Genomic DNA, 288,358 nt, shown 5'->3' with positions numbered 1-288,358 from the left:
TTTTACTTTTTTTAACAAGTACTTGTAGTCTAAATCCCCAAACCCAAAAAATCCTTTAAAAAAACAAAAACAAAAAACACCCACACATTATGGCTGGCTGACTATCCCGAATATAACCAGGAGTCATTAGAGCTATAGCCGACAGTATTCAGGGCTTCCCTAGACGGCCAATTACAACCGTTTTCCCTTGCTGGACCCTTGTTTTATTTAATTTTTTACTTCTTTTGAACAGTTCACATCAGTTCGCAAAATATAGTAATTCCTTAATATTAAAGACTTCAGTAAGTTCAGTTTTTAACTTAGTACCAATGCATGGATATAAAGCTGGCTTACTACTTTATATCTTCCATGCTAACCTTAATTATAACAAGAGAGGCCCTAAAGCCGAACACATTTAAAATCATGAAGTTTGTGCTCATTCACAAACACTTACCTCTGAAGGGTTAAGATTATCTGTAAGACCCCTTCTAGCTAATGGGATTTTTATATATAAACCCTCTCTGGCTGCTGTGCTGTCTCATTGGTCTGCAGAAAATCTGTGGTGTCTGTGTTTATCAGCCAAAGGATTAGTATCTTGTCACTTATATTTAACATTTTTCTAACATTTTTCTTATGTTGTTTCATTCTCTTTATGAAGTTATCCCTCTGCTCTCATTCCCTTCTCCCCCACCACTACTTACATTTAATTTATCTCCCCCGCCCCTTTTCTCTTTTTACCCCACAGCCCTTTTTTTCCTTTTTTTATTTTATTCTGCCTCCCGCCCTGTCATTTTCCTGTCAGATTATGCTCTGACCTAAGCGAGCAGTTTCCCACCCTTTCAGACTCCAAAATCACTGCCCTCCCCTCATGAGCAGAGCAATCTTATAAGTGTGCCCCTTGCTGTAACATAGCCCAGCTCCAGAGTTACTGCTCACATTAGCAGCCGTTTACTGGATTTGTATTGCCAGGGATGAGGCTGTTACCACTGGGGGATGAATCAGTATAACTCCCGCAGGCAGCACTACACCTAATCAGCACCAGTATGGGCTGTCCAGCGGGGGGAGTTGTATTAGGTAACTCCAGTGATTGTGGTGCCTGTAGTGTATTAATCCCTTCCTTGCCAGCACAATATGATGTCAGCGTTTTTTGCTAGTTTCCCAGGAAACTCAGTTCTGGATATCCCTGGAAACAGGGGTAGCCAATTATTAACCCAAGCTCCCCTGTACCCCTGTCCTGAAGCCAGAGGGGCTCCAGCTGGTTATGAAGGAGACCAGCTCCACACCCCACATACTTCCCAATGGGTTGATTTGTCGTCGTCCCCGCCTGAACACAGCACCTCCCACCAACAATTTTCCCCCTGCCCACCCATGTCACATGTCACCACCGGTTTACCCAGCTGCCTGATCATTAATCCCACAACAGGCCACCAGCCCCCCTCTACCTGCACCACTTATGCCCCCACTGTTCTAGCCACCTTGCCTCCCCTCTGCCCACTACCACATCCCACCCCCTCCCTTCCGGTGGACTCCAGGTTTCCTAGCCTCTTCTATCGGGCTCCCACAAATTTCAAAAGCATACATTGCCGAGTATTGACATGTTTTCTGCTTTAGTACCACAGATTCTACTGGGTGTGGGATAGCTTCAGACGAGCTTCACAGCAGATCGAATGGAGCTTTGGCCGATGAATGACACAATATGGGAGCAAGGGGATCCTATGGACAGAGGACCAACAGCGTTTCTTCAGTGACTATAACCCCCACACCGCAATTTCTCTACACAACACTCGACAGGTCATGTTTAGTACAGTTCCGGTACAGTTCAACACTGGCCAGGTTCCACAAACCTTATGAGGCCATTACAACGGCCTATAGTTGTTGAATAACAGCAAACCTGGCTCTACAGATTGGCGGTTGCTTACTCTGGATCAATTTCAAATATAAGTGAGGGATCGCAGGAGATCCAAAATATTTTTAACTTGATGGACCGTTGTCTTTTTTCAACCTCATCAACTATGTTACTATGTTACATGCAGCTGCATAGTTTGAGAGACAGGGTGGTACCAGGGTTAAGTAGGTTATCAGGGTAGGGGCATATAAGTCCTCCCCAAGTTAGCTGGCAAGCCTTTTATATTTTTCAGCAGCTTAAATAGAGACCGAACCCACAGCAGACTAGAACAAGGTTCATTATCTCCATATGAGAAGGAACATTTTATCTATGAGAAGGTACTAGTATGGCGTCCATATGACGACCACTCTGGAGTTAAGCTCAATAACCAACCCAGCTTATTGACGGGTTTTTACAGATGTAGAAATTGGGTTAACATTGATGAGACTGAGCGGAGTCACCGCTTACCGGCATTAGGACTATGTTTTCCGCACAAGGGAGGCTTGGCACGCATTACCATGGGCTAAATGGAGTTTTGCCTTTAATACATGTAAAAATAATCTTATATTTTCCTTCCATCATCACCAAAGAGTTTCACTTTCTAGTTTAATATTTTGATGTGCAGACGTTTGCTAATTGATATGTACTTCCCTTTATTCATATTGCATAGCTAACACGTACATATATGGCTACATCAAGACAGTTTTATATGTACATTTAAACGTCATTCTATTAAGGAATGGAAATTCTAGGAAAGCTTTGAAGCCGGAGGCAGATACATCTATAGCAGGGTTGTGATTGTCAAATTACCTGATGATTGGCTGATACAAGTTTATTTGTCCCACTCTGTCAGCAATCGGTTTGCCTTGACAAAGCATATAGCATAACACGTGAGTCGCTGCATCTGCTGGGAATCTAGGTTCCTCCTTGTATGTGTCCATGTGATTTGTGCACTAATTCATGTGTCACATTTAACTAAAATTATACATTATAAATTTGGGTTTATAACACGGATACAGCTTGTGAGGGATGGTAAGGATCTACCCTTGTAACACTTGGAGATCCACTCTACATATCCTCAGACTCATCCATTGTACTTTTGCTGTATATCTTGTGAAAGTCAGATAATTGGATGAAGTCAAATAGATTAATTAATATTGTTTTACTGTGCGATTGCGATTAGTACGCCACGTGTAACAATGCAATTGCACGGATTAATAACACACCTAATTATATTTGCACTTACACTTGTAAATAGTACACATTTACAAAGGCTCCAATCCACATTTATTTATTAGTAAAATGTATTAGAGACTATTTATACAAAAATGATAATATATTAAAGGTATCTAAGGCTCAGGATATAGGAAATGTATCACGTTTAGTGTCATTTTGATCTACACATTACCATGAGGAATCCGGTATTATCGGTGAAGCAATGGCTTCCTGTGACGCTAGTTATGGAAGATAAAGGATTAATGTTCAAAATGATATTTTGTTTGGAATGCAAATGGATTGCTAAAAACTGGATTAGGTCAATTCCCTTAGGAACAACATGTTGTCAGCTGTTGGAGTGAGCTGGCCACACCTTATCCGAGGAATCCTTTGAACTGACCTATGATTTGCATTATACTGGACTGATCTGAACCCTGGACCAATGAAGACCTCTCTGACTGTTATCTGTGTACATAGTGACATCATCAGTGTTTTTTTGTGTGTTTTGTTAACTGAAACTGCATATAAGCAAGCTTCTCTGGGCCATTGTTCTCTCTTCCTGGCACCAAACAACATGACTGTATCTTAACCTGGGCCCAGGTAAAGCGCTAGCGAATATGTAGTGTATTTGGTTTTTATACTTTCCTGCTTTATTATAATATCTTTTATGCATTATGATGGCTTGCTGTAAATCCTGCTATATTTTGCAATTAAATATCTTTCTGCATTAGAACCACAATAATTGCATTGTCAATGTTTATTGGTAAGTGATAAAAGACATAACAATCTATCATTGTAGGTGAATACCCTGATGGTGTTACGCAATTTTAATGTTGTGTTGGTATACGGCACAATATGCAAGGGATGGCTGGTTTATCATAAGTATCTGCCGCTCAAGGTCTTGTAAATTACAGGCATACTGTCGAAGACGTATAATTGGATGAACGAAAGTATATTGGCTAATATTGTTTTATTGGTCAGTATGCCGCACTACACGTGGCATACGGCGATCGCACAGTAAAATACGCACGTACACACTCGCATTACAACATTTAGTTATTTATATAATTCATATTCATATTGGTTCCGTTATACAGTAATTTATGAGCAGATAGTATTTAGTTTATTATTAGTTTATATATTATAATTATATATACACTTCAGTGTTATTTAAGGTTCAGGCTATAGGAAATGTGTCATGTCTGATATCATTTTATTCCCCTATTCATCAGCAGCTGTCCGGTTCCATTGCCGAAGAGATCGCATATTGCATACTCTAGACTGTAAAATGCTAATAGACTAGTTGTAACTGGTTTCTGGCCGGGAGATTCATCTGGAATGTTGACCTCAGCCTTTGAGGGGGTTGTTTGAACTAGCCTATGACCTGTTTACCCTGGACCCACCCGAAGTCTGGACCTATAGAAGCAAGCCACGTCATCTGCATTGTTCTCTCTGTAACACTGAATGTATATATAATCATAGCTGCGCTCCCAGTCGTCAGTCTACTCTGACCACAGTGTTCAAGGGTGAACTACTGTCCACTGGTGCCCGTGGTAGCGCAGTGGTATGTATGTATCTTTTGGTATTGGCTGTACTGTACTGTATCATAATATAATAATGTATTGAACTGTTAACTATTTACATCCGCTAAAATAAATCACTTTGTGCATTGGAAACACAATACAATCGCCTATGCAATGCTTATTTGAAAACAATAGAATTGCTTTAATAATTTGGGGGCTCGTGAGTTTGGAGGTTACATTATCGGCAGGTATGCAACGCTTACGGTTTTTGGTTCCTCAACAAAGGGTGGATTGACGGACGCATCTCATACGGGAAAGAACACAATGTGTTCAAGACCTGTGGTTCACTCTGTGTTGCGAAAACGAATGTCCGTTGTTGCATAATCTGAAGGAACGCTAATTTGAATCTAGGGACAAGAAAGAAAAATGTTTCTTTTTATTGTCGTTTTGCATTTTAAAGGGTATTGCATTGCATAGGGTATGTGTACTTCCTACATTGAGTATGTGTACTTCCGGTATTGTTGCCATGTGTGTAAACAGTCATGATCATGGTCTGTTATATATGCATAGTGTAATCACTTGGTAAAATCTCTGAAAATATAGTGCCATTGTTTGGGAAATTTATTTTCTGTACAGAAAACAAAAGGTTGTGTGTGTGTATGATGTCTTAAGTAATGTTTTAGAAGAAGAAGATGTACCCACAGTCATTGCAGCCATTGCCCATGCCAGTAACATATACGGACAAGGAAAGGGAATGGTTCCACCAGCAGGGGCAGCGGCTGAATTTGGTGAGAATAATGTAAAGGTTGTCAAAGGGGGAGACATTCATAGTACTGCAACAGCGATTCCAGCAACTAGTTCAGAACATAGTGATTTGGTAGGCTTACATCCTGTCCGCACAACAGCAGTTCCCAATGGGAAAGAGGACAGAGATGGTGTAGTTCCCATGAAACATGTAGCAATGCATTTTCCATGGACTAAGATGGAACTATTTACAATTATGTCTGATTTCCCTGATCCTAGAAAAGATTTGGCCAAGTGTCAGAAATGTATTAGACATTTAGGTAATGCACATGAGTCTACTAATAAAGATTGGCGAGTGGTGTTTAGAGCTTGACTTCCTCTCGATACTGATATACAAAAGTTCATTAAGGATTGTAGGTTGGAGAAGGATAAATCCTTAACTGAGGATGTCAATCAGGATAATATTGGACGTATAATCACACAGTTGGCCATATATTTCCCAGTGACAGTGGAATGGGGAAAAATATTCACAATTAAACAAAAAGGTAATGAGATTACACCTGATTATTTTTCTAGGGCTCTAGCGGCCATGATTAAGTACACAGGGATATCAGATATAAGGGAAAATCCACATCATAGGGAGGTAGCTGTTGCAGTACTAATGGACGGCCTCCGGGAGGATCTAAGGACCTGGATACAAACCTCTTTTCCTAATTGGAGAGGTCTCACGGTAAATGAAATTCGAGAGAATGCTGTGGAACATGATAAAAATATATGTAAAAAGGAAAAAGCGCAGAGTGATAGGTTAATGATGTTGGGTATCCAGGCGTTAGGAAAATTACATTCACAACCTCAGAATTATAAAAACCACTATAAGGGACGAAAGAAACAGAAATCTTTGAAGTGTTTTAACTGTTTTAAGAAGGGACATTTGAGGAAAGATTGCAAAGAAAATATTAGAGCAAAAGCTAGGAAATTAGGACCAGGCAAGGCAAATAATAATCTGTGGTAAGTATTAATGTGCAAGTTTAGGAAAAACTGATTTAAAAAGTAATCTTTGTTGATTTTGCTTGTTTGTTTATGTTGTCACATGCTTACTTTCCTAATCGCTGGCCGATGGTAAAGAATGAAAATGTTTCATTTGTTGTTTAAAGATAACTATCTTGTTTTTTCTTCTCACAGATAAGAGTACAGAAAAGAAATATAGACTTAGTGTTTAAAGGGGTGGGATAGAGAAATAGAAGAATCATAGATCATTGGAGCATTCTTTGTTTTAGGCTGCAGTGACTCATGATGATTTGTTTGGCTGAGAATCATTATCCAAAAATGAAGTATGTACATACTTTGCTCCAAAATATCCTTTTATGTATCTCAGATGAGTCATCAAGAGCTAATTTTTACATTTCTCTGTCATAAGTCAGGAAGTCCGTTGAAAAGGTATGTAGTTAATGTGATACTGAGTTCTTAATGAACAAATAACGGACGACACTGGATTGCACGGTTGATGTAAGACCCCCTAGTCAAGTATGGGGAGGGGTCATAGTTTAGCAAATAGCTAAGGGGATTAGTGAAATAAATACAGCCATTTTCCCATAGAGTCCAATCCAGCTGTCATTTTTGCTGTAAAATCTCCCTTTCTGCATGTATGTTTGTTTTCAAACCCTTGTATTCAAAGCTTTGTATTCCTATTATTCATTGCTTTCTTATTTCTCATTCTTTACATCTATGCTAGTATCTCTCTATCTTTCTCTCTGCTCTTGTATAGATACGAAAATACATTTTTTTTTACATAAGACAAACTCAGGGATGTACACACTAGATTGACATGAGTTACAGAAACAGTCAGGGGTTTGGTGTTATGTGTATAGAAGCTGCTAATATTAAGCAAAAAGTTTTGTTGTGGAAATACGATTCACGTTTTATAGACTGCATACCTGTTTTTGTTTTCTTTTTTTTGTTTCATGCCTCCTGTAGAAAGATGTGCCTTTATATGTATGCACAAAGGGTGGTTAGGAGATTGCTGGAGGGTAGACATACAGATATGCATCTCTGTGTAGAACATTTGAGTAGGATTTTTGCCACAAGATATGACATTATGTGAAACCCTAGAAAATGTAGAATTTTCGTGTTTTATATTTTTCACTGTTAAACTGACATGTACTGGATACTGTTATATTTGAAGAAAGTGTTATAGAAATAGATCCCTTTGCCTTTCCCACTTAGTCAAGTAGCTGAATGTGAGGTACTGAGAATGGCATGTGAGTTGGCAGAGGGAATATCGATTGACATACATTGGCCTTCAGCATTTTTCTAGTCTAGGGGGCGACTGAGAAATCCTTTATAGCAATACCAGCACATGAGTAGGACACTACATAGAGGACTTTACACAGAAACCAGTTACCAATTGAAGCAGCTGCTAGTAAAGTCCACACTTACACACACGACCATACATGGCTGTCACACCAGGGCGAACATAGCTGTCAAATAGACAGCAGGGTTTTATGTGACAGCTGACAAATCTAATTCTTGTTTTGTTTTTCGTTATATTGTTTTAGTTTTAAATTGTGAACACACACACACATGCACGCATACACATATTGGTTAATATATGAAGATTTGTGTTACCTGAAGAATTAACTGTATGGAAGGTGAAGAGATGTGGTGAGGAGTCTGGTGGACTCTGGAGAGATGGAGAAGGTAGACCAGTAGCTCCCAGAGTGTATCTTCCAGACCTAGCGGAGGCAGCACATGGTCTGGCTCAGATGGGTACAGAAGGTATGCACAAGCTGGTAAGAGCATATTGGGGTGCACTAGACATTTCTTCTCAAGCTAGTAGGACGGCAACGTCCTATCTTGATTAAGAGACTGTCAGGAAAATGATACCAATAGAGCCATCCGATATCCTTCCTGCAGATGGGTTTTTCTCCAGATAAAACAAATCCACATCATCCAATTACCACCATGCAGGATCCTCAAGTATACACTGGTGTACCAATGAAATATGTCTGGGTAAAGGTGTATTGAAATGTGTCTAATGTATTTCTGTGTCATACTCAAAGCTTTCGTTATTCAATGTGATAGCCCTAAAATTATAATAGGTGATAGGGGTATTCATGTTATTGATAATAAATGTATAATGTATGAGTAGTGGTAACAAATTACATACTTTTTGATTAGCCGCAAACCAGTGTGAACAAAAAGTAACGGTACTAGGTAGATCGAATTGAATAGAATGAGAGTTGGAACTTGATTAAAGTGGCTGATAGCTTTAGCCACTAGTCCTCCACACTATCAATACCACTGCTGAGCTGCCTCTTAACCTGTTGACTTTTGAAATGTTCTTGACCCCTCTTGGGATGAATTTGTAAATGAGAGACTAGTTTAGACTTTGAGAGAGAAGGTAAATAGTGAGACAGAAACCGAGAACGTTCAAAACACTGTCTCCTGAAAAGAAACACTAACTGTCAGGATGTTGGACCGGGAGAGTAAGTTGTGTAACAGCAAGTTCTTAGGCTCAGGTTATTTAACAGACAAGTGCCAAGTGTAAGCTACCAGCACCAAGAGTAGCAGAGACACTGGTACCCATTCCACCCACTGCAGAGGAGCCAACACTCAGAGAAGGGTCCAAGGGCACTCATGAATCTGTTCTGGAAGGCCTCGAATGCTGGTTATACCTTCTGATGTTGTGAAAGGTGTCAGCTGTGTCAATTTGGATGTGAAGCCACAAACGCTTTTGAACTATTGAATTTGACAGCAAATTATTTATGCAGGTACTCACAGTTGGAAGTAACCTGGTAGTACAGCAGGTAATACAGTTTATGCAGATACACTTGTATGTGTGTGTGGCAGCTTTCTGCATACACTTATACATATAACTGCAGGTGCAGGCTCTCTAATACACTGCACATCCGTGCAGATTTATATTGTGGTGGGTACAGACTCTCCTCATATGTATAGAGAGTCACTTTGTGGGCACTTTGAAGGCTTTCTTGTATACTGTGGCATGCAACTACTAATGCTCCGATTGGTGCCGTACACTGTCTGACTGGACAAGCCAAACTTTCGGTTTGTGGTATTGGGTATGCGCAGGATATTGGAGTCTCCTGCTCAACTTTCGCCTCAACTAGACCACCAAGGATTAAGAGGTTGCTAGGAAACGGATCATAGCGCTCCTATATACTAACACCATTTAGGTAACATGCTTTGGTCTCTATCGATTCACATGCAGACCCGACCATATGCCAGGTTGATTTGGCACGGAGTCTGTAACCTTTAGACCGCAGGGGTTTTACACATTCATTTTTCTCCCCTGATTAAACTCAAAGGAATACAGCACTCATTTGATTAGGATTGGGGAAGAAACTGCTGCGACTTTGGAGGGGTCTTTTACATTGAAGCTCTAATGCAGTTAGGAGGAGGGAAATCCAATAGCTAGGATGCTCGCTAGGCACATGTTACTCGGAGGTACATATATTGTGTATAACATTTGGATGTTCCTAACACAACATTCGGGTAACGGATGTTGGGACTCCATCCTTTCTCTGGCTGAACTGACCATATGTGTGGCAGCCTTCTGTACTGTGTTTAGCTGGCAGTCTTCAGGGGCCTGTCACATGTATGTCCCAAGAGGATGTTCCACCCTGCCTAAATTTTGATTTGGCGCTAATTGTGTAGTCCATTGCCATTATCGGCTTACATCCACTCATTTAGGTTTGGGGTGGCTACAGCCGTGGCTTTTGATAGGGTCTTCCATTGGAGTGTTAAAGCAATTAGGGTAATGGAAGCCCGATGTTTGTTTGACATATTTCAGGCCTTCTGGAAAATGTATATCCGACCCCTACCCTCAATAACCCAAGGCTTTGCTGCTTGTCACTTTAACTTCATATGGGTTACGGCGCCCCCTCTACACTCTTTCTACTCTGCAACTCCTTGCTGCTGTATGTTGCTTATTTGACTGCCCAGACAACATATGTCTTGAAGGTATTTTGTTTGCAGGTGTGGCCATAGACGACACGGATGAGGGTGGTAGGTCATTCATTTGTGTTCTGGGCATCCTGGCATTATAGGACCCATATGTGGTCATTCTTTTCTCACACTGTTGAAATTCCTTGGTTGGTTAAAAAGGGTGTGTGCTGGCCGGATCTTAAGGCCATGTTGGTCTCAAAGGGTGAGATTTGAATCCCTCCTGACATACTTGTCATCTTCTTAGAGGGAATGATTTAATTACAGTAAATCCATCGAGTTGCTGATTATAATCAGGCTGGATTTTACAGGCATCCAACTTAGATGACAGTGGTAAGTTGTTCTGATCAGATATATCCCTAGGATCTGCTGTCGGGAATGATTAGTGATTCCAAGAAGAGGCGATTTATGTAAAACTGAAAGGGTACACTGACATTTTATTTAAGGAGCTCCGGGGAAGTGGTAATGGAACACTCCTTAACTATAGTGGACCATATCATGCCTTCAGTACAATTGGTCTCACCTTCCGCGTGAGAGTTAAAATTCATACCCCCTTATGAGGGATCTCCATGATAATAAACTAAATAAATTTAATTACGGCTGATGGCCAGGATTGTTAGGACTATCGGGGGCATTGGTAATTAAATTAGATGATGTTCACCTTAATGAAGAAGGTGTGTGGCTGTTCATAGAACAGATTTTTTGGAGGTTGTTTTAGGTTGTTTGGTGGCGGGCTGTTTGTCCGTTAAAGGACCACAGTCGTGGGGGGGGGGAGTACTACGATCAGCAACTAGCTGCAGGTCACTGCCCCCTTCAAGGGTAAGGTGGCTCTTGGTCTTTTTGGGTGGGGAACCCCTTGACCTGCTTTGTGTGGGCATGTCATTGTGAGTCTAGAGGGGATGTAGTCACTCTGATGCCAGCTTTAGCATTGGCCACTCATTAAGGTCCATTCACTCGTTTGGTTCAGTATTCAGTTGTTTATTATAATTAAACTGTGACCTAATTTTGCCAAATTTACAACTGTGTCCGAATCTTTATTTTCAATTTATAGTATAACGTTTTAACAAGTTAGAAAGGTTTATTGTGCAGGGGAATGGGAGCATCAACAATATGCAGTTTAATAGAACTAAGAAATTGTGGAGTGAGTGTAGGTAGAATGCCACCTGTAAGGCTACTGTCATTCCTGTAGAGGGCAAATCTCTATAAACAGCATTAAGCTACTCAAGAAAATGTTTATATATCTTGTGTATCAAGGCACAGTTACCTCTTCAATGTTATTTTTGTCATCACATCCATGACACCAAGCATTCTAACTGATGTGCCACACAAAGCCTTTTGGTGCCTAATGCAGTCTGGACCTTTTTTAAGAGTTCTGCAACTTGATTTCTTGCCAACCAACCATCTATAGCAATGCGTTGCACATAAATAAAATCCTCCATATATATCCTAATTTTCTGTCTCCATGCATAGGTAGTACTCTTCAATTGTCTTTAGATGCTGATTCACAGAGTGTGCAAACACAATGGTGATTTTTATCCACAAAAAAACAGATTCCATGATAATAAAACAGATTCCATGTTTTTAGTCACGCTTTCATTCCAAAAATTCTTGGATCTATTAATTTTATAAGAGTGCTAAAAGAGATAGAAGCATGAAGAGGAAGAAAAGAAGGTCGTACAAAAGTAAGTAAAGAAAGGAGGGGGCAACAGTGTAATGAAGAAGGTAACAGTGTGATGGAGGAGGGGGTCACAGTGTGATGATAGAGGTGGGCACAGTGTGATGATAGAGGGGGCACAGTGTGATGAACAGGGGGGGGCAGTGTGATTAAGGAGGTGGCACAGTGTAATGAAGGAGGGGACAGTGTGATAATGGAGGAGTGGGCACAGTGTGATGATGGTAGAAGGTGCAGTGTGATGAAGGAGGCACAATTGTGAATTCACTAGTGAGAGGGACTAATATTAGCAGGGACAGGGATAGATAGAGAGGATCAAGGAAAAAGGGAGGAGCGAGAGAAGCAGGATGTGAGGTACGGGGAGAGCAGAAAATGAGGGAGAATATAAGTACACAAAGGAAACATGAGGGAGAGCTAGGTGTTGGTTATACCTTCTGATGTTACTAAAGGTGTTCAGCGGTGTTAATGTGGATGTTAAGCCACAACGCTTTTGTAACTTAAACAGGTTGCTGTTTATTTAAAGATGATAACAACAGATGAACAGCGCCATAACTAGACATTTTAGTGCCCTGGGCGAGACAGGGCACCGGCGTCCCCTGATTGGGAGTGACAATCGTCGAGTGGGTGTGGTCCACCTACTGTGGGGGTGTGGATAGCGCATCTAGACCGCATTGAAACAGCATCTAGACCGCATTGAAACACCATCCCTCCCCATTCTTCACGTACTGGCATTGTAAGGATTTTTATGTAATGAGCCTTCATAGAATCACAGTACTTTCAATGCAGCTATCACATGCTAGCTGTAAAAAAAATTAATTGGTTATTGAAAGAAAACTCACTGAAACAAACTGAAACAGAATTGTAATGGTACCATTTTAATCACACTGCCCCTTCATCACACTGTGCCCTCCATCACAGTTCCCCCTTGATCACCCTGTGCCATGGAGCCATCTTTATCACACTGTGCCCCCTTATCACCATAACATTAAATATATATATATATATACATATGTGGTGGTCGAGAAGGATGGGATTTCCTTCCCTTACCTTGTCCTCCCGCCACGAGTCAGGTTCTTTTCTGTTCGGATATCCGGTGGTCAGGAGATAAATACCTCAATGAAAGGGACAAGGATTGGTCAAACAACTTGGGTTTATTAAGAATGTGGTAAGGATAATTTTGGTAAGCCACCGCGCCACTGACCCCTTCAGCTTAATGGTAATGACAAAATAATCATTTGATCAGCATAGAGCACAATAGCATTTAACATATAATATACACCTGGTGAGTATAAGGCACAATAGCGATAACATCTTCAATATCAATAAATCCATTTTTAGGTAAATCACTTAACATTAACATTCATCTAAAAACATTTGGTGCACCAATATTATGCCTGGTAACGTTACCATATTTTACACTCAGTCCTGGGTTGAACTGTGCACAGGAATTTTGTAGTGTTTAAATATCCTGCAGAGGTTTCCAGAAGGGTTAATAATCCCGATTATATCTCTGTACTTTCTCTCTGAAAGGTAGATGTTAAACTGTAGGCAGTGTTAAAGATTATAACAAAACACAGGACTGTTGCTCAATTCAGTCACAAGATGGCGCTGTTCTCTAATCACTCTTCCCTCTGACGCTGGGGTGTGTGCAGTACACTGCAGGCTAGGATTTTACCTTGAAAAGGTTCTGCAGTTCGTGGAAACTGTGTTGGACGCCCCACTGTGTGTCCCCAGCCGTTCTCCAGCCGTGTGTGCTGGCAATATCACCAGTTCAAGCAGCAGATAAGTCTCTCATGTCAGCTTCCCCTTTCTTGTTGCTATATCCCACACTCCTCCTTCCTGCACATCCTCCTGGGTACATCTTTTTAGTTCAACAGTCAACTGTCAACTGTCGTTCCCACTGTGTCTTCCTCAGCCTCTAGTAACCCCTTGTAGCCCTACATTTTAAAAGTGTTTATGCACTTCTTCTGTGCTGTTTAATAGGGCTTTGGGGCACCACATATATATATATATATATATATATATATATATATATATATATATATATATATACATACAATATAAAGAGCATTCTAGTGTCCGGCGTACCATACAGAGTGCATTCTTGTGACCACCATACCATACAAAGAGCATTCCTATGACCGCCATACAATACAGAGAGCATTCCTATGACCGCCATACTATACAGAGAGCATTGATATGACCGTCATACAATACAAAGAGCATTCCTATGACCGCCATACTATGCAGAGACCATTCCTATGACAACCATACTATACAGAGAGCATTCCTATGACTGCGAAACCATACAGAGAGCTTTCCTGTCACCGCAATACTATGCAGAGACCATTCCTATGACCGCTATATAGGGGCGGATTGGCCACAGGAGGCCACCGAATGTTTTTTTGTATGGGGTTAAAAAATGTTTTTTTTAAAAAAAAGTAATTATACTTACCCCGAATAAAGACCTGCTGCCAGTAGGGGGCAGTGTGGTGGCCGCAGATCCATCTTTCCAGTGTGGCTGCCAGATGACACATGGGACGTGCACCACGTGACAGGTGCACGCGGTGCGATGCACAGGTGAGGAGTCTCCAGCGTTACAAGGTAAGTGTGAGGGAAAGGGGAGGGGGGGGGCGCGCTGCCTGTTGTCATTGAGGGAGGTGGGGCTGCCTGCTGTCATTAAGGGAGAAGAGGGACGGGGGCTGCCTGCTGTCATTGAGGGAGAAGAGGGAAGGGGGCTGCCTGCTGTCATTGAGGGAAAAGATAGGGGTGTCGCCTGCTATCTTTGAGGTAGAAAAAAGGGAGCTTTCTGCTCTCATTTGAGAGGGGAACAGGGTGGGCTGCCTGCTGTCATTTGTTAGGGAAAAGAGGGGGGCTGCTATAGTGTGTGACATGAGGAAAGGGATGGGGGCTGCCTTAATAGTACAAGGGTGGGAGGTGGGCTATTAATTTAATTGTGGAATTTAGGTGGGGCCAATTATTTAATAGATGCTATTTTATTTGTGGGGTGATGGTGGGGAAATTAAATTTATTGATGAGCTATTTAATTTAATAGTGGGGCCTATTAAATGAAGATGGGGTGACATGACCTATAATTTAATGCTGGTGTGGTTTGGGGCTAATTGAATGTGGGGTCGAGTTTGGGGAGGAGTGCTTTTATTAAATCTGAATATGAATTATTTCATGCCGGGGTTGGTTGTGGGAAATGGTTATATTAAACGTAAATTCTATTAATTTTTTGCTGTGGATGGTTGGAGGGATATAGATCTGTTTATTAAATATGTATACTATTATTTAAAGTCAGGACTGGTTGGAGGGAAATCTGTTTATTAAATGTGTATACTATTAATTTAAAGTCAGGACTGGTTGAAGGGAACTAGATCTATTGATCATATATGAGTACTATTATTTTAATCTTGGGGCTGGAAGGAGGCCTAATTATTAAATGTGGACGCTACTGATTTAATGCCTAGCTGGTTGGCGTTTTCTAAATCTCATATACCCATTATTTTTTCCAAATAGGGCCTCCAGTATTCCAGAATTCAAACAAGCAGCAACTGATCTAAAGACACCAGCTGCCCCATGAAAGTAACAAGAACAGGTAGAAGAGAGCAGGACAGTCTGCCAACTGTCCTGAATCTGGTGGGGAAGTCCCGAAGTTTGGTGACTGTCTTACTTAGTCAGGGTTTGGTCCAACCATAAGAACAGATGGGAGGTATGTCCCGCTTCACATCATCCTACTTGTGAAGGCAGAGCTGCTTGCACCTATTATTATTATGATTATTATCATTTATTTGTTAGGTACCACAAGATTTCCGCAGCGCCGTACACAGTACAAACAGTAGACTATACAGGGTGAAACAGTACAGAACGATAAACCAAAATACCAATACTTCAGAAACTCCAGGCAGGCTGCTGCAATAAGCACGGAGCAGAAGAACAGGTGAGGAGACAGGAGGGAAGAGGGCTCTGCTCATGTGAGCTTACATCCTAAAGGAGGGTAGACAGAATCAGGCACAAGGGGAGCCAGAAGAGAGAAGGGAGAGCGAGTAGCGGAGGTGAGGGGTTAAGTAGATGGTTGGTAGGCTATGCGGAAGAGGTGAGTTTTTAGTGCACGTTTGAAGCAGCACAAAGTAGGAGAGAGACGGATGGAACGAGGGAGGTCATTCCAGTGAAGGGGGGCTGCACAGGAAAAGTCTTGGATTCTGGAGTGGGAAGAAGTGATAAGAGAGGAGGAGAGGCGGCGGTAAATGGCTGAGCGCAGGGAGCGGGCCGGAGTGTGTATGGAGATGATGTTAGAGATGTAGGATTCTGTAGGGGAAGGGTAGCCAGTGTAGGGCGAGGCAGAGAGGGGAGGCAGAGGAGGAGCGGCGTGAGAGGAAGATGAGTCTTGCAGCCGCATTGAGTATAGAGCGGAGGGGAGAGAGGTGGGAGTGGGGGAGGCCAGTGAGGAGAAGGTTGCAATAATCCAGACGGGAGATGATGAGTGCGTGGATGATAGTTTTGGTGGCATCCTGAGAGAGGAAAGGACGGATGCAGGCGATGTTGCGTAGTTGGAAGCGACAGGACTGGGCAAGGGAATGAATGTGGGGGGCAAAAGAGAGAGAGGAGTCAAGAGTGACACCTAGGCAGCGGAGTTGGGTGACAGAGGAGATGGTGGTGTTGTTGACGACAATAGAGAGGTCAGGGTGGGATGGGAGTCTGGGCGGAGGAAAGACAATGAGTTCCGTCTTGGAGATATTGATTTTAAGAAAACGCTCGGACATCCAGGAGGAGATGGCGGAGAGGCAGTCAGATACCCGAGAGAGGAGGGTGGAGGAAAGGTCAGGAGAAGAGATGTAGAGTTGAATGTCGTCAGGATAGAGGTGATACTGAAGACCAAAGGAGGAGATGAGAGTGCCAAGTGAGGAAGTATAGAGCAAGAAGAGTAAAGGACCGAGAACAGAGCCCTGTGGGACTCCAACAGGGAGAGGGTGGGGGGAGGGGAGGAGCCAGACGTTAACCAGGCAAGGACAGATCCAGAGAGGCCAAGAGAGAGAAGGGTTTGCAGCAGGAGGGGGTGGTCCACTGTGACAAAGGCTGCGGAGAGGTCGAGAAGAATAAGTATAGAGAAGTGACCCTTGGACTTGGCCGTTAGGAGATCATTAGTAACCTTGGCCAGGGCAGTTTCGGTGGAGTGGAGGGGACGGTTGCCGGATTGGAGAGGGTCAAGGAGGGAATAGTCAGAGAGATGTTTGGCGAGGCGGCTGCAGACAATCCGCTCGAGAAGTTTGGAGGCGAAGGGGAGTAGTGAGATAGGGCGATAGTTAGCAAGAGAGGTGGGTTCGAGATTGGGTTTTTTGAGGATAGGGGAGATAAGAGCGTGTTTAAAAGAGGAGGGGACTATACCAGAGGAGAGTGATAAGTTGAAGAGGTGAGCGAGGTAAGAACAGGCAGTGGGAGAGAGAGAGCGAAGGAGGTGAGAGGGGATGGGGTCGAGAGGACAGGTAGAGGGTGGGGAGGAGAGAATAAGGGAGCGGACTTCTTCACCTGTAGTGGGGCAAAAGGAGCACCAGAGTTGGTTGTTGGGGGAGGTGAAGCAATGAGGGTGGCGGGGGAAGGGGAGGAGGAGGTGTTCAGTCTGATGGCCACAATTTTGGACGAGAAAAAGGTGGCAAAGTCAGAAGCGGAGAGGGAAGGCGGGACAGAGGGGGGGGAGAGAGTAGGAAGTTAAAGGTGGCAAAGAGGCGGTGGGGATGGGAGGACTGAGAAGAAAGGAGGGACTTAAAGAAGGTTTGTTTAGCGAGGGAGAGGGCAGAGCAGAAAGAGGAGAGGATGAATTTGAAGTGAAGGAAGTCAGCCAGGGAACGAGATTTTCTCCAGAGGCGTTCGGCAGTGCGAGAGCACTTTTGGAGGAAGCGGGTGAGTTTGGAGTGCCATGGTTGGGGGATAAGGCGGCATCGGCGGATAGAGGAGGCCAGGGCGACCGCGTCAAGGGCAGTAGTGAGGGAGAGGTTATAGAGAGAGGACGCCTGGTCAGGACAGGTCAGAGAGGGAAGGGGTGATAGGAGAGTTTCAATAGAGGAGGAGAAAGAGGTAGGGTCGATAGCGTCCAGGTTGCGCCTAGTGAGGGTGGCCTTAGGCGGGGCGGGAGAAGGGGAGGAGGAGAGAGTGAAGGAGAGGAGATGGTGGTCAGAGAGTGGGAAGGGAGAGTTGGAGAAGTCAGAGAGATCACAGAGGTGAGAGAAGACAAGGTCGAGGGAGTGACCAAGACAGTGGGTGGGGGAGGAGATCCACTGAGTAAGGCCAAGAGAGCAGGAAAGAGCGAGAAGTTTGATGGTGGCGGGGTCAGAACAGTTGTCGATGGGGATATTAAAGTCGCCAAGTATGATGGAGGGGAGGTCGGAGGAAAGGTAGTGGGGGAGCCAGGCGGCGAAGTTGTCGAGGAAAAGGGAGGTGGGGCCAGGGGGACGGTAGATGACGGAGACACGGAGGTGAATAGGGGAGAAGAGACGGATGGAGTGAACTTCAAAGGAGTAGAAGGAGAGGGAAGGTAAGGTGGGAAGGACCCGAAAAGTGCAGTTAGGAGACAGGAGGAGGCCCACTCCACCTCCTGGACGCTCATCTGGTCTGGTGGAGTGGGTGAAGGAGAGGCCCCCATAGGAGAGAGCTGCAGGTGAGGCAGTGTCAGAAGATGTAAGCCAGGTTTCGGTGATGGCAAGAAGATTAAGAGAGTTGGAGATGAAGAGGTCGTGGATGGAGGATAGTTTGTTTCGGATGGACCTGGAGTTCCAGAGGGCACATGAGAAAGGGAGAGAGAGAGCTGGGGAGATGTGGATGAGATTATCTTGGTTGATGGAGCGAGAGGGAGGGTGAGAGTTGGGCCAGAGAAGGGTGCTAGGGGAGAGGACAGGTATAAGAAAGAAGCGAGGCGGCATGGTACAGAGCAGGAACAAAGGCTGTGGCAAAACCAATATGAACAATATGAGATGCAGCCAAATTAGAAACGTAGTAATTAAATTAAATTAAAATACAGTGCGGATAAAAGGCTGTGGCAAGAACAATATGAGATGCAGCCAAATTAGAAACGCAGTAATTAAATTAAATTAAAATACAGTGCGGATAAAATGAATTAAATGACCTAACAGTATTGTGCGCACTACTGTGTCTGAGTATTTGTGTAAATGTGTTTAAAATGATAACCCCTCTGTTTTATATGCCCCGGGCCCCCCAGAGCCTTATTCCTGCTATAGAGATACTTTAGTGGCTCTTGCATTGATTCCATTGCTTGCCTTCTACCTTGCACTGCTCCCATTCTCAGTTCACTTTGTTGAACATAAGGCCAGCCCCCATTGCACTGACAATATCATTAATTCTGCCTCCTTTGCACTTAGTATTAGAGATGGGCCAGCTCGGTTTCCTTGAAACCGACCCCACCCGAACTTTGGGGTTCCGACTACTGAGCCGAGTTGGCTTGGTAGTCTCGCGCTTATTTGCATTCCAAAACGAGGCAAAACGTCATTGTGACGTCGTCAGATCTTGGATCTCGCGAGTTTTTGAATCAATAAATAGCCGCCTCCACTGCGATCTAGCGCCATTTGAGAGAGGGACAGAGAAGGGTTAGCTCACAGTGTAGAGCGGGCAAAGTGATAGAGTAGAAATAGGAGGGTGGGTATTTTTCTGAATTTGCACTACAAAGTGTTTTGGGGTCTCATATACCCCTTATAAAAAAGCTGTATTTTCTGAGTGCTGAAATCCTAATATAGCACTGTATTTTTCTGAAATTGCATTACAAAGTGTTTGGGATCTCATATACCCCCTTATAAAAAAAAGCTGTATTTTCTGAGTGCTGAAATCCTAATAGCACTGTATTTTTCTGAATTTGCACTACAAAGTGTTTGGGGTCTCATATACCCCCTTATAAAAAAGCTGTATTTTCTGAGTGCTGAAATCCTAATATAGCACTGTATTTTCTGAATTTGCACTACAAAGTGTTTGGGGTCTCATATACCCCCTTATAAAAAACCTGTATATTCTGAGTGCTGAAATCCTAATATAGCACTGTATTTTCTGAATTTGCACTACAAAGTGTTTGGGGTCTCATATACCCCATTATAAAAAAAACTGTATTTTCTGCAAAGGATGGTGGAGGATTATTTTCAAAAGTTAATTGAAATCGAAATGTCAGACAGTCCCTTTCCATACTGGGAGGAAAAACAAGCCATTTGGAAACCCATGTGCAAACTTGCTTTGCAATACCTAAGCTGCCCACCCTGCAGTGTGTACTCAGAAAGAGTTTTCGGTACAGCCGAGAACCTTGTCAGTGATTGACGTAGGAGGTTACTTCCTAAAAATGTGGAAAACATGATGTTCATCAAAATGAACTACATCTTCCATGAGGAAGGCCTTTACCGGCAAATACATCCAAGAACTGACACTTCTCTTTATGGCGGATTCCAGCGGAGATGAATTAATAGTCTGTGAGGATGATGTACACACTGATGAGGGTGAGGATGATGCTGAAGATGATGACGACAACATCTTGACATTTTAGAATTCATTTCACAGCACTCTTGGTCTAAAATGCCTTTAGGGCATTGATAGCTGGTTTAGTGGGGGCCCAAACAAACCAAGCACTTCAGCCACAAAAGTGGTAACCCTTGTCTCTGAAGTGCTTGGTTTGTTAAAGTTTGCATGTCCTTTGTAAGATCCAACATATGGGTGGGTGGGAGAGTCCAAGGACAATTCCATCTTGCACCATTAATGTTTCCTGGCACTGATGTGTGTTTCTGCCATTACTCTAACAAGCCCATTGTTAGCTTGTTTAGGGAGGGACTAGCAGTGATTAAACTGTATTTTTCTTAATTTGCACTAATAAGTGTAGGGTCTAATATATACACCCTTATAGAAGAGCTGCTTTAGTCATTTTTATTAATCTACATGTCCTGCCCCTGCTTCCTGTTCCCCTCCAAGACCATCAGGGAAAGAAGGGGTGCCAAGGAAACCTGATAGGAGATGGAGCGTTAGTGCTCCTACACATCAACAGTAGGGGACACAGGGTGGATAGCCTTGCATCATTTAATATGTTTTTATTATACTATATAGTGCAAAAATGCATCTAAAGTTAACTTCACTCTATAAAAACTCCTACACCTTCGGGGGGCCTAGGCGGCCCATTGGCCCCAGGACGTTCATTTCAAAGTGAAAGTTCCATGCCAGCACTTTTAAATTTCCACTTCGACCACTGGATTCTTTAAATCTGCATTTATCAGCTAGTAAGGGGACTATTATTACCTTCACCTTTAAGATAAATGTGGATACTAATAACTATTTACACTATGATAGTGCATATTATAAGAGTTGGAAACATAATATACCCAAAGGGCAATTGGTGAACTTAAAACAAAATTGCACTAATGAGTCCACCTTTTTTATGATTCCAGTGGATGAAATAATAGATCATTTTAGGAAGAGACGTTATCATCAGAAGATTCTAAGGCCCGTGAAGAGGTCTTTGAGATTAACAGATTGGAGCCTCCTGAAGGGGAAAGATAATTCAATTACTAGTGGTGATGTTTTGACATCCAATAGGGTGCTATATACTTTTGATCTTTGTTGTATCTAAATTTAATTAAAGGTCATTTTTTTATTTAAAAAAAAGTTACTAAGAAAAAATATTCCATCATCATACAGGACCATACATTAAGATCTTTGCTTCCAAAAATTCCAAAAATAATTTCAAAAAGGGAAATAATCTAAAAAATATGCTGACCTCAATTTTTCTGAGACAGAGTCCCATTAATCAACCTACAAAAACATCAGAGTGGATACCTATACAACAGGCTGGATGTTTTAAATGCGGAGGCTCAAGATGCATTACATGTAACCATAGTACTAATAACACAAAACATCTAATACATGTGGATAACACATATAAAATTCAGAATTTTATTAACTCTGTAATACAAGCTATATAAGTTATGTTTTGAAATGTTGCTGTAACTTAATATACGTAGAACGATCCACAAGAACTCTATAATGCAGATTTCTGGAACATAGACAAAACATCTTAAACAGAGTAGCTAATCATAGTGTACCTCGCCATTTCTCTACTTTACATGATGTTAGTACGTAGTTTGGTAATTATTGGTTTAGAACATATTGAGAATACACTAAGAGGGGGGCATAGATTTAAAAGGCTCTGCAAACAAGAGTTTTTTTTGGGATACAGCAATTAAATTCAATGAGCCCTCATGGCTTAAATGAACTTAATGTAATAATAACATAATAACACAATATTGTTCTCGCTGCAGTTATTTAAAGTTTAGGGATTTATTTAATAATGTATTGAGACTTATTTTTGTCATTAGGATTATGGGAATTGTGTGTTTTTATACTCTGTGGTTCTGCAGTTTGTTCATATATAAATGGTCATAAGTTGTAACAGTGTCCATTTTGAACAATTTGTAATGAGGCAATTTTATTTTCTTTTTGCTTGAGAGGCTTATGTGTTCATAAGGTGGCATTGAAAACACATCACTTTTGAGACTCTTGTTTGGAGTTTTGATTTCAACTTTGGGGTACTTGGAGGATACGCTAATGAAGCATAAGAGTCGGCAGTTATACGGAAGACTGGGTTTTTCTAGTACTTGCGGGTTAGTTATAACGGTGGAATACTGTTTTTAATTTTACAAGTAAATCAGTTAAATTCATTAATTGATAGCTAGATGTTTATTTGCACAAGATCTTAAATAGTTTAAAAGCATTAATTTAGCATTTCTTATATATAGGTTCCAGCATATGGTTAAGGTTTTTATTTATTTGTAGCGCAAATGAAGATCGCGACCATAATGGGTTGATCTGTGTTTGTAAATTCTGCTAACTTTTTTATAGTGGTTACTTAAAGATAATGGGCTTGAGTCATTAAGGCAAAAAAGGAGTAAATGTTCTCTGGGACAAACCATGTTACAATGCAAGGGGTGCAAATTAGTTTATTATTTTGCACATAAGTTAAATACTGGCTGTTTTTTCATCAAGCACACAAATACTTGATAGCTTTATTATTACACTGAAATTTAAAGTTGATCTAGGACATGCCCTACCCCAACTATAAATCTGTCCCCACATTTTAAATTCACCTCCCCCTCCAATGCAACATGGTTTTGCCCCGGTGCAAATGTTACTCCTGTTTAATGCTTTGCTCTCCTTAATGACTCAGGCCCAATGGACCTAATTCATTAAGGAACGTAACTGGCAATATGTTGTGTATAATGTGCACAATTACTCTGCGCATGCCCAGAATCCACCGTGTGCAATACAACACGGCAACGTTCAATTCATCTTGGAGCACAAAGGACACTCACTACTCTCTACGATTTCAGGGAAGTGGAATGAATGGATGCACCTAGTCAATGTACAGCAAGGTGCTAAGGTAGAGCGAATGCAGCAGTGTCCGATTCAAGCTTTGGGCATCTCTAAGGTATGTGATTTTCAGTCGTCTCACTTGCATTAGCTGCAGGTCAAGTGGAGATGGCTGAAGATGTATGCTAGGACATATGGCTACAATTGGGGGCAACTGCACAAATGCATTTTATGTACAGTAGACATTAATTACATTCTAATAAATGTATTTCATGGGAAACCAAAAAATAGCAAAAAACAACTTTTTTTTTATTTTTCAATGTTTTGTCATTAATGACTATATTATTAACAAATGACATTAATTGAATATTTTTTTTTCTGTGCGTTCTTTTGTAACTTTATATTCCACATATGTATTGAACTTATCCTGCAGTGTCCTATCTACTATAGCAGAGAGGACCTAGACCCGTATTCATCAACAGATATATCTTCACATCTGCTTCTTGCTGAACATTACGTTTGTTTTGCATTTGGTACTGAATGAGGCCCAGTTTGTAAGATTTAAGACCAAATATATTAGACATCATAAGGAAATGTATTGATTACCTGTATATTAAGGCAAGCTAAGTATGTAAGTGCTTGTGTTAATCAGTAATATATAAAATATTTTTTAAATAAATCTACCTTACAATCTATTTTATTATTATTAGTAGTAGTATTTATATATCTATATCTGTATATATATTTACGCTTTTTTAAACTGAGTCCGTGGAAATGTATAGATTGTCAAAATGTTTGTATTTGTAAGTTTTCTGTTCATTTAATTATACTCATGTGAGGGCTAATTAATGTAAGTGTGAGCTGGGTTTAAAAAGCAGTGAGACACAGACTTCACGCACCTCATGCAGGATCTTTCCGATTTGCATTATAATACAAATTTCCTCTAAAGATAGCGTTTGTATGCGATGAAATGCGTAAGGGTCATATTTTATGTTTGACATCTGAACATAACCCATATTGATATTGAGCTGTACATTTGGTTCAAATTGGTATCTCTAGTAGTAATTTTCTAGGGACTTGGATTGGCCAGAACAGCCAAGAAATTTACCAGCACCTGGTACACTAGATAGAGACCATTTATTAACATTTTTCGAAACGCGCACTGTGATTTAGTCCATGAGACATTCGGAGCAGGAGTACAGCTAAAGACACAGTAGTTAATTGCATTGGTTTTCTATCTGCTAATTGATGTCAATCTGTCAGGTGAACAGGTGAACCAGTGCTTGCATCATTGAAAGCGCGGAAGTGTGGGAATGCTGACATCATTTTCCCACGCTGTCAGTGACGCAAGTCCCAAGTTATAAATAGACCTGGCATCGTGTAAGCGCGTTTTTGGGGGTTTTTTTTACATTTCTTTCTTTCTTTTTAAGACTGTTTACTGCCGGCGATCCCAGCGGCTGTATAGGCGCTGGATCTGCTGGCATTGCCGATTTAATGTCGACATTGTGACTGTCTGCATTTTCACTGTCGGCAATCACAATGTCGGGATTTTATCAGTGTCAGTAACATTGAAATAGCATTTAGCCTTTCGGCATTTTCATGTCAGCTGGATAAGTGTCGACATTTCTTCAGTCGGAAATGTGACTACCACCGTTTAATCCTTTTTCCTTTGTAAGGATATCCTTATGTCTATTCCAAGCATGCTTAAGTTGCTTTATTGTATTAGCCTCTACCACCTCTTATGGTTGGCTATTCCACTTATCCATTATCCTTTACGTGAGATAGTTTTTCCTCAAATTTCCCCTGAACAGGGGCGGATTGGCCATTACCCTTACCGGAAAGCTTACCGGAAGGCCGCCTTCTTTTTTTTTTTTTTTTGTGTCACCCGGCGCAGTCGGAAGGAGGGTAAGAATCCAAAAATTGGTGGTCAGTGGTAAGCACCAGGCAGCCTTACGCATCTCGAGGCTGCCTGGTTCAACAGCACTGTGGGTGATACAGCACTGTGCACCGATCAGACATGAAGCAGGAAGTAATCACTTCCTGTCTGTCTCATCAGGTCTGCGGGGCAATGCTGCAGAGCGCTCCGGCCACCGATAATTAAGGTAAGTGAGAGGGGCTACATCCGGGATAAACTATGTGAGGGGGCTATATCTTGGAAAGCTATATGTGAGGGGGCTATATCTGGGAAAACTATATGTAAGGGGGCTATATCTGGGAAAACTATATATGAGGGGGCTATATCTGGGAAAACTATATATGAGGGGGCTATATCTGGGAAAACTATATATGAGGGGGCTATATCTGGGAAAACTATATATAAGGGGGCTATATCTGGGAAAACTATATGTGAGGAGCTATATCTGGGAAAACTATATGTAAGGGGGCTATATCTGGGAAAACTATATACAAGGGGGCTATATCTGGGAAAACTATATACAAGGGGGCTATATCTGGGAAAACTATATGTGATGGGGCTATATCTGGGAAAACTATATGTGAGGGGGCTATATCTGTGAAAACTATATACAAGGGAGCTACATCTGTGAAAACTATATGTAAGGGGGCTATATCTGGGAAAACTATATATAAGGGGGCTATATCTGGGAAAACTATATATAAGGGGGCTATATCTGGGAAAACTATATGTGAGGGGCTATATCTGGGAAAACTATATGTAAGGGGGCTATATCTGGGAAAACTATATACAAGGGGGCTATATCTGGGAAAACTATATACAAGGGGGCTATATCTGGGAAAACTATATGTGATGGGGCTATATCTGGGAAAACTATATGTGAGGGGGCTATATCTGTGAAAACTATATACAAGGGAGCTACATCTGTGAAAACTATATGTAAGGGGGCTGCATATGGAAAAACTGTGTGAGGGGCTACATCTAGAAAAACTATATGTGAGGGGGCTACAGCTTTTTCCCTGCATTGCTTTAGAAATGACCCACTGTGTATTAAGTCATCACATCTAGGTTTTCCTAACTGTTTCCCCAACCAAATTTCAAGTTCCAAACCCTACTTTTGTGTTGGCCCCACCTACATTTGAGTTGGCCCCGCCCACATGAGGCCACTTCAATAATTTTTTCCAGGGCCACTTTAAGTTCCCAATCCGCCCCTGCACCTGATCCTACTTCCCTCCAGTTTAACTGTTTGTCCTCGTGTTCTAATACTTCTCTTCTATTGAACAATGTTTCCCTCCTGTACCTTGTAAAAACTATTGATATATTTGAAAGTATCTATCATGTTCCTCGTTTTTCTTTTCTGCTCCAAGCTGTACATATTAAGATCTTTTAATCTTTACGGGTAAGTTTGTGCTGTAGGCCATACACCATTTCAGTTGCCCTTTTTGTACAGTCTTTAATGTATTTATATCCTTCTGAAGATATTACCTCTATAACTGAACACAGTATTCTAGATGAGGCCGTACCAATGACCTATACAGGGGCATTATTACTTCTTTCTTTCTGCTACTGATTCCTCTCCCTATACAACCAAGCATCTGACTTGCCTTCCTCATTGCTTTATTACATTACTTACCTTACTTTAAGTCACCTGAAATAGTGACTCCTAGATCCCTTTCCTCCTCAGTAGTTTCCCTTATAGTGCCATTAATACTATATTTAGCCTTTGGGTTTTTGAGACCCAAGTTAATGATTTTACATTTTTGGCATTAAGCTGTAGTTGTCACTCTCTTGGCCACTCCTCTAGTCTACCTAGATCATCAATAATTTGTTTTACCCCTCCTGCTGTGTCTACCCTGTTGCATATCTTTGTGTCATCTGCAAAAGGACATGCTTTCCATTCAATACCATTTGCAATGTCCCTAATAAAGATATTAAAAAGCACTGGTCCAAGCACAGATCCTTGGGGTACTTCACTGGTAACCTTTACCTCCTGTGAATGTACTCCAGATACTATAATTTGTTGCCTTCTATTCTGCAACCAAGATCTTATCCATTCAACCAGCTTAGAATTCAATCCCAAGCTTTCAAGCTTTTTACAATCTGCAATGTGGGACAATGTCAAAAGCCTTATTGAAATCTATATAAGCTACATCTAGACCTCACTCCTTGATATATTACTTTAGTCACCAAATGAAAAAAGTCAATAAGGTTTGTTTGACAAAATCTTCCCCCAATTAATCCATGCTGTTTGGGATCTTGTAAATTGCTCGATTTTAGATATTTCACAATTCTTTCTTTTCAGAGTGTTTCCATCAAAGTCCCTACTACTGATCGGTAGTTGTCTGCTTCTTCCTTGCCTCCAATTTTGAGCAGTGGGACTACATTCTTTTCCAATGCTCTGGAATTACTCCTGTAGATAGCGACTGGTCGAATAATTCTCTTAATGGTGTTATCAGCACCCTTCAAGCTCTTTTAGTATCCGTGGAAGTATACCAATACAAAGAGAAATAATAGTAAAATAAGTTCTATTTTATTCTTACAAAATATAATTAAACTCTTTTTATGTTTATTACACCTATGTATATTTAAATGTTGATACAGTATGTGAAATGCTTGATATTAATGTATTACTCAGCGTCTTTGGAGCTACATACCAATAATTAGAATTAGGGATGTGCACCGGCGACTTTTGAGGTCTCGTGTTTTGTGTTTTGGATCCGGATTTTCGTTATTTTTGAGGTTCGGATTTGTCTCGCAAAACACTTGACGAAAGGTCTCGGTTCGGATTTAAGGTTTTGGATTCGGATTTTTTTTGAAAAAAACATAAAAAGTTTAAAAATCAAGTTTTTGGGCTTATTTTCACTCCTAGGCTATTATTAACCTCAATAACATTCAATAACAAGCATTTCCACTAATTTACAGTGTATTCTGAACACCTCACAATATAGTTATTAGTCCAAAACGTTGCAACAAGGTATCTTTCTGGACTGCGTAGAGGAGTGGGTCACCACAATATATATTAAAAACCCTGAACTTTTATGATTCGCACCAATAAATGTACCTGGACTGCGTAGAGGAGTGGGTCACCACAATATATATTAAAAACCCTGAACTTTTATGATTCGCACCAATAAATGTACCTGGACTGCGTAGAGGAGTGGGTCACCACAATATCTTAAAAACCCCGAACTTTTATGAATCGCACCAATAAATGTACCTGGACTGCGTAGAGGAGTGGGTCACCACAATATATTAAAAACCCTGAACTTTTATGATTCGCACCAATAATTGTACCTGGACTGCGTAGAGGAGTGGGTCACCACAATATATATTAAAAACCCTGAACTTTTATGATTCGCACCAATAAATGTACCTGGACTGCGTAGAGGAGTGGGTCACCACAATATCTTAAAAACCCTGAACTTTTATGAATCGCACCAATAAATGTACCTGGACTGCGTAGAGGAGTGGGTCACCACAATATCTTAAAAACCCTGAACTTTTATGATTCGCACCAATAAATGTACCTGGACTGCGTAGAGGAGTGGGTCACCACAATATCTTAAAAACCCCGAACTTTTATGAATCGCACCAATAAATGTACCTGGACTGCGTAGAGGAGTGGGTCACCACAATATATTAAAAACCCTGAACTTTTATGATTCGCACCAATAAATGTACCTGGACTGCGTAGAGGAGTGGGTCACAACAATATTTTAAAAACCCAGAACTTTTATGAATCGCACCAATAAATGTACCTGGACTGCGTAGAGGAGTGGGTCACCACAATATATTAAAAACCCTGAACTTTTATGATTCGCACCAATAATTGTACCTGGACTGCGTAGAGGAGTGGGTCACCACAATATATATTAAAAACCCTGAACTTTTATGATTCGCACCAATAAATGTACCTGGACTGCGTAGAGGAGTGGGTCACCACAATATCTAAAAAACCCAGAACTTTTATGAATCGCACCAATAAATGTACCTGGACTGCGTAGAGGAGTGGGTCACCACAATATCTTAAAAACCCTGAACTTTTATGAATCGCACCAATAAATGTACCTGGACTGCGTAGAGGAGTGGGCACTGGGCACCACAATAAAATATATAAAAAACCTTCAACAGATCTGCATTACACTACACATACGGCTGCTCCTCCATCCTCTCCATCATATACATGTTGGAGTTTTAGCGTGTGACAACCTCTTGTTTTTGATAATGTCAGTGCATTTTGAATATTTTTCAATTTGCCCCACACCACTGAATGTACTTTATCTATGATACGCATCTATCTATCTTGACTGCGTAGTGTGGTGGCCCCGGTACACAATTTGGTACCGAGGCCACAATATAATTAAAAAATTGGGCATCAACTGTCACCGTTGTTTAATATCTGATACACCTAAATATGGACTGCACAGTGGAGTGGCCCCGGTAGTAAATTTGGTGGCGGGGCCACAATACCTCCTCCAACTTCCAAGTGTAGTGTTTATAAAGACAGACAGCGTCGAAGTGTTATTAGTTGACTTTCTTAACCCTAAAATTGTCCCTGTTGCAAATATTCGTGCAATGGACAGTTACTTTTTTATTGAAAGACTCAAGCTTTCAAGTGTAGTGTTTATAAAATATAAACAACAATACAGTAGTTTTAGAGCACGTCAATACCTCTTGTTTTAAATTATGACACGGCATTTTACTTTTGGTTTAATTTCTTGTATTTTTTTAAATTTGGTTTTACTTTTTGAACATGGCAAACGACTGTTGATTGGTCATATAATGCCAAAAAAAAAGGTCCAAGATGGAATTGTCCTTGGGCCCTCACACCCACCCTTATGTTGTTGAAATAGGACATGCACACTTTAACAAACCAATCATTTCAGCGACACGGCCTACCAAACAACTTTGGCTGAAATGATTGGTTTGTTTGGGCCCCCACACCAAAAAAGCTATTCATCTCTCCCTGTACAGACTAAACAGGCTCTACTGAGGCAAGATGTCGTCCTCATCCTCAACCTCTGATTCCTCTCCCCCTACAGTGTGTACTTCCTCCTCATCACACATTATCAATTCGTCCCCGCTGGACTCCACAACCACAGGTCCCTCTGTAGTATCTGGAGGGCAGTGCTGTACTTCATTGAGGAATTGATTATTCATTTTTATAAACATCATTTTTTCAACGTTGTGAGGAAGCAACCTCCTTCGCCGCTCACTGACCAGGTTCCCCGCTGCACTAAAAACTCTTTCCGAGTACACACTGGAGGGGGGACAACTCAGGTAAAATAGAGCCAGTTTGTACAGGGGCTTCCAAACTGCCTTTTTTTCCTGCCAGTAACAATATGGACTGTCTGACATGTCTACTTGGATGGTGTCAGCAAAGTAATCATCCACAATTTTTTCTATTGTGACAGCATCCAATGCAGCGAGAGTAGACATGTCTGCAATGGTTGGCAGGTCCTTCAGTCCGAACCAGATGTTATCAGCATCCCCGCCAGTGCCTCTTTTGGGAAAACTGAGCTTTTTCCTCGCAGCCATAGATGTGGAAGAAAATGAGGGTGGAGCTGTTGGCATGTCACGGTCCTCTTCAGAGGACAATCTCCTGACCAGCAGGTCTTTGCACCGCTGTAGACTTGTGTCCGCCGGAAACAGAGACACAACATACGCTTTAAACCGAGGATCGAGCACGGTGGCCAGAATGTATTCCTCTGACTTTAAAAGAGTGACCACCCTCGGATCCTGGCAAAGCGTACGAAGGGCTACATCCACAGGAGCTACATGCTTGGTGTAATCGCAATGGCTTACCAGCTCCTCCCTCACTTTCTCCAGCTGCTTCTGCAACAGCCTGATCAGGGGAATGACCTGACTCAAGCTGGCAGTGTCGGAACTGACTTCTCGTGTGGCAAGTTCAAATGGCTGCAGAACCTTGCACAACACGGAAATCAGTCTCCACTGCGCTTGACTGAGGCGCATCCCCACTCCTTTGCCTATGTCGTAGGTGGCTGTGTAGGCCTGAATGGCCTTTTGCTGCTCCTCCATCCTCTGCAGCATATAGAGGGTGGAGTTCCAGCGCGTCACAACCTCTTGTTTGAGGTGATGGCAGGGCAGGTTCATGCTTTTTTGATGTGCCTCTAGTCTGCGGTAGGCACTGGCTGAATGCCGAAAGTGTCCAGCAATTTTGCGCACCACCGCAAGCATCTCCTGCACACCCCTGTCACTCTTGAGGTAATGCTGCACCACCAAATTAATGGTGTGGGCAAAACATGGGACGTGCTGGAAATTGCCCATATTTAATGCCCGCACAATGTTACTGGCATTGTCTGACACCACAAATCCCCATGAGAGTCTAAGTGGGGTAAGCCACTGGGAGATAATTTCCCTCATTTTCTCTAATATGTTGTCAGCGTTGTGCCTCTTATTAAAGCCTGTAATGCACAATGTTGCCTGCCTTTGCATGAGCAGCCATTTTGTAGATGCTGCTACTGATGCAGCTGTTGCTGTTGCTGCGGAAGGGGATGCATCTACCCAGTGGGCTGTCACAGTCATATAGTCCTTCGTTTGCCCAGAACCACTTGTCCACATGTCCGTGGTTAAGTGGACAGTGGGTACAACCGCATTTTTAAGAGCACTGAGGACACTTGATCGTACTTCTCTGTACATTTTTGGTATCGCCTGCCTAGTGAAGTGGAATCTCGAGGGGATTTGGTATCGGGGACACAATACCTCCATCAACCCTCTAAATCCCACTCCACTGATGGCGGACACCGGGCGCACGTCTAACACCAACATTGCAGTTACAGCCGCAGTTATACGCTTTGCAATAGGGTGACTACTATCGTATTTTGTGGTCATGGCAAACGACTGTTGGACGGTCAATTGTTTTGTGAAAGACTTAGCGGTCTTACGACTTCCCCTCTGGGAAGATGACCGACTAACAGCAGCAACAGCAGCAGTGGCAGTAGTAGGCGTACCGCTGCAGGATTCCTCGGATGAATCCCGTATTGAGGAGGACTCAGTCTGGCTGCTGACTTGGGCTGCAGGACTGAATCTGATGGAGATTGTGGAGGAAGTTGACGAGGAGGGTGTTGCTGGTGTGTATCCAACTGGACCACGGGATTTAGGTGTCCCTGTACCGATGAGGGTCCTAGCCCCAGTTCCTGAACTAACCACTGAACTATGAAGGTTATTCAGGTGACGTATAAGGGAGGATGTTCCTAGGTGGGCAAGATCCTTACCCCTGCTTATTTGAGCTTTACATAAGCTACATATGGCCATACATTGGTTGTCTGGATTTGGATAAAAATAACTCCAGACCGAAGAGGTGCATTTTTTGGTCTTCTGACCAGGCATGACGATGGGCTTTTTCATCCCATGAACATCAGCTGTTTCCCCCCCTGGTGCCTCATTTACAATAACCACATCACCATCCTCATCATCAAGTTCCTCCACAGCGCCAGCTACATCATCAATAGCCTCCTCCCGAGCCACCTCTTCCCGTACAGTGATGGGAAGGTCAGGCTTGACAACCACCAACACCCTTGGACTCGCCTTGGGGATTTGTGATAATTTCTCTTTAGAAGGCAGAGTTGTTTGCTGTTTTGTTGCTGACAGCATAACTCTCTTCAATTTTTTGTAGGGGGGGGGGGGGAGGAGGAGGAGGGCTAAGATCCGTGGGTGAAGCTGAACCACTAGTCATGAACACGGGCCAGGGCCTAAGCCGTTCCTTGCCACTCCGTGTCGTAAATGGCATATTGGCAACTTTACGTTTCTCCTCAGATGATTTAAAGTTTCTCTTTTTGCTACTTTTTCTTAACTTGGGCTTTTTGGATTTTACATGCCCGGTACTACGAGATTGGGCATCGGGCTTGGAAGACGACGTTGATGGCATTTCATCGTCTATGTCATGACTAGTGGCAGCAGCTTCAGCATTAGGAGGAAGTGGGTCTTGATCTTTCCCTACTTTATCCTCCAAATTTTTGGTCTCCATTATATGTAGCACAAGATACTGCAGAATGTGTGAACTTGGTAATATTGCAGTACCAATGGACTTATACTGCTGGATTGGTTTTGCAAATTTGGTTATAATTATTATATATTTATTTTTTTTTTAATTTTTTATTTTTTTTTACTTTTTTTTTATTTTTAAAAAACTTGGGAATAGTGGGGAAATAACTATGCCCTTAGAAGCACAGAGCACAGGACACAGCACCACTGGACTGAACAGGACACGGCACAGGACCCAGCAGCACTACGGAACTCAGCAGGACAGAGCACAGGACACAGCACCACTGGACCGATACTGCAGAATGTGTGAACTTGGTAATATTGCAGTACCAATGGACTTATACTGCTGGATTGGTTTTGCAAATTTGGTTATAATTATTATATATATTTATTTTTTTTAAATTTTTTATTTTTTTTTACTTTTTTTTTATTTTTTAAAAACTTGGGAATAATGGGGAAATAACTATGCCCTTAGAAGCACAGAGCACAGGACACAGCACCACTGGACTGAACAGGACACGGCACAGGACCCAGCAGCACTACGGAACTCAGCAGAACAGAGCACAGGACACAGCACCACTGGACTGATACTGCAGAATGTGTAAACTTTTTAATATTGCAGTACCACTGGACTTTTACTGCTGAATGTGTGAACTTGGTAATATTGCAGTACCAATGGGCTTATACTGCAGGATTGGTTGTGCAAATTTTGTGGTAATTAAAAAAAATTAAAGTAGTTTTTGGTATTTTTTAAAAAAACTTTTTTTTATTTTTTTAAACACAGGGGAATATTGGGGAAATAACTATGCCCTTAGAAGCACAGAGCACAGGACACAGCACCACTGGACTGAACAGGACACAGCACAGGACCCAGCAGCACCACTGACCTCAGAAGGACAGAGCACAGCACACAGCACCACTGGACTGATACTGCAGAGCACAGCACAGCACAGCACAGCACAGCACAGCACAGAACTAAACAGCACAGAACTAAACAGCACAGAACTAAACAGCACAGAACTAAACAGCACAGAACTAAACAGCACAGAGGACCACCTAACACACCCTCCCTCTACCCTGATCAATGCCCGAGTGAAGATGGCGGCGACTAGCGGGGAATTTATAGGATCCGAGTATCGCGAGATCCGACAACGGGATTATGAGTCAGAGCCTCAGTTTCACTTTTGAATTTGGCGCCAATACCCGGATCTGTCTCGGATCCGACTCGGATCCGCAACGTTCGGGTGGGCTCGGATTTCATAAATCCGAGTGCGCTCATCCCTAATTAGAATGGTCTGCAGTGGCAACATTTAGGACCATAATACACAAATTCAAGACCATTACATTTGAAAAATAAATAACAAAATTTCCATTACTAGTCCTGATGCAGTTGACATATAATTAACAACTAGAGATGTTCACTGACCCCCGTGTTTTTGGTTTCGGTTTTGGATCTGGGTTTACTTTGTGTTTTGGTTTTGGTTTTGGCAAAACCACCCTTGCGTATTTTGGTTTTGGATCCCTATTTTTTTTTCTAAAATCCCTAATTTTTTTTGCTAAAATCCCAATTTTTTCTGATACAATCACATAGTTTGGCTCTTTTTTTTGTTACGACATTATTATTTACCTCAATAACATTAATTTCCAGTCAATATTTGTCAAGTGACAAGAACACTGCTACCCCCTCCTGTTTCTGTATGAGCAATGGCACTGGAGAGTGACAAGAGCACTGCTACCACTGCTTCTGTGTGAACAATGTCACTGGAGAATGGAGAGTGACAAGAACACTGCTACCCCTGCTTCTGTGTGAGCAATGGCGCTGGAGAATGGAGAGTGACAAGAACACTGCTACCCCTGTCTCTGTGTGAGTAATGTCACTGGAGAATGGAGAGTGACAAGAGCACTGCTACCACTGCTTCTGTGTGAGCAATGGCACTGCAGACTGGAGAGTGACAAGGACACTGCTACCCCTGTTTCTTTGTGAGCAAAGGCACTGAACAATGTCCCTGGAGACTGGAGAGTGACAAGAACACTGCTACCCCTGCTTCTGTGTGAGCAATGGCACTGAGCAATGTCACTGGAGAATGGAGAGTGACAAGAACACTGCTACCCCTGTTTCTGTGTGAGCAATGTCACTGGAGAATGGAGAGTGACAAGAGCACTGCTACCCCTGTTTCTGTGTGAGCAATGTCACTGGAGAATGGAGAGTGACAAGAGCACTAATACCCCTGTTTCTGTGTGACCAATGGCACTGGATCTCCTGGGGAGGGAGGTACTTATGGAATCCAAAACCCGCGAGATCCGACACCGCAACAATGACATTTTGCCTCGATTCAGATCCGAGAACGCGAAAGTACCGAACCAGCTCGCGAGCCTACTCGGATCCCCTAAGTTCGGGTGGGTTAGGTTTTCAGAAAACCGAGCCCAAGCATCTCTATTAACAACACAGTACTAGGTTAGTATTGTCACGATTACAGTCCTTCCACTTATAAGTGGTGTGGGTGTATTATAATTCAGAACAGTTCAGCTGGAAGTAATATGTTCACTGATGTGCAGAACATGTACTGTTAAATATATTTATGTACAAACATTGACATTAAGTACATTTCTGTATATTTATTTATTATACTTTATTATGCTTGAGACCATATTTGGTCAGAAAGATGGAAACTAGAGTTTATATAAATATTATGTACAAATCATTTCTTTCAGGTGCTTTGTACTTGCCTATATCACGTTATATGCACAACTAATAAATACACATTGTAAATATTATACATTAAATAAATCGGGACACTGTATTACAGTACAATTCTATTACCCATTTTGAGCTGTATATGTTTACGAATGCGCAATTAATTCAGGGAGGCTATAGATAATATGAGAGATTTACTAAGGCAAACGTTTGCTCTTGTCCAGTCCATGGGGGGAATTCAATTGGCCGCATTACTGCCGAAAGTTACGCGCCCTGCGCAATATTACCAATATTATGGTAATAGTGAGTATTATTACCGTTAATACGGTGATCTATAATGCTGGTCTTTGCTCACAGCTCAGGGAGCCATGAGCAGAAATCAGGGTTAAAATTACTATATTAACAGTTACTCGCGGCAGAATTGAATTGAATTTCCTCCCCATGTGTCTTTTAAATGCACTGCCTTAATAAGCGGGTTCTGCCTACTTAACATATAATAAATATTTTAAATGTCCTATGTAAAACAACAATAAAAAGGATTATCACACAAATTATTTAGATAAAGCCTAAAAACAACTTTAATATTTTTTGTCACTTTCTGATCTTTAAGTTAATTCTATTCCTAAAAATAATCCATGCCTCTCTGGCTCAAAAAGATGATCTAATTCAAGACTGGTGTATGTTTAAGCAATCATCCAATCAAATATCTTACCTTCACTATAGTATGTTCAGTCTGAGCTTTGTTACCACTTAGTGATTGCAGCCCAAGCGGCACAGCACATAGAGGAAATGCGTGGTTGAGCCTAAATTGATACATTTTAATGTTTTTTTAACTGCAATTGGTGAACTTTGAACACATTGAGCCTGATGCATTAAGGTATGCAATTGCCGATACATGCCGTATTTTGCGTAAAAATCGCACTGCGTATGCCCAGAAATGAACCATTTGCCAGAGAACGCAGCAATGTCCAATTCATCTTCGAGCGCAAAGGACACTTACTACAGCCTACGATTTGAGGGGCGGAACAGGGAGGGGACTGGTTGTATGCACACAGTCAATGTATAGTAAGGGCTGCCAGCTTCTGATTCAAGCTCTGGGCATCTCTAAGGTACATGTTTTCGGTCATTTCACTTGCACCAGATACATGTCTGGTGTAATTGCCGATAACGTGATGACAGTGGGTATACATGCTACAACATGGGTTTGCAGTCAGGAGCAACTGTAAAAATGCAGTAGACATTCATAACATTCTAATAAATGTATTTTATTGTGGGGAAAATGTAAAAAAACACAACTTTTTTTATTTTAGAATGTTTTGTAATTAATGCCTATTATTAACAGGTAATTAATTGAAATTTGGACGTATCCTGCAGTGTCTTGTCTGTTAAAGCAGAGCGACCTAGACCCGTATTTATCACCAGGCGCATATTCACATCCTTTCCTTGTTGAATATGGATGTGCGTTTGATCGATTTATGTGCATTTTTTTAATAAACTTTTTATTTGCATTTTCAAAAACAAAACATTAAACAATCCGTTGGCAGTTTTATTATTATTATTATTATTATTATTATTATGATCATTTATTTGTTAGGCGCCACAAGGTTTCTGCAGAGCCGCCGAGTACAAACAGTAGACTCTACAGGGTATAACAGTACAGAACAATAAACAAAAAGTACCAATACTTCAGAAACTCCAGACAGGCAACGACGGAGCAGAAGAATAGGTGAGGAGACAGGAGGGAAGAGGGCCCTGCTCATGCAAGCTTACATCCTAAGGGAGGGAAAACAGACCAGGCACAAGAGGAGCCAGTTGAGGCAAGAGGAGAGAAGGGAGGACGAGCTAAAGGGAGGAGATGGTGGTTAAGTGGATGGTTGGTAGGCTTTGAGGAAGAGGTGAGTTTTGAGTGCACTTTTGAAGGAACACAGAGTAGGAGAGAGATGGATGGAACGAGGGAGGTCGTTCCAGTAAAGGGGGGCCGCACGGGAGAAGTCTTGGATTCTGGAGTGGGAAGAGGTGATAAGACTGGAGGAGAGGCGGCGGTCGTTGGTCGAGCGCAGGGAGCGGACAGGAGTGTTAATGGAGAGGAGGTTAGAGATATAAAGGGCAGTAGAGTGGGAGAGAGCCTTGTAAGTGGTGGTATGCAGTTCCTAAATAGTGAGCACAGAGCAAAAGGAACAGTTGCTGTCAGAATTTATCCTTAATATTTCAAATCTGTACGTAGCTAGCAAAATAAAAGTATGAGGCAATAGTTCATATTTTGATCAAAATATTTAGGCCGCCCACAACGATTCACTTCACACCATCTGACTGTCTGACTCTTCATCCCAACCATACCACGCCACCGACAACTGCACAGAAATTCCAGTGGCCAATGAATACTTTATAGTTGCCTACTCTCCTGGAATGTCCGGGAGACTCACACATTTTTGGGAGTTCCAAGAGAGCAGGCAAAATTCCCGGATCCAGCTGTCGCCGGTGTTTAAGATGGTGGGGGGGGGCTAAATGCATAATCATGGCCCCGCCCCCCTACTGTGATTGGTCAAAATTGTCTAAGCTTGACAGGGGCGGAGCCTAACGGTGCACCACACACTGTCACGCCCCCTCGACGGGCCCCCTCCCGGACAGCTGTATTTACCCCGCTGCTCCTTACCCTGTCCTTTCACCTTACCCTTTCCCACCTCTGGCTCACAATAGCTGTCACTTTGACTTCACCAGCTCCTACCACTACCAACACATTCCTTCCACCACTCAAACCTATCCATCTCCTTCCTCCTATCTTTTATATTCTTCTGTTCCTAGTATCGCCAATGCAACAATGCAAAAGACTTTGATCTACAGGACAAAAAGGGATTGCATACAGCTCTCCACGGCTACAAACAAATAAGCCACAGTTCATATCACAAGTCACAATCACAAATAGCATTCACAGACATTTTCTCCTATATCATTCCTGGACGAATGAGTGTCAGAGGAGCTAAGCACCATTACAATTGCTAAAACATGTGATATCTGTTTATTTTTGCCGTTTCGTTTCCTTATATTCAAAGCATTGTAATTGGCCTGATTCTCCATGGAGGTTAAATTATTCAGCAAATTTCAGTTAAATCTGGTTCCTATTCTGACTTAATTTGCGAAAGTTGAAATTTTGACAAATTTGATAATCGAGTGGATTGATTCACTCATCCTTAGATCAAACCAATGACACCACTGTGATTTGAGTTATGAAACGGCTGCAGTTTCACAGTGAAATTGTGCAGCTTCTAATTGTCCGACATTAGCAGCAGTCTCAACAAGTAAAGGCTCTTGTGCTGTCTAATGTGACAAGGAAGCTAAGTAACTATATAAATGTTGAACTGCACATAGCACTGCTTTGCAGTATATAACCAAGCAGTATCATTTGCATTTACACAACCACTGCAGTTATAAAGCCAGTTGGACAGCTCTGTCTGGGGTAAGATGTAAAGAGTATCTTAGCTTAGTGTTGTCTTTTATGCTAAAGACAGCCAAGGCCTTTCTTCTAATTACTTTTCAGTTTTACCTTATTTGGTCCACTTGTGTTTGTTAGTGATTTGTGTTGGGGTTCCCTACTGGACAGTCATATTTCCTAAATGTGGTTATAGTTCGTCATACTGAGACATGAAGGAAATTGTAGTCATAAAACAGCACTGTCTAACTGCAGGCTGCACCAAGACCACCAACCCAGATTCTGCTGCCCACAAAATTGATCAGCACTGCTAACCATGGCCCAGAGAATTAGTTTATTATTTTGCACATAAGTTAAACACTGGCTGCTTTTTCATCTACCACACAAATGCTTGATAGCTTTATTTTTACACAGAAATGTAAATCTGATCTAGAACATGCCCTATCCTAACTATAAAATTGTCCCCACATTTTAAATTTACCCCCCCTCCTCCAATGCAACATGGTTTTACCCAGGTGCAAAGTTACTCCTTTTTTATACTTTGCTCCTCTTAATGACTCAGACCCCATATGTGCTACTTTTGTAGACAGGTAAAACTGTCTCACTCTTTCAGCTTTACCCCCACAGCAATGGCAGTTTCATTTAAACCTCCCTTGATCAGAATCTTTAAGCCACATGGTGTCATTGAGACACAGATACAGCTTTCATACTCAAGAAATCACTACTTTATTCAATGAAACAAAACCACTTATACAGGGTTTTCTGATGTCCCTAATATTCTGGCTACTCCACCTACACTAAAAACTTGCAGTTCCTCCTCTTAAACCAACAAGAATTCCCCACGCAGGGCCACAGGCCCCATGACATGCTCCGTAGCAATGTCATGATCCTCCGGATGATTCCTGTCAGGTCCTTGACTGCAGAGTGTGTTACAGATACCAGGCAAGGTGCAAATACAGTTGATCACCATCATGAAGGAGAGTGAAAGAAATGGGGCAGACTTTATTTATTGCAATTTGTTTTGTTTGATTTTTATTTTTTTGATGAGTGGAAAGAGCATTCACAAATCACAACTAAAATAAATGAGAAACAAGAAAACAAATGTAGCAAAATAGTTTTATTAAGGGGAAGATGACATTATTAAACATAGGAGCATTGTATATTTTAGAGAGGGACATATATACTGTCAGTGAAGAAACAAACAAATGAAGCGAGTTATTAAAAAGCAGTGTATTTTATAGGAGGTGGTAACCACATGTAAGATAAAAGAGAGAGATCAGTGGGGTTTTGATGCAAGCAGTGTACACTGACCATTTTGATGCGATAATCACTGCCTTATAAAAAGCATAGCAATATGCTTCCCTTCAGTTTCAACCATTCTAACTTATATTAACCTTATATAAACCAAATAAAAACAAAACACCAGAATAATGTTTTGGAAGAGCTGAAACATTTATTAAAATATAAAGAAACTAAGTGGTGGATGAGAGCAGAGTCAGCTAGAAATGCACGACCAATAAAGGTGGAAAGGTCAGACCCTATTACCACCAACCCAGGATGAACCTTATCTATTGGCTGATGCTACAATTTGTCCAAGCGGATTGACTACACCCCCTTTCAACTAGCTAATGGCCTAATCATAACATGTCCTCCTCACAGGTGGACCAACAATCTGCTGACATCGAAGGGTGGTAGTGACCTGTGACTAGATGAAACAAACACCATATGCTACCACTGACTGCCAAGCTCTCCTACCCCTGGAAATCCTGGACTGCAGTACAAGCAGTGAGACTAACATAAACCCTAAACTGAAGCTACAATGTTGGGAGGGCAGGAGGTAACTTTCTACTGGAACAAGCCGGAACAACTTCTCACGTCGGGGAGTTATAAAGATTCTACAAGGACACTCCCCTAATTTCTTATTGATTGATATAACCTTTCAGCACAACACGAATGTTACAACCTCTGTCGCCCACTTGATTGCTTTTATTCCTGTTCTTGCTAAATGCCTCACATTCAACTGTCAATAGAACAAAAGATAATAGCGCTAAATGACACTCTGGGGTAAACGGTGTGAATGATAAAAATGGTCTCAAAAACCAGGGCAGAATAAACCAATACTTCAAACATTTAATAATGCACATACATGTATTGAAATCCAGCAATATAATAAAATAAGGAGATAATACTCACTTTCAACTGTGCTTGAATGTATAAACATTTGTGCAACATATCATGTTCTGCATAATGGATGCAATGTATAATATCTAGCTATCCATGTACAATACCATTTCCTTTTGTTTTATGTCCTGAATGTAATTATCTGCTCATATTTCTGTGTATATGTTTATCGTGTTTTCTATTTTCCATGATGGATGTATTTGGTCTTACTTTTTATAAATGAACAACACAGTTCTGTAGGCTGAGTGTAGTTCTCCGTGTTCTCGTACTTTATGCATAGTCAGTTGTGCATTACCATTATTTCTCTGTTGTCCTGTGGGCTTGGGCTAATATTCAGTGTTTCTTCTTATTTTGATTGTGAGACCTGTGCAGAGTATCATTTATCTTGGTTTGTAAGCTGGGTGTTTTTCTTTCCTCAGTATCTACATTTATTAATATTTATTAAGCATATAAAATACAGCACTACCTCATGTGACTGTCCAGGATAAATATGTTTTGAATATTTATTTTCAGCAGCATGATATGTATGGTCAGCTACGCTGGTCTCATGCCAGATGAGGAATGGGGATAATACATATTTACCATTCTTAGATGTGTGAGGTATAAATATTTCTAGGCTTAGTTATAGTTATAGTATAATTGTGTGTGGTATCATTTAGCCAGGAACACAGAGGCTGAAACAATTTTGTATACAAAGCTTCCTGCATTAGGATGTGCACTGATTCTCCAATGTTCCTAGTATCGTCATCATGTTCATTTTTTGTCTTTAAAAATCACCAAAAAACACCACAGTGACAGACAGTTATAATGACAAGTCAAACAAAATACAAATGACACGTAAAAACAGAATAAGTATCTCATAAGCTGTGGGAGGGGTCCTTTGAGCTCAAAAATTAATTGGACGTTGCTGTGTTCACTGGCATATGCTCTGGTTCTGAGCACGTGCAGTGCGAGTTTACTTAAAATATGGTACATTTCTTGATGATTCAGGCTCAGATTGTGCAGCAAAAGGAAAGGTGGGACATTGGAGAGATGACACTGAGGTTGGAAGTGCTGGCGGTACACGGTGGGGTAGGGACAGGAGGAGGTAGGTGAGAAAAAATACCAGGGAGGAACATATGTGAGTGAGAGGCTAATATCAATTAGTGTAGGCTGGAGAGTTAGGAGGACGCAGACAGCACAGCAATCAAAGCTAAAAGCAGGGGTAATTACATAGCGGTAGCTGAAATAGCCAGTACAGGGTGTGTGGGGCAGGGGGGGTAGTAAATAGGGAGATCACTAACAAGAAATTACAAGAAACGAGTGACATAGATTGCCGTGAGCTCTTTAAAAAGCCTACCACGTATAAGCATGAAGTGAAAGGCAAGGGGGCGTTATGGGCATATCAGCCTGAACCCATAATCTGGCCCTGTGCCTCATTTTTGTAAGGCTGCCACTCTCAAAATGGAACAGTGCTGACCTTAGACTCCTCAGAGAAGTATATGAGGGCAGGGAGGAGAGGAGGGTGAAGCACAACACGACGCATGGTAATGACTAATCTCATTACCATGTGTGCGCACCCTGCCTCTGCTCCCCCCCTTCTACAGGACTGCCAGCTGCCATGCAAAAAAGCCATTCAGAGGCAAATATGGAGGAAAGAGTGTTATACACATGGAAATAATCAAATAAATGCATTTCAATGCAGAATTTCAGTTTATAAGCAAAAGTAATTTAATGACATTTGAAACTATACCTCCTCCTAATTCCAATCCCAGTAAATGAAAGTGAAAAAAATATGATAAAATGTGCCCTTTTATCTAGAAATGTTTAGTTTCAGTATAGACAGAGCGGACAATAGAATAGTGTATCACAGGAATCATGTTCTGTCATCTATTCTGAAAAATAACTTCCTCCATATTCCTTGCGTTCATAATAGGACAGCAAGTGGCTTCTTGTTTTAATTAAAATCTGCTCCACCTTTGACCCAAGTAGTCGCTTCTATTCAGTAACGCCTTATTTCTGGCATGTGACCTGCTCACCTTTTAAATAAACATGTTAGGCTGCTATGTTAAAGGGCATACCCCAAACATGCAATTTCATATATTTCTGTATTTCTACTGTTATATCCTTCTGGCTGTCTCATTTCAAGTCAATCATCCCTCTGATTATAACCACCTCTTACATAGTTATCCTGATTGGTCTTTGTTTTCTGTGTCTCAGATATAGGAATTGACGCGTAAGTATTTAAGTTATTAATTACACTGCCTGAGCAGTTACCAGGAAACCAGTCTGTACGTGTCTGAAATCAGAAGCCCCACTGAACAGTTGAAATTAAAAATGTGATAAGTATGACAACATTTGCTAGTTGTTTTGGAAACTAAGATGTTAGCAGGATTCTTGCTAGATTTTGGTCATATCTTATTAGAGCCTCACTGTTTCAATTTTGCTTTTAGCTAGGAACAGTGAAATAGAGATGAGATTTGTTTCTGTCAGATTCTATGACATTTTTATTCCTTTACTGAACCACTGGGGACCCCTCATTGAGTAACACAAACTATTTTAAAAATGTAAAATTCTATTAAACATGAGAATCTACAGAACAGTACCACGATATTGTAATGTTTTGTTATTTGTGAACCCCATTAACCTTTTCAAATTTGTATCTGGAATATCTATGCAAGTACAATGTTACAATGACAGCCTCATTTCATTTTAACAGCGAAATCACATTGGTCTAACTGATATGTGCTAGGCCACATTTTGCACACTTTAAGCTCAGATGCAGGTCCCCCCTTCCACCCACTTTCCATTCTCAAGTTCCCCCACCTCCTTGTCTCTTCTCCTCCTCAAGTTCAGTTTGTTCTTTTTCTCCCTTTGCCTGATATATCAAGATTGTTGCGTGTTTTGGAAGAGCACCTTGTTTGACACTCCTTCTATACTGTTCTTAATACACTTTTGTTGACATCACAATGTAAACTGTCATTTAAATTTTTCTTTCACGTAAAACATTTTATTGTTGGAATAATCAATAAAGAAAATTGAAACAAAATAATCACATTGGTCTGGAATCTTCAGACAGTAATTTTAAAATGGCACATCTTTATTTTCAAAACACTGTGTCTATCATCATCATCTATTTATATAGCGCCACTAATTCCGCAGTGCTGTACAGAGAGCTCATTCACATCAGTCCCTGCCCCAATGGAGCTTACAGTCTAAACTCCCTAACATATGCACAGACAGAGAGAGAGAGACTAGGGTCAACTGAAAATATGCCAATTAACCTACTAGTATGTTTTTGTCATGTGAGAAGAAACCAGAGCCCCCGGAGGAAATCCGAGCACCTCACCTCTGAATATAATGTTCCTGTGTTTAAAAAAACTAAAACATAAGTACTCACCTCTTCAGGTAAGTTTATCAAGTACCAGAATCACCTTATTAACCTCCCTATTATTTCTGATTAACACCCCCACCACACAGGCCACACTTCTCTGTTCCCCAAAACAATCTTGCCTTGTATCCGATCAGTTAGCCAGAGTAAGCCCTTTTCACGTTGTAATTTAGCTGGACCAATATACAATCTGTGGCAGCTAAACTCTGCTTTACAGAGATTGTAATTTGCATAAAGTATTTAGTAAATAGAAATGGCGCTATTGATACAAAGTAGAACAATCTATCAGAGGAGTTATCTTCATATAAAGACATCCACATACATAACCAAAGGTTAATTCTTATCTTCTCTAATACAAATCCCCCATTTGTAACATATGGGATCTCAATACAAGGATTATATTAAATGCCGTACTGAATAAAATACCATTAAATAAGCATAAAAGTCCACAAAGTATAGTCCGACGGACTTCCACTTCAAAAAATGATAAATAAATGATCTTCAAATGGTTCCTCTTGATAATAAGCCGTCAATTCATTCATGTAGATGTTTTATGTAAAGGAAGCAAAGACATCCAGAAAAAATCTCAGAATGTAGCTTATATTAGATCATATGTAAGCAATCCACACCCCTTATTAGCCAGTGGGATATTACATCTAACATGTAGCACCACATGATGAAAAATATATATAATATAATATATCCCTCTTGGGGTATACACTTACACCAATCAATGAATGAATCAATATGATGGTATGTAATAATTTGCTTGTATTCGTTTGGAATCTGTATTTTCTCCGTTGTAGATTTCAATATGGAAGAAAAAAATCTCTCATGTGTAAAACCTTCCAAACTTTTATTACAAAACAAGCAGCAATCTCCATCCAATATAAAACTTATACAAATCAGGATCGCTTAGTCAGGGTGGACTCTTACCCCCACTCAGAACATAACAGGCATGTAGTAGATGGTAAATGTCCTGATCCAGACCGCCGGCTACACCACAAGTCCCGCTCGCACTGAGTAGAAGGGAGTTCTTTCAACGTCACCTACTCCTTGCCGACACGTTTCAATTTCAATGAATCTTTATCAAGGCAATATCAGCCCTAACCCTAACCCTGACTAAGCGATCCTGATTTGTATAAGTTTTATATTGGATGGAGATTGTTGCTTGCTTTGTAATAAAAGTTTGGAAGGTTTTACACATGAGACATTTTTTCTTCCATATTGAAATCTACAACGGAGAAAATACAGATTCCAAACGAATACAAGCAAATTATTACATACCATCATATTGATTCATTCATTGATTGGTGTAAGTGTACACCCGAAGAGGGATATAGTATATTATATATAATTTTCATCACGTGGTGCTGCATGTTAGATGTAATATCCCACTGGCTAATAATGGGTGTGGATTGCTTATATATGATCTAATATAAACTACATTCTGAGATTTTTTGCTGGATGTCTTTGCTTCCTTTACATATAACATCTACATGAATGAATTGACGGCTTATTATCAAGAGGAACCATTTAAAGATCATTTATTTATCATTTTTTGAAGTGGAAGTCCGTCAGACTATACTTTGTGGACTTTTATGCTTATTTAACGGTATTTTATTCAGTACAGCATTTTAATATAATCCTTGTATTAAGATCCCATATGTTACAAATGGGGGATTTGTATTAGAGAAGATAAGAATTAACCTTTGGTTATGTATGTGGATGTCTTTATATGATTGTCACTCACCGGACTGTGAGTGCTACTTCTCGTGTGTTTAGGAACCGTGGCCGTCCACCATCCTGAGGGTCTGCGCATGTGCAGCCCTTTCAAACCTTCAGTACATGTTCCTTTTAGTTAATTGGCTGATCAGGCAACACTCCCTATTTAAAGCACCTGTGGTCAATACCTCGTTGCCTGATCTTGGAGTCTCATTCCCCATGAGCCTCTGAAGGTGTTCCTGTGTTTCCTCGTGTATTCAGCTCCTGCTGATTCCTGTTGTTCGTTTGTGGTTTCCAGACCACTTCAACTCTCCTGTGTTTCATCGTGACTGCACCAGCTGATTCCTATCCGCTGCCTCCGTGTATCTACAGTATCCTGCTTATCTCAACTCTCCCGTGTTTCATCGTGACTGCACCAGCTGATTCCTATCCGCTGCCTCCGTGTATCTACAGTATCCTGCTTATCTCAACTCTCCCGTGTTTCATCGTGACTGCACCAGCTGATTCCTATCGCTGCCTCCGTGCTTCTACAGTATCCTGCTCACCTCAACTCTCCCGTGTTTCATCGTGACTGCACCAGCTGATTCCTATCCGCTGCCTCCGTGTATCTGCAGTGTCCTGCTCATCGCAACCCTCCAGTACTCCTCGTGTCTGCAGCCAGCCGATCCGCTCTCCGTGCTTCTACAGTGTTCCTGCTTGTGTCAACTCGCCTGTCTGCATCGGATCAACGCTCCGCTGCTTTCATCTCGGCTAGACCATCTCTACTCTTCAGTGTTCTCCAGGTGCCCAGTTCTATATACTACTGCTTCCTGAGTATTGTTTATATCCTTGCTGGTCTACCTACTGTGCGCTGCACCTACTTGGTTACCGCTTCCACACTCCTGGGACTTCGTATCCTGCCGGCCTCCAGTCGTTCAGGTATCCCTGCACTTTGTTCGGACAGCCTGCTCTCCTGAACCACGGTATGCATACTTCTCATTGACTGTGCCGGTGTATTGCATATCTAGCTGGACTGAGTTGTTCTCCTCTGGAGTTTCCTATCCACTGAGACTATTGCCATCATTTGACTGTGTTACCGTTTAGCCTGGATAGTTCTTGTGACTTTGTATATTTGTGCAGTGCTGCTCAGTTATTACTATTTTGTGCATATCATCGTGGGATCAAGTTCAGTGTGCCCGTGTATACTCTGCATTGCATTTATCTCCCCGTGCTCCTCCTCACATATATATTTCAGTGGTACAACTTGCTGGAGGCAGACCACTGTTCCCTGTTTCCTGAGTCACCAGTTTCCAGTATCCTTTCACATAGCAGTGGTACAACTTGCTAACGCAGACCACTGACTTCCCGGATACCTTCACCTGGATTCCATTCCCTCACCTAGACAGCGGTACAACTTGCTATACGCAGACCGCTGACTCTCATCACCTCCTCGTTACTTCTGGACATTCCTCCTCACTATAGCAGTGGTACAACTTGCTATCCGCAGACCACTGACTACCCTCACGTTTCCTTGTCCATCCAGTTCCTCGTGTACAGTTATCTATATATTACCAGTGCTGCTAGTCATAGACTTTCCACGAGCATTCTCTTACCATCTGCTGTCTCCTGTTCCGTGATCACCCCGCTACCAGAGTACCATATTACCACCTATACTGCTCTGGTAAGTCCATCATCTGGTGATACCTGGGTAAAGACTCCTAGTGCCAGTGACAATGATAATAACTCCTCTGATTGATTGTTCTACTTTGTATCAATAGCGCCATTTCTATTTACTAAATACTTTATGCAAATTACTTTGTACATACATTCTATCTATGTTTGTAAGTAAATAGTGGCTGCTCTTTGATTGGTCAGCGCAGATATACCAGTATTTTATACAGTTTACAGAGATTGTAAGCCTGAGAGCCCAGGGCTGTTACATCTTTGTGAGTTTTTTAATATCCAGTCTTGTTTTATTATTTTGTTTGCTCCAAATTGGGAAGTATGCTGTTACTATATAAAGGAATGTAATAATAATATTAGAACGAAATATTTCTGCAACAAATGTTTATAAAACAACAAAGGAAATACTGCATCCCTATGTAGTGAGTAGCCTGAGAAACTGGTCCAGCAGTTGAACCATCACAATGTAACACTGACTATTGAAGACACTAGATGACAAGTCTGTTTATGTCCCAGTGGAGAGCTTTTGCTACGTGATTACTAGGATGTTAAAGATGGCTTCCTCAATGTCATGTGAAAAATATGCTTCCTGTTATTGTTTTATTTTAGTAAGAAAAATACTGTCTCATGTTAGTAAGACAGCTTGTAAACAAAATATTGGAATTTTCCATTCTCCAGTGTCATCCCAACATTTACACTTCTGTTCAATCCAATTTTATCCCATCAATCCTAAATCCTAAACCTATGTAAGTGTAAGCCCATGGGACTAGGGAGAATTAAGTATAACTCTTGCTGGCCTGAACCTTCTAGAGTTCGAATTTGAGCCCTGCATGACAAGGAAGACCGCCTTTACTTTCACAGATTATCTTGGGCCTAACAACACAGAGAAGAGATATAAGGCTCCTGTCAAACTGGTACAGAAAGATTATTGTGCCATTTGTAACTCTACTTAAAACTTCATATATTCAATTTGTTAAACACTGGAGGTAGAAAATGACACTTAAGAAGTGCAATAAACATGGAGTGAAAGATGAAATATTTTTGTACTTTAAAATGTGCTATTTTATTGCAAAATACAAAATCAATCACAATAGTTTAAAACATCCATCAATGACATTATGTCACTACCGTACATATTTCAGTGTTGACAGCCATTAGCAGTAACAGGAGGTGATCATGCAAATCACCAGATCAACAAACTTTGTGCACTCAGAAGAAAATTTACATCATTCCTTCTTTCCTTTTCTTTATTTTCTAAAATATTTGGTTCAACAACATAGAATCTATTTCTATGGCATGAGTGTTCTGAGATCTCCTACCCTGTAATTTGGAATTCTTCGCAATGTTATCAAAGCATCTTGGGCAACCACATCTCTGTGGTTCCATACTTTCATCACATCCTTTGGAGCCTTTGCGTAGTCATCAGCTCCTACACTGTTAACCTGTTCATTACCATGCATGGTAGCAGCACACAAGTCACGGAGTGCACTAAGGAATTAGATCTTTAGATGAGGGAAACAAGCTAAGACCAGTTTGAGAGATATTCTGAAATGTGTTTGTTTTAAAGGGATTCTCCAGTCAAGTTAGTAATCCGTCACGCACCTATTTTGGAACCCTTCCCCAAAATGATAATTATTTATTAATTTATTCTTAACCAACTGGTGATTCCAGTGCTGATGAAACGGGGTGGATACTGTACACTGCTCTGCTGCATGCACTGAAACCATTTTATAGGCCTGCGGACCCACCTTTCCATAGTGGTAGGTTCCACAATGATATGCTATCAAATCTATCACATTACGGTATCCCAGACAGGCAGGGACGCAGCATGGAAATGCGGGTCTACAGACTTATTAAATAACTCCTATGTAGGCAGCTAAGTGGTGTGTAGTTGTAGATAGGGGAGAGCAAATGCATTGACCAGTAGCTTCCTATTGGTCTGTGCGAGCACGCCTCCCTATGCTGCATGGACATCACCTGCTTTTACTGGCAACTCATGATTTTGCAGAGACTGCATGTGCAGACTAGAGAGTGGCCCACAAGACGAAGCCACACAGCGGCCCTGCAATTAGCACTATACCCAACATATTAACTCAAAATTGAAGAGACAATAGATCTCTGGACACATTAGCATATCCACAGATAGTGAGATTCTCCTAATACCACCTACACCCAATTACAACACACACTTTACATCCAGACACACCTCCAAGGTAGCACTTACACTGAAAATATGTAGACATGAAAACAAATAGCAGGGGCACCCTTCTCATGAGAGAGCTTCACTCTAGTGAGAGTAGTATAGAAGGGAGTAGGGTAAGGTCTAGAAAAGAGGTGGAATTTCAGAGAGCATTTAATGATTTGAAGGTTGGGGGAGAGTCTGATTAGGCAAGGTAGGGATTTCGATAGGTGGGCAACACTGGAGAAGTTTTGTAGGGAGTATTGAGAGGTGAGAGAGGAATCAGTGTGCAGGTCAGTATTTTAAGAGAGGAAGCATCAGTCCTGCTGCATTTTGGATGTTTTGAAGTGGGGGCAGATGTGAAAGGGAAATAAGAGGAGGTTGCAGTAGTCAAGGAGGAATATGAGGAAATTTGGTGAGGTGGTAGGACTGCGAGAGATATTGGATGTGGCTTAAAGCAGAGACGTCAAGGGTGACACCATGGCAACGAGGCTTAGGAGACTGAGTAAATTGAGTTTTTTTGAACAGTAAGGGAGATTTGAGGGGAGAGGGTGATTCTGGGAGCTGACCAGAGCGGTGGCCTCAGGGAGGACTAAGGCCTTGGAAAGGGGTTGGAAATGCAGCATTTATGGACCCCTTCCCTAACCTCCAAGCCCCATAGTGGTTGCACACCCCTGAAATGGCAGTAGTTTGTGTCATTGGTCACATTCATTACATGTATGAAAAAAAATGTACTGTGATATTATTCTTTAAAAAATGATTTACAACAATCATTTTAACTTGACATATGTCAGTGTTATTTGGACAACAACAACCCCTAATTTACAAGCTGCTTCAGTGTGTATAAAACTATTAGTAATATGTAAAATACATGTGTGTCAAAATTTTAGAATCAAAGCTATACATTATTGCTATGGGAAACAATATTTATTTCTTGGATGTAGGGTTCTGAACTGCGTAAAGAAAGTGCTGCCTGAATGAAAAGATTAACAGATCTATGGAAGGTAAGGACCTTCTGTGATTGGCTAGGTGGTATAGGAGGCAGTCGAAGGGCTTCTAAGGTTAGCTATGAGATAGGAATGCGTCCCCCCTCGCTGACTGTATGTGAGCTGCAACCTTCTCACTTTGTTTAATGGTTATTTGGTCTGTTTATTGTCATAGTTTGTATAAACCTGCCTTTTTGCACTTTATTACGCGTCGAGTTGTAAGTTAGCCATGGCTGACCTTAGTGGTTTTATATCTAGTGTACATGCTAAACAATGGCCGGTTGTTTAAAGTATAATTTATATTTACAGTTGATGTTTGCTATTAAAATGTTTTAATCTCAAATTTGGCAAGGCTATGTTTAGAAATGTGTAATTAATAAAGTTGCGGCCAGACTCCATCTATAATTATGTTTCTTGTAAGTCTTTGGCTATCTGCCTCCTGGAATTTCTCCAGACCTACAGTGTGTCTCAGTGCATGACTACTGACCAACCCAACAACACTGCTTCCACTATTTCTGTTTGTGAAAATAAATTCACTGTATGTATTCCTGGCTTGTACAGGGCATACGTTATTGGTAATAAAGTACCATAAATAGGGACTAATGTACGAATAGGGATATTAGAACCGTTCCTTAGGAGCATCCTGAGAAAGCTGGAAGGCGAATTCCGGATCAGCCTTATTCAGGATAACACTTGTATTATATGCAGCAACATCTGACATCTGGCGAGTGAGACTGCTGTCTATTCTTGAAGATATTTTCATTAATGCTTCCTTTTACCATACATTTGGTGAGTGCAACTCTCACCAGTGGCCATTCTGTAATATATTTCTGCACGGTGATTGATAGAAGACAGATATCTGATCATTACATTTTTCTTTAATTGTTATTTTTAATTGGCATTGTTGTATATATTAACAATCATGAACATTATTTATTAAGAACTGTGCACTTTGGATCATTTCCATATGTAACCCTATTTGAAAGTGTGGGTGGTGGTAGTGTATTGTTTAACTCCTACCGCGTGGTACCCTTGTGTTAGCCACAAGCTCTAGCTCTGTCTCTCTGCACATCCACCATTGATAACAGGAGAACAGATGTGCATAATTTTACCTGCTGCATCTACATGACAATTATCACTGATGACCACTGACCATTGTCCTTCACGCACAGCTGATGTTCTTAAAAGAGAAAAAGTCTCACTCAGAGATGAAACGCGTCAGCGGTGTGTCAAGGACTACCTCTCAGTGGCTGAGGACTATTAACTACCAGTATTCGTATGCATCGCAGAGGAGAGTCTACATCCTCATTGGGACTTTTCTAATCAGCATTAAATATGCACAGTGTATTTGGTGGGCACATGTTTTTTGAATATTTATTGTGTTCCATGCAGTTGACTGTAGCTGTGAATTAAATCCTAGAGTGTTGGATGCAAGCGCAGGGTTTTGCCAACTAAAGTTAGGCAGCAGCAGTCCATGTCTTTGTAGATTTAATACCACATTTGGCTGCTATAGGATCTTCAGATCCTCTTTTGGGGTATATTCAGCATTAGTGGTGGTTTATAAAAACAGTGCAGCAGTGATTTGAGGAGTGTACATCTACATTGAGGAGATATTGATCCGGGCCGAGAGAAAGGAACAGCTTTATCAAATACTGAGGTAAGCCCTGGAGTGGGCTATAATTAAGCTTTTGAATTTGAACAAATACAAATAAAAATTTGTCCTAGATTAAATAAATGATCTGGGTCATATCCTAACCAAAGATGGGTTAGAACCTGATTTGAGCAAAATTGAAGCAATCAAAAATACTACTGAATGTACACTGGATGTTGAAAGATTTAGAGGTCTGGATAGTATTTAGTAAAATGTATTCCAAAAGATACTGAACCATTAGTGAAATGACCAGTTTTCTATGGAAAGGAAGGAATACAATCAGCAAGCAGTAGATAAGCTTAAAATGACGCTTGTTGTAGCACCAGAGCTCAAATGCTGTCATGTAAATTCTCCAGTGGCTCTGTGGATGCTTCAATAAGTGGCTTAGGTGTTCCATATTCATCAAAAACTATGTCAGTCATCTAGTTACTCAATGCAGAAGTAAAGAGATGCTAGCTATAGTTTTTGAAGTTAAAATATTTAATCAGCTTCTGTATGGGAAAAAAGTTGAGTTAAATCAGACCATAAATCACTTGACGCCATTCTAAAACAAACATTAACCCAGAGATTGTCTATGTACTTACAAAAACACCATCTTAAGATAAAACATATACCTAGATAAAAAGTAATGTGTTTGTCTAGAACTTGTCTACTAGACACAGAAGAGAAGAAATTGAAGCACAAGTACACTTTAATGGCAAACTTACCAGTGTGAAGGGACAAGCTAACAATCCTTAAAAAGAAAATTCGGGAAGAGAAAACTAATAAAACTCATGACCACAATGAATGGCCAGAGGCAAGATGCTCAGCTCCGCAGTGAAACTGGACGGCAGGGCCATCTTTTCCATTCGGCACGATGGGCAGGTGCCCGGGGGCCCCCACGGGCAAGGGGGCCCCATAGGCAGGGCTCTTAATTAGAATAAATAATCCTGCAAAAAAAAAAAAACCTGCAAAAAAAACCTTCAAGGGTCACTGAGCAAGTACATCTATCTACCTCTATCTCTATATATCTATATCTCTATACATCTATCTATCTATCTATATATGTGGGGCCCCGGTGCACTGCTTTGCCCGGGGGCCCATAACGTTGTTAATATGGCCCTGCTGGCCGGCAGTGGTGGGAGGAGTCTTACCGCTCACCAGGCCAGTGGAGGGTACTTCTCACCCATGAATACTAGAACTGTTATCCCGGTCTTGGGCTTCCAGTTCCAGATTCGAGAAAAAAATCCTGAGATAGCGTTAGCAACCAGAGGACAGCGAGCTATAGACTGTACCGGTCTGGCGCATTACTGAATGTCTTTCTGCCATTTCAAACTCAATCAAACCTACCTGATATATTTATTTCTGTTGGCAACATGACAATCCTACCCCACAAGCTCGCTGCCTTGTTCCTCAGATCCAATCTCTTTGTAAATCCTGTTACATCATTTTCAAGACACAGCAAAATTGATAATTCAGGCACTAATCATCTTCCGCATTAACTATTTCAATACCATCCTCAGTGGTCTGCCACAATTCTGACTCTCATCCCTACAATCTATTTTGCAAGCAGCAGCTAAATTAATTTTCCTTACAAATCACTCTTCCACTGCTGTTCCTCTTTGTCAGTATTTACATTGGTTGGCTGTTTTTTTTTTTTTTTATACCAAATCCAATATAAAATACTTGCACTAACTTACATCTCTTCACTTGTGTCAAAATATCTCCCAAATCGATATCTCCATTCTTCACAAGATCTGCATCTCTCATCCACACTCATTACCTGCTCCCATTCCTGGTTACAGGGTTTTTTTCGGGCTGCACCCACTTTGTGGAATTCCCTCCCTCATACAATAAGACTTCCGCAAGTCTTCAAACCTTAAAGCGTTCTCAGAAAACCCACCTCTTCAGGCCAACTTATCAAATTTCTCAACCACCCTCTTAATCTCCCTAGGGTATCCTATTAACACCCTCTACACAGTTCATACAAGACTTGCAGGTGTTCTTTCTATAATCAATCAACCCTCTGACCCCTGAGCCCTGTGACCAACATTGCTGTGTGTCTGGACCACAGCCTATTAAAGCCTTTCTACCTTTGAAATCTGGCTGAACCAAAATGCAATATGTAGCACTTAGCCTCAGGTATAAATATCCTATTGTGCTATAGATTGTAAGCAGAGCCTTCGTAACCTCTCTGTCTGTAATATATAAATAAATGCTAATAATAATAATAATAATAATAATAATAATAATAATAATAATAATAATAATAATAAATCCTGCAAAAATTCCAGTTTTCTCAGGATTTTATCTCCTTTTGATAAATAAACCCCATACTCTTTTGGCCTGGTAAGTCTTGCAACATTATGAATATCAAAAATAATTTCCTGGTCTGCAACACACACAGAAAACTTCAAACCAAGGAGCCATTAGTACCATACAGTGTTCCAGAAAGAACCTGTCAGAATAAAGAATAGACTTACTCACCTTTGATCACCAGGAATATCTAGTGGTAGTAGGTTACTATTCAAAGTTCATTGAAGTTGAATGGCTAAGAAAGGACATTTGAAGTTTGACGATAATTACTCACCTAAAATCACAATTTGCTATATATGGAATTCCAGACTCTCTCATTACAAATTATGCTCCACAGTTTGGTTGAAAAGAATTTCAAGCTTTAAGGAATGGGAGTTTCCCATACCACACTCCTTATTATCCTCAATCTAATAGGATGGTAGAGAGAGGTGTAAAGACTGTTCAGTTAATACAAAAGAGAGCCCAGACAGACAGGAAAGTGTCTAAATAAAATGTTAGAGCATCTCCAACTCAATTACTTTTGGGCAGATGTGCGAGACCAAGACACCCAACAACTCCAAAACTTTTATATTCCAAGAAAACCTTCAGCCCAACTCAGCAGTGGCTGGAGGAAAGAGAAAGAGAAAAAGTACTTTGACCATGGAACTAAAACCTTTACAGCTGTTTATCGTTGAAGAAAATGTGAGACTTTGCTGTGATGGAATATGGAATCCAGCTAAGGTTACAGCACTTGCTGAACAGCGAATGCCCTACATGGTGCAGACAGCCAACGGGCAGCGGTAAAGACAGAATAGTAGGTTCATTGTAAAAACTAAGGAAAGAGAGCTTAATAAACAAAATGGGGAACTAAATAACAAATTGAATAAATAAATAGTTTTACCACTGATGTAGGAGAAACATCAGTGCCGTGCGGTCTCAAACATCATGACTTGTAGTGGAAGAATTGTATGAGAGCCACAGAAACTTATTGATGAGTGATTTTCAAAGATCGATTACTGCTAACATATTTGGGGCTAGATTTACTAAACTGCGGGTTTGAAAAAGTGGAGATGTTGCCTATAGCAACCAATCAGATTCTAGCTGTCATTCTGTAGAATGCACTAAATAAATAACTAGAATCTGATTGGTTGCTATAGGCAACAACTCCACTTTTCAAACCCGCCATTTAGTAAATATATCCCTTGGTTGTTGTTTGTGCTGTTTTTGGGGGGAGAGGAGATGAAAAGGAACATGTTATAATATCAATCCAGTATCTCAATGTTTATGTTTTAGAAGTAGTTCCAGCAGTAACAGTAAACAAATGGCCTCATAACTCTGATGTGCATCTTAAACACAGAATAAAAAGCCAACATACTGTTATACACAGTCTGCTGTTTTTCGACAGCAGTAAAATGACCACAGTGAAATAATAAGACATTTGGTGGTTAACAATGGAAGAATTGCAAAAGCTGCAATATCATATTACATCTACAGCATCAATCACCTTCATCCCAGGAACTGTTCTTGATTTTTTTATGTAACATATAATAAGGTAATAATATACATTTAATAGAGATATATGACAATTCTGAATGTCACTGGTACTAGTAGAGCTTTGATGTACTGACTCATAATACACAAAGAATACAGCACAGCCTAAGGGTTATGGTAATCCTGCTGGTGAAACTGCAATTAAAGGATAATTACACTTTGAAACAAGTGGCTTTTATTTAATCAATATTAGGCCCAAACATACATATTTTCTAATACAACATGATACCTATGAGCAGATTAAAAGATCCAGCAATACCTGGTTTCCTGTGGAGTAATACTGTTTAGTTAGGATGCTCTGGGTAACAGCCACTGCTGTGCAGCCTTAGGGCTGTCTGCTAACGGCTGACCCCCTCCCCATCCCACTTTAAACTCTACTTTATGTTACCTTCTCTGCAGGTGTTACCATTCAGAGTTCAAAGACTAGCTGATGCATCAAGCTGCAGGCAGTTTGGTGATGATGTCACGTTGAGAAACAAATGCTGTTTATTGCTGCTATAATGGGAGTTGTAAATTAAGGGTCTATTTATTAAAGAGAGAAAAAGCCTAAATCTGAAGAACACGAGAGCTTTCGCTAGATTTAGGGTTCTCCCTATTTATTAAAGTACCCCTGGCTGGTGTCCGCTGTTGCTGGTCACAGCCTTCGCTAATGACCTCCAGCGAATCTTCTACAGCTGGCACTTGTGGTTCCCCAAGAACCACAAGTGCCATATATATGTGGTTCATATAGAAGAACATTTTCTATACTCCTATCTCTACTGCCGTCTCTGGATGGCGAAACCAGATGCTGAGGACAACAAAAGAATGCTTTATTTTTTAAATAAAAAAAATAATATATATATTATTTTTAAATAAAGTTTAGGTAATTGTTTTCTCTATTTTTTTATTAATTAACTTTATTAATTTTTTTAATTGAATCTGGAACCTGAATCCCAAGTCTCTTCCTCCAGTTCCAGTGCGCATGAATGAGCCGGCATTCTTTACTTAAATAGCGTCTGCTCCCTCCAGGCAACCAATGTCTAGAAACAAATCTGTTCAGTAAAGAAGCCATGCGTGTGACTCATTGATCTGCTATAGCATGTCCACATACCTATCACATTCAATTGCACTTGAGAGTGGGGTGACACAAGACAGAGGTAAAACAGAGCCGAGTACCAGACCAGACTTTAGCAGTGGATCTGGACTAATACACTGCTGCTTTACAGATAACAATGAGTGAATCAGACCAGTGTGGTGTTGATAGGCAGATACATAACAATTTACAGTAGAGGTGTGCAACTTTTTTTTTGCTTGGGCCCCAAGTGTTATTCTGCCAATGCTCAGGAACTTGGAGTGTCAGTGTGACACTGTTCTGGGAACCCATGTAACACCAAAAACATTCTGTGACCCCACTTGTCCTGATAGGTTGTACACCTCTGATCTATGACATGTTCGGGAGCATTTTTTTCCCCACTGTCCCTAATGGTGCTTTAGGCCACATAACACTCTAACTTGATCCCATCTCCTTCAAAATTGCTGTGATGCCCTGAGGAATGAGAATGGAATGTTTGCTGTTTAAATAGCCACTTCATTTACCTTGCCCCAGACCTAAAGCTTCCAGTCCTCCTATGTGTACCAACACTTATACCCATCTCATCCCAACAGCTGCCAGTGGCCACTCTCGTGCTTCTCCCTCATGTGGATTGGGGACAATGTGTGGAGTCACTGTGTAGCCGGTGTGCACTCTCCTTAGGAGTTGTTTCTGTCCGAGTACTACTCACCAGATAAGTGGGCACTAATTATCAACGTCTAACTGCCAGACAGTTACTCTCAATCTTATTATTAGATAACATCTTACACTATGTGAATGAGCAGCACTTTGTGACTCAATCATCATTATTTAATAGTCAAAAACTATAAATTTAAATAATTAAAATAGGAGAGTGCAATGGCAATCGTCAACAGCACAGCAAATGCAGACACCCTATCCTGACACCTGTCACCTGTCTTCTTACTGCCCCCAGACACCCACTCAGGCAAAATTTGATTAGCTGTTTATTAGTAGCTCACATTGACTTGTAACACAGACACAATGTGCCAGAGTCATTAAGAACTGTATCTGCAGGGAGTAGTAAAACCCCATACAAGTAGGCTCTGCATAGACCTGTAATCAACAAGGAATGGATATCAAGATGCGTTCCTTGTTGACTACACTGTTGTATTTGGACTCTGCTCTGCTCTACACAGGACACTGCATGATATGTACCTGTCAGCTACTGCAGCAGCCGGAGGGTCCAGCAGCATTACATTAACCGGACCGGCCGGCACAATAACACTGTTTAAATAAGTGAATTTAAAATAACAGCTCCCCCCGTTCCCTCAAACAGCCTAATGCTGGGGAGTTGGGGCCGCAAAAAAAAGTGTGAGCCCTCCCTAAGTCTACCCAGCCCCGTGCTGAAAGCGATAGGGCTCTTCCCACACTCCTGGGCAGTGGGTGTGTGGTAATAAAATGGTTAATGTTAACTTTGAGTTGGCGCACTACAGGCCCCAGGAAGCCCAGAATGCTTGGGGAACCAGCAGTGCCAGCATGCACTGGCACCCAGGGACCACTGTGACCTGTAGAACCCCAATCCAAAATGTATATAAACCAGACACCTCTTTTCAAAGGGGCTTTTAGAGCCACTATGTCAGATGTCCGCTGCTATGAAGAGAGCTGAGCACCAAGTGATTGGCAGAGGTCCCGGCTATATGCAAGTGCCCGGACCCTGTTTAATACAGCAAATGCATCAAAGCCCTACTGTTGGGAAAATATGAGATTTAGCAAACTTCGTATATAAAGTGGAAAGTCCCTTTAAGTATTTGTAATTGAGATACAACTCTCTTTACTGTAAAATGCTAACTTTAGCTTCCCTTTCATGGTTTGTATCATTGGCCTTTGTCTAGATATCGGTAATACATGATGTGTTTTATTTTGGCTTCTGCTGCGAAGGTTTTAGGATTTGTGGTTGTTTGGGAACGATTGATGTGGGTTTATTGGAATTACTTGACTCCTACATAATGATTGACAAAAATAAAGAAAAAAGCCAAACTGTTCCTACTGAAGGAGATGGAACAGGCTGTGGTTGGACACAAAAAAATTGTATATTAACTCAAATTTTCCTATATACAAAATTAAACTGGTTGCAGTTAATATGTGTCTTCATAAAAATAGAATATAGGGCTATATGGCCAATGTCTTGTATAACGTTCTGACTGGCCATAATATAAAGGGGGATTATTAATGTGCTGAATTATCTATAAAATTAAAAATAGCATTTTATGGGACAGCTGCTCTTCAATATAATTGGAACAGCTGACCTTTCACTTCTCCCTAATGCGTACCTTGATATTCATTAGTATATAAATAATCATTTACCATAAAATGACCACATGATTTGTGAAAGTTCGATTAGTTGCTGGATATGTTTAAGTTTACAGCATTGAACGGCATATTACCTATGTAACTGATGATAGGCTATTATCTACATGGTAATCATTCACATTCTCTGGTGTGTATGGAAACGTGACAAGAATGTGTTCTGTCCAGACATGTGTTCTGTGCCACTCTTGGGGATAAATTTACAGTTTTGCAAAAATGCACATTTTGTGGTGTTTTTATGTGTGGTTTGGTAACCTTGAGACTTAATAAAGGCCAAACTGCACATAAAAATCGTATGTTTGAAATAGAGATGAGCGCACTCGGATTTCTGAAATCCGAGCCCACCCGAACGTTGCCGATCCGAGTCGGATCCGAGACAGATCCGGGTATTGGCGCCAAATTCAAATCTGAAACTGAGGCTCTGACTCAAAATCCCGTTGTCGGATCTCGCGATACTCGGATCCTATAAATTCCCCGCTAGTCGCCGCCATCTTCACTCGGGCATTGATCAGGGTAGAGGGAGGGTGTGTTAGGTGGTCCTCTGTCCTGGTAGATCTCGTGCTGTGCTGTTTAGTTCTGTGCTGTGCTGTTTAGTTCTGTGCTGTGCTGTGCTGTGCTGTGCTGTGTTCTGCAGTATCAGTCCAGTGGTGCTGTGTGCTGTGCTCTGTCCTTCTGAGGTCAGTGGTGCTGCTGGGTCCTTTGCTGTGTCCTGTTCAGTCCAGTGGTGCTGTGTCCTGTGCTCTGTGCTTCTAAGGGCATAGTTATTTCCCCAATATTCCCCTGTGTTTAAAAAAATAAAAAAAAGTTATTTAAAAAAATACCAAAAACTAATTTAATTTTTTTTAATTACCACAAAATTTGCACAACCAATCCTGCAGTATAAGCCCATTGGTACTGCAATATTACCAAGTTCACACATTCAGCAGTAAAAGTCCAGTGGTACTGCAATATTACAAAGTTCACACATTCTGCAGTATCAGTCCAGTGGTGCTGTGTCCTGTGCTCTGTCCTGCTGAGTTCCGTAGTGCTGCTGGGTCCTGTGCCGTGTCCTGTTCAGTCCAGTGGTGCTGTGTCCTGTGCTCTGTGCTTCTAAGGGCATAGTTATTTCCCCACTATTCCCAAGTTTTTTAAAAATAAAAAAAAAGTAAAAAAAAATAAAAAATTTAAAAAAAAAAAAATATATAATAATTATAACCAAATTTGCAAAACCAATCCAGCAGTATAAGTCCATTGGTACTGCAATATTACCAAGTTCACACATTCTGCAGTATCTTGTGCTACATATAATGGAGACCAAAAATTTGGAGGATAAAGTAGGGAAAGATCAAGACCCACTTCCTCCTAATGCTGAAGCTGCTGCCACTAGTCATGACATAGACGATGAAATGCCATCAACGTCGTCTTCCAAGCCCGATGCCCAATCTCGTAGTACCGGGCATGTAAAATCCAAAAAGCCCAAGTTAAGAAAAAGTAGCAAAAAGAGAGACTTAAAATCATCTGAGGAGAAACGTAAAGTTGCCAATATGCCATTTACGACACGGAGTGGCAAGGAACGGCTTAGGCCCTGGCCCGTGTTCATGACTAGTGGTTCAGCTTCACCCACGGATCTTAGCCCTCCTCCTCCTCCCCCCCCCTACAAAAAATTGAAGAGAGTTATGCTGTCAGCAACAAAACAGCAAACAACTCTGCCTTCTAAAGAGAAATTATCACAAATCCACAAGGCGAGTCCAAGGATGTTGGTGGTTGTCAAGCCTGACCTTCCCATCACTGTACGGGAAGAGGTGGCTCGGGAGGAGGCTATTGATGATGTAGCTGGCGCTGTGGAGGAACTTGATGATGAGGATGGTGATGTGGTTATTGTAAATGAGGCACCAGGGGGGGAAACAGCTGATGTCCATGGGATGAAAAAGCCCATCGTCATGCCTGGTCAGAAGACCAAAAAATGCACCTCTTCGGTCTGGAGTTATTTTTATCCAAATCCAGACAACCAATGTATGGCCATATGTAGCTTATGTAAAGCTCAAATAAGCAGGGGTAAGGATCTTGCCCACCTAGGAACATCCTCCCTTATACGTCACCTGAATAACCTTCATAGTTCAGTGGTTAGTTCAGGAACTGGGGCTAGGACCCTCATCGGTACAGGGACACCTAAATCCCATGGTCCAGTTGGATACACACCAGCAACACCCTCCTCGTCAACTTCCTCCACAATCTCCATCAGATTCAGTCCTGCAGCCCAAGTCAGCAGCCAGACTGAGTCCTCCTCAATACGGGATTCATCCGAGGAATCCTGCAGCGGTACGCCTACTACTGCCACTGCTGCTGTTGCTGCTGTTAGTCGGTCATCTTCCCAGAGGGGAAGTCGTAAGACCGCTAAGTCTTTCACAAAACAATTGACCGTACAACAGTCGTTTGCCATGACCACAAAATACGATAGTAGTCACCCTATTGCAAAGCGTATAACTGCGGCTGTAACTGCAATGTTGGTGTTAGACGTGCGCCCGGTGTCCGCCATCAGTGGAGTGGGATTTAGAGGGTTGATGGAGGTATTGTGTCCCCGGTACCAAATCCCGTCGAGATTCCACTTCACTAGGCAGGCGATACCAAAAATGTACAGAGAAGTACGATCAAGTGTCCTCAGTGCTCTAAAAAATGCGGTTGTACCCACTGTCCACTTAACCACGGACATGTGGACAAGTGGTTCTGGGCAAACGAAGGACTATATGACTGTGACAGCCCACTGGATAGATGCATCCCCTTCCGCAGCAACAGCAACAGCTGCATCAGTAGCAGCAACTACAAAATGGCTGCTCGTGCAAAGGCAGGCAACATTGTGTATTACAGGCTTTAATAAGAGGCACAACGCTGACAACATATTAGAGAAAATGAGGGAAATTATCTCCCAGTGGCTTACCCCACTTAGACTCTCATGGGGATTTGTGGTGTCAGACAATGCCAGTAACATTGTGCAGGCATTAAATATGGGCAATTTCCAGCACGTCCCATGTTTTGCCCACACCATTAATTTGGTGGTGCAGCATTACCTCAAGAGTGACAGGGGTGTGCAGGAGATGCTTGCGGTGGCGCGCAAAATTGCTGGACACTTTCGGCATTCAGCCAGTGCCTACCGCAGACTAGAGGCACATCAAAAAAGCATGAACCTGCCCTGCCATCACCTCAAACAAGAGGTTGTGACGCGCTGGAACTCCACCCTCTATATGCTGCAGAGGATGGAGGAGCAGCAAAAGGCCATTCAGGCCTACACAGCCATCTACGACATAGGCAAAGGAGTGGGGATGCGCCTCAGTCAAGCGCAGTGGAGACTGATTTCCATGTTGTGCAAGGTTCTGCAGCCATTTGAACTTGCCACACGAGAAGTCAGTTCCGACACTGCCAGCTTGAGTCAGGTGATTCCCCTGATCAGGCTGTTGCAGAAGCAGCTGGAGAAAGTGAGGGAGGAGCTGGTAAGCCATTGCGATTACACCAAGCATGTAGCTCTTGTGGATGTAGCCCTTTGTACGCTTTGCCAGGATCCGAGGGTGGTCACTCTTTTAAAGTCAGAGGAATACATTCTGGCCACCGTGCTCGATCCTCGGTTTAAAGCGTATGTTGTGTCTCTGTTTCCGGCGGACACAAGTCTACAGCGGTGCAAAGACCCGCTGGTCAGGAGATTGTCCTCTGAAGAGGACCGTGACATGCCAACAGCTCCACCCTCATTTTCTTCCACATCTATGGCTGCGAGGAAAAAGCTCAGTTTTCCCAAAAGAGGCACTGGCGGGGATGCTGATAACATCTGGTCCGGACTGAAGGACCTGCCAACCATTGCAGACATGTCTACTCTCGCTGCATTGGATGCTGTCACAATAGAAAAAATTGTGGATGATTACTTTGCTGACACCATCCAAGTAGACATGTCAGACAGTCCATATTGTTACTGGCAGGAAAATAAGGCAGTTTGGAAGCCCCTGTACAAACTGGCTCTATTTTACCTGAGTTGTCCCCCCTCCAGTGTGTACTCGGAAAGAGTTTTTAGTGCAGCGGGGAACCTGGTCAGTAAGCGGCGAAGGAGGTTGCTTCCTCATAACGTTGAAAAAATGATGTTTATAAAAATGAATAATCAATTCCTCAATGAAGTACAGCACTGCCCTCCAGATACTACAGAGGGACCTGTGGTTGTGGAGTCCAGCGGAGACGAATTGATAATGTGTGATGAGGAGGAAGTACACACTGTAGGGGGAGAGGAATCAGAGGTTGAGGATGAGGACGACATCTTGCCTCAGTAGAGCCTGTTTAGTCTGTACAGGGAGAGATGAATAGCTTTTTTGGTGTGGGGGCCCAAACAAACCAATCATTTCAGCCAAAGTTGTTTGGTAGGCCCTGTCGCTGAAATGATTGGTTTGTTAAAGTGTGCATGTCCTATTTCAACAACATAAGGGTGGGTGTGAGGGCCCAAGGACAATTCCATCTTGGAACTTTTTTTTTTGCATTATATGACCAATCAACAGTCGTTTGCCATGTTCAAAAAGTAAAACCAAATTTAAACAAATTCAAGAAATTAAACCAAAAGTAAAATGCCCTGTCATAATTTAAAACAAGAGGTATTGACGTGCTCTAAAACTACTGTATTGTTGTTTATATTTTATAAACACTACACTTGAAAGCTTGAGTCTTTCAATAAAAAAGTAACTGTCCATTGCACGAATATTTGCAACAGGGACAATTTTAGGGTTAAGAAAGTCAACTAATAACACTTCGACGCTGTCTGTCTTTATAAACACTACACTTGGAAGTTGGAGGAGGTATTGTGGCCCCGGCACCAAATTTACTACCGGGGCCACTCCACTGTGCAGTCCATATTTAGGTGTATCAGATATTAAACAACGGTGACAGTTGATGCCCAATTTTTTAATTATATTGTGGCCTCTGTACCAAATTGTGTACCGGGGCCACCACACTACGCAGTCCATACCCTTTTTTGGTGGAATTCTGACCCGTGGAGGGTTTTTTAATTATATTGTGGCCTCGGTACCAAATTGTGTACCGGGGCCACCACACTACGCAGTCAAGATAGATAGATGCGTATCATAGATAAAGTACATTCAGTGGTGTGGGGCAAATTGAAAAATATTCAAAATGCACTGACATTATCAAAAACAAGAGGTTGTCACACGCTAAAACTCCAACATGTATATGATGGAGAGGATGGAGGAGCAGCCGTATGTGCAGTGTAATGCAGACATGTTGAAGGTTTTTTATATATTTTATTGTGGTGCCCAGTGCCCACTCCTCTACGCAGTCCAGATACATTTATTGGTGCGAATCATAAAAGTTCAGGGTTTTTAATATATATTGTGGTGACCCACTCCTCTACGCAGTCCAGGTACATTTATTGGTGTGAATCATACAAGTTGATGGTTTTCTTATTATATATATTGTGGTGACCCACTCCTCTACGCAGTCCAGATACATTTATTGGTGCGAATCATAAAAGTTCAGGGTTTTTAATACATATTGTGGTGACCCACTCCTCTACACAGTCCAGGTACATTTATTGGTGCGAATCATACAAGTTCAGGGTTTTTAATATATATTGTGGTGACCCACTCCTCTACGCAGTCCAGGTACATTTATTGGTGCGAATCATAAAAGTTCAGGGTTTTTAATATATATTGTGGTGACCCACTCCTCTACGCAGTCCAGGTACATTTATTGGTGCGAATCATACAAGTTGATGGTTTTCTTATTATATATATTGTGGTGACCCACTCCTCTACGCAGTCCAGGTACATTTATTGGTGCGAATCATAAAAGTTCAGGGTTTTTAATATATATTGTGGTGACCCACTCCTCTACGCAGTCCAGGTACATTTATTGGTGCGAATCATACAAGTTGATGGTTTTCTTATTATATATATTGTGGTGACCCACTCCTCTACGCAGTCCAGATACATTTATTGGTGCGAATCATAAAAGTTCAGGGTTTTTAATATATATTGTGGTGACCCACTCCTCTACGCAGTCCAGGTACATTTATTGGTGCGAATCATACAAGTTGATGGTTTTCTTATTATATATATTGTGGTGACCCACTCCTCTACGCAGTCCAGATACATTTATTGGTGCGAATCATAAAAGTTCAGGGTTTTTAATATATATTGTGGTGACCCACTCCTCTACGCAGTCCAGGTACATTTATTGGTGCGAATCATACAAGTTGATGGTTTTCTTATTATATATATTGTGGTGACCCACTCCTCTACGCAGTCCAGATACATTTATTGGTGCGAATCATAAAAGTTCAGGGTTTTTAATATATATTGTGGTGACCCACTCCTCTACGCAGTCCAGGTACATTTATTGGTGCGAATCATAAAAGTTCAGGGTTTTTAATATATATTGTGGTGACCCACTCCTCTACGCAGTCCAGGTACATTTATTGGTGCGAATCATAAAAGTTCAGGGTTTTTAATATATATTGTGGTGACCCACTCCTCTACGCAGTCCAGGTACATTTATTGGTGCGAATCATACAAGTTGATGGTTTTCTTATTATATATATTGTGGTGACCCACTCCTCTACGCAGTCCAGAAAGATACCTCGTTGCAACGTTTTGGACTAATAACTATATTGTGAGGTGTTCAGAATACACTGTAAATTAGTGGAAATGCTTGTTATTGAATGTTATTGAGGTTACTAATAGCATAGGAGTGAAAATAAGCCCAAAAACTTGATTTTTAAACTTTTTATGTTTTTTCCAAAAAAAATCCGAATCCAAAACCTTAAATCCGAACCGAGACCTTTCGTCAAGTGTTTTGCGAGACAAATCCGAACCCCAAAAATAATGAAAATCCGGATCCAAAACACAAAACACGAGACCTCAAAAGTCGCCGGTGCACATCCCTAGTTTGAAACCATCATCCCAATTTTTTTCAAATGGTAAGTATGCAACCCGTCTGATTTATTGAGTTGCAGTGTTTTAGACATGGTTCTGATAAGCAGGATAGCTCAAACTGCATGCTGTTTCAGCTATCTTACCTGGCACAATAATAAAAAACAAATAATGATAAAGTCCTCCCTATGAGTTTCTTCAGCCCACCATACTCCGTGGCTCTCTGGGGGATGGGGTGGGGGGATTCTTATTACCACTGGGCCCCTCCTGGTAAGCAACACCCAGGTTGCACTAACTTTCCTTGACTGCTCTTGCATGCTGGCTCTTATGCTTACTTGTAAATGTAATGCCACAAGTGTTGCCCTACAAGTGTTGCACCCCCCTATCCTCAATAAAGATTAATGCCCTTAATTTTAAATATACAAATATTATTGGCCCTTATCCTGAATATCTTATGACGCTACAAGTACAAGTATGCACTACTGCCCATGTTCATGTTGGCACCTATAGTTCTACCAGCATGTAAGAACAGTCATGGGCGGTCAGTGCATGCTGGCATTAGGTTTAACCCTGGTACCCACTGGCCAGGAGTACTAGGAGGGTCCCAGTGCTACTAACCAATAGGGCAGTCATGTCTAAGTACGGAGACCTGATCATTTTTTGGGCCCCCGATAGAGGACTGAGACCAGTGCTGAGTAATACCGGACTTGTAGAAAATGGAACGCTTGGCCGTAACTGCATACATTTTAGGGATTTGCCAACCAGCAACATATAGGATGCAGTTTGAGTTGTCAGTCTCCTTGGAAAATGCCACAAAATCTGGTATTTGGGTATCTTTTCCCCTTGGGCTATTTCTTTTTTTGATTTTTTTCAACCTATTGCATTCCTTGCAATGAGTCAATGAAAAACAAAGATTGTCAGGCCTATAAGCTAAATATGATACATATACCATATTTGTTTATATCTATGGAGCCTGCGTCTTTCACTGCTGGCAGAAGAGAAAAAAACAAAACAAGAGATTAGTTCCAGAGAGGGATTTTTTCTGGGGATCATTCCTGCAGGTGAGTATTCCTATATAGCAGCGGTACAACTTTCTGTATCACTGCGATCAGCAGCAATACAAATGGTTAAGTATCGCCGCACACTGACTCCCAATGATAAATAATTCCCTTAATGTGCAAAATCAGTGCTATGAAATTGACAATTGCTAAATTTTGCTTTGTATATCAAAACTTAAAGTATCCTATTAGAAAATATTACACACTTTAAACTGACATCTATTTCATATCAATTCTTAGAAAATAACAGGGTTAATGTGATGTTAATAGACATCTTTGTGAATATAACTAGTTTATATGTACATTTGAAATTGAGGTTACCCCGTTTAATATTGGCAATTAAGTGAAACCAATGTTGATCAACTCAAAGTGAGAAAAATGCAAACTGGGACATTTATAAGCGTTACTAATATTATATGAATATACGTAAATTATCTTAAGAAAAGCACTTATATTTTACCAGACTGGAATAATGTGCTGTGGCAAACATGATTTAATTCAATTAGATATACACTCAGTGGTCGTAGTGGGCTGATATATGGTGGAATGACAAACCGTCACCTCTCCTACTGCCTTCATTGTAAAACTATCAACTACAATTCACTTACAATTTCCATACCGCCACTTCTAAATTTCCACTTCGCTCACTGTACACACTAGTATAATAATGACTTAAGACAGAATAATATAATGCTCATTAGAATCCATTGGGGAAATATAAAGAAACAATGCATGTATATTAAAAGTATACTAACATGATAGTTTGTCAATGTGTTGTTGATAAATCTTGAGAGCCAATAGCATAAGGTGCCAAACCGAATGATGAACTCACTTGATCTATCCTCCAATGGGACTGCACATTACCCTTAATTGCAAGAATAATAAAAAAAAACTAAGACAAATTCTGCATCCCCACATCACTCATCACAAAATGCACCTACATACTCATCTGCTTCAAAATTCTAACACAAGCCACTCAGACCTACCACTGGCTCAAATATAGCCCCACATGTTCTCAGATCTTCACTTGTCATAAAATTCCCACACATACCCCAGATTCCACATCTACTCCAAAATCTCCCATGTCACTGAGACCTCCCTACATGCCACTCAGATATTCTACCATTACCCATGATTGTCCCTCACTCCTCTCCACATGCCCTGTGCATGTCCCTCAGACATCCCCACATGCAGGGGCGGATTTAGAATTCTTTTTTACGGGGGGAGGGGGGGCGATTTAGTCCCCACCCCCTTTTTGACAGCTAGGCATGCCTGCGGCTGCACACTGTGTGCAGGTCCAGTCCCCAGAGACAGGCAGGGAGACTATGCTGCCCGACCACTCTGATTGTATTTAGGACACAATCAGCTGGGCAGGACCCTCTGTCTGCCTGTGTCTGTCGAACGGACTGTGTGCAGCCGCAGGCAGCAGGCTCTTGCTAGGGGGGCCGATCGCCCCCCCCCCCCCCTGGATCCGTCAGTGCCCACATGCCCCTCATACTTCCCTACATGCCCTCAGACCTCCCCACTTACCCCTCACATGTCCAGAAGAACTCCCCACATGCCCCTGACATGTCCCTCAGACCTCTCCACATGCCCCTCAGACATCCACACAGGTAGCTCCTATGCCACTCAAGATGCAGTCATGAGGTAAAGTATGGGTGTGGTGATTAGGTGTGGCTACTGGAATATGTATTTTTCTAGCATATAATGAAGACGAAAGATGTGAATGGTAATGCCCAGCATGATCTAACATGCCAGTGATGATGCCTATATCTCATAGGGTTCGGCACAATATTGAGAGAATGAAAATGTTGCCATTCAGAATGATGACACCATACTGTCAACAATTTCACCACAGTTAAAAGGTTGACAGTCAGAATGGCGACATGTTCATTAGGCCGCCACAGTCGAAATGTCGACAGAAAGCATTAAATTTAAAGCATCATTAAATAAATAAAAAACAGCGTGCCCCCCCCCCCCCTATCCCCAAACTGCTTAACCCTAGTGCTGCAGCCTCAGCTGGTACTAGCAAAATCAGGATGCCAAAAAGTGTGGGGTGCCCCTATTTTGCGAGTACCAGCAGTAGGCTTTGCCAGCTGGGGATGACAAACCAGCCCCAGGCTTGTCAGCACACTGGATTCCCTAGGTAGATGGGGTCTGCAAAAAAAAAATGGGGAACCCCCCAGGGATACTCAGCTCCGTGCTGAAAACACTAGGGTTCCTCCCACAACCATAGGTGGGTGTGGGTTAATAATATAAATAAATAAAATTAAAAGTAATAATAAACCATTTTTCCCTGGTGCACTACAGGTCCCATCAAGCCTAGGCTGTCATTAACTGTTTGGACATGCTGATGCTTGCATACCTATGGCTGCCAACACATACTGACACTTGAATAACCACAAAATGGAAATAAAAACAACCCTGTTTTGAAACTTTATTTGAAATAAATAAAAACACCCAATGTAGTACTGGTTTGTCATTATGGCAGGAGGACCCCACATTGCGGGTTCCCCTGCTACAGTGCCACCAGCCCAGACTTGCAAAGCTTAGGGCTGGTACTAATAAATTTGGGGGTACCCCATGCTTTCTGGCCCACCCGTTTTGCTAGTACCAGCCTTGGCTGGCAGCAATAGGGTTAAGCTGTTTTTTTATTTATTTACTGCCGTTTAATTTTTATTATTTTTTTAATGTAGTGCTGGCAGTAATGCCGGCATTGCCGTTAGTTTATTGCTTTATTTGTTATATAGTGCCAGTGGGGGGAGCTTGTACATATTGTGATAAAGTACGGCAAACACTGCACTGCTGAATCATACATGCTGTTTATTTGGGAAGTGTCAGGATAGCATAAACAGCAGTTTCTCCTCACTATTTCCCCCGCAGCCTTACGTCTGGCTAAACAGTGCTTTCCTCACTACTAGCCGGCCACTAACTGGCATCGCTGGCCCCGCCCACAAATCCAAACAGGTTTTTATCCTCCGCCCCAGCACTACAAACAAATCACAACACAACAGCAAATCAATTACACCCATGTTGAACACCTGCGTGTGCATGTGCTAAAAGAGGACCCCAGTGAAAATTTAACCTGACTGCAGCCTGCTCCTGCAGACTAGCTGGGTTTTTACTTACTTTCCTAGAGGTGAGGTGTGGCAAATAAGCATCTTTGCCACAATATAGTTTTTGTTATATAGTGCTAGATGATGGGGGTCACTTGTTTATTTTTTTTCTGTTGTGCCAAATAGGGGGTGCTTGTTTATTTTTTTCTTATGTAGTGCTGGCCTTAATTCTGGTGGGGGGGTTGCTTGTTTATTTATTTAATTTCTTATGTAGTGCTGGCGATAGTGTCGGGTGAGGGTGGGGGGGTGCGTTGGCGCTTGTTTTTGTTTTCTTATGTAGTGCAGTCATTGCTGCTTTAAATTTAATGCTTTTGACATTTAAACTGTGGCGACATAATGATCATTTCACCTTTCTGAATGTTGACCTTTTGACTGTGTCAACATTCTGATTGTCCACAGTATAGTGTCAACATTCTGAATATATCTATATCCCATCTCATCTCATCTCAATCTCTCTGCCTTGTTCTACATAGGCTTCCTTTCCCCTTCAGAATCCTCTTTCAACTCCTCACTGCCACCTACAAGGCCCTCTCCCTTTATACTGCCCCTTATATCTTTAACCTCCTCTCCATTCACACTCCCGCCCGTTCCCAGCGTTCGGCCAATGACCGTCGCCTTTCCTCTGCACTGATCACCTCATCCCATGCCAGAATTCAAGACTTCTCCCGTGCTGCCCCCCTTCACTGGAACAACCTCCCTCCCTCCATCCGCCTGTCCCCTAATCTTGGCTCCTTTAAACAGGCTCTCAAAACCCATCTTTCTTAAGGCCTACCAACCATCCACATAACCTTATCGTTCTCATCACCTCCCACTTTCCTGTCTACTCTTGTATTTGAACCCCTCTACTGACTCCCCTTGTGCCTGCTGTCTGTCTCCCCTCCCCTTAGTATGTAAGCTTTTATGAGCAGGGCCCTCCTACCTTCTGTCTCAATACTATTTCTTCTACTCCTACACCACTCTACTGTCGTACCCTTGTATACTGTCTGTACTGTATTTTTGTATTTTGTACGGTGCTGTGGACACCTTGTGGCGCCATATAAATAAAGAATAATAATAATAATGTTCAGTGATAATAACAAAAATAATTATGCCTGTCATAATGCAAAAATGTGAAATATTCCAGCAATGATGCCCAGCAAGGCCTAATTTGCTCATTATTATATAGAACAGTAAAAGTAATACCCACTAAAATGTTCAGTAGTAGTTATGCACATTAGCAGCAGCATTTGTTAGTATGGTGCCCCTTAGTAGCAGTAATGCCCAGTAAGATGCCCATTCATAGTACTTAGCAGTCATGACCAAGAAGATGCCCATAGGTTTAAAGTAATTCACAGTAAAATGCCTATTAGCAGCAGTAGTGCTCAATAAGATACACATCATTAAAAGTAATGTCCATTAAAAGAAGTACCATTCATGATGTTCCGCAGTAAAAATAATGCCCAGTAAGAGTGCCATTAGTAGCAGCAATGCTAGATAAAATGGCTATCAGCAATGACCAGTAAGATATGCATTTGTAGCATTTCCCAACAGGATACCCATCAGATTGTCTTCTCCTTATCTGCCCAGGTTGTATGGCAAGGATATTATGTATTTGGAGAGTCACATTATCATGCAGATCTCCTACTGTGCACGGAGGTACCATGACACCTGGAGGAGGGGGGAGTGCACTGTGCAGGGAGGTAAGGTGGCACACCTGGAGGAGGGACGAGTGCACTATGCAGGGAGGTAATGTGGCACACCTGAAGGAGGGACGAGTGCATTGTGCAGGGAGGTAAAGTGGCACACCTGGAGGAGTGGGGAGTGCACTGTGTAGGTAGGTAATGTGGCACACCTGGAGGAGGCGGCAGTGCACTGTGCAGGGAGGTACAGTGGCAAACCTGGAGGAGGAAGGAGTGTACTGTGCAGGGAGGTAACTTGGCACACCTGGAGGGGGAGTAGAGTGCACTGTGCAGGGAGGTAACGTGGCACACCTGGAGGAGGGGGAAGTGTACTGTGCAGGGAGGTAAGGTGCCAAACCTTTAGGAGGGGGGAGTGCACTGTGCAGGGAGGTAACGTGGCACACCTGGAGGAGGGGGGAGTGCACTGTGCAGGGAGGTAAGGTGGCACACCTGGAGGAGGGGGGGGGGGAGTACACTGTGCAGGGAGGTAATGTGGCACACCTGGAGGGGGAGTAGATTGCACTGTGCAGGGAGGTAACGTGGCACACCTGGAGGAGGGGGAAGTTTACTGTGCAGGGAGGTAACGTGGAAAACCTTTAGGAGGGGGAGTGCACTGTGCAGGGAGGTAACGTGGCACACCTGGTGGAGGGAGGAGTGCACTGTGCAGGGAGGTAACGTGGCACACCTAGAGGAGGGGTAGAGTGTACTGTGCAGGGAGGTAACATGGCACACCTGGAGGAGGGGGGAGTGCACTGTGCAGGGAGGTAACGTGGCACACCTGGAGGAAGGGAAGTGCACTGTTCAGAAAGGCAACATGGCACACCTGGAGGAGGGGGGAGTGCACTGTGCACCCCATCCTTCCTCTGTGCATCCCTATTGAAGGCTGCTACTACATGTTACCCATCACAAGTGTAAATCAGAAAGTAACTAGTACCACTGTGTGGTGATCATAAATGGGTGCAGGTGAGAGAGATAATAAGGATATATGGAGAACCTATTTAATGTCATGTGCAGTACTGTGAAAAAAGCTAGATCTTGTGCACTATACTAAAAAAGGACATAGTGCAATCAGTGCATGATACTGTATATATATAGATACTGTATATATATATATATATATATATATATATAATTTTTTTTTTTAACTCTATGACCAGTTGTATGTCCACCACAGTTTCACACTATATACTGTCCTGTGCATAATCTCCAGCCTCATACCCACCACAGTATTGTCCTTTGCCCACTATGACAACCATATGTCCACTACAGTTGTACACATTGCCCTGTAAATCCATGTACCCATCATAGCACCATGTCCACCTCCAATTTTCCTACATTAATGCACATTTCCTCTTTTCATCTTTTGGCATCACAAGTGGTTTCAGCCACCGTGTAGGTTTTATTTGCTAGATAGATCATTAACTTGATTAAAGCCAGCGTTTATTTATTATAATTTTATTAAGAGGGTATCAGCAGTTGTTGGTAACAAACATATCTACACATAGGCACTATAATCATCATAGAATAAGAAGGACTCTTCAGCATTACTTTTTAGCCCACAGCCGTTATTGAACTGCAACATTTAGTGCAGAGGTGCCCAAACTCAGTCCTCAAGAACTACCAACAGTTCATGTTGTCAGGATTTCTTTAATCATGCACAGGTGAATTAATCTATTTGACTGGGTGAGTAATTATCCCACCTGTTTCTACAGACAGAAATCCTGAAAACATGACCTGTTGGTAGCTGATGTACTGTATGATGTCTCTGCATTACCTTTTTAGTATTAATGCTCACTTATAACATCATTACTACACATGACCTGACAAACACATGCAAGTTTGGGAATCTAATGTAATGCAGCTTGCAAAAAAAAAACCTCTGTCTTTTCAGTCGCCAGCAGTTTCCTGAAATCCATTCACAGTCCCTGTTCATAATACATAAAAGCAAATAACCAATCAGTGTAGTTGTTGATCTCTGTTTATCTGTAAGGTCTCCATAAACAGACCCAGCACACCTAAATTACTTTATTCTATTCTAACTGTGGAGTGTCTGCATTTGAATTAGTGAACACTAAAAAGGTAGGGGATGCAGACCACCTGATATTATGCGCAGGGGAGTGCTAGCAAATTTTAGCCTGGGGGCAAAATAAAATGCAGACAACCCAGTGAACCAGCCCACGCTAGCCCCCTGCCCTACAACATTGAATCTGTAACCAGACACAAACACTCATTGAAGCGCTTAGAACATACATGATTAGAAAATAAATCATTTACAACTCAATTTACATAAAAAATTATATGACATACGCTGCGGAATTAGTGGCGCTATATATATAAATAAATTATGATGATGATATGATTTTGGGCCGGTGTGATGTCACTGCTTCCTAGTAGATTGATACTAGAGATGGGCGGGTCCGGTTCTCCGAGAACCGAACCCACCCGAACTTTGGGTATCCGAGTACCGAGCTGAGCAGCTCGGTACTCTCCCGCCCATTCCGAATCCAAATCGAGGCCGAACGTCATTGTGACGTCGTCGGATCTCGGGACTCGGTTCTCGCGATACTTCAACTTTATAAATACACGCCTCCACAGCAATCCATCGCCATTTGACAGAGGGAGAGAGCAGGGTGTAGTCATAGGCTAATTAGAGCAGGGACAGAGAATACCATATTGTTCTTGCAATTGCTCTAACCAAAATCGCTAGTGCAGAGAGGAGGATAGAGGTTTATTATTTTTTCTTCATATTTGGCACTCCCCAGCGCTTTTGGGGTGTCCCCCATAATTGTGCATTAATATTTCTGGCTGTCAAAAGTCATATCTGTCAGCAGTATCTACTAAATAATTTGTAGCACACCTCAGTGTTTTTGGGGTGTCCTCCCTAATTGTGCATTAATATTTCTGGCTGTCAAAAGTCATATCTGTCAGCAGTATCTACTCAATAATTTTTAGCACTCCTCAGTGTTTTTGGGGTGTCCTCCCTAATTGTGCATTAATATTTCTGGCTGTCAAAAGTCATATCTGTCAGCAGTATCTACTCAATAATTTGTAGCACTCCTCAGTGTTTTTGGGGTGTCCTCCCTAATTGTGCATTAATATTTCTGGCTGTCAAAAGTCATATCTGTCAGCAGTATCTACTCAATAATTTGTAGCACTCCTCAGTGTTTTTGGGGTGTCCTCCCTAATTGTGCATTAATATTTCTGGCTGTCAAAAGTCATATCTGTCAGCAGTATCTACTCAATAATTTTTAGCACTCCTCAGTGTTTTTGGGGTGTCCTCCCTAATTGTGCATTAATATTTCTGGCTGTCAAAAGTCATATCTGTCAGCAGTATCTACTCAATAATTTTTAGCACTCCTCAGTGGTTTGCGCTCAGAATGGATTCAAAGCAGTCCACATATGATCTAAATGAGCAACCAGGTTCTGTCACCAGTCCTGATGTTAGTGTTCCCAGTACGTCATCTGGCCAAGGCGATGTCAAACAACAGAGTGTTTTCAAATTAGTGCAAAAAACAAAAACCAAAAAAAAATTTACTGTATTGAAGCGAAAAAGAAGTGTAACTGAGCAAAAGTTAAGTGACGATAAAAAAAAAATTGCAAGCATGCCATTCTACACACGCAGTGGCAAAGAGAGAATGAGGCCTTCACCTTTGGCTATTAGTGGCAGATCCCAAAAAGTTACCCAGGCTACAATTGGTGCACAACTACTGTTACGCGTCAAAGCTGAGCTGCAAGATACCAGTGAGGCATTACAGGAGAATATTTGCTCTGATTCACAAATGACAACAATCCCTGTGGAGAGTCCATCCAACAGTGGGATGTCTAATCGTGAGCATTCTGCTGATGTGTGCCTTAATAGCCCGAGTGTAGCCGGTGATACCCAAATTGAGGATGCCACTTTGGAATTAGAAGAGGATGAGGGGGAGATTTGTGTAGGCGACGAGGGCGCTAATGAGGATGTTGATGAGGATGAGGTTGTTTGTGTAAGTCCTGCACCAGTGGCAGCAGTTCTGGCACGTGACAAGAAAAAGGCCATTGTCATGCCTGGGCATAAAACAAAAAAATCCACTTCTTATGTGTGGAATTATTTCTACCCAAATCCAGACAACAATTGTATAGCCATTTGTAGTGTATGTGAAGCCACAGTCAGTCGAGGGAGGGACCTTAACCATCTTGGAACCTCGTCTATGTTACGCCATTTAACGAGAGTTCATGGCAAAGTGTTGGGAAAAGCTGAAAGTTCTTCCCAAAAGAATACAAGCACTCCCTCATCAGCTAAGACCCTCCGCTCACCGACATACCGACGGCTACAAAATACACCCACCACACCATCCTCATCAATATCCTCAGTAGCGCTCGGAGTTAGCCCGGCATCCCACTTAAGGCTGGATGACTCCGGCACTATTATTGATTCCTCTGAAGAAAGCGTTAGTCCTGCTGCTGCTGTTGCTGGGGGTGAATCGTCATCCCAGAGGCAGGTGAATAAAATGAGCAGTCCTACATTTCAGCAATTAACTGTGAAACAATCATTTGCGAGGGGAAGCAAATATGACAGCAGTCACCCAGTCGCCAAGCGAATCACAGACGCCATGGCTGCAATGTTAGTGTTAGATCTGCGTCCAATCTCCACAATAAACGCAGCTGGTTTTTCACAGTTAATTGAGGTTTTGTGTCCGCGTTACAGAATTCCATCGCGACACCATTTCTCCCGTAAAGCTATTCCACAACTATACCAAAAAGTGTGTAAAAATGTAGAGATTGCGCTGAAAAATGCCATTCTGCCCACTGTTCACTTAACCACAGATATGTGGACAAGTGGAAGTGGCCAAACCAAAGACTATATGACTGTGACAGCCCACTGGGTTGGTCATTCACCTTCACCAGCAGGAACAGCAGCAGCATGTACACCACTACGTAACATTTGTCACAGGCAGGCCACTCTTTGTATCACCGGCTTCACTAACAGGCATACGGCTGACAATTTGTTACGCAAACTGAGAGATGTGATTGATGCATGGCTTATACCACTCGGACTCTCCCCAGGGTATGTCATTTCAGATAACGCCAACAATATAGTGCGAGCATTACAGCTGGGTGATTTCCAACATATTCCCTGTTTTGCTCACACCATCAACTTGGTGGTGCAGAGCTTCCTACGAAATAACCGTGAGGTGCAGGAGATGCTTTCGGTGGCCCGTAAAATTTCAGGCCATTTCAGGCATTCAGCCACAGCATGTAGGAGATTACAGCAGCTCCAAGAGCAGTTTAACTTGCCCTGCCACCAACTTAAGCAAGAGGTGGTAACTCGGTGGAATTCCACCCTGTACATGCTTCAGAGGATGGAGGAACAGCGCAAAGCCATCCAAGCATATTGCACAAGTCATGACATTGGGAAAGGAGGGGGGATGTATTTCACTCTTGCACAGTGGGGAATCCTTTCAGTGCTGTGCAAGGTGCTGAAACCATTTGAAGTTGTGACATGTGAGGTCAGTGCAGACTCTGCTAGTTTGAGCCAAGTCATTCCTTTAATTAGACTATTGGAAAAGCAGCTTGAGAAAATGAAGGAGGAGCTGAAAGCAAGCAATTCAGCAAAGTATGTTGGCCTTGTCGATCAAGTACTTAATTCGCTTCACAATGATCCTCGAGTTATTAAGATCTTGAACTCGGATCAGTACGTTTTGGCCACTGTGCTTGATCCAAGGTTTAAAACCTACATTGAGTCTTTACTTGTAAATGAGCGAGATGTGAACTTTTGCAAGGAGCTATTGCTCAGCAAGTTGGCCGCTGAACTGGGCCTCGGCTTGACGACGTGTCCTCCTTCACTTTCTCAAGCTGTTGCTCGTAAAAAATTAAATTTCCAAAAAAGAAGCAGGGAAGACACAGGGGGCAGACGAGAACAATTTAACATCTGGGCTGGTTTGAAGGATTTTTCAAAAAAAAGTGTCACTTTGCCCATAAGTCCATCCAATATGAGTATAAACATGCAAAGGATGGTGGAGGATTACTTTCAAGAGGTAGTTGATATGGAAATGTCAGACAGTCCCTTTCCTTACTGGGAAGAAAAGCAGGCCATTTGGAAACCCATGTACAAACTTGCTTTGCAATACCTAAGCTGCCCACCCTCCAGTGTGTACTCTGAACGAGTGTTCAGCACAGCAGGGAACTTAGTCAGTGATCGCCGTAGAAGGTTACTTCCCAAAAATGTGGAGAAAATGATGTTTATAAAAATGAACTACGTCTTCCACGAGGAAGGCCTTCACCATCCAAGACATCCAAGCACTGACTGTTCTCTAATGGCGGATTCAAGCGGCGATGAATTGATAGTCTGTGATGATGACGTACACACTGATGAGGGTGAGGATGAAGCTGAAGATGATGCCGATAACATCTTTTTAAAACTTTCTATGTAAGTGTAGGGTGCAATCTACCCCCAAAGAGGAAAGGGACTTGTGGCATTTCCATATCACATACCATCTTGAAAGGCTGCTGTTAGGGCAATTTATCCTTAAGGGTAGGGTGTCATAGACAGAGTGACCCTAAACTGGCTTTGTCCATTTTTCATAATATTGTACAGTCTATAATGGCTGAATTTTTTAGTATTTTATACAAGTGGAGGGGGGCCTAGAGAGACAGAAACCAAACTGGCTTTCTCCATGTCAATTAATATTGTACAGTCTATAATGGCTGAATTTTTTGGTATTTTATACAAGTGGAGGGGGGCCTAGAGAGACAGAGTGACCCCAAACTGTCTTTCTCCATGTCAATTAATATTGTACAGTCTATAATGGCTGAATTTTTTAGTATTTTATACAAGTGGAGGGGGGCCTAGAGAGACAGAAACCAAACTGGCTTTCTCCATGTCAATTAATATTGTACAGTCTATAATGGCTGAATTTTTTGGTATTTTATACAAGTGGAGGGGGGCCTAGAGAGACAGAGTGACCCCAAACTGTCTTTCTCCATGTCAATTAATATTGTACAGTCTATAATGGCTGAATTTTTTAGTATTTTATACAAGTGGAGGGGGGCCTAGAGAGACAGAAACCAAACTGGCTTTCTCCATGTCAATTAATATTGTACAGTCTATAATGGCTGAATTTTTTGCTATTTTATACAAGTGGAGGGGGGCCTTGAGAGACAGAAACCAAACTGGCTTTTTCCATTTCTTTACATATTTAACTATAAGTGTAGGGTGTAATATACATTCAAAGACGATGGCTGCATTGCCAATATGCATAGATGGAGAGGAAGACAATCTGTTTTGTGTGTAGAATAGGCCTACCAACGAAGAATTAAACTGTTTTTTTGGATGATTTATTACCTCAACAATTAGATTACTTGTCTCTAAAACAGTTGGAGCACTAAATTGGGTTAATTTAGGCCCAAAAACATGGATTTTCCCAAAAAATAGCAAAACAAAACCAAACAAAACCAAAACCAAAACCAAAACACGCAATGGCGGTTTTGCAAAACCAAAACCAAAACCAAAACACGACGGTAATCCAGATCCAAAACCGAATCCAAAACCAAAACACGGGGGTCAGTGACCATCTCTAATTGATACACTCTCATGAATATTGGTTTTGTCCAAAAAACTGTTTACTGTGGTCAAGTTTGGCTTTAAGTGCCCAGTGCAGAATTCACAATATCATTCTGGTTCCACCCATAATTCTAATGCCACCATAGCGCACAATGATCTGACCATCATTTTCTCAGTTATAGAATATACACTCTGTAAATTGCCAGTTTACAAATACACTACGGAATGGTGAAGAAGAATAGAAGACTGTATCGCCAGAGCATGCAAATGAAATTCTGACGCAATTTCACTCATTCGGTAGATAAATCTTGCCGTCATTTGGCCAAGGTTACTAATGAACTCCTATCAGCCAAATCCAAGGGTCACTTCTCCCTACTAATCCTCCTTGATCTCTCTGCAGCCTTTGACACCGTAGACCACCCCCACCTGCTGCAAAACCCTTCTTTCGGCCTCTCCGGATCTGTCCACGCATGGTTCACCTCATACCTTGCTAACCGCTCCTTCTCTGTATCCACGTCCGGCTCTTCCTCCTCCCCCTACCCTCTCCCTGTAGGAGTCCCGCAGGGCTCCATCCTCGGCCCTCTTCTCGCTCTACACTTCCTCCCTTGGTGCTCTCATCTCCTCCTTCGGTCTTCAATATCACCTTTATGCTGACGACATTCAACTCTACACCTCTTCTCCTGATCTTTCTTCTACCCTCCTCTCTCGTATATCTAACTGCCTCTCCGCCATCTCCTCCTGGATGTCCGAGCGTTTTCTTAAAATCAATATCTTTAAGACGGAACTCATTGTCTTTCCTCCGTCCAGACTCCCATCCAGCCACGACCTCTCTATTGTCGTCAACAACACCATCTCCTCTGTCACCCAACTCCGCTGCCTGGGTGTCACCCTCGACTCCTCTCTCTCTTTTGCCCCCCATATTCATGCCCTTGCCCAAGACTGTCGCTTCCAACTACGCAACATCGCCCGCATCCGTCCCATTCTCTCTCAGGATACCTCTAAGACTATCATCCACGCACTCATCATCTCCCGCCTGGATTACTGCAACCTGCTCCTCACCGGCCTCCCCCACTCCCATCTCTCCCCCCTCCGCTCTATACTCAATGCGGCCGCGAGACTCATCTTCCTCTCACGCCGCTCCTCCTCTGCCTCCCCTCTCTGCCTTGCCTTACACTGGCTCCCCTTCCCTTACAGAATCCTTTTCAAACTCCTCACCACCACTTACAAGGCTCTCTCCAACTCTACTGCCCCTTATATCTCTAGCCTCCTCTCCATTCACACTCCTGCCCACTCCCTGCGCTCGGCCAACGATCGACGTCTCTCCTCAACTCTTATCACCTCTTCCCACTCCAGAATCCAAGTCTTTTCCCGCGCTGCCCCCCTTCACTGGAATGAACTCCCTCGTTCCATCCGCCTCTCTCCTACTCTGTGCTCCTTCAAACGTGCGCTGAAAACCCACCTTTTCCTCAAAGCATACCAACCATCCACATAACCCCGCCTCTCGCTCTCAACACGCTCTCCCCTTTACCTTATCTGGCTCCCCCTGTGCCTGTTCTGTTCTCCCTCCCTTAGAATGTAAGCTCACTTGAGCAGGGCCATCTTCCCTCATGTCTCCCTACCTGTTCTTCTGCTCTGTTTTTTGCATCAGCCAGCCTGGAGTTTCTGAAGTATTGGTATTTTTGTTTATTGTTTTGTACTGTTTCACCCTGTATAGTCGACTGTTTTGTACTGTGTACGGCGCCGCGGAAACCTTTTGGCGCCTAACAAATAAAGGATAATAATAATAATAATAATTTGTACCAGTCCAAGGGTATGTGCAAACGATCCTCATTTAATTCAGTCTCTCCTCTGCTGCTTCATGACAAGTAAGCAGGAGAGATAGAAGCTCACACTCGTCAAAACATGGGACAGTGAAGATGTAAATTACATTATAACTTTTCACCCAAGCGGGAAACCCCTGTCTGCATCTGCACATTTATTGTGATGTGGCCGGGAAACTGCACAGTACAATCCTAGGATGACCTCATCAGCCAGACACGTCCTGCTGCTGAATTGTCCCCTGGCCAAACACACACATTAATTATGGTAGTGGCTCAATTTAAAAGTAAAATGCCATGGTTCAGTATACAATGAGTGGTCTGCAGAGATTCTGGTACCTGCAGAAGCAAAAGTAATCTGGATAAAGCTAAATGATTGCCTTGACTATCCTAAGCAAGATGGCTTTCCTAATGTTTTCAAGTGATTATAAATAAGATATTTTCACTTCTAAGGTAAACAGTGTTATTTTGTATATGTCCATTGGGAGTGGTACTGTACTTTTACAATGCATAGTTGAACATATGTAGAATGCATTGTGATACCGCATCATCGCATGTTGTCATTTACAGGAGACATGGATTACAAAGTTATGTAGCCGCTATTGAACCCACAGAGAGTTTCCAGCTTGCTTCAGTAGTTTTGTCTGTAATTTTGTCTCAGATACTGAATGTGGTCTGGATGTAAGTATATGAAAGCTGGTCAAAATCAAAGGCTGTGATTTGGGTGATAATCTCTGGGATAATAAGGGAACATGTTTACATAGTACTGGGCACAGGGAGCATGGGAACTGTTTCATTGCCGCAAAGCCAATTTGGTGCTCATTACACTAATTTCTTTTCCATCAGAGTTTGAGAATAAAATGAGTAAGTATTGCAAACCTTTTTGTGGGGGTTTTTATACTATGAGCTACAAACACTCAATATTCTATTCCGTCACTCCATCTAGAAGTATTAGGCCATTAGACACAACATTTAAATTTCTACCACTAGCAAAATTCCAAAAAATAAAAAAGATATAGGCAAATACATATTTGAAATAAGTCTGTAGTCTGTTCTGGTCTTTCTTACCTCCTCATACCTTATTAATAAGTCAAATTCAGTGGTTTTTTTGGACCTCTGAACAACCAGTTCTGTCGTTTGTTTAGCCTGATTGTACAGATGTCATCCAGCATCAGGCAGAAGGACTAGATTGTAAGTGACCTATGTACTGTGTTCAGGAAATCACTGACTACACAAACAAACCAGGCTGAAAAAATTCTACTTGACCAGTCAGACCCTGGACCAACAGATAATTTTCTGGGACCATATGCTATAACATTGAGTTAGGTTGTCCAAAAAAATCATATTAGTGAATTATGCTGGGTGTGAGCAGCTTAAATCGAAATCAAAAACCTTCCTTGCACTCAGCTGTACAACAATAATATCTAATATCAGAGTTTTTATGATTAAAACCTTTTTTTTTGTTATACAATAACAGCTTACTGAGTCTGTAAAAAATATACAGACCTCCAAAAGCCTGAGTTTATGAAGAATAAACATTTAGGGACTCTATTACAGTGTAAGGCATTTTATGTCCTGAACCTACAGATAAACATTATGGGCCTGATTCATTAAGGATCTTAACTTGGAAAACTTCTTATTTCAGTCCCCTGGACAAAACCATGTTTCAATGCAAGGGGTGCAAATTAGTATTCTGTTTTGCACATAAGTTAAATATTAACTGTTTTTTTATGTAGCACACAAAAATCAACTTTAAATTTCAGTGTACAAATAAGCTATCAAGTATTTGTGTGCTACATGAAAAAACAGTCAGTATTTAACTTATGTGCAAAACAGAATACTAATTTGCACCCCTTGCATTGTAACATGGTTTTGTCCAGGAGACTGAAATAAGAAGTTTTCCAAGTTAAGATCCTTAATGAATCAGGCCTATGTCACAAAAATTGCGGATTTATTTGTGTATGTTGAGTCGCACGTATCTCAATATATGTCACATAAGTATCTTTACATCAGTTATGCAGATGTGTATATTTATACCCAATGATACTGTAGAGAGACAGCTTGATGGTGTTATAAATGTGAAAGCTGCGTGACCATATTCATGTACAATATAATACAACAAGTGTCATATACACACAACAGAATTGTGTCTTGACAGTGTTATCAATAAATATAAAAGACACATTTCCCATATAAAATGTAATTAAATACAATCACCCCTACATCCATTGCTTGCTCCTTTATAAATCTAACAGAAGTCTTTATTCCCTGCAGTAGCCCAAATGACTAATAAGAAATGTGACTAGTCTGCCACAGCTCAATATAATATAGCCGCAATGTCGTACAATCAGCTGGAGGGGTCCATACGCCTCCTAAGAACTGTATCAGGGAATGCCTCCAAATGTCCTGAAGTTTCATCTCCAGAGTGTGTGCTGCAATTACGTGTACATGCCATTACTGTGCACATATAACGCTTGGCTGTCCGCATTCCGCCTCTCCAAGCGTAACAGTCTAGGAATGCCACTATTATATATATAGGGAAGAAATTTGGTGCACAGGCGCAGAACAGAAATGCTTATATTTATGGTCTCAAACTATAAGCCATCTAATTGTAAATGAGCTCCATAATGGGTTGGTATCCACACCAACATAGATTACTTCCAGCTCCTAAAAACATGGCCTGGTTAGATACAACCCACTGATTACATACAAACAATATTAAATAGCCCACACACACAACATTCTTTTCTTAAGATGTGATCATACTGGTGGTCAGAGCAAACTGTTATCGACACAGAGGCCCGCAGGTTGCCACCCCTAGGTTAGGCCCCTGACACTATAGGTAGCAGATGACAGGTAGCGACACTGAACATTGATGCTGTGCAAGGATGTATGAGCACCTGACGACTAGTATTGCTTTCATACTGCCACCCAGGCAATATCCCGGTTATATGAACCCGGGATATTGCCGGGGGACAGAGGGGGGCAGAGGCTCCCCCGGTGGAAAACTCCCGGGTAGACTGTGTTCATACTGAACACCGGGCTGCCTGGGGTCTCCATGGCAACATCACAAGAGGAGCTCTGATTGTCTCCTCTTGTGATTTTTTTTTTTTTTTTTCTTTTTACTTTAACATTGTGTCTGGTAAGACCCGGGTTGAAAAACCTGGATCGCACCATTCATTTATAGTGCAGGCTTCCCGGGGCAGACCCGGGAATTACCCCACCAAGAGAGCCGGGTCTAATTCCCGGGTCTGATGACCTGGGAATTAGATCTTTGACCATTTATACTTCACCTCGACCCGGGTCATTTGGGCTTGTCCCATGTTTTTGGTGCAGTATGAATGGGGTATGGGTGTATTTAGCACTGAACAAGCAGTCGCTCAGGTCAGGTGAGCCGGATCTGTTACACAGGAGTAGCGCAATACTCTGGGATAGCCAAAAGCCGTAGTCTGGAACAAAAAGATAAAGTGGTACACATGAACATCCAGAATCCGTGGTCAGAGAATAGCCGGGTCAGGTAAAGCACTGAAGCAAGGCACAAGTGGAGCCAGAAGCAGGGGTAGGTAACCTGTTGCTCTAACACAGGCAAAGTGTCAGAGCGTTTTTATATAGGGAAGGAGATTTAAACTCCCCGCTCACGATCACATGACCGCAAGGAGCCGTTTTACCCGCCAGATGTAAACAGAGCGGAATCAGGAGCGTGGAGCAGGTGAGTTTCTTACAATTGGATAGCATCTTACAATTATCACTGTGTTTGCAAGCAAAAATATTAAACAATATGAAAGCAATTATTTTTGCGATCATCCAAATTTGATCATTTTGATTGGCCAGTGACTCAAAACAATTGTATCAGTATGTACATGGGCATAATTATGTGTATACTCACTATATCACGTTTATAAAAAATGTAGATAGTTCCATGTTTCTATAAATCATTCAATTAAACATTGCTTCATGACAACATGTTTTGATGAAAATTCATTAAATTGTTGTGTGTTTAGGTACATTTATAGACAACTGAGTGTCCAGGTAAGTAAACACCAAGGGGCAAATGTATTAAAGTGTGGATTTTGCTAGTCGCCGCGATTTTGCAGGGGAAATTTAAAACGGCACTGGCTTTAAAGGCAAGTCTAACCTTTAAAGCTATTGGTGTTTAAAATTTCCCCTGCAAAGTAGCCGAATATTGGCGACTTGCAAAAATCAACACTTTAATACATTTTCCCCCAGAGCTTTAAAGGAAAATATGTGCAATCTCAAATTCCCTCTTCCACAGGCTGATTTTCAGCTTGCAGCAGATTTGTATACGATTCACAATTCTCCGACAAATAGATGTATTTTCTTCAGTGCAAGCACCAGCCTGTTGGATATTCAGATGTCTCTACAAGTTACTATCCACACTGTGCTGACAAATAATTTGGCACCTTTATCTTCTATGGCTGTGGACTGGACAGATGGGTATGGTTTCCCTATTGATAATGATATTGATCTTAGACAATTTTCACTTCTACTGTACATGCCTGTTTGACAGTTGTGATCTGCTAAGAGTTATCATATCTATCCAGTAAGATTTATTATATGTTTTTGAATAAGTGGTTTGCTAGGTGCTGACATGAACACCTTAATCATTGATGACACAGTGACAGAGTAATAGGAATTAATGCCCAAAAAGGGTGAACCCTGGAAATTGTCTTCTGTACAATATGGCATTGAGGCAGTGTCTCTTCCATCATTTTCTGAGAATATTTTCTTGCTGACTCCTCCTATGGTTCATTAGATGTTTGGAAAGTCACTGGAGGGACATTTAACTCCTTTTTCCTGCAAAAATAGAAATATCTACATATTATTTCATGATAACATTGTCTGTCCCTAACCTCTTTGTAACTTTTCTTACAAATATTCAGTAGAAAATATATAATCAAGTATTCAATGTTGATATTTATTTTTCTGCATAGTTGTATTAATTGATAAGATCATGAGCTGCAAAAGGGATATAATTAAATTGTTCATAGCTGCACCCGTGGCCCCATATATTCGCCATGGCCGGTTTATTATGGAATACTTACTCACTAAGGATTACTTACGTAGAATTAATTACGTAGGATTAACAAATCATGGTTTCTTTGATTGAAGAGTAACTAGCTGTATATATAGCTTTCCATAAAATATAGTTTTATAATAGGGAACTGCATATTTGAAACACATGAAGGAGTTGTCATTCTTTTACCTGGGTGGATTAATCAGGTAATAGCTCATTATTTGTATAGAATTCTATTTAAGTCTATATTTACAAGGTAAGACTGGCACTTGGTAGTTTATTGTGTCTTTTGAAATTCTCTTTGGTGTTTGCCACCCTATAATTAGCTGCAAGTGCTTCTAATTATTCTGTTACTATCCATTTGGTAGCTGGAGGTCACATTGTGTAAACCACAGGAGATGAAAATACAAGTGTTGAACACAGCAACAGAATACCAATTACCTCCTTTTAAATTTCTCTTTATGAGCCTCAGTCATGTTATACATGTTTTAGATTCCTTCCCTACATGCTGGGAGACCAACATGCAAATGTCCTTTAATTCATAGGTGTGAGATCTAGCAAAGCTTTATCAATGAACGGTGGCAATCACTGGGGACATTTGTTACAAAATTAAGTAATTCTACTCTCTGGATGTCTTAAAGTAGCACATAATTTAGGCAGAGGTTGGATGATCCTCGACCATCATATTTAGGCATTTAGCTTAGACTTGGCAAGGGAACCTTGTAAGGAAGACGATAAGATTATTGTGTAACAACGTCCATGTCATCCAGGGCTCAGGAAGGAGCACAATTATATTTTGATATTTTGCCAGAACACAGCATGTTATTAATCATCACGTTTTATTTGATGATGTTGGAATTCTACACACATAGTACACTGTGAAATATTACAGCAACCCTGATGTGCATATAAATATATATCTCTATATAAAAATGTTTACTAAGGGAAAAAGCAGAGATGAAGAAGTATATTGATGATGTAGACTCAGGGGCTATTACGTTTTGTGTGGCACACAAGAAAGCTTAAGGGTGACCTTCAGATGACTATTACTGAGCTCTTCACTTGTTTGCATAAACACACTCATTTATAGCTTTCATTTTGGTAACAAGCATTAGAGGTAGGGTCACACTAACCAGAAATATACTGTATTGTAGTGTCCTGATAACTTTGTGACCTATTTATAAAGCCTTAAATCATGTGGAAAAATTATTATTATTATTATTAATTTTTATTTATAGGGCGCCACTAGGTGTCCGTAGCGCCGAAAAGGGACAAACGAAATTACAATACGAGGTGAGACAGCACAGTACAGTAAACAATAAGCACAGTAACTCAGTGAGCTCAAAGCACAGCTAGGGGGGCGGGGGAGGGGAGAGGGGAAGATCCTCCTAAGACAGAGTCTAAGAGAGTGGGCCCGGGTGACAGGGAGACCCCCAGAGGGGGGAAAAATCATTTTCCACATTGTTTAAGCAAAATTAAATTACAGGGCTATTTAACATTTTCTTGCATTAGGCAAATTACCACACAATACTGTCATTATTCTCAATGGGGACTGCGAAGATGACCTATTTATCAAGATCCAAAAAGCTTAAGTTTTTGGAGCTTGTCATAGATTGCTAACGCCACCTGAGGATGGCTAAAGCACTGCCAGAGAAGGATCTTCTGATCCCTCCCTAGCAGTCTGGACGGGTCTCCCCTCCATCCTCTAACAAAGTGTCTCTCCTTATTCCTTGACCTATGACCATGTATGTGCTGTAAAGATGCTGGACGTTCATTCTCTCACAGATGTGACAAGCAAGCAGTGAATGAACGTGGTCCTGACATGAATTTTATAATAAACAGGTCTGAAAGTTCATACGATCTCGCTGTGGAGAGCAGTGATAAGAGATGCTAAATAATAGGGCAATATGCAATTAGTGACAAATAGGCCCCTTGTGCTGCATTTCATAATAATGATCAATATTTATTTGCACTGGAAGACTATGAGACATATTTTAAGCATACACAAAAATGATACATTACTCATTGAATACCAGGTATTTTGTGCACTATAAAATGTGAGTTTTGGACACTTAAGGCTTCAGTTAGAGTTAGGATTAAATTTGCCCCTTAGCAAAACCATATTGCACTATAGAGAGTTTAAATGTGAGGACAGATTTAAATTTTTGCGGGGGCAGTATTTTCCCTGGGTGCAAATATAAATGACATTTGCTTGCACCCCTTGAATTACAACATGGTTTGTGCAGGCCCCTGAATTTAATGAGGCTCCAAATGAAGCCTGAAGCAAGGATTTGGTCATAATCAGGTTCAGTCTGACCACTGAAGTGTACTGTGAGGCAGTTTTAAAATATCTAACATTAATAGTACACCAACAGTATAATGCTCTGTGTTATATATGCTTTCGGCATCAAGTAGCTGTTGTGGTGGACAGAGGTACCTCTGGTACCATGTGATCTTTTAGAGTCAATATGCTGAAAGCTGGTAGTTTGATGAAGTAACTGAAGCTCCCGAGTGGTACGCCCTTACTGTATGCAGCCAATGCTTGCCTGCACCCCTCCCCCTTTCCCGCCTCTCTAACGCTACAAGTCAATGATACACAAAACAAATACATACAGACACATGTGCACACATTGTTGGTGGGCATATGCGGTACGGAATTTTGTATATATGCAAAAAAAAATGTTTTGTATATGTCCAACTCTAAAGTATACAGCAGCCAGAATTCCCCACATTATTATAAAATACCAAATTTGCTCCTCACTGGCTGCCTCTAGATTCACAGAGAAATAGAAATAGAAATCTACTGTATGTGAAGTTGTTTAGGTTTAGTTTATACAACATTTACATTTGCAATAATATTTACAGCATTGCCTGGACAGGTTTTTTTTATTCAAAGTTAAGAGCTGGATCCAAAAGTTAGGAGCCAACAAATTAGAGGGAAATCTAACAATTGCACATTTTGGGGGGCAGCCTAGGCCCACAATCCTGGACAGTATCCACAGATTACAGACACACAGCTCACACAGCTTTGACTCAAGAAATTGAGAAGGTATGAACTAAAGGTGAAGTGCAACCGTGTAACAGTTTGGGGGATATCTAATCATGGGTATTTTTTTAGTGTGATTCACAAACCACCACACACTAAGGGGTAAATGTATCAAGCTGAGAGTTTTCCGGTGGGTTTGAAAAGTGGAGATGTTGCCTATAGCAACCAATCAGATTCTAGCTTTCATTTTGTAGAGTGTACTAAATAAATGATAGCTAGAATTTGATTAGTTTTTCAAACACGCCGGAAAACTCTCAGCTTGATACATTTACCCCTAGATGTGGCTTTCAGAGCCAGTTGGAGGCTGAAAACTCTGACCACATGCGATGTGTGGAGGATTGCAAACCCCTAAACCGCATGTGTTTTATAGACAAACCCTCATGGTAAAGCTGGGTGTAAAATATCTGGTTCTACCCCTTCCATTGTGTAAGAGGCCAGCCTATTCAGTATCAGGCCTTGTCCTCTATATGTGGTGGTGGTGAAAAATTGATCAGGCCCCAGCACCTAGATAATTCTGACCCAATGCCGACTAGTACGGGCTCCCTCCTGGTAACGCTGGCCGCTGGGTAATAATGTGAAAATATAGTGCAAGCACTTGCGGCACTACAAGCGCCTGCATCCATAGACATGACTATAATATGCATGCACATGGGCGTCAGTACATATTTACACTTGTAGTGCCACAAGTGTTGCCCCATATATTAATAAAGAGTGGTGCCCGGTACATAAATAATCAAAGAGTTATGACTCCATTTCTATTTTAAATAAATAATAGTGCCTCATTGAAAGATCAATACATAATAGCACCCCTTACAGTATTAAAATAATAGCGTCTTATATAAATTAATAAATTAATATTGCCACCTTAATGAACAATTAATAAGGCCTCCATAATTTCTAACTACTACTAAATGCCTAAAGGCTTTATTCTTTTATGGCTCCGATGTAATCCAAAGTGAAGATGGATAATCCAAATGGGAAATTTAAAAAACCTTTATGGATGGAATGGACCACTCCCAAGGAGCAGTCAGCGTGAAATGAGATCATCTCCTTTGAGAGCACCTCCTTACTGCTGATTGGCTGCCTGGCTTGTAAGAAGATGGGCTCACTGGAGATCATCTCATTTTTCATCAGTTCTTTTTTACCTTTTTCAACCAGTAGTCAGAGCACGTTTTTGACTCACCATAGACACCAAAATTCATTATAAACTAGCTTAGACTAAACCCTTGAAGACCTTTCCAAAAATATTTTACATGTTTTCATTGTTTGGGCATGAAAAATATTTTTCTTGCTGCAGAGTAATAGTCACGTACCTGCTATGCTTTTTTTCATGGAGGCCAATCAGTATTAGGAGAACTAAGAGCGTGAGGAACCCAAGCACACATCCTAGGACAATGCCCAGAATATTATCTGAAAGGAGAAACATGAGAGTTAGTTTAGTAACTGATCGCAATTGTCATTTCTGAAATAGTCCAATAATGCAAGAATGTAATGATTGCACATCTGGGTATTGCCCAATCAGAGGCGGAACTAGCGAGCTTTAGGCCCTGAAGCATTGAGGCGAAGAGGAGAGAACCAGTGTCCCCGAACCTCTGCATCTGCTAGCGGGCCCTATTATCTCCATGAGCCCCGATGCACAGCACCTGCTGCACCAATGGTAGTTCCGCCACTGTGCCCAATTAAAACTGTTTAGAGATCATTGTACTATTGGAAGGCTCTAGCTAACATTTTACACAATGAACTCCACTGTAGTAATTACATTAACAAGTCATGTTACACAGTGTATCCTATTTCTCTAAATATGTTATTAATATTATAAGTGAAATATGACACTTAGCTATGGAAACAAATACACCGCATAGTAGACCAAATAGCCTGCTTGCACAGCACTACTAAACAACTGAACAAAAGCCTTTGGGTGAATCCTCTCAGGCGTAACCTTTATTTACTTGGAGTCAACCAAAATATTTACACAGTCCTTTACCTATTGCAACATAATTGGAATGAAGCCAATTATAGAATAATTCTTTATGTTGGCGTATAAAATGGCACTGTATGAAGTGGTTGTAGTTATGTCCATACTAGCCATTGTTTATTGCAAGCCATTATCATGAAAGATAGTGACAACATCATCATCAACTTATATAGCGTCACCAATTCCACAGCGCTGTATAGATAATATTTGTCATTCTCATCAGTATTGTAGGAGTAAACCGAAGCACCCAGAGTACATACAAACTCCACACAGATAAGGCCATGGTCGGGAATCAAACTCATGAGCCCAATGCTGTGATGCAGAAGTGGTAACCACTGAGCCACCGTCATGCCCGTGTGTTACTTGAATTTCTTATTGTCACAGAATACATCCAGTGATTTAGTATATTTTTCTATGTATCATTGGTGTCCAAGATTTCTGTTCCCCATATTTACACTGCATCCATCTACTAAGATAATCCATTCTCTAACTGTAGCCGTTATTAATATGATGAATGTGAGCAATATAAATCCCATCATTTGAACACAGCCTCAGTTGCATGCATAGTCATATGGTTATTGTTACAGTCTAGTTTGAGCAGACAGTAACAGAAGTATAGAAGATCAATGACCAGATCACAAACATCCTGCACAGCGAGAAACAGATCACATATGTGCCTTAACCATGACTATTTTTAAAACAATCAATGACTAATTTTGTGCCTATGACATTTCTAAGAGGAAGCCTTTCATTTGGAAATGTGTCATGTTATTCAGATTGCTGAATATCGCAGCGTGTTCATTTGCTGTGGGCAGCAACCAACAAAACTCAACAAACTAAACTTGTTTGGCAGGCCTTTGGCAAATATACAGTGTTTGGCAAGCTTCACTTACACACAGACATTTCACATTCTGGTTCTGCGCCACTGAAATATAAGCAAGCACAATCAGTGGTTATTCCATCAAGATACTGGCTCATCTTATATCTGTTCCCCGTCCCTAATCCCCTTCATCTTCATTACTGTGTGTTTTCCAGGGAGGAGACATGAACAGAATGTTCCAATCCTCTTGAGCAAGCAAGAGACACAGTCTTACAATGTGTTCATTGATAACTTCATAAAAGCCAAAGTGAGTGATCATCAGCAGCCCGCCCACCTTTAAAGTTCTGATCATTATAGTTTATTGCAATGTATTGGGACTAATAGCTCAAAAACACAATTGTAAAATCTTCCTAAAAGACATTATTAAACGTTGCTTTACCAAACTTTTAATTAAAGAATACTATTTTACAGAAATAAATATCAATTATTTACAAAATGATTTCCTTCATTCGGTCACTTTTATAATTTTGTTACTATGCTGAAGAAAAAATAATCTAAAATTGCTTGCTTAGGCAATTTATACCCTAATTTATTTTCCCTGTGGTTTAATTGATGTTTGCACAAACCAAACTGGTCTTTCTAGCTCTCACTAGTGTTTTGCAATATTAACCTATTAAAAAGAAAATGTATTACACACCTGTAAAATATGTTCAGAATCCCTATTTGTTCCCTTTTTGCAATACTTAAACCATAGATGTTCAAACCAGAAAACCTTTTGGTATCTGGAATTGAGTTCAATTGGTGGGTCCCATAAAAACCTATAAAAATACTGCTTAGTGTTTATGCTTACTATAGTTCTAGCCACAAACACTTAGAGGGCAGTTTGATTGCTTTCAAACAAATTGGCCTGATATTGACCTGGCCAATAAAAAAAAATATTGGATGTGATTGTGTAGGATGACAATTTGGTTCACAGGAAGTAGGAATACAATGATCATCATCATCATCAGTTATTTATATAGCGCCACTAATTCACTAATTTTTGGATTGTGGGAGGAAACTGGAGCATCCGGAGGAAACCCACACAAACATGGGGAGAACATACAAACTCCACACAGATAAGACCATGGTCGGGAATTGAACTCATGACCCCAGCGCTGTGAGGCAGAAGTGCTAACCACTAGGCCACTGTGCTGTACAAGTAAGTGAAATACATTCTCAGTAATTGTTCCCTACCAATATTGAAACCTAGTAACAAATAAAAGGAGACATACTAACCCCTTCCCCAATACATTACCAAGTAGTAGATTAGAGTGAAGTGTCTTCTAGATATATCCATATGGAGAAGGTTCTTTGCCAGCTAAGGAATATACAGGCCCAAGCCCAAGAATCCTGAGTGGAACCAGTGGAGTCAGAAAGCACTCACCCACAGGAGAGAAGATGGAAGACTAAAGAATGGTGACCTAGTCGGCCCAGATCAGAGAACAAGGGGTCTGCTCTCTTTCTTAGTCCGGGAACTCAAGCACCCAACACCACCTTTGCCAGTCTGATAGGGGAGCTACTGGAGGCCCATTGGTAAGACCATCTATTGGCAGCACTGAAAGCGCAACAACCTTTACTGTAAACCAGCAAAACGTCACCTGGTCATGTGTTATGTCTATTATAGGATCACTTATTGAATAACTCCAAAGGCCAAAAATGATATTACAAATTGGGGAAAATGACAGAGGAAATGATGACTCCTAACTGTAACAGTCTGTGGGCAGCCAACATGATTTTAATCCTCAAGAGATAAAACCACCCAGTTTTGTGTGAACTACCACTGATTAAATGAGATCACTGTTATAGACGCTTGCTCCATTCTCTGGTTGTACAAGTTGTTCAATCATCAGGAGGATTGGGAGTTTTCTTTGTAAACACCTTAGATTTGAGTAAAAGGTATTAGAAGAAACATTTGACTAAAGAGGTGAGGAAGCATACTGCAAGAATCACCCTATTCAGGTTTTCACAGTTTTTAGGTCTTTTATAAAAGACTACCCAAACCTATCCAAAAGTACAGAGAACATTTGTTAAAACTACTTAATTATGCTGTGTGTATTATTCAAAGTAAAAAAAAAAAAAAGTCAAAAGTAATGCGGCCTATTACTGATATTACGGTAATAGTGTGCATTATTACCATTAATACGGTAATTCCAACGCCGGCTTTTTGCTCACGTATTAATAGTAATAGGTTTAACGCTGCGGTATTAAGGGGGGGAATTAAATTCCCCCAGTGTGTTAAATATTTCTCATGCTTGTCAGCTCTTTCGTTTGCTACTAAATTCAGGATCGTTCATCAAGAACTCTTAATTTTCTGTAAACTGTTCTGATGCTCAGGCCTTATTTCCTCATAGTAGTCCATGGGCTATATTTACTAAGCTGCGGGTTTGAAAAAGTGGGGATGTTGCCTATAGCAACCAATCAGATTCTAGCTGTCATTATGTGCAAAGTACTAAATAAATGAAAGCTAGAATCTGATTGGTTGCTATAGGCAACATCCCCACTATTTCAAACCCGGAGCTTAGTAAACCTAGCCCCATGTGAGCAAGGGCACCACTCAGAACTATCATTGGATCACAAGTCATCCTTCTCTCCTGGGTATCGTGACACCATTAGACACTTATTTTGTCAACATTCGGTCTCCATGGTCTGTAACACAATGATGGTATTTTTACTGGTGCTGTTACTGCATTTGAATATTGATCATACAGACTCATGCATAATTATCATATACACTACAGGTATTCCTCACTTAACGACCTAGTTCCGTTCCAACGACTAGGTCGTTAAGCGAATTGGTCGCTAAGTGAGTACAGTACTGTATACATATGCATGGCAATAAAAAATCAGCATGTGCATATGCAGTTTTATATTCCTCCCTTTAGTAAAAAGATATTATGTTTAGTTAATGTCCTTGCAGTATTACTTCAGAACCAAGTGCTTTCAAGTACTGTAGAGCTAACTTACCGCACGATGGAGACTGCAAGGGTATCAGGTGCGTCTTGTCTTGTCTTCTTCAGCTCAGAAAGAAACTATGTGGGTACTACGGGCGTGGTTACGTCCCGTCGCAAGGGCACAGGTCATTAATTTCCCCTATTGCTGAGCGGCGGAGCCGGACGTAACAACGGGTCGTAAGTCCGAATGGTCGCTAAATAGGTCGGTCGTTAAGTGAGGAATACCTGTATTTATGGCTGACTCAAACATTTCTACTTTGTATGTTTCTCCATGTTGAACTTGATATACATTTCGACTCATCTATGACCTGCATGAAATGGTTATGTAACATTTTCTGACTATACACTCCTGGAATCACTAGCTGGGCGAGCGTGCATTTGTGAGACTGTGTCTTTGTATCTGCTTCTTGGAATGTAAACTATTCCGCACTTGATTCTGCAAAGAGAATGCACTGTTTAAGCAGATCCAGCAACCCAGTTGTGTTATAATAAGAAGCATATTAAAAGTAATCATTAACAGAATAGCTCCATGGAAACTTTCATTAAATCAAACAACGCTGAAAAAGAGCACAGATACAGCCTTCCAGCACTTTGTGGTTTTGCATTTTTGAAAAGAAATCTGAATGGGAGGAACATGTTCTATTTTGTTTCTTGAATATGCAATTTTATGCCTCTTTCTTGGTGTGGTTAAATAATTTAGCCATATCTCCAGTACTTACACTTACACTGGAAGTGCACAGCAACATATAAAGTTACAGCCTCATTTAATGTTAGGGCTGAATCCAGTTGGGTACAATTTTGCACCTTGGCAAAACCATGTTGTACTGCAGGAGGGAGTCAAATTTAAAATATGCGGACAGATTTAGAATTGGATTGGGGATATTTGTCCTAGTTAAACCATACGTGCCAACTCTCCCTGAATGTCAGGGAGACTCCCTGAAATAGAGGTGATCTCCCTCACTCCCTGAAGAGACTGGCATTCTCCCTGATGCTGAGCCAGTACAAGACGTGGTTGGCTTCGCTATCTGTGGCATGATGACACAGTTCAGAAATTGTGTCCTATGTCCATGTATTGATGCCTATGGAGGTGGTCATTTTCATGAAGACCAAGATTTAATCAAAGACTGACAGGTAAGACAACATGACTTCAGTAATGGAAAAGACACTTCAGTCTCTAGAGATTCATTAGCTGCTTTTCTTCATAGTTGCCTGCCTACTTCGCATTTCCGGGCTCCCGGGACAGCAGGGTAACCTCCCAGTTCTCGCCCCTGCAATAGATAAGTTGGGGGAGCTTAATGACGCAAATATTGTGTAATCCTAGGGGACGGGGCCAAAATTATGCAATTCATCCGTCCCCACACACCAACCTCCCCGGGATCTCCCTGAAGCCAACGAGGAAAAGTTGGCAAGTATGAGTTAAACTCTAAATTGCAGTGTAAAATAATAATTATAATAAAACATGTAAAATACTGTATTTTCCCAACAAGCAAAGGAAAATTGCATTTGAAGCCCTTGCATTGCTGTCCAGGTGCCCATTTGCATCCTTCAGCTGTATTTGCCGCTAAGCCTAAATAAAGGCTGTTCATGTTTTGCCTGTGATTATTTTTCACTGATTAACTTTGCACTATTAAACAGTCTGTCCTGTATGAATGGAACAGGCTGACAGTGAGGTCTGCTTTGTGACAGCAGCAACATTTGCATGAAAGACAGAACTAAGCTTCAAATAGAGCTGTTTCCACAGCAGAGACGTTCAGGACAGTACATTAGGGAGGAATATGGTGTCCATAGCATTCAATTAGTTCTACAGGGTCTTACATAACTAAAGCCACAGATTAATCCTTTTTATTGGTTGAATACTGGTCACAATATATGTTATTTCACCCATGGAGTATTTAAAAGTACAGACTGTGTTTACTGGCACTTTGCTGTCAGAATATCTTTGGGTAAAGTATTAGTGGTCAGGTTGGACACAGGTAAACACCATGATGACATCATTCAGTCTACTGCTGAGATGACTCAACATTCTAATGATTGGGTTTCTACTTTTGTGTACTACTAAAATAAACAAAACTGTGATCCAATTACATGCTAGGACCCCTAATTTCCAGGCCACAACCCCACTACTAATCATATTTACCTGCTACTTTGCAACATCTTCATTGTGTGCACCTCTGTGTCTCCTTTGTCTCACCTGATTCCATTCATTTGCTGTTTTCCCCCTACTCCTAGTATCTAGTTTTCCCCAGTTTGGCTACACCATTTAAATAAATTATCCTTTCTTAATTTGTATGAGTAGCTAGTTTTGCTATATACATTTATACATGTAAAATGTAAAGTAGATGGCACCCATATGGTGGACTAGTAAGTATAAATGTGCTCACCACACAATAAGTGATTGGCCACGTACCAATTATAAAAATAAATGGGCTTATCTGAAAGTCATAAAAGTCTTTGGGCTAGATTTACTAAGCTGCGAGTTTGAAAAAGTGGGGATGTTGCCTATAGCAACCAATCAGATTCTAGCTGTCATTTTGTAGAAAGTACTATATAAATGAAAGCTAGAATCTGATTGGTTGCTATAGGCAACATCCCCACTATTTCAAACTCGCAGCTTAGTAAATCTAGCCCTTTGTCTCACTAGGCTAATAGTGGTGATTAAATTCCTGGGTTGGGGTAGCAGAGTGTGAACATGGTAATCCCGAAAGCAGTTACAGCGACATTAGAAATCTGGACACTGTCATGCTGAGATGGGGACAAATTTCAACTTGCGGAAAAACTGAATCAGAAGAATTCCAACATTACAACATAACATCAATCGCAACTTTTACATTTATGCTATTAAGGGGGCAATGCGAGGACCCAGTGGTTGTGTAATGTATTTTAAGAAGGGCTGGACGGTAGACACCGCCGGGTCCTCGCATTGCTCCTTTAATAGCATAAATGTAACAGTTGCGTTTGAAAGTGATGTGAATGTCACTGACGCCATGTTGTAATGCTGGAACTCTTCTGAGTCAGTTTTTCAGCAAGTCAGAATTGTCCCCATCTCAGCATAACAGCATTTGGATTGCTACTGTCGATGTAAGTGCTGTCAGGATTACCGTGTTCGCACCAGCGACTACCACCGAAATCCTAGACACATGGGATTTTGCTTTAATGAGGTAATTCTTATATCATGCCATCACAGCCCTGCCGAGTGTGGGCTTATGTGGCTGTGACATGAGTATGTAATCACCACACCTACGCTTTGGTTTGAATCACATCATCAATACCCATCTACTGCTTTTCCTACTTTGCCTCCAGATCTCAAGGAAGCAAGGTAAGAAAAATGGACAAGTATGAGAAACACTATATTTCAACATGATTCAAATAGACATGACAAGGACAATTTAATAAAAAGCTACTAGTGGATATGTGGGGAAAAACTAAATTGTGTGGTGTGATTTGCGCATGAAAACTACCAAATGTATAATAAAATAAATTGCAGCTATGGTATATTTGCATAATTAAACCAAGGACATACCATCTCATTGATATAATTTCCTGGAACATTTTACAACCGAGTCTGTGATTCTAAACACTTCATATCCGATACGGAGTTGGTAAAACTTAGTACCAGGGTACAATGATAGAATTAGTACAATGATAGAAGTACCACTTGTATCATTGTCATGTTTACTGAATTTCATTCTAAAGTATCTTCTTTTCAATACATATTAACTTATAAAGCATAGAGAATAAGGGTAGATGAACAGAATTACATCTAATATGCAGACAAGGAGAAATGTTATAGTGCAGTTGGTTGGCACTGGGGAAATTTCCAGCAGGGGTTTAACTAGAAATGTCTTTGCCCCGTAGCAAACCTGTGATGATGTCCTCTACTCACCATGATAAGGTCATACCCACCACCAGCCAGTATCCAGTAGGACGGAGTAATAATTATGTTAGTAGCAATTTAGCACATTAGTCTGAATTATATTTGCAGGTATTTTGTCCTCATTTTTCAAATCATGTCTGGTTAAATCTATTATGAAGCCATATTAAATTTGTACTTTGAGGCTTATTACTTTCTCTGCTGTCAGACTCCACAGTGGCCGTTATAGTTATGTCATTGTTTCCATGGGCAAAAATACCCAGTGGAAAATCTTTAAAGTATGGACTGTACCTGAAACGTAGGGACAGTTCAACACAAAGAGCAAAGACCACTCACATGAAGGAGAAGCCGCCAGCAGCTTATTACAAGTGAAGCTGCTGCTCTTCCATGTCAGTCTTGAGCTGGGAGCATGGTGCTTGGCTATGGTGTCACAGCCAGGCCACTCTCTCAGTGTGAGGAGCCGCGGGTCCAACTAGGGCTTGCACCGACCTTGGATGAAGATGATCACTCAATACCATTGTGTAGCTGTTATCTCTGACTTTAGCTTCTTCTGGAATGACTGTATCCACACTATGCATGCTAAGAAAAGGTGCCACAAACCATTACAGAATCACTGTTGCAAACAAACACTGAGGGCTTTAGAGATATCTAGGTTGGCGCCACACATGCACTCATTCATTCCTTAATAACATGGTAAAGGATAATTCATCTGGCCATAGCCTCTTCCTCCACTGCTCAGTAGTCATTGGAGCCTGTGCACTTTGTACGTATGAACTTGCAAACATACATTGTCTTGTGTGAGGAGATGTTTATGCCCTGTAACCCAACTATAATATCCTACTCTGTGAGGTGTTTGTTGGTCTGTTGTAGAATAAACTGGCTGCTCACACCACAGGTTGAAGTTTGCAGTCGTTAGATCTGACCCCTTTTCCTATACAAAAAATGGTTACAAAGCTGCACATTGAAAAAGTAAGTAAACTCCCCAGCACGGGCATGTTTATTAGGGTAGTAATATATGGAACACAGAATATCAGAGGCGTATCCGTTCCTCAGGTTCATGATCCTATGGTATAGACTTCCACCCCTGCTGATTATGTTTATCCCTTGGAATTTCATGTTGACATCACCTTAGAACTCACTGCTAGTGAAACATTAGCACGTTGTGCTGTGTTGGTTACTGAAGCTCCTGCCAAACGGACCCCAACTATAACCCCTCTTTCAAAGCAGCAATGCTAACCATAATCATAGGCAAATACAGCACTCAAGCATTTTTATACACAACCTTGACCATGGTGGGATGTTATTTGCTTAAACCAGTATTTCCCAGAGCCAGTCCACATGTACCCCTAACAGTGCAGGGTTTCCAGGTCAAAAGTGAAATAATTATACCACCTGTGCTTCTTTCAAAATATGTCAGTCAGTAATGAATACACCTGGGCTCCAGCAAGGAGACATGGAAAACATGCACTGTTAGGGGTACTTGAGGACTGGGTTTGGAAAACACTGACCTAAACCCTTGCTTTCAATGTGTCCCTCAGGTATTTCCATATTTTTCTCCACTCCCTGTATACTTAGTTAAATATGTCCATCATGCTCTCTCTCACTCCATTGCATTTCGGGAAGGAGATGCTTCTCTCTACACAAGCAGGATATGACTGAAGGACTTACAGAATTGCAGTTCAATTATATAAACCTGTATGCTTGTACTTGTGGGTTCATATATGGGACAAGGACAGTGATGTCACAGCAACATAGCTGACAGGAAATGACTTCTAAACTAACTGAAATTTCAGCAATTTGCCTTGAACACCGGGGGGGCTGATGTAGAGTTGGACATAATTTATGCCAAAAATGCTGTACTAAATTGCATACGTAGAGCACACATATATAAAGATACTATGTACAGCATGAAGATATGTTTATGGCATATCCTGTGTTTCAAACGTATAATCATCTGGTAGAGCTGACAGGCATTGTATCAATGTACTTCATTGCAGCTAAACATAGGTTTGGCTGCTTATAACCAATTGGACTGGCTTTTCCTCACTCGGACCAATCATAGCAAAGGTGCTCTGTTTGGATAGAATGGCTGGCTCTAAACCTGTCTTTTGCAGCGTGGCTCCTGTAAGGATGAGACCTTTCATTGGTAATATGTTTTTAACCCTTTTGATTGCAAGCCTTGACGAAAGGAGAGGACTGCCTTGGATCTATAAAGGGGGTTACAGAGCGTATGTCTCGGGGAGAGTTTATCGAAATAAATACATTTTTCACCATGTCTCTTTATTTTAATGTGTTTTTACAGTACATTCTGGTGCTTGTAGTTCTACATGCGCCAGTATCCCCAACCTTAACCTATTTTGGGCATGACAGGGCTTGCTGGGACCTGTAGTTCACCAGAAAAAACTATGATCTATTTTTTAACCATTTCTTTACCTCACACCCACCACACAACGGGGTACAGGGCTGTTTTTTCCTGGGGAGGGTTTTTATTGTGGACCCCATCATCTATGGCTCATTGACATTATGGCAGAGGGAACCAACCCATGTGGGTTTCCTTGCTATAGTGTCATCACCCCAGCCTGTCAGAGCTTAGTGCTGCTAGAGTTTTTTGGTTGGTACCTGTTGCAGTTTGTCTTCCTGATTTTGCCGCTACAAGCCTATGCCAAGAGCCCTAGTGCTGGTAGCATTTTTGGGGGACAAAACTGATTTTTTAATTTATTTAAACACATTTGCAAGGTCCATGCTGATAATGACATTAAAAATATTGATTATTTTAGATTAATAAATAAATGCAATTACATGTGGATGCAGGTGCAGGTACCTGTTAGGATATATATGTCTTGCTGGGTTGGAGGCCTGGTGCAGATATACACGATGATGACTATCAGTAACACTAGATAGAAGCTTCCGATAGGCTGTTTGTGGATTGACCTGCAGCTTTATTGCTTAGCAGCACAGCTACATTAGATCAATTAAATTAGTTACTGTATATTTACATTACTTGTCATTTCCATACAGACTTCTGCATGAAAGGAGCTTCCCATTTAATTCTAAAGGGATGACAACATACATGTATTGTACATACGTGGTATTTATTTTTTTATATATGGTAAATGCAACTTTCGCTTTTATTAATAAGACACTATTCTCCCTTATGTATCTGCCCGAATTACACTATTTGTACACAACGTAATAGGTTGTGCACAACTAGGGCAGTGCTTGCATTTTCTACGCTTCTGTCAGGCAAGCCTGGCATACACCTGGCATAAATACTACCGTTTTTGTTAGCATGGCAAGATGTATCTGACTACTTAAGGATGAAAGTATACTTTTCCTTGCATGCCTTTTTTCCTACGTGAGCCGAAGTTGCATACGCAGCTCCCTCTGACTGAGCCCCATTATGTATAATTTTAATCAAAATAGTTAATACACAGTTTCCTTTTTATATACAGCAAGCTGGACTTTTATACTGTCTGGTATTACTGTCTCTGTTTCCTTATTGAATAGGGCTGGCAGCCCAATAGAAACATTGCTTCAAGGAGGTGAGTTGGATACTATTTGTTTTCTGCAACTCTGAATTTATATGGTATTGTTAGTTAGAATGTGATATAGCTATGTACACACACACACACACACACACACACACACACACACAGGGCCGGTGCAAGGTTTCTGGGCACCATAGGCAAAGCCCCAGCCTGGCGCCCCTGCCCCCCTACCAACACCCTCGACCCATACTCAAACTCATCAAGAAGAGAACTGAATGCTTTAAGTCAGATTAAAGGGAATTTAAAATGCAATTGATTTACTAGTAGAGGAACATTCACATTTCACATTTCCACACAATTATTGGCATATAATACAAGAATACTGAACATGAGGTAGAACAGCAATATACCCCCAACCTTATTTAATCAATAATATCATATCATTTTTAATATTTTGCTATTTAGCGTATTTATGTTTTATGGAAATAGAATAAAGGTTATTTTTTAAGTGTGCACTTATTGTGAGTATAACATCCTTCTAGATCATTTCCACATTTCTGATGAGTATAAGTGGGCATTTATTGGTTATTGTTTATTTTATTCAAGTCACTATCTAACCTAAAAACGAATGTATACTGCCTGTCAGGGTGTAGCAAAGCTGGTGGCTCAACTGCTGCTGCTGTTCTTCAAGGGCTACGTAACATAGGCACCATCAGAGCAGACTTAGGTCTTTAGGGAGCCCAGAGAACACTCAGACGGGAGGGGTGGGTCCCTATTGTCTAGTCAGTGTTGTACACATTCAAAGTGGGGAGGGCACGGGCAAGGGAACACAGGCGCATATGGGCAGGGGAACACAGGCACACATGGGCAGGGGGACACAGGCACACATGGGCAGGGGGACACAGGCACACATGGGCAGGGGGACACAGGCACAAATGGGCAGGGGGACACAGGCACAAATGGGCAGGGGGACACATGGGCAGGGAGACACAGGCACAAATGGGCAGGGGGACACAGGCACACATGGGCAGGGGGACACATGGGCAGGGAGACACAGGCACAAATGGGCAGGGGGACACAGGCACACATGGGCAGGGGGACACATGGGCAGGGAGACACAGGCACAAATGGGCAGGGGGACAAAGGCACACATGGGCAGGGGGACACAGGCACACATGGGCAGGGGGACACATGGGCAGGGAGACACAGGCACAAATGGGCAGGGGGACACAGGCACACATGGGCAGGGGGACACAGGAACCTGAGGGTGTCATGGTGTTGTCATTCTGCATTGCTATCAGTGGATCACATAGACATCTCTCTTTATCTTGCTCACCAAAGTTTCTCCAGTTTCTTAGTCCAGGGGACTGAACAACGCTGCTCCTTCTCACAGTGATTCTAAGCAGTGCTGCCACAGCACTTCCCCTGCCGAACTCTCAGCTCTCTGCTGCATCTGAATGTACCAAGATCGGGGATCAATGGTGTGCACTGGCTGCACAGACAATCAAGCCTCCCGCCGGAATCTACTCCTGCAGCATCCGACATTGAAACGGCACCCACGCAGCGATAACACCCGGAGTAGCTGCATGTCACCCTGGCTGTGACCTGCGAGTAGCCATCCGGGGGTAAGTGAGGATTTGGGTGCCATGGCTCCTTCAGTACCTCCTCCATGGGCGAAGAATAGCTGTGAAGGGGAGGGCGCCTTGCTGCACAGCTGTGCAATGAGTCATTGAATGACTTCATTGCAGATCCTGGTCAAATAATAAGATGCGCGGCCTTCTTGACATCAGGACATGTTCAAAAAGTATTTGCCTCACACCTGCCTGCTGCCATTTCTGAGCAAGCTCTGTATTGGTGGTGCCCCGATACTACAGCTGAATAAACTTAAGGAGTCGGTCCTGTCGCTTGCTGGACGTTCTTGGGTGCCCTGAAGCCTTCTTCTCAACCATTGAACCTCACTCCTTGAAGTTGTTGATGATCCGATAAATGGTTGGTTTAGGTGCAATCTTACTAGCAGCAATATCCTGCCTTGAAGCCCTCTTTGTGCAAAGCAATGATGACTACACATGTTTCCTTACAGATAACCATGGTTAACAGAGGAAGAACAATGATTTCAAGCACCACCGTCCTTTTAAAGCTTCCAGTCTGTTAATCTAGCTCAATCAGCATGACAGAGTTATCTCCAGCCTTGTCATTGTCAACACTTTAACCTGTGTTAATGAGAGAATCACTGATCTAAAGTCAGCTGGTCCTTTTGTGGCAGGGCTGAAATGCAGTGCAAATGTTGTTTTTGGGATAAACTTCATTGTCATGGAAAAAAGGGACTTTGAAACTTATTGCAATTCATCTGATCACTCCTCATGACATTCTGGAGTATATGCAAATTGCCATCATAAAAACTGAGGCAGCAATCTTTGTGAAAAATAATATTTGTGTCATTCTCAAAACTTTTGGCCATGACTGTAGTATATACACCATTGAGCCACGACATTAAAACCACATGCCTAATATTGTTTAAGTCTCCCTCGTATCACCAAAATAGCTCTAAGCTGTCAAGGCATGTACCCCACAAGAACTCTGAAAGTGTCATGTGGTATTTGGCATCGAGACATTAGCAGTAGAACATTGAAGTCTGGTAAGTTGCGGGGTGGGGCCTCCATGGCTCTGACAAATTTTTCCAGCACATCCCACAGATGCTCAACCAGATTGATATCTGGGAAATTTGGAGGCCACCTTGAACCCTTGGTCATGTTCCTCAAAACATTCCTGAACAATGTTTGCAGTGTAACAGGGCACATTATCCTACTAAAAGAGGCCACTGCCATCAGGAAATACCTGGTCTGCAACAATGTTTAGGTAGGTTGTATGTGTCAAAGTAACATCCATATAAATGTCAGGTTTCCCAGTAGAATATTTCCCAGAGCATCACAATGCCTCTGGCTTGCCTTCTGCCCATGGTGCATCCTGGTTCCGTCTCTTTCCCAGGTAAACAAAGCACACACACCTGGCCGTCCACGTGATATAAAAGAAAACGTGATTCATCAGATCAGACCACCTTCTTCCATTGCTCCATGGTCCAGTTCTGGTGCTCACGTGCCCATTGCAGGCTGCAGGGGACAGCATGGACATTCTGACCGGTTGGCGGCTACCCAGCCCCATATGCAACAAGCATGTGTTCTGACATCTTTCTATAATTGCCAGCATTAACTTTTTGAGCAATTTGTGCTGAGGTACATCTTGTATGGGATTGGACCAGACAGGCTAGCCTTCGCTCTCCACGTGCATCAATGAGTCTTGGGCACATATGACCCTGTCAGTGGTCGTCCTTCCTTGGACCACGTTTGGCAGGTACTAACCACTGCACACAAGGATCACCCCACAAGACCAGATGTTTTGGAGTTGCTCTGACCCAGTTGTCTAGCCATCACAATTTGACCTTTGTCAAAGTTGCTCAGATCCATACTCTTGCCCATTTTTCCTGCTTCCAACAATCAACTTCAAGAACTGACTGATCACTTGCTGCCTAATATATCCCTCACTTTTACAGATGCCATTGTAATGAGATAATCAATGTCATTCACTTCACTTATTAGTTGATAGTCTTACAATCCAATATATACCAGCCCACTTCGACAAGTGTGTATATGGCATGAGTCAGTTGGTCAGCTTACCATATATTGCAATATGTGGAATTATTATTATTATTATTATTATTATTTTCATTTATTTGTTGGGCGCCACAAGGTTTCCGCAGCGCCGTACATAGTACAAACAGTAGACCATACAGGGTTAAACAGTACAGAACGATAAACACAAAGTACCAATGCTTCAGTAACTCCGGGACAGCCATATGGAGTAAGGACAGAGCAGAAGAATAGGTATGGAGACACGAGGGAAGAGGGGCCCTGCTCATAAGAGCTTACATCCTAAGGGAGGGTGGACAAATCAGACACGAGAGGGAGCGGTGATGCCAGGCGAGAGAAGAAGGGGCCAGGGGAGAGAGGGAATAGCGAGCAGAGTAGATAAGGGGTTAAGTGGATGGTTGATAAGCTTTGAGGAACAGGTGAGTTTTAAGTGCTCGTATGAAGGAGCACAGATTGGGAGCGAGACGGATGGAACGAGGGAGGTCATTTCAGTGCAGGGGGGCAGCTCGGGCGAAGTCTTGGAATCTGGAGTGGGAAGTGGTAATTAGAGTGGAGGAGAGGCGACGGTCATTAGCAGAGCGCAGGGACCGGGCAGGAGTGTGAATGGTGAGGAGGTTGGAGATATACGGAGCAGTAGACAGGGAGAGAGCCTTGTAAGTGGTGATAAGGAGTTTGAAGAGGATTCTGTAGGGGATGGGGAGCCAGTGTAAGGCATGGCAGAGAGGGGAGGCAGAGGAGGAACGGCGTGAGAGAAAGATGAGTCTAGCAGCCGCATTGAGTACAGAGTGGAGGGGGGCGAGATGTGAATGGGGGAGGCCAGTGAGAAGGTTGCAGTAGTCGAGGCGGGAGATGATGAGTGCATGGATGATGATTTTGGTGGCGTCTTGTGAGAGGATGGGTCGGATGCGGGCGATGTTGCGCAGTTGGAAGCGACAGGCTTGAGCAAGGGATTGGACATGGGGGGCAAAAGAGAGAGAGGAGTCGAGGGTGACACCCAGGCAGCGGAGTTGGGTGACAGAGGAGATGGTGGTGTTATTAACAACGATAGAGAGGTTGTGGTGGGAGAGGAGTCTAGGGGAGGAAAGACAATGAGTTCGGTTTTAAAGATGTTAATTTTGAAAGCGGGAGGACATCCAGGAGGAGATGGCAGAGAAGCAGTCAGATACGCGAGAGAGGAGGGAGGAAGAGAGATCAGGAGAAGAAATGTAAAGTTGAATGTCGTCAGCATAAACGTGATACTGAAGACCAAAGGATGAGATAGGGCACAGAGGGAGGATGTGTAGAGCGAAAAGAGTAGGGGGCCGAGGACAGAGCCCTGGGGGACTCCTACCGAGAGAGGGGAGGGGGTGGAGGAAGAGCCAGACATGGAGACAGAAAAGGAGCGGTTAGCAATGTAGGAGCAGAACCAGGCGTGGTCGGAACCAGAGAGGCCGAGAGAGAGAAGAGTTTGCAGAAGGAGTGGGTGGTCCACTGTGTCAAAGGCCGCGGAGAGGTCAAGAAGGATGAGTATGGAGAAGTGACCCTTAGATTTGGCCGATAGGAGGTCATTGGTCACTTTGGCTATGTGGAACTAACATTCCCCGTTTTTAAAATTGAAAAGTAGTTAGTACAGCATTAATTGTGTATTTGATAAATGCAGAGTATCCATGTGTTTGTTTTTACAATTTGGACACCCCTCTCTTGCACCTTAGTTTGTACATGGAGAATGCAGAGCATCAGTGTCTTTTTTGCTTATGCCAAATCTCTTTCACCCCATCGGTAATTCATTACATTAATTAATTCCAACTTTGTGCCAGTTGTCCCAGGTGTCCCATGGCAGCTAGTGCTTTGGAAAGACTTACCTTTAAATGCTATGTACAGGTCAACTTCAACCCGAATAAAAAGTATAGCATATAATCATGTTATGACTGACCAGAATGGGTTTGAGTTTGCTGTGAGATGGTCAGCTTAACACATATGTGCAACTAACATTACCTGTTTTTAATATAGAAAAGTAATTAAAACTGCATTAATTATGTATTTGGTGTAGTATTATCTATAAGCTGCTAATGTAGAGAATCAATTCTCCCTTCCCTACCATGAACTTTCCCCCAATCTAAAGCAAGTCTCAGTGACATTAAAATGCCTTAACCCAAAGGTTTCTGTATTTGGCTACATAAGGGCTCACAGTTCTTCATCATCATCATCATCATTTATTTATTTATATAGCTCCACTAATTCCGCAACTCACTCACATCAGTTCCGGCCCCATTGGAGCTAACAGTCTAAATTCCCTAACATACACACACACACACACACACACACACACACACACACACAGACTAGGGTCAATTTGATAGAAGCCAATCAACCTACTATTATGTTTTTGGAGTGTGGGAGGAAACCGGAGCAACCGGAGGAAACCCACACAAACTCCACACAGATAAAACCATGGTCAGGAATCAAACTCATGACCCCAGTGCTGTGAGGCAGAAGTGCTAACCACTAAGCCACCTGCTGCCCAGAGTTGCATTTGTTTGTAAAACTTGTACTTCCGTACTGCACATGCGCACCAAACAAGCAAATGCATACATCTTTATGAGGATATGCTGCATCTTACACTTACAACACCTTATGTTTGGAGAGGAGGAGGTGAGGGAAGGGGAGGGCAAGCATAGGACGAGTACCGTATGGGCATGTTTACATAAGTGCAGCTGAGTATGCCTGAGATATACGCATATATACACCTGTTAGTAGGTGTATCTATTGAGATTACTGGAGGGCTGATGCAAAGATATGCAATGATGCTAATGACGATTGGCAGCACTAGCTTTGATAGTAACTCATTAATTAGTATGGCTGCTATATTATATGAAGTCATGGTCCTCATTTTGCATTTCTTAATTGATATTTCCATTTGCACTGCAGCAGAGGATATTCCCACTTCAATTAAAAAAAGGGGAAATCAACAGATGTTTTGTTAGTATTTAATTATTCCTTATATGTGATTTTCACATTTAATAATAACACTGTCCAGATGCTATTCTCTCTTGCCTATACGGCATTAATTGTGTTATTGTACTGTGTACAAATAGGTTAGTGCAACTTTAGAATTTACTGCTAACACTGTGAAATCACATTTCTTCACTTTCCCTACTCTTTTTTGGGGCGTAGGTATACACGTTACTCCTGACATAAACCTGCCATATATGCGACTAGTGTACAGTTTGACTCATCTAGAGATGTGATTGACTGAGCATATGCATCTTTTCCTATGTATGTTCAGGAAATGCGATCACCTCTACAGTAGCCCGATATTTGCAGAAAGATTACGTGTCCAGGAACTGTATCAGACCATTCCCAGGCCCTGCACTGCCCCCTGAGGCTGTCAGCATGGTTCCAGTGCTAGCACTAGAGAGGTACCCAAACTGCCTCCATACTCCTACACCATATATACATGGTAGTTTACCCTTTATTAAACTGTGCGCTGCAATTTATAAACAGTGAGCAGTCAGGAAATGGTTACAGAGAGGAGTATGGATATGAAATGGGTATTACATTGATATGTTAAATGCAACTTTCATTTTTATTAATAAGACATTATTCCCCCTTGTGTATCTGACCACATGACACTATGTGTACACAACAGAATAGGTTGTGTACACCCATCTGTAGGATGTTAAGCTTTGGAGAGGTTTTGTTTTCATTGTGCCTATCAATTTCCAGCCTGGAGTACTGCTGTTTGGACAGTGTCAAGTCTGTATGTTCCGTTTTGTTTTTTTATTGATTTAACTAATTTTATTCATGCTTCTGGTCTTTACATCCAAGTCATGCAGCCCTAAGAATTTATATCAAGTTTGCTCATCCTTAGTCAGTGATTTGGCTACTACAACCAATATAATAATATATAATGAGGGAGATGGTCATCTGAAAGGCAGGGATAGACCCGCTAATTTTCCTATTTGCTACAATGCAGCAGACATGTACAATACATGGCCAAAAGTATATGGACACCAAACATCACATCCATATTTACTTGTTCATCTCATTCCAAAACCATGGTTATTGATATGGGGTTGGTCCCCCCCCTTTGCTGCTATAACAGGCTAAACTTTTCTGAGGTGTTCAATAAGGTTGGGGCTCTGCGCCGGCCAGTCAAGTTCTTTGCATCTCGCTTTGTACATGCTGAAATAGGAAAGGGCCTTCCACAAACTGTTGCCACAAATTTAGAAGCACACAATTCTCTAGAATGTCATTGTATGCTGTAGCATTAAAATTTCCCTTCACTTGAACTCCAAACCATGAAAAACAGTCCCAAACTATTATTCAGCCTCCCCAAACCTTACAGTTAGCATTATGAATTTGTGTAGATTTGTCCATCAGACTGCCAGATGTAGAGTGTTATTAGTCACTCCAGAGAATGTGTTTCCAGACAGTGTGCTTTACACCACTCCAGTCAACGCTTGGCATTGCACATTGTGAGGCATGTGTGCGGCTGCTCGCCCATAAAAATCCAATCCATAAAGCTCCCGAAGAAATTGAGGCAGTTTGGAACTCGGTAGTGATTGTTGCAACCGAGGATAGACAGTTCACACGAGCTTCTGCACTCAGCGGTCCCATTCTGTGAACTTGTGCGGCATAGAGCTTCATAGATGAGCTTCTAAATATTTACTCTTCACAAAAACAGCACCTCCAGTTTACTGGAGCCACTCTATTAGGAAAGAAACTTGAAGAGCTGACTTGTTAGAAAGGTGACATCCTATGACAGTGCCATATTGAAAATCCCTGAGCTCTTCTGTACATCCCATTTTACTGCTAATGTTTGACTAGGAATATTGCATGGTTGTATGTTTCTTTTTATGCACCTGGTAGCAATCGATGTAGCTGAAATGGCCCCACACACTAATTAGAAGGGGCGACCCCATACATTTGGCCATGTAGTGTACCTCAGGGTCAAAGTGTTTGATGTTACTTATCCCTATTGTAGTTGGTTGCTTCCATGTTCATAGGTTCATTGCTTTTTTTTAACAGGAACACATCAAAATTACATTTCAGCACCCTTCTCTAATGTGCTGCTGTTGGAGGAAGAATATATTGTTGGGGGAGGAATGTGGTGCTGGTGGAAAGTGATGGTGTTGTTGGAGGGAGAGAGATGGTGTTGTTGGAGGGAGAGAGATGGTGTTGTTGGAGGGAGAGAGATGGTGTTGTTGGAGGGAGAGAGATGGTGTTGGTGGAGGGAGAGAGATAGTACTATTGGAGGGAGGGAGATGGTGTTGTGGAGGAAGATGGTGTTGGTGCAGGGAGAGAGATGATACTGTTGGGAGGGAGGGAGATGGTGTTGGGATGGAGGGAGGGAGATGAGGCTGGTGGAGAGAGATGGTGGTGGAGGGAGATTGTGTTGGTGGAGGGAGAGAGAAGGTACTATTGGATGGATGGAGATGGTGTTGGTGGAGGGTGGGAGGTAGTGTTGGTGGGGGGGAGGGTGTTGGTGGATTTGAAGAGATATGGTGTTAAGGGAGAGAGAAGGACAGGAGAAGACAATGATGCAGAGAGGGCAAAGGGTGGCAAAAATGAGCCCACAAAGAGGAAGCTGAAACAAAGGGGGACCAATGGAGAGGAAGAACAGCCCCGTAGAGAGAAGGGAAAGGCAGGACGAGGGATAGCAAAGTAGAGAGTTCTGATACCTTTTTCTTAGAGAAAAAACACTGCATAGGCTACTGTAGAGAGCATTCCCATATAGACGTTTAAGTTCTTGCACTGCATTTATCAATGAATCTAAAAGAGGCTTATATTTACTGAAGTTCATTAAACGATCGACAAAGACAAGGGGCTAGATTTACTAAGCTGCGGGTTTGAAAAAGTGGGGATGTTGCCGATAGCAACCAATCAGATTTTAGCTGTCATTTTGTAGAAAGCACTAACTAAATGAAAGCTAGAATCTGATTGGTTGCTATAGGCAACATCCCCACTTTTTCAAACCCGCAGCTTAGTAAATCTAGCCCCAGGTATCCAATTAACCACTGCTTTTAAAGCATGTGCTATCCACATTGAATTAGCCACAAAACTCTCAGTATTATGTGACAGACAGCACAGCACAACCTTTGGGATTTTTTGTAACTTTTCCAAAGCCCAAACAGGTGGGCCTTCACAACAGACTTGAAATTTCATAGACAAATTGTTTGCATTCTTTGAGAAACTTCATCAAGCCTCATGAAATCCCTGACTAATGTGAGAAAAAACCCATCATGTTATGTTCCCGAGAGCAGCACACAATGCATCTCTACAGTTGTCTTGTGTAAATTAAGGAATGCATAGACCCCACCAGTGGCCCCACAATCTTCATCTTCACCAAGCCAGGGAGACAAACATTCTTCTCAGATGAATAGTCTGGGAATTACTCTATCATGATCCATATTACAGTTTGTTATTGAAAAACAAAAGAGAGAGCGCATATATTTACACATAAGCAGGAACATTTTTTACAACCATTACATAGTGGATATATAATAATATTACTGCACCTGCACATAATAACATTAGAAATTGTCCTCTCCTAAGCGCTTCCGTGCTACATCTGATTGGTTATAATCTCTTTTAATAATCAATCTTTTACATGTCATAATAATGAGCAAAGTTATCTTTCAAGTATGAGAAGCAAGGTTGGGGAAGTAGAAGTAGATTCTACAGAAATGAAAGCAAGGAAAATTGTTTATCATCTATTGTAGTTTTAGTTATAGGTTTGCAAAACTGAAAAGTGTAAATGTAAAATAATGTAGCACATTAATTTTGCTGGGGAATAACCCCCTGATACAAAGGTCTGGCCATTCACCAGCATCTTTATTTATTGCATGTACCTAGCTTCAGTTGCCTTGATGTAAGATATATATATCATGTTTGACCTGATAGATATCTTAAATTAAGGAAACTGAAAGCTAGATATATGCAACATATAAATATGCTGGTGCCGAGATAAAACATGATATATCTATCTATCTATGTATCTAAATATAAATAAATATATATCTACTATATAAATGCCTAGTGGCGTGTGTGAAAAAAAAAAACAAGCTGCAGCGCCACCTGTTGGGCAGAGTTATACACTGACCTATATATTTCTTGAAGGAGAAGTGACAGTTGGGAGTGGTTGGTGGTTGCCGGGGGTGACAGTGGGGAGTTTTTAACACCTTAAGTAGCTTGATGAAGGATGTGGCGATGAAGATGAAGGATGAGGTGATGGAGAAAAATGATGAGGTGGTGACATGTGGACAAAACCACGTTAAAAAAGGGCGCTTGCCTCGGGAAATAACGCTCTTCCCCTGAGGAGGCCTAGGCTAGGCCCAAATGCATGACAAGAACCTTTTTAAGACCTTAAGTAGCTTGATTTGACTAGAATGCATGAGTATCATGCACGGGTTAACTTGTGTATCTATATATATATATATATATATATATATATATATATATATATATATATGTATTGTGCATTTATTTTGCTGTGTAGCTATTCCTTCACCTTATTGTTTGTAAATGTTTTTCAATTTTTTATTGTAGTCAACATATAAAGATGACTGTACTGTTCAAACCAATCTTTGCCAGATTTTGTCCTCCTTGGCTATATGAATGAATAGTGGCATCTATTAGGGCAACATGGTGGCAAAATGGTTAGCTTTGTTGTTTCATGCCAATAGGGTTATGGGCACAATTCCAAACTGTTCGTATGCTGCCCCTTATTATGTATATGAATAACTAATATTAATAATAAATACAATGTAGCAGTGATCTCAATGAAGAATGGCATCTATTAGTGATACAAATGAAGAGTGACCTAATATATGATACAGATGAAATCATTCCTGCTAGTATATAATAGAAATGTAATGTAACTTCATTTTAAAGAATGACTTGTTTTGGGATAATCACACAATGCCACTGGACAGTTTCGGTACTATCTGGTGTGTTTATATCCCGATTGGAACATGCAAGGTTCAAGATCAAAGCCAGTGACATCTGGCATAGTTCTATGTCATCTGACCGTTCAGTGCTCAGGCCGAGCAGACAGACCACTACTGTGAAAAACATAGGTGTACCTAAAGTCATATGATCAGTATGGCTGGTCCTGTCCCAGCATACAGCTGGAATATGCAGAGATATTACAGTGATACCGCTGTTACAGGGAAATGGATGCTACGTGTCTGCTAGTTACAACGCTTGTAAGACGCTTATGTGGCACTGCTGGCATAGGTCATGGACATGGCTGGTAAATGTTTAGATTTTGTTCTACATTGTAAATTAAGGAACCTGTTTCTGATGAGACTTCTATTTGTTTTAATAACACTGGATGACTGTATTGGCAATTATATAATAAATAATGTATAATTAATAAAAAGTCAATGAAAATAGAGGGAATAACATAAATAAAAGATGGTTGATGTGTTTTTAATGATGTTACTACCATTTTCACTCTTCTGCAAAAGCTATCAATGTTTAAGGAAAAACAATCAATGTTGTATTGTATCTGGTAGTGTAGTTCTCATTGCTTCTCTAATGTACTCTCAGGTTCTGCTGTTATGGGGGGGGAAATCAATTAGCCCTGAGGTGCCACCGGACATCTCCCCGATGTCTGGATGCGCACATTGCTGGCCAATACGCTACAGAGTCTACACTCACTTTTTCCTCTCATCGCTATGGAATGTAAGTGAAAATGACAATAGATTTGGGGGTGTGTGTCTGCAGAGTGTCCCCGAGACACATCGCGGCACCTCACGGCTAATTGAATCCCCCCCTTCCTTAGCCTAAACCTCATGTATTTTGCTTGCCCTTCAGCATGTGTATAAATTAGACTTAGAGGCCTGGCTGACAATTGAGGTACACCTCAATATCATAGTTTATAAAGCTCCGCTGGTTTATGTACTAGTTACCACTATTGAAAATAATAAACACAAAATATTGATGTGTTACATTAATTACAGTTTGTTTCTGTTATGGAATTAATATTTTATACACATACTGAATTAATAAGTCTTAGGACAGAATGATGAAAAAATGTACAATAAACATGGATCAGATCATGTTGCTAGCAAACATGGCATCAAATTCCCTAGGATGCATCTGCATTTTCCCAATCAGAGACTTAGCACATATTGACTCAAATTAAGAACATCTGACGAACAAAGAGAGAATGAAAATCCCATGACAGATCTCTTATGTGAAACACATGGGGTGATTGTTAGCAATGAGTATATGCTATCCCAATTTGAACATGACCCTCTAAGCTCATAGTGCAGTAATAAAATTTTGTTTTGGTTATTGTGCATCTATCCATGTGTACAAGTCAATGGGTTAAGTCCAAAAGCAGTAGGATTTCCTCTATGAGATGTGACCCTAAAGTACCTGATGTAAAGCACTCGCTACAATGTGTGGGTAGCTACTGTGATAAACTCAGCCCTCTGTAAACCCTTGTTTAATCAGAGATCGAGTGCTGCAGTAAGTGGATGTCTTAGGACTCACCTTATTTGCTATATTTAATATACGTCTCAGTACAGTACTTATCTCCAAATTACTCCTTTAAAAGCAGGGCATAAACCATAAAAAAGGCTCTATATATGTTACCTATTGTCGAACTAAATGGATACATATATGCATATTCTAAGTCAAAGATACATCACAAAATAGCTGTATGCCATAATAGCCAATTGTTAAACATTTTCATAGAAGATCCAGTAGACATTATTATTATTATGATTGTCATCAATTTATAAGGTACCTCAGTGCTCCGCAGTGCAGTGCAGTAGAGAAACCAGGGGAAGCATAAAACGGACATACAAGGTAGATAAAATAAATGCACATGTGAAAACAATGGGTAGGGAGAGCCCTGCTCTTGAGAGAGTTTACAATGTAGTTGTAAAGGGCATGGCTGAAAGAGTAGGTGAGAGTAGAGTAAACTTTAATAAAGTGGAGTGTTTTCGGTAAGCACTGAAAGATGGTTGGATCAGAGCCTGATGAGACATGGAATGGAGTGTCTTATGTGGGTGGAGGCATGGTAGAAGTAGATGGGAATGAGATGTGGTTATCAGAAAAAAACCGCAGATCAGAGATAGATCTATGTGGATGAGGGAGAGTATTTTGAGATGAGGTTTCAAATGTATGAAGAAGTGGTGTTGTAAAAACCTTGTAGGCCAGGGTTACGTGCATTGGACTTTGGAGGATATGGATGGATGTGGAACCGACAGAGAGGAGGATCATTCTCATTCTTGATGCAGTACTTAGAGGAAAACGCCACCCAAAGCTGTAAATTTAGTGCTAGTACAACACACTGCTTGGGAATAACCCAGGTAGTGTGTCCTCGACACTGGTCGCTACAAGGGTTAGCCCTGGGTTGGAGCCGGATAAACTGCCATCTGAAAGGTGTTCCCAGGTTATTCGACCAGGGTTCAGTTAAAAGTAGCTTTTTGGAGGGCCTCAACTTGATAATGCAAGGCAGACACAAGTCCAGTGTGAAAGGTGGGACCAAAGTGCAGTGTGAATGGCTGCATTATCCCATGTCTGACCCGGGATTTTGGTGTGAAAGGGATATAAGTTATACTGATTACTACTTACCTGTTGTCTAGCATTCCTCCTTATCCATTTAGTGTATCGATATCGGTAAATGTTTACTGATGTTCTCTTTAGAAAGAGTCAAACCCCAGAGAAGGAAAATTCAGCGTTAAAGAACTCCACCCAAAGATTAAATTTTAATTTATATATACATAAAAAATATGGCTTTGAATGTACTGTATCTTACACACCTCACCTGTGCATGTTCTTTTTCTATTCACAATAAAATATTTACAGATCAGTCACCATTTTTTATTTATGTTTCGTTCCACTCTGCAACCAATTTGTCTTACTACTATCAGCTGATCTGTTTGTGCTCTAAACTTCATTATGAGATGTTACATTAGAGACCGTTGTTGTCCTGCCCTTTCCATTTATTCCTTGTGAAAGCTTTAATGCCAAAATCTAGACTCATCTTTGAGTTATTCATTTTGTTATAATAATCTTGAGAACGTTGGTCTTGCTAGGTTACAGGTGACTGCACATCCATTACTTAAATGGACACTAAACAGTGCTTATAACCCAACAATGGTCAATAATTTGGGTCTTCTTGGCATACTTTAACACAAATAAATCAATAGCATTGATTTAAGTAAAAAAATAAATAACAAGTGTCCCATATCACAGTTGCATGCACCTGTTCCCCGAGAGCTGTGCCTGCTTCAGGCTTTATAGTTCCTCCTTGTAAGTTTTGTTGTGAGTTGTACTTTTGCTTGTCTAGAAATAATCCTCCCTCTTGATCATCAACTGCTATTTTAACATGCTCCCCATTAATCAGAGTTGGTGGGATTTGTATTTTTAGAGCCATCTGTCTTCTCATGTTGCTCCTGTGGGAGATCTCTGCAGTTTTATCTTGCAGAGGAATGCATTGTTAAATCTCGTATCCCACAGCTGTTCCCTTCAGAAACAACACAAGAAAATCTTAAATGTACCAAGCAAAACACAGATCGCAGACAGTGTCCTGTCAAGAGGAATATTTTAAAATGGGCCAGATCCCTTTCGGCATCACGGGAGCATGTAAAAGTCATTGTCTTGTTTGTTCTTCATGCTCATTCAGTGGGGCAGCTCACTGTACAGAATGTAATATTAAGCAGATATTTAAATCTTTCCATTATTCATGGAATAGCTGGTAACAGAAGTCTAAACTAAAATAACATTTTTTAAATATCCAATCGCTCATGATGAATATTAGTGCTAGCGTCCTGCTAAAATGAACTTGAGGGATAGAGGGAAATCTGTAGTAAGAAGCATTGTTTATGAATGACAATATTGTGTTTCACTAAACAATGGAAAGATTTTGAAGCTTTTATAAAGCACATAAAATGGGGTAGGAGCATGTAGAGCTCCAAGTAGGTAGACACGATCCTAAGTAACGCCACCTGGTGCTCCACTAAGCCTCATGCGGGCACATTAGTGATTACTAGCTGACATTTACAAAGCCTGTCTGCTTAAAAAGTCCTGGGGAGAAAATGCAGGGCTCATGAAGAACCAAACCCCGTCAATTTGCGGCTTAGACCTTCATACAGAAGCAGAGCTTGGGACAAGACTTCACAAACCCAGTAAGGAATGTCCCCTAACAAAAACAGTACTGGACTTTATATAGGCTGTTCAACAAAATGAAGGTATCCTTTAAAGTAGACCTTGGAGTCCATGACAACTCTTACTAAGGACATAAATGCACTAGAAGCCAGTATTGATTTAAAAGACTTAATGGCTGATATCCTGACTTCCCTTACCCTCTTACTCTTACTTAACTATAACTTAAATAACTGATATGAGACCTGAGTGTGGCAAATTTAATTAATTTATTTAAATATGGTGGTGGAGAAGAGAGCAGCCAGTCAGACGTCTGCCAGGCAAAATCCAACTGTCCCAGCATTAACCATCGGACCTCATCAACTGGGGAACAATCAATCAAACCCTGGGTTCAAGTGGGGCCCCCCTTCACACTGTGCCATGCTGCTTTCGCATCCTTCACACTCTGCTATGCTGCCTATGCTGTCTTTGCTCCCCCCTTACTTCCGTTCCTTCACTTACCTTTTCTATCAGCTTCTTTCTTCTCTTTTCTTCTCTTCTTCTGTCTTCTTTCTTCTTGCGACTCCTCTCTGCGCCACTCTTCACTGAACATCAGGCGTGATGACGTCACGCCCGACATTCAGTGCGGACAGAACAGAGAGGAGGGAGGAAGGGCGCCGGCGCTGCGATCACGTGAGTTTGGGTTTGTTGTTTTTTTTTAAAGAGTCCGCTCCCCCCACCAACGGAGGGGGAAGCGATCAGGGTCGGGGCCTACCGGGGGTTAGCCCGGCTCCCCGGCGGGCCAGTCCGACCATGCTCACAATGCCATGAAATATAAGATTTATGAGTACCAATAATTAGAGATGCTGAGGCTCGGTTTTCCAAAAACCAAACCTCTCCTACTTCCTCGGATCTGAATCGAGGCAAAATGTCATTGTTGCATCATCGGATCTCGCGGGTTTTGGATTCCATAAGTACCTCCCTCCCCAGGAAATCCAGCGTCATTGCTCACACAGAAACAGGTGTAGCAGTGTTCTTGTCACTCTCCAGTCTCCAGTGCCATTGCTCATACAGAAACAGGAGGGGTAGAAGTGTTCTTGTCACTTGACAAAAATGACTAGAAATTAATGTTATTGAGGTTAATATTAATGTAGGAACAAACAAAAGAGCCAAATTATGTGATTTTAGCTTTTTTTTAGCAATTTTTAAAAACAAATACAATCCAAAACCAAAACACGTGAGGGCGGTTTTGCCAAAACCAAAACCAAAACACAAAGTTAATACAGATTCAAAACCAAAACATGGGGTCAGGGAACATCCCTACCAATAATCAATTTACATTAGTGCTTGAGCACTTAAATGCAGAGAACACTAAAATAATTTGAGAATATGAAATATCACAGAACATCCAAAAGTTCCTGTGGAGGCTTTATAAACAGTCAGAGGGGCAGACCTACAATATCAATAGGGATTTCCAATCTGAATTAATGTAAAGAAAAACAGCATGCATTCCATCACACACAACACAAGGATGGCCTCACTCTACATCACAAATATGGCATTACTAAGAAGAATGAGGGTGTTGTACAAGGGATTACATCTAATGAAGAGGATTCAACAACCATGGGGCCATACGGAGACATATACTCATATGCCTCTTCTCTGAAATTCTTGGAATAAACAATTCTGTCTTGTAATCTTTAAAACTGGAAAGAGACCATGCATTAGACAATAGCTACAGCCAATTTCAGTTATTAATACAGATATCATTTTATTTATATCAGGCTGCCAAACTTCTGCAAGCATTGGAAAGCTGGTTGTAAATTTAGCAAATTTCGCTGACAGAATTTGGCCTTAACTGTTCCTGCTCCTATCCCAACAACAGCATAAATCAGAATGAATTGAGTTGTTCCAGTTTTATTCATACAATATAAATTTACAAATACAGTGTGGAATGGGGAGAAAACAAAAACGGAAATCTAAAATTTATTCTTCGTAATACTAGATTGTCTGCATTTACTGATGACCTGGCACTAATAGTGTTGAACTCCTAAATTTTAATTCCCAATCTTTCAGATTATTTGATAAATTGCATAGTAAATATTCTCTGATTCTCTATATGGAGCTACTAATCCAGCCCGTATGACAGCTTTAGTTAAAGACCTGGAAGCCTGAGACAAATACCCCATTTGTTGGCTGGGCAGAATCTCAGTTATAGAAATGACCATGTTACAATGCTTCTATATTCAGAGGAGCGCTAGTTTATTTCCCAAACACTGACTTCAGAAAGCAGCTTTACACTTTATTTGGGGTCAATGCTTCCATTAGAAGTGCTTCTTTATTTTGTCATTTCCCAACTTATATTATAAATCAACTCAATTAGCCCAATTGTATTAGCTGCTTGCTCACGCTGGGTTCAGTTTGAAAGTTTAATGGTCAAACCATTTTCAATTTACAACTTACTGTGGATTCTATTTCACAGTAACTGTATTAAGACCTAGGGCTGATTCATTAAGGATCTTAAATTAAGAAGTTTCTTATTTAAGTCTCCTGGACAAAACCATGTTACAATGCAAGGGGTGCAAATTAGTTTTCTGTTTTGCACATAAGTTAAATACTGACTGTTTTTTCATGTAGCACACAAATATCAACTTTACATTTCAGTGTACAAATAAGCTATCAAGTATTTGTGTGCTTCATGAAAAAACAGTCAGTATTTAACTTATGTGCAAAACAGAAAACTAATTTGCACCCCTTGTATTGTAACATGGTTTTGTCGAGGAGACTTAAATAAGAAACGTCTTAATTTAAGATCCTTAATGAATCAGGCCTATGTCACAAAAATTGCATAATCCTTAAATGTAGGGTTTGTTAATAAAACACACTATACACTCATCTCCCCTTGTAGCTACATCTGCTTTTGACGGGTTCTCGTTAAATTCATGTTTTAAATAATTTAGTTGCTGGATATATATGCTACATCCACATGGGTTTTAAAAAAGTTGACAACCTTCAAACAAACTATTCCATTTTATTAAGTGAATGACAAATAATTAGCTTTTATAAGCTGCTTCTCAAAGGCCCACATAAACAAGAGGACACTTTTTATGAGGCTACTGAAGGTATACAACGTAAAGGCTCAATTTCAAAACTATATCATCACTTACTCTTAACCCCTAACTTAACCCCTATCCCAACTTCCTCAGCATTTATGATATATGCTTATGAGGTGGATTTTAAAATATAATGCCCACATCCAAATTGGCCTGACAAACCCTCAATCAGTGCTTCCATTAAAAAACTCACACCTGTAATTTATGAATTCCTGGACAGTGTTCATATACAATTCATATATTTAACTCCCCATTATGCTTAGAAGCCGTTATCTCCATGGAAATATGGAGTATGTTTAGTGCACCTGTTCCACCATGACAAGTGTTTGGGCCTAGGACTTTGGCTTCTCATCTAAAGTTTTTAAAACTACTCTATACCAGACACATGGCCAGCTCTGCTATGCTATCCAGTAAAACAACCAATTAAATCAAAATAGACCTCTATGTAGGCACATGTTGGTAGTCTCAGGGTGGTATAGTGCATTTATCTGGCTATAAATTAGCATTCTATTTGGTAGTTGTCTAATACATATAGATCTCTCTAGGGAGGTAGAAGTTATGCTTGCTACCTTAAATAATGTATGTCTGTGTTATTGTATAAGTAACAAGAAGGTCATGTTGTCAGTTACTGCCTCAGGTAGCAGAATGACTAGCTGCACCCCTGCTTATACACATATGTCTTGTAGGATATCTATAAACAGAATTCATTTTTCTATTGATCTTTAGTAATTTAGCACATTGCTATTGTGGTCCACTGCATACATTATATGCCTAGCACGCACGTTTTTTGAAGAACAATTTAGGTGCTTTAAAATCCACCTATCACCTAAAAAAGAGCAGGAGATTGAATGACCTGGCTCCAAATTTGCACCAGAGTCCATGATCCTCTAGATGGGACAATGACCTTACACATCCATATAAACCAGTGTCGGAACTACCATTGGTCATGGAGGTGCGGTGCATCGGGACCCATGGAGGTAATGGGGCCCACTGCACGGGGAACTAGCGAGCTGTGAGCCCTAGTTCCCTCCTCCCGCTTCCCTGTGCCGGGGCCAACAGCTCACTAGTTTCACCTCTGCTACAAACTTCTCATTTTATCCTTTAAAAAGGTTCCTCTGATTGTCTTTCCGAAATCCATTTTCTGATATTCCCAGAAACATGTCCTTTTAAAGGGATCTCTCCATTTCTTCTCTTGCTAAAAAACATTGACACTTGTTAGTATCACAGGACTTCCCAAGGTCTTTGATCTGAGCTTTACCTCTCACTGGTATGCAGCAGTATTCACAGCCTGTGTGATAGATGTGAGGGATCCCTGGTGAACACTATAAACAGCACAGCCCCAGGCAACACAAGATTTCAAGAACATCAATTGTTCTGTGTTTTACATGTTACCAGTTTTTCTATAAAGAGAATTGCATTTTATGTTTACTAGTCCGTCTGTAAAGTTAGCAGCTGGGTTAGCAGTTCCACATAAACTTCCAGTCTGTGATAACATTGATCAAGCTCATTTGGTCTGATAGGTCATGAATCTGTACTGTTTAGTGGCTTTCTGCTCTTTCCTTTACTATTATAATTTGGCTCCAGGGGCTTGCTGGTCTGGGGAGCAGGAGGACGTGCCTCCACGGGCCGGTACCACAGTAGGCCAGTGGTAGTCATTAATTTGGCTGCAAGAATGCCAACAGTTAGTGCAACGTAAAAATTCCGATTTGTTTAAGGCTGACAAGGAGGAAATAGAGACTTACCATATAGCAGATATACCACATTCCCCACACACTTAATTGCTGGCAGATGTCAATTGAATGACGTCAGTTACAATGGCCAGAGTGAGATTGAGAGTTTTAAAACGGCAATGGGTGGACCTGCCACCTGGATTATATTATACAGTCAGTGGGTCTTCCCATTGCCACTTTAAAACTGGCATTTTAAAAAGTCACAATTGACCTCCGCTGGCAATTAAGAGTGGGGGGAATGTTGTATGTCTGCAATATGGTAAGTCTCTATTTCCTCCTTGTCGGCCTTATATTAATCTGTTGTTGGCATTTTTGCAGCCGGAAAAACCTACCCCACCCCAGTAGGCTACCTTGGGATGGGTCACCTGCATTTTCATCCCTTTAAAATGTTTCTAATAGGCTGCTGAGTCCAGCCTTGTCCCCTGGGCTAACATTCATCAGCTCTCCCCTGTTTGGCCTTGTACGTATACATGGAGCTCCACTACAGCACAATGGTGAATAGAGACTGTGCTCTATGTGTTAATTAATAATGGAAAATATTGACACTCATGGCTGTCTCCAGTTGTAACGTGCACCTATGTTCTATCTGAGGCACAGAGCTGCATTTGTATCCAATGTTTATACACTAAAACAGCTGCAGCTGTTTAATAAACAGCGATAATATTTCTCCCATGCAAATGGTGGTGGATGCTTCCAATGCTGTACTAATGAGGTGTAATGTGTACATCACCACACAGGCTTCCAGTTGTCCTGTCTGCATTGCAATGCCAATCAGCACATTCATTTGGACAATAGTAGCATTTTGACTCTTACATGGCTTATGTTGTCCTAGTAAAACTAACACAGAAAAGGGCTATTTAACCATTTGTCTTCTCTAATGTCATTCTGAAATGGATTGCTGCCTGTAATACAAAAATACAAATGGCTTTTATGTATTAAAGAAAAATTATTATGATAACGTTGTTTTCTTAATATAAACCTTAGGTTTGTCTTTAACAAGGCTAATTAATCATAATAAATTGCCAATGTAAATAATTAATTTGATAATTTAATTTAAAATAACCAAAAGTACCTTTTACATTTCTGCCACTATATTGAACTAATTTTTAAAATATTTTATTATATCCTGTCAATTCCAGATTTAAAATATAACAAAACAAGACCCTACTTGAATCAGTACACTAAAATAATAAATATAAACTAAGGACTCCCAATATGCCAATTAGGAAAATAAGCATGATTACATTTCATGTAACACATATTTAGGGGGAGATTCAATTCCCCGCGGAGCGCGCATCATTACCATTACTACGGTAATTGATGCACATTATTAGTACAGTCATTTCAATGCTGATATTTCCTTGCAGCTCCCTGAGCTGCGAGCAGAAATCCGTGTTAAAATTACCGTACTGACGGTAATGATGCGCGCCACGCGTTGTTCTAAAGAACAACGCGGAGAATTGAATCTACCCCATAAAGACTTCAAAAAACAGGAAGTCATATCTCTGCATTAGTAATACCCCCACTATTTTGCTTGTAAAAGAAGAAAGTTATATAAATTCATAGCAATTCTGTGCACTTTGGCCAAGCTTATACTAAACCAAAGTGTTAGCCATTCAGTTGTAGAAACAAGGGACTCATACCTCTCCAAGGGACTGTCCCCCGTCACATGGGTCAGCATGTTAGTCCTAACTCGCTGGAAGTTGGGAGGTATCTACCCTCTCACCATGGTGAGCCAGTGCCTCACGCACCAGAGGCAGTTGCAATACAAAAGTAGAATTTAAGGGAGGGGGTTTGGGAGTGGACTAATGCTTCACAATCACTAGGCAAACTTTCAAGAGCGTGGAAATGTCCATCTGACTGTGGTCACACCCCTAGTGTGATATGACCACACCCGTTTTTGGTGGATGCCTGGTTTTAAATGTTGGGTGGTATGAGTGAAAGAGTGTGTAGCAATGTAAAATGACACAGTGTCACACGCCGGCCCCGTGGACGGGTACCAACATTGTTATCTTCCTCCTGTAAGCGGTGATCAGGATGTCCTGACTTCATTCTCGGAGCAACATCCACCATCTAGTCTCTTGTTCTGCGCATATGCTGCCAAGTACCCTCTCTTATGACCTCCTACCTGTTCCTATTGGTCCTAGCATTTTGGAGCACTATTTAAACCTCCCATTTCCTTCTGTCTGATGCCTGTTCTTCGAGTTACTCACTCTCAGTAAGGATCTGGCTTCCTTTGGTCTGACTCACCTGCTGTTGCTCTGTACGAACATCCTCGGATCAGCTGAGTCCCTCTCCGCTGCTGCCTGTAATAGAACTGCTTGCTGCACCTGTATTCACCAGCCGTGCTGAGTTACCATTGTCGAAGTCAGCAAATTGGATAAAGTCATTTCAATTAAAGTCTAGCAAACTTGGTTGTCTTTGTCTGAAAAGATGCGTACGGTACGCTATGACGTACAAGGGCACGCTACGGCGTGAAAGGGCGTACGCATCCACTACACGTGGCAGCAACAGTAATTGGTCTTTTACCATACATTCGCACAAACACGCATACTTATAAAATAGTACACATTATTGGTAGTTGCAACACATAGTCAGTTATGTCGAAATATAGTAGTATTTATATGTTATATCAGAGTTACATGCATATTAGTGAAATACACAGAACGGGTTAAAGGAATAACATCATGAGTGGTATCATAATGAACCTTGTTACATATCCTACTGTTTGGTGCGCTCTGCGAGGGAATCGCAGAGTGCATACGCAAGTTATGAATGATAGGGAATTATGAACTACTTAAGACTAAGGAATTCTGGCGGGAAGAGCAGAGCATACCCCCTGCAGAGATGACCCCCTCCTTTGGATTCCTTAGGATGAACCAGCCAATGATTGACGACCCCTAGGACATTCCTGAGACCCGGACCAATAGATGCAAGCCATACCATCTGCATTGTATTACTGTACTTGATTGTGTATATAAGCAGCAGCTTGTGATCCAGAGTGGAGACTTCTTGTCCCCAGACTTCAGGATTGAATGACTGCACTGGATCCAGAGCGCCTGCGTTAAGTAACGGCTGTATTTACTATTACATCGCTTGAGCATATTTTTTCCACTTATTGCGAATAAATCTTTGTGCGTTGGAAACACAAATCGAGGTTCGACAATCGTTATTGGTTAGCGACAATACGCACATTACAATTTGGGGGCTCGTGAGCTTTGGAGGTTTCGTTGCCGATGATACGCAAGACCAACGGATTTCGGTTCCTCAACAAAGGGTGGAGACGCGTCATAAACGGGTAAGAACGCATGGTGTTCAAAACCTGAATTTTACTCTGTGTTGCGAAACCGAATGTCCGTTTTGCATTATCTAGGGCACGCTAACTAGAACCTAGGGACAAAAGAGAAAACTGTTTCTTTTTTTCTGTCATTGTGCGTTTTAACTGTATTGCATTGTTTAGCGTATGTGTACTTCCTGCTGTGCGTACGCGAACTTCCGGTAAACTTGCCACGTGGTTAAACAATCGTGTTGATAGTTATTATACATGCATAGTATAATTACTTGTGAAAGCCTCTGAGACATTATTACTATTGTTGGGAACTTTTGATTTTCTGCGCAGAAAAGGTGTATAGTGTGTGATGTTGTAACGTAGATACACTGTTTTATTGTTGAGGTGCTCAGTTGCTGTCTGACGAGGCGGATTGCCCAACTGAAGGACGGTATACAGGGCAGGTATACCGAATGCGAAAACTGGGTTTTCGCAAAGCGCTACCAATAGATCGCAAGGTTTGCTAATAATTAGTATTGGTAGGCAGTGCGATCCGGTCGCACCGTTAGTGCGAATTGGTGAAGCAGCTAGGAGGAATTATACTGGAAAGGCAGGTTGATTGTATCGACTTTGCGCTCCCAGCGATAATAAACTCAGCAGATTTTGTGGTTTAGCCAGGGTATCGAGGAGCTGATAGCCCTTGGGGCCCACAGTGATATTTCTGTATTAGGGAAAAGCGAGTGAGCGCGGCTAAAGGAAATACGTTCACCGAGGATTATAGATCTCTAGCGGTGAGTATAGCAACAGAGTTGAAATTATTAGGTGGAAAGAACAGAGCATTGCGGTGTGTCTGTATTTCACATTTGGCCGGAAGGAACAGAGCATTGCGGTGTGTCTGTGTTCCGGGTAGAAGGTATATTGTTCAACATGGGTGCTAAGCATACGCTAGAGATGGTCAGTGTACTGCCTAAGGAAGGCCCTATTGGTTCAGCGAGGTTTCTCATGTGTAAGAAGTATGGTGCATATGCAACTGTGTATTGTGACACGTGGGTCGGGATGACCAAAGCTTGTGATAGGCCTTTCCCAACAATAGGGAGTTTTAATGCAGAGGTACTGAATACTGTAAAAGATAGAATATGGTTGATCAAGTCAACGAAAAAGAGAAATAGACATAATGATTGTTTAAAATTGTGGCAAATGGAAGGTAACACGTGGCAGAGCAGCGAATGCAAACCGGAAATAGGCGTGGCGAAAAGCGCGCGCAAGGCGGATGTAACCATTGAGAAGCGTGGCGAACTCAGCGCAAGCGCGCCCCCGCCACCTTATGTGGCGGGAGGGGTAAGTACAGCCGTTGTTAAAACTAAAAATAGAAAAATTACTAAGTTGTACCCTGTTTTAAATCAGTTTCAATCAAGTGTATCTGAAAACGAAGATGAACCCACTGTGATTTCGGCCATTGCCCATGCTGTTAATGTACTAGAGGCTCAGCGCAAGTATGAGAAAATGGCTGAGATAGGTGAGAGTAGCGTGATCACTAGGAGTGAAAGTGTTCTAAATCTAGGGCCTGTAAATCCTGTAGCGTCCCCTGAAGTTAGTGTACCAGAGGGTGTGTTCCCGGTCCGCACAATATCAGTTCCCAATGGGAAACCGGATAAGGATGGTGTAGTTCCTTTAAGAAATGTTACAATGCATTGTCCCTGGACTAGATCAGAATTACGTTCCATTATGACTGAATTCCCAGATCCTAGAAAAGAGTTAGCTAAATGTCAGAAATTTGTTAAAGACTTAGGGAATGCTCATGAACCAACCAGTAAGGATTGGCGGGTAGTGTTGAGGGCGTGTCTTCCTCCCAATACTAACATACAAAAATTTATTGGAGATTGTTTGTTGGAGGAAGATGACACCCTGACTGATGAGATTAACCAACGGAATATAGAACAAATTGTCAAACACTTAGCCATCTGTTTTCCAGTAGTAGTAAATTGGAGTAAGATTTTCACCATTAAACAAAAGGATAGTGAAACTGCCTCAGATTACTTTGCTAGAGCTATAACAGCGATTGCACGATTTACTGGGATATCCAACATAAGTGAGGACCCACATCACAGAGAGGTAGCTGTAGGGGTACTGATGGATGGCCTTAGGGAAAATTTAAAGACGAGAGTACAAACCACATTACCTAATTGGAGAGGCGTCACGGTAGACTTCCTTAGGGAGTCTGCTGTGGAGCATGACAAGAACCTTTTTAGAAAAAGGAAGAGAAAAGTGATAGGTTAATGACGGTAAGTATACAGGCTCTAGAAGGGGTGCATACACGACCACCAGCATACAACCCATATAACAGGAAACCTAAAGTGATCAGGTGTTTCAACTGTAACGAGGAAGGACATTACAGGAGAGATTGTAATAAAGAAAGACTCAATACACATAGGGGTGGGTCACATAGATATCCTCCAAGAAAGGATTCACATAGACTAGAAGACTCACATCTACCCGCGCATATTACGGCAGCAAATGCTGCGCGGGAAATCAATAGTCAGCGCTAGGGGTCAGGTCATACCTGTAGTCTACAGCCAGTGAGGTTAACTGAGAGTCAGAGTGAAGAACCAACAATGATAGTTGACATAGCTGGCAGGAAACAAACTTTTCTTGTAGATACAGGGGCGGCCCGATCTGTGATAACCTCTCCTTTCAATCTACAGGTGACCAGCAAAACTATTCCAGCTATGGGGGTGACGGGAAAAGTGTTACATTATCCTCTAACTAAACCCGCCGAAGTTACTATCGGGCCTCTGCATACTAAGCATTCGTTTCTCTTGGCTGCAGCGGCTCCTACTAACTTGCTAGGGAGAGACTTGTTATGTAAAATGGGATGTGTCATATACTGTACTTCAGATGGTGTGTTCCTAGATATACCCGAGAAGGTTGCACATGAGGTACAGGACATATTGGACACCCCTCCAAGGTTAATGTTACACTCTCCTGTTATAGAACAAAGTCCATCTCAAGTAAAGGGGATATTGCTGGAAATACCAGGTTCCCTATGGACCAGAGATGGACAGGACACTGGACTGATGGCAAACGTAGCCCCTGTCATGGTCAATCTAAAAAGTGGTAGGATAGCTCCAAAAATCCCACAGTATCCATTAAAACCGGAGGTGGAACTAGGGGTATATCCTGTTATTGAGAGGCTGTTACAACAAGGGATTTTAATTCGTACAGCCAGTACAGCAAATAGTCCCATTTTCCCTGTGAAGAAGAGTGGGGGGAGGGGCTATAGATTAGTCCAGGACTTAAGGGGAATTAACAAAGTTGTTGAGAGCCAATTCCCCGTAGTGCCGAATCCAGCTGTCATCCTCATGCAGATTCCACCGTCTGCCAGTCATTTTACTGTCATTGATCTATGTTCTGCTTTCTTTTCAGTCCCTCTTCACCCTGACTGCCAATACCTTTTTGCATTCTCCTACAGGGGAGTGCAATACACATGGACCAGACTACCCCAGGGGTTCATTGACAGCCCCAGTATTTTCTCCCAAGCCTTACATGACTGTTTGCAATCCTTTCAACCCCACAATGGGTCTGTTCTAATTCAATATGTGGACGATTTGTTGTTGTGCTCTGATTCTTTTATGTCATGTTTACATGATACTAAATTGTTGTTGCTTCATCTTTCACAAACAGGGCACAAGGTGGCAAAGGATAAATTACAGCCATGTCAGACTAAGGTCAAATACTTAGGACACTGCCTCACTAAGGGGCTAAGACACCTGACAACCGACAGAATTGAGGCCATACAACACATGACCCTGCCGCAGAGCCAGAAGCAGATTCGTACTTTCTTGGGGATGTGTGGATACTGTAGGTCCTGGATCCCAGGTTTTTCTATTCTGGCATTACCATTGCAGGAGCTAGTCTCTTCCTCAAAACCAGAACGTGTCATACACACAGAAGAGTCGGAGCAAGCGTTCTTTAATCTTAAAGATAGTCTGACAAGAGCACCTGCATTGGGAATACCTGATTATGAAAAGCCTTTTGAGCTATTTTGTACAGAAGCTGATGGCTGTGCAGCAGGTGTCCTCACACAGAAACATGGTGACGCTAGCAGACCGGTAGCATACTACAGTGCACAATTAGACAATGTGGCAAGGTCACTCCCAACATGTCTCAGAAGTGTAGCAGCAACGGCCCTTCTAGTAAGTAAGAGCGAGGATGTAGTATTAGGACATAATTCAACCATCTATACACCCCATGCTGTGTCAGCTCTGTTAAATTCAGCCCAAACCAGACATGTTTCTTCAGCTAGATTCACAAAGTGGGAACTAGCCTTGATGGCACCCTCAAACATCACCATCAAACGATGCAGCACCCTAAATCCAGCTACATACCTTCCGTATGTGTCTCAAGAGACACAAAGGGTGGGAGGTGAGGAGACCCTGGTTGATGATGAGTTAGGCAAGAATACTGACACGCATGACTGTATGGAACACCTGAATCAGACCTTTACTGCAAGGCCCGACATACGTGACACCCCCTTAGAAAATGTAGATTTTACGTTTTATACAGACGGAAGTTGCCATAGACAGACAGAGACAGGAGAGCTATGTACTGGTTACGCTGTTGTAGACGATCAGGATGTGGTAGAAGCTGAACCCCTTGGTCCACCTCACTCAGCCCAGGTGGCGGAACTAGTAGCACTAAGGAGAGCGTGTGAATTGGCAGAGGGTAAATCAGCCAACATATATACTGACTCTAGGTACGCCTTCGGGGTAGTGCATGATTTTGGGGCCCTTTGGCGTCTTAGAAACTTTACGACAGCAGCAGGTACACCAGTGGCACACTCACAACACATAAAAGGACTTCTGACAGCGATACAGTTACCCAGAACAGTAGCCGTCATAAAGTGCAAAGCCCATACCTTTGAAGAAGACCCAGTGTCATTGGGCAACAACAGGGCAGACGAAGCTGCTAAATGGGCAGCAGGGCAACCTATGACTGTATCGACCGAGACTATGATGGTTTTTCAGACATTAGACACGCAGAAATTAATTGAAATGCAAGATTTGTGTTCCCTGCAGGAGAAGGCGGTCTGGAAGGCGAAGGGATGTGGTCAAGAGTCCTCAGGACTCTGGAGGGATGGACAAGGTAAGCCTGTAGCTCCCCGAACATACTATCCAAGCCTGGCTGAAGCAGCACACGGCCTGACTCACCTGGGTAAAGAAGGTATGTGCAAACTGGTGAGAGCATACTGGTGTGCTCCCGGATTTTCCTCTCAAGCTGGTAAGAAAGCAATGTCATGTCTTACTTGTTTGAGGAAAAATGTTGGGAAAACTATTCCAACTGAGCCATCCCACATCCCTCCTACAGACGGACCTTTTCAGGTAATACAAATTGACTATATCCAACTACCACCGTGCAGGAATCTGAAGTATGTGTTAGTGTGTATTGATGTGTTTTCCGGTTGGGTAGAAGCATATCCGGCAGCCACTAATACTGCTGTGTTCACTGCAAAGAAAATTGTACAAGACTTTGTGTGTAGGTTCGGTATCCCTAGAATCATTGAAAGTGATAGGGGTACCCATTTTACTGGTGATGTCTTCCAAAATATGTGTAAACTCATGGGAATCAGTAGCAGACTTCACACCCCTTACCGACCACAAGCCAGTGGTAAGGTGGAGAGAGTAAACGGTACTATCAAGAACAAACTAGGTAAGATAATGGCTGAAACCGGGTTGGCAAGGCCTGAGGCTTTGCCGTTGGTCCTCCACAGCATTCGAACCACTCCTAGACCTCCTCTTAATCTGTCCCCCTTTGAGATACTGTTCGGACGACAACCTCATTTGATCGTGAGTCCACAAGACGACTTAAAGTGTAATAATGAAGTGACTGTACAATATCTTATAAGAATGAGTAGACAGCTGAAACAACAACAACAAAAACTAAAAATGCTGTCACCTGGTATGCCAGAGACGAACTGTCATGATGTTGAACCTGGAGACTATGTTATGATCCGCAATTTCTTACGTTCAGGTTGTTTAACAGACCGTTGGGAAGGCCCGTACCAAGTGCTGCTGACCAGTACTACATCACTGAAGGTTGCAGAGAGAGACACTTGGGTCCATTCCACCCACTGCAGGAGAGTCCATAATCCGGAGAAAGTGCAAGACAAGACTCAGACCGACGACATAGAGCTGTCACTTGTGAGCCTGTTCCGGGAGACCTAAAGCCTGCAGTTGAGACACCTGAACCAGAGACGTTGCCTCAGAACTATCTTTCCAGCGATGGAGTGGCGGTTTTTGTTTTTCTTTTGTTCCAGGATTTTCCTTGTTTTTGCTTTTTCTAGGACATTCTATTTTTGTGAAGGAGGATGGAGGACGGAGGAGAGTTCTGGGAGTGATACGGATGAAATAGAGGCCGAAGAAAAGTTAATAGGATATCCTGAGCAGCCCATTATCAAACTTGGTCCAGGGGTTATGAAAAGGTCTGCTAGCTCAGGAACTCGGAGGCAGTGTGAGGGGCTATTGTCTGATGAGTATTGTATCTGCAAGTTCTGCAACTCCCTAGTTGACGAGAGATGCATCCAACGATGCCAGTCCCCCAGTACTCTGAATATAGGCGGGCATCCATTGGAGGATTATCACTCCCTGGTGGGTAAGGTGCTAAACCAAACTGAGTGTTGGGTGTGCTCTCACGTGCCTCAAGGGCAGCATAACATAGGACTAGTGCCATTCCCGCTAAACATATCCGAAGTACTCGAATTAAGGGGTGGGAGGCCCATAGAAGGGAGGTACAATAACACTAGGTCCCCTAGTCTGACGCTTCGACAATACTCCATAGGCAGATCGTTGCTGTGCCTAAACATATCTCATGCAAAGCGCCTGGAGAATTGGGAGGCTGACCTATCAGATCAGACAATGGCTCGCCACACTCATTTTAGAGAGAGACCCACAAGGTCACTACTAGGCAGGAATGCTGATGGAAGTCACAAGTTAGGGCGTATAACCAAACATAAGAAGGTATCTATTGGAAAAGTCTCTACAGATAAATGTGAAAATATCATTAATGCCGACACGTGTCTAGAGCAGATGGAGACACTAGGCATGGGTAGTTTTATCAAAACTCTGTGTGATATAATTCATGGGCATACTGTTCCTTATGTTCTCCCTGATGATGTGTATTTTGTTTGTGGGAGGAAAGCTTATTCCTGGGTGACTCCGAGTTCCAAGGGCTTGTGTTTCTTAGCTAAACTGGTTCCTGAAATCATGACTATTACTCATGAAGAAATGGTAGATATTCACAAGACTACATCACCACCATACATACACACACAGTATGAACACCGTGGCAAGAGAAATATGATTCCTGGTGAGGAACCCATAGCTACAAAATTGATTAGTGAAACTGCTGGTTTCCAAGTTATGGTTGCTCTAGATCTCACCAGGACCGCTCGGGGAACATTAAACTTTAAATATATCCAAGACCTAGCTAAATTAATAGATAATATCACCGAGATGTATGATGACACTTTCAGGTATACTGGAAGGGAGCTACAAGCGTACAAGAAGGAGTTGGTGCAACATAGACTGGTACTAAATTATCTCACCTCTATTACTGGTGGGTACTGTGTGACACTGGCCACCCAGTTCGGTGTCAAATGTTGCACGTACATTACTAATAATACGGAAGACCCTAAAGAGGTTATAGACCGGAAGATGGATGAAATTTTGCAGCTGAAATGGGAATTTCGAAAGAGCCATAATTCTTCGTTATATGAGGTCGGGGAAAAGGTGACGGGTTGGTTCTCATGGTTGAACCCAGCAAAATGGTTCTCCGGTCTGGGGGAGTGGGTACAGGAAATGATTGCGAGTGTAGGTAAGCTCCTTCTCCTTATACTGGGTGTCATCTTAGCAATTGGTTTAGTTGTCAAATGTGTTCCTACTGTGTTGAAGTGTGGAAAACGGTCTCATAAGAGTAACACTGAGAAAGAGACTGAAAGGGTGGTACCAGATACCGAGATCATGGTCTGTGAAGAAGTATTGTATAATCCTGAACTTGAAACGGTGATTGGGTGATAGTTTATTACACTATCAAAGGGTGGAACTGTCGAAGTCAGCAAATTGGATAAAGTCATTTCAATTAAAGTCTAGCAAACTTGGTTGTCTTTGTCTGAAAAGATGCGTACGGTACGCTATGACGTACAAGGGCACGCTACGGCGTGAAAGGGCGTACGCATCCACTACACGTGGCAGCAACAGTAATTGGTCTTTTACCATACATTCGCACAAACACGCATACTTATAAAATAGTACACATTATTGGTAGTTGCAACACATAGTCAGTTATGTCGAAATATAGTAGTATTTATATGTTATATCAGAGTTACATGCATATTAGTGAAATACACAGAACGGGTTAAAGGAATAACATCATGAGTGGTATCATAATGAACCTTGTTACATATCCTACTGTTTGGTGCGCTCTGCGAGGGAATCGCAGAGTGCATACGCAAGTTATGAATGATAGGGAATTATGAACTACTTAAGACTAAGGAATTCTGGCGGGAAGAGCAGAGCATACCCCCTGCAGAGATGACCCCCTCCTTTGGATTCCTTAGGATGAACCAGCCAATGATTGACGACCCCTTGGACATTCCTGAGACCCGGACCAATAGATGCAAGCCATACCATCTTCATTGTATTACTGTACTTGATTGTGTATATAAGCAGCAGCTTGTGATCCAGAGTGGAGACTTCTTGTCCCCAGACTTCAGGATTGAATGACTGCACTGGATCCAGAGCGCCTGCGTTAAGTAACGGCTGTATTTACTATTACATCGCTTGAGCATATTTTTTCCACTTATTGCGAATAAATCTTTGTGCGTTGGAAACACAAATCGAGGTTCGACAATCGTTATTGGTTAGCGACAATACGCACATTACACCATCTACGGACCAGCTATGTTCTACTTCACTACTGTTTCTATTTGAACTGCCCCTGTACCAGTAACTCACCCCCTGTTGCTCTGAATCACCATCTACGGATCAGCTAAGTTCTACTCCATTACTGCCTCTGCTTGAACTGCCGCTGTACCAATAATTCACCTGCGGTTGCTCTGAGTTACCATTTACGGATCAGCTAAGTTCTACTCCACTACTGCTTCTATTTTGAACTGCCGCTGTATCAGTGATTCACCTGTTGTTGCTCCGAGTTACCATCTACGGATCAGCTAAGTTCTACTTCATTACTGCCTCTGTTTGAACTGCTGCTGTACCAGTAACTACCAGTTGCTTCAAGTTACCACTTACAGATTTGCTACTCCATTGCTACTTTCTCCGCTACACTATCATTGCTCTGCATTCCTATGAGACTGGCTCCTTCGCCACTACCTTCAGTGCCTCTCAGACTTGTCATCACCGCTCCGCTGTATCAAGCTCAACCAGTTACTCTGCCAACACTCATTAAGGGAATCGCGACCTGCGGGATAGGGGCAGCGAAATCCATACCCTCTTGCGGGGGTCACTGGCGAAAACCACCTACCCGTTCGACTCCACGCCCCTGAACGAGCTCTATCATTTGGCAGGTACAAGGGATCCACTAAATATCCAACGGATTCGTGACACACAGAAATGAGACAGGGAAAGGAAATATACATGTTGGTCTACTAAAAAGGGACTGTACACTTCTGTCTTGTGCTACCAGCTATTTTTCTATAGGTTAATGAAAATTAGCTGAAGATAACGGCCTTCCTCATATTGGCCTCAGTTAAGGTCTCAAAGAAGTTTGGAAATGGTAAAGAAATGATACAACACTTTGGTGCATTATTTTATAAATAAGTCAGATTTAGTCTAACGAATGAGGTGTGTCTAATCTAAGACCATTGCTCACATGTGTTCCACATATTTCTTAGTCAGCTTCTTTAAAAGGAATTTATTATGAAAACACTATTAGCTTGTCAAGTTGTTTTCCATGTATGGGGGATATCATTCATTTATGGCTCATGAGACGCCAGAGGCCACTTGCCTCCCTCTACTCAAGGAAGAAGTCATTTTTATTTAGTTTAAAAATCCATGCAAAAAATCAGTTAACTAATTAAAAAGAAAATGAAAAAATGTAACCACCCATCAGATCACCCTGCATGCCTTCATAATACATTCCTGGACTGTGTTTAATCACGCCTCCTACACTGACAGGAGTAAGCTGTTGGTGATTGGTCACCGACTAACTGTTGCGCTATTACACTTACTAGAAGATGTAACACTCGTTAGTAGATCTTGTTTATCAAAAATGCTAAATAAATGTGTTTTGTAGCCACTTCTGTCAACTGCAGGTGGTTGTTGCCAACTTGGATATAGTACTTAATTAATTAGATGCTCTATTATAAATTTACATTACTGAACTGACATTTCCATTTGGACTACTGCAGGAAAGGAGATTACCATTGTCTTTTAAAGTGGGGAAATAACAAATGTTTGTATTTAATTTAATTTGTATTTTGCATTTGTGTATGTCTTTGTCATACAAAAAAAGAATAAATGCTAAAGCCGCATTTTCAATGTAAAATATGATAACTTTATTGTATTATTATATTGTGTACATGTAGGGTAGTATGACTTTGGCATTTACTACTAACACTGTCAAGTCACATCTCAACGCTATGAGTAGGCGTAAGTAAAGTATACACACTTGTACACTTGGGGACTGACTTATACATGCACTGATGAATTCGGGTGTAGTTTTGCTCAGCTTTACTACACAAGACACTAAAGGATATGTCCAATACCTATGTGGAGTATAAATTCGCAAGAGAACGCACAGAAAAAAAAAAATCAATTAATGTCACTTGTTAATGATATAGGCATTAGTGATAAAACTGTTTTTTTTTTTTGTTTTTTTTTAAAAGTGGTGGGTATTATATTTCCCCCCATTAAATACATTTATTAGGATGATCTTAATGTCTACTGAACAAAAAATACATTTTTACAGTTGCTCCTGATTGCAAACGCATTATAGCAAGCATACGGGACTGTCATCACTAATAATCAGGACTTAGACTAGCCCTGTAGCTGGAGCAAGAGATACGACAGAAAAACAAGTACTTTTGAGATTTCCAATGCTTGCATCAGATGTGGTCACGTGCGCTCGTGTGTGACACGCCCGTACTGTACATTGATTACAGGCGAACGCCCCTTCCCTGCCCCGCCCCGTTTCCCTCCCAGAAATCGCAAGCTGTAGTGAGTGTCCTTTGCGTATGAAGATGAATTGAATGTTGCTGCATTTAGTTGCGTATAGTCCTGTTCTGGGCATGCACAGATCAAATTTGTGGTTATACACACAAAATCTGCCGTTATGTTCCTTGATGAATCAGGCCATTAGTGTACGCCTAGCACAAATTCTACTATTCTTGAGCGGGAAATCCCTCTGACTTTTTACATGTACAGTTCATAGGCATCCATTTCTAGGTGAGTCCCCAGAGGTGCACCTATCAACGTCATGTCTAGTGCACGTCTAGCAAAATAGGATGCTGTACTACCCTAATATGATTCAATTACTGTGCATTTCTATATTCTCATATTTAATTACTATTGTGAAAACAGGACTCAGGATTGTTTCTGGCAAACAGAATGACATATGTGATTCTGTGCAGTTGCTCATTGTTATAAAACAGGAACATTGTCAGGTTAAGTCTTTAAAAACTCTGCAAAAAAGTATAATTGAGGATTTAGCCTTAATTAACTAACCAAATTAATTTTAACTGTTGTGACTACTTAAGTATCTTTATCAGACATAGTATACCTGACTTAAGTAACATTGAAAGCAGTTAGCCAGCAAAGGGTATCATCTTATTTGTATATTTTCCTGCTTTTTGCAATGGCTGATATGATACAACACATTACTGCTCAATGAGAAGCCCATTCGTACAGAAAAACTAAATACCACTAAACTGTAAGCGACTGAAACAGCTGTTATTGTGTATACTATGCTTCTTCTATGAAACAATGAGAGGTTTAAGCAGCTATGTGTAACCTCTTATAAATGACAACAGTTTATGTTCATCTATCAAGATTATTAATCGACATGTACTAAAGGTCAACTTGCAGAAATGTTGATGAAAAGCTATATTTTAGCAATTTACAGTTCAATTTCATAATTACTGAATCTATCAAAGGCAAATCAACCTATAAATCACCAGTTTTTAAAATCTCCCCAACTATCACCAGACATTGCAGATTCACTGAAATCATGTTTTTTTGAACGATAATTAAAGAATAGTTGAATCTATGAAAGATCAATGGAAATCACTAAAATATTTTCACATTTTTCAGAAACTAGCAATAACTTCAAAACCAATCAGATGAATAAAACGGAAACTTGTATAGCTGTTCAAGCATTGAAATGGACAGATCCATTCAGTTCAATGTTTCTACAGGTGCTCTAACAACACAACTGAAATGAATTGGTGCATTGAAATAAATGCAAAAAGCTGTCTATCTGTCACCCGCCGGGGTATCGGGCAGCTCACCCGACCCCCGGCAAACTTACCTGCCTCCGGCGGTCCGCTCCGTCCCGGGCGCTGCCATCTTGGATTCGGGTCTGCAAAGCTGACACTCTACTCTCGTACCTGCTACTACTCGTCTGCAAGGCTGACATTCTATTCTAATACCTGCTATTCTACCTGCTGGGTTCCAAACTTCCCAAGAGGGCCTCGCGCAGTACTCTAGCAGGGGCCGTGACCTGCGAGCAAGACGCAGCTAAGACCATACTGCCTTGCGGAAGTTCCTGGCGAACACCGTCTGCTCGTTAGACTCCGCGCCCTGTTGGTGTAGCGCTAAACTGTGCAGACCCTAGGATTCGCATTGTAAAGACCTGCTATCGCTTGAGACCGTGACAGTAGGAACAGGCCAGACTTTTCTTTACCATGACGGATTCCAACGTAGAACCCTCGGCAAAAGATATGTTGCAGCATTTACTTAACCGAGTGGAGCAACAGGATTCAATTCAGCGACAGCTCCTACAAGGATTCCAAAGCCTTGCTGCTCGCCTCGATGCTGTCCAAGGACCTCCAGTTGTCCAAGCGGAAAATCCTCTTCCCGTTAATTCTACTTTGCGCCTCCCAACTCCCTCTAAGTTTGACGGGGACCCCAAATTATGCCGGGGTTTCCTGAACCAGTGTTCAATACAGTTTGAACTCCAGCCACAGAACTTTCCCACTCAGCGGTCCAAGGTGGCTTATCTCATATCACTCCTGTCAGGCCAGGCTTTAGCCTGGGCTTCACCCCTTCGGGAACGTGATGATCCTCTACTGGCGGACAGTGCTGCTTTCACAGCAGCGTTTTGTAGAATATTTGACGAACCCGGAAGAGTCACCTCAGCAGCATCTAGCATCCTCTGCCTTCGTCAAGGTTCCCGCTCAGTGGCTCAGTATGTCATCCAGTTTCAAACATTGTCTTCTGAACTGCACTGGAACAATGATGCTTTAGTGGCCACCTTCTGGCAGGGTCTATCCGATAAAATCAAAGACGACTTGGCTTCACAGGAGTTACCCCCCACACTTGAAGCTATGATTTCGCTTTGCAACAGGGTGGACCTTCATTTTCGCGAGAGGTCTTCTGAGAAGGATGCCTCCCGGCGTATACCGACCAGACCTGCACCTCACTTTTCCTGTCCAGAGTCGGAGGATGAGCCCATGCAAATTGGGCGCTCTCGTCTGACCCCAGAGGAACGTGACAGGAGGCTCAAGAACAAGCTGTGCCTATACTGCGCTGATCCTGGACATCTCTTGAACTCCTGCTCCAAGAGGCCGGGAAATGCCAGACCCTAACCTGCTCCGGAGAGGTCAGATTAGGGCTTTCCAAAACCTCTCCTTCCAGTAAAACTCCCAATATCTGTTCTTTCCCTGTTATCCTCTACGGGCCCTCAGGTCCCATTCATACATCTGCCCTCTTGGATTCAGGAGCAGCTGGGAATTTTATTTCTTTTTCTTTGGTTTCACAGGCTTCCATACCAACGGTGCCATTGGAGATTCCTCTTTCCATCACCGCCATAGACGGCTCCCGAATTGCTAATGGTACTGTGGATCTTCGCACCAAACCTATCGTCTTGCAAGTTGGAGCACTTCATCGTGAAGAAATCACTTTCCATGTGCTTCACTCTACTACAACTCCCATTATCCTGGGCCTACCCTGGCTTCAGCAACACTCTCCACAGATAAATTGGTCCACCTCTCAACTTCTCTCTTGGGGTTCGGTGTGCTTCCAGAAGTGTCTCACTCGAGTGCGACCTCTCCGAGCCATTTCTACTTCACCTCGATCCACAACTCTACCCGAGCACTATCATTCCTTCCTGGATGTGTTTGATAAAGTTCGCTCCGAACATCTACCACCTCATCGCGCATGGGACTGTCCCATTGAACTCCTGCCCGGGAAGATTCCTCCACGAGGGCGAGTATACCCGTTATCTTTACCTGAGACCTCCTCTATGTCAGAGTATGTTAAGGAGAATCTTCTACATGGGTTTATCAGACCTTCTTCATCCCCTGCAGGAGCAGGGTTTTTCTTCGTGAAAAAAAAGGACGGCTCGTTGAGACCATGCATTGACTATCGTGGATTGAATGCTATAACAATAAAGAACCGTTATCCCATCCCACTCATCACTGAGCTCTTCGATCGGATCAAGGGGGCTCGTGTCTTCACCAAACTAGACCTAAGAGGCGCTTACAATCTTATTCGGATCACAGCCGGAGACGAGTGGAAGACGGCATTTAATACACGTGATGGTCATTACGAATATCTAGTAATGCCATTTGGTCTTTGCAACGCACCTGCTGTATTCCAAAGTTTCGTTAATGAAATATTCAGAGATCTGCTCTATGTTTGTGTCGTTGTATACTTAGACGATATTCTAATATTCTCTTCTAACCTCACATCTCATCGTCTCCACGTGGCAGAAGTCCTTTCCAGGCTACGTCAAAACCATTTGTTCTGTAAACTGGAGAAGTGCTCCTTCGAACTCGACCAGATACCATTCTTGAGTTACATCGTATCCGGTTCTAAACTACAAATGGACCCGGACAAGGTGAAGGTAATCTTGGAGTGGCCCCTTCCATTGGGCTTGAAACCTATCCAGCGATTCCTTGGTTTCGCCAATTATTACAGGCGTTTCATCCTGGGCTATTCCACCATTGTAGCACCCATTGTGGCTCTTACACGGAAGGGTTCCAACCCTAAATCCTGCCCATCGACCGCGGTAGAAGCTTTCGACTTCCTTAAAAAGGCTTTTGCTTCAGCACCTATTCTCAGGCAACCCAACTCCTTTTCTCCATTTTTTCTAGAGGTCGATGCATCTAACGTGGGCATTGGAGCAGTACTCTCGCAAAAATCTCCCCAAGGTCAATTCCACCCTTGTGCCTTCTATTCAAGAAAATTCCTTGCAGCGGAGAAGAATTATGCCATAGGGGATAAGGAGTTGTTGGCAATCAAAGTGGCCCTGACGGAATGGCGGTATCTTCTTGAAGGGGCAAGACACCCGGTTACAATCTTCACCGACCATAAAAATCTTCTATACCTCCAAACTGCACAATGCTTAAACCCCAGACAGGCACGCTGCTCCTTGTTCTTTTCCCGCTTTGAGCTCCGGATTACCTTCAAGCCTGGGAGTAGGAATAAAAGGGCTGATGCTCTCTCCCGTGCGTTTCCTGCGCATGTACTTTCTGAAGATGACCCATCTTATCCTATCCTGGACCCTAAATGTCTGGTGTCTGCTACGCAGCTCAAATCCTCTGTTCCTCCTGCTGGGAAAACCTTTGTACCTCCTAGACTCCGCCATAAGTTCTTGAAACACTTCCATTCTACCATTTTCTCTGGTCACTCAGGCATCCGCAAGAACACAGAATTAGTGTCCAGGAATTATTGGTGGCCCAGTCTAAACTCTGATATCAAGGACTTCGTCTCTTCCTGTAGTACCTGCACACGAAGCAAATCTTCTCATCAATGTCCTGCCGGTCACCTTTTACCTCTGCCACTTCCTCAGATACCCTGGACCCATATCAGTATGGACTTCATAACCGATCTTCCATCTAGCAAGAATTGTACAGTCATTTGGGTCGTGGTCGATCGCTTCTCCAAAATGGCACACTTCATCCCACTTCCTGGTCTGCCCTCCTCACCTATCCTAGCTTCTCACTTTGTCAAGGAGATATTCCGTCTGCACGGCTGTCCTCTCGAAATAGTATCAGACCGAGGCGTTCAGTTTGTTTCCAGATTCTGGAGGTCTCTCTGCAAACTATTGGGAATCAAGTTGAATCTATCGTCAGCTTACCACCCACAATCTAACAGGCAGACTGAACGAGTGAACCAGGATTTAGAGACTTATCTCAGAATGTTCTCCTCTGCTAATCGGGACAACTGGGTAGATCTCTTACCATGGGCTGAATTCTCTCACAACAATGCCTTCCATGAGTCCACCTCCAAGTCTCCCTTTCTGGTGGTTTATGGGCATCACCCTTCTCTCCCTAAATTCACACCTCTCTCACCCACCCAGGTGCCTGCTGCAGACCTACTTTACCGCAACTTTCTCTCTATTTGGACTCAAGTAAGATCTTGTCTCAAAAAGTCCTCTACACGATACAAATTGGCTGCTGATAAGAGACGTTGGGTACTCCCTGTCTTCAAAGTTGGAGATCGGGTGTGGCTCTCCACCAAAAATATACGCCTCAGAGTTCCTTGTATGAAGCTGGCTCCACGGTTTATTGGTCCATATACCATTTCTCAAGTCATTAATCCAGTTTGCTTCAGATTACGCCTTCCAACTTCTCTCCGTATTGTTAATTCTTTTCATGTCTCTCTGTTGAAACCACTGAAGATCAATCGATTCTCTTCAACGTCCTCTTCAATCATCCCTACTGCACATCAGGAGGAGGAGTTCGAACTTAAACAAATTCTAGACTCCAAGTATTGTAAAGGCGGTCTAAAATACCTGGTGGACTGGAAGGGCTTCGGTCCTGAGGAACGCTCCTGGGTTCGTGCCTCCGATGTTTACGCTCCTCGCCTGGTGGACAAATTTCATAAAAAGTTTCCTACTAAACCCTGCAGTAGACGTGCGGTGCCCGTCTTTAAAGGGGGGGGTACTGTCACCCGCCGGGGTATCGGGCAGCTCACCCGACCCCCGGCAAACTTACCTGCCTCCGGCGGTCTGCTCCGTCCCGGGCGCCGCCATCTTGGATTTGGGTCTGCGCATGCGCAGACCCGCAAATTATGAAATATATGCCTGTCCTTCTATTGGCCAGGCAATCCTGGCGCCAAATACAAAAGGCACTTCCTCCAAACCCTCAGTGCCTGTTCCTCAGTTGCCTTTTGGGTACCTTAGACTTGGCTACTCTGCTACTATACTCGTCTGCAAAGCTGACACTCCGTTCAGGTACCAACCATCTATTCTACTAGTCTGCAAAGCTGACACTCTACTCACGTACCTGCTACTCGTCTGCAAAGCTGACACTCCGTTCAGGTACCAACCATCTATTCTACTAGTCTGCAAAGCTGACACTCTACTCACGTACCTGCTACCGTCTGCAAAGCTGACACTCCGTTCAGGTACCAATGCATCTATTCTACTAGTCTGCAAAGCTGACACTCTACTCACGTACCTGCTACTATACTCGTCTGCAAAGCTGACACTCCGTTCAGGTACCAACCATCTATTCTACTAGTCTGCAAAGCTGACACTCTACTCACGTACCTACTACTATACTCGTCTGCAAAGCTGACACTCCGTTCAGGTACCAACTATCTATTCTACTAGTCTGCAAAGCTGACACTCTACTCACGTACCTGCTACTATACTCGTCTGCAAGCTGACACTCCGTTCAGGTACCAACCATCTATTCCACTAGTCTGCAAAGCTGACACTCTACTCTCGTACCTGCTACTACTCGTCTGCAAGGCTGACATTCTATTCTAATACCTGCTATTCTACCTGCTGGGTTCCAAACTTCCCAAGAGGGCCTCGCGCAGTACTCTAGCAGGAGCCGCGACCTGCGAGCAAGACGCAGCTAAGACCATACTGCCTTGCGGAAGTTTCTGGCGAACACCGTCTGCTCGTTAGACTCCGCACCCTGTTGGTGTAGCGCTAAACTGTGCAGACCCTAGGATTCGCATTGTAAAGACCTGCTATCGCTTGAGACCGTGACACTATCAAGTTTTCCTTTCCAAAATGCTTACTTATAGAATAGTTTGACATTTGGATACAGCTTTGTTTTTTTTAAAATAAATTTTACATGATACTCTAATTATAGTGCTCTTAAATGGTGACACGCTCCCCCAAAAAAGTCATAAGATGTGATATTTGTGTGAACAATGTAAATATTCTGGATGTATACAGCACATAAATCATTAACTGTACTGTAAGTTCATTACAAAGAAAAGTGACCTACAATAATTCAGTGAGTCTCTGTATCCCCAATATACATAAGACATTTCCTCACAGCTCAGAGCAGTGCCACGCGACAAGTATGGAACATTTAGAGTTGGCCAGCTCCTGAAAAATAAACGCTTAGTCCCATGTCTGGAAGCATGGATGAATGACACAGAGCAGCCTTTAAACTAAAGCCAAGTCTGGCTTATCTCTACACCCACTGCCTGAGCAGAAGGGACAGCTGCAGGCTTCTTGTGGGGACAGACACCATTAAATTTGGTATGTAAAAACAGAGCAGAGATGAAGATTCAACATTTACTATGATTAATGCTGCTCTTGTTAGCTTTAATATACTGCATACTTGCATTAGGCAGATGGACCTCAATTCACGCAGATCTGTGCACATTGATAAACCTGCTCCTATACTTTGACTGTATTCAAACCAATTTGAAAAGACCTACTTCTACTTGATGGTCTTTTAACTCATTTATTTTATTCAATTATGTTGCAATGCTAAAACGTGATCACAGGTGTTCTGACCATAGAGATAGTGAGATTTTGGTAAATTAACTTCAAATAATAGATATTATCATCATCATCATATTACATAAGCAAGATTAGCTTTATTGCCCTCTAGTCCAGTGGTTCCCAAACTTTTGCAGTTCGCGGCACCCTTAGAGTCTCCAAATTTTTTCAAGGGACCCCTCCAAAATAATTATTGAGCAGTCCTGTTTTAGAAGTAGTTGGGTCAAAAAATTGTAATAAGTATTTAGGTCAGGACAGAAATACTTATTTAGTTGTATGCAAAAATGCCCCCTCTGCATCCAGGCACTCTGCCCTCAGGCACTCTGTCCCCTCTGCATCCAGACACACTGCCCCCTCTGCATCCAGACACACTGCCCTCTCTCACACTGCCCCCTCTGCCACGCTGTCCCCCTCCTCTGCCCTCTCTCACGATGTCCCCCCTCCTCTGCCCTCTCTCACAATGTCCCCCCCTCCTCTGCCCTCTCTCACAATGTCCCCCCTCCTCTGCCATCTCTCACAATGTCCCCCCTCCTCTGCCCTCTCTCACAATGTCCCCCCTCCTCTGCCCCTCTTACACTCCTCTGCCCCCTGTTACACTCCTCTGCCCCCTGTTACACTCCTCTGCCCCGTTGTGCCCCAGCTGTCACCCTCCTCTGCCCCTGTTACACTCCTCTGCCCCGTTGTGCCCCAGCTGTCACCCTCCTCTTCCCCTGTTACACTCCTCTGCCCCGTTGTGCCCCAGCTGTCACCCTCTCTGCCCGTTACACTCCTCTGCCCCGTTGTGCCCCAGCTGTCGCCCTCTCTGCCCCAGCTGTCGCCCTCTCTGCCTGTTACACTCCTCTGCCCTGTTGTGCCCCAGCTGTCACCCTCTCTGCCCGTTACACTCCTCTGCCCCGTTGTGCCCCAGCTGTCGCCCTCTCTGCCCCAGCTGTCGCCCTCTCTGCCCCAGCTGTCACCCTCTCTGCCCCGCTGTCACCCTCTCTGCCCCAGCTGTCACCCTCTCTGCCCCGCTGTCACCCTCTCTGCACCAGCTGTCACCCTCTCTGCACCAGCTGTCACCCTCTCTGCCCCGCTGTCACCCTCTCTGCCCCAGCTGTCACCCTCTCTGCCCCGCTGTCACCCTCTCTGCCCCAGCTGTCACCCTCTCTGCCCAGCTGTCACCCTCTCTGCCCCGCTGTCACCCTCTCTGCCCCAGCTGTCACCCTCTCTGCCCCAGCTGTCACCCTCTCTGCCCCACTGTCACCCTCTCTGCCCCAGCTGTCACCCTCTCTGCCCCGCTGTCACCCTCAGCTGTCCCAGCTGTCACCCTCTCTGCTCCAGCTGTCACCCTCTCTGCCCCCCTGTCACGCTCCCTCTCACTCCTCTGCCGCGCGCCAGCCATAGAAAAAAAAGAAACAGAAACTTACCAATCCGCCGGGCGCCGGGACCCAGCAGCCTCCTCTCTCCCGCAGCAGCTTGTTACTGACATAGATATTCAGTGACAGCTGCGGGAGAGAGGAGGCTGCTGGGTCCCGGCGCCCGGCGGATTGGTAAGTTTCTGTGCTCTTTCTTTTTTTCAATGCTTGGCCCGCGGCACCCCAGTGACAGCGCTGCGGCACCCCTGGGAGCCGCGGCGAACAGTTTGGGAACCGCCGCTCTAGTCTAATTTTTCTCATAAAAGTAACATTATTGTAAGACGCAGACCTGGCGCTCACCTGCTCAGGGAGGTCAAGCTACTGGATTGGAGAGAGAGGGGAGGAGGAAACACTGGCTGGATGCAGTGCAAGGCTTTCTCAGGTGCTGGAAACTACAACTACCAGCATGCCCAAGGTGCCAGAGGAATGGAAGGCCATAATAGATTAAACTGCCTGTCTAACAGAGAGAGCTACTAATCTAACAGGGAGAGTTGCCAGTATCAGAGTAAGAGCTGTCAGTTCCAGAAGGAGATTTGCCAGTGCCTGATAGCAAGCTGCCTTTACCAGAGAGCGAACTACCAATATACTGGAGAAAGCTGCCAGATACAGACCTGCATTTATCAGGAACAAAGTTGCCAAGAGGGAGTCCAGATACTGTCCAGAATAAGTGCAGATCCGGTCCAGATGTTTAGAGCCATTCCAGCCATCTGCAGGGAGACCTGACCTGTTCCATTTGTTTTAAGGTGTCCATGTGGCTGCCTTTATCATTATTTATACACTTTGGCCTAGTGAGGAGAGTCATTGGTGATCGAACAATGCAATTGTACCCTGCATTATGTGCCCACCAGGTCTACAGTACTGGTCCATGTCCACAGCGTGTACGAGTATGCTTTATAATCCTGCACTCCACAATACACATGCCTGCACTCTGAACTGCTTAACACAACTAGGACTACTCTACCTCTTATGTTCACATATATTAATTATTCTTGTTGAGACTACTTTCCTTACTATCCTCTTCATGAGAGAGATACGTCATTCTTTTTACCCCAAATTATTCTCATGACCCCCATTAAAGTAGAGACCTAGGGGTAAATTTATCAAGCTGTGAGTTTGAAAAAGTGGAGATGTTGCCTAAAGCAACCAATCAGATTCTAGCTGTAATTTTGTAGAATGTACTAAATAAATGATAACTAGAATCTGATTGGTTGCTTTATTTAACATCTACACTTTTTCAAACCCACAGCTTAATATATTTACCCCTTAGTGTAACTCATTATCTTTATGCTACAACTATTATGGTGGTATTTCGTACTACTTGCAGCTATCATTTCCCATTTCTATGATTCAGACCATGGACTCACAGCAACTATATAATTTCCTGAGCCACAGTTGTTTTCTTCATGTTACCCTTATTGTATGTAATTCACTTGTTGTTCACCAGTTTACATTGTGTGCCTGTAGGTCTAAATGAGAATACTGCTGGTATTAAGTCCACCCCTATGTTCTATGAGGCTACATGCTGAGTGGGGTCTATAATACTGTAATGATGCCAGCCACGTTTCTGTATGTTATTGTGAGCTGTGATATTTTCATCTTCAGTTTTAATGATGAACATTGCACCGTCATTGCTGATTGTCCTACAGTTATGCTCATCTACATGTCAATCTTCTGTACCAAATTCTTACCATTGTCATTTGTGTCTAAGTTTATATTCTACCGCAACAGTCACTTAAACCACTTTGAATTATCAAAAGACAATTTCCACTTTTCCTATTGTTATCAATTGACCTATTAGCCTTCCGGTTTGCAGGCCATTAATAAACATGCCCACCCGGTGTATGTATGTGAGTCATTACCAGTCATTTCCATTGAAACATGGACAGTGGTTTGTCCCGTATGAAAAAAAAACAAAACAATCTTCAAATAGATAAATTATATTGGTTTTCCTTTTTAGTTTACATTTTCATTTTTTCTAACAAGATATTAAGAGATGCATGCATGATAATATTCCTGTTTCAGGACTAGTTTCTACTAAAATCTGCTTTCAGAACTTAACATGCACCAGGACAGCCATTGTTTTCATGTTTTACTACAATAGCTTCCAAGCTATTGTTTGAGGAGAGAGGAAGTTAAGGCTCCAGGATTAGGGAGGTTAGTTATAGGTTAAAGAAGGTAGGTGATTTAGACTCTGCCAGGTGACGATTAAGATTAGGACTATCCAGAGAAGCTTAGTTTCAGAAAACAGAAGAGAAGGTTAGACTTATAGCACCTTCACAGCAGTGAAAAGTAATTTCAAGCAAATTCTTCTGTCATAATTATTTTTGCATTATGATACTCTACCAATAGAGCAACTTCATGATGTTGCCAAGTGCATGCGATCTGATGGGATTGGGGATGTACAACATTATTGGGAGACTAAGTAAAAATGACAGGGGATAGATAAACCCCATGTGTTTGTACATAGACTGTACAGAGTTATACCATAACATTTTGCCCAATGTGCCTCCGTATGAATCATAGTTAAGCAAATAAAAGTTTTCGAGGTTAGAGTATATTTAATGCAGATGTTTAATTATTGAATCAAGTTCAGAATCAGCCATGTAATACTTGTAGTAAAAGAGGAGGTGTGATTGTGATAGCTCGGGAGAAGGTGCTGCGTATTCCTCAGTACACTTCTATTTTTTGATTGGCTAGTGCCAGTGATCTATGGGCTAAGTCTGCCCAGAGGAAGGGGGGCACTTCTGCATAATAACTTATAATGGCCACAGACATGGAGCATGACAGTAAGATAGTGACTTACAGCTTGTGTGCTTTTATTTGCATGGTAAGCAAATCAAACCCATTTGGCTGTAGGGACATAAAATAGTGCTATTTTAAGAGACAATCTATTGAAAATTATGTAACTGGTTGGTATACAAAGCAGGTCTGTCACATCCCAAAATATATAGGGATAAGGACTAATTTTTACGCCGTCCATCCAACTAACAACATAATACTGACAGATGATTCCTAGGCTGTAGCACCATGTTTCCAGAATAGCAGGTCCCCACTATATCTGCTTCACATATCTCAACATACATATAAACATTGTACACAATCTCTTTTTAAAATTCCTATTGCATTCAGTTTATACATAGTCTTAGTTCTAACTGGTTACAGTGAGGTAAGACAAATAAAGAGTTTAACCCATAGGCTTTATAATTCGTACAGTCATGCATAGTGTAAAGCATATCTTAAATGATGTTTTCTTAGCTGAAAAAGTTTGTTACTTTCATACCAGTGAATTACTGTTTAATCTCTCCTATCTGTTCTGAATTCAATTTGCTGACAAAGCTTTAGGACTATTTAAATAATGATTCTAATAAAGCAGCCATGCAAACTAACTATTCTAGGGCCGCCTACGCTAGTGAAAGATAATGTCTGACTGGGTTCTGGGATTTACAGCAGATATGTGCTACTTGCTTTATACAGGTAACTTGCCAAGACCCCATTTTCCAACTCTTTCCTTGGGAGTAGACCAAGCTCTGCCCTTATGCATCATCATCATCATCATCATTTATTTATTTATATAGTGCCAACAAATTCCGTAACGCTGTACAATTGGGGACAAACACAGTAATATAAAATACTGGGTAATAAAGACAAAGAGGTGAGAAGGCCCTGCTCGCAAGCTTACAATCTAAGGGACAATGGGAGTTTGATACATGAGGTTAAGTCTACATATTGCACTTCGGTCCAGCCAGATTGCAAAGTGATTTATATGACATATGATCCAATCACACAGTAATGTTGGTCAGGCGGTCAGAGGGTTGTTGTCTTGTATGAATTGTGCAAAGGGTGGTAATAGCGCAACCTAGTGTGGTTAAAAGGGTGGTTGAGGAATATTATAAGCTTGCCTGAAAAGGTGGGTTTTCAGAGAACACTTGAAGGCTTGTAGACCAGAGCAAAGTCTTATTGTGTGAGGGAGGGATTTCCATAGAGTAGGTGCAGCTTGAAAAAAGACCTGTTACCGGGAATGGAAGAATGTGATGAGAGTGGATGAGAGACGTAGAACTTGTGCAGAACGGAGGTGTTGAGTTGGGAGATATTTTGAGACAAGTAAGGAGATGTATGTTGGTACAGTTTTGTTGATGGCCTTGTAGGTTAGTTGAATTTGAGTGCACACGTCACACTCAAGGACTCCGGCACTTGAGTGTGACGTGTGCGCAAATTAGATGACTGTTAACTTAAAGCGGCAATGTCTAGACCCCGCAGGCTAAGTGTTGAAACACTCATCTATTCATCTAAGTCGTGCACACGTCACACTCAAATGATGAAGTCCTGTCCATTCGGAATCACTGCCTGTCAGGCTGCGATGCCACCAGACATCTTTATCTTTGGCTTTCAGGCAAGTCTGCTTGTATTTACTACGTTTTTTGTGTGCAATCGTTTGTTTTTTTGTAGGGATAAAGCATGTCGGAATTGTGGTCATCGGTAATATGATTACCACCGGTATGAGCAATGGCACTAAGTAATGGCACTAGAGAATGGAGAGTGGCAAGAACACTGCAACCTCTGTATCTGTGTGAGCAATGGCACTGGATCTTCTGAGGAGGGAGGTACTTATGGAATCCAAAACCTGCGAGATCCGACAACGCAACAATGACATTTTGCCTCGATTCAGATTTGAGGACGCGCGAAAGCACCGAACCGGCTCCCGTGCCTACTTGGACCCCCTAAGTTCGGGTGGGTTCAGTTTTCAGAAAACCAAGCCTGAGCATCTCTAGTTTTAATGGGTAACAACTAGTGTTAAAAGCATTCTACCGTTATGTCTTGCATAATGTTTAGTTTATTAGATAAGAAGCAGGAATAGGGGTAACTTTTTAGCAAAATTATTGCACACAGCAATTGTAGCTTACAACAGGTTGCAGGAATGGTTGCATAAACATTTAACTTATAAACAGCATAAAAAATTTATTTGCATATGTTAAATAAAATGGAAACCGCAAACCCAAAAATATTAAAATGTTTCTTTGAAGAATATGATGTCACCAGCCTTTTCTGCAATCATATTTCTTCTTTAAAGTACAAACTCATGCTTTCATACCTATCTTTACCAGGCTCCTGAATTATACCTATAAACTGTAATTGTCCTGTAATAAAGATTTATTTTGCAATGCTTTGCATGGACACATGCATAATATAGGTATATAGGGTTGATTTTGAATATATGTATAGACCTAAATAAAAGAAATGATGGAGGCTCAAACACATTATGCAAACTGTACTTATAGTGCAGAACATAAGCCTCCACCATTTTTATCTGTGCTGTGGATATTGGACACATGGGTTAGGCTGCCAAGGGGTTGTCCACGTAGGCACTGGATATCTCTGGTTTCTCAACTAAACAGCAGAAATCCTATAATGCACATACACAGAAAGTGTATGTGCATTATAGGATTGTATGACAATTATTATTACAATGTATTATTACAATGTAAATCGTCATCATTTATTTATATAGCACCATCAATTATGCAGCACTGTACCAAGAATAATTGTCATTCACAGTATGTTTTTGGAGTGTGTGATGAAACCGGAGCAACCGGTAGAAACCCACGCAAAAACGGGGATATCATATAAACTTCACACAGCTAAAGCCCTGCTTGAGATTTGAACTTGTGACCCCAGCGCTGTGAGGTAGAAACTCTAACTACTATACCACCGTGCTGCCCAATGTAAATGTACGTGAAACCAATCACTCTTAGTAAGAAGCCATAATCAAAGCATTCGCAAGTGATGTATATTTGAGCTTTAGACGTCGCACTTCCATTTCCTCCAGGTTCAAATGTATGGAATCCACAGAATTCATGGGCGATTCAAATACTTTATACCAGATGGTCTCTTTATGCCACTACTTTGTAACGTCGGGACTGGAAAATAGAATCTTTGATGAAATGTGTTTTTATACATTTGGATGTTCTCCCTTCACCATCAACACCAGGAATGAAGCAGATCTGCTTTAGAGTATAACACCCTTGCTATCCAGTTCCAAAGTGTCAATATTGCTTGACCAAAGGCAAGAATATTGCTGGAAGCCCTGTTCTACAATACCATGTATATGTCAACATATACAATAAATACCCATTTATTCCCAGAACACCAGGTGCTGAGCATGTTGATCGTTGAAGTTCCCAAAGTTGTGAGTTGACAATTACAATTATACAGTAGAGAATTGTTAGTACAAAAGCGTAATTAGAAACAGAAAGCAAGCATGAAACTGCACTTACCAGATACACATTGACTCGTTTGCCCACTCCAAGTCCCATCAGCCTGGCACATGCGTGAATAGGATCCCACTAACATATATCCTTTATTGCAGGTAAATGTGACCTGAGAGTTCTCTAGATAGCTAGTGCCTTCCTTCTTCCCATTCTTCGGGGGTTGTAGCCAGCCACATGAGGTCACTGACATAGAAGAAAGAAAGTACAAATCATCATCATCATCATCATTTATTTATATAGCGCCACTAATTCTGCAGCGCTGTACAGAGAACTCACTCACATCAGTCCCTACCCCATTGGGGCTTACAGTCTAAATTCCCTAACACACACACACACACACACACACAGACAGATAGAGACAGACTACAGCCAATTAACCTACCAGTATGTTTTTGGAGCATGGGAGGAAACAGGAGCACCCAGAGGAAACCCACGCAAACACGGGGAGAACATACAAACTCCTCACAGATAAGGCCATGGTCGGGAATTGAACTCATGACCCCAGTGCTGTAAGGAAGAGGTGCTAACCACTTAGCCACCGTGCTTAACAACATCTAGATTAGATATAGTCTACAGCAGTGATAGGCAAACTGATACTCGTCAAGGGCCGCATGGGCAGCCCTTTAACATTCAAATAGGTACACATTACCCTTAATCTCAATTATAAGTTAAAAAAATACATTTAATCAAAGAAAGAGGCACCTATCAGTAATAACATGTCAGCAAGCATTTTAAACAAGCGTTACACGCTATAACAAAAAGATCTGACAATAAAGAAGGAAGGAACTAGGGGCCACAGATAATGGTTCAGTGGGCCTATTGTTGCCCATCTCTGGTCTACAGTATTAGTGATCGCATTATACCCATCAATATCAAAAGAAATCAGCATGAACAGCTTTGAGGTGTTAAAATTAAATATGTAATACCAAATATATGTAGTACATTACTTTATAAGCTATCACATGATGAATGTTGCCAATTGTTTAGCATGCCCTATGGCACAGGACTAGCTGGAGAAAGCATATCCATGTGTTACGAATCACAGCTGAGCTTTAGTTCATACATCACTTACCAATAGTAATATTTGGTTCTGTCTTTGTGTTCCTACCCTAAGGCGTAACTAGAAAACTAATAAGCAATAACATCATCATGTCTTGTTTTTATCATGTTACAATACAATTTTGTGAATTCATGCCCAACTTGTAAGTAAACAATAAATTCCAGGTTATGTTCTTATTGTGGTATAATGACATATATTAATCCAATCTCCAGTTTCAGCTGGCTGGTTGGGTTTCAGAAAATAATAGTGCATGAAGATAATTGCCAATCGCTGTCACAATTCCTGACAAATGACTGTAATGTCTGCCCTGTTTTTTGCTGATTTAACATTGTTTTCTTTCATTGCCTCACCTGGCTGCAGACTCTCCACCAAATTCTTGTGGCTATTGTGTGATACTTTGGTCGCGTTGCCAACCCATAGGGATCCAGTAGTCAGTACATCAAATCTACAGAAAGAATTACTTCCACATAATATGTTCATTTCTCCTGTTATTGGATCATTGGGATCTTCCTGAATGGTAAAAGTGGGCAAGAAATTTGGGTTGTGTTTTACTTGATAGTTGTCTATCAAGGACTTTGAATCATAGGTGAAGAGAGAGCTGTCACTGGTCACTGCCCCTAAAATGAACACAGTACTTCGATAAGACAATGCTTACTCTGCATGTATTTTGTATTTCATTATATGACTTTACATCATGTACTGTTTTCTCATGACATCTCTGAAAAAACATGATATTCTTGCACAATGGTATATCAGTAGTTTACATTTTTAAAGGAGATATTATCCATCTATTCTACATGTAAACTCAATAGTGGTTGCTGGTGACACACACTGTCCTACTGAATGAAACAATCTAATTAGTTTATACAAACGTATCCATACAATGAATATTAGGGTAATCTTGATATAGAGATACTTTTCTTATTTTGAGGACTTTAAAGGTCATTTATGAAAATATGAAAATTAAGCTGCCATAGTGGAAATTCAGCTGCATTTATTTCTGTGTGAATGTGCCCTGTTTTATGCAACACAAAGGGCTAGATTTACTAAGCTGCAGGTTTGAAAAAGTGGGGATGTTGCCCATAGCAACCAATCAGATTCTAGCTATCATTTTGTAGAAAGCACTAAATAATTGAAAGCTAGAATCTGATTGGTTGCTATAGGCAACATCCCCACTTTTTCAAACCCGCAGCTTAGTAAATCTAGCCCAAAGAATTTGAACATGAAAATTGTCAGGATGCAACATTTTGCATGTTCTAATGGAAGAAACTGAGCAGATAGATGCGGGCTAGGGGCACTTGTGTGTCCCAATGTATGCCCACACTCAAAAACTACATTTTATGTAGCAAGACAAGATAGTTACATGAGATTCTAAAGAGATTGCATTTACGTTGGTGTTAAATGGATTGCGAGTGGTTATTCTGCATATTCACGAGTGTTCCCTGGACTGTGGGTGGCCAAAAGGACTTGATTGTCCATCTTCTCAATGACGCCAGAAACCAGACCTTACAATTTTGCTTATTTCTACCAATTTATTACAAACATTCAAATGGTACAATAAAGACACATGTAATAAATATAGTCCCTATGTCCCTTTACGTACATGATTTGTTTATGACATGAACAAGGCTAAATCAGGAAGAATTTTTGTAGTTTGAAAATAGCCTGTACTGTAACCATTATAGATATTCTTGCTGACAAAAAAACAACATCAGCATGGACATCAAGCATAATGTAAATCTGTAAAGCTACCCCATTTTTTTATTTTATTGGCAAAACATATCAACATAAAATATAACATTGGCTATGCAGATGCAAGACATGCGCCATACCACAAAGGGCAAGGCCACCATGATGGTTAGCATTGGTGGCATCTCTAGAAATAGGAATTAATTTCAGCAGAAGTAAAGAAGGGCTCACACCTCAGTGAAAGTGATGTATGGACCCTTCCACTATCTAACTCTCAGTCTGTGTCTTCCTGCTTGCCTCCATTCCCCATCTCACAACACCACCCCTTTCACTTGCAGCTCTGTCCTCACTAACATAATGACACAAGTGGAATGGTCACATTATTACTGACCTCATCTCCTGCTGAACATTCTGATGATCTGATTAGCTGATAAATGGGGTATAAATAAGCAACCAGGAGAAGAAGATCGAATAAAACAAGGTGGTCAGACCCTTGTCAAACACACCCTAAAAACAAAATGCAGTTGCACTATTCACTGCCAAGGTGTCAAAAGACGATACTGCTGAGGCCACAGATTAATAATGATTGACTGACTAGTAAAACATATTACCAATCATGGATTACACAGACTGAGTGAATGCATCATGCTGACAATTTGGTATTAGTAGCATCAATAGAAAATAGCCTTAATTACTCCAGGTCAGTATTCTCACAGATCAGTCTAATGAGAACGGTAAGTAGGTCTGGAGCATTTTTTCTTTATAAGTATCTATTTCTTTAATTTATCAACTATTTTGATTATCAATTTCTGGGTAAAATACATAAACACTTTAGACATATTCTGTAGATACTGAGAATTTTCATTCTGCAGCAATAACTAATGAATTCATGTATATGTGACAGATCTCAAGTTGTTTGATGACCTCTTTGTGTAACAGAAGTGCTTTGAATGTAATATTAAAGCAGTATACATTTTTCCATATCCCCGTTACTGTAACAATCACTCACAGTCTGCACCAAGCTGGAAGATCTCCTCAGGACTGGCATTTGGTGGTAATTTGGTTCCATTCCTGAAAGTAAAATCATCTGCAGAACCGTTGCTCAGGACTCCCATAAGCCCCTGCGTTTGGTTCATGAACTCCTCAGGAAGAAGGATGCTGACACTCAGGAATCCTCCTCTACCTCTCACTTCCACCCCAGCTCCCGATGGGAACATCACGGTCACGTTTTTGTTCGTTGCAGAATAAACAAATACCCCTGTGGAAAAAAAAAACACAGATCAGGATAATTCTCTCATTTATATGGACAGAACAGTTTCCATGCTATTTAGGAATTTTTCAAAGTAAAAAACAACACAAAGATAAGTAGTGGAGAGTCCACAACAAGACAAGAAACTAGGAAATGTCAACATATATTCTAAGAAGAAAGACAGAAATAGACTGGACAAAATGTACGGAGTAGACATAGGAGGCAGCAGGCAATAATTAATTACTTATACAAGTGTTGTGTACATGTGACAGTCTAATTAAGACTATATGGAAAATAATATTTCTGTGTGATTTATTATGTACATGAAATCAAGATAATGACTTCTTCCATTACTCCCCTCCTTGGCCTGGTAGCTTTGGTGTCACCAATATTTATTTATGTAACAAAATACATTAAAATAAACTTCAAACCAGGAGCATACTACATCACAATACATCCTTAAATATGAGATACAGATACATATTAACTGAGAAAAAAAGCAGGGTAATTACATTACAACAATGGGGGGTATAGGACTACCTCCATAAATAATCATAGCTGAAACACATCCTTAATATTCAATAGATTTTAGGGATTTATGCAGCCCAGTTGTTCTGTTATGATTCAATTAGTTAAGTTGAAATTGTGGAACATTTGTTGCTTATTGTTTTTAACAATATTTTAATCCATGTAAGCAGGGCCGGATTAATGGAATGGAGGCCCCTGGGCTAAGGGCGCCTCCATTCCCCCGTGAGGCCCCCCCCACGCGCTTACCTGTCACTGCAGTCCTCCTTCCGCGGCGCGCTGTAAGCTCCTTACTGAGGAGATCTCGCGAGAGTGAACTCTCGCGAGATCTCCTCAGTAAGCAGATTACTGAGCGCTGGGGACGGATGACTGCACTGACTGTGCTCAGCAGCATTGATCGGGCTGGGGACGCCCCTGCCCCCGGACCGATCAATAATGCTGCTGAGGACTTTGGAGGGCCCCCTGGATGCCCGAGGCCCCTGGGCTATAGCCCAGTTAGACCTCGGGTTAATCCGGCCCTGCATGTAAGTCATATCCCAACGACGCTTGGGGGTAAATGTATCAATCGGCAGTTTTCCCAATTTGCTAATTTTTCGCCAATGTTGCCAGGTGGATTTAAAACAACAATGTAATTAAAGGCAAAATATAAATATATATTTTCTAACCCCACACTCCAGTATTTGCTTTTAATTTAATTGCTGTTCTAAATGTCACCGTCAAACTCTGCAATTTGACCGCAGATTGATATATTTGTGGCTAAATGTATCAAGCTGTGTGTTTCCGGTGCATTTGTAAAGTGGAGATGTTGCCTATAGCAACCAGATTCTAGTTATCATTTGTTTAGTACACTCTACAAAATGACAGCTAGAATCTGATTTGTTGCTATAGGCAACATCTCCACTTTTCAAACGCGCCAGAAATTTGCAGCTTGATACATTTAGCCCGTATTGAAGTGTGCATGTAACCAAAGCATATTCAGTATATACATCCCCCAAAAATGCCCAGTCCAGGTTTAAGGTTATACGCTGCTGTTTTCAATATGATATATTACTTTTGTTATGGTATTCTACATGGAACATTATATTTTTTTGTGTGGTGCCTCTGTCAAAAACTGAGTGTATTTCCTGTATGTTTTGGACACAGGATTTACAATTGTCCAGAGGTTGCTACTGCAAACCAGTTCTTGTACCACGCTATATAGTTGTGCACAATCCGCACCAACTCTGATGAAAGCTCCATGGAACTGAAGCAGAGGATCTAGAAACGTTAACATTTATTTCAAATAAAGATGACATTGTATTGTACTGAGTGTGCTATCGTTTTCTGTTGGCTTGACTAAGATAAATGCACCACTTCTTTTTCCTTTTTTGCCCAGAGGAATGCATGTGCCTTTATAGTCTGGCTGTAAGTTAATTGATTCATGCATGAATTGGATTTAACACTCAATGTTGCTAAAAACAATGTAAATATTGTTCCGACAACTGTCAGCTAAATTTGGGACTGGTGATTTACAGCCTTTGCTATTGTTTTGCAATGGAGCCCATCTTGTTGGTAAGTGTAAAAAAAAGTGAGACAACACTACTTGAAACTTGGCAATTAGTAACATAGTAACATAGTTGATGAGGTTGAAAAAAAGACACCAGTCCATCAAGTACAACCTATTTTGGATCTCCTGCGATCCTGCACTTATATTTGAAATTAATCCAGAGTAAGCAACCGCCAATCTGTTTCAATTTTGAAAATCCCCCCAGACTCAATATTGCAGTCCTATTTTTACCCTATATCCACTACTATCCTTCATTTTAAATTAAAGGTCGTATCCCTGGATACACCTTTCCGCTAAAAATTTGTCTAACCCTTTCTTAAACATATCTATTGAATCTGCCATCACAACCTTCCCTGGCAATGAATTCCATATCTTGACTGCCCTTACTGTAAAGAACCCCTTCCTTTGCTGGTTGTGAAATTTCCTCTCCTCTAACCTTAGGGGATGACCACGTGTCCTGTGTATGGTCCTTGGGGTAAAAAGTTCCCATGAAAGCTCTCTGTATTGACCCCTAATGTATTTGTACATAGTAATCATATTTCCCCTTAGACGCCTCTTTTCTAAAGTAAACATGCCTAAACTGGCTAAACTTTCCTCATAACTTAATGACTCCATACCCTTTATCAATTTTGTCACCCTTCTCTGAACCCTTTCTAGTTCCAAATTATCTTTTTTGTAGAGTGGTGCCCAGAACTGTACTTTATATTCAAGATGAGGTCTTGCCCCTTATCAGAGTAAAGGTATAGAAGCTAAAGCAATAAATATGGAAACAAGATTAATTATATTAATAATGAATATCACCTGGTTGAACTCACCTTTGAGGTCTATCCAGCTCCGATCAAACCTGAGAACTTCCTGGTTTACAAGAACCTCCATCCTGTCTGAGAGTTCTGCTAGACGTACCTCAATCACGTCAGAGTTCTCCTGCTGCATGGCCACAGAGGAGAAGCCGGTGATTGAAGAGGAACCTTCAGTGAAAGAGAGAACAAACGGATTGTATTTGTGTTTCTTTTTGAAGATCCAGAAATATCCCCCCTAATGGTTGCAATCTATAAATGAAAGAATGAGTCTCAAGTCTGCTCAACCATGTGACTACATTTAGAGGGAGATTCAAATCCCAGTGTGGGCAACACACAATTACCGTTACTACGGTAATTGCTGCTCATTATTACCTACCTACCGTTGGCAGCTCCGGGAGCAGAAATCTGTGATAAAATGACGGTAGTAACGGTAATAATACGCGCCCTGTGTTGTTCTGAAGAACTCTGCAAAGAATTGAATCTACCCCTTAGAGGCTAATAAATCAAATTTCTACTTTTCTAACATCTTTTGATCATTTACTTAAATTGAACATTGATATCGGACTGATGTTTTTTTCATATCAAGTCCAATAGAAAGAAATGATTGTCAAGAAAGTGTCCTTTAATGTTCTTGCAAGGGAAATGTTTTGACATACAGAAAATGCATACCATTTGGAAATGTAGCAGGTTGTGTCCGGCCCTGAATCACAAGTGAATGATAAGTAGAGTTGACCAATGTGTATTCTCCATACCCCTTGAACGTGAAATTCCGTCCACCAAAGGTGATAAAGTGAGGATCCCCAAAGGCAGAAGCTGCAACACAATGACATAAAGAATGAGCTGAAATGTATATCTTGTAAGTAGTTGTAAATAATAATTACTACGAATTAGGAAAATATCTATCTAATATATAAAGCAATAAATATGGAAACAAGATTAATTATATTAATAATGAATACCATTATATACACACAAACCTTAAATTACAATTACGTCTTAAAACGTTACCTTAAACATAGATGGACCAGCTACGTTGTTTTTCCTCTAAAGGTAGCTATATCTAACAGAACCACTTAATTTGCTTCTTTACTTTGAGTTACAGCTATAAATTGATAGCCATATCAGCATTCAGCCACTTCATCCTAGCTCATTAATTAATTTACATTGACAGGGTTCAAAGTACAAACAAACAACTTTGAATGATACAGTAGCAGGGTTTTTAAAAACAAACAAACAAAAAAAAACCAATGTCAAGTTGAGCAAGTTTTTAGGTGATTCGTATGTATTTATATTTGTGCATCTAATGATCAAATAGATCAATAGACTGCATTCAGTGTTTCTATTGATTCTGAGACATTAAAAATATATAATGTAAAAATATAAAATTATCAATAAAATGTAATTTATTTGTGATGTGTTGAACCATCTTCATGCTTAATCTATAATATATGAAGTTCATTCTAAATTAAAATTTTATTGGCACTAAATTGTCAGATTTTCATCACCTCTATAATTTCACTTTATTACATACATTAAACAATAACACATTTAAATGACAGTCATGTTGGCTGCAATATATTTGTTCTCCACTAGATGGAGATATGTGCTTATACTTCATCACAAAATAGTTATAGGAATTTTTAGACTATAGACTAGAAGTGTGTCTTACTTAACCTCTTTGCCCAAACAAAGGTGTACACCTGCATTCCCTTTGCTAGATTTGGTTTTGTAAATTTACACTGTGTTTACTTTTGCTATAGTGCAGGACCAGCTGTAAAATGCACACTGTGAATGGAGTAACAAGTTTCAAGTAATAGTTAATAACACTAATGTCCCATCCATTTGTTGTTTTTAGCTTTTAATGCTGCATTACCACCTAAGCGGCATCTTGCCCCTTTAAAAAGGGGTGTGTGAGCAGGACCAATAAGAAGCCCCAACATCTATAATTGCAGCCTCTGATTGGTCCCTCTGCTCATACACCTCTCCACAATACCACACAGCCCCAGTTTTTGTCCAGGGCTGTGAAATAAACCATTGAGCCCCAAAGTCAGCTCCATGCTCCGAAGGAGGGGAAGGTAATGCAACTTCACATTTATAGTTCTAAAATACTGCTCGGTTGAGCCTCATTTGCATCTTAAATTAGTTATAAGAGTAAGGGTACATCAATACTGTCTTTATTAGATGTGTCACTCTTGTGTGATTGAATGTTCTTCATTACATTGGTCGAAGTATTCCTATAAATCATACTTGCCCACTTGCTGTCCGGAAGGCTCACAAATTCCGGGTAGGTCTTCCGGACTCCCGGGAGAGCAGGTCTCTCTCCTGCATCCTGCCCACTTCCAAGTGAAGTGGACAGAATTGGAGCCTCCATGACGCAATTCGTGGTGAATCAATGCATTTTGGATCCGCCCCTTCTGCAAAATGCCGCTTTCGTGTGACTGCATCGTGGGGTGGGGCCTAAATGATGTGATTCCCCTTATGTCCTCACACCCTCCTCTGGGAGATCCCAGAGGGGAGGCTTGAAAAGTATACTATAAATGTGCTTTACTGTATAAATGGGGTCCGTAAAGTGCAAATGCTTCCCATTGAAAGTATATCCTGAGGTTCATATTCAATTCTTCTGAGGATATATAAAATGTAAGACCTACTAAATAGGAAATATCCCTTTTTCACTCCATGATATTGATTTAATTATCTTGTCTTGCAAAAATACACTTGTTCTTGCATGTGGGTGCAAAACCAGGTGCACAAGTGTAAAAGCCCCCATTCAACAAGCAATGCCACGTCCCACCTGGCTCTTACCATCGCTGATGCTGAATGTTGCACCCACGCATGGTACTTATTTACACTGCTGGGTTGATTTATCAAATCTTCTAAAAATATTATAGCTATCATTTATCTAATTCTAGAAAATTATAGCTAGAACGTGATTGGTTGATATGGGCAATGGCTCCACTTTTCCAAGGTTTGATAACTCTACCCCAGTGTTTTAGACAAGAGTCGCATTGTGTAGCAATACTCTGTACTTTGATTGCATTGAAAAAGAGGAACATTTAAGATTATTATTATCAGTAATGTTTGATCTATTTTACCTTTTATATCCAATATGTCTTCTGAATATTTACTTACCGACTTTTGGTGGCGTATATGTGCGGCAGTCACTGGACGGTCTGAGTTCCATGTAGTATTGGCAGTGATCTGACCACAGGCAACAATAATAGAAACTGATGACATCGTACAGCCAGTGAGAGAAGCCTGGTACCCTGGGGGGCTTCCTGTATGGCGGGGAGCCCCAGTCATGGCCTCGGTCAGGGGTGCTGCCCCCTAGTGAATCACTGGTGAGAACTTGGATACCTTTAGCATCATAGCAGCACTGCTGCCCCGCTGCATATTTAGGACTGAGGAAAGAGAAACCAGGTGGATTATATGGAGCACAGATTATATTTCTTCTCTAACATGAATACTATGTCAGTTTATATAGTTAGTTTTCATTATATGTGTATAGACCAGTGATGGCTAACCTGTGACACTCTAGGTGTTGTGAAACTACAATCCCCAGCATGCTTTGCCAGAAGATAACTAGCTGATAGCTGGCAGAGCATGCTGGGACTTGTAGTTTCACAACCCTGAGTGTCACAGGTTAGCCATCACTGGCATAGACTGTTCATCTGATCCATCCCAGGCAGAGTCTTACATCTGCTTGCTGGATGCAGAAAGCCCTCTCAGACATCATTTCAAGCAATGCCATTACTGGGTGATCCCACATGCAGTGAGAGGAGCAATGTTATCCTATAGGACTACTTTCTGAGCCTGCAATAAATTCTACATCATGGAGTGAATACGTTACAGTGTAGAGATTGCCAAAACACTACTAGACTTCTCTGGAAGTCAGTGCACTGAACCAATGCCAGGAAAATGTGTAACTCCATTGAAGATCCACTTAAGCCCTTCCTTGAGCTCTCTATAACTCTGTAGGCTGGTGCCAAAAATCCGCCTTTATATTTACACAAACATGATTTCCATGTGCTATATTTTGCCATGTACTTCAAGTTATCCTGTATCACATTGATACACATACATTAGCCCAATATTAGCGCATCAATACACTTTGCTGCAATAATCATTTTTTTATTTGAATTGTCAGTTAAATATTACCCTTAATTGTTAATACAGCATAGAAGATCCCTACTTCATAAATAAGCACTGGGGGATACAATTATATTAAATATCATAAAAAAGTACACACTTTCCAGCTACACTTCAAGAAATTAGTCACATCCCCCTCTTCAAAATGATTGTCTTACGCATTGTGTGACTATTTTTATGTGTCACAACAGTTTCAAACCATTGGGCCTGATGAGAAAAGTGTATTTTATTTGTAATGGGGAAAAAACAGTTACACCTAATATTCCAATAATTTCTGCACTATTTTCTTATGCCTTAACTGGGCTCTGATTCTATTAAAAGTGGCCCTCAACATGCATGTATTGCCACAATGTAATAAAAAATAGTAATAACTATTAGCGTTCCATTGACTACATTGGGCTAAGAATGCTAATAAAGTGCTCTCAGACTATTGGAGTTTTTTTGGAACTCTTAATACACTCCTAAATCACCCTTCATTCCCTTGCGCAGGAGTATAAAACAAAATAAAAAAAATCTAGAAGCTCCTGTGAGCACCAGGTACAGTAGGTTTTCTGTTTCACACTTCTGGATGGGGCGTGAAGGAAGAAAGGACCTTTAATGATTATATAAACAGAAAAAGGTCTGAATGTAGCTTAAGACACTAACTAAAGTTGTGTTGATGAAGAACAAAATGCTTGACTAGCAATGTGCATTGATTATGCTTGCTCTGACATCACTGATCATGTCTGTGTGAGTCCACAAATCTGTACAGATCCTTTCTACTAAGCACAACCAAACCTGGAGCTCGGGCCCAAGCTTCTGCACTGTTCCAGAGTAATGACTGGAGGGGGAGGGCAGAGTGGAACAGGGCGAAGAGGAGATGAACAGCAAAGTGGGCATGGGTAATTCATGTTTTGGGACCATTGCCGGGTGGATTGGCACAGATTAGGGTCATAGCTGAGTGTCCGCATGGAGTGCTGGACGCTGACATTGAGGAGGAGTAGCCGGCAGCTTCTTACCTGTGAAGCTGCCAGCCAGGCGCCACACTGCCACTGAGGAGCAGAGGATGCCACCCCCACCTCTTGCCTGCTAATATAAGAAGTGGTGATGGTGGGGGCGCAACTTCCACAAGGGATGGCGCTATTTCTCAAGGAAATAGGCACAGCCTACGGTGCCGCCAGAACTAGCGCTGGCACTGTCCTTGGAATACAGTTATTAGTTTATTAACGTTGCCTGGCATTAACATAACACGTGATTGTTCTATGTTCTAAGTCATGTGTATGAAGTGAGAAGCATTAAATGAGACTGATATAATACAAACATTGTTGTCTCATTTTTTTACTTGATACTTTTATATTTATAAACTATATTTTAACACAGTATACTTGTTTAGGTATGTTCAGTATCAGTAAAAAATATTGCACTGAGTTTCAGAAAGTTGAACTTTGCCAGTGACAAACAACGTACCTGCCATGGATGCCTCTAACACAGTGTACAGCCCCGGGATGGTAAGTACAGACGCTTCCCGCATCTATGTCACATCCGTAATCTGGCTGAAATATAAAAGGAATGAATCAATTAAGACAAATTCTCCTGCTATACTGTGTGTGGTCTAGTTTTACATATATTTATATGTTAACTGAGCTTTGTGATGTAACCGGTTGGACCAAAGTGCTATTACTATGTGCAGAATGTTATATTGTTAATGTTAAGAATTCTTTTTGCTTCAATATATTCTGTGAAATGCCAGTTACTGCACAAGTGGCTCATAAAGTATAAATCCATCTTTAACTAATATCTGTACAAAAGCTAATGTTTGCTCACAAAATGTATGTGCTGTATATCTTTGTTTGCTTGTGCATTATATTACATCAGATATTTTGCAGGCTGGTGTAGTCTGCAAAATATCTGATGTAGGCAGGCTGGTGTAGTCCGCATTGTAACTGTAGGACATAATATGTAGCTGTATAATTTAAAAAAAATGAGATGTAGATCATTGCTAATTATACGGATATGTGAGCTGCCCTCATGCAACTATTTATTTACAATAGTGAATATACAATGTAAGAAACAACCTTGGATGACTACAAAAGTAATCCATGGTGATTGATTGATCCAGGTTTTAATAGGTTATAATAGATTGAGTGCTAAAATTAAAAACATTCATAATATACAATCAAAGGGGTATATTTACTAAACTGCGGATTTGGAAAAGTGGAGATGTTGCCTATAGCAACCAATCAGATGCTAGCTGTCAATTTATAGAATGTACTAAATAAATGACATCTAGAATCTGATTGGTTGCTATAGGCAACATCTCCACTTTTCCAAATCCGCAGTTTAGTAAATTTAGCCCAAAGTATCTTTAGGGTAAATCCCAATTATCACAATAGCATAGATACGTACTAGAGTCAAACTTACTACCTACAAAATGCAGCAGCGAAGGTCAGAACCAGCAGTTGTCTCTCCATGCACAGTGCTACATTTGCATCTCTTTAAACCCATAATCTGCAGTTCTACAGAAATAGCCACAAGAATGATTTGTTTCATAAACAACGTACATGAAACCTGCCAGTGTCTGCTCTTGACTGTGCCAATGTGCATGGGCAATCGATGAGCTCTGAGAGAAAGTCAGGGAGCTTCTTGTCACTTTGATGCCACTTTAGACATTTATCATGTGCCCAGCTAGTGGAGTCCCGGCGGAAGTCTTCACTTAGGTGCCAAGCCATGGCATGATCCACACTCCATATGGAAAGGACATCCCTGCAGAAAATAATCTACTGTGATCACAGAAACGACAAGCAGTTAAATCTATTCTTTTACAGTTATTTTTTTTCCATTTATTTTTTATTCTGTTCCGCCAAATGGTACAAGGTTTCTTGTCTAAAAGTAATGTACAGTCCCTACTGTAAATATCCAAAAGGGTGTTTTTTAAAGTAATGTAAAATGAAAGGACACTGCAGGGGTGATACTAGTTTTCCAACCACCATTATTCCAGGTCCTCTTTAAGTTTGTAATGGGACGGACGAGATGCTTATATGTATTGAGGTTGGGTAATACATAGAAAATTGCATCATACCATAGTGACTGAAAACAATAATATCTGCTACTTGTTTAAAAGGGGATTTGATTCATCTGAATGATGTGCTCTAGATGTGTTCCAGCATTCTTGGACCAAGCTGTATTATAACATGGACCATGTGTCAGACAGACAATATGTACATTGTTACTGTAAGAAATACAGTGATTCTCCCCTTCCACGACTGATAGATGCAATATAACAAAACAGAGCAAGCACATCAATTTTCAAACATAAAATTGAATATAATATATCCAACCTATAAGGTTCATATACAAGTGCTTGACTGCAGAGCGCCAAAAAAAGCCAACTAAAGCAGCCACAGGGAACATTGCTCCATATGGCAAACTCCTGCTTGTTCAGATTGTAACACATGTTAGACTTCAACACGCTGCAAAAGGAACTACACTTTCTAACGCACGCTGATGATTAGAGCAAGAACGTTTTCCATAGGAAGCAATGTTCCCTGTAGCTGTTCTATTTTGCCTCTGGTTTAAGTATGGCTTGACGGCTGTTAGCAATTCAGAGACTCAGTAAGGGCATAAGAATAAGACAAAAATAATATTCACTGCAGAGAGCTGTCACTCTAATATTTTGTGTGAAGCTTCTTCAGTGTATTAATGTAACCTTTACCCTAGAATTTTATAGACACAACAATACTATTGTGACACAGACGTAAATGTTACCTCTCCCCATCCGCATAGTGATCTGGCACTATCCTGAGGCTCCCAAATTCAAAGCTGTTATATGCATCTGCTGCAGGTTTGGGGGTGAAGGTATAAGTCCCATTATTGACAAATCCATGTACCAGTGTATACAGATATTTCCAGGAAGGTGTCCAAGAGCTAGAATAAGGTTCTCCTGGTAGTCGCAGCAGAATAAACACAAATTAGAAGCAGGAATACAAAACTTGCCTTTAAAATAAAGTAAGAGAACTACGTCACAAAAATAATTTGTACTATGAAAACTACGTAAAATCCTTGAGAGATTATATTATGCATTTAACTTTAGATCAGGGATCCACAGGGAAAACTCCTTGTGGTTACAGACAAGTTTTGGTGGCTGCAAAGAAAATGTAAAGACTCATGCTTAAACTTTTCAAAGAGATAACTGCACCAGACTAATGTCATTTTTTGCCTTTATTATGTTCCACAAAGCATACTATATAGCTCATGGCCACGTTTGTGATATGCCACAGTAACCCCGGTTTGATAGCTACAATTTACTAGTATATACTGCTTAACCAGTATCTAAAATCCCTATTTGTCTAGTAGACTAAGCTGCACACATGTCCAGTAAACAGCATCCAAACTATCAGTATACAAGGCTGAACCATTATTCTAGTAGAAACCACCCATATACCCACTCTCCTAAGATCTCTCACCCCTGCTAATGCTCTAGAGGGATGTATGTGCTTCCTGTCTCTGGAGTTTAGTGAACTCCTGTTGGCTATTCCTTGAAGAACAATCAGGTGGCAGTGCTGGCTTCCTCTACTGTAGCCACTCCAGTGCCACACTTTAAACTCTTAGTTTGTGGCTGCAGCAAAACATTCCAGTAGGCTATGGGCAGCACAATGGCTAAGTGGTTAGCACTTCTGCCTCACAGCGCTGGGGTCATGAGTTCAATTCCCATCCATGACCTTATCTGTGTGGAGTATGTATGTTCTCCCCGTGTTTGCGTGGGTTTTCGCCAGGTGCTCCGGTTTCCTCCCACACTCCAGAAAACATACTGGTAGGTTAATTGGCTGCTCTCAAAATTGACCCTAGTCTCTCTCCGTCTGTCTGTCTGTGCATGTGTTAGGGAATTTAGACTGTAAGCTCCAATGGGGCAGGGACTGATGTGAATGAGTTCTCTGTACAGTGCTGTGGAATCAGTGGCGCTATATAAATAGATGGTGATGATGATGATGGCTGTAATTATGGTCACACCTCACAATATATCTAAAGACTTTATTTGACTAAAGTGCTCCTATTATATATATGAGTTTTGCCTATTCTTAAGTACATGAGAACAGAATTCAGTAACCACAAAACACAACATAAAATAAGTGTTGTTATAAAAAGGGTAAGTCCTCTTATTGGTGGACAGACAGATATGTTGCACATACTTAAATAAATAAAAAGATTCTCAGTAATTTCAACTTTTTTTCACCTGATTCCTGGTAGCCCCAGACTTCAATGTTGACTGATTTCTCTTTGAAGGTACTTGAATCCCATGTAACAGTCAGAGTGCCCCTGGTATTTGGGGTGCCATAATATTGCCACTTAGTTTCATTCACTAGGGTACATTTTTCTGACTCTGACACCTTCCCAGGATGCACTGCATTAACACAAATACAATCAGTTCAAAATACAAACAAGAAAATTAGTCATTAGAAATGGTATTGTAGAGCGACATACAAATGGATCTTCAATGACTGTTCTTATTGGCCATATCATTTGATGACAATTACAAAAACCAGTGCGCAGAAAAAATATGTGGTTACCCAAAGCAACAAATCAATCAGACATTGAATTTTATTGTATAAACTGCACAAGAAACATAACAGTTACAGTCTGACTTGGTAACATCATATTTTTCTTCGTACAAGTTTTCATACATGTCCCTGTGTCTGTCAGGGGTAATTTTTTAGCTTAGGTGTTAGCAGGTGGCAAGGAGATATTATAGACCAGGGTATATGTGCAGGGCCGGATTAAGAGAAGGGAGGCCCCCGGGCTAAGGATACTGTGAGGGCCCCCCCCCCCCCTCCATGAGCCCAAATGAACTTACCTCTTCCGTTGTTCCACTGCCTGTAGCACTTACGTGGCGCACAGTAATCTCCTTACTGAGGAGATCTCGTGAGTGTGAGACTGACTCATAGTCGCACTCTCACAAGATCTCCTCGGTAAGGAGATTACTGTGCGCCGTGTAAGTCGTACAGTGACAGTAGGCAGCTAACAGCATAATATTTGCTGTTGGCTGCCTGCCATTCTCCTTGAACAGGTGACAGTCGGAGCCAGGGGCGGGGACGCCCCCGACCCGATGAATGTCGGTGGGCCCCCCAGCTGCCTGAGGCCCCTGGGCTGTAGCCCCTTTAGCCCTATTGTTAATCCGGCTCTGTATATGTGTTAGTAGACAATAGAGTACCAACCATTATGCACCTTTGTCTCAGTGTCTTACAATGTACAACATGAAACATATCCCTAAATCCCGCTATATTAGTATTAGGATGAGAGATGATACACAACCTAGTACAACTTTTAAGAATGCTCTGTAATTGATATTAACACCTGATTTAGTCACCAATAAATTAATTTAATCGGTTACTCATTAAGCTGCATGTCAGGAATTATAAGGCTGCAAGAGGTTAAGAAAACCTCTCATAAATATATTTTCTGCATTGAATCAAGTCCTGATATTATTAGTATTAAATAGAGAAATCAGTAAATGCTGACATAATGCTCACACAATGTATATGTAGACGATACTGCTCACAAACATATTACCACTCATTAATTCTCTACTAATAACTTGTAACTGATAAATATTTGGTATATGTCAGAACTCATAATGCATTTTTTTAAAGTATTTTAATCACTGTAAGTAGCTTAGACTCAGCCCATAAAATATTTATGGATACATTATCTTCTTGGGAAATTCATGGGAGCTTTATTCAGGAAAACATTTACCTTGTGTTCTGGGGATTATCTTATGCTATATAGGGGAGAATAGTAATCAGCATATGTATCAGTGATATGTTACATGTTATAAACTGGTTTGTTGAGTGATCTAGAATAAGAATAATGTTTTGTTTGAGTCTCTGTTGTCGTAAATGTTTTGCTTTGAGTTCATCAGCTGTGTTTCCTTTTAAGTAAAAACTTCATACATATGCCAGTTTAATTAATTATGGGCAAATTTGTAAGGTTTTTTTGGAGGGGCATAAGACGTGTTGTGTGCTTTTGCGGTGTATTATGTAATAATGTGTTCGATGGGCGTACTAGTTGGCAGTTGCACTGACATTGGGTGTGTTGTTTAGTTCAAAAACATTTACAATAAATTGTTGCATTTTATATTTGTTTCAGCAAAGTATAATAAGTGGTTCTGACGTGTCCAGTTATAAGGAGAGTGAAATTTATTGGAGGGCCATTAGATTGATACAGAGCCCTGGTCAGACCAAGTGAGATAAAAAAAAAATGTATTGGAGAAACCATTTATCAACAAGGAGATTGTCTGCTCTATGATATGTTATGTCAACTGGGAAAAAAAATGTTTTGCCATGATTGGAAGGGTATTGTGTTCTCCGAATATTGTGGATTTCCCATTCTTTAAGCAAATCGGAAAATGTGTCTAAAGAGCAAGACTGAGTAGTGTTGAATTTTTTCATTTCTGGGATCTATCTAGGGAAGAATTAAGGAATAATTTGAAGTCTCTTAAAATGATCAAATGGCAAAAAGTTATCATTCAGACGTTTGATAGATTTGCAGCTGAATTGGGACAAGAGGATCACAGGTGAATACAATGCTAATCACTGAGTGTTGTGTGCATAGTATAACCAGGAAGTTTCCTTGATGACAGGTGATGTCATGCAAGTGTTGGGGTGCATACCTGCGGCTATGAGATCCGGTTGGTACCACCACTTGTTAACCATTGTTACACTGATCTGGTTTCCAATTCTGCCCATGCATTGTTGTCTTGTAAAGTGTCTTGGAACTTGTGGATGATATTATCTCTGATTAGATTGTTAACAATGACTTTTGTTGGAAAACGGGATTACCAGTCTGCATGGTGGGAGACCCCAATTGTAGAGAATTAAATGGCTGCATAGCAGTAAGGGTAATAAATGTATGCCAGATCACCAGCGGGATTCTGGATATATACAAGTAAATGCTTCGGCTTAGGTGTTGTAAAGTCTGTTAGTCAAAAGCTCCATTTTGGAGAAGTCATATCTTTAAGAACTCCTACAAATATTACTACCTCTATTTGTAGGAGTTCTTAAAGATATGACTTCAATTGCAAGTTAGATGTATATTACAGGTATACCCCTAATGCAAGTGTTATTTCTGTGAGAGCAGTGCTCTAAATTAGTTATTTTTCAAGCCCAACTGCAGCCTCACTGATCTAAGTCAGTAGAATCATAGTCATATTTTACTGAACTGACTGCTGCCTGACCAGAGCTCAGTCACACTGTCATCATTCGGATCAGTGCAAAGCACCACCACCTATAAACTTATAATAGATAATAACTGGGACAAAAGGTTTGCAGAAGAGGAAGTTATCCTCTATGCACAAAGTCTTGATTGAATAAGGCTGCATCATTGCAAACTCTCTTCTGTCACCGAGTCACCCGATAACATTGTTAACAGGATGTCTCTGGGGGTTGGTTATGGCAAAATAGCGGAGGGCAAAAGCTTTGTATGTATGTGTACAGACAACTGTGAAGGAGATCCGGACACTCGGCCAAGTGGCTGAATCACACTGTGTATAGGCAGTATTGTTCTGGGATGATCTACACTTAGCATATTCTCTTCTGTCATGTGACCCAATATTACACAACAAAGGATGGCAGGGGCCCAGCTGTGCTTCTAAAAAAGTTTCAGTAGCAAAACTGCTGACAGTTTTCAGAACATATAGATATTTTTCAAGAACATATAATACTAAATCAGTAGTTTATTACTACTTAATTTACTCTGTACCACAGCGACATTTCTATGGAGTTCCCACTCCTCTAAAGCCCTCTCCAGCTACAATCCACCTACTAACATCTGCTCCCTCCTCACACAATGCCCAACAATACACACTAACATTTCATAGTTATAGTTTATTATAGCTATATTTAATCCCTTTGGTCACGAGTACTACTAGTACTACTAGAACTACTATACTACATAGCACCCTCTATGTTCTCTTATATGAACCATGCTGTTCAATTAGTCTCAACCCCATCTTGCAACGCTAAGTGGGTATTTTTTGTAAAGTGCATTGATTCTGCTGTACCTCGTTAATGTTTAAGAGTTTTATTGTTCTAAATGGGAGAAATGGAAAGGTTCATATAATTACCTGATAGCCAGGTGCCAGAGTGAGGATATGTGTTTCCTCCATCCACAGACATCTGAAACGGAATACGGCCCGTCTCGTACAGTAGTGGGGACACACAGTGCGCCCTCCCCGTTTCATCCACATAACCGTTTACAAGGATTTCATTATTAAACCTGAGAAGGATAACAGGGAACTTGTAATGTACAGTCATCTAACTGCAGAGGTAAAGTAGTTTTCCTCAGGTGAGGGTGTGTGGATAATGTTACATTTTGAGTGGGTGTTTGATGGCCTGCAGCAGACAATACGGCAGTAATTAACATTGGGGGCAGTGGCAGAGCTACCATTGGTGCGGCAGTGCCGTACACTGGGGCCCAGGGAGATAATGGGGGCCGCTGTGTGGCAGATGCAGAGGGTTGGGGGTCCGGTTACCTCCCCCCCACCTATCTGCACTGGGGCCTACAGCTTACTAGTTCCGCCTCCGATTGGGGGGGGGGTGTGTACTTTCTATATAATTCTATTGTCTATGGGTTTCTGTAAAACCTAGAAAAGTAAGATCATGTCTCACGCACCCTCTAACCCAAAATGCTAACACATGTGTCTGCTTCAGAGCTCCTCATGTGAAAAGTAAAGATTTTACGGTAATTCTTTGTAAAGTACTCAGATATGCCTGGATAGCGACATGTGACAAAGGTAATATTTTCATCATCCACATTTGTGCCATGATAATATAACATCTAGGTAATACATACACGGCTTTGTCATTATACTAGACGTAAGGGAGTGTAGCTCTTCTACTACAAAACAAACTGAGAAAACAATGTCTGATAGTAGCCCAAGTAGTGTAAACATTTTAAAATGATGCCATCTACACACTGTTCTCCGCTTTTGGTGCAAAAGTCAAGACACTACCTTTATTAATTATTTATTTAACATTATATAACTTGTGATGGGTGCATTTTTAACTCTATTCAGGTATACTGCATTTGTGTATTACTGCAACATCTGGATGGCGTGGCTCAGCATTTTTTATATTGTGTTTGCATTTCTATTGCTTTTTTAGCATTTGCCTCCAGTGCCACTCAATCTGTTGGTTACAGTATTTATGTAACACTGCAGTGGTGATGAGAATGCTGTAAATACCTTTTGTAAGTATTGTAGATCTGCTCTTAGTTTGGTAGTGTATAATGTTAGTTCGCCATCTACTGGAGACAGATGAAAAACCATCTCCAGTAAAAATCAGACATATTTCTAATTGCAATTGCGCCTTTTACTCACTTTGTCATTTTTGGAACTTGTTTTGGAGTATGGAAACAGAAGGGTTGAATGTTATATTTACTGTTATTTCTAACACAAATAACAAAATTTGACAAATTTATAGAAGGGCAGCAACATCTCCATTGATATCAATTCTGCTTTCAGTGGTATTTTATCTGCAAATGTGTCAATATAATGTATTTGAAATGTCCCTCATCATGTTTTTGTTTTTGTTAATTTTGTAAACAAGCAAATAGTTTTAAGCTACTGTCAACACTGACTATTGTGACTGCTAATGGTAGTGAAAATGCATTATATTCAAGAAGATGATGATATTTAGAACCAGTGCACCTGCTACATCATTGTATTCATAAGTTACTGTATTGTAAAATGTTTGTTGTGGCATATGTTTAACTTTATTCTCTGGTTAATTAAAGCACCTACAGCTAAGACCTATATGGGTTCAAATAACTGAAAAGAGACACTAACTAAAATTTCTCTTGTTAGAGAAAAGATTAGCCAGGTCCTGCAAGAGACCTGCATCGTCACAGGGATTGTGGCGATGCAAATACCAGAACAATCCTTCTTCTACTACCTCTGCCTTAGAATGGAGATAGAAGGCAAAATTTAATGAAAAAAATGCTTTTTTGTTATTTAATTAAAGCATTTTCAAAGCATTCAATCTGCCTTTGAATGTGTAACATTTCAATAGCATTTTCATTGCCCCTGCTGTGCTAATGGAGTGAATTACCCAAGACTACTGGCAGAGTGGAATCTATTTCCAGAGGGCAGTCATCAGGACTGGTGACAGATAAGCGGTGTTTGATTTTGGTATGCTTATTACCATTAGGATATTGGGTGAAAAGGAGCACCTACTATTGGCACTACAATTGGTTCTAGGATTCTTATTGTGCTATATGGTTTTGGTGGTTAACACAGATTGACATCCACATATCAAGCATCTTTTATAGTTGGTATATTTAAACACATCGCTGGGTGTAAGCCACAGGTTTAATTAATGTTATGCACTAGTGCTGGTTTTTTCATATTCTGTTGTTCCTGGTACATATTTTGAGATCCTTGATGAAGTCCTGAGGAAAGGTGTGAGGACCAAATTTGATACGTTGAACAAACAAGCTATTATCTGGTAAGCATAATAATTACCACCATACTTATAGGTTCTGGTTCCAATAATATTACACTATGAGGCGCCCTGCCTTCTTTCCTTTCTAGATATATACATACACAATAGTGGTGGGTGGCAGAGGGGGGTGGGGGGGCGGAAAGAACCATTTTTTTAGCCTAGGGCGGCTTTAACCTTTAATCAGGCCCTGCCCCTGCTTCACATACCTGCATTTCACCTCTGAGCTGGTATTGAAGGTCACATTCATGATGACAAAGTCTCTTCCACCCATTATTAGACCAGATTCTGGTGAAATGCGGACACAGAATGTTCGGTAATCTGAACAGCAGGTGCCGAGATTCTCACAGGTTACATGGCAGGAGCATTGATCTACAACTTGCCCACATTTACCTGAGCATTTGCCGGCAACTCCTATAAGACAGAGAGAAACACATGTTACAATATGACATAACTGGTTTACTAACTTTTCACATATATTTACACACCACATACTAAATGTCCAATATCCAGCAGTGAATGGCTTCACCACTAACTGCGATAAAGCAGATCTGTTACCGAAAAGCTGATAGTGTACCATATGTAAATGTTCTACACAGCAGTAGCATAAGGTTATTGCTAGTGTTGGATTAAAGAACGTGAAGCAAAGAAAACGGAAGAGGAGAATGGAGACATGGAAGTGAGTGACAGATCATGCATGAAAGCACAAGGTCCATGGGCTTTGACACTTTAAGAAATTGCATCTGAATAGTAGCACACAGCAGAAGGAGATAAATGGAAGGTGCAAAATGATATTGATATATTGTATTCAGTCCACATTAACAGCAAAAAATCCAGCAAAATTAAAAAAAACACAGCAAAATAAATAAGACATTTCTATTCTTTAACAATTGTTATTTTAGCTATACATTTCAAACAGCACTGCTCATACCTAGAACACACCGAGCTTGAACTCCAGACCACGTTCCATCAGGAAGGCACATCCGCTGCCTAGAACCAGTTAACTGAAAACCGCTGTTGCAGCTAAATGTGATGACGGAACCGTTGAGATAAGTAGTTCCAGTCTTTGTCCCATTCGCTGGTGGAGCGTGCCAGCCACAGGAGACCACTGACGTTAAAAGAAAACAAAGGGTTATAAGACTAGTTTTAATACAGTATATAATAAATAAAAACATATAAAGTGGATGTCTATTGTGACAGTGGATTCGGTCAGGCTCATCTTTGGCTAACATGTCCATAGTTAGTTCTGAGTCCTCTATTGTATGAAGAACATACCTGGGAAGTCAAGTTCACTGTTCCCACCATCCCTATTTGTATCAGTACAGAGATATGGACATCTCTGACAAAACAAGTTTGAAAACACTTCAACCAGTCTATTCCTCAATTCTAACAAAATATGGAGTATAACATGTAATTTTTATAGCCCTGTTTTTGTTCCCCAGCTCACCAAGTACCCCATGCAGTATCCAACTACATGTGGATAAGTGGACATTGTAGCTATGTCAATATAAGAGAATTCTTTATTCCATGTTACCCATTGTAAAATTGTGTTTGTTGTTATTGCAGTGATGCTGTTAATCATAGTTCTTAAAGTGAAGCCAGGTAGGTTATGGGTAAAGATCAGGTAGCAGGATAGAGGTGAGGGGCTGTAAGGGGTTAATTTCAGTAGGGGCTGACTGCTATCCTATATATCCAAGTGGGGGAGGCAAATTAGTATCCATTGTCCTCCACAGGACCAGTCCAAACATTTTGTCTAGAACCCAGCAGGGGAGCCACTGTGGAAGAACAAGTCATCTCCACTCTCCCTCGAACGCCTGATCAAGCACCCATCAATGTTTAAGAGGGAGAGAGCCAGGGGTTTGCCCAGGGAGGGGAAGGCACTGTGGAAATTTGAGCCTGGATATAAGGAACAACTCAAGGGGAGGAAGGGATACGGATTCTGAGGATTGATTCCTGGAAGGTGCAGGGTGGCTGGTGTTGAGTTACGGCTCTCTACCAGTGGACTACATATACAGCTAAGAGAGATCCATGGGTCTTGAACTCTGCAATTCAGGACAATCAGGTAACTGTAACTTCTTAAGCTAGTGGGGTAAGGGGCAGATGATGTTGTGAACCTGCCTGCCATTTATTTAATGTTGTATTTAATATTGTAGTGATTGTTTTTATTACAATAAATGTATTGTTATACTTTCTAACTGCATTTACCTGAGTGACTATAGGAGCCTTAAAAGGTAGGTAGAGTAGGCTTCCCTGGCATAGTAAGGCACCCCTGGGTGGCCAGCTAGTGTGAAGTAAGTAGAATTGGGCCAGTTAAACCAGGTATCCTCACAAAGGGCCTGAGTCATTAAGGAGAGCAAAGAAAAAAAAAGGACTAACTTTGCACCTTGGCAAAACCATGTTGCATTGGAGGGGGAGGCAAATTTAAAATGTGGGGACAAATTTATAGTTGGGGTATGGCATATCCTAGATCAACACAGCGACATAGATAAATGTGAATTTAAAGCGGCAATGTTCCAAGGGCTAACTGTATTAGTTAGAGATGTTCACTGACTCCCCGTGTTCTGGTTTTGGTTTTGGATCTGGATTAACTTCGTGTTTTGGTTTTAGGAAAAAACGTCCTTGCGTGTTTTTGTTTTGGATCCCAATTTTTTTTCTAAAATACCAATTTTTTTGCTAAAATCACATATTTTTGCTTCCCTCACCCTACATTATTATTAACATCTATAGCACTAATTTCAATTAATTTGCAGTCAATTTTGACCACCTCACAGGTCACAATATTATTTTCATACACTTTCAAACAAAGACTGCAGCGACCTGGCTGGATGCTAAAAGACAGAGCAACAACACAAACACACGGCAGTTCATAGCACATCTAGGAAACATTGCCACACAGTAGTGGCAGAAAAGAAAAGCGGTGCAAGATGGAATTGTCCTTGAATCATGAAATCAGTTATGGTTTATTTGACCTCTCCACCCATTCCTTGGATAACTGTTGTAATTCTACAGCTAATACATGGTGACAAGTGCTGACCCTCTCCGGGATGCAGGCTTTTATCAGACCAAGACCAATCCAGGGTGCCAGACAATACACTAAAAAGAGCCATTGTAATTCACTGCAAAAAGAAAGTTCATCACTGAGCTTTGAATCAGCCCCAATTCCCCAAAAATTATAATACAGTTAGGTACTTTCCACGTAAAGTGCAGATTGCAAACACTTTGTGTAATACTGATGAAACAGCAGCAAAGTGGAAGGTAATAAATATACACGTCTATTTAGACATCCATGCTTACATTACTTCTGCAAGCAACGTTGTTCTTTGTTAATAAAACTGTTGTCTTTATACCATTCAAAAAAAATAAAAATAATACTCCACCATTCTTTGGATGTTGATAGTTACAGGTCTTTTTTTCTTGACCAAGGTGAAAGGTGTTTCCCTGACCTAAAAAACTATGTGCTTTAACATAGGCTTTAGCATGAGGTTGAGGGATTACTATCATCATGACTGGTTCCAGCACCTGCTTGGTGCTCCTGCTCTTTTGTGTACTGCTGTGAATTCATTTTGATAACACAGTACAATGTGACTGCAGATTAAGAGCAACACTGACAGCCCTATTATTTCTATTTCAGCAATGACAATTAGCAATGGAGCTCTCCTCTTTGTATGTTACCTATATAACACAGTACAATGTGACTGCAGATTTAGAAGACCAAGCCTGCCAGACTTATTATTTCTATTTCAGCAATGACCATTAGCAATGGAGCAATGGAGCTCTCCTGAATGTCACTGGAGACTTTGAAGAACACTAATACCCCTCCTCTTTCTTTTCTACCTATGACGCTGCCCAACTGCACTAGAGACTGTCAAGAACTGTGCTACCCCTTCTGTGTCCCTCTGTGAAATGGCGCTGGATCACCATGGAGCGCGGTACTTATAGAACTTGCGAGATCCGACGACAAAATGATGACGTTTTACCTCATGTAGGGATTCTGGTTGTCAGGGTTTTGTAACTTGGGAAAACATACCTAACCCCTATAGGGAGACCACCTCCCAAATGTGTAGATTCCAGTTTGGCTACATCAAACAAGTAAAGGATAAATACAACTATACATAAGTTATAATGTATTGCATTTCAATAGTATGCTCCCTTTTATAGACATCCAGCTAACACATTTTCTTTAGGTGTCTGTCAAATACCCCTTCAGCTTCCGACACCACCCACCCATTGTCATTCCTTCAGTGACACACCCCTAAACTATTAGAACCATACCACAGTCACACCTCCTGAATCTGTAGTGATTATAATTGATACCCAAAATGCTGTAAATAGCACTACAGAAGGAAAATAACTATAATTTTCCTCTTTTACAACACTTTAAAATCATCTGTGTGTGATATGCTCATTTCAGTAACTTTGCTCATACATTTTTTGATGTCCACATCAAGTGGTATGAGAAAATACTTATCATTAACCCATCACAGTGAGAGATCTGTGCAAGCTTTTCCCCAAAGGTGAAATTAAGAGACCAGTGTTAGTAACTTTTGAATTACTTTTGAAAACTATTAGGGTTTTATTTTCATATCATATTGAAATAAATATCCTTTATTTGCATTATATAGGGAATATCTGAAAAAAATGCAAACCATTCTGTCCTTTGCTTTTATCATGCAGTTATTACAACCCTTCAAACCTACCTGTACATGTAGTCATTGATTTCTAATGTGTAGGATATGAAACATGTGCAATCCGATTGTTCTTTGTGTGTGGGCCATAATTACGTAAATGTTTCTCCAATAGGGGGAACGGTATTTATTTTTTTACTTTTATTACAACAAAACATGTTAACATACTTTGGACCAACATGTTCTGAGCTGTTTCCTTCACAAAAAGATTTAATTCACAATTTTTTTCACCAAACTCAGACTCCTGATGCACTCATATTAATAGCATGAGTGGGAGTAGTTTCCTATTACTGTTTCACTTTATTTGGCACCCAAATGGCAGTATGAATTTTATGGCTAGATCAGACTTCAGGTCACATGGGTTTCCTGTTTTATCATTTAAAAACTACAAGAGCAACATCAACTACATCATATAACGCAGGGTGACATGACTACATCCTATCACATATCCCTATGTAGGAGCATGTAACATGTTGTGTCATTGCAGACTCTATGGAAGAGGTGTTTGGGGTTTTATTATAACACAAACCTCTCTCTTTACCTGCAAAAACACTGTGTAAATGTTACCAGAATGGCTAGAGAAAACTGCCCAGGACTAGGGAGATACCACAGTGCTTTATGTGATCACCTGGAACCCGGATGCACCTGAAGGAGGAGTCCGCTGAAACACTGTATTGTATTTTGTACCCACTTGTCAAAGTGATAATGAAGGGCTTATTGAATAGATTTTATACATTTCAAGTTAAGTGGGTTACTTTTTTATTATTTCAAAATTGTGGAAACCCTATATATTCTATAATATAGAATTGCATTTAAAGCCTACGTTAGAGCAGGGTAACATATGCTCTAACACTAAGGGCTAGATTTACTAAGCTGCGGGTTTGAAAAAGTGGGGATGTTGCCTATAGCAACCAATCAGATTCTAGCTGTCATTTTGTAGAAAGTACTAAATAAATGAAAGCTAGAATCTGATTGGTTGCTATAGGCAACATCCCCACTTTTTCAAATCCGCAGCTTAGTAAATCTAGCCCTAAGAGTACTGGAGACGTGCTCTAAGATACAGTGTCTCTCACTAGGGTTTTGGGAACCTTTGAATTGGCATCTGCACACAGTATGCGTCTGTGCTGACACCTCATAACTCTCTATAACTGAGCTAGGTTTCATCCAGCTTGCAGAAGTTTTAATCAAGGTCACTAACCGTGATTAAGAGCAAAAGCGCCGGATTTATTAAAGGCCAAAATGCCAGTAAAAAGCTGAAAAACACAATTTCACAAACCACCACTTTACAAATCGTCCTCCTGATTTTTAACATGCTCAAAATACAAATAGTCAGATCTACTAAGCTGCTGTTTGACAAATTGCCAGACAACCGACCAGAATAAAGAGGTGGTTGTGAGTAGGGATGAGCGGGCTCGGATTTCCCTAATCCGAACACCCCCGAACAGTGCCGATCCGAGCCCGATCCAAGCACTGTTCGGGGATTCCCGCCCGACGCAAAACTCAGAACGAGGCAAAGCGTCATCATCCCGCCGTCGGATCTCGCGAGATCCGGATTAATATTATTCCCCGCTTCCAACAAGTCAGTGTATACAAGTAGCACACGAATTTGCGCCTCTGTGCATGCTCATTGCCCATGGCAACATCGGGAGACGCAGATACACATCTGCATAGAGAGGAGGGGCGGCCGGCCGGGAGTTACTCCTCATTACACCACAGGACCCAGGACAACTGTACTGCAGCATGTGGAGACCTGAACACCAGACCAGGGTTACTCTGGAAATACACTCCGGAAATAGGTCAGTCAATCCTGCTGTTTTCGGGTACCGTTGTTTGGCAACCACCGCTTCTGTGTATGAAGTCACTTTTCACTCTGACCACACACAGCAGTTTTGGCTATTGGACTCTATACAGCGTGAATTTGTATTTGGGCTACTGTTTATTCAGCTTTTATGATCTTGGTATATTTCAACCCTTATCCGGACATATAGACTCTTGGAAATCTGGCATTTGTGCATTTTGGACTTATGGTCATACGGAGTAACTAGTGTTTAAGACGAGCTTTTCAGCTGCAGCTGTTTCAGTGTTTATACAGCATATCTTCCAGGGCTCAGTCTCTGTTATATACAATCAACACCAATTGCATTTCCTCTATCTACATTTGTGTTAACTTGCAATATCATATAATATCATATAATATAACATTTTCCTGCAGTAATAAAACTAATTAAAGCAGGCATCCATCCTCTCACTACTCTTTAATGAATTATAATGAGCTCATTAATCTAGTCACTTTCTTGTACTGAGACTATTGGCTGGAGGTCTGCTCAGACTTTTCAGCACTCCACTCAGCCTTTCGAAATTGGCAATTATTAAAAGCTGTAGCTTTTTGCTTTTTGTTAGTCAATGTTCTTGCTACTGTATTAACCGAAAAGAGAAACCTCAGTATAAGTTCAGTTTCAGAAAGTCTTATTTTTCCGAGACTGTGGTGCAGTGGTCCTTGTCCGTGTTGCATGATTAGTACTATGTCCCCTCACTATACTTAAATCACAAATGTATGTAATTAAAAGGAACAATCATTACCTAGATAGCTACGGAAAATACTTGTTTATTACTTGCCATAAAAAGGAATGTTTTCTGTTTATATGTCAGCAGTTGTGCACATTATTGAGTATTTTAAGTATGTCAAGATTTTGAGGGTGTTAAAAACAGGTAAATTAAATGGAGATACAGTGCCAAAATAATTTTATTTTCTTTCTTTACAAAATGTATACTAATGTTTAGAAGAAATTGTATGGTAAATAAAATAGTTTCATCTGTTCTTTAAATAATCCTAAATACTTTCTCTAAATAATCTTGTTATGTTAACATGTTAAGGATGTTAAAAGCGTTCTGTAGCATACAAGGCTCCTAACAATGTGGCTTATTGTTGCAACAGGGGGGGTCCAAACGAACCAATCATTTCAGCCACAGTTTTGCAGGCCCTGTCGCTGAAATGATTGGTTTGTTAAAGTGCACATGTCCTATTTCCCCAACATCAGGGTGGGTGGAAGGGCCCAAGGACAATTCCATCTTGCACCTCTTTTTTTGGCATTATGTGCTCTTTGGGGCCTAGCTTTTCAAACTGCCATCCTGTCTGCCACTGCAGTGCCACTCCTAGATGGGCCACGTGTTTGTGCCGCCCACTTGTGTCGCTTTGCTTAGACATCCAGCTACCTCGGTGCAACCCTTTTGGACTAAAAACAATATTGTGAGGTGTGAGGTGTTCACAATAGACTGGAAATTAGTGGAAATTAATGTTATTGAGGTTAATAATAGTGTATGAGTGAAAAAAAAAACGAAATATGGATTTTAGCACTTTTTATGCTATTTTTAAAAAAAAATCAGAACCCAAAACCCAAAATCAGAACCAAATCCTTTCGTGGGGTGTTTTGGCAAAACAAATCAGAACCCAAAACCTCAAGCTAATCAGAACCCAAAACCCAAAACACCAAAAGTGCCCAGTGCACACCCTTAGTTGTGAGAGGCGAGATCGCTCACCCTGCATGCTGCTTCAGCTATCTTGTCATTCAGAACGGAAGAGGAAGCACCATTGACATATTAATTATGGGGCAATCATTATTTATTGTTTAAGAGGCAAAATTTATTTAAAAATAAATTTTTTGGGCAAATTTTATTTTTTATTATATTTGAGGGACATTATTATTATATTATATTATGGGTGAAATATGAATATATAATTACAATTTGATTGTTCATGGGGGTTATAAATATTTATGACACAGTACCCCCACAATATATTACTGCAATATTGCCCCCTTAATATAATGACAAATAAAATTTGCCCCATATGCTAATTAGGAATAAATGTTGGCCATTAATCAATAAATAATGATTGTCCCCATAATTTGTAAGTCTATGATGCAGGTATACAAAAAAACATGTCTTTTCTGGTGGTTTTAATTGGCGGTTTTAACCAAACTGCCGACAGTTTAGCTTTTTTCATAGTAAATTTTTATAGTAAATGCCACTAAATCACGATTTTTAGTAAATCTAAGACTTTGGTAACGTTTTTGGAAATATTGGCCTTAAATCTAGAACATTATGCTTTTTGATTTAGTTGACTTTTGCAACCATACTTTCTAGCTGTAGTAAGGAGGATCATTTGCAGTTTTCATTTCCCCAGACCATGTGACTACACAGGCAAGATGTACACATATTGCATTGAGGAATCTAATAATGTACTGGAGCTGACAGCGTAATTTATTTATCTGTGACTATCTGCAACATACTAAACTGATTAAAGGCTATCATAACAGTAATTAACGCTAACCAAGCTGTTCTTGAATGTTGTTTCCCTTTAGCAGTATATAATTAGCTGTTTCAGTAAGTGTCTTAGTTACCTGGTTGAAGATAGTCCACCAGTATTCTGTGACTACTATGTGAGATCTTGGTGGCATTGCCGGCTGCCAGGCTTCTTGTGGTGAAGACATCAAATCTGCAGAATTTATCATCACCACACAAGACTTCTGTCTGCTCAAACAATACATCACTTTCATCATCCTTAACATCAAATATGGGTATGAAATCTGGGTCGTGTTTCAGTCTATAATCATTGAGAAGGTCCTGAGAGTCATACAGAAAAAGTGAACTCTCATTTGTCACTGCCCCTGAAGGAATAAAAAAAAAGGAACATAAGTGAGACAGAAATTTGGAATCTAATTGACAAGTAATGGAGTTTAGAAAAATCCAGTAAAATGGGATTGGGGATAGTTGACGAAATTCATATGTATGCAGAAAATCAGAAATGGCTCATGGAATCATTTAAATATGTCCACTTTTCTACCAATAAACTGCAGTTTTGACCTTCATTTATGCGTCTTACATTCCTTGGTAAGGAATGTTGATACTGCCGTTATTGCAACTTTCAAATATTTTCATTCCCTCTTATTAAAACTGTAGGTAGGGCTGAAAGCAATGGTGTGTAGTCCGTGAGGCCGCATTGAGGCAATCAATGGGTGGGAGTGTTGTTTACGAAAATTAGGGGTGTTTGTTGGCAAAGCATCTCAAGAGATGTTGTGAAGATTAAGTTTTCCTACGGACTGTGTGCTGCTGCTCATGCACAGTACAGTCAGCCTGTGTGATGCAAGAGGGTGTGGTCTTTCCCTACTTGTATTATGGAATGCAGCGGTTCATTCAGAATTCTATTTTATCAGGTGGAGTTCTAAATTGACACTAGGATGCACAGCTCTGTTAACTTGTGCCCACTTGTAGATGCCATTTTCTCGATCTCCAATTTAGAATTGAATTGGATTTTTTGGAAATATTGGTCTTGAATCTAGAACATTATGCTTTTCCATTTTAGAATTGCATAGGAAAAATTAGGGAAGTGTCATGTCTAAAGTGATATATAGATAGATAATTAGATACATATATAGACATATATACAGAAATAAGGATAGCCAGTGAAAGAGGTGAAACTACCATAAAGGCAGCCCATGTAATTGCTATGGATTCCAGGGCAGAGGGAGGCCTGGTGACGAGTGTTTATCCACTCCACTTTGATGGAATTAATAGCCCAAATGAGGCCCCACTGTGCATGCAACTAGACCCCATGCATGGTCAGAAGAGCAGAGCAGGAATCTCTGAAGCAGTGCAAAGATACATTGGCGGACCACCCGTCCTGCAAAAGATTGTTGTTATTGGCGACTCCTATTTACACCCCTGGCCAGTGGAGAAGACATGGTTTATAAGAGCAGAGTCTGATTAAGGGTTCAGGCCACCATACGCTACTATGATTTTAGTGTCCCCTTGCCTCCACAGACAGGCGGTAGGTATAAACAAACTCATCCTTAATTTAAAGTCCAGCTTCCTTCACTCCCCACCAATGATTATGTTCCTGTATATTTGAATCTCAGCTCCACTTTCCTTTTTAAAAGGGTCATGGCAATCATTGTGACTCATTTTGTTTAAAATCAAAACTGTGTAGCAGAACGGAGGCATGAATTAGCACTAGTGAGGGTGAATACATGAAGGCGAAGAGGGCCGTGATGCCTGCACCTGTTGGCATCCTTGTCTCTCCTACTCGCTTATCCTCAAGTGCCACGCCCACGGATGTCTCAATGCGTTCATCCTTTACCGTGGGAATTCATCAAGTTTAAAATGTTATTACATTTATCTCTCATGTTTTATTTTTACTTTGGAGAACAATGATTTATATTGTAAAATGAATTTCAGTGTATATCTCTTTCTTTCACAATTTTGCACCCCTAAAAATACTGTGCCCCCCGAAAGCCCTGTGTCCTAAGCTGCAGCCTAGTCAGCCTATTGGATAATCAGGCCCTAAGATGAAAAAAAAGGTGCACAGACAATGAAGCAAAGAGAGAACACAAACTTATTTTATACTAGCAGCCAAAGACCATGTCCACGGCTCTGTTCATGAATGCACAGTTCTGTACAAATAAGAGCAGAGCTCACAAATGTACTTTTGAGATAACACAACAATACTTTTACTGCCTTTCCAACGAGTCTTAGTCTACAAAACAAAGAGAGTCAAAGAGGGTGCATCAAGATGGCGGCAACAACTGGGGGTTGCAAAATGTTGCTCCTTCTGCTACTAACAGGATGAGACTTGAACTTGGTTTTATCCAAAGCGTTCTCATTTAGGCACATTTTCTATAGAAGAGCACTTTTATATGCACACATAAATGTAATAAAAGAAATTACCAAATGAGAGATATGAGTAAAAACAGTCTGGCAAGAGCCTTTACTCTTATGAGTTACTTAACAAATAGATGAACAGTATTCTATGTAATCAGGGGGAGTTTGAAAGTGGCAGTACTCAGTACACTGAAGTGACATCTTTATATTTTGCTATATGGCACACCACAATCCTGCAAAATGTCATGAAGAGCGCCTGTACAAATGCACACAAAAAAAAATCAGAATGAGGCTATGAACCTGTGTATAGTGGACTAAGAGGCACATCCTCAGCATAAAAGTTTGCACTGCATCCCCCCACTTTTACCAGTTATTAAATGACCACCATGTTATTGCTTCAGAGATTAGGATACATTTTAAGAGTTAGGCTGGGTACACACTGCAGAAAATTTCTCCTGATGCAATATCGCTAACGATTTTACCAACGACTGAAAGAAAATTCCCGATCAGCATGCCGATTCATGCGTATACACTAAACACATTTTACAAGATTTACCTTGAGATCTGTGCTCTTCATCTGTCATAACCATCAGCTGAAAGATGGTGACTCTGCACTCTCCATAGAGATCTATGGACACTGCCAGTCATGAGTGCATACACACTGCAGGATTGGAATGGCATTCCATCGTTGAATGAGAGTTTTAGTCCGGTTTAAAAATCAAATGAAACAATACAACAATATTGCTTTGGGACGATAATCGTTCATCGTCGAAGCATACACAATATTGCGATATTGGGTCGGACGGTTGTTTATCATGTGTTAGGCCCATTAATCAGCTGAAAAACCTGTAGTGTGTACCCAGCCTTATATCTATAAATGAAATATTGTTAACATTCATGTTGATTTACTCACAGTCTGCACCAAACTGGAAAATCTGCTCTGGGCTGGCAGTTATTGGCAACACGGTGCCATTCCTCAGAGTGAGATCATCCGCAGGATCATTGTTCATGACTCCCAAAAGCCCTTGGGTTTTGTTCAGGAATATGTCAGGAAGAAGGGTGGAGACACTCAAAAATCCTCCTCGTGCTCTCACTTCCACCCCAGCACCAGAGGGGAACATCACAGTGACATTTGACTCAGTCGCAGAAAATATGAAAACTCCTGAGAAAGTTTTAGAGAAACTACTTTGTTAATGTAAATCAAGCAACATCTGGAGGATTGGGTGGCTAAATGGAATATGAGGTTTAACACAGATAAATGTAAGGTTATGCATTCAGGGATCAAAAACAAGAACGCAATCTATAAATTAAATGGAATTAATTTGGGAGAATCTATAATGGAAAAGGATTTGGGAGTGCTCGTAGACAGTAGACTTAGCAATAGTGCTCAATGTCAAGCAGCAGCTGCAAGGGCAAAAAAGTATTGTCATGCATAAAAAGGGGCATAGATGCAAGGGAAGACAGTGTAATTTTGCCACTGTATAAATCGTTGGTAAGACCTCATCTTGAATATGCAGTACAGTTCTGGGCACCACTCTATAAAGATAATTTGGAACTAGAAAGGGTTCAGAGAAGGGCGACAAAATTGATAAAGGGTATGGAGTCATTAAGTTATGAGGAAAGGTTAGCCAGTTTAGGCATGTTTACTTTAGAAAAGAGGCGTCTAAGGGGAGATATGATTACTATGTACAAATACATTAGGGGTCAATACAGAGAGCTTTCATGGGAACTTTTTACCCCAAGGACCATACACAGGACACGTGGTCATCCCCTAAGGTTAGAGGAGAGGAAATTTCACAACCAGCAAAGGAAGGGGTTCTTTACAGTAAGGGCAGTCAAGATATGGAATTCATTGCCAGGGAAGGTTGTGATGGCAGATTCAATAGATATGTTTAAGAAAGGGTTAGACAAATTTTTAGCGGAAAGGTGTATCCAGGGATACGACCGTTAATTTAAAATAAAGGATAGTAGTGGATATAGGGTAAAAATTGGATTGCAATATTGAGTCTGGGGGAATTTTCACAATTGAAACAGATGGGCGGTTGCCTACTCTGGATTAATTTCAAATATAAGTGCAGGATCGCAGGAGATCCAAAATAGGTTGAACTTGATGGACTGGTGTCTTTTTTCAACCTCATCAACTATGTTACTATGTTACTATGTTACTATGTTACTATGTTACTAGTCATCATGTACTACTATTATCCTAAAAAGTAATATTGCATTACTGGAATTATATTCATAAGGTACATCACACACAACCTATTTACCCTTTAGTTTTCTTTTCTACAGTAATTAATGGTGTAGCAGTATTACCTTTGCGAATAACTAATCTGTCCATGTCTTCTGCGTGGCCTGGTGCATTAGCGATACAAGTCACAACCACCCTTATGTCTCTGCAGCTGAAGCAGTAGACTTTTTAGTTGACAATTTGCTAGTCTATTTAAGATCATGCTTTATATATACTGCACAATTACTATGTGTTTTTGATATATATATAATATAGTGTAGAAATTCTATGTATGTTCATCACCCTTCAGCATTTTCCTGACCTCTGTTCCACGCACCGCATTTCAGGTGACACATAAGCATCTGTATGTACAAGCCCATACTGGAGTTCCACATTCTCCTGGAGCTTTTCAGTGGGGGTTCCACCAGGGTGTCCATTGTTATCTGCACTGAGGAACTCGTTCAGCCACGCTGACAGAATGAGAGGAGACTGGCTAGAATGGGATATGTAGTGTATGTGGAAATTGATTGGATTGCCTATGGCTCCTGTCCAATCATGTGCTTGATACTTTACACAGCTACAGTGCTAGTCATACTTACAGCTCATACAAAGTGATGGTCATAATTACCACTAATTGCTCTTTACGCTGGTTTAGGAGCTTAGTACAGTTAACAATGGGGGTCCTTGAGAAGTGATCCCTTTAGAAGTGTTACCTAATGGACAGCAATTGTGAAAAAGACAACAACCCATTTTAACTGGGAAATTAAGTTATAATTAAAAACCCAGATATAATTAAGAACAATAAAACAACATTCAACACCAGGAATTTCTTGAACTTTTTTTCAACCAAACCGTCAACAGTCCACATTGTTATTTCTGGAGTGGAATGGTAGTGTCCCACACCTCTTAACAATTCCTTCAGCATGTACTGTAAGTAATACATTTACATAAAAGTTGATTTACCTTTCATGTCCATCCAACTCTGCTCTTTAAAGCTAAGGACTTCTCCATTTAACAGGGTTTCCAATTCATGTTGGGTTTCACTCTTCAAACGCACTTCAACCACATCAGATCCATCTTCTTGCATAGCCACTGAAGAAATGCTGGCTATGTTTAGCTGAGAAGGGACAGAGCGGCGGGCTCTATCTTCATCATGAAATTCAGCCACATAGTCCTTGGCTGTTATTACTTAGAAAGGAGGAGAAATTGTACAGCCATTGATATAAAATGAGATGTAGTTACAGTTTCTGCTGGTCTAGACCACTGAGAATAAACAAACCCTTAATTAGTTAGTGAGGTACACCATATGCCTCACACAACCTATTCTACACTTTTTACCACAAAAAAAGGTAGCACATACATTTGCAAGATTTCACCACTGCAATATATTCCTGTTAAAAAATAATATTGTATTGTTAAAATGGCAAACTAAAAACCACCCTATTAGCGCTGGACTATAGATGAGATGCAGCTCTTAGAAGTATTCCAAGTTCTCCATTTTTTCTTTTCAAATGCTTTAATAAATTCTACCCCAAGATCTTGACAGCCCCCCTGCGAGTATTATTAATTTTTTAAAAAATCTCCTAAATTCTGCACCCTATATAACAATGTCATACTTAACGATGTTTTGCTTGTTTCCTTGCTGGCATTGCTTTCCTGATAGTCAAGCCTGGCAAGTGTGAACCCTGTGGTACTGTGTGCAAACTGTAGTGTGTCAGGGTGTAGTGTGGCACAAACCCTACACCCGCTCTTCTGTGTCTTGGCTAGGTTGTGGGTATGGCATATGTACTAGTGGGCCCCTGGATATAGAGGTGTTTAATGCAGGTTGCATGGAGTGGACACTAGTTTGCAAACTGGTGGTGCAGTACGTAGTGGTTATCAAATTAGGTTCCAGGTCATCTCAATTCAAATTAATGAAACTTTATTACATCAACTCTTCCTCCAGCACAATAAACATGACAGTTACATACCAGCTGTTGCTGTCACTGGTGGGAGCAGTAGTTACACACACACACACACACACACACACACACACACACACGCACAGGTTTCTCAGATTCCAGTGCATCCTCCCAATTTTTAAGGGACTTATCTTAGTTGATGTGGCTTTCCCCTTTGTACAATATAACTTACTCTTGTGAAAGATACAATGCACCCACTCTCAACATGTTGGGGGAACCACAAGTTATGGGAAACCCCCCCTCTGGTATCTCTTTACTATTGGGGCTCTTGACTCCCCATAATGGGGTCATGAACTGGTGACTGCGCACTCACCCTATCCTAAGGGGCCCAGGGACAACACACTTATGCTGGCACACATTCCACCCTTAGCATGGGGAAACCACATGACAAGGCCAGCCAATCATGCTTGGTTCAATTTTGAATCTTTTGCAAAACTATGTTGCTCTGTGGTAGTGGTGGGAGATTTCAAATGTGAATACACATTAAAATGTAGTTGGTAGTGCATCCTAGTTTAAATGTTAATTGAAATGTTAAAAAAAAGCTACAAGGAAAAGTAGGCAGCATTTTTCCTGCATGCAAAAAAATATGCAAATTTATACCCTATGCTCCTAACTCAAAATGAGGCCTGGAAAATTCTGTAAAAACTCTTGCTACGTGCCTAAATTTTATAAAATCTCAAATGATGCATCCTCACCAATTAAGCTTTATGCATTATACTATTGTTAACCTTTTTTTATAGGGTGCCACATGAGGTTTGCAGCACCGTACAGAGGGAAAACAACAGGACGGTACATGATAAAAATGCTGCAATACAGTAAACAACTAACACTATAACTCTCAACACAGTTACTGGGTGCAAAGGGTATATTCAGCACAGGCTGAAAACTGTGCCATTTAGCGTGGGTGCAACTAACAGGTTTAAAGCCACTATATGAATTGCAAAGACAATGAAGGAGTTTTAAAAAAATGGGCAGAGAGTCCATGGAGGAGGTGCGCAGTGTACCTGGTGAGCAAAAGTTATAGGTAATGAGAACAGAAGGTAAGATGGCCCTGCTCACTAGACTTTACAATCTAAAGGGAAAGTGGAAGAGAAACTGTTGACACATGGGGGTTGAACCAACGTAAGGGGATCAGAGAGCAAGAAGCAAGATTGGGAGAGATGGACGATGAAAGAGTGTGAGGCATACTACATGGTGAATTGGTTAAGTGGAGGGCTTGTAGGTTTTTCAGGTGGGTTTTCAATGATCATTTGAAGCTATACAGGCTAAGGCGGCAGTTCCCAAAGTGTGCGCCGCGGCTCCCAGGGGTGCCGCGGCGCTGTCACTGGGGTGCCGCGGGCAAGCCCTAGAAAAAAGAAAGCAAACAGAAACTTACCAATCCGCGCGGCGCTAGGACCCTGCAGCCTCCTCTCTCCCGCAGCTGTCACTGAATATCGACGTCAGTGACAGCTGCGCGAGAGAGGAGGCTGCAGGGTCCTAGCGCCGCGCGGATTGATAAGTTTCTGTTTGCTTTCTTTTTTTCTATAGCCGGCGCCTGGCGCGGGGCAGAGGGGAGAGAGAGTAGAGGAGGAGGGCAGATGGCAGAGGAGGAGGGGAGGGCAGATGGCATAGGAGGAGGGGAGGGCAGATGGCATAGGAGGAGGGGAGGGCAGATGGCAGAGGAAGAGGGCAGATGGCAGAGGAGGATGGCAGATGGCAGAGGAGGGGGACAGAGGGCAGAGGAGGGGGACAGAGGGCAGAGGAGGGGGACAGAGAGCAGAGGAGGAGGGCAGATGGCAGAGGAGGGTGACAGCGTGAGAGGGCAGAGGAGGGTGACAGCGTGAGAGGGCAGAGGAGGGTGACAGCGTGAGAGAGGGCAGAGGAGGGTGACAGCGTGAGAGAGGGCAGAGGAGGGTGACAGCGTGAGAGAGGGCAGAGGAGGGTGACAGTGTGAGAGAGGGCAGAGGAGGGGGACAGCGTGAGAGAGGGCAGAGGAGGGGGACAGAGTGAGAGAGGGCAGAGGAGGGGACAGAGGGCAGAGGGGGCAACGTGAGAGAGGGCAGTGTGCCTGGATGCAGAGGGGGCAGTGTGCCTGGTTGCAGAGGGGGCAGTGTGCCTGGTAGCAGAGGGGGCAGTGTGCCTGGATGCAGAGGGGGCAGTGTGCCTGGATGCAGAGGGGGCAGTGTGCCTGGATGCAGAGGGGGCAGTGTGCCTGGATGCAGAGGGGGCAGAGTGTCTGGATGCAGAGGGGATTTTTGCATACAACTAAATAAGTATTTCTGTTGTGACCTAAATACTTATTAAAATTTTTTGACCCAACTACTTCTAAAACAGGACTGCTCAGTAACTATTTTGGAGGGGTGCCTTGAAAAAATTTGGAGACTCTAAGGGTGCCGCGAACTGCAAAAGTTTGGGAACCACTGGGCTAAGGGATAGTCTGATAGGGGGGGGTCATCCTGTGGTGTGGGGCAGCACAGGACAAATCTTAGACAAGGAAGTGAGATGTGGTTACCAGAGGGGAGGAAAGGCGACGGTTATTAGCCAACCGGAGAGGGTACGTGTCTATATATATGTATGTAGATGAGGTTGGAAATATCGAAGCAGTGGAGTTGGAGAGGGCCTTGTACATGAGGGCGAGGAGTTGGAAGAAAATTCTGTAGGGGAAGGAGAGCCAGCGTAAGGCTTGGTATAGAGGGGAGGCAGATGTGGTATGGTAAGAGAGGAAGATAAGTCTAGCTGTAGCATTAAATATAGATCGAAGAGGAATGAGATGTAAGCGGCGGAGTCCAATAAGGAGAAGGTTGCAGTAGTCGAGTCGAGAAATGATCAGTGAGTGGATAAGACTTTTGGTGGCATCCTGAGAGGGAAAGCATCTGATACAGGCGATGTTGCGAACCTGGAAGCGTCAAGGTTAGGCAAGAGATTGAATGTGAAGGGTAAAGGAGAGGGAGGAGTCAAGACTGACACCCAAGCAGCAGAGTTGGGGAACAGAGGAGATACTGGTGTTGTCAACAGTGATATAGAGATTCGAAGGGGAGGAGACTCTTGATGGAGAAAAGACAATGAGTTCAGTTGTGGCCATGTTAGGTCTGAAAAAGCATAAGGACATTCAGGCAGAGAGGCAACTTGACACCTGAGAGAGGGGGGAAGGGGAGTTATCAAGAGATGAGATAGAGTTGAGTGTTGTTGGCATAGAGGTAGTACTGGAGGTGGTACAGGAGGTGTATAGAGAAAAAAGCAGAGGGTCAAGGACAGAACCTACAGGATGGATGATTGGGGGCAGGAGGAACCAGAGGTAGAAGCATAGAAGGAGCAGTTGGAAATGTAGGAGGTAAACCACGAAAGGACAGTGTCAGAAATACCAATGGTGCGAAGTGTGTGGAGTAGGAAAGGGTGACCCACAGTGTCAAAGGCCACAGAGAGGTCCAGGAGTATAAACAGAGAGAAGTGGCCCCTGGATTTGGCCGAGAGAAGTTCATTGGTAACTTTGGTCAAGACCGTTTCTGTGGAGTTGAGGGGGTGGAAGCCAGATTGGAGAGGATCAAGGAGGTAGTTGGTCAGAGAGGTAGCTGCTGAGATGGTTATAGACAAGCCGTTCAAAAATTTTGGAGGCAAAAAGGAAAAAAGAAATGGGGCGGTATTTAGAGAGTGAGGTGGGAGGAAAATTGTGTTTTTTAAGAATGGGCATGTTTAAGTGATGAGGGGAAGATTCCAGTGAAAAGGGACAGATTGAAGAGGCGAGAAAGGTAGGAGCAGGCAGTGGGGGAGAAGGAGCAAAGGAGTGAGAAGGGGTGGGATCCAGGGGGCAGTTTGAGTGTGGAGAAGATAATATAATACAATGGAATTTAACTTCATCACCCGTAGTGTGGCGGAAGGACCACCAGTGGTGGTGGCTGGAGGGACAGGAGGGTTGAGTAGCAAGGGTGGCAGAAGAGTGATGGGAGGAAGAGATTTTGAGTCTGCCTCAATTTTGGAAGTGGAAAAGGATTGCCAAGGCTGGGGTTTAGTGCGGCGAAGGTGGACAGAAGAGTCGGGGGCAGCAAAGTCAAGAAAGTCTAGAAAGGGTAGATTTGGGTGTGAAGGGTGCTGGATATGAGTAAATAGGAGACTGTGGTCAGAGAGTGGGAAGGAAGAGTTGAAGACGTCAGTAAGAGCACATTGACGGGAGAAGACAAGGTCGAGGGAGTGACAGACAGTGGCTGGGGGAAGAGGTACATTGTGAGAGGCCAAATTATAAAGCCATTGATATTTATTTGCAGAGATTATTACCAAATTTGTTTATTGAACAATAAAACAAGGGTCCCTGACATCAGGAACGTTTTAAATTCTGTTGAATATATATTTTTGTTTTTTAAAATGGATAAAACTATTGTATAATTTCACGGCTCATATCCACACCTGCTCCTTCACCTCTTTCCCTTGTCAAACGCTGGGGTGATTGTCAAGAGTGTCCTACATCTCTGGCTTTGTTCAAATTGGCTCTTGAATCATTGAAGCATATTACTGAGATTGCCAGAAAAAAAACTGTGGTTTGCAGTTTCAGCACAATGAGGAGAGGGTTTGCCTGTATGCACAGGATATACTGCAATTTGTGGAAGATCTTGTTCCATCAGTTGGTATGTTTCTCCACTTGATAAATCAGTTTGTTAAATGGTATTGGACATTAAATGGAAAAAAATCCATCCTATTCTCTCTGGATCAAACTGGGTGGGGCTGACTCTGTTACTGTATGGTGCAAGTAACTTCTTTCATATTAAGTTATAACCAGTGTTGTGGGATATGACCAACAGATGTGCAGTCCAGGCCTCCCTTCCCCTAAATATCAATGTAAAAATGATCTTGCTGAAAATTCACATTTTGTTACAATGTATTTACTTATTAGAGTAATCCATTCCATTATTTGGGGTGAGAACTGATACAGTTTGCCCCACTCTTAATTGACATGGGTGGCCAAGTACAGCCAAATGTTTTTCTTTACAACTTGTTAGCTGTCCTCTCACTTCACTATTGGTTGCAGTACAGCTCAGACAACCAAGCTCTGCTTATTCTCATGATTTACAATTATTCCTTCATTGTGTAGGCTAAGCAATACTCAGCTGCCATGGTGAAAAATATCAAGAGCCATAAAGGTTACTTATTTGAGGACTCAACTCAGCTGTACTGGACATGTGTGGTGGTACCTCGCATGCTTGGACCTGGAAGCTTGGTTTGAGCTTCTAGTTCCACTGTTTTAAACAAAAAGCTTTTATATTGTAAAAATACATAGTAGAAGTAAAATGGTATATTATATCTACATATTTTCAGCTGTATACATCATCTTGAGAAACATTTCATTGTTCGCCTTTCAAATTATCAGTGGTAACCTCTTCAATATAAATGATACAGCACAAAATAAACTGCTACTTTAGTTAAAATAAAATTTGGTAAGTTTTTCTTTATAACAAAGTAGCCTATGCAAATCAATATTTCATTGCTCTAAAAATGCTAGCCTTGTTTTATAAAATAATATCTTGTTATCTTTATTTGTGTCCAAGTCTACCATATGGTAAGCAGCTAACGTACCTTCATAAGGTGTGGTCCGACACTGAATGCTCAGAGAAGGATGAGTAGAGGTGACCATAAAATACTCTCCTTTGCCTTTAAATGAGTAATCTACGCCATCAAAACCTATAATATGAGGCTCACCAAAAGCTGAAGCTAAGGTGGAAGAGAAGAAATATATAGTAATTCACCATACATTTTATTACATCACACCATAAGGCAAATTTCCCAATGTGAATTGTTTTACTTACCAATTTTTGGGGGCTTATATGTGCGGCAGTCACTGGACGGTCTGAGTTCCATGTAGTATTGACAGTTCTCTGACCACAGGCAACAATAATAGAAAGTGATTACATCGTAGAGCCAGTGAGAGAAGCCTGGTACCCTGGGGGGCTTCCTGTATGGTGGGGAGCCCCAGTCATGACCTCGGTCAGGGGTGCTGCCCCCTATTGAATCAGTGGTAAGAACCTGAGCTCCAGAAGCATCATAACAGCACTGCTGTCCTGCAGCAAACTGTGGGCTATAGAAAAAGGAAAAAAAACTCATATTTAATCATGGTAAACAAAGGGACATACTCAAAGTTTTAAGAATATATGCAGCTGGGGTATTACATTGTTATAGATCCATATAAATAACAGCATGGGGAAGAGTGTGGGCATCACACATTACCTTGCCTGAATGCTCCTCACACAATGCACAGCCCCAGGGTGGTACGTACACACACTGCCCTTTTCAATGTCGCATCCATAATCTGTCTGAAAGAACCAGGAGACAATGGTTTTCTTCATGAAACATTTCAAAATGTATCTATTAGTGTGATTCAAAAAAGTGGCTCTGCTAATCATATAATAAGCTGGCAAAGAATTACTGCTAATTATGGCATACAGTGGCAGAGTGGTACTGCTAGTTACATAGTAAGCTGCTAGAGTGGTACTGCTAATTACATTGTAACCTGGTAGATTGGTACTGCTAACTACACAGTAAGCTGGTTGAGTGGTACTGCTAATTACATAGTAAGCTGGTAGAGTGGTACTACTAATTACATAGTAAGCTGGTTCAGTGATACCGCTAATTACATAGTAAGCTGGTTCAGTGGTACCGCTAATTACATAGCAAGCTGGTAGAGTGGTACTGCTAATTACATAGTAAGCTGGTAGAGTGGTACTACTAATTACATAGTAAGCTGGTTCAGTGATACCGCTAATTACATAGTAAGCTGGTTCAGTGGTACCGCTAATTACATAGTAAGCTGGTTGAGCGGTACTGTTAATTACATAGTAAGCTGGTTGAGTGGTACTGCTAATTACATAGTAAGCTGGTTGAGTGGTACTGCTAATTACATAGTAAGCTGGTTGAGTGGTACTGCTAATTACATACTAACGTGGTAGAATGGTACTGCTTATTATATAGTAAACTGATAGAGCAGTACTACTAATTATATAGTAAACTGGTGGAGTAATATTGCTATTTATATAGCGAGTTGGTGCTAATTATATATTTAGCTGGTAGAATAACCATATAAAGCAGGAAGCCTATGTGTACAAGATACAATGTATCATATATTTAGCAATTTCACGTTTTTATGGAAGCAATATGTTTTTATTCATGTCATCTTACAAATTCATCTAGAATGTAAACTCTCACGAGCAAGGTCCTCTCTACCCTTTGACTCCTGTCTGTCAGTCCCTGTAACATTGTATGTTGCATATGGTATGCCGTATTGTGCTATTCAGGGCTGCCAAGAGGAATTCAGGGACCCGGTACAACAACTTCATGGGGCACCCCTCATAGTTCAGCACACCAAAAAAGTTTGCACCGACGCACAACAACAGCGCAGAAGTGGGAGTATTCTTAAGATTGAGGGCGTGGCTATGCAACTTTGGGGCGTAGCTAGCAGGTGAAAAGTGCTACGCCACCCTCCTACAGAAATTAAAAACTGCATTGTGTATACCATTGCCACAAGAGTGCAGTACCCGCTCACCAGAGCGTGACATATGTCCCATCACTCCTGACTTTCAGGGCATCTAGCACCATAGTGTAGTATAGAAAAAATGCAGTGTGTGCATAAACAGTTCACAGTCTTGGCCTGAACACTCACCAAAAATTGGGATTGTCCTGCTAGAATCACAACATTTCACAGGCCCTCCTGCTCTCTCCTACCTGTTCTTGTCACTTTCGCCACCTGTGGCTGCCGGTTTCTTTAGTTGCAGCTTGTCTGGGTCCTGGAATGTTGGGGGCCCTATTTGGAAAAACAAATTACATTAAAATTTTAAAAAATATATTTAGAAAATTACAACCAGCGTTAAATTAATAGCACCCAGGAGTAATAAGTAGGCCTTCCTCCAGTCCCAACATTAAAATAATAGGTTTATTTAATAAATGGGAATACTATTTCCCTCCTTGCAAACAGCCCCAGCAATAAATTAATAGTATTTATGTATCACAAATATACTTGTTTCCCGCAACCATCACGGCCATTAAATAATTCATAGTTGCATTTAATAAAGAGAACTCATTCTCCCCAAACTCACCCCCACATTCAATAGCCCCAAAACCACCGAATCTTAAATTAATAGTCCCCACTATTAAGTTGCCCCATCACCCCACAAACAAAACAGCACCCATTAATTAGACACCACCTGCCTCACACACACTACATTGCCACAAGCCCCCTGTGCCACCACACACACTACCACAAGCCCCCTGTGCCATCACACACACTACCACAAGCTCCCTGTGCCATCACACACACACTACCACGAGCTCCCTGTGCCATCACACACACACTACCACGAGCTCCCTGTGCCATCACACACACACACACACACACACACACTACCACAAGCCACCTGTGCCAACACACACACACACACTACCACAAGCCCCCTGTGCCACCACACACACTACCACAAGCCCCCTGTGACATCATACACACACACTACCACAAGCCCCCTGTGCCATCACACACACTACCACAAGCCCCCTATGCCATCACACACACACACTACCACGAGCTCCCTGTGCCATCACACACACACACACACACACTACCACAAGCCACCTGTGCCAACACACACACACACACACTACCACAAGCCACCTGTGCCATCACACACTACCACAAGCCCCCTGTGCCATCACACACACTACCACAAGCCCCCTGTGCCATCACACACACACTACCACAAGCTCCCTGTGCCATCACACACACACACACACACACACACACTACCACAAGCCACCTGTGCCATCACACACACACACTACCACAAGCCACCTGTGCCATTACACACACATTAGTGTGCCCCTTCATCACAACCCCGCTGTGCCCCCTAATGATCACACTGCACCCTTCATGCTGCTTTTTCCCACTTTACCTGGCCCCATTTTATCACTCTGTTCCATGCTGCCCCCTCTCCCCTTCATCACTGTGCCATGCTACCCCCCCTTCCCCTTCATCACTGTGCCATGCTACCCCCCTTCCCCTTCATCACTGTGCCATGCTGCCCCCTCTCTCCTTCATCACTGTGCCATGCTGCTCCCCCCCCCCCTCTCCTTCCATCACTCAGTGCCTTTTTTTCTCTCCCCCCCCTCTCCTTCCATCACTCGGTGGCTTTTTTTCCCCCCCTCTCCTTCCATCACTGAGTGCCTTTTTTTCTCTCCCCCCCCCTTTCCTTCCATCACTCAGTGCCTTCCCTTCCCCCTCCTTCCATCACTCGATGCCTTTTTATTTCTCTCTCCGCATCTCTATGCATTCTCTACGCTATTGTGTGGTATAAGTTAACACTTGTTATGCCTGATGTCTTGCGCAAATGCTTCCGTTTTTGAGGTGGATGCATCTTAAGAGGTGTCCGACTCAACATATGCCTGTAAATAGACCTTTATTCCACACATCTATAAACATAGGAGGTCTGATTCTTCTACACTGTATCACACTGTCAGTATCGCTGTCACTGTCACGTCTGTATCACATAATAACATATACATGGTACAGAGCAGAATAATAAATGCATGGATGCAATTAACAGAACAAATCGCATGACATACAGAAACAATTCAGCAGAAGACATGACAGGAACACACAAAGACGTAGGGTTGAGGACTCTGTCTGTGAGAGCTTACACTCTAAAGAGAGGTGGTAGTGAGAGACAATAGGAACTAAAGAAGCTATAGAAGCTAAAGTGGTTCAAGCAGGTAGCTGAGGAGCTGGAGGCTAAACAGTCGGGTGGGGTACGTTCCAGCTGAAGAACAGCTGACAGCAGTGAAACCGATAAAAAAAGCAGATTACTGTGAGACTGACACGGAGGAAATACAGACTTACCCTAAACACGGCTGATGTTAATTGCGACTGGACAACAAGCCGGTTGTGGGATTCTTGTCATTCAAAATGGCCACACTGAGATTGCTGCTTTTAAGGGTCAATAGCAGGACCTGCCATATCTATAATGTGGAACTCCTAATCCTAACCCTAACCCTAATTGTAATTTAACCCTAACCTTAATCCTAACCCAAACCCTAACACTAGAGCTAACTGTTAGATTAGATTATAGATGCGGCGGGTCCTGCCATTGCCCCCTTAAAACCGGCAATTAAATTAAAACTTTAAATTTCAGTGTACAAATAAAGCTATCAAGTATTTGTGTGCTACATAAAAAAAACACCCAGTATTTATCTTATGTGCAAACTAATAAACTAATTTGCACCGTTTGCATTGTAACATGGTTTTGTCCAGGAGAAAACTCACTTTTTTGTCTTACTTTCTTTAATAAACCAAGCCCCAAATGTCACTGAGGACTAAAGCCAAAATATGGTAATGTACTGTGGGCAAGCAATATAAATGCAGTTAGTGAGTATAATGAGAGAACTCATTTCAGAGCAGCCTTAACCACTAATATTATTTACTGATAACGTACACAGGTATTTAAGGACACAGAAACATACTTTTTTCCCACCCATGTCCAACACGGGTGAATTAAATATGGCCATGTGCCCTAAATCTTTAAGTGTTTTGCTTTGCTTTAACATATTTAGTAAACTGTATGTTATGTTCAACTCTGTTCGGCATTAGTTTGTAATGAAAAAAAAAAGTGCATCCGATTGAAGCTGCACTCTTGGGTGGGATAAAGGATGAAAAAATCACCCTGCCCAAGGTGCTCAGCACTGTGGTCCCCGGGGATTCATCTCGCAGAAAACGAATGTTGGGGACTGGATGAAGGTACAAAAGAGGATGTGGCTGTGCTGACCAATTACAGTCACATAGACATATTCAATTGTTGGCGTTACATGGAAAAGTAACGCGGCGTGCGCATCATTACGGTAATAGTGGGCGTAATTACTGTTATTACGGTACCTTTCACACTGGATTTCAGCTCGCGACTCAGGGAGCTGCGAGCTGAAATCCGGCTTAGTATTACCGTAATAACGATAATACTTTTAACGCTGCTGGAAACGGCAACAATTGAATATGCCCCACAGAGTCACTTCATAACATACCTCCCAACATTGTAGCTTTTTATTGGTCCTCCTATGCTCACCCTCTGTCATTTTAAAGTAGTGAGCTTCCAAGAATTGTAAGTGCTCTACTACTGAAAAAGCCTGAGAAAAACTGTTTCAGCACGCTGTTCCCAGCAAAAACTGACCAAGAAAGTGGGAATGTAGCTGTAAGTTTTGTAGTTTTTTCTTCCTGTAAAATGTTGGGAGAAATGTCTTGTTTTACCCCTTTATAGACATACATGGTATCTTCCAGTGTCCGCTCTGGCCTGTTCTAGAGTGCAGGGACAGTCTGCTGTTTCTGTCAAGAAGTCAGGAAGGTCCTTCTCAGCATTTCTCCAGTCCACGCATTTATTAGTTGCCCAACCAGTATGGTCATTCCTGAAACTCTCGGACAAGTGCCAGGCTAAGGCATGAACAGGACTCCATATTGCATGCACGTTCCTATGACACAAAATAATAATGACAAATTAAGATCATCTTGAGACCACCACACCATGATGAAGGCCATTGATCTTTTATTTTTTATCAAATGCCTTTCATTAAATTTTATTTAGCCATCTTATTTAACAGCCTTCAATTTGTAGCACAGCTATCACCTCATGGGGTCTTTAAATCATTCCAAGAATAATATCAGAATAACAGATCCAAAATCAACAGGAGGAATATATCAGTCACTTGACTTTAGATCTGTTCCCATGGACTGAATGTTAAAAACCCCAGAAAAAACATGCGGGAAGCTGTGCTCTTTAAACTCAAGACCAAGCCTTAAGAAAACAGTCACCGTTATTGTCATTGCTATCAGTTATTATTTGTGTTCAGATTGTTTATGGGGTTTTTTTTTAAAAAAAAAGATGAAAGAAGTAATAAAAACACCCATGTTCGACAGCATGGGGCATACAATTGCAGCAAAGAAAATTTAAAATACCTTGTCTGTCCGGTGGCACAGTGGTTAGCATTGCTGCCTCACAGTGCCGTAGCCATGGGTTCCAATCTGACTACGACACTATCTGTGTGGAGTTTGCATGTTCTCCCCGTGTTTGCATGGATTTCCTCCCGGTGCTCAGAATTCTTCCCACTATCCAACAACTTGCTGGTAGACTAACTTGTTTCTGACAAAAATAACCCTAGTGTATTTGTATTTGTGTGGTAGAGAATTTATACTATAAGCTCTACTAGAGCAGGGACTATTGTAAATGATTAAACATTCTCTCTAAAGTGCTGTGTAACAGGTAGGCACTACATACTGTATTTCCCCATGTATAAGACGCACCTTTTCCCCCAAAATTATGGGTCTAATAACTGGGTGCGTCTTATACAGGGGTAGTAGCACTTACCCTGTCAGATGACTCCTCTGTCCGGTAATGTGTTCTCTATGTCTGATCCTGATGTTGAAAACCCGATTAAGGTCCTCTCTGCGATGTCCGGATGTCCTTTCAGGACCTTGACAAGGTCCTGAAAGGACATCCAGACATCGCAGAGAGGACCTTAATCGGGTTTCCAGCATCACGATCAGACAGAGAGAAGACAGAAGACAGAAGACAGAAGACTTTACCAGGCAGAGGAATCATCTGACAGGGTAAGTCAGAATTCACTATAGCCTTGTCTCTCCTCTGTATAAGCTGCACAAATACTCTGTGAAAAAATTGAGGATAATATTTATCCTCAATTTTTTCACATGATTTATATAGGTGCGTCTTATACAGTGGAGCGTCCTATACATGGGGAAATACGGTATATAAAGGATAATAAATAATTGCCCTTTGAATGGGGTGCTTCATTCTTTAAGGTTGAAGTCACCAAATGGTCCTCATCAATGGTGTTTGCTCCAGCTAAGGCATACTTTACATGGCACAAAGGGGTTATTGATTTCCTGTTCACCTTTTTGCCCTTGTTCCAAAAATGTAGCTATTGCATATTGACACCATGAGAGGTACTTAATACCTTTATCTTATTGGCGGTCCCTGGGATCACTGTGCTAATGTTTCCATGTTGTCCTGTAACATGGCAATGAATAGCAAAATAACAAATGTGGTCATACATTAAGGGGTGTGGCTATGAATCACTGGGACGTGCCAAGCACGTGAAAAGCACTAGGCCACACTCCTACATAAAAAAAACCTGCATTGTTGTGTGTACCCCATTGTCACAAGGGTGCAGAGCGAGCTCGCCGGAGCGTGACATATGTCCCAGGACTCCTGACTTTCTGGACATCTAGCACCACAGTGTAGTACATAAACAATGCAGTGTGTACAGAAAGAGTTCAGTCTTGGCCTGTACCTTACATTGGGCAGAACAGTCACCAAAAATTGGGATTGTCCCACTAGAATCACAACATTTCACAGACTCCTCTGCTCTCACCTACCTAGTCTTGTCACTTTCGCCACCTGTGGCTGCCGATTTCTTTAGTTGCGGCTTGTCTGGGTCCTGGAATGTTGGGGGCCCTATTTGTAAGAAAAAAATTGTACATTTAGAAAATTCAAACCAGCTACAGCGTTAAATCAATAGCACCCACAATTAATAATTAGGCCTTCCTCCTTATTTGCCGCAACCATCACTGTCATTAAATAATTCATAGTCACATTTAGTAAAGAGCCCACATTCTCCCCAAACTCACTCCCACATTCAATAGCCTGTGCCTCCCCCCTCTTTTTCCTTACCCTGTGCCCCCCTCTTCTTCATCACCCTGTGCCTCTCTCCCCCTCCTCTTCATCGCCCTGTGCCTCTCCCCTCCTCTTCTTCATCATCATATGCCTTTTCTCCCCCTTCTTCATCACCCTGTACATTTTTCTCTCCCCCCTCATCTTCATCACCCTGTGCCTTTTTCTCCCCCCTCCTCGTCTTCATCACCCTATGCCTTTTTCTCCCCCTCCCTCTTCATCAGACTGTGCCTTCCCCCCTTCTTCATCACCATGTGCCTTTTTCTCTCTCACCCCCTCTTCTTCATCACTCTGTGCCTTTTTCTCCCCCCCTCCTTCATCACCCTGTGTCTTTTTCTTTCTCCCCCCTCTTCTTCATCACCCTGTGCCTTTTTCTCTCCTCCTCTTCTTCATCATCCTGTACCTTTTTCTCTCTCCCCCCTTTCTTCATCAGCATGTGCCTTTTTCTCTCTCTCCCCCCCTTCTTCATCACCATGTGCCTTTTTCTCTCTACCCCCCCTCTTCTTCATCACACTGTCCCTTTTTCTCCCCCTCCTCTTCATCACACTGTCCCTTTTTCTCCCCCTCCTCTTCATCACACTGTCCCTTTTTCTCCCCCTCCTCTTCATCACACTGTCCCTTTCCCCCCCCACCTCTTCTTCATCACACTGTCCCTTTTTCTCCCCCTCCTCTTCATCACACTGTCCCTTTCCCCCCCCTCTTCTTCATCACACTGTCCCTTTTTCTCCCCCTTCTCTTCATCACACTGTCCCTTTTTCTCCCCCTCCTCTTCATCACACTGTCCCTTTTTCTCCCCCTCCTCTTCATCACACTGTCCCTTTCCCCCCCCCCCTCTTCTTCATCACACTGTCCCTTTTTCTCCCCCCCCCTTCTTCTTCATCACACTGAGCCTTTCTGCTTTGCTTTCCTCATCTCTTTTACTTACCTTTGTATTGGCTTCTTTCATCTTTTTTCTTCTCCTCTCTCTTGTCTTCTTTTTGAGGACTCATCTCTGCGCCGACCACACTGAATGTTGGGCGTGACCTCATCACGTCACACCCGACATTCAGTGCAAATGGAGCAGGGAGGAGGGAAGAGGGACGTCGGCGCTGTGATCATGTGAGTATTTGTATAATCACATGATTGCGGCGCTGGTGCCCCCGCCCCCCTAAACCTCCTCCCCAACCCCCCACCCTCAAAAAGAAAAATTAAATAAAAAAAAATAAGGTTGAAAAAAAAACCCAAAAAAAGTTGGCAGTGAGGGCCCAGGTTGGGCCCCTTGGCATGCCCAGGCCCGGGTAATTAGTACCCGCCCCCTCCCTTTCGGCGGCCTGCTGGCACAGGCCGGAAATGGCATGCGAAAACTTAAATCCTTAACACTTAAACATAACTTAAACAATATGGTTTTTGTAAAAAAAAAACAAGCATAATACATAGCCTTTTTTTTTTACATAATACAGAATTAAGAACAATTATTTCATGTTGAGACGTGCACTTTAATTTCATTTTATTATTGGACATTTATGTTGTTTAGAGACAAGGATTCAATACTGATATGTTGGATAATTAGAGCACTAGACATAAGTGACCAAAATAGAAAAATAAACACAGAGAGAGATTTGTTAAACAAAACCATAATATAAATATATTGTTTTATTTATTTATTTTTAAAACACATTTAGTTATAAAATATGTTTACTATACAGTAAAAATTATTCCATTCTGTAGCAAAAATGATAAATATTTCTACACACTGTAATAGGCCATACAACAGGTCATGCAAAATTCAGGGTCTGAGACTTGGAACAGTCATGTAAAAATTGGGATGATAGAAAGGTAGTCATATGTTGGATAATTAAAGCTCTGGAAATAAGTAAAAATAGTTTTGTTCTGCAGCTAAAATGATAACTATGTTTACACCCTGTACTGTACCTCTCTCCGTCCTTCCGGTTACTAGCAGTGATCCTTAACATTCCTACTTCCCATTGATCATATGGCGATGGAGCAGGAACTGGAGTGAAGGTGAAGTTGCCACTGTTGGGGTGAGTCGCATTTAGTGTGTACAGATAGGTCCAATGAGCCTGCCATGATTCACTGTATGGAACCCCTGGATGAACAGAGCAAAGAGGACACATAACAGCAGGGCTGAGTTATCAATAAACTGATCTATCTTTCACAAAAAGACTCATTAGTTGTTTTATTTGTTAACATTTTTCTCCTTTTTTTATTTCTTCCTCACATAAGTTATTTCTAGTCATGATGGGTAGATTTGTCAAACCTTCTAAAAAGGAAAAGTGCTTGTTGTTTGGTATGTTTGTAAAATTCCAATAAAAATACTGGATTTAAAAAAAAAAAAAGGAAAAGTGCAAGTGTGTCCCATAGTAATCTATGAGATTCTAGCTATCAATTTCTAGAATGTACTGGATACATGATAGATAGAATCTGATTGGCTGCTATACAAAAGCATGAGGGAAGCTGTGCAAAGGTGTGAAGGGAGATCAGGGCCATTACTAGGGCTGTGCGACAGGAGCAATCACCCAGGGCACAAGGTTGAAGGGGGCACAGTTTATGAATATCTAAAGTTCATTTGGTTAAAATTGAGGGCTAGGGGGTGGCATTTTTGTTTCTCGTCCCAGGCACTACAATTTAAAATTATGGCTCTGGGTGAGATGTGCAGAGGTGTGTGTGGGGAGATGTGCAGAGGTGTGTGTGGGGAGATGTGCAGAGGTGTGTGTGGGGAGATGTGCAGAGGTGTGAGGGGGGATGTGCAGAGGTGTGAGGGGGGATGTGCAGAGGTGTGAGAAGAGATGTGCAGAGGTGTGAGGAGAGATGTGCAGAGGTGTGTGGAGAGATGTGCAGAGGTGTGTGTGGAGAGATGTGCAGAGGTGTGTGTGGGGAGATGTGCAGAGGTGTGAGGGGGGATGTGCAGAGGTGTGAGGGGGGATGTGCAGAGGTGTGAGAAGAGATGTGCAGAGGTGTGAGGTGAGATGTGCAGAGGTGTGTGGAGAGATGTGCAGAGGTGTGAGGGGAGATGTGCAGAGGTGTATGGAGACTGGAGAGATGTGCAGAGGTGTGTGAGGGGAGATGTGCAGAGGTGTGAGGGGAGATGTGCAGAGGTGTGTGTGGGGAGATGGGCAGAGGTGTGTGTGGGGAGATGTGCAGAGGTGTGTGTGGGGAGATGTGCAGAGGTGTGTGTGGGGAGATGTGCAGAGGTGTGAGGGGAGATGTGCAGAGGTGTGAGGGGAGATGTGCAAAGGTGTGAGGGGAGATGTGCAGACGTGTGTGGGGGATGTGCAGAGGGGTCAGGGGAGATGTGCAGAGGTGTGTGGAGAGATGTACAGAGGTGTGTGGAGAGATGTGCAGAGGTGTGTGTGGGCAGATGTGCAGAGGTGTGTGTGGGGAGATGTGCAGACGTGTGTGGGGGATGTGCAGAGGGGTGAGGGGAAATGTGCAGAGGGTTCAGGGGAGATGTGCAGAGGTGTGAAGGGGACGTGCAGAGGTGTGAGGGGAGATGTGCAGAGGTGTGAGGGGAGATGTGCAGAGGTGTGTGTGGGGAGATGTGCAGAGGTGTGTGTGGGGAGATGTGCAGAGGTGTGTGTGGGGAGATGTGCAGAGGTGTGTGTGGGGAGATGTGCAGAGGTGTGTGTGGGAAGATGTGCAGAGGTGTGAGGGGAGATGTGCAGAGGTGTGAGGGGAGATGTGCAGACGTGTGAGGGGGATGTGCAGAGGTGTGAGGAGAGATGTGCAGAGGTGTGAGGAGAGATGTGCAGAGGTGTGAGGAGAGATGTGCAGAGGTGTGAGGGGGATGTGCAGAGGTGTGAGGAGAGATGTGCAGAGGTGTGAGGAGAGATGTGCAGAGGTGTGAGGAGAGATGTGCAGAGGTGTGAGGGGGGATATGCAGAGGGGTGAGGGGAGATGTGCAGAGAGATGAGGGGAGATGTGCAGAGGGGTGAGGGGAGATGTGCAGAGGGGTGAGGGGAGATGTGCAGAGGTGTGTGGGGGATGTGCAGAGGTGTGTGGGGGATGTGCAGAGGTGTGAAGGGAGATGTGCAGAGGTGTGAGGGGAGATGTGCAGAGGTGTGAGGGGAGATGTGCAAAGGTGTGAGGGGAGATGTGCAGACGTGTGTGGGGGATGTGCAGAGGGGTCAGGGGAGATGTGCAGAGGTGTGTGGAGAGATGTGCAGAGGTGTGTGTGGAGATGTGCAGAGGTGTGTGTGGAGAGATGTGCAGAGGTGTGTGTGGAGAGATGTGCAGAGGTGTGAGGAGAGATGTGCAGAGGTGTGAGGGGGGATATGCAGAGGGGTGAGGGGAGATGTGCAGAGAGATGAGGGGAGATGTGCAGAGGGGTGTGGGGGATGTGCAGAGGTGTGTGGGGGATGTGCAGAGGTGTGAGGGGAGATGTGCAGAGGTGTGAGGGGAGATGTGCAGAGGTGTGAGGGGAGATGTGCAAAGGTGTGAGGGGAGATGTGCAAAGGTGTGTGGAGAGATGTGCAGACATGTGTGGGGGATGTGCAGAGGGGTGAGGGGAAATGTGCAGAGGGGTCAGGGAAGATGTGCAGAGGGGTGAGGGGAGATGTGCAGAGGTGTGAAGGGGACATGCAGAGGTGTGAGGGGAGATGTCCAGAGGTGTGAGGGGAGATGTGCAGAGGTGTGTGGAGAGATGTACAGAGGTGTGTGGAGAGATGTGCAGAGGTGTGTGTGGGCAGATGTGCAGAGGTGTGTGTGGGGAGATGTGCAGACGTGTGTGGGGGATGTGCAGAGGGGTGAGGGGAAATGTGCAGAGGGTTCAGGGGAGATGTGCAGAGGTGTGAAGGGGACGTGCAGAGGTGTGAGGGGAGATGTGCAGAGGTGTGAGGGGAGATGTGCAAAGGTGTGTGGAGAGATGTACAGAGGTGTGTGGAGAGATGTGCAGAGGTGTGTGTGGGGAGATGTGCAGAGGTGTGTGTGTGGGGAGATGTGCAGAGGGGTGAGGGGAGATGTGCAGAGGTGTGAAGGAGACGTGCAGAGGTGTGAGGGGAGATGTGCAGAGGTGTGAGGGGAGATGTGCAGAGGTGTGTGTGGGGAGATGTGCAGAGGTGTGTGTGGAGAGATGTGCAGAGGTGTGTGTGGAGATGTGCAGAGGTGTGTGTGGAGAGATGTGCAGAGGTGTGAGGAGAGATGTGCAGAGGTGTGAGGAGAGATGTGCAGAGGTGTGAGGGGGGATATGCAGAGGGGTGAGGGGAGATGTGCAGAGAGATGAGGGGAGATGTGCAGAGGTGTGAGGGGAGATGTGCAGAGGTGTGTGGAGAGATGTACAGAGGTGTGTGGAGAGATGTGCAGAGGTGTGTGTGGGCAGATGTGCAGAGGTGTGTGTGGGGAGATGTGCAGACGTGTGTGGGGGATGTACAGAGGTGTGTGGAGAGATGTGCAGAGGTGTGAGGGGAGATGTGCAGAGGTGTGAGGGGAGATGTGCAAAGGTGTGTGGAGAGATGTACAGAGGTGTGTGGAGAGATGTGCAGAGGTGTGTGTGGGGAGATGTGCAGAGGTGTGTGTGTGGGGAGATGTGCAGAGGGGTGAGGGGAGATGTGCAGAGGTGTGAAGGAGACGTGCAGAGGTGTGAGGGGAGATGTGCAGAGGTGTGAGGGGAGATGTGCAGAGGTGTGTGTGGGGAGATGGGCAGAGGTGTGTGTGGGGAGATGTGCAGAGGTGTGTGTGGGGAGATGTGCAGAGGTGTGAGGGGAGATGTGCAGAGGTGTGAGGGGAGATGTGCAGACGTGTGAGGGGGATGTGCAGAGGTGTGAGGAGAGATGTGCAGAGGTGTGAGGAGAGATGTGCAGAGGTGTGAGGAGAGATGTGCAGAGGTGTGAGGAGAGATGTGCAGAGGTGTGAGGGGGGATATGCAGAGGGGTGAGGGGAGATGTGCAGAGAGATGAGGGGAGATGTGCAGAGGGGTGAGGGGAGATGTGCAGAGGTGTGTGGGGGATGTGCAGAGGTGTGTGGGGGATGTGCAGAGGTGTGAGGGGAGATGTGCAGAGGTGTGAGGGGAGATGTGCAGAGGTGTAAGGGGAGATGTGCAAAGGTGTGAGGGGAGATGTGCAGACGTGTGTGGGGGATGTGCAGAGGGGTCAGGGGAGATGTGCAGAGGTGTGTGGAGAGATGTGCAGAGGTGTGTGTGGAGATGTGCAGAGGTGTGTGTGGAGAGATGTGCAGAGGTGTGAGGAGAGATGTGCAGAGGTGTGAGGAGAGATGTGCAGAGGTGTGAGGGGGGATATGCAGAGGGGTGAGGGGAGATGTGCAGAGAGATGAGGGGAGATGTGCAGAGGGGTGAGGGGAGATGTGCAGAGGTGTGTGGGGGATGTGCAGAGGTGTGTGGGGGATGTTCAGAGGTGTGAGGGGAGATGTGCAGAGGTGTGAGGGGAGATGTGCAGAGGTGTGAGGGGAGATGTGCAGAGGTGTGAGGGGAGATGTGCAAAGGTGTGAGGAGAGATGTGCAGACGTGTGTGGGGGATGTGCAGAGGGGTCAGGGGAGATGTGCAGAGGTGTGTGGAGAGATGTGCAGAGGTGTGTGTGGAGATGTGCAGAGGTGTGTGTGGAGAGATGTGCAGAGGTGTGTGTGGAGAGATGTGCAGAGGTGTGTGTGGAGAGATGTGCAGAGGTGTGTGTGGACATGTGCAGAAGTGTGAGGGGAGATGTGCAGAGGTGTGTGGAGAGATGTGCAGAGGTGAGAGGAGATATGTGCAGAGGTGTGAGGGGAGATGTGCAGAGGTGTGAGGGGAGATGTGCAGAGGTGTGAGGGGATGTGCAGAGGTGTGAGGGGAGATGTGCAGAAGTGTGAGGGGAGATGTGCAGAAGTGTGAGGAGAAATGTGCAGAAGTGTGAGGGGAGATGTGCAGAGGTGTGAGGGGATGTGCAGAGGTGTGAGGGGAGATGTGCAGGGAATTTCTGACCAAACCACGCTCTATGTGGAAACACGCCTCAGCTTTGTTATTAATTACAAACTTAAGGACCAATGTAAGATTTGTCCTCAGTATCGTTTGGAGGAAGTATGTAAACATCTACAAACTGCAAACTTTGTCTATTCGATTCTCCAACTGGATACAAAGCCTATTGCATGTGATTACAAGGACCCCAAGATAACCGGTCTAAGGGTGGTGAAATGATTGGTGGCTAGCTGTAGCCGATGTATAGTTAAACCACCAACACAGCCTGCTAGGTCCCACCTTTAATTTCTTCCATGACTCTTTAACAAAAGGTACCAGCAGTTGATACGTTCCTTATAATAAAATGGAGGCTTAAGATTGGTTATCAATATTTACATTACTGCTCTATACTTCTTCTCCAGCTGACTATGTGTTTACTATTGATTGGAGCCCTCAAATCTAAAGCACATATGTGAAAATATTCCCCTGCAAGTAGAGTAAGAAAACAGACTATTAGAAAAACTTAAGCTGAGTCCTTATGAATTGCAATTTTATTGGACTTTTTAATTATACGTATGTGTGTGTGTGTGTGTGTGTGTGTGTGTGTGTGTATATATATATATCTATATATATATATAAATTTATTTTATTACATATTATATATGTTTTGTGAAATATGTGGCTTTAATTAATATGATTCTAATAAAATGTTCTATGAAGATTTTTCGTGGTATGAATTACTTGGATTTGCGCTTTTCATAATTGTTGGGTTTTTCTTCTGCGAGATGTTGAGAGGTCTGTGTGGATATCTGAGTGGCATGGAGGCATATTCAGGTGTGCCAAGAGGAATTCAGGGCCCGTTACAACAACTTCATGGGCCCCCCTACCTTATAGTTGAGGATGGTAAAAAATAATTGTGCCACCGTGCAAAATTTAAATGGGTGTTAGGGGCGTGGCTATGCATCATTGAGGCATGCCTAGCACTTGAAAAGCACTAGGCCACCCTCCTACAGAAAAAAACCTGCATTGTTGTGTACACCATTGCCACAAGGGTGCAGAGCGAGCTGCAGAGTGTGACATATGTCTCAGCATGCCTGACTTTCTGGACATCTAGCACCACAGAGTAGTATATAAAGAATGCAGTGTGTACAGAAAAAGTTCACAGTCTTGGCCTGCACCTTACATTGGGCAGAACACTCACCAAAAATTGGGATTGTCCCACTAGAATCACAACATTTCACAGACTCTCCTGCTCTCTCCTACCTGTTCTTGTCACGTTCATCACCTGTTGTTGCTGGTTTCTTTAGTTGGGTTTTGTCTGGGTCCTGGAATGTTGGGGGCCCTATTTGGAAAAAAATGGCTACATTTAGAAAATTTCAACCAGGCCCAGCGTTAAATCAATAGCACCCACGTTTAATAATTAGGCCTTCCTCCACCACCAACATTAAAATAATAGTATTCACATTTAATAAATAACCTATTTCCCTCCCTCCAAACAGCCCAAGAATAAATTAATAGCATTTACATTTCAGAAATTTTACCTATTTCCCGCAACCATCACTGCCATTAAATAATTCCTAGTCACATTTAATAAAGAGACCTCATTCTCCTCAAACTCACCCCAACATTCAATAGCACCGAAACCATCCCATCTTAAATTAATAGTCCCTACTATTGCATTGCCCCTCCATCGCCCCACAAACAAAATAGCACCCATTAATTAGCCTCCACCTACCTCACACGCACTACATTGCCAAAAGCCTCCTGTGCCATCACACACACATTACTGTGCCCCCTTATGATAACACTGCATCCTCCATGCTGCTTTTCCCCTTCACCTGACCCCCCTCATCACACTGTGCCATGCTGCCTTTGCTCCCCCTTCACACTCTGAAATGCTCCCCCCCCTTCATCACTCTGTGCCATGCTGCTCTCCCCTTCAACTTCATCACTCTGTGCAATGCTGCTCCCCCTTCTCCTTCATCACACTGTGCTTTTCTCCCCCCTTCTTCATCACCCAGTGACTCCCCCCCCCCTGTCTTCTTCATCACACTGTGCCTTTCTGCTTTGCTTTCCTCGACTCTTTTACTTACCTTTGTATTGGCTGCTTTCATCTCTTTCCTCCTCTCTCTTCTGTCTTCTTTTTGAGGACTCCTCTCTGCGCCGCTCCTCACTGAATGTCGGGCATAACGTCGTCTTGTCCGACATTCAGTGCAAATGGAGCAGAGAGGAGGGAAGAGGGACGCCGGCGCTGTGATCATGTGAGTATTTGCATAATCACATGATCACGGCGCCAGCGCCCCCGCCCCCCTTAAATCTTTCCTCCAACTGTGAAGTTCCTTTAAGTTTTGGATGGTGCAGATTTATTTATTTTAATATTTTTTTTTACAACACTGTTCAGTTATTAATGAAGCACAGTTTTGTGGTCCTAGCCTTATAAGACGATATAAGGGTTAATGTTAGCCAACTCTTACTAGCCTGATTAATAGCTTAAATCTCTGATATTGATGGCCATTGACTGACTTTTGCTTCTCAAAATATGTTGTCAATAATCACTTCAAGCTGTTATAAAAAAAAATAATAATAAGGTAGTGTTTTGCAACAATGACAGCATAGACATGTCACAAACTGCTTTAACGGTTTTTGATAAATAAGCCTCGGTCTGAGTTGACAAAATATTTAATAGAAGCCACAAATGATTTTTTCACTTGATAAATTGGTAAAATAAAGTTTTTTTTAAATTGAGTCCTATACTCTCACCTGTCCAAACTGAAAGGGACCATAAAAGGAAAAAAACGAATCATTCAAAATATAAATATGCAAATTATTATTTATCTGTGTTTTCAGTGAAAAACAAGAAGAACACACACTTTGAATAAATGAGCTCAACGAGTTGATCCCACATACCAACCATATATTACATTAGAGTTTAATGTGTTGTTTTCTGATCTCACCTGTTTCATTGTAGCCCCAGACCTCTATATGGACTTGTTCAGTAATGAGAATGCTTGGGTCCCAGGTCATTGTGAGAGTTCCATTATACTCAGCAGTTCCATAATACTGCCATTTTATGGAGTCAATCAACACACTCTTTTCATTCACTGATGCTTTGCTGTGATGAACTGGAATCAAATAATATAAACAGAAACATTGATGTCTGTATGTAATAAAGTGTCTTATAAGATAGTTCTACTGTTTTCTAAACCTTTTATTAAAATAATTTAGTGATGTGATATGTACACTATGTTCTTCTAATTTGCAGGTAATTTACTTCTACTTCAGATAGATCATTGGTGAGTATGTACTGTATATGTAATCCTGTTACTTGCACTTTTACCTTTGTCTTTGCATAGTGATGACATCACTATTGATTGGCAGAAGGTGTTTATGATTAGAAATAACATACTATATACTGATTGCAATGCATATTAAATGTTACCTTAAGGTTTTTCTGTACTTTATAGTATTTTTTTATTTGGAATGCAAAACATTGCATAACGTCCCTAGGCTACTCTACCTGATTACCATCTCTCTACTCCGATTCATACAAAAAGTATATGTGCTCTTTTTCTATACTCTAACAACCATCTGATCCTCAGACCAACAATCTGTGTGACTGGATCACTTAGCCCAAAAAAAGCACTTTATACCCCTGTAATCTGGATGGACTAATATGCTATATGTGGCACTTAACCTCATGCATATCTCTTCCACAATCATTACCTACTACTTTCCTGGTTACAGGACTTTCTTTTAGCCGCACCCATTCTGTGGAATTCTCTCCCTCACTCAACAAGACTTTTCTCTAGGCTCTAAACCTTCAAAGCGGGAAAACTCACCTCTTCAGACCAGCTTATCAAATTCCTCAACCTGCCTTTTAACCTCGCTAGGCTGTTTTAAATGATTATCGTCACTCTACATAGTTCACACAAAACTTTTATGTGTTTCTATAGTCAAGCAAGCCTCTGACCCACAGACTAAGATTGCTGTGAGACTGGATCATGTAGTCTAATTAGCACTTTTTACCTTTGCACTCTGACTAGATATGCAATGTGTGGAAGTTAACCTCATGTACCAGTCCTATAGACATTAAGCTTGGAGCAGGGCCATCTTCCTCTTTGTCTATCTGTTAATACCCAGTATCTTTTTAGTACTACGTCTGCTACAGAATATGCTGGTGCTATATAAGTAAATGTTAAAAGTAAATATAATAATAACTGTGTGCAGCTGACATACAATACAGTTTATTATAAGTCAGTGTTTTCTTAGATCCATACTCATAAAAGACAAATGGGCATCTGCATGGATGTTTGCAAGTTGGAAATTCATTTTTATGAATGAGTTTTTGACATTATTTGATAAAAATATAATTAATTACATTTTAAAGTTTCCTGTATCTTTACCACACTGTCTCTAGGTTTCCTCTCCATAAATTGTTTATCAGGGCTACCACTGTATCTTTACTAGGAAACATCCTGCAGATTGTGAATGCAAACCTTCCAGGTGTAGCCCTCATTAGTTACCTTTTAACTCTTTTCTTTCCAGATTGCTCAGTTTAGCGCATACTTGCCTACTTCCAGTAGGCGACGTACGGGAGAGGGGAGCGGCTAGAGGACGGGAGGGGGCCGGGCGCCTTGAATAGCGTCGTTTTGGCGACGCCCCCACAAGTAAAGTGCCAATTTTTTGCTGGGGGCGGGGCTAAAATGATGCGATTCCCTGTGAATCGCGTCATTTTAACAAGGGAATTTCGGGATGCGGGAGAAATTCCAGCTCTTCCGGGGCAGTTGGCAAGTATGGTTTAGCGGGAACACTGAGGGCTACCCATAGTTATTATGAAAAGCAGAAATTATTTACTCCTTCTTTTTTTGTTTTCAGAACTTTGTGGATATGGGGATGCCAGATAAGAGATTGCCTAGTGGGCCTGACTCATGTTCAGATGTACGACCATTTGCATAGAGTATCCTGTGTGAAACAGCTCGGCACATGCTCAGAAACTGAGTTTACGCCAATGCACGCAATTGCATGCAATTCATGTTCAAACGCAAATGACACGACTGGCTTGAAGAGGGAAGGGCGGAGTAGCGTAGCAATGTACAGAATGGGCATGACAAGAGCATTCCAACACACGATTCAAGTTCTATGTTTCTCGTAAATGTCCTTAGGTGCAGCTATAGGGCAGGTGTAAGTGCTGACTGATAGTGATTGCTGACACAGCATAGTCTTTGTTTTAAAGACTACCTGTATGTGTGCCACAGATAACACAGTTTATACAAGTAAGACAATACAAAGACTTTATATGTACTGTACATTTTAAAAGCATCTTGATTTTTGTATTTAATGTAAAAAAGAATCTATTTATACTAGCTGAAGTACCTGGCGTTGCCCAGGTTTAAATCTATTAAATTATCAATGATTTGGATGTAACTGTCAACATTTTAAAAATAATTAGCAGCTTAGCAGCACTTCCAACTCACTCATGAGGTGGCTGAATGGATTTGGATGATATTTTTATATTAAATATCATCCAAATCCATCCAGTGGAAGGCCCAGAATAGGCTCCCCAGGTCAAAGTTCTGGCCAGTGTATACCACCATGAGGTCCAACTGGGACCTCAGCCCCCTAGTGTGTGTTCTGGAATCCAATGTTATCAGCCTGTAAAGCTTTTGTCTAAATCCATCCAGTTGAATGCTCAAAACAAGCTCTCTGGGTCAAAGTTCTGGCCAGCGTACACCAATGGGAGTTCCGATCCGGGACCCTAGCCCCCCTAAAACCTGGCCAGGACCTAACTGGACCAGTTCGGGTTAGTTTCATCCCAATTGGTGCAAGGGTGTCCAAATGAATACCTGGACAAACAGGCAATTAAACAAACAGACCAATGAACTTTATATATAAAATGCCATCCAAATGTAACTAGTGGAAGACCCAGAAAAGCTCCCTGGGTCAAAATTCTGGCCAGCATACACCAATGGGAGCTCCAACCGGGACCTTAACCTGCTAGTATGTTTTCTGGGATACAGTGTTACCAGTTTGTGAAATTTTTGTCCAAATCCATGCAGTGGAAGACTCAGAACAGACTCCCTGGGTCAAAGTTCTGCTCAGCCTACACTAGTGTCAGGTCCAACCAGGACTCTGGCCAGCGTACACCAACGGGAGGTCCGATCCGGGACCCTAGCCCCCCTAAAACCTGGCCAGGTTCCAACTGGACTAGCTTGCGTTGGTTTAATCCCAATTGGTGCAGGGGTGTCTGAATGCATAACCGGACAGACAAATAAACCAAATACATTCATTGGAAGGACCAGAACAGGATCCATGGGTTAAAGTTCTGCCCAGCGTACACCAACAGGAGGTCTGACAAGGACTTCAAACCCCTAGTATATCTTCTGGTATCCAAGTTTTTGGCCAAATCCATCCAGTGGAAGACTCTGAATAGGTTCCCTGGGTCAATGTCCTGCCCAGCATACACCAACGGGAGGTCCAACCTGGACCCTAACTCCCCTAAAATCTGTCTGGGATCAAACTGGACCACTTTGCATTGGTGTCCTTCCAATCGGTGTAGGGGTGTCCGAATGCATAACCGAACAGACAAACAAACCAAAAGCATCCAGTGGAAGGCTGAGAACAGGATTCCTGGGTCAAATTTCTGCCCAGCATACACCAACGATAGGTCCGACCGGGACCCTCACCCCCCTAAAATCTGGCCAATATCCACCGGGACCACGTCGCGTTGGTTTCATCCTAGTAGGTGCAGGGGAGTCGAAGATGTTCACCAGCAAACAAACAAACAAACTTCTTATATATATATATATATATATATATATATATATATATATATATATATATATATATAGATTTTCCTAAATCCATATTTTTAATAGTGATTATACTGTTAAGAGATGCTCATTTGTTTTATAATATACTTTTTTTTATGCATTCTGATGTGACCTTATTTTGCACATATGCTTGTGCACATACTGCAGTCTCTTCCTTCTGACATACAAGTACTGTGTAGGCAAAGTGTACTAACTCCCAGATTCAAATGGAAGCTTAAGATACGCTTGAATTTGAATATGTTCAAGTTTCGTGCTTTTTTTAAAACGCAAGTTGCCTTCCAATTTGAATCAGGCCCAATGTGTTTATTTCCTGTCATTTGCCATTTGAAGAGGGTGCCAGTGTCATGTTTAATAAAATGCTATTAAGTGAAATGTATAAGGGAAAGTATCGGAGCATCTGGGAGCTATTCCACACGACAAGCATTACTTCAGCCTTTCGTTGCATGTGTTGTTCGAGAATAGACGAGAGTGAGCTTAAATAATGTGCACTGTCATTTCCCTCTAAACGTCTGGATCTGCCCAGTTTGGCTACCTGCGTGTTATCAAATTGGAAACTAATCCTGACACTAGCCGCTAGACCAAGGGAGAAAATCACCCCATGTGTGCCCAGCAGAATATAAACTCAGCATTCACTGTGTCATTGTTATAATAAATTATATAGATTGTGGCAGTTTGATTTATTAAAAGCAAAATCACTGAGGAAATGCCAGAAAATTGCTGTGTTACAAAGCACTATAATACACAACCCCGTCCCGATTTTTTATATTGTAAAAATAAAAGGCACTAAGTATCAAGTTGTACTTTGCAAAACTGTTGGAAAAGCCGCCAAAAATAATGCTGAAAAAAGAGGTTGCTGAGTTATCTTGAATCTCCCCTTCTGTAACATCTCAGCGCTACTCAACAATGAGTTTGGTCCAATAAGGGGCCCAAGCAAATGTTTAGGTCCCTACACCTGATGCCTGGCCCAATGCTAAGCACAAGACCCTTCCTGGTACCCTTGGCCAGTGGGCACCGGGGAAGTAGCTAATAGTCCTAAAATATTTCCTTAATAATAAATTGCTATGAGCCACCGTGCTACTTGCAACGGCTTACACTGACACTGTCCTGGGTATTGCCTAGCAGCAGGGATGCTATGATTGCTGGCCGATTCCTGCTCATGAGCCGCCAAGCTACTCATGACTGTTCCCACTGTTTCGATGTCTATGGCTGTTACCTAGCAACAGCTATTCTCTCAGGCAGACTGCCTCTACCGTCCTGGCTGATTACCAGCTGTTCTGTTGGAGACTCACTCCCAATGGAGCATCCTGATTGTCCCCCATTGTTTAAATGAAATGGAGGGCTTAGCCTTCCTGCCGGTTAAATTGTCTGCGCCCTGCATTATTCGTCAAGCCTGCTGTGTTGCTGCGACCTGATATTTTGATTGATTACCTGTTGTTTGACCCTGCTTGTTCCTCGATACTGCTTATCTGCTGCCCTTCTAAACCCTTGGCTTTGTTTTCGGACTTCACTTGCTCAATCCCTGACCTGACCTTCTGGTTTGTGTATGGCTATCCCTGCTCGCTGCCTGCCCTTGACCATTTGCATCTTTACTAGTTGGCCTGCCGTATACCGCTTAGTATACTATACTCCTAGTCTCTATACTTCATCGCTACCTGGAACGTAAGATAAACTTTTACAACGCTGAGTTTAAGTCCTCGGGACATCTGAGTACCTGTGAGAACATTACTCTCTATGGGAAAGGCAGCTGGCTGTAAGTGTAGACCCTTCTCACATCTTGTTCTAAAAGTTCATCTGGGTTTCCAGTGTGAGCCATATCATAAATAAAGTATGATGCCCTCATTACTAAATAAATATCTGATAATGTCCAGATTAACAAAGAAACAAGGCATAGTGCCCCATTTAATAAATAAATAATTCTCCAATGTATTAAATAAATACATTAAATAATAATGACCCATTTAATATATAAATAAATATATAAATAATATTGCCACTGTACATAACTGACTTAATTGTGCCCCAAATTTTTGTGTAGTGCAGTGGGTTTAATAAATACTTACATGGAATCTTCCAGCATAATCTATATGGATTAAAAACCCTCATAGATGACATGGCTGCTCCTGAGGAGCTCATAGATGACATGGACTGCTCCTGAGGAGCTCATAGATGACATGGGCTGCTCCTGAGGAGCTCATAGATGGCATGAGCTGCTCCTGAGGAGCTCATAGATGACATGGACTGCTCCTGAGGAGCTCATAGATGACATGGGCTGCTCCTGAGGAGCTCATAGATGACATGGGCTGCTCCTGAGGAGCTCATAGATGACATGGGCTGCTCCTGAGGAGCTCATAGATGGCATGAGCTGCTCCTGAGGAGCTCATAGATGACATGGACTGCTCCTGAGGAGCTCATAGATGACATGGACTGCTCCTGAGGAGCTCATAGATGACATGAGCTGCTCCTGAGGAGCTCATAGATGACATGGACTGCTCCTGAGGAGCTCATAGATGACATGGGCTGCTCCTGAGGAGCTCATAGATGGCATGAGCTGCTCCTGAGGAGCTCATAGATGACATGGGCTGCTCCTGAGGAGCTCCCATTGTGGCTCTTTTGTGAAGTTTCTATAAGTGCTGTTCAACATATTTGATAAGCTATTTTTCATTTTATCAAAGTACACAAATTATAGTATAACACTATTTTGGTGTAAATACTAGCTACACTATAAGTTCTCTACTGTGTTCTCTAACTTTGAATTATAGATCCACTAATGGTTTTGGAATTTCATTGGAAGAGTTGTTATCAAAGTTCTTTAATTTATTTTTTTTATAATTTGTTATTTTCAGTGGTCAATCAAGAAAATACAGATAGCAAAACGATAACACTGTGTAGCATGCACAGTAAAATCACAACAGTTATTGTGGTGTATCGCATATTAGGAAACCTTTAGACAAAAATGACCGGTTTTTACATTTTTAAAGAGTAATATAAAATGGGTGTAGGAACAAAATGGATTGTGGGGGAGGGGTGAGGGGGGTAGGACCACAAAGATAAGCACTGTAAGTATTTAGAGGATAACTAGGGTGTGTTGAGCCTATAGCAGAGGGGGAGATATGTGTCGGGAAGAGTTAGGGTCATCGCACATGGGTCAGGTGGGAGGACGTGGAGCGTTGAGGGGGGAAGGTGTGTTCCACGGCTAGCCATGGAGCCCAGACTTGACTGAAGACGTGGCCTCTATCGTGGAGGTAGTACGTAATATCCTCCATAGCGGCCACGTGCCAAATCTGCTTCTTGAGAGCCAAAAGGGATGGAGGTGAGGTCTTTTTCCAATTAAGGGCTATGAGTGATTTGGCTGCTGTCAGGATGTGGGCAGTTAATTTCTTGGAGAATTTGTCCAGGTCTTGGGGAGGGTAACATAAAAGAAATATCCAGGGATCTTTCGGGATAGGGGCTTCAAAAAGGGTATTTAGGAAACTATGGACTGAATCCCAGAAGGTGGTGATAATCGGGCAAGACCACCAAATATGAAACATCGTACCCCTTTGGCCACAGTCCCGCCAACAGCAGGGCGAGGAAGAGGGAAACATTCTATGGAGTCTTGTGGGAGTGTAATACCAACGGTAATAAATTTTGTAAGAGGTTTCCTTGAGTTTAGTTGATATAGAGCATTTAGCTATCCCCAGTCTCATGTCCTCCCAAGCCTCTTTATCCGGGGGAGGACCAAGGTCCTTTTCCCACTCGTCTTCATGAGGGTTTGGAGAGGGAAGGGCAGAAGTGAGAAGAATGCTATATATTTGAGAAATCATGCCCTTGTCCAAGGGATGTTTTCTACAAAGAGATTCAAATGGAGTAAGGTCCCTAAGAACATAGGTTGGTGGCAGGGATCGCAAGAAATGATTAATTTGGAAGAATTCAAAGGGGCTGAAGATTTGGGACGGGGATTGGGGTTGGAGATCCGCTAGCGAAAGCCAGCGGCCCTGTTTGGAAAAATCTACTGGAAATTTAAGCCCTGCACGAGACCAGTTACGGTGGGTTGTAGAGGCAGATCCGGGAGGGAACACCGGGTTATGCCAGATGGGGGTTAAAGGAGATATTGCAGTTGAAAGTTTTAGTTTGAAGGAGTTGGAGTCCCAGAGCATAGCATCAAATTTGATAGAAGGCAGTGCTCTAACAGCAGGGGGGCGACGGGCGGGAGATACGCCCCAGAGAGAGGAGAGATCAGGCAGGGTTAGATGGGCCGATTCTATATCAAGCCATGCAGTGGAGCCAGAGGGAGCGTAGGAGGCAACGATTTGCGAAATGTGGGATGCCAAGTAGTATAATTTGATGTCAGGAAGGCCTCTTCCTCCTCCAGGGATTGGTCCTTTTAAGATATTGGATGAGACTCTAGGAGGTCTATGGTTCCAAATAAAGCGGGTGAGGGCCTTCTGGATGTTGGCAGGGAAAGAGGCAGGGACAGCTACCGGAAGGGTTTGGAAGAGGTACAGCCATTTGGGGAGTATGTTCATTTTGACAGCTATGATCCTGCCCAGCCACGAAATAATAAGGCGGTTCCAGGAGGTCAGCGCTGATTGCGTCTTGGAGAAAAGGGGTAGGAAATTCTCACAAAAGAGGAGGTCATAGCGAGAAGTGAGGAAAACCCCCAGGTATTTGATCTTCCTATTCTGCCATTTGAAATTAAAGTTAGCCCGGAGGAGCTCGGTATCCCGAGGAGAAACATGAAGCAGCATGGTCTCTGACTTGGTGTAGTTTATCTTATAGCCCGAAACATCGCTGTAGTTCTGAAGGATGGCATATAGGTTGGGCAAGGAGATCCCCGGTTGGGTAAGTGATAGGAGGATATCGTCTGCAAAGAGTGAGATCTTGGAGTTCGTATTACCCACCTTGACCCCCTGTATGCTAGGATTAGACCTAATTTTGGAAGCCAGAGGTTTAATTATCAGAGCAAATATCAGAGGGGAAAGGGGGCAACCCTGTCGTGTTCCATTTCGAATGGAGAATGATTCTGAGGGAGTGCCATTAACCAGGACTTTAGCAGTAGGGGTGGTGTATAATGCTAGGACGCCAGTGAGGAAGTCGCCAGCGAGCCGCTTTCATAAAGTCCCAAGAGATCCTGTCAAATGCTTTTTCAGCATCCAGAGAGAGCATAATAGTTGGGGATCTCCTGGAATTTGTAATATGGATGATGTCAATGGCACGTCTGGTATTGTCCCTCGCCTGGTGTCCTGGGATAAACCCTACTTGGTCATACTGGATCAGAGAAGGGAGGAAGGCATTCAGACGGTTTGCTAGGATTTTGGCATAAATTTTCAAATCGAGATTGAGGAGAGAGATTGGCCTGTAGCTAGCACAGTGGAGCGGGTCTTTACCGTCTTTAGGGATAACTACAATTTTGGCCTCCAGCATCTCTGACGGGAGAGGGTCACCTTGGAGAGTGTTGTTATAAAGGGATTTGAGATGAGGGGCCAACAAATCAGAAAATTTCTTGTAGTATGCGGCCGTGAAGCCGTCAGGGCCTGGGGATTTACCACTTTTTTAAAGTTCTTTAATTTTATTGGCCTTATTGTATTATATTCCATCTTCTTGTGCTTACATGTAGAATTTTGTCGAGGCTGTGTCAGTTTGGATGTGCATGTGCTGAATTTTAGAATTAATTAATTTGTGATATATATATAAACTCACCTGCTAGCCATGTTCCAGATGAGGAGAAGCTCTGCCCATTATCAGTTGACAAAGTAAACTTGATGTGTCCAGTCTGAAAGATTAGTGGGGAAATGCAGTGAGCTTGCCCAGATGCATCGACGTAACCCTGAGTATCTGTTTCATTGTCGAATCTGTTGGTAGACAAATCTACATTATTTTTGACATTAAGAGTGAGAGTTCATTGTGACCCGTAATTGTGATATTCTACCAACTTCTAGCACTTAGTTGCCTACTAATGAAAAAGGGTGCAATTACAAGCATCCTCTCCACCTATGTGCCTATGTACCATAATATCCCCTGCACCCCTCACTCATGCCAACAGTAGAGAAGTGTGAGTGCTATATCTCCTGTTTTGTCTTTGTTTACTGATCTGGGGAATATTCTAATGCATTTAACCTTTACCATGTTACACATCAACAAAGCAAAAGTACATCCATCTGGTTTGTGTCGTCACACAGTAAACCATCACCAAATTAACAAACTCTCTAGATGACAAGTAGACAACTTTGAAAATCGCTGTTGTCAAAACAATCTAAAAATATTGGGTATTCCCGCCAACTGAAAACGAACACCAAAAACCAGCCCTTCATCATAGAGACGGCACACAGAATTGGCCCTAATAATCTAAAAGACCATCAGCTTCCATAACCTGCAATCATGAAAATCATGAATTACACAAATAAATATAAACTGTTGGACAACACAGAAAAATCTCTAACTACTAACTCAGAATTTTTCCAGCCAAGTTGCTAAAAAGCTCAGACAGTTTAGCCCAATCACTGAGCAATTTTGTGAGAGAAAGATTAAATTCTCACTTTTCTTTCCGGCTAAACTGAGAATTGTAGAGAATCTTTGAATCACCATCCTCTGGTAATCAAACTAACTTCCACTTTATCTAATAAAAGACAAAATTTGGGGAATTGCAATCCTGGTGATGTCACATTACCACAATCTGTGTATAGAGATCCTACTAAACTTATTTCTTACTGTAACTGTTATTTATATTTTTGGTTAGCTCACGTAACATCACAACCAATATCTTACAAAGAACAACTCCACTGTGCTTACTGGGAGATGGAGGGGACATCTGCTGTATTACAACCATCTGTCAGTTAGCTTTACCCAAACCAGGAGGAGGATGAGTCTATACCTATCCAGTCAATAAGATTGACTGGATAGGGATTGCGTCATTATCCGGTCTGCATTACATGTTGCTCCCCAGAATGTAGAGGAACAGAGCCATTTTATTAAAAGGGAAAACAATCATGTCACACCTCAGGTGCTTCAAACCCCATAATTTATTACTTCAAGGAAACCAAATGGGCAATAGAGAGGATATCTACCTTGAAAGACACTTGGATCAGGGCTGAATTTCTGTCTCATACATGATAGGACTTGCAATTTGCTCAACAAGTCCCTGAATTGTTATTTTTGACATGACCATTGACCACACAAAAAACACATTGGTTAATGTATATACCCCAACTATTCAAAACATTCAATTTTTAATGCTGTTTATTAGAATATTATTGACTGGGGGCAAAACCTGATTTTTGGGGGTGAGTTCAACACAGTCTGAGATCCATCCAGGGACTAGATGGAGGTCAGTTTCAAAAAATACAACTTATTACCCAATAGCATCTAGTTCCTCATACATTTAGATTTGGTTCCTGGAAGGTCTCCTATCTTTAACAAGAGGACTCTTTTACTCACATCCTCATGGGGGATACTACAGCATAAATTATGTTGTCGTATCAGAACACCTTTTCCCTAAAATTGAAAAGGCATACATCAAATATACTATTGTTTCTGACCATGTTGCTATACCTCTAACTTTATAATTAGATATGATTAGACAATTTACAAGACACTGGAGATTCCATGGTTTTCTGAACCAATGAAAGAATTAACACACTCACAGCAGCGTACCACAAACAAAACATCTAGTAAGGGCAATTAACTCCAAGCTAAACAAATTTAAGATACCTTGTTCACAGAAAGAGTTCAGAACTTTTTAAGAAACAAGTTTCATGGATGAAGCAACAAGTAAACTATTTGTATATTCTTTCCAAAGTGATAGCCAATAGACTTCAATTCCTTGTGCTATGCCTGGTCTAGCCTGCTCAATTAGGCTTTGTTAAACACAGATATTCAGTAATGGGTATCTGTGCAGCAATTGCAGTCATTACATTCGTTCAAAGCTAAGGACATTGTCTAACTTGACACAAAAAAAAGTTTGATATACTAGCCTGGTCGCACCTCAAAAACCCTTTTGAAATTCCAACACTTTCATAAAAAAATTCCAAAATCTAGTATGCATCATATACTCAGATCCCGTGGCCACAGTAAACAATATTTATTCTAAACCCCCTATGCCCCCTTTCACCTTCGCTTTTCAACTTGGACCTAGATCCCTTAATCAACCATTTGACACTTACTAACAGATTTACATGGCATGAAAATGAAACTAGAGATCTCAAACTTAATGCTTTTATGGATGATCTCCTCTCACTATGATCCTATAATCACTGATACAATGAGTCCATTTACATCTTTCTCATGCTTTAACATAAACTTTGATAAGTCAGAAGCCTTGGCAATGTTTGTTCGAGCAAAGTCAGGCTTGTGGGATCATTTTCCCCTTCTCTTAGTCCAACAATATTTGACCTATATGATGGTGGCACTCACTCAGGACCATAATAAACTAGACACCTACAGCAACAAAGCAGTCATCCTGCAGGTCAAAAAAAATTATTGGCAAAACCTATACTTGAGTCAATGCCATTTGATGAAAATAAAGCAAACTCTTAACAAAAGCTTTGTGGATCACTTCACAGAGGTGGAGTTAACCTGCCAAATCTTACATTTTATAACATTGCTTGCCAGCAACGATTTGCTATTGACTGGATTGGAAACAAGAATACAAACACAGACACTGCCGTAGATTTCCAAATCTGCACCTCGCTATTCCACAACTACATGTTACATGCACCCCTAACTAAACTGAAAGGCTACCCAGTTGACAGCATTCTCATTAATCAGGGCCTGATTAAGGGTTCTGGCCGCCCTAGGCTAATACGGCCGCAGCGCCCCCCCCCCCTCCTCCGAATATATTTAGGTGTATAGGAACACTCCTGAATATGAATGTTCAGGTGTATTCTCCAGCATTCAAATTTAGACAGATTGTGCCATTGTCTCTTACCTGTTCTTGCTCTTCTCTCTTGCAACTTTGTTATCCTCTCGCTGGCTTCTGGAAAGTTGGCGTCCTGTTTTGAAAATGCAAAAATGTATTATAATGCAAACCCTGAATGATTAGGCCCTTTAGTTAAAACAAAACACTCCATTATGGCCAGCTAAAAGTACCCCATTGGACAGGCATATATAAGCAATATCTGAATATTTGTTGTCAATCAAATACAAACCTCTACAAGCCCCATCTCACTAATATTTAGTATTCTAGTGATTGCTGAGACCACCCATGTGCCCACCACACAATCATGAGATTCTGCCCCCCAAAGCTGCTCTATTTTTTAAATACCCCCTGCAGCCATTTTCCTTAACCACAACCCCCCCCCCACAGCCATTTTTCTTAACCCCTGCTGCAGCCATTTTCTTTACCTCCCACCCTGCATCCATCCCCCTTGCAGCTATTTTCCTTACCTCCACTCTGTAGCTATCCCCCCCCCCATCACATCAAAACTCCCCCAGTCACATATATCAGCCCCCCTCCTCTGCCCTCCTTCATACATATCAACCTCTCTCCCTCCCTATAGATTTTCATGGCAGCCCCCCCCTCCCACCCTATAGATTTGTAGGACAGTCCCCCTCTCCCTCCCTATACATATGCATGACAGTCCCCCCTCTCCCTCCCTATAGATATGCAGGGTAGTTCCCCCCCCCCTCCCTATAGATATGCAGTGTAGTTCCCCCCTCCCTATAGATATGCAGGGTAGTTCCCCCCTCCCTATAGATATGCAGGGTAGTTTCCCCCCCCCTCCTATAGATATGCAGGGCAGTTCCCCCTCCCTATAGATATGCAGGGCAGTTCTCCCCCTCCCTATAGATATGCAGGGCAGTTCTCCCCCTCCCTATAGATATGCAGGGCAGTTCTCCCCCTCCCTATAGAGATGCAGGGCAGTTCCCCCCCTCCTTATAGATATGCAGGGCAGTTCCCCCCCCTCCCTATAGATATGCAGGGCAGTTCCCCCCCTCCCTATAGATATGCAGGGCAGTTCCCCCCCTCCCTATAGATATGCAGGGCAGTTCCCCCCCTCCCTATAGGTATGCAGGGCAGTTCCCCCCCCTCCCTATAGATATGCAGGGCAGTTCCCCCCCTCCCTATAGATATGCAGGGCAGTCCCCCCCCCTCCCTATAGATATGCACGGCAGTTCTCCCCCCTCCCTATAGATATGCAGGGCAGTTCCCCCCCCTCCCTATAGATATGCAGGGCAGTCCCCCCCCCTCCCTATAGATATGCAGGGCAGTCCCCCCCCCCTCCATATAGATATGCAGGGCAGTCCCCCCCTCCCTATAGATAAGCAGGGCAGTTCCCTCCCCCCTATAGATATGCAGGGCAGTCCCCCCCCCCCCCTCTCCCTATAGATATGCAGGGCAGTTCCCCCCCCCTCCCTATAGATATGCAGGGCAGTTCCCCCCCCCCTCCCTATAGATATGCAGGGCAGTTTCCCCCCCCCCTCCCTATAGATATGCAGGGCAGTTCCCCCCCCCTCCCTATAGATATGCAGGGCAGTCCCCCCCCCTCCCTATAGATATGCAGGGCAGTTCCCCCCCCTCCCTATAGATATGCAGGGCAGTTCCCCCCCTCCCTATAGATATGCAGGGCAGTCCCCCCCCTCCCTATAGATATGCAGGGCAGTCCCCCCCCTCCCTATAGATATGCAGGGCAGTTCCCCCCCCCTCCCTATAGATATGCAGGGCAGTTCCCCCCCCCTCCCTATAGATATGCAGGGCAGTTCCCCCCTTCACTTACCTGTAGTTGTGCTAGCATCGCTCCTCTCCTCAGATCAGCAGATAGGAAGTGAAGACGTCCTGCTTCCTGTCTGCTGCACAGCAACAGGCAGCCTGGCGATTGGCTGTGTGTTGCTAATCACTGACCACCAATGCTTTTGATCGTCGAGCCCTCCACCCCCCCCACGGTGACCCCCCCTGCGGCATCCCCCCGCGGCAACCCCCCCTCCCCCACCCCGAAAAAAAAATGAATGAAGAAAAAAAAAAAGAATGGAAAAAAAAAAAAAACACCCGCAGCGCCGCGCCCCCCGGGACCCAGCGCCCCAGGCTGCAGCCTGGTCAGCCTAGTGGTTGATCAGGCCCTGTCATTAATACCACTTACAGAGCTGGGAAATTAGTCAGGCGAGAAAAACAATCTGCATTACATGCATTTCTTGTTCTTCTATTTTGTAGGAAACTTGGAATTTTAAAACAGTAAAAGAAAATGCCCCTTTGTTCAATGGGCTCATTTAGGTCTCACCAAACTGAAAGATATTTTGGGTGCTTTGCATAAGCCCCTTTCATATAATTGTGTAAAATACATCTTTTTACTCAACCACAGAATTCAATTAATATCCCACATAAGGACAAAAAAGTCTTCTAATGTTAGCAGCAGTTGAATGCAAAGCCAACTCTGGACCCAGCCTACACTAGACTCTTATACCTATTTACATTAGACTTGCTTGAGACAGCTCTTAACAAAGAGATCTTAACACCAGTCGAATTCTAGTGCTGGAGGGAATATACACAAATCATTTTGCTGGACACTAAACAAGCAATTTAAAAATGTTTTCAATATACGTTGGTACTGCTCTTTTCCTACTTTCAAATCGGGCACCAATTGTAATATAAACACACAAACAACTTGACCTACCCTCACTATTTCAAAAATAAAAGTTCAAGACGCCACAAGATCAGATACCAATCCATGAATGGTTAGCTGAACTGACACTGTGGGCATATTTATAATAGGTCTCCGGAGGATCATGCCAACAAGAAGGATTTTTTTATCACACAAAACTGTTCTGAAATTTGTCAAAAAATATTACAGCAGCATCAGACTAATGATCTAGGAACTCTAGGAATAAAGCATTTTTTTTTACTTTTTCTTTTGACAATTTTGAATACAAACATAAACAAAGAACAAAATATAGGATGTAAAAGTACAGTACTCTAAACAGTGGAGCATAAACATTTCAAAAAGTAAGACACCTCAGGAATAAAGCATTTTTTTAAAGCTTTCACTCTATTATCGCCATCTTGAGGTGGCACTGCAGTGGTACAAGTACAGAGGATATAGTTTTTAAATAGGCTTCCCCATGCATCCAGAAACAATGTTATTGCTGGCAGTAACCCTTTTGATGAACTAGGCAAAGTAATAAATACCCGTGTTCACTGGCAATACGGCTCTTTTGCCTGTTGAAAAATATTCTCCTATAATTTCAAGACAACGATTAGCTAATAATTTTATCAAGGATATATTCTTGCTTAATGTTGTCCATTTACCCTGTAAGAAAATTTGATCAATGTTCAACATATCTCTGGATTTATTATATGGAATGGCAATAAAACATATTTGGAAAAATATTATTCTTCAATAGAAAATGTATTTAAGAGAAGGCATACAAACAGTGAACTAACTTCTTTGTGTTTCATTACAAGTCAAGGATCAATCATGGAAAGTTCATACAAAAAGCATTTTTTCCTGATCTGCACAAAACAGAACAAGAAAACGCCATTGTGAGAAACAGAGAAAACTGAGCAATATATAGGGGCAGACTCAATTCTAAAATAAATCGCCACCTGGTGTCCCGGAACAGTCCGAGACACTATGTGCAATTTTTATTAGTGAAAGTAGCGCTCACTTATGTTCGCGCCCCATAGAGGTGCATCGGAACATCACGGCTAATTGAATCTGCCCCATATATCAACAATATACTTCATTACGTGGCTCGCTTGATCTTTACCTGACTTCTTCCCCACTCCTCATGTGCTCAAACAAACCATTCTGTATGATCTACAGTCTCAGACATTAAATTAAATTAGTGCTAAGCAACTGTCCATGCTCACAGGAAACAGGGAAAACAGAACAAATAGACAAAGAGATACATTAAATTACATTTTTAATTAATTAATTAAATTTTCGTTTTAGTTACGTACTCACCTGCATATCACATTTGAATTGTTAGCAAATGTAACATTTAGAATAGAAAAATCTTTCCCGCCCATTAGTGTTCCTGAGTGAAGGGAAATTTGGAGACATAATTTGTGATAATCTACACAGCAGGTTCCAAAGTTTACACAACTTGAATGGCAAGAGCAGGATTGAAGGGTTCTACCACATTCTGAATGGCAAGACTCTGGTGCTCCTGAAAAATAAATTACATAAAATACTTTAGTGCGATTGGACTGGGTAGTTAAATGGCTCATGTTTCATGCTATAATCCCATGGTAATTCTTTATAAAAGGTATTAGCAAAGGCTTTTAGACGTCCATGTCTGCTTATTGCTGATAATACTGCTACCTATTTGTGCAGCATAATGAAAACCGCCAAGACATTAAGGCCTTACACCCACTGGCTTTTGTACAAACCCAGTGAAACCAGATGTCAAGTGTAAATCTGTTTGACCTAGTTGTTAGTTGTGGTTTTGCTCTCATGCAGGAGGTCGCACACAAAATCAATAAACCTTAACATTATGTTTTAGCATAAATCTAAATTGCACCCACCTTTGTGTCCCTTTTAGATGCATTTAGTGCATTTTACTTTTGAGTGAGGCAAAAAATAAAGTATTTGTTTAGCAATAGAACAAATAGGAAGTGTGTAGGAGGAATATGGTCCCCCTTAGCTAGAAATTACTCAGTACTGAAGGGAAGTTTTATGCTTGTAACTAGTGATACATTAAATTTATACTTAACCATCCACACTAAACCCAGCAGTCCACACATATTAAAAAAAGACCTTGCACATTATACAAGGATAATGACCCCACCCAAAATATTCACACAATATTCTGCTCCACAAAATACCAAACACAGTGAACTTGTATAAACCTTCTTCTCTAGTGGCTAGTGTACAATACAGTACCCATTCGCTGGTGGCAACTGTACACCACAGACCCCATGATGTACAATGCAGAGCCAGTTCCCTTTTGCAAGTGTCAATATCAGAGCCATTGCTTGGTGGCTAGTTTCTGTTGCAAAGCCCATTCTCTGGCTCGTAGTTTATAATGCCGAGACCACACCCGGTAGAAATTCAGATCCCATACCTTGATGGCCAAGGTACAATGTAGAGTCCACTACTTACATTTGTGTTGCTGCCATGTTTCTGAGCTGCAAGCAGCCTCTTGGGCTGAGAGCAACTCTATTTCTGCTGCTCTGCTGTAATATGGCAACCAAGCAGAGTTTAGTGGACAAAGGAAACTGAACTCTATCAAGCAACATTAATATAGACTTATAGTTATCAGTTTCCTGTCCTTCAATGAACAATTGGTTGATAGCAACTACCAGCAAGTCCCAGTGGGAGCATCCAGGATGTCAATGAGAGTTTATGCAGTATCAGTGATCAAGTCAGGACAGGTCCATAGGGGAATTGTGTTATGGAATCATGGGAGTACATTGTACTCCGAAACAGGGGAGAGGCAGCTGTACCTAAGTCACTGCCTTCCCTGTTTTTCCAATGGCCTGGCCCTGTATCAATACATGACTCAAAATTTCTAACAAAAAAAAAGTGTTTTTTATTTGAAAATGTTTGAGTCACCCAATGTTTGATTCATTCCAGATATGTCCACATTTTAATGTGGTAATTGCTGAATAAAGTCCACACTCTCTTTGTCAGCAGGGAACTGGGACTATGAAAAACTTAGAGGAATAATTAAGGATTTCTACAGTCATATATAGTCATGTGGCCACAGGTCAAATGTTATTTACACTAGGTTAAGAATTCCGCCCCATTGTTATTGTAGGGCCACCATCACATAGTGTAATGCTAGAGAATTCAAAATATATTTTAAAACATGTATTAGGCCAAATTCACTCTGTTGAGTAAATGATGCAGCCTGGCAAACAGTGGACCATTGTTGATTTTCTGTTCTCTTTACCTTTAACTTTTGCTCACCAGCTACACTGCGCACTTCCTTCTTGGGCTCTTTGCTCATTGACTCCACTCCTCCATTGTCTTTGCACCTCTTACAGTGGCTCTAGACCCTTTAGTTGCACCCACGCTAATGTGCACAGGTTTCATCCTGCACTGAATATACCCATTGCACCACAGTAGATATGTTAATAGTTGTAGTTTTATTTGTTTACTATATTATACTGTTATTCCATACTGTCTTGTTGTTTTCTCTCTGTACGGTGGGTTGGGTATGAATTATCGATCATTATAAGACCGGCAATTTAACGACAAAAATGATCAAAGGTGACTTGGGCGACATTAAAAAAAGCAAACTGACCTGAATAATAACAACTGAACTATACGACAGTGTTGTGTAAAATCCTGAGCACAAGTAATGAGCGTACACCGTTTTTCCGTCATTTAAAATGGTGACCGCCATATGAATGGTTTTAAAGCAGAAATGGTGGCACTCGATCCCTAACCCTAACCCGATCCCTAACGCTAACCAGATTACTAACCCTCACCCAATGCCTAACCCTCACCCAATGCCTAACCCTAACCCAATGCCTAACCCTAACCCGATGCCTAACCCTAATACGATCACTAACCAGATTCCTTACCCTAACCCAATCACTTACCCTAACTCTAAACCTACCACCGTAACACTTACCTTACATGGCAGCTGGCATTGCCGTTTTAAAATTGGCGGTCGCCATTTTAAATGATGTAAAAACACAGTGCCATCATTACTTGTGCTTGGGATTTTGCAGAACAGTGTTGGATAGTTCAGTTGTCATTATTCAGGTCAGTCTGCTTTTTCTTAATGTCGCCCAAGTCACCTTCAGTCATTTTTTGCCGTTAAAGTAAATGTCGGTCTTATAAGGACCATAAATATGACTACCACTGTGTACAGCGCTGCAGGCTTCATGTGGCACTCTGAATAAAGGTTAATAGTAATACCTACCAAATCAGTCATTTAGGATTATTATTACTACTATGTTTTTTAGCATTCAATTCGTACACAGCTCTTTACATAGAATTTATGAGCAACAGATTCCTTGCCCAAACTGATCATAAAAGCTTCTATTTTGGTGTGTGAGACACATGGAATTAATGTAACTTCCAAAGTTACAAGGATCCAGAAAGGTTCTCAGATCCAGGGGGTAAATGTATCAAGCTGCAAGTTTCCGGAGGGTTTGAAAAGTGGAGAACTTGCCTATAGCAATCAGATTCTAGTTATCACTTATTTAGTAAATGATAGCTAATTATTGGTTGCTGCAGGCAACATCTTCACTTTTCAAACCCGCCAGAATCTCGCAGCTTGTTACATTTACCCCCTAGTATAAGTTATGGGAAGGATTTAGCTGCACATGCGCAGTTTGTACAGACGGACATGGAGAACAAATCTGCATTATGTTAGAGGCAAAAGATCACCCAGGAAGGACACTTCTTCTCCAGGGAAAACAACTTTCGACAGCGTTGGCTACCACAAAATGGTAGATAGCTAAAAAAGTGAAGACCCATGAAAACAATTGTTATATATCAGGGAAAATTCCTGATTGATAAATAGGCCCAAAAATATATTTGAAATCTGAGATCCCTAACTGGGTTTCTAGATGTGACATTCATGACAAACATTGTTTCTACAGTCTAGAGCAGGGTTTCCCAAACCCAGTCCTCAGGGCTCCCCAACAGTGCAGGTTTTCCATATCTCCTTGCTGGAGCACAGGTGTATTCATTACTGACTGACACATTGTAACATATCCACAGGTGGTCCTAATTATGTCACATGCGATCCGGAAAACCTGCACTGTTGGGGAGCCCTGAGGACTGGGTTTGGGAAACCCTGGTCTAGAGGATAACTGTATAACTTTACCTGGGTTACATCTTTTTGTGCCAGTGGCGCACGCAGAGGGGTTTCTGGGTCTCCGCTAACAAAGTCAAAGAAGCGTCCGCCGCGGTGCTGTACAGCAGCGCCGCGGACGCTTCTTTGACAGCACCGCAGCTGCTGCATAGTACAGTACTGCCAAAACGGCAGCCGCTGCGCATGCGCGGGCGCATGTGCGGCAGATCTCTCGCAGGGTTTTTTTTTTTCGGTGGGGGGGGAAACCCCCCCCCCTAACAATCCTGCGTGCGCCCCTGTGTGCAGTCCATTTATTTTCAGTGGATGTTGGAGATGAGTCAGAGTCTCCAAGTACAGATATCTGGCTTACATTCTTACCATGTCATTTGTTATCTGAATGGAAGAGCGATGTGATAAGCTGGAGGAAAGCATTTTAAGTGAGCAGATATGATCAATCCTGCCATAGAAACTGGGCCTGGTTCACAGTGGAATCCTCAGACTGCTGTCAGAGCCGCTGCTCCAGCTAATAAATCATTTCATAAATTGCCACCTTAATTCATTTCCTATCATTGCGCTAAGAAAAGAAAATTAAAGTGAGCAATCTATGATTGGTCATAAATAGACCCCTATAGATGAGAAATAACACAGGTAGCTCAATCCCTTTATAACTGACAAAAGGTGCAAATGGCTCACTACAAGTAAAAAAATAAACACAAGAAACAGGATACTCCTGTATTCAACTGCAGGACAGCAAAAATTACCCTATTTAAACCTGCATGTAAAACAATAATAAAATCTTTGGCTTACATGTGTATTTGTAAATCTATGCAGCTAAGTCTTCTGATTTATTTATTGTATTATTTATAAATTGTGTCTTTTGCTGGCTGACAGCTGAGTGCAGGGGATCCTTTTTCTTGGTTTTGTTTTGGACTAATCCTAAGGGTCTATGAAGGCAAAACCCATCTGTTTCATAAAAGACGAACTCTTATACTACCACACAGCCAGGGCCATCTTAACGCATGGGCATGCTGGGCAGTTGCCCGGGGGCCTATAATGCTCTTAAGCATACTTGCCAACTTTCCCGAAATGTCCGGGAGACTCCTGAAATCCAGGTAGGTCTTCCAGACTCCCAGGAGAGCAGGCAAGTATCCCGCATACTGCAATTTACTCGCCAAAATGACGCGATTTGCGGTGAATCGTGTCATTTTGGACCCCCCTCCGCGACAAAATGCCAATGTTTTTCGTGGGGGTGGGGCCAAAATGACGCCTCCTCCGGCCCTCCAACCATGCCCCCTGCTCGGGATCTCCCAGAATTCACTATTCAAAGGTTGCCAAGTATGCTGTTAAGATAGCCCTGCAACAGCAAATCCATCATTAGATTACTCACTTAGAAGCTTCTGGGTCTGATTTTGTAGCTAAAGCTAGGTACGCTCTAAAACAGAGTGCTGCAATTTTTAGTAAAGTTTGATTTATATTTTTCCCATTTGTGGTATGAAATGATGACTTCAAACATATATTCATTTGCTTTATTATATTCTGTATTGGTTTTTCGGTTTTATGATAATTTACCTCTTAAACCTTTCACTGCCAGCAATCTTTGCCGAATTTGCACCTCAGGAAACTACATAATTTTTTCCAGTGGTTTTACCTGAAATACATTTTTTTCTCTTTTATCTAAATTTTACATTATTTTTTTTCCAGGGCAGATGTGGATCTCTTTTGGTACTATAGTCAGGTAAGTATGTTATTAATTCCTTATATAAGACATATTTTCCAACCTTATCAAACTCAAGTGCGGTCAAATGTCCATTGTGGGGGGCCCAGCATTTTGCCCCTGACTCCATGGTGCATTGCTGTGATCGCACCATTGCACCTTGAGTGGTGGGGCCAAGATGACACCCACTTCATAAGGGAATTCATTCTTACCTACTCTCCCGGAATGTCTGGAAGACTCCTGAGTCTTCCAGACATTTCGGGAGAATAGGTAAGAATGATATATGGGAACATTTTAATGTTTTCTAAATGTACTTTTTCATGATTCAAATCATGAATAACATATATAATGGATAATACAGTTATTATTTAAGGCAAACATAAATTTTGGGGTCCTAATGAAGGGATCTACTCATATCTATGTATCGGACCCAACAGAGGATTATTTGGAAAGAAAGGGGGGTAGGCCATGGTTAAAAGAGGGAGAGTTGTGAGGTAAATAAGCTGAAATAGTAAGCTGATTGCATTATACATGCAAATTGTTATTACTTTAGATCCAGTTTAAGGAGTTTTTATGGTTTATAGCAGGGGTGTCCAACCTTTTAGCTTCCCTGGGCCACATTGGAAGACGACAAGTTGGTTTGGGCCGCACATAAAATACACTAACACTAACGATAGCTGATCATCCAAAAAACCATAGAAAACATAGTTAACATATTAAACTTACTTGGAAATGAAGTTAGTAAGAGTTAGGAAACCTGTTGCAGAATCATGATTAAAGCAGTAGTCCCATTACCAGGTACAATTTAACTTACCTGCATCTGCCCCTTAGTGGGGTTCGGGGAATTAAATGGCAAAAACTTTTTTTTCCTCTTTTTGCACCCATGAATAATTTTTTTATTGACCAGTTTGAAATGGTCACCGATATAGGTAGCATCAGGAGGACTAATAGAAATCTACAGAGATTTAAAGATAGGGTGGCGGGAAAAATGGCTCATGGAGCAGCCTCCGATGAGGGTAACAGTGGGTGATATTTTCACCCTACTCAGCACTGCACATTTAAAATGGTTTAAAATATTAAAAATACAATCATCTCTTAATATTTATATTAGATACATACAGAGAACACAGCTAGTTCATAATTGCATGATGCAGAAAGTCCAAATTCAGAGTAACAACAATAAGATACTAGGTAATATTTCACTGCTGCTGATAGTTCGCGCGGGTGACTCCTCTGTGCTGCGCTACAAAATGGATGTCGGGTGTGATGATGTCATCCCCGACATTCACTGCAAGCGCCGCACGGAGGAGGAGACCAGGGAGGGAGCCGGAGCGCCAGCTGACTTGACCGCAAGGTATTTTTTTTTTTAGGATTTTTTTTTCATTAACAGCGCTGCCCCCTTGCCACAACCAAAACTCCTGCTGGGCCACATTTACAGGCGGGCTGGGCCGCATGCGGGCCGCGGGTTGGACAACACTGGTTTATAGGAACCATAAAAATATACGTATTTTAAACATCTATAAAAAGGAAGTGAAGCACTTTCTCTCTGTTTTTTTTTTTTGCTGTTTATTGAATGGGCTGTGAGTTTTGTGGAGATCACTGCCAAGTACAGTACATACTGTATATTGGTAAGGATTTAGGTGGGGCACTGTCCCAGTTTAATTAAAGAAGTGTAATGTATTGTGTTATGTGCCAACAGGATGAAACCGTCAACAAAGGATACTTCAACCATGTTAAATTACAGTAGGGCGGAACACATACTCTAATTACTTCTTGATAAAATAAACATTTGCTAAAAAAGTCACTGTTTGGAGTATTATTATTTTATTATTATTAACCTTTATATAGTGTCAACTTTATATAGTGTCAACTTATTCTGCAGTGATTTAACAGAAAATATTTTTCTTTATCATTCATATCTGTCCCTGCTGAAGTGGAGCTTATAGTCTAAATCTTCTATTACACACATTAGCCTATCAGTTTCCTTTGGATTCTGGGAGAAAATTCCTGTTTCATGTGAGAAATGCTACACAAACTGGTGTAAATCTTATTCAACATTAGCCCTACTGTGTGAAAGTAAAGAAACTGTTAATCTAACCATTCTTATAATGTGGATTTGCTCTCTACTAGAATGCTGCTTTTGCCAGTATCCTGTCTGCTTCATAGCAAAACTATAAAAATTGAGTTATGGCCCCAAAAAATATATATTTTATATTCAAGTTTAGTATGCATCTGTGTGTAAATGTATGCCCTATTTATTGAATGCAACTTTATGACACTGGTATGTTCCTGACTTTGTGAGGGTCAATGTGATTGAGTAGCTGTCCTTACTCGTTCGGTTTCCCCAGAAGAACAGACTACATTTTAAGAAACTCATTTGCCTAGTTCATCATCATCAGCTATTTATATAGCACCCCTAATACCGCAGCGCTGTACAGAGAACTCACTCACATCAGTCCCTGCTCCATTCGAGCTTACAGTCTAAATTCCCTAACATACATACACATAGATAGAGAGACGCTAAGGTCAATTTTTAATAGCACCTGATTAACCGTATGTTTTTGGACTACGGGAGGAAACTGGAGCACCCGGAGGAAGCCCGGGCAAACACAGGGATAACTTACAAACTATACACAGATAGGGCCATGGTTGGGAATCAAACTCATGACCCCAGTGCTGTGAACCAGAAGTGCTAAAAACTAAGCCACTATGCTGCCCATAATTGTATATAACTGTGTGTGTCATTTTATTATATATTTTTATACCTTTAGCACTGTGACATTTTTAGTCATATTAAACTTCATTTAATAATAGTCTGTCTTTGTGTTCTCAAGAAATTCCCGTGCTAGTTAAATTGGTTATTAAAAATGCTACATAGCTGAAACACAGAGGATTTTAAGGAATACAATTACTATGGTTAATTTAAGTTTTCATTGCAGTGGGATATAAGTGAGGGTGACCCGACGAACTCAAGCAAAGTGTTAGCTTTGGAATAAAATCTTGGTGGTGGCAGTATTGGATTAATAGTGAATGTGAGCTATAATAAAATGGGGATGTCATATTATTTTAGACAGCCCAAGCGGTTTTGCTGTGATTAACAATTCGTCACACACATGACGCAGGTTCAGGTGATGAATTTGACAGATCATTATAATGGTGTGTGATTCATTAACTAAACTTGACACATCCTTAACAAATAATATGTATCGTAAAATAATAAACTAGTTATCTCAACTCATTTGATCATGTTCAGTGAACTACGATTACTTTCAGATATTATACTGATAGTGCATAAATAGTGCATAAATGAATGCTGATAACAATTCATGGTATTTAAATATTCAAACTTCTATACACTTTGGGGCATATTCAATTGACGGCAGGATCGCCGAAAATCCCACGCTCAAAAAATATTACCGTTATTACGGTAATCCTGCGCGGGAAAACCGTTAATACGGTAATTTACTTGCTGGATTTCGAGATGAAATCCAGCGAGATATTACCGTATTAACGGTAATATTTTTTGAGCGCGGGATTTTCGGCAATCCCGCCGTCAATTGAATATGCCCCTTTGAAGCGGTTTTGTTTTGTAGGAAATACATAGCTGTGATTAAAGACAATAACTAAAATAAAAGATATTCTTCTTATCTACTTAAGTTGGGAGGTGGTCCCAGGTGCCAAGGGGTCCAATAGTTTTGTTGGGAAAGCCAGGAGGGGCAGTGATGGACCATCAAGGCACACCTTCAGGTATCAGGATAGGTGTGTTCCAGCCAAAAGCTAGGTGACATCAGAAAGGGATATAATGCAGCGTCACTAGGCAAGCCCCTGAAAAAGGAAGAGGCACAGCTACTCATTGCCTCCTAAAATCATTAGATTATAAATCAGCTATTCAAGGAGACCTTCAGTAACCCAGTACAAAAAATGGAAAAGACCAGGGAGCTGGGATCTAAGCTTTAAAAGGAAGACGTTAACTTAGCCTTAGGTTGGAAGATGGTCCTAGGTGTCCAGCACTAGACCTTGTATTTTTCATCCATATTAATTTCAAATATTGCTCAAGTTTTAACAGGTTGGATGGGGACCATTGGCAAAACAATTTTCAGATTCTTATAGAAATTAAGGACTTTGATTGGGCCACTCCAGGACTTTGGATTTTTTTTGTATTAAAGAAACTTTAATGTGCAATTTACTGTATGCTTTGGCCATTATTCTTTTGAATTAAAATCCCTCTCCTATGTAGATACCTTTATATTTCTATATGCTCTCTACTTGACATGTTTCCAGTCCCTGAAGCAGAGAAGCATCCACATAGCATCATGCTTCCACCACCACCATGCTTCATAGTAGGTATAGTGACCGTCAGAAGATAACAATGCTAGACTTGTGAGAAGCACAGTACCTGGCATTGAGGCCAAAAAGTACAATCTTGGTCTCGTCAGACCATGCAATCTTCTGGCAACTCTAGGGGACATTTCATGTGAGTTTTCTGTAACAATAGTTTTCTTCTTCTTCTCACCCAGCAATAAAGTCCAGATATGTGAAGTCTGTGGACTATTGTTATCACATGGACAGTGTCTCTGATCTCTGTAATACTCTATAAATATATTATATTTTATTTATCTTTTATCTAAAAAGCGCTAACATATAACCAATCATTTCACATTGAGGTGACAATTACGTACAATGACATGAAACATTAGGTAAAGACTCATATGCTAGGAGAATAGATATTGAAGTTGCTGGTGGGGAAAGTATGTGTGGCTACTCTAAGGCAGAGGCATTATTAGCCACCAGTGATAATAGCTCATCACATGATTGTAGCTAGAACCTTTTGGACTCAGTGGTGAATAACAAGCCTGGCACACTAACCTGCATGGCATTTTAGATGAAAATGCTGCCATTCATAGCGGTAAGTCATTCCTGTGGTGAATGGTTGAAGTTAAGGTGAAACGTTCCTGTCTTATAGGAGCAATTACGCCCTGAAGATGCTGTATACAATGGTTTCTAAATCTTGTGTGTACCCCCTTCACTTCATGATATCACCATGTGAGTAAATGAGAACTATGGACTCAGAACACTTTTCTATTGGAAAAAGTGCTAGCATGCAAAGTGCCCACCTGGCACCTCCCTAAGTGTAGATTAGTGGACCTGAGGATATAGGAACAAAGGCGACAAACAAGGGAACAGGGCACCCCAAAATGGCCATGTCATACATTTTTTTATAGGTAACTAATTTTTCATTACGTATTCAGTAGCGGTTGAGCGGACAATGACGAATGGTGCGTGGGCCTGTGCCTATCTGTTCTGACTCATGTGAGTAAGGCTGTATAGCCAATATACTACATCATCGTCATTCTGTAAGGCGCCACAAATTCTGCAATTACAGACAGCCAGCAAACAAATTACACAAATACAAATTAAACATAATAACAAAACATACAAGTACAAATTCAATCAGTGCCAATTAAATATAAAAAACATAACAAGTACATTTGAGGTAGACAAATGAGGTACAGGCATAATCCATAGGGTGGACAGAGTATAGCATATGTTCATTCCCTCTGATGAAGTTACGTTCCGTAATGAAACGCGTTAGGAGCATTGAGTCAACTATTTAGTTGGTCTCTTAATACATTTGGTACCGTATTGTGCTATTTTTATTCATTTTCTACATGCTTCAAGTGACGGCTATATTCCACTCATCATACGCAGGAGTTGACATCACCGGAGCAATCTGGAAGTAAATAATTGACTCCGTTGGAATCCTACGGTCTCTTCATACCCCTCTCTCCGCTTGGAGCTTTCTTCCACCACAGTTAGTGGTGGGTCAGGCGGCTACACACGCAGCTGTGAACCGCTGATTACACAAGGACCATCATCTGATGCAGTGCGGGAAGTTATTCGTGAGAGTATTTCGCTAAAGCCTAAAAGGCTACACTATTATTCACCCACGATTCCAGTCTGCATCATGAAGGAGTGGGACTCCAATCTATAACCATCGGACATACAGTGATCTTAAGGAGATGATTCTCTAATGGTATAAATTAACGGGTGTGTAGAACGACGCATCTAATTCCAATCAGAGACAGTGAGTACTATAATATATCTTACTCATTTATGTGTCGTTCTCCATCTATGGGGTATGAAGTGGAATACACTTTTCATGGTGAACTAATACTATAAAACCAACTGGAAGCGGAGGCTTCAGATTATCTTTACTCCGTACGGAGCTATACATATGGCTATATAGATATTATTATCCATCGGAAGAAGTTTATAATTATATGTGGACTAATAACTACGGCAATAATCAGCATTTTTTTTCTGGGAGGAATCTGCAGAGCAATGCTCAATTCATATTTATTTTTTGACCACAATATTGGCTACAAGGTACACAGCTGTTATACATATTGCTAATAGTAGCGGTGTGGTTCCAACAATTTAGACTCATGAGCACTATTACACCTGGTTTTTTTACAGCCAATGAATTGTTATATTATTCTATGTCACAGTGCACTGTATATCTTTCCTCCTATTAGCATTATTTAAGCATCAATAGGTAATATATGTATGATTTTATTGTGATATTAAATACTATTTTATACATTTGACCACTCGTGATCTGCTATTCATGCTCTACTAGCCCATACTGGGAGATAGTTAGATTTGAGCGCTGCATTCGTTTTTTGTTGCTAATAGGGTGGACACTGCCCTGCTCATGAGAGCTTACCTCTAAATTGCAATTTGGATAAGTTAGCTCTTCATAAATAATAGAACAACACATCCTTTTGGGTGCCTTGGTCCTTCGCATACGCCATTTTATTTACTGAGCACAGATAACTTGTATTTGCACCACATGGCAATTCGCAGAATTATAAAAAGATCAAGAGATAGTCATTATCTGTTAAGATTATGCAGATTTATGACATTCACACATAACAGCATGGTTGCCAACTCTTCCGGAACGTTCGGGAGACTCCCGGAACACTGGGAAATCTCCCGGACTCCCGGGAGAGTACTGTAAAATCCCGAATTTACCGGCGGAGTCCTCTTTCCAAACTGTGCATGCGCCGGTGATGTCATCGGCGTGATGACGCGGCGCGCCTAATATCCCAGAAGACCCCGGCCATTGCGGAGCACGGAGCTCCAACGCCTGCGCAGTCCACGGGCAAAGGTAACCGGGAGTGGAGGGATGTTGTCCAGTGACACAGGCACCCAGACGCCGGGGTACAGCAGCTTGTTGTCTGTGTGAGGCGGCTGGTAACCTGGGCAGGGGAACTGGAGGAAACTGTCAGGGGAGGGCGTGGGGAATTCGGGGGACATCCTGCCGGCCACATAGAGGGGAGATGAGGCAGGATGGGAGCCGGGGGAATCATGCTGGAGGACTGGGGGAGTGAGCACATCCTCAATAGGCCGATTCATCTGGGGAACAACCAGGGGGATCCCAGTATTTACTTTAACTGTTAAAGTTTAAAAGTAAATGACATTATAACAGAAATTTCAATTGGGGCAGAATGTCTGCATAATTCAGCTTTCAATTCACCATAATGTATAATGCCCATGTCATGTTTTGTTAAATTTCTTTTACACCACAACCTGGTACAATAGTTAAATTAACTATTGTACCAGGTTGTGGTGTAAAAGAAATATATGAAAGCATGACATGGGCATTATACATTATGGTGAATTGAAAGCTGAATTATGCAGACATTCTGCCCCAATTGAAATCTCTGTTATAATGTCATTTACTTTAACTGTTAAACTTTAACAGTTAAAGTAAATAACATTACCAGTTCAGCTGCTAGGCGTTGGAGCTCCGTGCTCCACAATGGCCGGGGTCTTCTGGAATATTGGGTGCGTCGCGTCATCACGCCGATGACGTCACCGGCGCATACGCAGTTTGAAAAGAGGACTCCTCCGCGAACTCCAAAGGTAAATTCAGGATTTTACAGTACTCTCCCGGAAGTCCAGGAGATTTCCCAGTATTATGGGAGTCTCACAGACGTCCCGGGAGAGTTTGCAACCATGATTGAGCTGGGGCACGCCCAGTGGGCGGGACAGGGCACGCCCACAATGGTTTTTAATTTCTCCCTGAAATTAATTTTCAAAAGTTGGCAAGTATGCATAACAGACAAGGATTTGTACAAAGATATATAGATATAAATACAGAATATATTTAGGGAACGTGTTAACGTACTTAAGTGACTCCCTCAAATGCAGCTCAAGATGTGTTATGCAGAATCAGTTAGGACATGAGTTACTTGGCTTCTTTGTATGCTGTGTCTGGTCACTGCCGCACACAGGCATTGTGTTTATCCAGCTGACTTCAGCTAAATGTGTGTTTATTGCACCGGGTATCCAAGGTGCATAAGCCTGAAATTGCTAGTTTTACTTGTCCGGGAGTGAATTTATGGCATGTGTTATGGTTAATGATGTGAAGTTAAACATCAGACCTCTATTGTTCATTTTATAAATAGGATATACATATTATTACTGTACATTGACCTTCCTTCAGTTACTTAAAAAAATATTATAACAATGTTATCTTTTTGTTAGTGCAGTAAATATCAATTATGCTTCTGTATCCTACCAAGTCTTAATCCTTCCCATAACATAGGTGGCAGAACGGTCTGATTTTGTTACAAACAGTTGCTCACTATTTCCCTTTTCCAGAGCCAAATGATGACCTTTGTCACACTTTGTAGCATTCCACTGGTGTGACTTTGTTTAATGAAAACAAAATGTAAAGATGCGGAATACTTTCAGGTGCATTTAATAAAATATGTTCCCCTATACCCAACTAGAAGAACAAGTGTTAGAAGTTGTAAGAGTTCCATGGCATAGAGCTTCACTCTTCAGCTTGTTGTCAGGTACTTGTCCCATTACATTAAATGAGAAATAACGAATAAATCCACCAAAAAACTGTGTTTTTGAGTTCCATACAATATCACAGAATATTACACAGCTGTGGTCCGGTACTCCACCAGATCTGGTGAAACTTCCAATGTCTGTCACATTTCGGCTATGCTGTCTTGTCACTTTGTCATGCTGTCGACAGGAGGAGAACATTGCCAGAGTGCAGTAGATACGAGGGCACGGGTGTAAAGTCAAACTCAAGGTAAGTAATATTATGTGATATTGTATACATTATTGAAAATTTAGTTTTGGGTGGAGTTACCCTATAAGCAACACATTCCCTTCACATCAAGATAACTACAGTTTTAGGTTTGCACCTGATTTATATGAAATGCAATAGTCTGATCAAATCATGTATCTTACAAAAAACTAGGCCACACATATGATCAGTTTTGGCTGTGCCAACAATCAAGCCCCCAATTCACGGTGGTCTTGCTCTTATCAGATAACTCACACCCCCTATCCTCCTTTGGAATGAGGACTGTCTTACAAAAATATGGACTCTTGAGTGTTATGAAATCATGGTGTAATTTGATAGGACAGGTTGTAACATCTGATTGATAAACACATTGGCCTTTCAAAGTGACTATTTGCTGACCAGAACGTATGGGCCCTATTACTTACTCTTAGGGGTAGGGGTAGGTCGGCAGTTATTCGGCTTAAACTGAAAGAACAGATATATGCAGTTTGGCCGGGAAGTCATTTTTACAGCAGCTTTAGTTTTGTGAAAATCCTTTCTCCACAGATAGTAACAAGATATTTTCGTAATTAAATAACTTAATTAATTTAACATAGTTTAAAAACATTCTTAAATGTCTTCTTTAAAAAAAAAAATATAACAAGCTCTTTGCCTGGTAAAGATGCAGCAAATGTAAATCAGAGAAGCTGCATGATCAAACACTCATTACAGGGTTCCCCTTTCCCATCCAACTGTGCTTTGTTACTATTAAAGTACAATGGATTGGGCGGGGAAATTGAGGTACAAGCCAGCACATCCTCATAGTTTCTGTGGTAGGAGGATGAGGTTAGTTAAAAAACACGTTCCATCTCTATACATACTTCATATTAAAAATACAGTGACCTCATTTACAAATTGCTCTAGTTTTGCACTGATGCACCTTGATCAATGAGGGGCAAGATGAAGCATCCAGAGGGCTGCAGGAGCGTCCCTTCAGTATTCAATGGGGCTGCACAGAGGAAGGAGGGAGTGTACTTCCTCCTCCTCCCGCTATGCCATGTGACCTCCTTGCACAGTGCAAAGGAGGTCATGTGATGTGGAACTCAGGTGCCCCCTTTCTAATAAGAATGGACACAACCAGCTGGGGGCCGTAAAAGAAGGCTCGGCGGGCCACTTGTTGCCCACCGCTGACCTAGATGTGCCACAGAATGGAGACCTACTCTCCCCTCTCTGAAAGTGCCTCTGCAAAGTAGATGGGTATCTAGGTGTTCAGGGAGGTGGAAACGTCTGAAGAAGTGCACTGTACAAAAGTGTACAGGGACTTCAATTTTGAACAACTTTGATTCAAATTTTCAGTTTGTCTCCTAAAATACCACTCAATTTAGCCTCATTATGGATAAAATTAATAATAAGAGTGAAGGGATATCAGGAACATTTTTATAACATGACATTTTTGTATTTTTGAAGCCTTCCTATTGAGCAAACTATGCACAGAATGCACGTCTGCCCTGACATGTAACTGGAAAGCGCATATAGCTCCCATTAAAAGTATAGGATGAGATCCAGTCTCTGGCAGCTAAGAGTTGGGGCAAAATTCAAGTCTTTTTGCAGAGTGCAATGGGCAGTGACCGCTGCCAAAGATGCACCTTCTCCACTCCTGCATCTCATTTCAATGAACTCACAACACAAAAGATGACATGTTTTGTACTATCCAGTTGCCATGTACGGGGTGAGGAGGGAATTTTTGTTGCTTTGCTTCATCTGGATCAACACAGCTTCAACCGAGAAAAGGTTGAGCTTGATTTACCTGTATTTTTTTGACTGGTGTGTAACAAGTATACTGGCATAGAAAGAAATTAAGTAAACATACAGCTAAAGTTTAATTTCAAAGGAATCCGACATACTAAGTAATGTAATAAATACATTACAAATAATATTTTACATGTACCATAAGGATTCAGATTATCTCTCATTAGCATGAGTACTTATCCTGGTGTGGCAGCCAATGAAAACACAGGAGTACCTGAACCATGACTTAATTTGATATGTGTTCATTCATGATCTGGTGCAAACATTAAACTAAATAGTTGTGGACTTATGGCCTCATGAAGAGTTGGACATACGTACATATGTGTAAAATACACATTTCCATACTATACATGGTAACAAAAAATGCGTATGCTTGTGTCCGAATACAGACTCAGACACATCTAACACTTCCTACTTCCAACACTTAGAGAGAAGCAATGGGGAAGAAGCGTAGGGCAAGTACAGTAAGGTCATGGTAATCCAATCGGGACACATTCAGATGGCGAGGCAGCCGTAGATACACCTGTCAGGAAGCGTGTCTGTTGTGGGTGATCGGCCCCTGGCACAAGATACATGATGAAGATGATGATGATGATGAAGATGAAGATGATGATGATGGTGATATCAGCACAGACCTAGCCAGTTTTAATAATAAGAAAATAAATAACTATATTTTTTTATAAAATGCCATCCACCCCCTCCCAAAAGTGATACCAGCACCAACGCTCATAGCTTGGCTTAGTAGCAGCAATTGAGTGGGGGCAGGTGGCGGATGGCATGAGTTCCCCCCGCAAAAGGTTCCAGCGCTTATCTTTGACAGGTTGGGCTTATGACACTATAAAAGGGAACCCCAAAGCATGGGGTCCACCCTTCATAATGTCACGCAGCCCCAGCCTGCTCAGCATCGGGGTGAGTCCCCTGGGGGATCAGGGCTGCAAAATATGCGGCCCACCCTCTAGAAATAAAAGCACTAGGACTCCTCCTGTGATGCTCATGGTCTCAGCAAGACCTGCCAGCCATAAACTGCTTGGGCATGCTGGTGCTGGATGAACTACAAGTGCAAGGCCTGCAGTGCACCAGGCAAAACATTATTAGATAAAAACACTATGATAAAAATCTTTTACTAAAATAAACACTTCCCTACCACATACTCCAATTTATTAAACACCTAAATCCATGTTATCCATAAACACATAAACAACACTGTATCAAAGTAGATCATAGCAGCTAAACTCAGCCAGTAACAAACCTGCAATTGACACTACCAGGCCATGTGCTGGTGTCACTTTTATTTGGGGGAAGTGGGTCCATTTTTCTTTTAAAAATCTTTTTGTATTCAACATAAAACACCAGTCATTTGCATCCACTTAAAGAGGATGACTAATGTCTGTACTGCATGATGATACTCTTTTAATGTGTCCTATTCTACATGTGGCCCTTTTTATCTAGACATACCAGTTTTTTGCTAGCTGACTAATAACATCAGCAACAAGAATTTTAATATTTCAATAATTCATTTTTTTACATTTATGAATTTAAAAAGATTTGCCACTCAATGCTATTAGTACAACCCATTGTAACTCTTGGATAAGTCTCAGATTAGAAACAGACAGGGGCAGGCTGGGCTCGGTGGCAGGGGGGCATCTACCACCCAGGCCATTCCCATAGTGGGTTAACCTTGGGCTGGGACACCGGGCCACCTGCATTTTTTTTTCCTTTAAAATGTCGAGTCGTGCCCCCTGGGCTAAAATTTGCCAGCCCTCCCCTGGAAATAAGAAAAATGTAGGTTCCACAATGCTCATCCTGATTCAAGAGAACAGTCGTATAATTTAATTGATCCATTGACTGACAGTGGAAGACCATTTCACAGAGTGTCATGATGATTATTAATACAGATAATAGCTAGATAAAAGTACAATGTGAAAACCGGTTACCACAGTTAGTGATACTTTGTTGAATATAATTGTTATTTATAGAACCTTCAAGCAATTTTCACAGACAAAATTTTAAAAAGGATGAACGTTGGAAGGGAGGGGGGAAGGTGAGGAGGGAGAGAATGGGTGAACAAAAAGTTATTTAACACTGTAAAAACCAATAATAAATGCTGATTAAGTAGTTATACAAACAACTTAGAGATTAGTTCTTTGAAATCCCCACATTCCACATATGTGAACCATTCTGACTATGTGATGGCATTTGCAGAGACTCTGGGCCTGATTCATTAAGAAAAGTATGGCAAAAAGGACTATGTTTTCTTCTGGACAAATTAGTTTATTATTTTGCACATAAATTGAATACTGGCTGTTTTTTTCATGTAGCACACAAATACTTGATAGCTTTATTTTTACACTGAAATTTAAAGTTGATCTAGGACATGCCCTACCCCAACTATAAATCTGTCCTCACATTTTAAATTTACCTCCCCCTTCAAAGCAACATGGTTTTGTCAAGGTGCAAACTTGCTCATTTTTTATGCTTAGCTCTCTTTAATAAATCAGACCCTCTATCTTCAGAAAGTGCCATTAATTCTTCCATTCTCATTAATTCACATTATTATTTTACCCAGTCATTTATAGAAGAGACATTTGTGAATCTCTGCAACCAAGTACTCATCTAGTTGCTGCCATGCAATGTCTTTACCTCCAGGTTGTGTATCTGCAAATTAAAATTTTGGGGTCCAATGATCCATTCAGTACACATTTACTTAAGCAATCACATGTATCTATTCTATTCTTTTCAGAATGAGAGAAACTTCTCTGCCAGAAACACCCTATAATTAAAATGCATGGATTAATGGAAATACTGCCAACATGAACACTCAGCACTAATCTCCACCTTGGTTACATAACATATGAAGAGCTTTTGCCAGAGGAAGATTGGTGCCATGTTTCACTTTACACTATAGTAGGAATATGCAATTTTCAAGTGATCCCTTGCAGAGTATTGATTTAAAGATGCGTAGGAATTCTTTACATGCAGGTCTCTCTTACGATAGATACTGTACCATTATATTATATATTACATAAATACAGTATTGTATCAGTATTGTAGAAATTAGCATACCATTCAAAATTAACTCAACAGTCATATAATGCAATCAGTGCTGTTCCTCCCATGTGATGAGGTTCTTACGTTTTCTTCTGGCTCCCAGCATGCCTCTCTCCACTTCCTCCGCTGATCTCATCTGAAGCCAATCAGTGCAGGAATAAGATCAGTGACTGAAAATGGGGATTAGGTCAAGACGGAATGCCGGAAGGCCGGAACAAGTCAGCTTACTACAGCACCCTCTGCTGTTTGGTGTCTTGAGTGAAGCTTGTTGTGTTATCTCTCCCTATATAGTGCATTCTGTTCTGCTGCACAGATATGTTCTCTGTAATATGTGAAACAACTATTACACATATTATATTGCATATATATTATATTGTGTGTATGTGTGTGTATGTGTGTATGTGTAAATATATATATATATATATATATATATATATATATATATATATATATATATATATATATATATATATATATATATATATATATATATATATATATATATATATGTGGTTCTGGACACCATAACCATCCATACGGCTGCCAGAATGGGACTGCCAGTACCTTAGCAATCCATTCCGGCTGCCGGAATGAAGTTACAAGGACCTTAACCATCCATTTCGGGGGCTGGAATGGGTCTGCAAGTACCTTACCCATCCATTCCGGGCACTGGAATAGAGTTCCAAGGACATTAACCACTCATTCCGGTTGCCGGAATGGGGCTCCAAGGACCTTAATGGATGGCTAAGGTTCTCGGAGCTCCATTCCGGCAGCCGAATGGATGGGTAATGCACTCAGTGCTCCATTCCGACATACATTCAGGCAGGTAGAATGGTTAACTAGAATATATAGCTATGATATACAGAAAAATATATATATTATGTGTATGTGTAATATATATATATATATATATATATATATATATATCTACACACACACACACACATTACAATACAATACATATGCTATATAATATGTGTTACACATATTACAGAGAACATTTCTGTGTAGCAGAACAAAATTCACTATAGAGGCAGAGGAAACAAAGCAAGCCTCACTCAAGACACCAAACAGCAGAGGGCGCTGCAGGGAGCCAAATCATTCCGACGTTCCGGCATTCCGCCAACTCCGGTTTTCACCCACACCCCTGAAAATGTAAGGGGTAGCAACAAGATAGGGAGAGGGACTGTCCTTTCTCTCCTACCCCTACTCCTACTCATCTCAGCATGTCAGTCAGGGCACTTGCTCCTGTAGGGAGAGGGCAGTGACCAAGGAGTGCACCCGTGAAACCAATATATTTCGGATCTGAAAATCAGTAAATATGGCACTTGACTTAAAAGTTGACTTAACAAACAAACAGTATAGTGGGAGAAAAAGGTACAATTAAGACGTCTTGTTGCAAACTGAGCATTTCAGTCACAGTGAAAAATGATTTTTGAAATAATTTTTCTGGGGAGCTTCTCTGACTTTTTCGGAAGAGACAGACTTACCCTTCACAAACAAGCACTTTCATCAATTTCTTTAGTTTAAACACATTTAGCGCTCCAGAGGCTTGCATGGGCCCCCAAGCTCACCATTCACACTAAAATCTCTCTATTTATTACACCCTACCGAAATGGCCTAAACGAGATGTAAATAAACATTAAAACCACTCCATCACACAGAGAAAAATCCCTATGAAAGCAAGTGGGAACAGGAGAAAGGACTGACATTAGACCTTGACAGTTGGACGCACCAAGGAGAACATGCACAAACTATATCTGTAATATTCTGATTAAGTTGTATATGGTCCCTCCAGGATTCAGAATATTTCCCCTGATTTCTCAGACAGATGTTGACTGGCACCTTTGCCCACATTTGGTGACTGTCCCAAGTTTGCTTTGGTCTCAGAGCAGATATCTTATCCACTCTATCACTTTGTATTAGTCTCCCTTTCACCAGATTATTTTCACCACCTTCTACTAATAACTGGGGCTAACAAACATCTTAATAAACCAATCCAACACATTTGCTGTTTCACCTTGTTTCAGACTACTGTGGCATGGGGTGACCCAGTCCAGGTATATTAGGAGTATCCTTAACAATTCATCTGCCTCACGATATAAGATCTGGCTCCCCTGGATAAATTAATATAGCACCTCATCGGGTATTTGACTTAGTTGCTTTGTTTTCAAGCTTTCATAAATCTCCATTCGGCCCTTTCTTCCTTTTTATAATCTGTTAGATTTGTATTCAGCAACCATTGGTGACAGTCCTACCCCATACCCTCCATCACCCACCCTCTTACCACTTCCTCCATACCTGGTTACACATTTATATCTTTTGCCAATTTAAAATAGTTTAAGCAATACAGATTTATGCCTTTTTGAATATTATTACAGCTTATTTTATAACATACACTAGAGTGTAAAATTTTAGAATCACAAAGAAATGTCTTGTTTTTTTGAAGCGGATGCACAACTACACATGAGGATAAATCAGCGTCTGCAGTTCGAGAAACAGGTGTCTTACAGGTCCTGAGTTTGTGTCCTCTTTAAATAGTACACGCCAAATACCAGAGTCATCTGCAACAGTAAAAAGTAGACTCCAGGTTGCTGACCTTATAGGCAGAGTTGCAAAGAAAAAGTCATATTTGAAACTGCCAAATAGGAAATAATAAGGTTAAAATTGGCAAACGAACACAGACAGTGGATGGTGGATGAATGGATAAAAGTATTATGCACAGATGAGTCTACGTTTGAGGTGTTTGTCTTTAAGAGGAGAACAGACGTAGAGCAGATAAAAGAATGCTGGAAGAGTGCTCCATGTGTTCTGTCTATCATGCCAGAGGAAATGTAATGGTATGGTGCTGGTAAGGTGGGATATTTACACAGAGAGCAAGGAACCACTCTATTATACAACATCATGCCATAAACTGAGGTCAGCGCTGGATTGGTGCAAATTTCAGCATGCAGCCGGACAACTATCCTAAGAATACTTCTTTTTTTTTAGCATTGTTATTTTTATTAAAATGTTTTATGGTAAAGGAGAAAGAGTACTGAAAAATAAAAGGGGGGGCTGTGCAAAGTAGGGAGCAGACAAAAAAGAGGACATCAGATGACAAAACTTATCATATAGAGAACTGTATGAACATACCAAAGGACCAGAAACAGACATTATTATGGAATATCCAATTGTGTATCCTGAGACACCACTGGGAGGCTGGCTAAGCCTAGGGCTGGTTGGAGTACACTGAGGAAACACACATTGTTTGTCCCCCCAATTTTCCTCCAGACAGCACTATGCTGGAAGCACAAGGGTTGATATGACTGGAGAGGGGAGGGGGGCACACTTTTTATTTTACATTTATTTATTTTTATCACTGTTTACTGCCAATGAGTCCAGTAGCTTTACAGCCGCTGGACCTGCCAGCGTTGCTGTTTTAATGTTGGCATTGTGACTGTCCGCATTTTCACAGTCGGCAATCACAATGTCGGTATTTTATCTGTGACCGGAAATTTTACATGCCAGCATTTATCCTGTTGGCATTTTCATGTCAGTCATATTTCTGTCGGTATTTCTATCGTCAGATATATAACTGCCACCCCCTTTAGGAAGAGCTACAGAAGTCGTGGGTACAAATTTCCCCTCAATATCTTCAAGAACTGACTGCTAGTTTGCCAAATGTCTGCAAAGCTGTAATTGCTGCAAATGGAGGATTCTTCGATGAATGTAAAGTTTGATGAATAGAACAGTTGTATGAAATAAAAAATAATAAGTTATGGCATTGTCAATGTACTGACAATAATTTCAGATCAATTAAATGGAACCATGCTTCAAAAACCAATAAACTTCTTAGCGATTAGAAACCTTCGCACACTAGTATAGGTGTATTGTCACACACACAACAATGTATGATGCGTATTATGTATCGTTTAGTAGTAAAATAGATTAAAAAAAAAAACAGACCCACTGATGTTAAAATAATGACATTTTTGGTGTGATTAATAGCCTCCTGGTACTATAATTGAATAGTAACCCTAATGGTCAAATTTCAATGAACATTGTAGAACGCTCACAGACACACATCCACACCCACAATAAATAATATTGGAATTATTTGTTTTAATATGAAGCTCTGCAGATAATCTTTTTAAAATAATGTTTCAGCATATTGTCCATTTAAACTTATTTCAGAATGCTTTCCTGGTTATATAAATAAAGTACATTCCCTAATCATAGCTTGATCCATAATCATCAGGGTAAGGATTCACATGTTCTTTTTCTGTACTAAGAAGATAAGCAATCTCCCTGCTATCTGTCACTGGGCTGTAGTCACCAGTGGTTACTTATTAATATAAACGGTAATGTGCAGAGTACTTTTGAACCCACTTTGCTCCTCTGTATTTTGCTTTTGACATGCAACATGATACTTATTTATACCTACCAGCCATCCTTAGTTTTGTAGCAGATCACTGGGTCTGCATTTGAACTGGTGCATAGTTCTGTATGGATAAGGACCTAAATCTATAATATAAGTTAATAAGTTGTCATATAGACTGAGTAACCAGTATATTACATACTTGCCAACTGGCCGGAATGTCCGGGAGACTCCCGAAATCCGGGTAGGTCAAAATGATGCGATTTGCAGTGAATTGCGTAATTTTGGCCCCAACCCCACGACAAAAGGACGCGATTGACCGTGCCCCATCCCCACCCGCCCTCCAACCACGCCCTCTGCCCGGGATCTCCCGGAATTCAATGTTAAAAGGTTGGCAAGTATGATATATTATGTACAACTGCCCTTCTCATTCACTGCTCAATCTGTGATAGCATCATACAGTATGTACATATTATGTCAAATAAAGTACTTAACGAGGTACCAACAGATTGTATGTGTGCAGAGGGAGAAATGGCAAGACTTAGGGCCTCGTACGCTAGCGTTAATTTCATGCACTTTACTAGCGTTTGTAACACTATTACTATCCGTCTAACATTCAGATGCATCGTGTTTGCATGTTTCTTGTTTCATTTAATGTGTTTATCTACAGTGACCTTCAATGAAGTCAAAATACTAATAAAAAGGCTACAAACAAATGCATGTCAAATGCATTTGATTTAAAATGCATTTTGACTCCCGTTTGTACTAGCGGGTTTGAAAAAGTGGAGACGCCTGTGTCAACCAATCAGATTCTAGCTTTCATTTATTTAGTGCATTCTACAAAACGACAGCTAGAATCTGATTGGTTGCTATAGACAACACCTCCACGGTTTCAAACCCGCAGTTTAGTAAATATACCCCTAAGTGATTTGAAGATGCCATGTAGTGGGTGCCTGGGAAGGATAAGCCAAATAACATAACAGGAGTTTTTCAAATAGGCCAAAGAATCCCATGACATCTTGTGGTCACCTGGGGGGCACCAGAGGGATTTTATAAACATGATTTTTTCCCCTCTACTAAATTTAGTGGGGGGACCCGATGCCCTGGTGAGGATTCTGTCATCTTGTGAGACAAGCAGTGAGATTAGACATGCCTCCAAACTGTCCTGTGATATGAGGGATCTGTCCCACTGTTAGGAACGTTGGAGGGGATGTAGCAGTGAACGGGTGCTACCACATTGAAGGGTTGCTTTTAGAGGAGGGGAAAGATTGAAGTGCTGGTCAACTAATGCCACCCAAAACTGATTTACATATTTTTTAGGTCTTTAATAGTAATTAAATTCCACTATCCCAATATCATTTCTCTATTATTTTGCTTTTAGGGTAATTTGCATACCTAATATATAAGAGGAGGCAGGTAACCTCAACACTGCTCTTTATAGCTTCCTAATGTTTATAACTTCTAAAGAGGCAAAGAGAAAAAGACAAAGAAACTTTAATTCAATTAAATAATGGGTTATCTAATTAATGCTTAGAATTATGAAAAAAACTACAATAAAATATTAAGATGGCACTTATTCCCCCCAAAAAAGTTATTGGCTTCACTATATGCAAATAATATAACTATGGTCACTACATGTTAAACTTGTACAGCACCTTAATATGTAGATTTCACAGACATCATATAAAATACAGAATATAAAACATCCAGTCAATATGTAGTTTTTCAACATATATATATATATATATATATATATATATATATATATATATATATATATATATATATCCTGGAAATGCATATAGTATTGGGGAATAAAAGCCTTTCACTACCATGTGTAACGAAATGATTAAGGAAACTGCATATTACGGCACAGATAACTCATTAAGGACCTTTGACCAATTGTAAGTCTGAAGCTTGCACATAATAGATCACAACTTCCAGCGTGTACCAGTTTCTGGGAAGAGTCATACAGTAAGCACATTCCAAGACACATAGCTATGCAAACATCAGCAGGCAGAATCACACATGCACGTCAGAAGAAATTTGGTTTAAAAAGAAATCCGCTATATGTGTACAAAGTATAGAAAGGTTAACCGGAAATATAAAATAAAAACCATTAACTAACTTCACATCCTTCATTTTTCTTGTCAATACCTATATTCCCAGCACAATAGCTTATTATATTCCGATCACAATTTTTTATCATATGGACTCATCCTGGTACCCCTGGTGCGGTGAGTAACAGTGAAAAATATGTTAGTATGTTAATTAATACTATTACGGAACTATCAAGGTTGTTGTCTGCTTGGGTAAGCTTGGCTTATCCTGGCACCCGTGGACATTTATATCTTACACTTGTATAAATTACGCCCATGTGCATACTGCAGCTTGTAGTACTACAAGAGCCAGCATGCAGTAAAAGTCATGGCTGTCAGAGCATGCTGGCGCTTGTAGTTCCACAATAGGGTTGCACTATATTTTTACACATTTATTCTCTTGTACCCAAAAGCCAATGATACCTGGAGTTTTCCAGTGCTATTCTGCATTAGGCATCACTAGATTAGGGGGCCCTATCGTCTTTGTTGGCCCCCCTAGATGGCCAGACAGAAGCTGAGACAACTGGGCTTTAAGTTAATGTAGGGGTCAAGTTCTTTATCTTTATTTTTTTCATCAATGGCTTTTATTGAACGTTTTTCAAAAATTTGAGGGAACAGCAAAAAAGGGATAGAGGAAAGAAACAACTTGGAATAGGAAGGAGCACAAGGGGAGGATGGACACAGTTTCACAGGGCCGTAACTAGGGCTGTGCGATAGGGGCAACTGCTCAGGGCGCAACACTGAAGGGGGGCACAATTTAGGAATATTTTAGGTACATTTGGATAAAATTGAGGGCTAGGGGGGCGGTATTTGTCTTTCTCGCCCCAGGCGCTAGAATTCTAAGTTACGGCTCTTAGTTTCACATCCAAGATATCATAGAACACAGCACTCTAATAATTTGAGAGCAACAAGCTAGTTAACCGCAATGTATTTTTTATTTTTTTTCTCTAATAATTTATTTCTTTAATCTTTCCATATGCAGTTTGAGCTATCTCATCCGTCACAGCCACGAGTCTTTTTTTAACTATTCTGTGTCGGCTTGCCATGCGGTTTGGCAGACGCCAATTGATGAATGGGACAGTTTGTATCTCAGCAAGGTCTCCCTCCAAATCACAAGCGTAAACATAGATAAAAGAGGAGGAAACCGTTTAGTACGGTTATCACAATGTGAAACCTTTTGGATTTTCACCTTGAATACGTTTCCACCGTTCAGACTGAATGAAGGGTGTGAAATTACTCCATTTACTTAAATTTGGTACACTTTATTGCTGTAGGAGCCCACAATGATAATTGGACTATGATTGGAGGTTCAAACAAGTCCATGTCAGTATTATGGCTGGATACCATGATGCACAGAATCATTGTGGACATCTGATGAACTCCTTAGTGATTTGCATTCAAGGTACTTTTTAGTCCTCTGACTCAATCTGGCATTCATATTTCCTGAGACATGTCCTTGTAGTCCCTTACTGTTAGAGTTGTCTGTCTATGAGATTGAATTCTGTTTTAAACTGTTCATTTGGTGGCCCAATTTTGACATGTCCTATAAAAATATTGGCAATCATTTATTACTATGCTGATTTAATGTCTGTAAATGACCAGACTAGATATGATCATTTAGATGTGATAGTTGGCTATGAGACCACAGATCAAGTAGAATATTTGAACAAGACATTATGAACTCATATTCTTAATACACTTATTGGTAATTGTTAATTGGTAAGACATGATTATCCTTGTTCTGTGAGTTAAGATAATACGGTATATTCATTGGCATATATATACTTTTAAATATATTTTTAAATTGTTGTTGTTATGCTTTTATATGTATGTTATATTTATACTGTTTGATATGACATTAGCGGGTTATTTAACATATTATTATTAATTTTTATTTATAGGGCGCCACTAGGTGTCCGTAGCGCCGTACAGGGACAAACAAAGTTACAATTCAAGGTGAGACAGCACAGTACAATAAACAATAAGCACAGTAACTCGGTGAGCTCAAAGCACAGCTAGAGGGGCGGGGGAGGGGAGAGGGGAAGGTCCTGCATACGGCTGAGCCCGAGAGGGAGGGCCCGGATGACAGGGAAACCCCCAGAGGGGAGAGGAAGGAGCGAGAGTGGATGGGGGGGAAGAGGGTCCTTGAGGAGGAGGGCTAGGTAGCTGGAGAGCCGAGTTAAGAGTGGTAAGGACAGGAGGAGAGATGACCCTGCTCAGTGGAGCGTACAATCTAAGGGGTGGGGTAGACAGACAGAGAGACACGGGGGAGAGAGGAAGAGATAAGGATAAGGGAAGCGGAATGAAGGGGAAGAGGTAGAAGAAAAGGTAGGAAGTTAAGTGGGAGACTGGAAGGCTTTAAGAAAAAGGTGGGTTTTTAGAGCCCGTTTGAAACTGGACAGATTAGGGGAAGTTCTGATAGAGTGAGGGAGCTTGTGCCAGTGGAGGGGGGCAGCGCGGGCGAAGTCTTGGATACGCGCATGGGATGAGGTGATCAGGGGGGAAGAGAGGCGACGGTCATTGGCAGATCGGAGAGGGCGGGATGGAGCATGAATAGAGAGGAGGGTGGAGATGTAGGGTGCAGTGGAGTTGGCGAGGGCCTTGTATGTAAGAGTGAGGAGCTTGAAGAAGATTCTGTAGGGGAAGGGGAGCCAATAAAGGGACAGGTAGAGGGGGGAGACAGACGAGGAGCGGCGAGAAAGGAAGATAAGCCTAGCGGCTGCGTTGAGGACAGATCGAAGGGGAGCGAGATGAGTGGGGGAGGCCAGTAAGGAGGAGGTTGCAGTAGTCCAAGCGGGAAATGATCAGAGAGTGAATAAGACATTTGGTGGCATCTTGGGAGAGGAAGGGCCGGATGCGAGCGATGTTACGCAGCTGGAAGCGGCAGGATTTAGCAAGAGAGAGAATGTAGGGGCCAAAGGAGAGAGAGGAGTCGAGGATGACACCGAGGCAGCGAAGTGGGGGGACAGGGGAGATAGAGGTGTTGTCAACAGTGAGAGAGAGGTCAGAAGGGGGCGAGGTGCGAGAGGGGGGAAAGACTATGTGTTCAGTTTTGGCGAGGTTAAGTTTGAGGAATCGAGAGGACATCCAGGAGGAGATGGCAGAGAGGCAGGCGGACACCCTAGAGAGGAGGGAGCGAGAGAGATCAGGAGAGGAGAGGTAAAGTTGAGTGTCGTCAGCGTAGAGGTGGTAGTTGAGGCCGTAGAAGCTGATGAGGTCACCCAGGGAAGAGGTGTAGAGAGAGAAGATTAAGGGTCCCAGGACAGAGCCCTGGGGGACTCCAACTGGAAGGGTGGACGGGGGGAGAGAGATCCAGAGGTGGTGACGGAGAAGGATCGGTCAGCAAAGTAAGAGGTGAACCAGGACAAGACTGGGCCGGAGAGGCCAAAGGACTGGAGGGTGTGGAGGAGGAGGGGGTGGTCGATGGTGTCAAAGGCTGCAGAGAGATCAAGGAGGATGAGAAGGGAGAAGTGGCCCCTGGCTTTAGCAGAGAGGAGATCGTTGGAGACTTTAGCTAGGGCCGTTTCAGTGGAGTGAAGGAGGCGGAAGCCAGACTGGAGAGGATCAAGGAGGGAGTGTTCGGAAAGGTAGGAAGAGAGACGGCTGCAGACGAGCCTCTTGAGAATTTTGGAGGCAAAGGGGAGAAGTGATATGGGGCGATATTTAGAGGGAGAAGTAGGGTCAAGATTAGGTTTCTTGAGGATGGGGGATACGAGAGCATGTTTGAAGGAGGAGGGGAAGATGGCGGTGGAGAGGGAAAGATTAAAGAGGTGAGCGAGATTCTCAACATGAATCAGGCCCACAGTGTCGATTAAAGAAGTCTAGTGCTTTGAAACTGCAGATAACATTTCAGCAGCATTCTCAGATAACAGGGCCTCAATCTTGGCCTCAGCTGAAGCCCGCACCCCAATTGGAGCAACAATCAAAGGACTAATGACGACACAATAGTAGTGATCGAATTTGGCTACTGATTCTACAAATCTGAATCTAAATACCATAGTTAAGGAGGGTAAGTGTTCCCCAAATGTACTTCAGCAGATTTAAAGAAAGTGGGTGGTATTTTAATGCCTAATCTTTAGGCCTACCGAACTCACTGCCAAACTGCCCATGTATACTGACTTTCACAGTTCTGTCACGTGTGACCACTTAGACAAATTGTAAATACGTACAGAACAGTTTTATAACCAATATATTTTGGATTTGTGAGGGACTTACCTGGATGCGAGGCGAGGTGTCCCTCTCCACACTTAGCAACATTCCGGTGCCTCCCATGCACCACTCAGAGTCCCCAGCTCGGTCACTTGAACTTTGGCACCACGACGAGCCAATCAGGGCTTGACGTCAGAGTAAGGTAAGGCCCTATTGGGTAACACTTCTCCAAGGGCCCGCACCTCTCAAATATCCCTTTTCACTCGGTCACTTCTTTCATCAGGCACAAGGCTTGTGGGCAAACCAGGCATTAGGCCTGTGGAACAGATAGTCAGCACAAGGCCCGGGCACAGGAGGGCCCAATAGGTAGCGTTAAGAGGGGACAAAGCGCTAGTAGTAGTCTTTGGGCACAAGGCCCAATAGATTGCATTAAATGGGCACAAGGCCCTAGTAGTAGTCTGTGGGCACAAGGCCCAGGAGGTAGCATTAAGAGGGCACAAAGCCCTAGTAGTAGTCTGTGGGCACAAGGCCCAATAGGTCGCGTTAAGAGGGCACAAGGACCTAGTAGTAATCCTTTGGCGCAAGGTCCAATAGATAGTAGTGAAAGGGCACAAGGACCTAGCAGTAGTCCTTGGGTGCAAGGCCCAATAGGTGGAGTAACCGGGCATAAGGTCCTTACAGGAGTTTGTGGTCATAAGGCCCCATTGTATGGAGTTGAGCACAAGGCCCTTGCAGCAGCTTGGGTGCACTAGGCCCCATAGTTAGTGAGTGGGCATAAGGCCCCTGAGTGGAAGTAGGGAACTAGGCCTGGCATCGGCGCGAGCGGTAGGCACCTGGTAGGGTGTGGTGCATATAGCTCATTAGGGAGAAGCTACCAGCTGCGATAATTCTGGAGCAGTGTAGCCAGGGGCATCAAGCAGCGTCTCACCATATGGTTTAGTACTGAGCATTGTGTGTGCTGTGCTTTGTGTCATTCGTAGGTGCAAGACGCCAGGCCCCCATTAAAGGTAGGCTCTTGTCCCTGTTTCCACCCCCCTCCCTACCTTTTCTCTTTTGTGTTGTCCCTTTGGGGAAATATTTAGCTTTCCCTCACATACGGTCAGGAGGAGGATACATAGTAGTTACCTTCCCGTCAGTCCCCTGGGTCCCGCAGAGTTGGTGAGGCTATAATTGAGTTCCCCATTGCTCGCGCAGCACGCCCCTTGTGAGTTCTGACAGTTCTACTTGGTGGCCTGACGCTGATTTCAGGCAGGTCTTCCTGTTACCACCGGGTGAGGCCTAACCTGAGTTCTGGCAACGGCCGCTGGCGGTTCCAGGCGGAGGCGCCCGACCAGGTGGCACGCGGCTTCAGTAGGTTCCACCACTGTGTCTTGGTACTGTGCATGGTCCCCGAGATAGGAGACCTTCTCCTTGGTAAGTCCCCGGGAGTTGGGTTTAGTGTGGCTCAAAGTTAGATCCCGGTGGATCCTCTGGTGTCAGCGTAAGAGTTCCCCACCATAGTCTCATGATTAGAGGTTGTGGGAGGCAGGGTAGTGTCATTACAGGTGACGGAAGTACGCACGGAGGAAAGAGCTAAGGGGAGGAGTGAGTTGGTGAGTATAACACTAAGTTCCCTTGTCCTGAACGGGCTCTCACTTGTTGGTGGGTGGAGTACTGGGGCGGGATTGTTCCTAGGCCCTGGTACTCGCGGCGCCGAAGTAGTAGCCCAGAGCAAGACGAGGTGTCGGTGGCTGGGGTAGAGTGACTGTCTCTGCCTCGTAGCCGTCACCTCGGACTTTGCCCTTCCGTCAAAGGGTAGCGTAGCCTCACGTTTGTTTCCCCCGCAGGAGTCGTAATGGTGCTGTGTTGGAAGAGGGGGAACGAGGCAAGTCTCTAATCTGGGGTCCGCGGACGAAGAGGTGGTGTTCCATAGTGTTCCCTCGAGATCAGGTGAGTAGCAGGGGTGTGAGAGAGGGGATTGTGCTGTGTGCTGTGTAGCCCTTTTACTACCCTTTACAGATTTTCACAATAATATAGCAATATAATATAAGTCATATATAATAGATTACATGACTTAATCAAATCCAACATTATGCATAGCTATAGAGGATAGCCGAAACCTATCAGACCATCACTTGAAGCAAGAGCTTATAATTTATTCACCTCATGTGACTCTACCAGCTGTACAGCCCAGTCAAAATCAGTGGTTGCCCTGTAGTGTATACATTAAAGTTTATAGATGAATGTAGCTGTGAAGTGACATTTAATGCATCACATACACTTCATTTTCAACCAGGGTGTGTGTATGAGGGATTATACATACAGGGGCAAAACTAGACATTTGTGAACCCATAGGATAATGTTGCAAGATACTCCAGGTACTACTGAAAAAGGCACAAATGCACATGGGGTTTGGACAGGGGAGGCAACCGTCCCCCTCCCCCAACTGTGGCACCTGTAACAGCTACACCCACTGCTACTATGTTAATTACACCTTGTAATATTTAATATTGATTATCTATCATACTGTCAATAATGCTAATCCCACTGCTGTGGGATTAGCAGGTTTCATTGGTTTACAATCATTTTGATAGAGATGTCACCTAACACCAGAATGATGCACCAGTTCCTCAATGACAATAATTGATCATAATTAAATACTTTGTATGGGAGCAGTCAATAACTGGCACATCCATGTTCATACACAGATGAACAAGTTAACTAACATAAACCATCGTAACTTCATTACCACACAGAATAAGTAAACCACAACAGTACTTTATAACAGAAATGTAACAGTTTCCAGTGTGAACACATCATCTACTTGACCTATTACTGCCATAGAGCTTGGAACACAAACCTTAATCACACAAATGTGTCTTGTGTTAACTATTTGTGTGCAACGGAACTTTCTATATTATCTTATTGTTTATTTTCTTTTTTTTACAGTTAGAAAGAAAACATCTAGCAATTGGAGTGAACAAGAGTTAAAGACGATGAATAAAAAAACAGGAAAATAAAAATAATTTATCTCATATACTTATATGATAGATGTAGTAGAAGATTCGGCCTTAGGCACTGTATACATTGCACTGTGCCTATACAAACTTTTGCACATAAATTTGTACTCATCATATCCCAAGTATGTCAGAGCAGGTAGGCTACATATCTAAATAACATAGACAGTTTAATGGACTTACCTGAGACTTGAGAGGCGCAGGATAAGAGAATGAGGAAACACACAGTAAAGTGCAGTAGTGAAGGCATGTTGTACATCAGATGCCAGCCTGGGACAAGCAAGATGAAGCCTCTGGAGACTCTGATGCAGGCCTGGCAAAAGGGAGAAGGAGACTGACTATCAAACAGCTGTCCCTGACTCACACATTGTAGCAGCCCTAGAGCACAGAATTGTCAGGAGGGGCACACAGAGACTTTCAAACACAGAAGAGGTTCTGTCTGGTCAGACTGGCAGAGAAGCAGTAGCTCAAGTAGTTCAGCCCCAGTCAGTGAAGTGGGAGAGAGCAGACTTTACACATTGAGTCTGCCAGCTCTCTCTGACAGCGTGAGAGAAGTTCCAGGTTTTATACACTGCTGACAGGAAGCAATTCTATAGTACAGAGTATTCACTCACACATGCAGACAAAGCAGAGGTTGGTAAACATCTGCAGAGACCAGGAATTCTACTGGACCTCACTGGATAGGCTTTTTACTAGATAAAATCATTGTCATTTCCCTGATCACAGATAATGTATTATACTATGAAGAACAAAATGTACAAATCTGATACAAAACTATTATAAGTACTAGCATGTATTATTTTACAATGTATTTATACAGATATGTGTTTATTTATGTGTGTGTGTGTGTGTGTGTGTGTGTGTGTGTGTGTGTGTATTTTCAGAACCCAGAGTAAATAGAAGAGAGCTCACAATAAAACGAAAATAGAAATATTTGTATCATCTCTATTTTTTTAAGTATTCAATGTATGTGACTGGTAATTTTAGTGTGGCAGTAAAGTGATCCTTTACTTAATCTCAATAATTGTAACAGCAAAATAGGGGAAAGGGGGGTGGCATGGTGGCACAGAGGTTAGTATTGTTGTCTCAGTGCTGGGGTCATGAACTCCATTCCAAGGCACTATCTGCACATACTCCTTACGTGTCCCCGTGGGCCTCTTCCACCATCCCAGTATCCTCCCACAGTCCAGAACATATTGATAGGTTAATGGGTTTCTGACAAAATTGACCATAATGTGTGAGCATTTGTGTTCTACAGAATTTATGGCTAGATGTATGTATTGAAGTAGAGGGGTGCCATATGTATTTGCTAACCTTTGCCACCTCTGATATGGCAGAGAGTATAGCTGCACAGAGGAGGGGGGGAGTGGCGCTCAAGTCACATGGTAATGATAAGTCTCATTACTGTGCGTTCTGGCTGTAGCGCAGTCCCAACCCCTCCTCAGGACACTCCCTCATGGAGACAGCCACACAAAGCAACAAAGAAGGATTAATATGGAGGAAAGCATGGAAATTGGACACTTTTTCCTTTGTATTTATCTTAGCATATAGACCAGTGACAGGCATCCTGAAACACTTTGGGGCCACATAGGCACCCCTTTAACCTTCAAAAGGGCCGCACTTTATGTTTAATCTCAGTAATACATTAAAACAATACATTCAATCAAAGGAAGAGACACCTATCTGTAACATATAAGCAGGACTTTTATACAAGTGTTACAAGCTATAACCAATCTGACAATAAAGCATGAAGGAGCCGGAGGCCACACGTGAAGGCTCTGAGGTCCGCCTGTGCCCATCACTGCAAGCTCCAATGTAGCAGGGGCTGATGACAAACATACTGGGCCTGATTCATTAGGACACGTATTCTGAGCGCAAGTTGTGCTCCGTGTTTTGATCACGTATCACCGACGTGCTCTCTCAAATTCATTATAGAACGGATATCAAGATACGGAGCAAGATGAATTAGTTTGTAAGCCGTTTGTATTACATAAATCTAAAGAGCACGCTGTGTATTGGTAGCATAGTAAATAAATCAGTTTGGTTAAGATGCGTTGTGTTCAGATGATTTGAGTTGAGTTGATTTTATAATAAATAGCCTTGAGTTTACTTTGCAGGAGAGTTCTTAGGTAACTACAACATTTTGTATATATACTGTAAAACCAAAACCTTAAATAAGATAAATAATGTTGTATTTACCAAAGAACTCTCCTGCAAAGTAACCTAAAAGCTACTTACTGAAAAATTAACTCAACTCAAAACAGCTGAACACAACGCAAATCAGCTGAACTGAACTATTAATCATAACTTCCAATGTATAATAATATACATTTTAAATATTATAAGTAATGTATGTACAAAGAGCTTACTTTGCAGGGGAGATGATTTGGCATAATGTACCATGGTGTTGGTTTTATTTGAATCACACAATGTATTACAGATGACAGACCCTTCATGTAGGTGACCAATAATGTGTGTGCTTATGGCATTACAAATGACACTTCCATTTGTGTCTTTGTTATATTTACATGTTCCTTTGGGACACTACAGGTCCCAGCATGGCCTTGCAGTGATGAAGTGTGCTTGTGCTTGTAGTACTAGTGCTATATAATGGCAGCCTGGCCATCCTGGGACATGTAGTGCACCAGGGACAAAATACTTTCATGTATTATTATTATTATTACCCCATACACGCCACTCAGGGGTTAGGGAAGGGCTGTAGTGCTTTCAGCACAGGGTTGGGTACCACTACGGAAGCGGCAGGGGGAGGGCTACATCTCTCTAGGGAATGCAGCCCAGTACTGACTACTCTGGGGCCGACTGCCATTATGGCAGGGGGACCCTATGCTGCGGGAGGCATGGTAATAGTGAAATTGGGGTCAACCAATGCTGTTTTGCCCAACATTTTTCGCTACTTCCTGCCTTGGCTGCCGGCACTACAGTTGTTTCAGGGGGAGCACCTTTTTGTTTTATTTTGTTTTTGTCAGTAAAAATTTAATGATTTATGGAAATATTGTGACTGAATCTCATATGATGGTAATGACATAATGGCTTTGAGCCAGAGGCAGGTTGGACTGGGGGGCAGGGGGGCAGGGGGGCACCTGTCCCCCAGGCCGGTCCCAAAGTGGGCTACCTTGGGCTGGGTCACCTGCATTTTTTTCCTTTAAAATAGGCTGCTGAGTCGAATTTTGTCCCCCGGGCTAAAATTTACCAGCCCTCCCCTGCTTTGAGACCATAAAGTATATGGAAAGGAAACAATTACCTCATTCATTACAGTAATGGGGATGACGCCAAAATTTAGGGAGGCCTACTACCCTCATCACAAACTTCCTTAGGACTACAAATGTCTGGAAGTAAATATCCAGTAAAAAGGGACACATGTATATTAGATATTAGTTTATATTCAAATATCCCTTCATTATTATACAAATTTATATGAAGACCCTCTTTTCCAGGGCAGGGGTGCGGGAATCCAGGGCAGGGGTGCGGGAATCCAGGGCAGGGGTGCGGGAAATATGGCTGTCTTCTTGAGCTGTAAAAGAAAAAAGGGAAAAAATTTGCAAGCTTAGGTCATTTTGACAATATATAGTACTTCTATGGATATACTTTGTTTGCACATTTGCCGTGCTCAGCAGAGTTCTAAAGTGTTACATAACTTGAAAATCTCTGCAAAGGGTCATGTTATGCTAAACACAGTAGTAGACAGAGGAATAATACTTTTAGGTTGGACATGCAAATATATACTGTACTGTGCAAAAGTTTTAGGCAGGTGTGGAAAAAAATGCTGCAAACTAAGATTGCTTTCAAAAATAGAAGTGTTAATACTTTATTTTTATCAATTAACAAAATGCAAAGTGGATGAACAGAAGAGAAATCGAAATCAAATCAAAATTGGTAAACCAACCTTTGCCTTCAAAACAGCATCAATTCTTCTAGGTACACCTGCACACAGTGTTTGAAGGATCTCGGCAGGGAGGTTGTTCCAAACATCTTGGAGAATTAACCACAGATCTTCAGTGGATGTAGGCTTGCTCAAATCCTTCTGTCTCTTCATTTTAATTCCAGACAGACTCGATGTTGAGATCAGGGTTCTGTGGGAATCATATTATCACTACCAGGACTCCTTGTACTTCTTTACACTGAAGATAGTTCCAAATGACATTGGCTGTATGTTTGGGGTCCTTGTCCTGCTACATAATAAAGTTGGAGCCAATCAGACACCTCCCTGATGGTATTACATGATGGATAAGTACCTGCCAGTATTTCTCAGCAATGAGGACACTATTGATCCTGACCAAATCACCAACTCCATTTGGTGAAATGCAGCCCCAAACTTACAAGAAATCTCCACCATGCTTTATTGTTGCCTGCAGGCACTTATTATTTTACCACTCTCAAGCCCTTCAGCTCAGAACTGGAAAAAACTATAGATGTTCACTGACCCCCGTGTTCTGGTTATGGTTTTGGTTTTTGCAAAACCACCCTTGCGTGTTTTAGTTTTGGATCCAGATTTTTTTTTGAAATCCCTATTTTTATGCTAAACTCACGTAATTTTGCTTTTATTTCCCCTCTACATTATTATTAACCTCAATAACACTAATTTCAAGTCAATTTTGACCATCTCACAGGTCACAATATTATTTTCATACACTTTCAAACAAAGACTGCAGCGACCTGACTGAATGCTAAGCGACAGAGCAATGACTCAAACACACAGCAGTTCATAGCACATCTGGAAAACATTGCCACACAGCAGTGGCAGAAAAGAAAAGTGGTGGAAGATGGAATTGTCCTTGGCTCATGAATCAGTTATGGTTCATATGTACGCTCCTCCCGTTCCTTAAATAACTGTGGTAATTCTACAGCTAATACATGGGGACGAGCGCTGAACCCCCGGGATGCGTGCTTTTATCAGACCCAGACCAATCCGGAATGCCAGACAATGCACAAAGAAGAGCCATTGTGATTCACAGCAAAAAGCAAGTTTATCACTGAGCTTCGAATCAGCCCCAATTCCCACAAAATTATAATATATTTAGGTACCTTTGACGTAAAGTGCAATTTACAAACACTTTGTGCTATATTGATGAAACAGCAGCAAATTGGAAGGTAATACATATACACGAATATTTAGACATCCATGCTTAAATTACTGTGGCTTTACAAATGCTACAAATGGCTACACACATAAGTAGTATCACCGGTTACACTTGGGCTGTTCATGCACACATCTGCAGAAATGCTGAAAGGGGCCTTCTTTATGGGTACACTATCAGAAAGGTCAAGATTACACATGGCACTCGTGGATAGACTCTTCTCAGGGATTTGTGTCATTTCTGAATCTGAACATACATTTTGCTCTAATGCCATACTGTTTTCTTCAGGCTCGGGTTTTACACGCAAAACTATTTGGAATGACAATTAGCAATGGAGCTCTCCTGAATGTCACTGGAGACTTTGAAGAACACTGCTACCCATCCTCTTTCTTTTCTACCTAAGATGCTGCCCAACTGCACTAGAGACTGCCAAGAACCATGCTACCCCTTCGGTGGCCCTCTGTGAAATGACACTGGATCGCCATGGAGGGCGGTACTTATAGAATCCATAACCCGAACGATCCGAGATCCAACGACGTAACAAAGGTGTTTTGCCTCGTTTTTGATTTTGAGGGCGCGCGAAAATACCGAGCCGAGCCGGATCTGCTGAGTTCGGGTGTGTTTGGTTCTCAGGGAACCGAGCCTGAGCATCTCTAGAAAAAACACTGTTAAATACCCATTTTCACACATAGACAAAACACCTCTACACCACTTACAGATGGACTTGACCAATGGATGGACTTGGGTAATATCAATTGTATGGTGGGCCTGATCTATTAAGGAAAGTAAAGGAAAACAATGGAGTAACTTTGCACCTTGGCCAAACCATGTTGCATTTGACGGAAGGTAAATTTTAAATGTGGGGACAGATTTATAGTTGGGGTAGGACATGTTTTAGATCCTCATTCATTATGCACCGGCCCCTGGGGGTGGGTACAAATCATCCAATGTAGCTGTCAAAAACTGCAGCTATGCCTGAGCAAATGTCGCAGCCCTCATGTTTGCAAGTGAATGACTGTCCAACATTCTGCACAGTGATTGGTTCTCAGTGCACGTATAGGCGTAGACGTTACTCGCTGATCTCTTCAATACCGTATGCAAGATGTATGCCTCACCTGTAAATTATTTTCGTTCATTAAACGTATCCAGACAATTAGAGATGTGTCCAGTCCTCTGATAATTATACACCATCATTCACAAATAAATGCACCCGCATTAAATCTCAGTAACACCTGCATGCCCTATATAAGAACATGTGAGATACTCATTCAGCCCTGTCATTTTTTGAAGTCATGAGCTTCAAAGAATTTGACTTCATACATGATCTTCAATATTATTGGTGAGTACAATGGCCTATGTCTTCTTGAGCTGTTATAAACAAAGTGAAAAAATGTAGTTATTGAAACTTAGGTCATTTTGTCAACATATATTACTTCTATGGGTGTACTCTGTATAAAGACTTGCTAGGATCAGCAGAAGTCTAAAGTGTGACATAACTTAAAACTCTTAACACTCTCTGCAAAGGTACATGTTATATATATATATATATATATATATATATATATATATATATAGTGACATAATTTAAGTACAGGTCAGGTTATTGTTCACACTAATTTAAAAATGTTTACAAGCTAGAAAGGAATTTTGTTTTGTAGGAAGGTTCATTGTTTACAACTTTATTTTCCTTGTGGAAAAATCTTTTTCTTTTTTTTGTTTAGCCAAAAAGCCCCAGCACAAACTTTGTTAATATGTATACATGACTTTGGCAATATTTTGAAACAAAATCAGAGAAAAATAAGCCCGCGCTCGGAATATCCCATATTGTATGTGGTACCAGCTGCGTGGCAATATAAATGCCCATATATGTATACAAAACAGAAAGAAAGTTGTCAGCACTTATCCTTTAAACTGCATATCTGTGTGTGTCTAGCAAAATCAAAACATGATGTATTAGTTCATATTTTGGTCAAAAGACTTAAACCTGCATCCCACCTGCATCCCACGTCAAGGGTACCTCATTATATGCAGGTCCTACACTGACCTATATGCTTTAAACACTATTATTTTCTCTGGTTTTGTTTCAAAATATTGTCATAGCAGCTGTCCAACAAGCCTATTTAAGGCACATTTGGGTGTGGCTCACAAGCCAGCCTTTGCTAGATGTAAACCCCTATACCTGGGAGGTGAGTGCATCTGATTTTAACTGCATTTTAATAGTGTTTAAAGCATATAGGTCAGTGTAGGACCTGCATATAATGAGGTACCCTTGACGTGGGATGCAGGCTTAAGTCTTTTGATCAAAATATGAACTAATACTTCATGTTTTCATTTTGCTAGACACACACAGATATGCAGTTTAAAGGATAAGCGCTGACAACTTTCTTTCTGTTTTGTATACATATATGGGCATTTATATTGCCATGCAGCTGGTACCACATACAATATGGGATATTCTGAGGCGCGGGCTTATTGCCAAGCAGCTGGTACCATATATAATGTGGGATATTCCGAGTGCGGGCTTATTTTTCTCTGGTTTTACATCTCACCCCCCAGCCCCATCTGCATCCCCACCAACCACATCTCGCCCCCCAGCCCTGTCTGCATCCTCACCAGCCACATCTCACCCCCAGTCCCCTCTGCATCACCACCAGTCACATCTTGCCACCCCCTTTATGCCTACCTTACAGCCCCCTTTGCCTGTTCCCCAGCACCCTCTGACTAACCCCCAGCCCCCTCTGCTACCCACCAGCAACATCTCTCCCTCTAGCCCGCTATGCCCACACTCCAGCCCCTTTGTCACACCCTCCAGCCCCTTTGTCACACCGTCCAGCCACTTTGGAACACCATCCAGCCACTTCGGAGCACACTCGGTCACTCACTGCTGACCCAATGACCTCTGCTTATTCTACATAGCCTTCCACATCATACGTAAATTGAAGCCAGGTGCAAAAGAAGAGCACACAGCTGTGGAGCAAGCGGAAAAGACAAAGTTGATAATATCTTATTTTATTATGATGTGTGCTTTTAGTTTGTTTTTGTTGTTTTTCTAAATACACTTTGGGCTAGATTTACTAAACTGCGGGTTTGGAAATATGGAGATGTTATAGCCACCAATCAGATTCTAGCTTTCATTTATTTAGTGCATTCTAGAAAATGATAACTAGAATCTGTTTGGTTGCTATAGGCAACATCTCCACTTTTTCAAACCCGCAGTTTAGTAAATATACCCCCTTGTCAAAAAAAACCAAGTATCTGTATTTCATCTAATGGACTTTAAAAAGTGACCTTTATTTAAGATTGTACAAATTACCTACCTTCAACATAGGTGGCTAATACATACTGCCTGTAGCGGGATGCCTCCACCGTTTTAAGAGGAGTAGCATCAGCATCTACCTCCTCCTCACCAGCACCTCGACCTCCACCCCTGGAGCCCCACTCCTTTTTTAAGACTTACTTTCTTTAATGAATCAGCCCCCTAGGTACCTAATTAGTTAGGGCAAGCACAGCATCCTAAAATTGTCCATTAGCACCTAGGCCTAGCCATGTGGCATTGGAGAGGTAACTAACTTTAACATGTGTGTATATATTTTGATTAGAGCATTTCCAAGATCATGTACGTTTGTTAGTTGGGAAACATGATAAACTGGCATTATTCCTGCCACTCTCAGAAAACCACAAAGAACAAACCACCACTTGCATTGTAACGTGCACAATATTACAGCATTTTCACGTTTACCTTTGTCGTTTCCGTGTACACTAAAAAAAATAAAAATGTTGTTAAAAAACATGAAAGCATGCTTAAAAAAATAACTTTAACATATATTTTATATATATATATATATATATATATATATATATATAGTATATCTATGTTGCAAGCCTTGGATAAATATACACCCAAAAAAAACAACAGAATGCCAACCAATGTACTGAAGCATGCGGATTATAACCCCTTTATGTTAGCAGTCAAAGTTGGCTCAGGCATCTGTCAGATTAGACTATAGGGTTTCTTTTTTTTTTTTTTTTTAAACATATTTTATTAGAAGGTTTTTCAAGTCTAACAGCATACAGGTTAGGTTTTAAATCAAACAGTTAGTATACAAAATTATTATGAACCTTGTTTTGATGTAAAACAACAGAGTTGCGGATAGGGGAGAAGTGAAACACAAGAGGGGGAGGAAGAGGGGATAAAGGAGGAAGACTTAGAAAGGAGGTAGAGAAGAAGACCAGGTGCAGGGAGAAAGGGAGGGACAAGAAGGGTTAGCTAGGGACAAGAGAGAGTAGGAAGAATGCCCGGCCTGGCATCTTGGTGATTGTTAGGTGCGTAGTATGTAATTTGTAGCTATATCCATAAAATCAGTTCCTGTTTTAAGAGGTTGTTGTTTGGTCTAGTTCGTAAGTATCAAGCCGGAGTGGCCAGACATTTTGGAATTTGTTGGGCCGCTCATTAATTATGTTTGTAATGTGCTCACAATGGTAAGTCTGCCAGATTCTATTAATAACTTGAGGCAACGTAGGGGATTCACATTGCTTTCAGCTTGCTGTAATTGCGCATTTGGCATAGACTATTGAGTTTCAATGCTGGGGATTCCTGATTGCCTGTAAGAGACTTTGGAACACTTGCAAAAAAAAGGTTACACTGTGAAGGTCTGTGAAGGTCTGTTTTGTGAAATACTTGAAACATTCATGTTCAGTAGGAGTCAGACAGGCATTGGGCTACTTTATTTTTTTATTGTTTCATTGCATGTATTTGTGAAAAAAAATAAAGTCTCATCGAATACATTGGTGCAGATTTTGCTTTTGGTCACTGTACCATAGACACGTTCTGCGTAGGGATGAGCGCACTCGGATTTATGAAATCCGAGCCCACCCGAACGTTGCGGATCCGAGTCGGATCCGAGACAGATCCGGGTATTGGCGCCAAATTCAAAAGTGAAACTGAGGCTCTGACTCATAATCCCGTTGTCGGATCTCGCGATACTCGGATCCTATAAATTCCCCGCTAGTCGCCGCCATCTTCACTCGGGCATTGATCAGGGTAGAGGGAGGGTGTGTTAGGTGGTCCTCTGTGCTGTTTAGTTCTGTGCTGTTTAGTTCTGTGCTGTGCTGTGCTGTGCTGTGCTGTGCTGTGTTCTGCAGTATCAGTCCAGTGGTGCTGTGTGCTGTGCATAGCCGGATTAAGGGGGGGGCACAGGGGGCACGTGCCCCGGGCCCCCCTCTCTCCAAGGGCCCCCCGCTGCCGCATGAACTTTCCTGCTGTCAGTTTATAACTGACAGCAACCGCTCCGGGCCCCCCTCTCTCCGCGGCTTCCCCCCGTCGCCCGTATGACCTAACCTGCCCCTGCTGTCAGTTGCTGTCTGACAGCTCTGGGCATGATTTTTTTTTTTTTGCGGCAGCGGCGGCGGCGGGGGGGGGGGGGGGGTTGGGTGTTTTGCGGGCAGGTTCTGGGCTTCTCCTCGTTGGTGGGGGGAGCGGGGTAGCAAAAAAAAAAAAAAAATTTACTCACCTGATCTCAGCGCCGGCGTCCCTCCTTCCTCTCTGCTCTGTTAATGCTGAATGACAGGCGTGACGTCATCAAGTCACGCCTGTCATTCAGTGAGGAGCAGCGCGGAGAGGAAGCAAGAAGAGAGAAGACAGAAGAGAGGAGAAGAAAAGAAAAGCTAATAGAAAGGTAAGTGAAGAAAGGGAATTAAGCAGAAAGGCACACTATGAGGAAAAAGGAGATGAGAGAGGCACTATGAGGAAAAAGGAGATGAGAGAGGCACTATGAGGAAAAAGGAGATGAGAGAGGCACTATGAGGAAAAAGGAGATGAGAGAGGCACTATGAGGAAAAAGGAGATGAGAGAGGCACTATGAGGAAAAAGGAGATGAGAGAGGCACTATGAGGAAAAAGGAGATGAGAGAGGCACTATGAGAAAAAGGAGATGAGAGAGGCACAGTAAGGAAAAAGGGGAGAGAGGCGCAGTAAGGAAAAGGGGAGAGAGGCGCAGTAAGGAAAAGGGGGAGAGAGGCACAGTAAGGAAAAGGGGGAGAGAGGCACAGTAAGGAAAAGGGGGAGAGAGGCACAGTAAAGAAAAGAGGAGAGAGGCACATTAAGGAAAAGGGGGGGGGAGGCACAGTAAGGAAAAAGGGGGGGCACAGCATGAGAAAAAAAGGGGGAGAGGCACAGATTGAGGAAAAATGGGGAAACAGGTACAGTATGAGGAAAAAGTGTGGGAGAGAGGCACAGTATATAGAAAAAGGGGGGAGAGAGTCACAATAGTGGGGACTATTAATTTAAGATGGGGTAGTTTGGGGGTGAGTTTGGGGAGAATGAGGTCTCTATTAAATGTGCCTATGAATTATTTAATGGCAGTGACAGGTTCGAGAAATAGGTATATTTCTGAAATGCAAATACTATTAATTTATTGCTGGGGCTGTTGTAGGGAGGGAAATAGGTTTATTTATTAAATATGAATACTATTATTTTAATGTTGGGGCTGGAGGAAGGCTTAATTATTAATCATGGGTGGTATTGATTTAACGCCAGGGCTGGCTGTAATTTTCTAAATGTCCCCATTTTTTTCCAAATAGGTCCTCCAACATTCCAGGATCCAGACAAGCCGCAACTAAGGAAACCTGCAGCACAGGTGGTGAAAGTGAGAAGAACAGGTAGGAGAGAGCAGCAGAGTCTGTGAAACGTTGTTATTCTAGTGGGACAATCCTAATTTTTGGTGACCGTTCAATGGTGTATACAACAATGCAGGTCTTTTTGTCTGTAGGAGGGTGCATCAACACATCCATTAGCAATTTTGAATAAATATTGAATAAAATTGTAGTACATTATATATATATATATATATATATATATATATATATATATATATATAATTAGTCAAAATTGGCGTTATGTTATCAATGTTTATTTTTTGTGTTAGTTTTAATGTGCGGTATCATTGCTAGTTTTAATGTGCATTATCAACGGAATTTTTAATATGCGGTATCATTGCTAGTTTTATTGTGTGGTGTCAATACCAATTTTAATGTGGTGTTTTGATGATTGTTTTAATGTACAGTATTTTAGTTTGTGGAAACAATGATTTTTCTTATGCAGACAACCTAGGCGAGCCCTCTGGGAGAGCTATAAGTGTCATACTGTGGGCTGTAGGTGATGTAATGCAGGATGTGTCACTATGCCCTTAATTTTAGATCTTAGGGGCCCCCCTGTCTTAAGTGCCCCGGGCCCCCCAAAGCCTTAATCCAGCTCTGGTGCTGTGCTCTGTCCTTCTGAGGTCAGTGGTGCTGCTGGGTCCTGTGCTGTGTCCTGTTCAGTCCAGTGGTGCTGTGTCCTGTGCTCTGTGCTTCTAAGGGCATAGTTATTTCCCCAATATTCCCCTGTGTTTAAAAAAATAAAAAAAAGTTTTTTTAAAAAATACCAAAAACTACTTTAATATTTTTTAATTACCACAAAATTTGCACAACCAATCCTGCAGTATAAGCCCATTGGTACTGCAATATTACAAAGTTTACACATTCTGCAGTATCAGTCCAGTGGTGCTGTGTCCTGTGCTCTGTCCTGCTGAGTTCCGTAGTGCTGCTGGGTCCTGTGCCGTGTCCTGTTCAGTCCAGTGGTGCTGTGTCCTGTGCTCTGTGCTTCTAAGGGCATAGTTATTTCCCCATTATTCCCAAGTTTTTAAAAAATAAAAAAAAAGTAAAAAAAAATAAAAAATTTAAAAAAAAAAAAAAAATATAATAATTATAACCAAATTTGCAAAACCAATCCAGCATTATAAGTCCATTGGTACTGCAATATTACCAAGTTCACACATTCTGCAGTATCAGTCCAGTGGTGCTGTGTCCTGTGCTCTGTCCTGCTGAGTTCCGTAGTGCTGCTGGGTCCTGTGCCGTGTCCTGTTCAGTCCAGTGGTGCTGTGTCCTGTGCTCTGTGCTTCTAAGGGCATAGTTATTTCCCCACTATTCCCAAGTTTTTTAAAAATAAAAAAAAAGTAAAAAAAAATAAAAAATTTAAAAAAAAAAAAATATATAATAATTATAACCAAATTTGCAAAACCAATCCAGCAGTATAAGTCCATTGGTACTGCAATATTACCAAGTTCACACATTCTGCAGTATCTTGTGCTACATATAATGGAGACCAAAAATTTGGAGGATAAAGTAGGGAAAGATCAAGACCCACTTCCTCCTAATGCTGAAGCTGCTGCCACTAGTCATGACATAGACGATGAAATGCCATCAACGTCGTCTTCCAAGCCCGATGCCCAATCTCGTAGTACCGGGCATGTAAAATCCAAAAAGCCCAAGTTAAGAAAAAGTAGCAAAAAGAGAAACTTAAAATCATCTGAGGAGAAACGTAAAGTTGCCAATATGCCATTTACGACACGGAGTGGCAAGGAACGGCTTAGGCCCTGGCCCGTGTTCATGACTAGTGGTTCAGCTTCACCCACGGATCTTAGCCCTCCTCCTCCTCCCCCCCCCTACAAAAAATTGAAGAGAGTTATGCTGTCAGCAACAAAACAGCAAACAACTCTGCCTTCTAAAGAGAAATTATCACAAATCCCCAAGGCGAGTCCAAGGGTGTTGGTGGTTGTCAAGCCTGACCTTCCCATCACTGTACGGGAAGAGGTGGCTCGGGAGGAGGCTATTGATGATGTAGCTGGCGCTGTGGAGGAACTTGATGATGAGGATGGTGATGTGGTTATTGTAAATGAGGCACCAGGGGGGGAAACAGCTGATGTCCATGGGATGAAAAAGCCCATCGTCATGCCTGGTCAGAAGACCAAAAAATGCACCTCTTCGGTCTGGAGTTATTTTTATCCAAATCCAGACAACCAATGTATGGCAATATGTAGCTTATGTAAAGCCCAAATAAGCAGGGGTAAGGATCTTGCCCACCTAGGAACATCCTCCCTTATACGTCACCTGAATAACCTTCATAGTTCAGTGGTTAGTTCAGGAACTGGGGCTAGGACCCTCATCGGTACAGGGACACCTAAATCCCGTGGTCCAGTTGGATACACACCAGCAACACCCTCCTCGTCAACTTCCTCCACAATCTCCATCAGATTCAGTCCTGCAGCCCAAGTCAGCAGCCAGACTGAGTCCTCCTCAATACGGGATTCATCCGAGGAATCCTGCAGCGGTACGCCTACTACTGCCACTGCTGCTGTTGCTGCTGTTAGTCGGTCATCTTCCCAGAGGGGAAGTCGTAAGACCGCTAAGTCTTTCACAAAACAATTGACCGTCCAACAGTCGTTTGCCATGACCACCAAATACGATAGTAGTCACCCTATTGCAAAGCGTATAACTGCGGCTGTAACTGCAATGTTGGTGTTAGACGTGCGCCCGGTGTCCGCCATCAGTGGAGTGGGATTTAGAGGGTTGATGGAGGTATTGTGTCCCCGGTACCAAATCCCCTCGAGATTCCACTTCACTAGGCAGGCGATACCAAAAATGTACAGAGAAGTACGATCAAGTGTCCTCAGTGCTCTTAAAAATGCGGTTGTACCCACTGTCCACTTAACCACAGGCATGTGGACAAGTGGTTCTGGGCAAACGAAGGACTATATGACTGTGACAGCCCACTGGGTAGATGCATCCCCTTCCGCAGCAACAGCAACAGCTGCATCAGTAGCAGCATCTACAAAATGGCTGCTCATGCAAAGGCAGGCAACATTGTGCATTACAGGCTTTAATAAGAGGCACAACGCTGACAACATATTAGAGAAAATGAGGGAAATTATCTCCCAGTGGCTTACCCCACTTAGACTCTCATGGGGATTTGTGGTGTCAGACAATGCCAGTAACATTGTGCGGGCATTAAATATGGGCAATTTCCAGCACGTCCCATGTTTTGCCCACACCATTAATTTGGTGGTGCAGCATTACCTCAAGAGTGACAGGGGTGTGCAGGAGATGCTTGCGGTGGCGCGCAAAATTGCTGGACACTTTCGGCATTCAGCCAGTGCCTACCGCAGACTAGAGGCACATCAAAAAAGCATGAACCTGCCCTGCCATCACCTCAAACAAGAGGTTGTGACGCGCTGGAACTCCACCCTCTATATGCTGCAGAGGATGGAGGAGCAGCAAAAGGCCACTCAGGCCTACACAGCCACCTACGACATAGGCAAAGGAGTGGGGATGCGCCTCAGTCAAGCGCAGTGGAGACTGATTTCCGTGTTGTGCAAGGTTCTGCAGCCATTTGAACTTGCCACACGAGAAGTCAGTTCCGACACTGCCAGCTTGAGTCAGGTCATTCCCCTGATCAGGCTGTTGCAGAAGCAGCTGGAGAAAGTGAGGGAGGAGCTGGTAAGCCATTGCGATTACACCAAGCATGTAGCTCTTGTGGATGTAGCCCTTCGTACGCTTTGCCAGGATCCGAGGGTGGTCACTCTTTTAAAGTCAGAGGAATACATTCTGGCCACCGTGCTCGATCCTCGGTTTAAAGCGTATGTTGTGTCTCTGTTTCCGGCGGACACAAGTCTACAGCGGTGCAAAGACCTGCTGGTCAGGAGATTGTCCTCTGAAGAGGACCGTGACATGCCAACAGCTCCACCCTCATTTTCTTCCACATCTATGGCTGCGAGGAAAAAGCTCAGTTTTCCCAAAAGAGGCACTGGCGGGGATGCTGATAACATCTGGTCCGGACTGAAGGACCTGCCAACCATTGCAGACATGTCTACTCTCGCTGCATTGGATGCTGTCACAATAGAAAAAATTGTGGATGATTACTTTGCTGACACCATCCAAGTAGACATGTCAGACAGTCCATATTGTTACTGGCAGGAAAAAAAGGCAGTTTGGAAGCCCCTGTACAAACTGGCTCTATTTTACCTGAGTTGTCCCCCCTCCAGTGTGTACTCGGAAAGAGTTTTTAGTGCAGCGGGGAACCTGGTCAGTGAGCGGCGAAGGAGGTTGCTTCCTCACAACGTTGAAAAAATGATGTTTATAAAAATGAATAATCAATTCCTCAATGAAGTACAGCACTGCCCTCCAGATACTACAGAGGGACCTGTGGTTGTGGAGTCCAGCGGGGACGAATTGATAATGTGTGATGAGGAGGAAGTACACACTGTAGGGGGAGAGGAATCAGAGGTTGAGGATGAGGATGACATCTTGCCTCAGTAGAGCCTGTTTAGTCTGTACAGGGAGAGATGAATAGCTTTTTTAGTGTGGGGGCCCAAACAAACCAATCATTTCAGCCAAAGTTGTTTGGTAGGCCCTGTCGCTGAAATGATTGGTTTGTTAAAGTGTGCATGTCCTATTTCAACAACATAAGGGTGGGTGTGAGGGCCCAAGGACAATTCCATCTTGGAACTTTTTTTTTTGCATTATATGACCAAGCAACAGTCGTTTGCCATGTTCAAAAAGTAAAACCAAATGTAAAAAAATTCAAGAAATTAAACCAAAAGTAAAATGCCGTGTCATAATTTAAAACAAGAGGTATTGACGTGCTCTAAAACTACTGTATTGTTGTTTATATTTTATAAACACTACACTTGAAAGCTTGAGTCTTTCAATAGAAAAGTAACTGTCCATTGCACGAATATTTGCAACAGGGACAATTTTAGGGTTAAGAAAGTCAACTAATAATAACACTTCGACGCTGTGTGTCTTTATAAACACTACACTTGGAAGTTGGAGGAGGTATTGTGGCCCCGGCACCAAATTTACTACCGGGGCCACTCCACTGTGCAGTCCATATTTAGGTGTATCAGATATTAAACAACGGTGACAGTTGATGCCCAATTTTTTAATTATATTGTGGCCTCGGTACCAAATTGTGTACCGGGGCCACCCCACTACGCAGTCCAGATACTTGTTTGGTGGAATTCAGACCAGTTGAGAGTTTTATTATTATATTGTGTGGACCACTCTATCTATACCACACTACAACTCTATACCACTCTATTTCCTACTTTAATTCTATTTCATACTTTAATTCTATTTCCTACTTTAATTCTATTACTAATTAATTACCATAAAGAGGAACAAAATAAACCAATTTTACCAAAAGTATAATATGACTTAGACTTACAAACACTACACTTTAAAGATCGTGCCTTTAAATGAAAAAGTCAGTCTTCATTGCACGACTATGTGCAACAGGGACATTTTTTTGGGTTTACAAAGTCAAACAATAACACTTCGACCCTGTCTGTCTGGGGTCTCTCAATGACGAATTGTCTGTACCATGTTTGGAGGAGGTATTGTGGCCCCGGTATCAAATTGGGTACCGGGGCCACCCCACTATGCAGTCCAGATACTTGTTTGGTGGAATTCAGACACGTGGAGGGTTTTTTAATTATATTGTGGCCTCGGTAACAAATTGTGTACCGGGGCCACCCCACTACGCAGTCCAGATACTTGTTTGGTGGAATTCAGACCAGTTGAGGGTTTTATTATTATATTGTGTGGACCACTCTATCTATACCACACTACAACTCTATACCACTCTATTTCCTACTTTAATTCTATTTCATACTTTAATTCTATTTCCTACTTTAATTCTATTACTAATTAATTACCATAAAGAGGAACAAAATAAACCAATTTTACCAAAAGTATAATATGACTTAGACTTACAAACACTACACTTTAAAGATCGTGCCTTTAAATGAAAAAGTCAGTCTTCATTGCACGACTATGTGCAACAGGGACATTTTTTTGGGTTTACAAAGTCAAACAATAACACTTCGACCCTGTCTGTCTGGGGTCTCTCAATGACGAATTGTCTGTACCATGTTTGGAGGAGGTATTGTGGCCCCGGTATCAAATTGGGTACCGGGGCCACCCCACTATGCAGTCCAGATACTTGTTTGGTGGAATTCAGACACGTGGAGGGTTTTTTAATTATATTGTGGCCTCGGTACCAAATTGTGTACCGGGGCCACCACACTACGCAGTCAAGATAGATAGATGCGTATTGCGTATCATAGATAAAGTACATTCAGTGGTGTGGGGCAAATTGAAAAATATTCAAAATGCACTGACATTATCAAAAACAAGAGGTTGTCACACGCTAAAACTCCAACATGTATATGATGGAGAGGATGGAGGAGCAGCCGTATGTGTAGTGTAATGCAGATCTGTTGAAGGTTTTTTATATATTTTATTGTGGTGCCCAGTGCCCACTCCTCTACGCAGTCCAGGTACAATTATTGGTGCGAATCATAAAAGTTCAGGGTTTTTAAGATATTGTGGTGACCCACTCCTCTACGCAGTCCAGGTACAATTATTGGTGCGAATCATAAAAGTTCAGGGTTTTTAATATATTGTGGTGACCCACTCCTCTACGCAGTCCAGGTACAATTATTGGTGCGAATCATAAAAGTTCAGGGTTTTTAAGATATTGTGGTGACCCACTCCTCTACGCAGTCCAGGTACAATTATTGGTGCGAATCATAAAAGTTCAGGGTTTTTAAAATATTGTGGTGACCCACTCCTCTACGCAGTCCAGGTACAATTATTGGTGCGAATCATAAAAGTTCAGGGTTTTTAAGATATTGTGGTGACCCACTCCTCTACGCAGTCCAGGTACAATTATTGGTGCGAATCATAAAAGTTCAGGGTTTTTAAGATATTGTGGTGACCCACTCCTCTACGCAGTCCAGGTACAATTATTGGTGCGAATCATAAAAGTTCAGGGTTTTTAAGATATTGTGGTGACCCACTCCTCTACGCAGTCCAGGTACAATTATTGGTGCGAATCATACAAGTTCAGGGTTTTTAATATATTGTGGTGACCCACTCCTCTACGCAGTCCAGGTACATTTATTGGTGCGATTCATAAAAGTTCAGTGTTTTTAATATATATTGTGGTGACCCACTCCTCTACGCAGTCCAGGTACATTTATTGGTGCGAATCATACAAGTTGATGGTTTTCTTATTATATATATTGTGGTGACCCACTCCTCTACGCAGTCCAGGTACATTTATTGGTGCGAATCATAAAAGTTCAGGGTTTTTAAGATATTGTGGTGACCCACTCCTCTACGCAGTCCAGGTACAATTATTGGTGCGAATCATAAAAGTTCAGGGTTTTTAATATATTGTGGTGACCCACTCCTCTACGCAGTCCAGGTACAATTATTGGTGCGAATCATAAAAGTTCAGGGTTTTTAAGATATTGTGGTGACCCACTCCTCTACGCAGTCCAGGTACATTTATTGGTGCGAATCATAAAAGTTCAGGGTTTATAATATATTGTGGTGACCCACTCCTCTACGCAGTCCAGAAAGATACCTTGTTGCAACGTTTTGGACTAATAACTATATTGTGAGGTGTTCAGAATACACTGTAAATTAGTGGAAATGCTTGTTATTGAATGTTATTGAGGTTAATAATAGCCTAGGAGTGAAAATAAGCCCAAAAACTTGATTTTTAAACTTTTTATGTTTTTTTCAAAAAAAATCCGAATCCAATACCTTAAATCCGAACCGAGACCTTTCGTCAAGTGTTTTGCGAGACAAATCCGAACCTCAAAAATAACGAAAATCCGGATCCAAAACACAAAACACGAGACCTCAAAAGTCGCCGGTGCACATCCCTAGTTCTGCGTGGCCTTTGCCCATGGTGGGCTTAGATGGAAATGCACACAGTGAAAAGGGTAAAAACATCACACTTTCATGTGTCAATGGTAGCAGCAACCAGTATACGGGTTTTACATTAGGAACAGCTTAAAAGTCTTTCTTTACACATTTTAGGGTATGGAAACATTCAAACAATGGCTGCTGGGATGTTAATCCCAACCTTTTTTGGCAAGTGTAATACAGTGCCAAATTGTTTATGTAAGGAGTTCCTAAATATTATTATATGAGATAGGCTGCTGCGAAGTGATGGCCAGGATTGATTGGTCAAGAGTCATTAAGCTCTTTGATAATAGTTGTATAGTCATATTTTTCAATAGAGTTTTAAGCACCAAAACATTTTCATTCCAAGCTTAAAATTTTACGCTTCACAAGTGGTTAAATGATGTAACTGACTCTAGACAGTGATCAGATTTCTGTATAATTGTAATTAGTGTTAGCATAATCTTAAGTAACAGGGAGGTTCTTATACTGCACACATTTACAAAAACAATGTATATGTTCTTGTAAAACATGTCTGTACATGGTAAAGCAGCAGCTCTTTATTAGAACTGTCACCTGCGTACTCTTCTCCCTTATTAGTTTAAATAATTATGGAATGCCCTAAAACATTGTTGGATTAAGCTCTGGCCTGGTTATTCAAACAATGGGATCCTTAATCTGATGCCCCAAACATACTTGGAAAAGAGTGAATAAGCTGCCCGATTGAAGAGGGTCCAAGAACACACACTTTCAGACAGTGTCAGGGAAAGGAGAAAGCGGTAGTATGAGACACTAAAGGTAGTTAGAGAGATACTGTAGCACAGTTGTTAGCATTGCTGCCTCACAGAACTGGGTCTATGGGATCTGAGGACACATCTGTGTATAGTTTGCATTAGAGATATTCACTGACCCCCGTGTTCTGGTTTTGGTTTTGGATCTGGATTAACTTTGTGTTTTGGTTTTGGTTCCCTACATTTTTCCAAAATCCCTATTTCTTTTGCTAAAATCACATATTTTTTTTTATTGCCTATGGTATTATTAACCCCAAATTAATTTCAAGTCAATTTTGACCACCTCACAGGTCACAATATTATTTTCATACATTTTCAAACAAAGACTGCAGCGATCTGGCTGGATGCTAAGTGACAGAGCAATGACACAACACACGGCAGTTCATAGCACATCTAGGAAACATTGCCACACAGCAGTGGCAGAAAAGAAAAGTGGTGCAAAATGGAATTGTCCTTGGACCCTCCCAACCACCTTATGTAAGATATTGAAAAGGAAATGTACAGTTTAACAAAGCAAGCAATCCAGCCACAAGCAGTACCACTTTTGTGGCTGAAGTGCTTGGTTTGTTTGGGCCCCCACAAAACAAGCAACCAATAGCTTAGCTGCCTTAAGCCTAACAGTGCTGTCAATGTACTCTACATTATTAAACCATGTCTGCTCGTGCTGCATCTGTAATCTCCTTCTCCTCTCTGGATACCTCCCTCTCATCCCTGAATAACTGCCAAACTTATGTAGACACAGGAATGGATATTACAACTGGAGTGGCATTAGATCTGCTTCAGACAGACTGTGACACAGAACATGTGGGAAGCATGGAATCTGTCATGTTGGAACATGGCTGGTATAGTGAAACTGAGAATGAATCACGAAATCAGTTATGGTTCATTTGATCGCTCCACCCGTTCCTTGGATAACTGTGGTAATTCTACAGCTAATACATGGCAACAAGCGCTGACCCCCTTTCCGGGATGCGTGCTTTAATCACACCTAGACCAATCCAGGGTGCCAGACAATACATTAAAAAGAGCCATTAAAATTCACAGCAAAAAGCAAGTTCATAACTGAGCTTTGAATCAGCCCCAACTCCCCAAAAGATATAATATAGTTAGGTACCTTTTATGTAAAGTGCAGATTACAAACACTTTGTGCAATACTGATGAAACAGCAGCAAAGTGAAAGGTAATACATATACACATCTATTTAGACATCCATGCTTACATTATCTGCAAGCAGCATTGTTCTTTGTTAATAAAACTGTTGTCTTTATACTGTTCAAAAAAATTAAAAATAATCCTCCACCATTCTTTGGATGTTAATAATTGATAGTAGGATCAGGTGCAGTTACAGTAGAGGTGTCGCTAATTCTGGTCAATTCTTTTACAGTAGTCAAGACCAGATGTCAAAATGTTAAATGTTAAAATGTTGTGCTGAGTCATCTGCATCATCAATGGGTGTCTAAGATTTTTGCAAAGCACACAACAGTATATAGTACGTGTAGATAACATTGGCACAGAGCGGTAGCTGAAAGGAAAAGTGGTGCAAGATGGAATTGTTCTTGGGCACTCAAACCCACCCTTATGTTTGATCTTAAAAAGGACATGCACACTTTAACAAACCAAGCACTTCAGCGACCAGGGGTGCCACTTTTGAGGCTGATGTGCTTGGTTTGTTTGCCCCCCACAAAACTAGCTAATAATGGACTTAAGGCACCTAAGGTAACAGTGCTGTTAATGAACTCTACTGTGGAAAGATGTTGTTGTCATCATCCTCAGCCTCATCAGTTTGTACATCATACTCACACATTATTAATTCATCACCGCTGGAATCCACCATTACAGAAGTCTCAGTATTTGTATGTAATTGGCGGGAAACGGTGGTAGTAAGCATTTCAATGCGGACTACACTTATCCCGACATCTTCAGTCCGGACGCCTGCTTCACTGATGACGATCCATGATGACTCTTCTGTGAAGCGACTTGAGCCAATCACGATGAAGGAAGACGCCGGCGGGACTTGATGTCGTCAGTGACATAGGCGATGCTGTTAATGCTGCTCTTAAGAGGGTAATGTAAGTATGCAGCTATCTACAATGTCCAACCCTTTGCAAACTACATTGTAGATAGCCGCATACAATGGGTAGAATGGCATTTTGTAGCCCAATAATAACATTTTTACGAACCTTCTGGTAGAGGTGAGGAATTGCTTTTCTAGTAAAATGGTGTTGTGATGGAATTTAGTAACGGGGACACAAGACCTCAAGTAACTGTCTAAAATCAGCTGCATTAATAGTGGCTATTGGACACAGATCTAATACTAGCATAGTCGCCATGGCGTCTATGATCTGCTTTTGTGAATGGGTGACAGCTTTCATACTTGCTTCCTCTTGCAAAGGATTTTTTAACAGTCAATTGTTGTAAACTATTAGTAGTCTTCTTCTTGGTCTGCTTCTGGGATGGAGATCCATCCCCAGCTACAGCAGCAGCAGCAGCGGGACTAACA

At 41.8% G+C, this 288,358-nt stretch overlaps 1 protein-coding gene across 4 annotated transcripts; it reads right to left on the bottom strand.

Annotated features, from left to right (window-relative positions):
- Positions 1-84,251: 84,251 nt before the first annotated feature.
- SUSD2 (sushi domain containing 2) lies at positions 84,252-265,951 on the bottom strand. 4 transcript variants are annotated; one of them, XM_075178544.1, is made up of 27 exons: positions 265,582-265,950; positions 232,340-232,544; positions 225,147-225,298; positions 215,592-215,759; positions 207,671-207,845; positions 203,342-203,543; positions 198,279-198,364; positions 197,861-198,129; positions 197,631-197,765; positions 191,092-191,316; positions 188,812-189,060; positions 185,642-185,908; positions 177,488-177,664; positions 176,766-176,970; positions 174,183-174,334; positions 170,298-170,465; positions 168,833-169,007; positions 167,629-167,830; positions 166,535-166,620; positions 164,072-164,340; positions 161,612-161,755; positions 160,958-161,110; positions 157,832-158,080; positions 155,484-155,750; positions 154,080-154,256; positions 91,811-91,907; positions 84,252-87,231 (listed from the first exon to the last, which is right to left on the bottom strand). In XM_075178544.1, exons 1-27 carry the CDS (start codon positions 265,655-265,657, stop codon positions 87,177-87,179), a joined length of 4,785 nt encoding a protein of 1,594 aa, XP_075034645.1. In that variant the 5' UTR covers positions 265,658-265,950; the 3' UTR covers positions 84,252-87,176. The 4 variants fall into 4 exon arrangements, with proteins under 4 accessions (XP_075034645.1, XP_075034648.1, XP_075034649.1 ...); XM_075178547.1 differs by lacking the exons at positions 232,340-232,544; positions 265,582-265,950 and adding an exon at positions 228,370-228,437; XM_075178545.1 differs by lacking the exons at positions 84,252-87,231; positions 91,811-91,907 and adding an exon at positions 150,385-153,722 and having other exon boundaries at positions 265,582-265,951.
- Positions 265,952-288,358: the final 22,407 nt, after the last annotated feature.

Source organism: Mixophyes fleayi, chromosome 1 (assembly GCF_038048845.1).
Source record: "Mixophyes fleayi isolate aMixFle1 chromosome 1, aMixFle1.hap1, whole genome shotgun sequence".
NCBI classification, from domain to species: domain Eukaryota; kingdom Metazoa; phylum Chordata; class Amphibia; order Anura; family Limnodynastidae; genus Mixophyes; species Mixophyes fleayi.
This window is presented reverse-complemented; position numbering and strand designations above follow the sequence as displayed.

Coding starts and splice junctions, on each gene's coding strand:
- SUSD2 (XM_075178544.1), bottom strand. CDS start 265,657: ATGTACAACATGCCTTCACTACTGCACTTTACTGTGTGTTTCCTCATT. Junction 185,909..188,811: donor TTTCCAGTTTGGTGCAGACT/GTGAGTAAATCA, acceptor TTATTCCTTCAG/GGGCAGTGACAAATGAGAGT. Junction 161,756..164,071: donor ATATACGCCACCAAAAGTCG/GTAAGTAAATAT, acceptor ATTGTGTTGCAG/CTTCTGCCTTTGGGGATCCT.